The sequence below is a fragment of the Amblyraja radiata genome, chromosome 8 (genome assembly GCF_010909765.2).
Source record: "Amblyraja radiata isolate CabotCenter1 chromosome 8, sAmbRad1.1.pri, whole genome shotgun sequence".
Taxonomy (NCBI): domain Eukaryota; kingdom Metazoa; phylum Chordata; class Chondrichthyes; order Rajiformes; family Rajidae; genus Amblyraja; species Amblyraja radiata.
In genome coordinates this window covers 16823732-17085538 of record NC_045963.1, presented here as the reverse complement: position 1 = coordinate 17085538, position 261807 = coordinate 16823732, and the positions used below count along the sequence as shown (strand labels likewise).

The 261807-nt window shown below is 43.0% G+C and overlaps 1 protein-coding gene and 1 long non-coding RNA gene across 4 annotated transcripts; one reads left to right on the top strand and one right to left on the bottom strand.

Annotated features, from left to right (window-relative positions):
* Positions 1-65236: 65236 nt before the first annotated feature.
* On the bottom strand, positions 65237-221118 carry LOC116975903 (lutropin-choriogonadotropic hormone receptor-like). 3 transcript variants are annotated; one of them, XM_033025279.1, is made up of 10 exons: positions 220863-221118; positions 139083-139154; positions 112107-112181; positions 95019-95093; positions 79418-79489; positions 72032-72109; positions 68769-68837; positions 68572-68646; positions 67585-67779; positions 65237-66949 (listed from the first exon to the last, which is right to left on the bottom strand). In XM_033025279.1, the coding sequence occupies exons 1-10, from the start codon at positions 221051-221053 to the stop codon at positions 65644-65646; spliced, it is 2208 nt and encodes a 735-aa protein (XP_032881170.1). In that variant the 5' UTR covers positions 221054-221118; the 3' UTR covers positions 65237-65643. The 3 variants fall into 3 exon arrangements, with proteins under 3 accessions (XP_032881170.1, XP_032881171.1, XP_032881172.1); XM_033025280.1 differs by lacking the exon at positions 68769-68837; XM_033025281.1 differs by lacking the exon at positions 72032-72109.
* Positions 118061-140064, top strand: LOC116975904. Its single transcript, XR_004412808.1, has 3 exons — positions 118061-118093; positions 134071-134076; positions 139969-140064. It is a non-coding gene; the product is annotated as an uncharacterized LOC116975904 (long non-coding RNA).
* Positions 221119-261807: the final 40689 nt, after the last annotated feature.

The window sequence follows — 261807 nt, the reverse complement described above, 5'->3', positions numbered from 1 at the left end:
GAGCTACTACCGGAATCTCCTAGATCTCTGGCTATGCGGTAGAGTGTACTGGTGGTCATTTCTGTCCCCGGCTTCTTGTGCTTCTGCGCATTTGCGTCCTATCCAAGCTTTTTAAAATCAATTTATACCCAGTTTTGCGTCAAGGTTGATTCAGGAAACACAGAATTCTTTGATATGGTCACAGGGGTAAGACAAGGTTGACTTCTATCCTCCTTGCTGTTTATTGTCACGATCGACTATGTCATGCGGAAGACAATGAACACACCTGACTTTGGAATACTGTGGAGAACAGGAAGACACCTCACAGACGTAGATTTTGCCGATGACATTGCACCACTAGCAGAGTCAAGACACACCCTTCAAGAGATGACAACTGCTCTGGAGGAGATTGCATCAAAGGTTGAATTAAAGATCAGCTGCCAGAAGACTAAGGCCATGCAGACTGGAGACCAGCAGCCAAAAGACCAACTGATAATCAATGGGGAACCTGTGGAAAACGCCACAAGATTTACCTATCTTGACGACACCAACTCCCGAATTGGTAAAGCCGCATCATTCTTCAGACGAATGCAGCCAATATGGTCTAGTGGCGGGATATCCAAGTTGCTAAAAGTCACGCTCTTCCAGTCCGTAGTCCTCCCTACAGCCCTTTATGCCAGTGAGACATGGAAAATCACTGCGAAGATGAGAAATAAATTGGATCCATTCCAACAATGCTGCCTGACGAAGATCCTGAAGACTAACTACAAACGAGGAGATCTACCAGGAAACTGCAACAAAGCCTCTCAGCCAGGACATAGAGGTACGCAGGATGAAATTTGCAGGACGTACTCAGAACGTGCACCTAAGATAGCAATGACATGGCAACCTGACGGAAGAAGGAAAAGAGGCTGACCAAAACTCACATGGAGGCAAACTTTCCTGAAGGATTTTGAAGCCTGGGATGCAAGCCTTTCGAGGGTGGAAGATGTGGCACATGGCCGAACAGAGTGGCGAAAGCTTGCTGCCCAATGCACTCAACAGTGTGGGAGGAACTAAGTCTAAGTAAAGTAATTCACATATTGGGTCAACACTGGCTTCTGGGGAACCAACCCACTAGCCTCATTCCTCCTAGAAACATATGAACATAGAAAAATAGGTCCAGGAGTAGGCCATTCGACCTTTCAAGCCAGCACTGCCATTCAATATGATCATGGCTGATCATCTAAAATCAGTGCCCCGTTCCTACTTTTCCCCCATATTCCTTGATTCCTTTAGCCCTAAGAGCTAAATCTAACTCTCTCTTGAAAACATCCAGTGAATTGGCCTCCACTGTCTTCTGTGACAGAGAAGTCCACAGATTCACAACTCTTTGGGTGAAGAGGTTTTTCCTCATCTCAGTCCTAAATGGCCTACCACTTATTCTTAAACTGTGACCCCTGGTTCTGGACTACCCCAACATGAGGAACATTTTTCCTGCATGTAGCCTGACCAATCATTTAAGAATTTTATATGTTTCTATAAGATATCCTCTCATCCTTCTAAATTCCAGTGAATACAAGCCGATTCTTTCATCATATGTCTGTCCCGGCATCCCGAGAATTAACCTGGTGGCATCACAATTGGAGGTCATTGAAGGTCAAAATAACAATTGTTAATTGTGCATGTAATCAAATTTACAGTAAAAATAATGGATTGGGGACTGTCAAGGGAGAGCCTTTGCACAGAATAAGTGATATCCTCAGAGGATCTGCCTGATATGTTATTAGTACTGTGCAGGAAGGAACTGCAGATGCTGGTTTAAACCATTAAAGGGTTAACCAAAGCTGGTTTAAGTCTGAAGAAGGGTCTCAACCCGAAACGTCACCTATTCCTTTTCTCCAGAGATGCTGTCTGACCTGCTGAGTTACTCCAACTTTCTGTGTCTATCTTCTTGTTCATAGTACTATCAGCTGGGCACATAGTCATGGTCCAAAATCTTACCAGAACTATCCAGGCCAACACTGTACGTCTGAGAATTTTTACATGTTGGTGTATCGATCAGAAGGTCCAGAAAGAAAATGGCAATTGCCACGGTTGTCACAATAATTCCTAATTTTTTCCTTTACAATCATTTTTTTAATGACATTATATCACATAATGCAGATAAACAATGTATGCATCATAGAAATTCTAGACCTGTATCTGTTTCATGGCAGGGCAGTAGGATGAATTTTGGATTTGTCCCACAAAGATTATGCACAGTCCTGTTGGGCTAAATCACTTCATTCTGTGCCGGTCATCCCTATGAACGTCAGGTAGAAACTTAATATGCCTGGTTGAATGGATTATAGGAACATTTTGACATTGGAATACAGCATGTCAATACTTTGTTTCTGTCAATGTCATTGTCATTGTTTCCTACAGTATATGGACCAATAATGAAATTAACTGTTAATCACTTATTTGGAAAATCCAAATTGTCTGCTTCATTGTGAGGTTCACAAGGTTTCACAAACCCACATCATCCCAGTTTATACCAGTTGGTATAGCCGTCGTTTATCATTGCATTGTCAAGAAATGGGACCAGGCCATAAATGATTTATGGAAAATATAATTACCCATTTTTGTTCCAGAAAAGCAGGCTACCCTCCATAAATAATGTGCTAATTATAAACCAACAATAAACTCCACATTAGGATGATTAGTGTAATAGCCTATGATAAAGTTGATCTGACTTTTCAAACTTAAACATGCAGCTTTTTACACCAAGGCATTCATTTAAATTGTTACAGTCACACAGCACTGAGCAGAGAGTATACTTTTCTTCAATTTAGTGTTAATATGAACTTGATTATTGCATTAAATTCTATTAATAACAAATTATAATCCATAACACATTATAATTACATTTTCTCCTTGGAGACCAGCTGTACACTGCATATCCTTCTCCTAGAATCATATTTAACATTTCAAATTTATTCACATAACATCAGCAATAATAGGATATTAAAACACACCTGCTTCATGGTTTCCCCTCAATAGCACTTGGGAGCTCAGCAGGGAATTGTTTTCTCTTCTATCCGTCTTCCATATAATGCCAAACAAACCCCTTTACCTTTCGCTTATGAAATATGCACTTGCATCAACAATTACACGTGGGAAATTCATAACATCCAGTCTCTGGGCAAAATGCCAGTGGAATGCCACGTTGAAGGCTCTGGCTTATCTTAAAGTGCGTGACAAGAGAAATGATAAAAAACAATGTAATCCAGTGCCACTATAACCTTTCTGTGGACATCTTAATCAATCCATTTAACTTAATGCTGTTAATATTTATTGATACACTTGATTGAACTAGGATGTGGGATAATAACATAGCAATGCATTTTTAAATGAGTATGGAGCCTCTATCTTGCTACATCTTCAATGGATAGTTTTCTTTTTACCATCTGACCATTATGGGCTTATTTTGATGAATTAGGCAAAAGGTGGCCAACGTATTCTGAAGTTGCAACTTCATTTTAGCTCATATTTTACACTGGAAGATATTTTGGTAAATGGAATTGAACCCTGTGTTGGGAGGTGATGGCCTGGAAGATTGTTAATTGGTTGATTAACAATTAAATCTCACAAACACTCATTAAAGAACATGCGGACCATTTGGACGAATGATGCTTAATGTAACAAATCCTCCTAAATAACCAGCTAAATAGAAGTAAACAAGCCCTGGCTGAGGGTTTAAACCCAATTTAAAGCCATGTTCATTGTTCATTTGCGGATTAAGATTGGTGATTGGGATTAATTAATTGCACTGTGTTTGAATAGGACTTCTGAAGCACACTGAGAGACTTTCTGGAACAGTTTGACGGGACTTGCCTAACTCTTAGAGCAGCTGCAGCCTCGGGTGCTGTCTGTGTGGAGTTTGCACATGACAATACAATAGAACTTTATTTATCCTCGGAGGGAAATTCGTCTGCCAACAGTCATAAAACACAAAAAGGTACATGAAATATGAAATTAAAGTGACGAGTGGAAAGTCCAGGGTTGGGGATGTGCAAAGATTGGGGAGGGAAGGGGATGGGAGGGGATGGGAGGGGAGGGGAGTGGATGGGAGGGGATCCCACGACCCCACGACGGAAGGGGGAGGAGTTGTACAGTTTGATAGCCACAGGTAAAGAGAATCTCCAGTGGAGTTCTATGCTGCATCTTGGTGGGACCAGTCTGTTGCTGAAGGTACTCCTTGGGTTGACCAGTGAGTCATGGAGGAGGTGAGCTATATTGTCCACGATGCTCCGCAGTTTTAGGAGCATCCTCTCCTGCAAGAACACCTCAAATGAATCCAACTCCACTCCCAGAACGGAGGCAGCCTTGCAAATGAGTTTGTTGATTCTGTTGGCATCAATAGACAATAGACAATAGGTGCAGGAGTAGGTCACACGGCCCTCCGAGCCAGCACCCCATTCACTGTGATCATGGCTGATCATCCACAATCAGTACCCCGTTCCTGCCTTCTCCCCATATCCCTTGACTCCGCTATCTTTAAGAGCTCTATCTAACTCTCTCTTGTAAGCATCCAGAGAATTGTCCTCCAATGCCTTGCAAGGCGGAGAATTCCACAGATTCACAACTCTGGGTGAAAAAGTGTCTCCTCATCTCCGTTCTAAATGGCCTACCCCTTATTCTTAAACTGTGGCCCCTGGTTCTGGACTCCCCCAACATCGGGAACAGTTTTCATGCCTCCAGCGTGTCCAATCCCTTAATAATCTTATATGTTTCAATAAGATCCCCACTCATCCTTTTAAATTCCAGTGTGTACAAGCCCAGTCACTCCATTCTTTCAACATATAAGTGTCCCGCCATCCCGGGAATTAACCTGGTGAACCTACACTGCACTCCCTCAATAGCAAGAATGTCCTTCCTCAATTTTGAGTCCAAAAATGCACACAACACTCCAGGTGTGGTCTCACTATGGGCCCTGTACAACTGTAGAAGGACCTATTTGCCCCTATGCTCCACTCCTCTTGTTATGAAGGCAAACATGCCATTAGCTTTCTTCACAGCTGCTGTGCCTGCATGCTTACTTTCAGTGACAGATGAACAAGGACATCCAGATCACGTTTTATCCCCCTTTTCCTAACATGCCACGGCCACTGCTACCCCAGCACACAGTGTAGAAGATAGCACTGGCCACCACTGATTGATAGAACATCTGCAGCATCTTACTGCAAACATTGAAACATTATCCATGTAGCTATGTGGGTTTCCTTTGGGTGCTCCAATTTCCTCCCACATCTCAAAGATGTGTGTGTTTATTGGCCTCTGTGGAGGGAGTGCATGCGAAAGTGGATGTAAAAGTGGAATAGCGTAGAACTAGCACAAAAGGGTGATCGATAATCGGTATGGACTTGATGGACCAAAGGGCCACCAATGCAGGGAATGCCAACATTTAGTATTCACAAAGGGAGCACTTTTGGGGGAATTCAAGATACATGCAAGAAATGTGGGAGACCAAAAATCATCCATTCAGAATGAGGCACAAGCCACTGCTCACTTGATGAGAATGATCAAATGGTGAATTACTAGAAGTCTGTAAATCAAAACGTTAAAAAGCACATTTAGCTTTGCCTTGAATTCACTTCCCGATCAGCAACATTAAACATATTATGTTTTCATTGTTGAATATTTTATTTATCTACAATCCAGTTTCATTGAAGTCCATGTTATGGAATTTTGAAAGACTAAATTACACAGCCATTATTATCTAGCAGTTTCAATGCTTTTGACCGAGAATTAATTTGTAAGCAGTATTTAATGGAATTTGGTTAACAATTATAGTTTTGACCTTTTGGGCTTTGATGTTCCTTGTGCTAAATAGTGATTAGTACAATATTGCAATTCTTTAGAGATGGGTTCTCAACCTTAACCACCTTCCAGTTCTTCAGAAATGATGTCACCTCCATTATCAAATGAATATATATACTGTATATATATGAAGAATGGTCTCGACCCAAAACGTCACCCTTTCCTTCTATCCAGAGATGCTGTCTGTCCCGCTGAGTTACTCCAGCATGGTGGCACAACGGTAGAGTTGTTGCTTTACAGCGCCAGAGAACTGGGTTGGATCCTGACTGCGGGTGCTGTCCGTATGGAGTTTGTATGCGCTCCTCGTGACCTGCATTGGTTTTGTCCTGGAGCTTCAGTTTCATCCCACACTCCAACGGCATACAGATTTGTAGGTTAATTGGCTTGTTAAAATTGTTAATTGTTCCTAGTGTGTAGGACAGTGTCATTGTGCGAGGATCGCTGGTCGGCACAGACTTGGTGGGCCGAAGGGCCTGTTATACGCACTGTATCTCTAAACAACACTGCATTAATATATATGATTAATATATAACAATTCCACCAGGGGGCGCCGCACGATTGGCAGCCCCGCCAAAAGTTTGTCTGTTTCTTTGTCTTTTTTTGTTATTTTTAGTGCATTTAAAATTTTGTGAAAATGTTCTCTGGTTTGTTTTATGTGGGGGAAGGGGGGAGGGGGGAGGGGGGGAGGGGGGAGGGGGAAAACTTTTTTTTCAGTCTTGCTGGAGATGCGAATTGTTTTCCGGATCGCATCTCCGGTCGCTCTGCGGCCTAACATCGTGGAGCTGGGGGCCTCCTCGGATTGACTTTGAGCCCCACCGCGGGACGTGGACTTAGCATCGGAGCTGATCCCTTGCCTGGGATCGCTCCAACCGTGGCCTGTGGACTTCACCATCGATAGCTCGCTGTCTCGGGCGAGGCCAAGTCAGGAGTTCCAACGACACAGAGGTTCGACGCCCCGACCCGGGGTCCGATCGCCCGGCGCGGGGGAGCTGATGCGGGAGCTGATCGCCCCAACGCGGAGGGCCCAAACGTCGCCGGCTACTGGAGTCAAGATCGTCCCGTCAACAGAAAGCTCGAGGACCCCGACCGCGGGAGAACAATGAAGGGTTGAACTTTTTTTTTTGTCATCCATCACAGTGAGGAATGCGGAGGAGTCACTGTGGTGGATGTTTATGTTAAAATGTATTTTGTGTGTTCCGCTGCTTTTTGCTTGTATGACTGACTTGGCAAATGAAATTCCTCGCATGTTGCAAAACATACTTGGCTAATAAAGTATTATTGTATTGTATTGTATTGTATTGTATATATGTTTCTATAGATTTCGGCACTATTTTGAATTATTGTTATAACATTAAAAGCACATGCCAGCCAACAACAGGCCCTGTAAGAAGTCAGGTTTGCATCACGTAAATGCCAGGCAAAAAGCATCTCAAATGACAGCCAATGATGGCAAAATAATAGCACCCTGCTGACCTAGAGTTTTGGATAGAAAGCTTCAGCAATATCTGTGGTGTGAATTTCACCTTTCACAATTATAATTGGCTGTCATGCATCTATTTCTAAAGGTTTCCATCATCCAGTGACAGCAGAGACAGAGCAACACACATTTTTTAAGAAGTCTTTCAGAGAAGCCATGGTGAATAAAAAAACTGAGATTTTTTTTTATCATTTAACAAATATACTTTAAATAGGGAAAACAGATTAACATACACACATGATAATTGTGGAAGCTGAAATATCATAACTTTGAAAAAAAAAAACAAAGTGAAATGTTATTACTTCAAAAAGAATTGATTTTTAACTAATTTACTGTAGGAATGATAATTCCCACATGTAAAATTATTTTTTCAGGGAAAGAGATTTTAAGTGTTAAAAATAGCAGAGCACATTTAAAACTCAATGACATCTTGTGCAACATAGCATGCCAGGATTTCGTTAACAATGGGAATCATTTGTAACTACTCTTGTCAGTTCACAGATTTCTGTTCATCTTACTCTAATCTAGCACATTGCAAACAGGAAGCAGGGAATAGTTGTCAACAGCTTCCGATTTTTTTTTTTTCAATGCAAGATACATTTGAAGTTATTGCCATACATTCTCCATCGTAGTGGATAGCACTGTTTAAAACCTCGTTATAAATGTGGGGCTGTAAAATTACTTTAACCACCCTGAATGTGAGATGCATGACAAAGGAAGTCACTGTTCACACTTTGGAGTCACTTCCTACTATTTTTAATGAACCGATTACACCAACAATAAATATAGTTGCAAGAGCAGGCAGTTTTGAAGGGCAATGCAGAGACTGACCTGCAAAAGCTGCAGGCTCCACCAATGTAGCATCTATGAAGTTCACCAGGAATGTTATCAGATATCTACTTCCTGCTTGTAAAGACACAAATGCTGCAACCATTGAGAATCTTAATCACTGGTAGAAAAAATTAATCATTAGATCAGCGCCCGATGACAGCAAGTTCATTGCATTGGATCTTCTAGATGTGAGGCTTGCCTGTTGTCGAGTGCAGACAGTTCGGACATTTACAAACCTCCACACCACTCGGGCACGATGAAAAGATAAGACACATTAAAATATGTAATTTAAATATCCACATAAAAAAATAATTGATCAAAATAAATAAGCACATTTCTATCAAATTAAAGTAAATGCAAAGCCCAATTGGCTTTGGAGACACAAAGGACTGCAGATGCTGGAATCAGGAGCAAAAGCAAAACTGCTGGACAAACTCCACATGTCATGGAGCATCAGTGGAGGCAAAGAAATGGTCGATGTTTCTAATAGAAATCCTGTATCAGGACTAAGAGTGAGAGGGAAGATAGCCAATGCACAGAAGTGAGAGGGAGGGATAAGTCTAGGGCTGGTAGGTGATATGGCAGAACCAGATTGAACGTATGGGGTTGGGATTAATGGGCAAATGGAACCAGGTTGGTTGGGGGGTGGGGGGAGAGGGGGGAACAGCAAAGGTGAACCAAGGGAGAGGAAACTCAGCTGGATTGTTATGTGGGTAATGAACAGATGGAACCATGGGCAGATAGATGAGAAGGGTAACGTCAATGTTTTTTTGGGGGAGAGAGCTGTGAGGAATGGAAAAGGCGAGCCAAGGGAGAAAGAACATGGGTGGAGCAGTAGCAGTGGAAAAGGGCCATGGGGGATGTGGGTTATCTGAAACTGTTACATTCAATGTTCAGACAATTTGATTGTACATCTTGCCTCTCTAGATGCTGCTTGACCCTCTGAGTTATTCCACCAGGTTATTTTTTGCCTCCACCACTGTTTTCTGGCAGAACTTTCTTCCCATTGATTTCAAAAGTCTATTGTCGTTAAAGCATGCTCATCGGGTACAGGTTCAGAGGCAGTTTTCTCGGCTGAAGAGGCTAGACCTGAGGAAGCTTGTGATAGCAGCACAGCAGAGGTGCTCTTGGACCGACACTTAACTGCCATTAGTCTTACTGTCTTACTCTCTTACTGTCTCCGACAAACCTACCTGATCTCCCGGTTGCTGGACACTTTAACTCCCCTTCCCATTCCCACACTGACCTTTCTGTCCTGGGCCTCCTCCATTGTCAGAGTGAGTCCCAGCGCAAATTGGAGGAACAGCACCTCATATTGTGTTTGGGTAGCTTACACCCCAACGGTATGAACATTGACTTCTCTAACTTCAAGTAACCCTCGCTTTCCCTCTCTCTCCATCCCCCCCCTTCCCAGTTCTTCGACCAGTCTTACTGTCTCCGACTACATTTTATCTCTATTTGCTTTGTTATTACCTTCTCCCAGCTAACAATGATCTATTCTACATCTCCATTCCCTTTGCCCTGTTTTCATACCTTCTCACTTCCTTATCTATCTATCTCCCTCCCCGCTGACATCAGTCTGAAGAAGGGTCTCGACCCTAAATGTCACCCATTGCTTCTCTCCAATGATGCTGCCTGTCCCGCTGAGTTACTCCATCTTTTTGTGTCTATCTTTGGTTTAAACCAGCATCTGCAGTTCCTTCATACACTTAACTGTCACGAATGCTCAGCTCAGAAGAATTGAGATTCTAACACGTTCATCTTAACAAGATGATCTTGATTGCTCTTCACATCCTGTGGCAGAGGCCATAAAGAAGGACGGGAACTTCATGATCATGGGAAGATCACCATATCCAAGTCCCCCTAGAAAGTTGAGCATTATTCTGATTTATATCCACATATAATTTCCTGAGTTACTTGATGGTTCTGCAGTGATGAGGGGAGGATGGTGGGAATGATATGTGGTCAGGTGAGGAGGTGGTGCCAGGCAATATATTAAAGTTCAGTCGCAGGTTGGTGGTGAATTATTGGGCAAGGTTATGTCAGAGGGTGGGGTGGTGATGACTTTGAGAGATGGGTAAATCATTTAAAGTTGACTTATCTGAAGCAGCTGATGCACTGTGGAAGGCTTGCTTAAAAATGGAGCAGCTTCATGGGCTTCACATGCATGAGTCAGTGAAATCCCCTTCACTGAGGCCTGTGGCATACAATTGCACAAGTCTGGGCTGCTCCATACATTAGCCAAGTTTCATTTCAAGTCATACATTAGCCTGTCAGACCGACAGGACCAAAGAAAACTGCAGACCTTGAGGCACAGTCAGTACAAATGGTCATTTCCAAACAATTTTTCATTGAAATTGATCTTGTGGCACATAGAATTGTGACACTATATATCCAATTTTTGGGTATACGAACATAATACGTGGAGGAGCAGACTACTTGGTACTTCAAGCCTGGCCCACCGTTCACTGTGATTATGGCTGATTACCTCCAGGGCTCATCTCCTGTTTGCCAGTGTGACCATTTTATAAGATCAAAAAGCTAACTATGTAGCACCTTAGCAAATGCATAAAAATAAAATCCAAAACAATGCCCTGAATTGAACGTCATACATCCACTATGTTATTTCTCAGATTACCATTTTAAATGTATATGACATGATCTATAATTTCAGTTATTCCTAACTAATCTAGATCTTTCTTAATCTGCAACAATTTAATTCCAGAGGGCCTCAGGAAATGAAAGCCCTCATTTCTTGAGATAGCAAAACGTCCAAAATTCACTGGATTATCCCTATTTTTTATTTTAATCTTAATGATTCAATGATGTTCATGCGGATATTTGGACACCATTATTGGTGTTATTATATAGCCCCTTTTTAGCTTTGCTTTGTTTTGACGATATTTGCATTGCTTCACCAGCAATTGGTGATGTTAGATTTTGCATGTAGCATTTCACTAAAGCTGAAGAATTTGGCACCTCAGGCATTATAACTGAAAAGTTCATGTTAAAGGAGAAGAACTAGGCCATTCGGCCCATCAAGTCTACCCTGCCATTCAATCATGGCTGGTCTATCGTTTAAAATATTAAGAAATATATTTCCTAGAATTAAAACAATATTTGGGTATGCTTGAGGATCATTCCTTCCTCGTTTACATAATTCTACAACAATCACTTTTAATGTGCACACAGTTAATAAATGTTGCTCTCCATTTTTATCATTAACCTTGCAGCTGGTCTCTTTCAGTTCTGGCACTAGATTGTGTTATTATCAATTGTTTTTGTTATGGCTGACAAATATTAACTGGCATTTTATTTCCATTCTGGTATACGAGTTTATTATAATTATTATCTATGAAGTTATTAGTGTTTTACACATGAGTCTGATCTACTGTGTTATTAAAATGCTAAATGATTTCTCCCGCATGCAAAGACCAGCTTCTGCATCCCCCTCTCAACTACTCTGTTTTCAGAAATGTCACATAACTAGATAAAGTTTCCAATTATAACTGAAAGAACAATGTGTAATTCTTAGCTATATAGCAGGCTGTTTACCAGCACACTTCAAGAAATAGAGAACTCTGCAATTAAAGTATGTTTTCTGAATTCTAACATAGGTAGCAGCTTTATGATTAAGTACATTTTTGTTACAATATAAGGACAAACGGAAGGTGGACATTGGGCACAGTTCAAAAAAAAAAACTTCATGTGTAGATCTTATTTACATTGAATGGGTTAAAGCAGTCATCGGAAAGGCAGTTAGATTTGGGTAGCCAGTATATTTATTTTGGGTAGACACAAAAAGCTAGAGTAACTCAGTGGGACAGGCAGCATCTTTTGGGTTGAGACCCTTCTTCAGACTGATGTCAGGGGAGAAGGGTCTGAAGAAGGGTCTTGCACTGAAACGTCACCCATTCCTTCTCTCCGGAGATGCTGCCTGTCACGCTGAGTTACTCCAGCTTTTTGTGTCTATCTCCTGTTTAATCCAGCAACTGCAGTTTCTTCCTACATATTTATTTTGGGTAGCCAGTATATCTATTCTGCAAACATCATATGCCTCCTTGCACAGCAAATGCACTTCAGGAACATGATTAATATAAAATGTAATGGAAGGACGGTATAATCAGGTTTGAACTGTAATCGTTCCAAGCTCACAGTAATATCTCATGGGCAATAAAACCCATGCCTCTATGTTGCCTGATTTGTGGTCATTTCCTGGTAAATACTGTGACAGTTTTAGACTTGAGGTGGTCTTGTGGTGTCTCAACACTACAAATTGGAAACAAACCATGGCAGAAATGTTAATTAGGCAGATTGTGAATAAACTCTTAAGATTTGGGCTTGAAATTAACTTTTGACTGTCAACTGTTTTGATTTACCCAATAATTTTGACCTCACAGTTCAAGACAATTTAAATATTAATATTGCTCATGCTTTATAAAACATTGCTTTATATTACAACCTGTTAGAAATCTACCCAGTGGATTAATATTATCCATTCCTTCCTCATTCTATAATGCAGTTAGGGAAATACTAATAATTTGTCAATGGGAAGAAGGACATATGCCTGTTGTGTTAATAGCGTTGTGTTTCTATTACAAATTCATGTCAAAGGAGCAGAATAAGGCCATTCAGCCCATCGAGTCTGCTCTGACATTCATCACAGCTAATCTATTTTTCCCTCCCAACCCCATTCTATTGCCTTCTCCCCATACTTTCGGCACCCTTACTAATCAAGAATCTGTCAATCTCCACATTAAAAATATTAATGATTTGGCCTCCACAGTCGTCTGTGGCAATTAATTCCATAGATTTACCTCCCTGTGACTAAAGAATTTCCTCCTCATCTCCGTTCTAAAGGTATGTTCATTTATTCTGAGGCTATTCCGTCTGGTCCTAGACTCTCCCACTAGAGGAAACATCCTCTCCACATTCACTCTATCCAGGCCTTTCACTATTTGGTTAGCTTCAATGATGTCTCCCCTCATCCTGCTAAACTCCTGCGAATACAGGCCCAATGTCATCAAACGCTCATCATATGTTAACCCAATCATTCCTGGGGTCATTCTCGTAAACTTCCTCTGGACCCTCTCCAGACCCAGTACATCCTTCCTCAGATACGGCGCCCAAAATTGTTCACAATACTCCAAATGTGGTCTGACCAATGCCTTATAAAGCCTCGACATTACATCCCTGTTTTTATATTCTAGTCCTCTCAAAATAACTGCTGATGGTGCATTTGCCATTTGCTATTAAATCAACCTGATACTGGAAGAGGAAGAGGCCAAGTGAGCTTGGGTTCATGGAGTCTGCAGCAGTTCAGGAAGAAATGAAACAAATTTACCTGCATTCCTCTGATCTCTTACTCCCTAGGCAGATCTACAACATCTTTCTTTAACCTCAGCAATTTCAAATCTTGCCATTCTTCAATTCTCTTCCAGTTAGAGCAGGGCAAATTGCCACACTTCCTATGCTACAACTCACAACATCAGCATTCAGCAGAGAAGATCAGAAGGGTTGCTGTTTCCTCAATTTTCATCTGTATCTGCCATTAGACCCACGAGGGAGAATAACCTTTTTAGAAGCAGCAGGGATGTCAAGGCTTCCTTACTCACACGCTATCTTGATCTTCAATCATCGCTATGGTGGCGCAGCTGTAGTTGCTGCCTTACAGCGCTAGAGATCCTGCCTACTGGTGCTGTCTGTAAGGAATTTGTACGTTCTCCCTGTGACTGTGTGGGTTTTCCCCAAGTGCTCCAGCTTCCTCCCACACTGCAAAGACATGCAAGCTTGTAGGTTAATTGGATTTGCGCCAACTTATCCAATTTGGCTAACTGCAGTTCCTTCCTAAGCAAAAGTCGCGCACACGGGCAGCGGCAGAACTGCAGCGCCGCTGAAGGTAAGTTTTGCAACATACCTCGGTATAGCATAGTGTTAATGTGTGGGGATCGCTGGTCGGCGCGGACCTGGTTGGCCGAAAGGGCCTGTTTCCGCGCTGTATCTCCAAACTAAACTAAACTAACTAAAATGGAAACCCTCACAAACTGCATCGTTGGTCTTGGTTCTCTGTGTACCAGCATAGAAATTAGCATCTCCGAGCTAACCTGCACGTCAGTGGAGTCATCATGTGGCTACTTGCTAAGGAGGACCCAGTGGTAGGACCTGAACTAGAATTTCAGAGGAGAGAGTTAGGTGGAGATCATGGTCTTCGGCCATTAAACAAGGTTTAATGGCCGAGCCGCAATGGCAGAAGATGTTGGCATCTCCACTTGAAACCCGTACATTATATTGGAGAAGTTTGGAATCAACACTATTGGATATTTTTAGATGGCATTAATACTCTGTGGTTTCTGTTCAACTATGCATGCTACAAATGAAGCCATGCCACACGTTCCTATGAAAGCTGCCAAGGATGCTGATGTTGGAATATGCAGGCTGTGGACACTGTCACCTTCTCTGCCTTGACCAGATGACACAAAAGTGGATGGTATTGTAGATGGTGAAGATGGTTATCAAAATTTACAGCAGGCTCTTGATCAGCTGGGCAAGTGGATTGAGGAATGGCTAATGGAGTTTAATGCAGATAAGTGAGTGGTGCATTTTGGGAGGACACTGGGGATGACTTTCACTGTGCAGGATAGGGCACTGGGGTACTTACATAGGTCCCTGAAAGTGGTGTCACAGGTCGATAGGGTGGTGAAGAAGGCTCTTGGTACATTGACTATCATCAGTCAGGGTATTGAGTATAGAAGTTGGTACATTATATTACAGTTGTACATGATGTTGGTGAGGCCACAAATGAAGTATTGTGTTCTGTTTTAGTCCCACTGCTACAGGAAGGATGTTGTTAAACTGGATAGAGTACGGAGAAGATTTGCAAGGATTTTGCCAGGACTGAAGGCAAGCCTGTAGGGAGAGGGTGGGCAAGCTAGGACTTTATTCCTTGGAGTACATGTGGTTGAGAAATGATCTTATAGAGGTATGTAAATTCATGAGGGGAATAGACCGGGTGAATACACTGAGTCTTTTACCCAAGGGAGGGGAATCAAAAACAAAGGGATATATGTTTAAGATGAGCAGGTCAAGAAATAATACAAACCTCTGGGGCAACTCTTCCGCTCAGATACTGATGGAAATATTAAACAAATTGCCAGAGGTAGTAGTTGAGGCAGATACTAGGCATTCAAAGGACACTTGGACAGGTACATGGTGAGGAAATGTTTAGAAGAATATGGACCAAACATAAACCAACGGGAGTAGTTTGAATGGGACTATTAGTCAGCATGGACGAATGGGCTAAAAGGTTCTATGAACAGGCCGTGAGGCTAAATTACTTGAATGCCAGCTGAATTATGGATCTTTTATAGATGCACTTCGTTCTCACATGCTTTATTGCCCTTTAGCACTAATATGTCCTTCCATCTTTGAGAACAACAGCCTGTTCCTTTTTCAGTCAATTGGGTCAGATTATTCCAACTACTGCAAAAATGGGCTTCCCCACAATCTCGCAGCTAATGATTGCCAAATTGCAAAAACGTACCAATTTTAGTCTTTGTTCAATAGCTGCCGAAGAGTATCTTGAAAGAGAACCAGCGTGAGTGAAAGATTATTATTTGATATAAAGGATCCACATCTGAATTATAATTAGCATGTAAGTATTTGACTAAAGCAATTTTAAACCTTTCTAAAACTGCATGTGCCTGTGTTCCCATATGGACACATGTCAACATTGCAATGTAGGCAGCAACTTTGTGTCAAAAGGTCAAGCAGTGTTAAGTTATTGGATCAGTTCCCATCTTGAATTTGGCAACGTGCCTGTTCTCTTTGTTTGAATAACCATTTTGCTAAAAGAATGAATATCTGCCTCCAGGAGGGAAAGCTAAAGATCCTACATTCCATCTCTCTTCAGTGAGGGACAAGGTGTCCTCCCGGCAAGGAATTATTGATGTTTTTTTCCTAAATGGCTGTGGCAAAATTTCAGACTGAAACCCCATGCATATTCTCACATTTCAGACTATTACCCGTCTCATTCCCTCCATGAAAAGCTGGAGAAACTCAACGGGTGAGGCAGCATCTATGGAGCGAAGAAATAGGTGACCTTGCAGGTTGAGACCCTTCTTCAGACTGATGTCAGGGTGGGGCGGGAAAAAAAAAAGGAAGAGGCGGAGACAGTAGGATGTGAGAGAGTTGGGAAGGGGAGGGGAAGGAGGGAGAAAGCAAGGACTACCTTAAATTGGAGAAGTTAATGTTCATACCGCTGGTGTGTAAACTATCCAAGCGAAATATGAGGTGCTGTTCCTCCAATTTGCGGTGGGACTCACTCTGGCCATGGAGGAGGCCCAGGACAGAAAGGTCGTAATCGTAATGGGAGGGGGAGTTGAAGTGCTGAGCCACCGGGAGATCAGGTTGGTTATTGAGAACTGAGCGGAGGTGTTGGGCGAAGTGATCGCCAAGCCTGCGCTTGGTCTCACCGATGTAGAACATCTCCTATGCCCTGGTGTGGAACACCTCATCCTGCGAGCAGATGCAGCGTAGACAGAGGAATTGGGAGTAGGGGATAGAGTCCTTACAGGAAGCATGGTGGGAAGAAGTGTAGTCTAGATAGCCATGGGACTACAAACCCACTGACTCCCATGGTTATCTAGACTACACTTTTTCCCACCCTGCTTCCTGTAAGGACTCTATCCCCTACTCCCAATTCCTCTGTCTATGCTGCATCTGCACTCAAGATTAGGTGTTCACATCAGGGCATCGGAGATGTCCTAATTCTTTAGGGAACAGGGTTCCCCTCTTCTACTATAGATGAGGCTCTCACCAGGGTCACCTCCCGACATCAGTCTCAAGAAGGGTCTAGACCCGAAATGTCACCTATTCCTCTGCTCCATAGATGCTGCCTCACCCGCTGAGTTTCTCCAGCTTTTTTGTCTACCTCTGAATTAACATGATTTATTTCAGAAAACTGAAATTGCATTTGGGAATAAATGAGAGCTGATCTGGTTTCTCTGCAGTCAACCGAATATTTCCTTTTATGTTTCAATTTTCCAGCATGTTCATTTTTAGCTCACTTTCAATTAAAAGGGTTTGCATAAACAGTAATATAATAACTGAGCGATGATATGGTATATACTTCTTCCACGATATCTTAAACTTGGAAAATATTCTCAACACAATACAAGTCCAGCACTAATTTTGACGGAACCCAGAATCGCACCGATTATCTGTTTTTCCGGAACACCAGAGCTCACGGCCTCCGAGAGGCACCGGAACCGGCACTGGAACGGTCCGCCTAGATTACTGGGGGTCCGAAATAACGGCCCAGAAAGTCGGCCGCAGAAATTGGCTTTGGGCAAGGTTCTGCAGGGCTGGAGTACAAGAGCCCTGGCCACTGGGCAAATTCGATCCGCCTATCGAAAGCCCGGCCACGGAAGTCCCGATTATGTCAAGATCGGCCGCCTCACCCAGACGAGGCACTATTTTCCGGGGGGACTTCGGGAAGAGATTTCAAGTGTGTCCTCGGAATTTTGTCTGAATTAAATGAGGTGTCAGACCAGAAAATCGGCAGTGGACCTGTATTTATTACTTTTGAATTTGCACTATCAAAGAGGGTGTACTGTGCAATTAAACCCTCAAAACTATTTTTCTGATCCATAAATCTAATTTAATATATTGTTTGATGCTTCCATTACTAGCAGAGAATCCATAATCATGGTTCTTATTTGCCTTTTCAATCTATTGTATTATAATCTAATCAAAACATTACAAACAATTCAAACTAGATCTTGTTTTGGTAAAATAAAAGTGTGGAGTATAATCTATACAATATTACAAGAAAACTCTATCAATTATCTTTCTGGCACTGCTTCAATTCCCAGTAAGTCTACAATTATGTCCTGGGAAAACATCAGTTCATGAACCATGAACTTGTAAATGTTCATTGTATCAGAGAAGACAGTTCATGTTTTCATAGACTAACATTGTATTCCAGTGTACAAATGGTTATTGAATAACTTCACAAATTGCAGACTATTACTTTCATTTTAGTTCAATTTTGTTTTTGATCAATAAGTACTAGAAAAGATGAATGAACAGATAGTGAATAACATCATCATTCAAAGTCATTGTACAATAAATTGGAACATACGCTAGACGGGATAGATCTATAGATATAGTGCAAACTGCATGTGTTGAGGAAGACCATGGCAAATTTCATATTACTGCTAAATTTGTGCAGATATGGTTATGGCAAGATCATTCAACTGTTTACTAAGCATCAAACCGAAACCAAAGGAAGAAGGAAACAGAGTGGTTGGATTTTATGATGGTGCGTGGAATGGAATAGAGGAGGAAACATTATTGTGGGATTAAATGATGGACCAGATGTTTTGATAAATAATCACTGAATTGAAACATTAGCTCTGTTTCTTTCTTCTGAGTATTTCCAAAATATTTTCATTTTCCAGGATCTGCAGAACTGTACATTTTGCCAGAATGGATGATGCGATGGTCTGGAGTAGGTAGGATGATGCGTTGTGAAGGGAGAAAAAATTGCAACACTGGCCCTTCGGTTCCCAAGATTCATCATCTGCTATTAATGAATTAGAGCTAAATAGTCATATAACACCAAAATAGGTACTGTGGCACAACTAGTTTATGCTGAATAAGTGCCCACCTAAGCTAGCTCTATTTGCCCATGTTTAACCCATCTACATAGCTAAAAGTCTGATCTTGACCACTTCCTGTTGTTCTGTATATTGATTTTAGAAAAAACGCTGCCACTTACTGCTGTGAGTTTTGGCCATCTTACTCAGAGTCCCCCTCCGCTGCGCAGGACAAGGGGATTTTTCTCATCGATGAAAAATAAAAGAGTTATTAGTGTTTAAAAAATGTTGAGATTCTCTCTCCTGAAGGCCACTCCCCTTCCAGAGGGACTATAAAACCCGGAAGTGTTGAGTGCCTCAGTCAGTCTCTGCAAGATGGGGGGAGTGAGAGGGTCACGTCTCTCAGTCTGAGCTGTGAATAACACTGAACACATGTTTACTAAACTGTGAGTGGTTCTACTGACCTGCCAGTGCCCTTAATGTGGTTTGAAAATATAGTTTGGAAATGCTAAAGCTGTGCTGCTTTTGGTTTGGAAATGCTAAAGCTGTGTTGCCTTTGGTTTGGAAATGCTAAAGCTGTGTTGCTTAATTAAATTTGCCTTGCATAATTAAAGTTGCCTTGCCTGATTAAAGATGCCTTGCCTGATTAAAGATGCCTTGCCTGATTAAAGTTGCCTTGCCTAATTAAAGTTGCCTTGCCTTCTATATAATTAAAAGTCTAATCTTGACCACTTCCTGTTTGCACTTTATATTGATTTAAGAAAAAACGCTACAACGTACGGCTGTGAATTTTGGCCATCTTACTCAGAGTCCCCCTCCGCTCATCAGGTGCCGAGGACTTTTCCCATCGGTTAAAAATAAAAGAGTTATTAGTGTTTTAAAAATGTTGAGATTCTCTCTCGTGTCAATCATGCCATGAAGGCCATGCCCCTTCTGGTGGGAGGGGGGAGGGACTATAAAACCCAGAAGTGTGGGTGTGGCTCAGTCTCTGCAAGATGGAGGAGGGAGAGGTCATGACTCGTTGTCTTTAGTGGCCTTGCACCTTGCTTGAAATGGTATGAAAGTGCACTTGAATTTGGTGGCCTTGCACCCTGCTTGAAGTGGTAAGAAACTGCACTTGAATTTGGTGGCCTTGCACCCTGCTTGAAATGGAATTTCAAGGAATAGTCGTGAGTCAACTGCTAGCCCACCAGCCGTGAGTGAGTGAGCTGCCAGCTCAACAGGCTTGAGTGACGGAGCCGCCAGCCCAAGAATCCATTCGGCCCACAATGTCCATACTCGCCCTCTGGAAACCAGTCCCTTTAGCCCACAACACCCATACTCGCGTTCCCGAACGCCCCCCCCCCCCCCCCCCCGGTCACCAATATTGGAATTGGTGGTGAGGTGGAATATTGCATTGGGGGACCAGCCCTCCCGTGTGATGCTGGGACCCAATGGGTCCCACTTAATCTTGTATTCCTTTAAACCTTTCCTATCCATGTAACGGTCATTTTTGTACCTGCCTCAACCACATCATCTGGCAGCTCGTTCCATATACATACCATCTGTGTGTATAAGCTGAATCTAAGGTTCCTACTAAAACTTAATTATCGCCTTAACCTATGCTCTCTCGTTCTTAATTCTTCTATCCTGGAAAAAAAATTCTGTGCATTTACACTGTCGATTCCCCTTGTGATTTCATGCACCTCTGTAAGATTACTCCTCAGCTCCTGTGCTCCATGTACTAAAATCTAAGCATCCCAACTTCCACAATTAGTTAGTTGAACTGTATTGGACTAAACAACTAACATTATCTTTTCTCAAGCGGTTAACTCCAGATTAACATGGACCCGTGCATGTTAATCTAAGAGGAGCTGAGTGACAGATGTTACCCCATCTGTCTATTTGGTCTTTCAATGGAATCAGCATGGAGTCCAATCACAGAGTTTAGACATGTTGCGTTTACTTTTTAAATGACTGGGAAAACCACTTCTTCAATATTTGAATGGGAGGAAGATGATAAATTATTGTATTTATTGTTAACTCAATATTTTAATTTTTTTGGTATACGTATACACATAATGTTTAGTTATTTATTTACATTAATTGGAATAGTTATAAAAAATCTCCCAAAATTAGGGTTGAAGGCTGGTGGGTAGGGAGGAGTGGGGGTGAGCGGAGGTGTAGAACCATTGTATCTAGTCTACTGCAGCAGCCAATATGTGCAGGCAGACATGAGCTGCATGTGGTGAACCTGGGCAGCAGGCAAGAATCGGCCCATTACTGTGATTAATCAATAGCCCCTTTGCTGTTGTTGCAAGCAACTACCAAGATGGCAGATGGAAATTGAAAATATGTCCCTAAAATATCAATAAATCTTCTGAGTTACAATTTCTCAGGATTGTATATAGATTAAGATCTTTCCTCAAAGATGTTGTACTGCTATACAACAAATCATGTGGACTGTGCACTGTTGACTCAGCTCGTATAAAAATGGTAATGTTTACCAAGCAAATACATCTTCACTGGGCAGCACAAGCTTCAGTAGGACTAATGAGTTTGAGGCAAGTTTCTAATTCACAAAGGTGCATTGCCTGGAAATTCATCCCAGTCAGCAGCACTAAACTAGATGGCTGTGTCAATGCATTGAATGCCGTCTCATTCTAACGATGAACTTCTTGCCATTACTTTTAATGGATGCAGCGATCAGATATTGCAGGAAATCCAATGGCCGCTTGAATTAATACACATTCAAATTGAATGGATTAACTTAATGGTGAAATTGACACTCTACTTAGTCAATCACTGAGAACAGATGTGTATGTGATAGAGTGCATTTACTCCGTAATAGAACCAGGTAGACTATATGTACCTAATTCCAAATGATTCAGCACTTTTTTATGGGCAGAGCCATTATTTTTAAATTGGTAGAATGGGCTGGATTATGCTAACAGCTTGCTGGTGCTTCTGCAGCATGGAAGTATGGAATGCTCTGGAGTTAGATGACTGTGCATTTGACCTCCAACTATTGTGAACATTTCTGGGAGATATTGGCATACAAGAAATAGTTTGCATGGTTTTTGCATGAGACCCTGTGTTTCATGAATTTGAGTTATTTGAAGAAATAAACCAGAAGGTTGATGAAAGCAGGGTCATAGTCCATAGTTCAACATAAGATTCTGCATTGTAGGCTACTGTTAGACCACATGGGATACAGGGAGAGCTAGCAAACTGAATACAGAAATGTTTTAATAGTAGGAAGCAGAGGATATTGGTGGAAGATTGTTTTTCTGACTGGACGGCTGTGAATGATAGTGTGCTTGAGGGGTCAGTGTTGCTATTGATCATCTACATCAACAACTTGGATGAAAAAGTACAAGGTATGATAGTAAGTTGGCAGCTGACACTAAAATAAGTGGTATTGTAGACAGTGAAAATGGTTATCAAGAACTGTAGCAGGTTCTCGATCAGCTGGACAAGTGGACCAAGGAATGACAAATGGAGTTTAATTCAGATATGTGTGAAGTACTGCATTTAGGGAAGTCAAACCAGCGTAGGACTTTCACAAGGAATGGTAGGGCTGTTGGGGAGTGCTATAGTGCAGAGGGATCAAGGATTACAAGTAGATCACTAAAAGTGGAGTGCTATGTAGATAGAGGAATGAAAAAGGCTTTTGATACACTGGTCTTCATCAATCAGTATGGAGGCTGGGACATTGTGTTACAATTGTAGAAGACATTGGTGAGGCCACACGCAGTATTGTGTTGGGGCTCATGTTGTCGACCTCCCAGTGGTGAACCCTGTCAACTGACCTGAGTCAGGCGAACGACAACAAACAGAGATAGCAGCAGAGATAATGTAACCTCATTCACCGCAGCTTGCAGCCCCAAGCAAACTCGGTCGCCGCGGCCTGGCGCCAAAGTGGAGCATGCGCCCTTTTAAAGGCGGGCACCAACGGATGTCGAACCGGATGGCATCACCCTGCTGCAGCTGAATGTGGAAGGCCTAACTGGCTGCGGCACCTGGAGGTCGTTACATAACTTCTGCTGCCTCAAACGCAAGAAGAAGTCAAGTATTGTGTTCAGTTTTGCTCACCTGCTGAAAGATACGTCTGGAAGGAGTATGGAGAAGATATACAAGGTTGTTCCAGGACATGAAGGGATTGCGTCATAGGGAGGGCTGGGCAAGCTAGGACCTTTCCCTTGGAGGACAGGCATTGAGAGGTGATCTTATAAAAGGTGTATTAAATCATGATGAACATTCCACGGTGAATGCACATAGCCTTTTCCCCAGACATAGGTACAGTGAGCAGGGAAAGATTTAATATGAACTAGATCGTGCAGACCCGTTGGGTCTGTTCCAGCAACGCGCGGTTGCGAGGGGAGGGGGCGGCCTGAGGCGTCACACACACACTAACCACCCCTCACACACACACACACACTAACCACCCCCATTTATATTATATTAAGAAGGGGGGGAGGAGAGGGGTAGCGCCGCCCAGCAGCCGTCGGCCTCAGAGTGAGCCTCAGCTCCATGGCCTCGCATCCTCGGCGCTTCAGACCCCGAGTACGGGGAGGGAGGGGGGGAGGGTGGAGTGGGCGGGCGGGCGTGATGCCGAGTGAGCCTGCGGACCAGGCGTATGATGTGAAGACGCTGCATACGATGTTAAGACGCTGCATACGACGTCAAGATGCTGCATACAACGTCAAGATGCTGCGCACGCCCATCGAGACGCTGCGTACGCCCTCAATGTGCCTGCGGGCCGACAGGCCGTTGACGCGCGGGATTTTCAGACGGTGCAAGCGTGCGGGCCGCCGGCGACGATGGCGAAAAGCAACAGGGGAAGAGCCGATCTTTGGCTTCCGCCAGCGTGACAGATCCGGGCCGGGGGGGGGAGGGGGGGGGGTAGAGTGGAGGAGAGCCGGGCGGCAGCAGCGGGGCAGGTGAAGAGAAGGTGGCCAGCGTGAGGCGAAAAAATGAGTGAGTGGGGGTGGGGGGAGGAGAGGATGGGGGGGAAGGATTTTATTAAAAATGTGTACAGAAAAATGACTAAATTTAATGAGGAGTGGATGAGTGAAATCGCTGGCAAAGTGGTAAACATCCCGGTGTTTTTACAAGTATATAGATATACAGGGTAATCTTTTCACACAGAGGGTGGTGAGTATGCGGAATGAGCTGCCAGAGAAAGTGGTTAAGGCAGGTGCAATAAGAACATTTAAAAGATGTTTGGACAGGTACACGAATGGAAAAGGTTTTAAAGGGATATGGGCAACACACATGCAAATGAGACAAGTTGGCTTAAAGGACTTGGCTCCTTGCTCAATGACTCAATGACTCTATTACCTGGACCAGATACATGTTTTTCCTGACTCTAAGCTAACAACTTTCAATAAAAATGTCACCCGTTTGTTTTAGTTTTAAACTTTATTTAAACTGTTCATTTGTGTGTTGTTGAGTATGACTTCAAGTGATTTTCTTTGTCATTTTAAATTTAGTTTAATTTAGTTTAGAGATACAGCACAGAAACAGGCCCCTATGGATGACCCAGTCTCTGCTGACCAGCGATCCCTGCACACTAGCACTATCTTACACACTAGGGATGATAATTGCTCTTTTCTGAGCTTCCTCCCAGTCTAGTTTCAGTAAAAACACTGAATCAAGCACTTGAAATAACTAAATTTTATTTTACCAAAAGCGCGTCACAGATCACACACTGTACCTATCCCTACCGCGGGTTCGATCCCTGTGTCTATCTGTTCAAGCCCTCTAGGCCTGGCACAGACAGAGACACTCCAGAAGTTCTGCAGAAGAGTGACCTTGAGCCTCGTGATCACGGCCTTTTATGTACCCGTGAACCTGAGAGCCGAACCACACGGGGATGTCTTTCAATTACCCAATAACAGATATCGATTAACCCCGTACATAGATGTTTCCCTAACCCAATGATACAACAGCTCAATACATTGTATTTACAACGGACTTCAGGATGAGGTCAACTATTGAAACATTGACCCTGATTTACAGAGCTTTCAGACAAGGCTTAACACCCCATCCAACAAACATCCAGCAGAGTCAGATTCTGCAACATTATATACAAGCTATTTACAAAATGTATATCTAGTTTGCAACCACCCAATCCATTATATGCATTAGGTATCGGATTGACAAGGCTTGCGGGTTCCCTGCACTTTTGCATATGAATTGTATCTAAGTTCCAGACTTTTCTGGCACCTCTCGCAGCTTGTCCCAGGTCTGCAGAGAGCAATCCCAATTTGACCAAATCTCCCAGCAAGCCCTGAAACTTAACCCCATTTTGAAGTCCTGACTGGCCCAATTTAGCCAGGATTAACAGGGACAATTTATACATTTTCCCAAAACCATTAATCGACAACTGAAGAAGGGTTTCGGCCCGAAACGTTGCCTATTTCATTCGCTCCATAGATGCTGCTGCACCCGCTGAGTTTCTCCAGCATTTTTGTGTACCATCCGACAAACCTGTGTGCCTTTGGACTGTGGGAGGAAACTAGATCACCTGGGGAAAACCCATGCGGTCATGGAGAGAACATAAAACTCCTTAAAAGACAGCATCCATCATCAGGATCAAACCCGGGTCTCTGGCGCTCTAAGACAGCAACTCGAGAGCAACTCTGCAGCTGCGCCACCGTGCCGCCACGTCTTAATTTCCATTTAAAAAATCCAAGTAATATCCTTAAACTGTTTCTGGTGGAAAAAATAGAAAAGTCATTTGATAACATGATCTATTAGGAAGCCATCATAAACAGGGACCTCAGTTTGCACCCTGTGGGCAAGTTGGTGCTTACTACCTGCTGTATCCAGAGTAGCAAGGCTGACAGGCTATTGCAAGATAGTTTTGTTTATTGTCACATGTAATGAGGTATATTGAAAAGCCTTTTTGTTGCATGCTACCCAGTGAAAGAATTGGAAACGCATCTGTTTTTCAATCCCTTTCATTTCCACCTTCATCCAACCCTCTCAGGAGAGATAAAACACAAAGTTCTGGAAGTATTCAGCGGGTCAGGCAGCACCTGAGGGGGAATGAACAGGTGTTGTTTGAGTCTTCAGCATGAAGAAGGGTCGTGACCCAAAATGCCGCATGTTCATTCCTTCCACAGATACTGCCTGACCAACGGAGTTCCTCCAGCATCTAACTTACAGACATATCATAAAATCTGGAGTGGCATGGTGGCACAACGGTAGAGTTGCTGCCTTACACTGCTTACAGCGCCGGAGACCTGGGTTCGATCCTGACTACGGGTGCTGTCTGTACGGAGTTTTACGCTCTCCCCGTGACCATGTGAGTTTCCTCTGAGAGTTTCTTCCAAACTCCGAGAGTTTCCTCACACACTCCAAAGAAGTACAGGTTTGTAAGTTAATTGGCCTTGGTATAAATGTAAATTGTCCACAGTAGGTGTAGGATAGTGTCAATGTGTGGGGATCGCTGGCCAGTGCGGACTCGGTGAGTTGAACGCCTGTTTCCGCATTGTATCTCTATGTTAAAACTAAACTAAACTAAAAGGAAATAACTAAAAGTATAATAATTTTAGCAGTGCTTATAATGAAGAGGATAAAAATGCAAACGAGGAGATGATTAAAAAATATATATATTATTTTGCCAAAAAAGTGCTATTGCTTAATTGAGAATAGCAAGCAAGCTATTCCCTGATGTTTTTAACTCTTCATCTTGCTGCAAAGGGATAGTAGTGAAATTAAGATCTTCCACAATATACCTGAGGTCTGAGGAAGGGTCTCGACTTGAAATGTCACCCATTCCTTCTTTCCAGAGATACTGTCTGTCCCGCTGAATTACTCCAGCATTTTGTCTCTATCTTCGATTTAAACCAGCATCTGCAGTTCTTTCCTTCCACTATTTACCAACAGGAACACTGCTGTGTATCTTGTCCTTCTGAGGCTAATAATATCAAAATTTATTATGATAGCAATGATTCATAGATGCAGTGTGCGGTTTCTATGAATAGTATTTGTTTTGTATCTGCTGCTCCCAGTGGTGGCTCCTACACATTGTTTGACTAATATTAAACTTGTTCTCCTCAAAACAAAAATAGGTTTTATTTTCAAAAGCTTGTTTGATTGATATTGTGTTGCCTGCTGCATGGTGGATATTAGATTTTGTAATGTTTTGATGTTTGAAATTGAACTTCTGCTCGTCAATAAACAAGCAAACTTGCAACAACGACCAAACGAATAGAACTTTCTCGAAACGGCTAAGAGGAAAACTACTCTTATTACGATGACACTGTGGCCATTCCGTCATTTTAATTTTTGTTTCTTAAAATGTTCTGTCCAAATGGAAGTAATTTATAATAACACTTTCAACTAATCATAGCATCAATAATAACGGCTTCTGGGTTTGGTTAGTGCAGTTGGTTAGGAAGTTGAAGCAATCACTCGAGACATTATCTTGCCGTTATCATTTCACTGTGAGAGCTGATCCAAGATTGCATGAAGCTGTTTTGCCCTCAGAGCAACTGAATGAGAAATGTCTTTTGTATTTGAAGTGTCTCCCAGAATAAAACAACTCCACATCTAATCAATCTCTCCCAGTACAGTAATGCTTCCGCTACTTCAGTTTCATCTTGTTTCATGTCCCCCCTCAGTTCAGTGCTTCGACAAGTGACTCGCATGTTAGTCTTCTCAGTTTTAGCACTAGAAACAATGTGGTTTGACATTTTTCAGAGGTTTGTTTGTTTTTTTTAAATTCTCACCTTTGATCATAGGAAGAATTCTTTTTTATTCCCCAGCAAGACGGCTGTTATATTCAATTTCAGTCTCAGGTGGTTCTTCCTCCGTTGCAAGTAGAATTTTGCATCATGTACATTTGTTTTCTTAATTGACAGACACAGCAATAGCTTCTGAAATTTTCTGGGCTTTGTACAGTTATTGTCAAATTGAGCACTGATTATAAGTGTTATTATGACCCTGGTCCTAAGAAAGAGCACTTGCAACACCTAGTTGAAGTGTTAAAGAGTGCTCTCTTCTCCATAGGATGAGCTCAGCTCCAACAACACACAACTCTCAACAGCATCCAGAACAAAGCTGCCATCTTGATTAGTATGTCCAATATCCTCCACCACATGTACACCATGCTGTATCATGGTCTACAAAATGCAATATAATTTCATGCAATTGCTATGCTGAAACACATCCCAAATTTCCAATCTCAGCCATCGTGGATAGGCTTAATGAGAACATCATTATCTGCAGATTCTTCTTGAAGCTATCAATGTCCTTTACCATTGTTGGCACCAAGTCCTGGAAACCCTTACATATGCAATACCTTCATCAAATGGACAGTAGTAATTCAAGGTTCTGCTTAACTCTATCTTTTCCAGGGCATTTTGGAACAGCACCAACTCAAAAATGATTACATCATCAAAGAAATGGATGAAAGATGAAAATGAAATGTAATCATGATAGAATGCATGGTGGTTAGAAGAATAGAATGGTGCAATGTGAATGATACAGCTTTAAATAAACTGCAGGAATGGAGGAAATTCTGGGTGCACGTGCACACATCTTTGATGGCATCAGGACAAGCTGAGAAAGAAGTCAAAATGTCTAGGGGATCTTTGGATTTAATATTAGAAATGTAAAGCGATTGTGCTAAACGTTTATTCAATACAAGTTAGGGAAAAGTTGTAGAATTGTGATACATTTTGGGCACTCCACACTAGGGAGGAATGTTAAGCCCTGGAAAAGCTGCCAAAGAGGTTCACTAAACAGTATCAAAAGTAAAGGACCTCTGCTATGAGGAGAGAATGAAGCAGCTGGGTGGTTTTCCCTGCAGCAGAGAAAGTTATGGAGCATCCTAGTGAAGTTATTTGATTGAGTATACTCCAAAGGAAACTGTTTTAGGACAAGAGGTGGTGACTACAGGATGGAACTTTAAGAATTTGCACAGTAATGCAGCGGTGGAGTTGTCACCTTACAGCGTCAGAGACCAGGGTTCAATCCTGACTACGGGTGCTGTCTATATGGAGTTTGTATGTTCCCCCTATAACTGCGTGGGCTTTCTCTGGGTGCTCTGCATTCCTCCCACATTTCAAAGATGTGTGGGTTTATAGGTTAATTGACATGTAAATTATCCCTAGTATGTAGGGTGGAAGTAGTGTATTGGTGATTATCGGTCGATGCGGACTCGGTGGGCCAAAGGGCCTGTTTGCGAGCTGTATCTCTAAACTAAGCTAAGATCAGTAGAAGCAGAGGCAAGAAGCAGGGATGTGTTCATATGTTATTGTGCTCTTGAGTGTATTGGCTGGAAGGCTGATGGAAGTGGTTTCATTTAAAAAAACGTCGTAAGGGAATTGAATAAAGGATTGAGGAAAAACTACGGAAGCTTGTGGGGAAAAGTGAGAGTGTGGATCAAAATAAAGAGATTGGTGGAAAGGCCTCCTCTGGTGTTGTGTCATTCTATATTCTCATAAACATTGATTAAATAGAAACAATTAAATAATTGTTAGCCGGAACTCACTAACATATTACAGTACAGTTATGGATTCTACAGCATGACAAACTTTAAAATAATGTTACTTATGTTTATGTGCAATTTGAATGCCTGAAGGTTTTTGTATCTCCTTGACAGTCATGAACAAGGATGGATCTTCTGTTCCTTTGTCATTATTCTTTTTATAGTGCTCCTCTCAAGTTATTAATAATTCAGTGAAAAGTCATAAAGTTCACTTCTTGTGAATAACTTTTTTGGACCTTCAATTCTGCATTTTAGCTAAAACTGTGACAGCTTTGTTTGATATTTATAGTGTGATGCACAGTCAGCAGAACTAAATAATACAGCTGACTGCAATTTGTTCTGAACTCAGTGCCAATAGTGCTTTCCATATCCCCGAGCCTTAAGACTGTAATTATTAATATTACTGAGTGTAGATGGCATTGATCCTGTGTTAACAACAGAATGCGTTAGTAATTATTTATTACCTTACCCAGAGATGGATCTCATTACCAATGCAATTATTTGGTCCATCTAAAGTGCTGCTGCCCAAATTCTAACTTGCAGAAATTCATTTCAGCCATCACTTCCTGACCTAAATCAGCTCCAAGCCTCATTCTGCCACAGATTGAAAATTTGTAAGCTTTCAAAAATATCCACCTATAGCTATATTCTATCTTATCTTTGTAATTACTTCTGAGCTCTGGCTTCCTCTCATTCAAGGAATTATGATGCATCATTCCCTTTGTCGCTAGTTGTGGTTTCAGTTGCTAATATTTAAATTCTCCAACTCCCTCTATAATTTTCCTCATCTCTATATCTCTCTCCCCCTTCCAAGTTACTCCTTAAAATGTAAATCTTTGACAAGGCTTCATATCATGTATTCCTTATACCTCTTGTCCATTGAACATCAATGGTATCTTGCATTACATTTTGCTCTAAATAACTAATAACTATATCACTTGTTATTTTAATCTGGCTTTGATCTGGCTTACAAATTTTTTAGCACACCCGGGAGTGAAGACTACAAATCTGATTTTTGATAGAGATTGAGTTCAAAGTACTTTCCAGTAAGGTCCTACTTTTCAGCATATCTTAGTCTACGTTTATTTAAACTGAACAGTGCATGTGGACTGTGAGGAGAGCGGTCAGAGGATTCGGCAGGATATAAATCAGTTATACATAATTTGAGCAAGTGTGAAGTGTTGCGTTTTAGAATGTTCAATGTACAGGAAAAGTATACAGTTAATGGCAAAACCCTTAACAGCATTGATGCGCAGAGGAATCTTCGGCACCAAGTCCATAACCATAAAGTTGCAACAGAAGTAGACAGTGTGGTAAAAAAAATCAGTAAGAATTTTTGTTCCCAAGGTGCATTGTCAAACAATAGACAGCATAGCTTTAATGCTAGAGGTGTAAGGTGTAAAGGAGGTGAGCGGGGCAAGACTTTTACACAGAGGGTGGTGGGTGCTTGGAACACACAGCAGGGATGATGTTGGAAACATATACAATAGTGGTGTTTGAGATTTTTAGATAGGCATATGGATATGCCGGGAAAGGTGGCACATTGATTATGTGCAGGCAGAGGAGATTAGTGTAACTTGCCATCATGTTCGGCATAAACATTTTGGGCCTGTACCTGTGCTGTACTGTTCTATGGTCAAATGGATGTAAATATAGTTAGTGAAAGCAAGAACATTTGTTAAAATGTATGGGAATATCACATCAAACTATAATGAATAACCCAAACTCCGAGCTTAAATTTCACATCAAAACATTTATTTGTGGAGCAGTGACTTAATTTATGTTTTGCTCACTGCTCCATCGTACAATGTCTGGGCAAGTAGCTGTTAAGTGTTTGGACATCAAGTTGCGGGATTGCCACTCAATTAGCTAGCAACAAGTTTATGATAGACATAAAATGCTGGAGTAACTCAGCGGAACAGGCAGCATCTCTGGGATAGAAGGAATGGGTGACGTTTGAAGAAGACTCAAAACGTCACCCATTCTTTTCATCCAGAGATGCTGCCTGTCCCGCTGAGTTACCCCAGCATTTTGTGTCTCTCTTCAGTGTAAACCAGCCTCTGCAGTTTTTTCGGCCACAACAAGTTTATGATGATGGGTAGTGAAGACACCATCAGTTGAATGGGCCAAAGAATGTGCAATGATATTGAAAATAATACTAATAGGAAGTATAATGGCAGGATAGCTTGTATAGAAAATATAATGTAGGAACTTGGACACAATTCTAACCATATGCTCCTACAAAGTAGTTGTAATGAATATTTGTAAATATAGTATAAATAGTTCCTACCTGATGCTTGAAGTGCAAAATATATATCACTGATCAAACAAGGTGACATTGTTATAGATGTGGAGCCATATATTACCCTGTAATCAGATTGTGCTATTACAACATGAAAAGTTTGAAAAATCAAATCGCATTATACATATAGAGATAAGATCATAATAAACTAAAACTGGATACATGTAGCAAAATGGAATCTCATCAAGTTAAATAATGAAAATTTGATGCTGCACAAATATTGCAAGTTTAATTTATTATGAATACATTGAACTAACATTTGTGTTGTGTATTAAAATATTTACAATTTGTCAACAATATTATGTTTCTGTCATGAATTTTTACAGCACTCAAAGAAACATTTAGAAAAATGCCAGAGCCTCAAATTAAATTATGTTCTTAGAATATCAAGCCATCTGCAATGAATTAAATCAAACTGGGGAATATTGTAGCTGTCCTCGATATTAACTACATTTCTTACTTTATGTCATTACAAATTTTGAAGATCTATTTTTGGTTCCAAAATTAATTATGTAAATCAAGAACCAAGAACTGACCTCTGAGAAACTCAGCTTCCTGCCTGGTGTTTCAGTTTAGTTTATTGCCACGTGTACCGAGGTACAATGAAAAGCTTCTGTTGCATACTATCCAATCAGCAGAAAGACAATACATGATTACAAGTGACCCATTTACAGTGTATAGATACATGACAAGGGAATAACGTTTAGTTTTTTTTTGTCAACATTGTGTGGATTTTTACTTGGAACTGATGTACTTTGTCCCTTCCGACACGGCATGCTTGGCCAGTTCCCCGGGAAGCAGCAAGCGCACAGCGGTGTAAATCTCTCGGGAGCTGATGGTCGCCCGCTTGTTATAATGGGCCAGGCGGGAAGCCTAGCTCGCGATTCGCTCGAAAATATTGTTCACGAACGAGTTCATGATGCCCATGGCCTTGGAGGAGATGCCGGTGTCGGGGTGAACCTGCTTCATTACTTTGTAGATGTAGATGGCATAACTCTCCTTCCTCGACCTCCTGCGCTTCTTGTCCGCTTTACCTGCAGGTTTAGGCAAAGTTTCTTTGCGCCCTTCTTGGCTGCTGTTTTCGGCATCTCAGGCATTTCTTCGGTGGATTTCAAACACAGAAATCATAATGTTTAGTCGAGGTAAAGCCAGCAAAGTCCAGTCAAGGATTGTCCAAAGGTCACCAAAGAAGTAGATAGTAGTTCAGCATTGCTCTCTGGTTGAGGTAGGGTGATTCGGTTGGCTGATAACAGCTTGTTATCAATTTTAGACTGAATAGTATTTATATCTAGCTGGTACACACTCTGCAACCTTAATCTTGAATATGGATGTTCACTATTAAATAAGTGACTACTATTTCATTGAGAAATCCATCAAGTCTTTTAACATTAAACTAAGTTTTCAATTGTTTAAAAATTTTAAATGTTGAAATGCTTCCATTTACATCAAACTTAGGAGTTGCATGGTTATGCAATACTGACCTTAGGAAAAAAAAGTAACATGTTAAAAGTAAAATTGTCCATCTCTGAAGTTGGGAGTCAAATATAATTTACAGTTTTAAAGCGTGTGAACAAAAGGAAGAAGAACTGATTTGTGTCTGTTTATGTAACAGTATAATTTCCTTGAAGTAAATTTGAACAACTAACACTTTGTCATCATTACACATTCTTTTAAAATAACTTATGAGAGAAATTGAAAGCCAGTGTAAGCACCACGTCTGTGAGAAACCTGCATGAGATGAAAGTTGCTAGTTCTTGCTATTCTCGTCTCAAGGTCTAAATCAATATTGTTTCTTATTTCCATCTGCAGATTTCTGGGTTTTGGTTTTACAAGCACTTGATCTCATTCTCTTTGGAAGATTGTACAAGAATATATATTAACAGATAAGAAGAGTCTGATGTTGTGTATTAGACAATTGCTTAAAATAACATTTCTTTCCTTTGGAGTGTATTGCAGGGCTTGCAAGCCTAAATTGTCAAAACATTGAAAACTTGCTGAGTTTTGAATGTCTGAAGAAGGGTTTCGACCTGAAACATTGCCTATTTCCTTGACTCCACAGATGCTGCCTCACCCGCTGAGTTTCTCCAGCATTTTTGTCTACCTTTGATTTTCCAGCATCTGCAGTTCCTTCTTAAACATTTTCCCTGTGTCAGTTGTACACCTAATGACGTTGCAACCTACGTGGCACAAATTGCATCTTTTATTTGCAGCTTATGACCTTAAACTCTCAGTAAAGCTAGTACATTGTGCTACTTTACTACATTTGTGTCTATTTAAAGGAACATAAACACTCTGTTCATATCAGTAGACCTAAGCGGGCAGCTTCAGTAAACATTGCAGGCTGCTCAAACATCTTCCAAACTTCATAGCATAGCTAAAGTAATGGGAAGTGCTTTTTTCAACCTTTAGCTGTTAGATGCTCTCTCCTTGTTTGTCTCAACGTTGAAACTGTTCTCATGTTGAAAACGTGCATTGAAAATGTTCTCCTTTCATCCACTTATCATTATTTTAGTTTCTCTGGCTCTGCTGTATGGGTTTTGACTGACTTATTGCATCATTGCTTTTAGGACTTCTTCCTTTGTCCTTAGGTAGATGCAACATGCTGCATTAACTCAGCAGGACAGGCAGCATGTCTGGAGAGAAGAAATGGATGACGTTTCGGGTTGAGACGGGTCTCGACGTGAAACATCACCCATTCCTTCTCTCCAGAGATGTTGCCAGTCCCGTTGAGTTAATGCAGCATTTTGTATCAATCCTCGGTTTAAACCAGCATCTGCAATTCCTTCCAGGTCCTTCCAGGGAAAGCATTGATCTACTTGCACTATAGTTATTTACTGCGTGCATTTGATGCTTTCAATACAGTGTCTACAGTGCTTAATAGTTATCTCTGAATCAGCATCTACAATACAGGTTAGGTGATCATTATTACATTATTGTTTACAGGTCATTTCCACATGCATTTTGACTGTTGCGCTTCCTGTAAACTAACATCACATCTTTAAATGTTGTCAAGAAATTGACTAGAAAATTACAATCATAGAGCTAAGAGTGTTGATTGGAAAGTAAAGAAATTGTTGGTGATTCTTAACTATGATTGGATTGGGAAGAGGGAAACAGCTTGGAGTAGGCTTGCATCATCTTTATTAATATTGAAAATGCATGTCAGGAGAAAAAAGTTGTTACGAAATGTTCTTCACCCAAAAACATCAACCTGAACACTTTTATCAAATGCACTTCATCAAAACTTGGAAAGAGAGAAAACAAGTTCTAAGTGGCAGGGAGGATGGCTGAAATGACAATATGCAAAGGTACTGATCGGATAGGATCAATTGCTAGATTGATAAATTGTTGATAAGTCCATCAAATTGAGAGATTAACAAGGGTGTTGGAGAAAGAAAACAAAAAGGTGCATATACGAGTGTAGAAGATGCCCAGTAGATCAGGCGATGTTAAAGGATGGTGGTTTCCCCTCTGTTGGAATCGTTATAGTGATTTTCCAGTTTGCATCTGTTTCCTGCTCCTCTGATTTAAACCCCTCTCCTCTAAAGATAGAGTCCCCCTTTACCTCACCTTTCACCACAAGATCCTCTTGTTGGGAGTGAAAGATGAGGATCAGGAAAACTCTATGCTTATCTGGAAGTAGATGGGTTGAAAGCAGAGAGATGAGAAATCAGTAAGACCTCAAATCATCATTCACAATTTCCATCACCTTCCATGAGATTTTGGTAACAGACACATCTTAACTTCTCCTTCACCATTCTGAATTTGAACTTCTTTAGAACAGTGGAGGGCAAAGATTAATTGTCGAGTAACAGGAGGTTGGTGATGTACAAATGAAAGTATGGTTAACTGTTTATCCATAGATAAAGGCGAAGGGTCTCAACCCGAAACGCCACCCATTCCTTCTCTCCAGAGATGCTGCCTGTCCCACTGATTTACTCCAGCATTTTGTGTCTATCTTCGGTTTAAACCAGCATCTGCAGTTCCTTCCTGCACAAAATATATTTGCCTCATTGTTTCAGAATCATTATTTCTTACATTTCATATGACTATCTGAAATCTGTAAAGCTGTGTTGTGTCCTCCCTCTCATCTTGATTTTGTTCTCCTGTTGAGTCTATGTAAGATGGTCTCTGCCTTGTATTAATATTCTCTGCATGCTGTCTGGTTGCTCAGTGGTAGATTGCCTGTGTGGATATTTCATTCTCTGCAGCAGCTTACATTATTCTGCTGCTGCTGTGATGATTTCATTTTCCGTCTTGAGAATAGCATACCTTTTGTGTCTCCTTTGTTTGTGCAGCTTTCTGTTAAGCATTACATTTGTATTTATAGCTTGTCTTGAAAGGTTTTCTCTCCACTTTTACCTACGTTTCATCTTGGAATTTGAAAAGAAAAGAGTGATCTCGTGAGAATCCAAATTTGTTCCTAGTTCAGTATCAATTAGTTCAGCCTTTGCTGTGCATTCAGCTACCTTTCTTTTTTGCAAAGGTATTCTTTAAATTGATACCAGTTAAAGTGTTACTGATTTTAACTATTAGTACTGACACCCATCAAATGTGTAACTTTACATATTTGAATTTCCTAGATCCTCATCTTTTGGTTATATCAATATTATTTTTACTTAATGAATTCCAGCTAAAGTACAAACAAGTATCTTTGAACAGGGTTACTAACATGGAATCTTTGTTGAATTTTAATTTACATGTTCTTTTAATTTGAAAACCGCCTCTAAGTCAAGACCACTAAACATATCTCCAGACACATCCCATTTGAAGATAATAATGGCATAAATTCTGACATAGAAACATAGAAACATAAAAATTAGGTGCAGGAGTAGGCCATTCGGCCCTGGCTGATCATCCAACTCAGTATCCCGTACCTGCCTTCTCTCCATACCCTCTGATCCCCTTAGCCATAAGGGCCACATCTAACTCCCTCTTAAATATAGCCAATGAACTGGCCTCGACTACCCTCTGTGGCAGAGAGTTCTAGAGATTCACCACTCTCTGTGTGAAAAAAGTTTTTCTCATCTCGGTTTTAAAGGATTTCCCCCTTATCCTTAAGCTGTGACCCCTTGTCCTGGACTTCCCCAACATCGGGAGCAATCTTCCTGCATCTAGCCTGTCCAACCCCTTAAGAATTTTGTAAGTTTCTATAAGATCCCCTCTCAATCTCCTAAATTCTAGAGAGTATAAACCAAGTCTATCCAGTCTTTCTTCATAAGACAGTCCTGACATCCCAGGAATCAGTCTGGTGAACCTTCTCTGCACTCCCTCTATGGCAATAATGTCCTTCCTCAGATTTGGAGACCAAAACTGTATGCAATACTCCAGGTGTGGTCTCACCAAGACCCTGTACAACTGCAGTAGAACCTCCCTGCTCCTATACTCAAATCCTTTTGCTATGAAAGCTAACATACCATTCGCTTTCTTCACTGCCTGCTGCACCTGCATGCCCACTTTCAATGACTGGTGTACCATGACACCCAGGTCTCGCTGCATCTCCCCTTTTCCTAGTCGGCCACCATTTAGATAGCTAAACTAAACTAAACTAAACATGCAAGGAATTTTCCATTTCCATAGAGAAACACTGATATTTACAGGACAGAAGGGTACACATTATGCCCATGCCAACTAAAAATGGCTTGTGGGTTTATCCCACTTCCCATCCCTGATTGGTCCCTGATTCAATGGTTACTCATCCAGTAATTTTTAAATATTGTGAAGATTTCTTCTGCCTCCTCCACCTTTTCACAAGGTGTGCTCCAAATGTACACCATGGTGATTTCCCCCCCCTCACCTTCAATTCATCTACCAATTTAGTTTAAATCTACTGTATATCCCTGGTAATTATTTCCTCTTCTTTGGGAAATGGGTCCTTCTTGTTCACCTGCAGGCTAATAATAATTATATACTCTTTTGGTTAAATCTTCTCTAAGCCTCCTTTGTTCTAAACTCAGTCCAGATGTTCCTGCCTTCTCCAGCTGCTGGATGGACATACCTTTAGAAAGGAGATGAGGAGGAATTTCTTTAGTCAGTGGTATGCATTGCCACAGAGGTGTGTAAGCCTTAAGGGGCTGTCCCACTGCAGCGACCTAATCCGTGAGTTAAGAAGGGTGCCTTCGACCTTCAAGCTCCAGGCAACTCGCCTGGAAAGCCTCGAACTGGATTGACCATCCGCGTTGAGACTGCGAGCTGGATAGACTGACCGCACACACACACATACAAACACAACGCAAAGGTGGGGGCCAGGGAAAGCGGGGGAGCGCTGTCTGAAATTCACACCTGTGATGAAGAGGAAGATAACGGCTGCCACAGTGTACGGTAAGTCCTTTAGACAGCGCGGGGGGGGGGGGGGGGGGGGGGGGGGGAGAGAAGGGGAGAGAAGGGGAGAGAAAGGGGGAAGAAGTTTATTATACTTTTAAGAAGTATAATAAAGTTTAGCGGGCATTTTACCTACCGATCGGTTTTCCTTGGTCATGAAAACTCCAATGAGCCAATCAAAATACCCGGTCAGCGAAGGAGATTGCCTATGGCTGCCCTCGACTGCCTGTAACTAAATAGCGACCCCACTCCACTGCACTACGAGTCAAAAAGAACCATGCCAACCAAACTTTACTCATGGGAAATTCTTCAACATGCTGAAAAATTTCCGCGACCTATCTGAGTATTCACCCACGAGTATTCGGGAACTTCCCTTGAGCATGAAGGAGAGTTCCAGTGATCTCATAGGACCTCCTAGTACCACGTGTCGACCATGCTACGAGTTTGAGTCGAGGGCAAACTCTTCTAAACACGCAGATTAGGTCACCGCAGTGGGACAGCCCCTTAATTATTGTGCATTTTTAAAGCAGAGGTTGACAGATTCTTCATTTGTAAGAGTGTCAAAGGTTATGGGAAGAAGGCAGGAGAATGGGGTTGAGATGATAGATCAGCCTTGATTAAATGGCAAAGTAGACTCAATGGGCCGAATGACCTAATTCTGCTTTTATGACATAAACTCCTCGTCAATCTGCTCTCTGTCCTCTTTACTGCCATCACAGCTTTCCAGCAGTGTGGCATCCGTTACTGAACATAATTATTATTTTTAACCAGTTCTTGCAAGACCTTCCAGCTTTTGTGTCCATGCTTCAGCCAGTAAAGCCAAGTGTCCCTCCACACTTCTTAACCATCTCATGTAATTGTCCTTCTTCCTTCAGATATTTCAGACGTGCATTCCAAGATTCCTTTATCCTTCAATACTGTTGAGTATCCTATAATTTATTGTGTATTCCTCCATATTGTTTTCTCTGCTCAGGTGCAGAAGCTCATGTTTCTCTGGATTGTTTTCCATATGTCCACCTAACCAGTCCTTAGAATTTTCATCCACATGACCAATCTCACTGCCAGTTTTGGTATTAATGGCAAACTTTGTAGTTATGGTTTCCAGATACAAGTGATTATAGATTGGAGGTTACAGAAAAACATAATTAGGTAGACTTAATTATGTAACAAACGAGGTTACAAAATAAAATGATTATCCACAAATCTGACTTAGTTGACAGTTGACCCAAGTTTCTGTTGTAATGATGGGTGTACACTATTGCATAATCAATGAAGTTCCTGAAAATTGGGAGTCCTCACGACTGTATTCCATGTCTCTACTTTTAGGCTTAGTCTGCGGTTCCCTGTCACCACATTAGCACAATCCAAGTCCCTGTTTACTAGTTATAAGCCCACACTATTCTTTCCCCTACATCAGATTGACAATGACTCCTTCCTACGTCAAATGTTCAATTTTTTCATAGGAGCGGTGAGTCTGGGTGATCACTGGAATGACAAACTCTCTATCATGAAGAACTTCTCTCGTCATCTCTGAAGAAGTTCCCCTCCTCTGATGGGAGTTATCTGAGCCTCTCTCACTGCTCCCTCCCCCCACCCCCCCTCCCCTCCCATACCCCTACTGTGATTCCTACAGCTCTCCAGGCCTGCAACAATGTATAACCTGGACTCGCTACCACAGCCACAAAAGCAGTTCCCTCCCCTCCACTTACAGTCTGAAGAAGGGTACCGGCCCAAAACATCACCTATTCTTTTTCTTTAGAGATGCTGCCTGATCCGCTGAGTTACTCCAGCACTTTGTGTCAATCTTTAGTATATACCAGCATCTGCAATTCCTTATTGAATAACTCTTTTCATTGTCGACCTTCCATCCCCCACCCCCACCCTCTCAATCTTTGTACATCCCCAATCCTTTCCAATAGTCACTTTCATTTCATATTTCATGTATTTTGTGTTTTATGACTGTTGGCCGACCAATTTTCCTCCTGGGATAAATAAAGGTCCATTGTATCGCATCATATCGTACAGTATCGCATTGCATTGTATCGTATCGCATCGTACCGTATCGTATCGTATCATTGTCCCTGAAATGCTGGTCAGATGTCTGGTGTGAGAATGTATCTCCAGTTGTTTCCTCTGCTCTTCTGCTTCCTCTGAGGAAGCTGCCCGTGGGTGATTTTCTTTCATTGAAGGATAGCTATAATAACACACCAGTTAGCGCATGACCTCGGCAGATCAGTGTTTCTTTATTCATTCAAGGGATGGTGGTTTCACATGCTGAGCCAACATGTAACTGCCCACGAGGTGGTGGTGAGCTGCTCTCTTGATCTGCTGCTGTCCTTGAGGTGAAGGTATTCCCACCTTGGTGTGAGAAAGGGAGATGGAGGATTTTGACCCAGCAACAGTGAAGGAATGGTGGTAAATGTCCGAGTAATGATAATATGTGGCTTGCAGAGCAGGTTCCAGGTGGTGGTGTTCCCATGCTTGTCCTGCCCTTGCTGTTCTAGCTGGTAGAGGTTGTGGATATGGAAGGAGCTGTCTGAGGAGTCTCGGGCCGTTCCTGCTCTGTCTCCAGTAGATATGCTACTGTGTGTCAGTGTTGGTGTGAATGAATGGTTGTGGATGGAGTGTCCATCGAGTGGGCTGCTATTGCTGTATGTTAACGATCTTCTTAGTGTGTTTGAAGCTGCATTCATCCAGGCAAGTGGATGATTCGACTTTTGCAGATGGTGGACAGGCCTTGCACGGTTTTGAGTTAAGTCAGAGGATTCTTGGCCTCTGACCTGCTCTTGTAGCCACATTGAATAAACAGCTATTACCCTTCATGAATAAACAGCTATTACCCTTCAGTTTCTGGTCATTGGTATCCCCCAGGATCTTGATAGCAGGGAATTTAATTGATGGTGATGTTATTGCCTGTCGGAAGGGTATAGCTAGATTTTCAATGATATGTCAATATCTGGCACTTGTGTGGCGTGGATGTTATTTGTCAACTTTTCACCCAGGACTGGATATTGTCCAAGTCTTGCTGCATTTTGTTGTGGACTGTTTTGTTGTCCTGTTGGCAGGGAGTGTCCAAGACAATTCTGACCTGTGACATCCTATATGGATCACGACTATTGGTTGTGTACAGCAATGATCTGGCTGTGCATGTTAGTTTGTAGAAGATATGAAGATTGGTGGCGTGATTGGTAAAAGTGAAGACAATCTTCAAACACAACACAATAGATAGATAGATATAATATATTGCCACACAACCAGGGTCGGTGGAATTTGGGTTGTCAGCAGCAGTACAATAATAAAGAACACACAACCACAATAAAAATGTAACACAAACATCCACCACAGCATTCATCACTGTGGTGGAAGGCACAACATTTGGCCCGTCCTCCTCCATTTCCCCCCCGTGGACAGGACCAGAGTCCAGAGTCAGTCCAGGATCGGTTGTTCAGTTGGTAAAGTGGCCATAGAAATGAGAGTTCATCCTGAAAAATTAGGTCACTAATTTGAGGACGACTTATAAGCCTATGCACAATGAATGGCAGGGCCCTGGAAAGTAGCAAGGAACAAGGAGACTTGTCCATGTTCAAGGATCACTGAAGGCATGGTTATGATGCATCTACATAAAACCCCTTGCATCTAAAGCCCACGGTGTGCAAGTCTGTTTGCCACACCACAGGAAGGGTATGATTGCACACAGGAGTATCAAGAAGAGATAGATGCAAAAAGCTGGAGTAACACAGCAGGACAGGCAGCGTCTCTGGAGAGAAGGAATGGGTGAAGTTTAGGGTTGAAACCCTTCTTCAGACCCGGATGTCTCGACCCGAAACAACATCCATTCCTTCTCTCCAGCGGTGCTGCCTGTCCCGCTGAGTTACTCCAGCTTTTTGTGTCTATCTTCAGTTTAAACCAGCATCTGCAGTTCCTTCCCACACAGTATCAAGAGGATATTCACCAAGATGTTGCCTGATGTGGAGCATTTCAGCTATGAGGAGAGAAAGGATAGCCTGGATTTATTTTCCTTGGTGCAGAGAAGTCTGTACAAAATTGTAAGGGCTAGTAGGATAGCAATAGGATATGTAATCAGGAACATTTCTCCAGTGAAGATGAAGGGTGATAGTGACAAGTAATTCTATACAGTAAGTGTCCAGCCACTGTCTGAATGTTGCAGTCAGGCAGACCTGCATGTAAATTGCTTGCTATGAACATCTTCTTGCTGCAGGAGTACTTAGTATGTAACATTCAAGATGATTGTAGCTTTTAGAATTACAATTTGGGGAAACTGAATAGTGCACTGGGTTGGAACTAGCCTTTTGCTCTGGGATGGGTTTTTTAATAGAATGTGTCCCTTGGACATTTGTGTTAAAAGTCCAAAATGAAACGTTGGAACATGGCCGTACACTGTAAACTGCTCCTACTTTTTCAATAATTGGTTATGTCATTCAAAAAAGCCTGGAATATATTTGGCTTGGGAATTGGACAGAAATTCTTGAATGGGCTTTAAAGTGGAATCACATTGCTGTGGTGGAGAAACCTTCATTCTAAACCTCAAGTTAACTCCAAGGAAAAAAAAACTATATGGTCCTTCACATTTTACAAATGTAGTAATTTGTTGAAGTGAACAAATGTCGCATTTTTTGTGCACAGTAATCTCCCACACGGGCTGATGTGATAATGTGTTGTAATGTTGGTTCAGGGATAAATATTAGTCAGAACACAGGGATAGCTCTCGTGCTTTTCTTCAGACTAGTGCTCAGGGGAGCTCTTGATGCCATTTCTATATTCATGAAATAAAGCCTCTCATTTTTCAGTGGCAACATCCTCGCTCTGATGAACAAAATTGAATAAAATGCTTCACAACTGTTCCTTCCATTCCTATGAATAGGTTAGAAAAATATTGCGACAACTAACAATAAAATAGATCAAGTTGATACGATGATTTATTTACATAATTTAGAAAAACCTAAAGCATTCACTTTATTTTTAAGAATAGCTCGTATTGAATTGAGCAAATGTCCCAAGACATACACTAAAAGCTGGAGCAACTCAGCGGGTCAGACAACATCTCTGGAGAAAAGGAGGTAATGTTTTGGGTCAAGACCCTTCTTCAGACTGTCCCACCTAATTGCTAATTCCACATATTAATGACAGAATGGAAGTGTAGTTTGTACTTTTTACATCAAATTATTATTGCTATCCGGAGACTGTGTGATAATCCAACGTGCAAGTCATTTCATGCAAATTGACTTGTTCTGGAACTATAGTTATTGTACATTTAATACTATAATGTTAGATTTTTGTGAGTGGCTTTCTTTCTCGTAATAGGAGTGACAAAACTCTATCCTTTGCAGATCCACCAAAATAAATACTAGGAGAGGTAATTTACTCTGAACCTTTCAGGTTAGCAAAATTATAAATATGCTGAAACATTGGTTATGCTAAATATATTCTGGTTGAGGACATTAAATTGATTGTCAGGCAAAGTAAAGGAAAATCATGCAGGTGTGTTTTTTCCTGACTGGAGGCCAATGGTGTGCCATGGAGATCAGTGCCCTGCTCACTGTTGTTAGTTATCTACATTAACAAACTGTATAACTATATGGTTAACATTGTTAGTAAATTTATATATGACACAAAAGTTGGTGATATAGAGGGTAGTGCAGAAGGAAACAGATGCACAGAGTCTCTTGCCAAGAGTAGGGGTATCAAGGACATAGGTTCAAGGTGAAGGGGAAAAGATTTAATAGAAATCTGAGGAGTAACTTTTTCACACAAAAGGTGGTGGATGTGTGGAACAAGCTGCCAGAGGAGGTAGTTGAGGCTGGGGCTATCCCATTGTTTAAGAAACAGTTAGACAGGTGCATGGATAGGACAGGTTTGGAGGTATATGGACCAAGCGCAGGCAAGTGGGACTAGTGTAGCTGGGACATGTTGGCCTGTTTCCACACTATATCACTCTGTGACTCTATGATATCTAAGTTTACAACAGGATCTAGATCATTTAGGAAAGTGGGCCAAGGAATGACAAATTGAATTTAATTATGCCAAGTGTGAGATGTTGCACTTTGGTGTGTCAAATCAAGGTGGTGCTTACATATAAGGATATAAGTCCTGGGGAGTGTTGTAAAATGGTAAGATCTAGGAGAACATGTGCATGGTTCCCTGAAAGTGGCAATTCAGGTGCACAGTGTGGAGAAGAAGGTGTTTTGCATGATTGCATCATTTGGGAAGTGTATTGCGTACAAAAGCTGGGACATCGTGAAACAGCTGTACAAGTTGTTGGTGAGACCACATCCGGAGTACTTTGCCAATCTGATTGCAGAGCTAAAGGAAGTAGACCATTAAGTTTGAAAGAGTGCGGAAGAGATTCACAAGGATGTTACCCAGACTTGCGTGCTTTAGTTATAGGTAGAGGCTATAGAGGCTGGAGTTTTCTTTGTAGAGAAGGAGGCTGAAGGGTAGCCTTACTGAGATATATAAAATCACGAAGGACAGGGATAAAGTGAAGTCTCACATTCCCTACCCAGTGCTTATGGTGAGGAGGAGGGCTTTAAGATAGACCCCGGAAGCAGCCTTTGCTAGTAGTCCAGTAGTCGATATCTGGAATGGCCTGTCAGAGGAAGCTATAAAAAGGGATATATATGACATTTGGATAGGAAGCATTTAGAGGGGTACTGTATGTGACAAGGAAGGGACTGTTTCCATGATGTATGGCTCTCTCTCTTGTACAGACGTTTGATCTTATGGACACAAGAGACTGCAGATGCTGGAATCCAGAGTAACAAAGAATCTGCTCAAAGACTCAATCTGAAAATGGAAAGTGAATGTGAATGTTTCGGTTGTGAGATTGGAGAAGGGAGAAAACTTGTACATAGATGAGAGAGGGAGTGATGAGGCGAGAGGTGATTGGTGTGAAGCGTTTGGGGAGGGGGAGGGGTGGGAATGACAATTTGTAACAGAGGAAAAGAAAAAGAGGCAGGTGGGGCAAAGTTAGAGGAGGGGGTTCCCAATCGCATTAGGATAGCAATAATATAGGAGATATATTTTAGCATTATATTACAATGAGATGCATACAACAAATGTTTTCAATTGTGAATTTGCAGCAGAACAGCAGATGGACCTTCTTTTCAGCCATCACCTGAACAATGGTTCTTTAAGCCCCTGTCCCACTTAGGAAACCTGAACGGAAACCTTGGGTGGAGACTTTGCCCCCCACCCAAGGTTTCCATGCAGTTCCCGGAGGTTGCAGGTGGTTCCCGGAGGTTGCAGGTAGTGGAAGCAGGTAGGGAGACTGACAAAAACCTCCAGGAACCGCACAGAAACCTTGGGTGGGGCACAAAGTCTCCAGAGGTTTCAGTTCAGGTTTCCTAAGTGGGACAGGGGCATTACTATCACATGTACCTAGGTATAGTGAAATTCTTTTTTTATCAAGACAGTTCAGTAAAATTATTGGCAGACATACAATCCCAGGTAAAGTACAGAATGCATAGAAGCAGCCCACTGAGTCCATATGCAAGAGTCGCCAAGTCTTGGTGCCATTTTCAAAGTCCCAACTCCGATCCGGGTACACGAAGCTGAAGCTGATACCTACTCTTTATCTGGCTTGGCTGGCACCAAGTCACTGATCCCTACCATGGGGTCATTGAAACCCACAGCAAACCTTTTGATGGATACTTGCTGCAGCAGCTGACACATTGTGGATCGGCTAACCTTCCACCAGCAGTTGTTTTGTCCTGATAGTTAAGACATGAATCCTGTTCAATATACTAACTGTTCTGTAATATAGTTTGGACACTTTATGGAGTAGTACAGCACCAAAATAAATCCTTCTGCTAGACTTATTCAGGCTATCTAGGCTAATGTTATTTTCCTACATTTGGCCAATCTCTCTCTATCTCTCCTCCTTTCCTTTCCTATCCATGCACCTGTCCAAATGAATACTGCAATCACACCTATTCCTACCACCTCCTGTGGTCAGCTTGCCCATGTATCCACCAGCTTCTGTGTGTGAGAAACAAACCCCTTGGATCTCCTTTAAATATGTCCCCTCTCATTTCAAATCTATGCCTTCTAGGTTTAGTTCCCCTACCCTTAGGAAAAGGCTGTGCCTCCGTGACCCTGCATGAGTAGTTTGAGCAGGCATTGTGGTAAGGATGTATGCCAGAGCTTTCTGTGAGAAACTGGGAACCAATTTCTCACAATTGCTTCTGAACTGGCAGTGTAGTATTGGATAATCTGGGATTTATGAAAGAGACACTACGTGTTTATGTATATTGTGACTGATTAATTTATATAATTATGAAGAAATTACATAACAGAAGCAGGTTACTTGAGTTGGACCCAGCCCATCCGCATGGATACTCAGTGATGGAATTACCTCTGAAATTTGCAGTAATGCAGTTTGTAATGTTCATTTAATTCTTTAAAGTTGAATAAGGTTAAATAGTTTGTGTCTGATAGAATGTATCATCTTTATTCCCAAATTGCGATAACATTCTGGTAAGAGTTATCTGATCCTGAGGTTTTGTAATCTTTTCTTTGAAATTGTATTTGTCGTGAATTCTGAATAAGCATAAGGTGTACTCAAAGAAGTGGCTGATGCTGTGTTTGAGGAAGATTGTAGCACGATATGTCTGGAACATAACTGTTGTGGCAATCTTAAAGGACTGATTATCATGTTAAAAGTATATTCAGTTATTTTAAATTTGGGCTAAAAACCTCTGTAACACAATGAATTCTTCTGGGAAAATATTGTTTTGACACGAGAGACTGCAGATGCTAGAATCTTGAGCAAACATCAAGCTGCTGGAGGAACTCAATGGGTCTGACCTGCTGAGATCCTCCAGTAATTTATTTTTTGCTTTGGAAAAGATTGTGTTGCTGGTTAGTGTTTATGCTGGAGGCTACAAAGGGCGCATCGTAATAAGTTGAACACTAAAGCTAATGAGGTTGTTAATGTTAATGTTAATAATGTCACGGTCTCCTATGACATGATACGTTTACTCTTTTATTCTCAGTTAGTAGGTGGTTAATGAAGGCCACAATTATTCCCTGCTAGTTTGGTAAACAGTATAATTGGCCGAATATTCTTCATTGCATACTATGCACTCTGTTTAAAACTTATCACCCAGACCTTTTGAATGCATGTAATAATACTGTGAAATTTATCTGAAGCTCTGTCTAATGTTCATTGCAAGGACAGGTGGGCTGAGGTAGTGACGCATGGGGCTGGGGAGAGGGAAAATCTATCACAAATCATATGAAATCTATTTTTTGGCTTTAGGAAAAAAAGTTTTAAAAATGCATCACAGTGGCGAAGTGGTAGAGCTACTGCCTTACAGCGCCAGAGACCTGGGTTTGATCCTGACTATGGGTGCTTGTCTGTGCGGAGTTTGTACGTTCTCCCCGTGACCTGCGTGGGTTTTCTCAAAGATCTTTTGTGTCCTCTTACACTCTAAAGACGTACAGGCTTGTAGGTTTTATGGGCTTGGTATAAATGTAAAATTGTCCCTCGTGTGTATAGGATGGTGTTAATGTGCGGGGATTCCTGGTCTCAAAAGTAAACTAAACTAAACCTAAGGCCCAAGGAACCTCACACAGAGGTTTTCACCTATTTATAGTTGAGATTGCAAAAGATTTGATGCTGGTGTGGTCAGTGTGTCATGAGGTTGTGTTCCAGGAATTTTCAGAGATGTAATCAAGACAGGTTTAGTTTAGTTTAGTGTAGGGATACAGTGCGGAAACAGGCCCTTCGGCCCACCGGGTCCGTGCCGACCAGTGATCCCCGCACATTAACACTATCCTACACACACTAGGGACAATTTTTACATTTACCAAGCCAATTAACCTACAAACCTGTACGTCTTTGGAATGTGGGAGGAAACCAAAGATCTCAGAGACAACCCACGCAGGTCACGGGGAGAACGTACAAACTCCGTACAGACGGCACCCGTAGTCGGAATGGAACCCGAGTCTCCGGCGCTGCGTTCGCTGTAAGGCAGCAACTCTGCCGCTGCACCACCGTGACTGCCCAGGTTGTGGGAGAGCAGGTCAATTTTTGATTATGAGTTTCTGGGGTGGAATTCAGTTGTTTCAATCGGAGTGCAGTCAGGCAGGGATCTGGGAGTGATGAGTATGGAAGGATGAATCAGTCAATGGACATTAAGGATGGCGGTGGGAAAGTGTGCGACAAGCAAGGAGGGCACACCAGCAAGACAATGGACCCTTTTGACACTATTGCTATTGGACTAGGTAATGTTGGCCTTTAAATAGCATCAAACGAGGTCTCAACCTTCAAGTCAAGGCGTGTTTTGGTACGGGTGGACCCTGCATGGTACAGGGGCCATGATTCTACAAATACATTTTATGAAAGCATTGTCAAAATCTGTGTTGCACACTATTTAACATTTCTGCACCTGCCCACTGCACACATGCAGGACTGGCTGAGAAATTGAGGGGTGCAATAAGCACTCACAAAGGATAAAATCGAACAATTTGGTTTTAGATAAATGTATACATGCAGTACACAATGTTACACCTTAGAAGTATATTAGAGAATATTAGTTTGTTTTGCATCTTGTAGGGTCATTGATTGCATGAGATGTGTTCACGGTTTATGCAGTAATATTTTCCTCGGTTAGAAATGCCACAAAGTATAAGTTGTCTTGTCTAAAATAACACAGTGTGGCTGCTCCCAAGGGTCGTGCCACCTTAGTGTCGAACCCCTCGGCACAGGAGTGGTTCAGTCCGGAGGCGGCCCTTAGCCGGAGGCTTTAAAGGCTGGGGTTTGGGTGCCATCTTTCTCTCGTTTGGTCTTCCCTACAACCGGGAGGATCAGAATAAAAAGTGTCTCTCTCTAAACACGACTCCGTGCTTTATTCCAAGACACACGCTACATTGGTGACCCCGACGCTCCATTGGCGTCATGATGGAGAACAGAGAAAGCCCTACCTCCTCACAGGCCGGCCTGGCCCTGTCTCTGGACGCGGTCTCCGTTAAACTGCCCAAGTTCTGGACCACCCGGCCGCTCATCTGGTTCCAGCAGGCGGAGGCCCAGTTCAACCTGCGGGGCATCACGGTCGATGCCACCCGTTTCTACTACCTGGTGGGAGCCCTCGACCAATGCGGCTGAAGAGGTCACGGACTTCCTCGCAGACCCCCCGGACAATAATAAATACCTCGGCCTGAAAGAGCTCCTGCTCCAGATTTACGGACTGAGTAGGATGGAGCGGGCAGGTAGGCTCCTGCATATGGGGGGCCTGGGCGACCGGCGGCCATCTTCCCTCCTAAAGGAGATGGTGGCTCTACTAGACGGGCACACGCCGTGCCTGATGTTTGAGTATACCTACCTGCATCTTCTGCCGGCCTACATTCGTCTGCAGCTCACCGACGTCTCGTTTGCCGACCTTCGGGCCCTCGGGAGGCGCGCCGACGCCCTGTGGATGACGCGCCCTGATGACGTCAGCGCGCTGGGCGTCAGCAGAGACGGGGTCGTGCTGAGGTCGACGCGCCCTGATGACGTCAACGCGCTCGCCGTCAGCAGGTACGCCGATGATGTCACCCCAGCAGCTCCCGAATTCCCCCGGTGGGGCGGGGGAGATGTGGAAGGAGTGACAGCTCCAGCCCGACGGCCCGTACGATTGCCCCCAGCGGCAGTGAGGGGTACTGCACCTGCAGCCCAGCGCCAGCAAGCGGCAGGCACCACCAGCAGGAGCAGGCAAGCTCCAAGTGACTCCAACAGGAGACGTTGGTGCTACTACCATCAACGCTGGGGTGCTGCAGCACAACAATGCCGCCAGCCATGCACATTCCCGGGAAACGCCTGGGCCGGCTGCCAATAGTCCCCGCGGCGGCCGGCCAAATTCATCGCCTTTTTGCCTGGGATCGGCACTCCGGGACCCGCTTCCTCGTGGATACAGGAGCGGAGCTCAGCGTCCTGCCCCCTTCGCTGGCCGACATTCGTTCCGGTAAGCGGGGGCCCGTCCTCACCGCGACGAACGGCAGCCCCATCCGCACATATGGACTGCGGATGGTTCCCATCGTGCTCGGCTCCTGCCATTTCTCATGGAGCTTCACCATTGCCGACGTCTCCCAACCATTGCTCGGGGCCGATTTCCTCCGGGCGCATTCCCTCATGGTGGACGTCGGACGTCAGCGTTTGATCAACGCCACTACGATGGAGCCGATCACGTTGCGTGTGGATCAACCAGTGGGACGGCCACTGGCGTCCGTGGACTTCCGATTTGCACGTATCTTGGCTGCGTTCCCTGACATTCTCACTCCGCAGTTTCAATCAGCAACCCCCAGCCACGGAGTGTTGCATTATATCCCGACTACCGGCCCACCACTCCATGCACGAGCACGGCGACTGCCACCAGATAAACTGCGTCTGGCACGGCGGGAATTCCGCACGATGGAGGCCTTGGGGATCGTCCGCCCTTCAAGCAGCCCTTGGGCGTCCCCACTCCACATGGTCCCCAAGTCAAGCGGGGGCTGGCGACCATGTGGGGATTACCGACGGTTGAACGCGGCAACAACAGCGGATCGATACCCCGTACCCCACATCCAGGACTTCACGGCCCATTTGGCTGGGGCCACGATTTTTTCCAAAGTGGATTTGGTACGGGGTTATAATCAGATCCCAGTTCACCCGGATGACGTGCCGAAGATGGCGATCATCACGCCATTCGGGCTTTACGAGTTTACTCGGATGCCGTTCGGCCTCAAAAACGCAGCACAGGCCTTTCAGCGCCTCATGGACGGGGTTTGTCGCGGCCTCGATTTCGTGTTCGTGTACCTGGACGACATCCTGGTGGCCAGCCGCTCGCAACAGGAACACTGTACTCACCTTCGGCAGCTCTGTCAGCGGCTCAGCGAGCATGGTTTGGCCATCAACCTGGACAAGTGCCGTTTTGGGGTGAATGAAATTGACTTCCTCGGCCACCGCGTGACTGCGCAAGGCGCGGTTCCCCTGCCTGACAGGGTCGACGCCATCCGCCGGTTTCCCCGCCCACGCACGGTGCGTGGCCTGCAGGAATTTGTCGGCATGGTGGCGTTTTATCATCGTTTCGTGCCATCCGCGGCCCACATCATGCGGCCCCTGTATCAACTTCTGGCGGGTGGGCAGCACAAGAGCGTTGAGTGGACCCACGAGGCGGAGGCAGCTTTTGACGGCGCGAAGGAGGCCCTTGCTCGGGCCGTACTGCTGGTACACCCGCGGGGAGATGCCCTGACTGCTCTCACGGTGGACGCCTCGGAGTCGGCGGTTGGTGCTGTGCTGGAGCAGCTGACGGGCGGAGGTTGGCGGCCCCTGGCCTTCTTCAGTCGGCACCTCAACCGTGCGCAGACCAAGTACAGCGCGTTCGATCGTGAGCTCCTGGCTCTGTACCTGGCTGTGCGCCATTTTCGTTACTTCCAGGAGGGCCGCCCGTTCACCGCCTACACCGACCATAAGCCGCTCACTTTCGCCCTGCAGAAGGTTTCCGATCCCTGGTCCGCACGACAGCAGCGGCAATTGGCCTATATATCGGAGTACACGACATCTATCTGCTACATCAAGGGGAAACACAACCGGGTGGCCGACGCATTGTCCCGGCCCGCTATCAACGCCGTGTTCGAGGTGGCGCCCGGAATGGACTATTCTGCTCTGGCGGCGGCACAGCTCACGGACGATGAGGTGCCCGCCTACCGGACTGCCATCTCCGGCCTCCGCCTTGAGGATGTCCCTCTCGGTCCTGGGGGAGTGACAATCCTGTGCGATGTGTCGTCCGGTCAGCCGCGCCCCATCGTCCCTGCCACCTGGCGTCGGAGGGTGTTCGAGGTGATCCACGGACTGGCTCACCCATCAATCCGGGCGACAACGGCACTAGTGGCCGCTCGTTTCATGTGGCACGGTCTGCGCAAGCAGGTTGGCCATTGGGCTCGCACCTGCATTCTGTGCCAGACGGCAAAAATCCAGCGCCATGTCCGTGCGCCGCTCCAGGAGTTTGGTCTACCTCACCGGCGGTTCGACCATCTCCACATAGACATTGTAGGGCCTCTCCCGCCGTCCCGGGGCATCACCCACCTGCTTACAATGGTGGACCGCTTCACGCGGTGGCCGGAGGCCATTCCGTTGACCGATACTTCAACGGCTACGTGTGCTCGTGCGTTGTCCGCGCACTGGATTGCTCGCTTCGGGGTGCCGGCGCACATCTCCTCAGACCGGGGGCCACAGTTCACCTACGAGCTGTGGTCAGCCATGGCTCACTTGCTGGGGGTGCGGCTACACCACACCACGGCTTACCACCCGCAAGCTAACGGTCTGGTGGAGAGATTCCACCGGCAGCTGAAGGCAGCACTGAAGGCACGACTCTCCGGCCCGGACTGGATGGACGAGTTGCCGTGGGTCATGCTGGGCATCCGGACTGCTCCCAAAGAGGACTTGGGCTCATCATCGGCGGAGCTCGTTTACGGGTCGCCACTCACGGTGCCCGGGGAGTTCGTGCCGTCGGCGCCGGGGCAGCAGGGAACGCCCTCATCCACCCTACAGCGCCTTCGCGAGCAAGTTGGCAGGCTCGCACCCGTCCCGACGTCCCGCCATGGGACATTTCGCCCACACGTGCCATCAGCCCTCAGGGACTGCCCGTACGTCTTCCTGCGCCGTGATGCCCACCGGACTCCACTCCAGAGGCCGTACGAGGGTCCGTTCCGAGTGCTGGAACACGGGCAGTCGACTTTTGTCCTGGACATGGGGGGCCGGCCGGAGGCAGTGTCGATCGACCGGTTGAAGCCGGCACACCTGGACATTGACCAGCCGGTGCTGGTTGCCCAACCTCGGCCCCGAGGGCGCCCCCCTTCACGGCTCCCTCCGCCTGTCACTCCACCTGTCCTCCCGCCGGTCCCTCGTCCTGTCCCTCCACCTATGCCTCCGCAAGCCCCACGAGCGGCTACCTTCCGCACACGGGCCGGCCGGGTCGTTCGCCCGCCGGTGCGTTTCGTGCCTCTGGTTCTGGGGGGGGGTCCTGTGGCGGCTCCCAAGGGTCGTGCCACCTTAGTGTCGAACCCCTCGGCACAGGAGTGGTTCAGTCCGGAGGCGGCCCTTAGCCGGAGGCTTTAAAGGCTGGGGTTTGGGTGCCATCTTTCTCTCGTTTGGTCTTCCCTACAACCGGGAGGATCAGAATAAAAAGTGTCTCTCTCTAAACACGACTCCGTGCTTTATTCCAAGACACACGCTACAACAGCTACTTATACATGCTTTCTGTGTATTGAGAAAGCTGATACCACTTTGTGACAGTATTTATAATTTGACCATTGAAAAGATTCTTGCACTTCCATTTTCGTATACATACAAATGCCTGTGAATATTTTCACTCAGCACCAGATTTTTTATGTGTCGGTAGGAACTGTAGATGCTGGTTTAAAGCTGGAGTAACTGAACGGGTCAGACAGCATCTCTGGAGAAAAGGAATTGGTGACGTTTCGGAAGGAGGGTCTCGACCCAAATGTCACCTATTCCTTTTCTCTAGAGATGCTGTCTAACCCGCTGAGTACTCCAGCTTTTTGTGTCTACCAGATTTTTTATTATTTACACTTTCTGGAATTGTGATGGCCTCAATAAATCAATGTTGTGTTTGATTTGAGTGCATTTTTATTAACATATTAATGCATGTTTAACCTAAATTCTGATTTTCACCTTTGGCTATAAGAGTTATATCACTTTTGAAAATGAATACAAGCTTGTATGGTATTCCTCTGCCTACTGTTTTATTGGATATGTTAAGTCCACAAACACAACATTTCGGGATAAAGCCATTTGGGACTGAGCTGATGTGATATTACTTTACTCCGGTTGTTATGTTTTGTTAATCTCCTCTGTCTGGAATTGAAAATGTCCAGTTGTTGAGTACATTCAATGCCAAGTTTGTTATAGTTTTATTCTCTTTGGGGATTAGATGGGGAAATGGATGTATTGGATAGTCTGTTGTATTGAAAGGTGGTGCAGAAGTTGTATAAAACAGTCCCAAAACAATTTTTGAAATTACAGGTTCAACCTGCAAATTAACCTTGGAATCCCGCACCAGCACTCCCAAGTCAAAAGATAATAGATAATAGGTGCAGGAATAGGCCATTCGGCCCTTCGAGCCAGCACCGCCATTCAATGAGATCATGGCTGATCATCCACAATCAGTACCCCGTTCCTGCCTTCTCCCCATATCCCATGACTCCGCTATATTTAAGAGCCCTATCTAGCTCTCTCTTGAAAGTATCCAGAGAACCGGCCTCCACTGCCCTCTGAGGCAGAGAATTCCACAGACTCACAACTCTGTGTGAAAAAGTGTTTCCTCATCTCTGTTCTAAATGGCTTACCCCTTATTCCTAAACTGTAACCCCTGGATCTGGACTCTCCCAACATCTGGAACATGTTTCCTGCCTCTAGCGTGTCCAAACCCTTAATAAACTTATATGTTTCAATAAGATTCCCTCTCATCCTTCTAAATTCCAGAGTACACAAGCCCAGCCGCTCCATTCTCTCAGCATATGACAGTCCCTCCATCCCGGTAATTAGCCGTGAACCTACGCTGCACTCCCTCAATAGCAAGAATGTCTTTCCTCAAATTTGGAAACCAATACTGCACACAATAAGATAAGATAATCTTTATTGTCATTGTACAAGACAACGAAATTTTGTTGGAGCAGTCCTCCAGCTGCACAGGAATATAAGTATAAAAATACAATAAAAAAAAAAAGAACTATTAAAAAATTTAACTATAACCATAAACATACAGGAGTATTGGCGGGTGTGTGAGAGAGAGGGGGGGGATCAATGTGGGAGGGGGATAGAGTTCAGTAGTGTCACAGCTCTATGGTAGAAGCTGTTTTTCAGTCTTGTCGTGCGGGCGCTCAGTATCCTGTATCGTCTTCCTGAGGGCAGAAGGGTGAAGAGACAGTGTCCAGGGTGTGTGCTGCCTCTAAGGATGCCCTTGACCCTCCGGATGCAGCGGGTCCGGTAGATGTCCTCCAGACTGGGGAGCTGGGTGCCAGTGATCCTCTCAGCAGTCTTGATGACGCGTTGGAGAGCTTTCCTGTTCTCTGCGGTACAGCCAGAGTACCATACTGCGATGCAGTATGTAAGAACTGACTCAATGGCTGACCTGTAGAAGCTCACCAGCAGCTGTTGTGGGAGACGTGCCCTCTTCAAGCACCTCAGGAAGTGAAGCCTTTGAAGTCCTTTCTTGGCCGTCGCCGTGGTGTTGACGGTCCAGGTCAGGTCGTGGCTGATGTTGACCCCGAGGTACCTGATGTTCTGCACAGCCTCCACTGTCTCGCCGTTAATGGTGATGGGCTGATGGACGAAGGTCTTCGGTCTCCTCCTGAAGTCCAGGATCATCTCCTTTGTTTTTTTTGCGTTGAGGAAATACTCCAGGTGTTGTCTCACTAGGGCTCTGTACAACTGCAGAAGGAATCTCTTTGCTCCTATACTCACACCTCTTGTTATGCAAAGTCCCTTTGCACCTCCGATTTCTGAATCCTCTTCCTGTTTAGAGAATAGTCTGCACCTTCATTTCTACTACCAAAGTGCAGGATCGTACATTTTGCTACACTGCATTCCATCTGTCATTTCTTTGCCCACTCTTCCAACCTGTCCAAGTCCTTCTGCAGAGGTCCAGCTTCCTCTACACTGCCTGCCCCTCCACCTGTCTTTGTATCATCTGCAGACGGGCACAAAGCCATCAATTCCATCATCCAACTCATTAATATACAACATGAAAAGTAGCGGACCCAACACCGACCCCTGTGGAACACCACTAATTCCTGGCAGCCAACGGGAAAAGTCCCCTTTATTCCCACTCTTTGCCTTCTGCCATCCAGCCAATCTTCTCTCCATGCTAGTATCTTCCCGTTAATACCATGGGCCCTCATCTTGTTAGCAGCTTCATGTGTGGCACAATATCATAGGACCATTTGAAAATCTAAGTAAACAACATCCACGGGCTCATCGTTGCCTATCCTGCTTTTTACTTCCTCAAATAAATTTTTTTTTTTTTAAATATTTTATTTTATTAGAAGTAAGTACAGTCATATGGCACCAAAGTGCCTAATATATATTTTCATAATACATTTTATGTACAACTTCTTTTTTTTTTTTTGTTACATTGAAAAAAGATTAGAATAAGAAAAAGAAGTTAGATAGTAAAGGATAGAAAGACGTGAAATATATAGTGTGTGAAAAAAGAAAACGAGTAAATGAAGAAAGTTGAGAGAGAAAATAGAGAAAATAAAATAAAATAAAAAAGAAAAGGAGATCATTATTTATAATCTTGACCAACCCTCGTCCAGTCCTGAAACAGTTATTTTATACAATTGTGTTGCACCATATGATTCCAAAAAAAACGACGAATGGAGACCAACTCATTATGAATTGGTCTGATTTATCCATTAGGAGGAATCGCATTTCCTCAAGATGAGCGGTGTCCAACATACTTGCAATCCATATTTTAAGCGTTGGTATTGATGTACCCTTCCAAAATTCAAGTATTAATTTTTTTGCTATTATTAAACCATAGTTAAGGAATAGATTTTGAGATGTGTTCAATTTATTCCCATCTTCCATTACACCAAATATAATCGTTTCAGTATTAGGTTCCATTCTTGTCTTGAATAATTTTGTAAATATTTCAAAAATATCATTCCAAAATCTATAAAGTTTTATGCAGGAAACTAAGGAGTGTGTTATAGTTGCCTTTTGGGCTAGACATTTATCACAAGTGGCGGATATATTTGGATAAAATTTGTTCAATCTTGTTTTTGAATAATATAATCTATGTACAATTTTAAATTGAATTAGATTATGTCTTACATTAATTGAACATTTGTGAATATATATCAGGTATTTTTCCCATTTAACCTTCGTAATTTTTATCATTAGTTCCCGTTCCCACTCTTCTCTAAGTACCTCTGTCGATGGTAGGTCTATATTTAGAATACTATTATATAAATATGATATTAATTTTTGTGAGTCAGCTTCAATATTCATTGCTTCTTCCAATAAGTCAGGAGTTACTTTTTGATATCCTTGTATATATTTTTTCACGAAATCGCAAATCTGAAGATATTTAAAATATTGGTTGTTTTTCAATTTAAATTTTAATTGTAGTTGTTAGAATGATAGTAGGTTTCCCATTTCGTACATATCCCCGATCCTTCTAATTCCGAGACTTTCCCATTGGTTATATGTCTTATCAATAAGAGATGGTTTAAATAAAGGGTTATTCGCTATTGGCATTAACAGTGATAGATTTCTTAATTTTAAAGATAATTTTATTTGTTTCCAAATTCTTATTGTACCATATATAATTGGGTTCTTCTTATATATTGTGTTATTCAGTTTTTTTGGGGAGAAGAGGATCGTTCCTATATTACAAAGATGGCAATCCTCCTTCTCTAAAAGATCTCTCCTTCACAAAACCATGCTGACTTAGACCAATTTTATTAAGTGGTTCTAAGTACTTGGAAGCATCATCCTTTATAATGCTTTCGCAAAAACTTATCATCCACTGAAGTTAGGCTAACCAGCCAATTTCCCCTCTTTTGCTCTGCTCCCTTCTGGACCAGTCGAGTAATGGGCCTGTCCCACTTACACGACTTTTTCAATGACTGCCGGCACCCGTCATAGGCTGTTGCAGGTCTCCAAAAAAGTCGCGTAAGTGGGACAGGCCCATAACAGTTGCAATTCTCCAGTCCTCTGGGACTGCTCCTGACTCTAATGATACTTAAAAGATCACCACTAATGCCTCCATAATCTCTAAAGTCACCTCTTTCAGAACTCTGGGGTGCAGTCCATCCCATCCAGGTAACTTTTCCACCTTCAGACCTTTCAGCTTCCCAAGCACCTTCTTCTTAATAATAGCAACTTCATTAACCTCTGCCCCCAGACGCTCCTGAATTTCTGGCACGTTGCTGGTGCCTTCCGCTGCGAAGATTGACGCAAAAATAACATTTGACTTGTCCGCCTTTTCTTCATTCCCCATAACTACTTCCCCAGTGTCATTTTCCAGCCATTTTTTCAAAGACAGCTGATAAAAAGCAAATTAAAATTTGAAAATGAAAATCACTTTTGAGCCGCTGAAATGTCAGAGATTATGCTATTTTAGAATTTTGAAGATTTACTATTGGGATTGGAAAAACACCCCACAAAATTCTATGTGATAGAATTTTTCATAAAATATACTTTATATCCAAACACAGAAAATGGTGCTTCAGAGAAGTGTCATATAATGATCTGACACTGACATTAGAGAGCATTCAAGATATTTACATAAATGCTTATCAGCTTGCTTTTTAACTCTTGAACAATTTCTCACATTGGTTTCCAGTGTAATTGCTTTGAACAAGCTTTTATTTTATTCAACATGCTTTTACTGAATGATAGTTCAATGACAAGATAAAAGCAACAACACATCACCATGTTGCCAAATGTGATAGATGGGGAGTGAATAGTTAGAAAACACAAAATAATCGAAACAAAGGTGTTGTCACAAAGATTTTTACCAGTGAGGTCTTAACTGGCTGACAACACTAAATCCAGTATTGTTGATGCCAGGAAACTGAGACAGTTGGCAATCATTCACATTAACTTCCTTAGTCAGATGTATATTTTAAGACAGTTAAACTTCTACATTAAAAATCTTGTCCATGCAGGTAAGAAAAAAAATGACTTTGGGGAACAGTAGCACCTCTAAGCCGTGGTAACTGCATTCAAGGCATTCTGAAAAGTCATTCTTCATTATAAGATATTTTTAGGTCTGTTGCCAATTCATCAATTTGTACTTTAATACATTGTCTATCAGACCTTCATACTTATCAGGGCAATGTCGTGTGAAAATCAGTAGTCAATCAACCAGAATGCTACTGGGGGATTAGAAATCCCATTCATGAGAAAGAAAATAAAAATATGTTTGCTAATTATAATTGCTTGGGAATCTAGTGATATCAATTATTTTACCTAGCATGTATATTCAATATTGAAATTCTGATTTCAATTTTGACTTAATTCAATTAATGTCACCTCCTTCAGGTATTTGATATGATGAAAATTCTCAGGATAAACTTGCCCCAAAATGACATGGTTACCAGCACCATGAAACTAACATGGATATTTGTGTACAATCTTGACTTCACCCCTGTTTAGTGTAGCATAGCAAGGATTACACTTTTGATCCACTGAAAAAACCTGCTCATGTTCCCAGTATTTTCAAATGTGAACTTGTTTTCCCGTTATAAACATAAGGAGTATTCTTGAATAAAATGCAAGTAGACATATAGCAGACAGGCTCACCAGTCCAACTCCCTAATATCAGATTCTTCAAGATTAGCAAATTCTATCAGGTATTAGTTGAAAAGGGCTTGTACAGATTAATCAGGAAACTTTATATAAATAAGTTTTTAAAATAATAATGTTAGTTGTACCTTAACCATTTATTCGGCCCCAAGACTTGATTCCGACTAAAACATGTTATTGATGATGCATTTAATAGAAGAGAATAAATGACATTCTCTCTTGCAGAGCTTGTACTTACATAAAGTAAAGTTCTAAACATTATATTGAATTTCCTCAGTGTTGCATTCAACTAGTTTTATATTTATGTTGTCATCGTATCCACGTTTGATCACTTTGGGTTACTTAGTATTAAATGTCAGAAAGAAATCATAAGTGAATACATCTCAGGGTATACAATTCCTTTTGAAAGCGCAGTCCTGCTTTTGTAGCTTCAGTCTCCTGCTGGGAGAAGCCATTTAGTTTTACTGCAAAGTGTCTTGAATGGCAGCAGGATAAAGAGGTGGACAGCAAGTGTGACAACATCAGACCAGCTGCCAGAAATCTAACTTCCTCTTATTCACCTCAAGATCCATTGCTTCAGACTATGCTGTAAATTATTCTCGGATAACTGCCCCGGTGACACAAAACTAAATAAAACTAGGGAATTAAAAGGAGAGCAGTGAGTTTTTCAGTCGTCAAGTTCAGCAGAATGGTAACAGGACTCTGGGTAATCCACTTCACAGAGGTATTTACCCAGATGCATCGAGGCCCCTGAATAGTGATCATGGGTGGAAACCTATAGAACTAGCTAGTTTAGAAAACAGGGAACAACACGAAAGAGCTGGAGTAACCCAGCAGGCCAGGCAGCATCTCTGGAGAGAACATGGATAGGTGACGTTTCAAGTCGGGACTCTTCGTCAGATTTTCCCCTTGGTAGCTGCTGGGGTTGGAGTATGAAGGCAAGGGAGGAGGTATAGGGCCAGGTGTTACTTCTTCTGTGGTTGCAGGCAAAATAATCTGTGGATGGGGTAGCTTGGGTGGGAAAGGATATGTGAACCAAGGAGTTGCAGAAGGAGTAGTCTCTGCGGAAGGTGGACATGGATGTGGATTTCCCCTTGGTAACTGAGTTTGTTAACTGAGGATATTATACAATGAACTAATTTATACGGGTGAAAAGAATGGCATGAGGAATTTTTCATGTTTACTACCTGCAATGAAGCATGCATAAGTTTCAATTAATTATTATCTGGGTAAATTCCTTGTCTTTCTGGCTAATTCACTTTCAGAGCAGTATTATTAACATTTGATAAAGCCGAGTTCAAAATTGAGGACAGTAATATCAGTCATCCACAAGATTGAAAAAAAAGGCTAAGTAAATTAAGAGGCAGAAATAAATTGGTAGTATGAATGAGGTTTGTGGTTTGGACACCTTGAGAGGAAGAAAAAAAATAAGGGAATTAAAGAGATTTGAAATTCAAGGGAAACAAGAGTTAGAGTAACAGTAACAGGATTAAATGGCCCATAGTATGCAATATGACATCTAGTGATCCTTAGTGCTACCTTACAATAAGTAATAAATATTAAAAAGTAATAGAAGGTTAATCAGCCATGATCATATTGAATGGCGGTGCATACTCGAAGGGCCGAATGGTCTACTCCTGCACCTATTTTCTATGTTTCTATGTAATATTGTTGGAATGTATTAGTATTTAGCTGCCTCTCACCAAGCCTACGTGAAAAGCAATGGTGTTCAAATACAGAAACAAAGAACTGCAAATGTTGGTTAATACACAAAAGGACATTAACTGCTGGAATAACTCAACAGACAGGCAGCATCCCTGGAGAACATGGTCAAGAGACAATTCTGGTCGAGACCCTTCTTCAGACTGATTATAGTGGGGGGGAGGGGGGGGGGGGAAGAAAGCTGGACAAGGGGAGAGGCATTACAAAACATGGTAGGTAATAGGTCGACATAGGTGAGGGGGTAGGGGACATTTGATAGGCAGATAGTTGGATTAAAAGCCAGAGATAAGAAAAAAAGGGGCAGGGCAGGTGTGAAGAGTTGAAGATTGTAAAGTCAGAGGGAGGAAAGTGGTGGACAGGTGGAGGGGGAGTGGATTGGATGGGGGGGGGGGGGGGGGGGGGTGAGTGGAGGGGAGAAATTGGCGGGAGCCCAGATGGGCCACAAGGGTGGGGGGGGGGGGGGGGAGGGGGTTAGTGAGGGGTTACCTACCATTGGATAATTCAATGTTCATATTGTTGAGTTGTAAGCTATCCAAGCGGGATATGAGGTGCTGTATCTCAAATTTACAATGGCCTCACTCTGGCAATGAAGGAGGTCCAGGACAGGAATGTCAGTATGGGAATGGGCAGGGGAGTTAGAAGGGTTAGCAACCGGGAGATCCTGTATGCCTTGGTGGACCGAGCACGTGTTCAGCCAAACGGTTGCCGAGTCGATGCTTGGTCTCGACAATGTACAGGAGCCTACATCGGGAACACTGGGTGCAGTAGATGAATTTACAGAAGGTGTATGTGAACCTCTGTCTCACCTGGAAGGACTGCTGGGGTTGGTGTATGAAGGCAAGGGAGGAGGTATAGATGTTACTTCTTCTGTGGTTGCAGGTGAAATAATCTGTGGGTGGGGTAGCTTGGGTGGGAAAGGATATGTGAACCAAGGAGTTGCAGAGGGAGTAGTCTCTGCGGAAGGCGGACATGGATGGAGATGGGAAGATGTGATTATTGGTGGGTCACGTTGGAGGTGACGAAAATGTCAGAGGATGATGTGTTGGATACAGAGGCTGGTGGGGTGAAAGGTGAAGACCAGGGGAACTCTGTCCTTGTTCCGTCTGGGGGAAGGGGAGCAAGAGCAGAAGTATGGGACACAGAGGCTATGTGGGTGAGGGATCCATCTATGACAGAAAGGAGAAAGCACGTTTATTAAATGAAGTAGTCATCCCAGATGTCCTAAAACGGAAAGTCTAATCTTGGGAGCAGATGCGGTTGAAATGAAGGAATTGAGAGTAGGAAAAAGCTTATTTGCAAGAGGCAGGGTGGGAGGAAGCATAGTCCAAATAACTGTGGGAGTTGGTAGGTTTATAATAGACATCAGTTGATAGTCTGTCCGCTGTGATCGAGACAGCAAGATCAGGAAAGGTGAGTTTGATTGAAATAATGTTAATAATGTAATCGTGCATGACATAAGCAGCTGCAGCCAAACCAAGAACTTCCCCTAAACCACTGCAATCTTTTGTAAATCCCTATGCAAATACACTGACCAATCTGGCATGATATTCTACACCAACATTCTCAAAGACAATGTATCACCACAGGTATCCAAGGTGTTGATCAAATATTTCAATCAACAGGAATAAAATCTTGGACAATTAAAAAAAAATCCCAATCTATTCAACTGAGTATTTGCAAAATGTACATAAAGCAACTTTAATTCTATAATTACAATTTAAAAAATCTACAAACAATGTTTAATTTCTTCTCTATCTTATTCCTTTGTATTTCTGAATATTACATTGAGATTTCTGGAAACTAACTATCTCTCCCAAATTATTCATGATTGTAGTCTTGTTATCTTAAATTTATTAGATTGGAATCAAGAGCAAGTACCGAGAATAAAGTATCTAGAATAAAGGGAAGGTCATTTAAGAATGAGGTGAGAAAAATCTTTTTCACCCAGAGAGTTGTGAATTTATGGTATTCCCTGCCACAGATGGCAGCGGAGGCCAAATCACTGAATGGATTTAAGAGAGAGTTAGATAGAGCTCTAGGGGCTAGTGGAGTAGAGGGATATGGGGAGAAGGCAGGCACGGTTTATTGATAGGGGACGATCAGCCATGATCACAATGAATGGCGGTGCTGGCCTCCTGCACCTATTTTCTATGTTTGTACCCTTTCTGATTTGTCTTTCCCTCAACAGAAATCCTAAAGCAAAGGAAGGAAAGTTACAGAAATGAATTCTGAGGGATAGAATTTGCCTGTATTTGAAAAGGGAAGGTAGATAAAAGTGCTGGAGAAACTCAGCGGGTGCAGCAGCATCTATGGAGCGAAGGAAATAGACAACGTTTCCGGATGAAACTCCTCTTCAAAGGATTTGAAAAGGGAAGGTCTGATTAGGAATAATCAGTATGACTTTGTGCATGGGAAACCATCTCACAAATCTGAGTATTTTGAAGAGGTGGCCGAGAATTGAGGAGAGCAGAGTGGTGGAGGTAGTGCATGTGGACTTTAGTAAGGCTTTTGACAAGGTCTAACATGGTAAACTAACCTGGAAGGTTAGATCACATGAGATCCAGAGTGAGCTAACCAATTGGATACAATATTAGCTTGGTGAAAGGAGTCAGAGGGTGATAGTGGAAGGTTGTTGCTTAGATCGAGGCTTGTGACTGGTGGTGTGATGCAGGGATCGGTGTGGTCATCTGCATGAACAATTTGGATGACCATGTTAACACAGTGAATCATTTTGTGGGTGAAACCAAAACGGGGATTGCAGGTGAAAGTGATGAAGGCTGTCTAAGGCTACAACAGCATCTAGATGAACTGGGAAAGTGGACCAAGGATCAGCAGATGGATTTGAACTTGGACAAGTGCAAGGTGTCACATTTTGGCAAGTTAAACAAGGGCAGGACTTGCACAGTAAACAGCAGAACATTTTAACTCTGCTGGGCTTGAGTTAAAAGGAGAGATTTAACAGGCTAGGTATATTAATATAGGCAATTTTCTTTCTCTGGAACAGGTAATTGAAGGCTTACCTTACAGAGGTATATGAAATTAAGAGGGGCATAGATAAGGTGGATGATCACAGACCTCTTTCCCAGGGTAGGGAATTCTAAAACTAGGAGTACAGGTGCATGGTTCCTTGAAAGTAGAGTCGCAGGTAGATAAGGTGGTCAAAAAGGCTTTGGCACTTTGGCCTTCATCAGTCAGAGTGTTGAGTATAGAAGTTGGGAGGCCATGTTGCAGTTGTATAAGACATTGGTGAGACTGCATTTAGAATATTGTTTTCCGTTTTGGGCACCGTGTTATAGGAAAGGTAATGTCAAGCTTGAAAGGGTTCAGAAAAGATTTACGAGGTTGTTGCCAAGACTGGGTGTAAGCAATAGGGAGAGGTTGAGTAGGCTGGGTCTCTAATCCATGGAGCGCAGGAGGATGAGTGGTTATAGAGGTCTACAAAATCACGAGAGGAATAGATCAGGTGGATGCACAGAGTCTCTTGCCTAGAGTTGGGGAATTGAGGTCCAGAGGAAGCAGGGGAAAAGATTTAATAGGAATCTGAGGGGTAACCTTTACATACAAAGGGTGGTGGGTGTATGGAACAAGATGCCAGAGGAGGTAGTTGACGCTGGTACTTTGCCATCATTTAAGAGACAGTTAGACAGGAACATGAATAGGACAGGTTTGGAGGGATATGGACCAAGCGCAGGCAAGTGGGACTAGTGTAGTTGGGACATTGTTGGCCGGTGTGAGCAAGTTGGGCCAAAGGACCTGTTTCCACACTGTATCCCTCTATGACTCTATCACTCTAGACTCTACAGTTTGAAGGTAAGAGGGGGAAGATTTAAAAGGGACCTGAGGGGCAACTGTTTCTAGTAGAGGGTGGTGTGATGAGATGCCAGAGTGTGTTGTAGAGGTAGGTATTAATACAATGTTTAATAGACATTTGGATAGGCACAGAAATAAAATTGATTTAGAAGTTATGGAGCAAATGCAGACAAATGAGATGAGCTCAGATAAACGTCTTAGCCGGCATGGACAAGTTGGGCCGAAAGGCCTGTTTCTGTGCTGCATAGCTCTATGACTCTAAAATGTAACACCCTCAATCAATAACAATAGAACATTTGACTGACACTTATACTTACATAAAACACAACACTGATCAGGTAATTATCAATCAATGATTGGTAATGAACATTAAGTCTTCACTATTGAGTATGTTTTTTTAAGTGTTGCAATTGCAACAGATTTTCCTGATGTAAGAGTTAAACATTTAACCTCAGGAACAGATAAGACAGTTTTTGTTGAGCATTTTTTTTCCAAATACAACTGCAGTATAATATCACAAATTTACATTAAGACTATAAATAACAAGGAAACCTGGTAAAACCTTGAGCAAATTATATATTGAGAAAGTAGCTCAAGTGCATTTATGATATTAATAACCTGTTTGGACAAAAGAGTCTCTGAAGGTTATTCAAATCACATAGGAATATTTTAAAAAAATTGATAGCTTTCATTTACAGTAAATGATGCTCATCCCACATTGTACAACCACTGTCCATCCCTGTAACATTCACCACAATTTAGTGGTGAGAGCACAGTTGCAAAGACATATTAAAATGTTGTTACCCTAAGGCTTGGGTTCCTGGTGCGTCGGTATGGATAATAAATTCTGATATTTTATCAAGAAGGTACTGGAGATCATCCGGGGACTGGATTATTTGTGGGTTCACAACACAAATTCTCATCACACATCCCGTCAAATAATAATGTAGTTTTCCCCTAATTGTTTGATGGGACTCTCATGAACTGAGATTGAGCTTCTTGCAGCCGACGATGATTAGCTACCTGAAGCTCTGTGTAAGCCATCCCTTGACCAAACTGAGATGCTGTGGCCAGAGCACCATTTCTTACATTGGAATTATGAATGGATGATGTTGTTTCTGTTCTGTAAAGCTGAGCTTTCATTTCACAGCAGCCAAACCTGCTTAAAAGAATATAGAAATCTCGGCGAAATGTCTTTGTGAAAATGGCGTACAGGAAGGGATTGGCACAGGAATTGATTGGGTAAAACAGAACCAGGAGGATCTTGGAGTTGGACACTGTGATAAAAGGAACTTTCAGAGCTGCTGAAATGGCAAAGAAAGATATTGGTGACATGCAAATGAAATCTGTAAAGATTAGCACAGCCATACGTTTGGCGATTTTTGTATCGCTATTTGTAGAAATAAAGTTGGGGTTTCGAACAGTTAGGTAGATTTTAATGTAGCAGAAACAAATGAGTAGAAATGCAATAACATTTAATATCAAAATGAAAATGATGTAAGCTTGTGAGACTGGGGAGTTTATGTCCATAGGGAGGCAGATGCTCACCTTTCGATAATTACTGATCCCAATAAGAGGGAGCACTGCAACAGTGAATGAAAATATCCAACCCCCACTCATGATCACAATGGCATGCCTCAGACAAAGCTTTCTGTCCAACTGCATGGCATAAGTTATTGTGTGCCACCTCTCTAGGGTGATCGCAGTCAGTGTATACACTGAGAGCTCACTGGCAAAAATGGTGAAGAACCCAGCAGAGGCACAGCCCGCACCAGTCTGCCAGTCTATGGCATAGTTATAGTAGCGGCCTTTGGTTCGGATATCCACAGAAGCAATCAGCAACAAATAGAGACCCATACAAAAGTCAGAAAAGGCCAAGTTACACATTAGAAATCGCGGGACTGTAAGTTTATAGCGACTGGTTAATAAGACTATGAGAACAGCAATGTTCCCCACAATAGCGAGAATATTCATTAGCCAAATTATGACCCTTAGAATGTCTTTTCCCACAATGTCTTCACAGGGATTGAAGTCATCAGCTTTTGGATTACAGATCACATCCACATTTGTGCAGAAACCATAGTCAAAGGAAGGTTCATCGTCATTTAAGTCAAACCATGCCTCATTGTCAATGAAGGCATATTCTTGAGGAAATGTTGAGTTCATCTGCAAAGATCTTTTTGAAAGCAGCCGACTATTCTCAGATTCCTTTTGGGAGCTGATGTTGTTATAGAGCTTGTTACAAACTGCAGACCACTGTATTCTAGAGGAAAGAAACACAACCATTTGTATTATAATTCCAGTGAGCAAAGAGCAATTGAAAATCAGTGACTTTTAACATAAATAATAAGGATAATTTCAGTCAGAGTTTCGTGCATTTAGATTTTAGAGATACAGCATGGAAACAGGCTTGTCGGCCCTCCGAGTCCACACTGACCAGCATTCACCCCATACACTAACACTATCTTACACGCTAGGGACAATTTTTCAACTTACCCAAGCCATTTAACCTACAAACCTATATACCTTTGTAGTGTGGATGGAAACCAGAGCACCCGGAGAAAACCCATGTGGTGACAGGAAGAACGTACAAACTCTGTACAGGTGACACCCCTAGTCAGGATTGAACCCGGGTCTCTGGTGTTGTAGGGCAGTAGTGTGACTGCTGAATCACTGTGCTGCTTTGATTTTCACATTCTAAAATTTCTATGTGGCAAAAAACTTCTTCTGAACTATCTATTGTATTTATTGGTGTCTGTTTTTGGGGTCTTGGTTTGTCCTCCCACACAAATGAAATGATTTTATTTTGCATCCATTGTAGTGAACCTTCCCATTGTTTTTAAATTCTGCTCACGCTTCCATTAACTCTACAGGTGCAAAAGAATAAACAATACTCACTCATTTTTCTTCTTGGCATTTTCATTTTGAAATGCACAGCAGTGGCTTGGATATGTCATACTGGCCTCTCTTAGTTCGACAAAGTTGTCCAGAGATGGCAGCCTTTTTAAGTTGGCAGTGGACTGAGCTATGAGCTTCTTAACAAATTTCAAGCCATGAGTTGGAAGCACACTAATGCTGGTCCTGGAAATATCCCTGTTGAAATAGTAAGGGTGCTCCTTATTTGCATTAACCTGGATGTATATCATGCTGCTGATAACATAAGATATTGCCACTGTGAACCTAGCTTCCATAAAATGGCCATGCTGCGAGTCACAGTTTGGTCACGAATTTCAAAGATGCGACTGATGTCACGTATTAACTTTGCAAGGTAATCCCAAATTTTAGCAGCAGCCAAATGAACCCAACATAGAAAGTACCAATCACCTATGAAATAGTCTCAACTGTGGGAAAATAAATCAAATTAGCAATGGATCTGCAACCAGTAGGTGATGCCTTTACATGGCACTGGAGCAGCATTAACCAGCATCAAGTCAGCATTGCAGGCCAGTTGACATCATGTCTGCATACTTCTGGCAGCATGCATCCTTATTAAGTGGCACCCAGATAGTTTTTTCAGCTCATTCAGCCATTTTTGCAACCGTAAAACTAATAACTTGGTTAAATTTTGTGTCTTTACAATCAGGATCAAAACATCACACCATGCACTGATTCTGAGAACATTGAGAGGAATGGATCAATTCAAAATGAATGGAATTAAACATGGTAAGGAAAGTTATGGAAGAAAATTCTACCTTACGAAGGAGCATTCAGTAATGAAATTATTGCAAAATGTTTTTATGTTTCAATCACAATTAATCTAAAATCTACTTAAACATTCAATCAAAACTAATTATCAGATTAATTTCTCTGTTTGTACTTGTTGAGTGAAGCCACTTTTCTACCAATGTACAACTCCGATGTCTGTTACATTGACAATTCACTTACAGAACAGTGGGTCCTGTTGCTCCCACGAAGACATCATCATGTAAATTCTGCAGATTTTGATTACCTGCGAGATTGCTGGAAGAAAAAGAAAAAATCATTAATCCTTGAACACCCAGCACACAATAGGATGCACACATGTTGTATGCTTCTTCAATCGAGGGAATTCTGCAATAGATAATATCAAACTATCAACTTACAGCTGACCCAAATCTGTTCCATTAAATGCATGACCTTGTACTTCTGTGAGGTCATTATTAATCAACTTTCTGTGATTGAAAACAAAAAGGAAAATAGAATGAAAGATTTCTTGTTTGATTATCCCCACAGTCACATGCACAGATTAACATGGAATATATGATTTATTTTGTTTCTATAAAGTACAAATAAAGAAATAAAGAAATGATGTTTTATGGCAAGCATTATTTCTATTTGAATCATCCAAAATGAGCAATCCTTGCTTTCTGAAATAAGGTTCTGATGCATTATTTCATATACTGGACATGGTGATGGATTATGAGGATAAAAAGGGGAATCAATTATAAAGCAAAAGGTTTTAAATCTGAAATACACTCTTAAATTTTCCAAAATTGAATGATTGCTCATCAATCATGCTGCTCATTTGCTTTACAAAGAAGCCATCTAAACAAAAAATGCTAAGCTATTCCCCATTGTGCCCCAAGTCATATATTTTTTTTACATCTTCCGCAAAATGTAGACATTTTGCGTGTTTTTCTTGTTAAGTCGGGACAGTTTCAGTGCAGAGAGTGAGATAGAACCCCCTCTGACAATTCTCAGCAGCAACTTTGGATTATTTGGTGATCTAATACACATCACCAGCGGTCATGTAATTAATAGGGCAGATGAATCTCTCGTAAATCTGTAGTTGTCTATTTGAGATCCCAGAGGTTTAACCACAAGGTCTGATAAGGGAATACAGTCAGTACCTTTTTCCCCCCAAGGTGGAAATGCCAATGACTAGAGGGCATAGCTGCTGGAGGTGGTGGTGAAGGCAGATAAGATAGTGGCATTAAAGCAACGTTTAGATGGCCACATGGATGTTGAATTGAATTGAATCCTTTATTTGTCATTCAGACCTTTCGGTCTGAACGAAATGCTGTTGCCTGCAGCCATACATGTAATAATAACAAAACACAATAAATACAAATTAACATCCACCACAGTGAGTTCACCAAACACCTCCTCACTGTGATGGAGGCAAAAGTCTTAGAGTTACTGTCTCTTCCCTCCTCTTCTCCCTCTGCGCCGAGGCGATACCCCACCGGGCGATGGTAAGTCAGTCCCGCGGTTCAAGCTCCGCGGTCCGGGGGTGGTCGAAGCTGCCGCCCTCCAGTCCAGCGGACGCAGCTGTTGCAACGGGTGCTCCGGAAAACAGGCACCAGCCTGTGACCTGCGAGCTCCCGACATTGTCCTCCACTGGCCCGCGGCCGAGCCCCGGATCCAGGTCGCTGCCGCCAGAACGCCGCCTCAGCCGCCGGAGCACCGTCTCCGCCCCGCACCGGGCCGCCCACACGGCAACGTCTCAGCCCCGCACCGGGCTGCCCCCACGGGTGCACCTTCCAGCCGGGAGCCGGTGTAGGGAATGGAGGGATATTGGCCACGTTCAGGCAGATGAGATTAATTAGCTTGCAGCCATGTTTGGCTCAGACATTGACTGCTGAAGGGCCTGCTCTTATGTGATGCTTTTCTATGTCCTATGTTCTAATCTCATTGTAAAAATAGGAATGGTTTCATGAATGGGTTCAGTAACAAAAAACTCATGATGTTGTCCAAATGATAGGAGTTAAAAATGAAAAAAAAATGAGTATACCGGAAATCTGAAATATAAACAGAATATATTGGCTAGGTTCAGCAGGCCTTTCTGCACCTGAAAAGTGAAACAGAGTTATTTTTCAGATTGATGATTCTTTTAGCAGAGCTGAACAATGGTTTGGCATTTTCGGAAGGGAAGTGGCGTTGAATTCAGCAGCAGATGTTACCTGGAATGTTAACTCTGTTTCTCCATTCTCAGGTGCAGCTTGACATACTGAATTTTTTCCAGCATTAGCAGTTTTTATTTTATAATAATATTTAGTTTGGACATCATCCAACAATAGCAGCAGCAGCAGTACTATTAACACTGTGGAACATTGAAATATTGAGAATCTCCTTCTGATGTTCAAAAAGCTACCAGATGCTGTTTTATTTGTGGCGTTTTTATGTTGTTGTATTAGTGATTTTATTGTCAATTCCTTCTGCCAAGATGTTGGGCTACAGTGTTGCCTTTATCATTGTCACACAGAATAGAGACACCCCCACTGGGTACATCCGGCAGGGCCCTGTCTATGTTTTCTGCATGAGGCTAAGTCTGTAGATGACTTCAGTAAATCCTGGAAATTTCTGGGGGTTGATCTTTTATATGAGGCCGGATTTATGAAACTGAGCAACAGTTGTGTTAGGTGCAACTGATAAGTGATGCAATTCATTGAGGGAGTCTGTGCATGGTGACACTCCTGTCTCAAACCCAAATGTAAATTCCTCAGGAAAAAAAAAAAAACACAGTACTGCTTGCATATCCAGGTATGTAAGTATTTAAATGGGTCACAAATACATGCAATAAAATAAATTTGTCATATATGTGTTATAAGCACACCCGATAGATGCTGTCGGTAAAAATTCAGTGCATGTACAAAAACCTCTTGTGTCCCTTAGCATTTACTTCATCACTTACCAGCTGCACAGTAGTTGCTCATATATCACATCTTAATACAGTGCATGCATACACTTAGACAACACACAAGAACAAATTATACATAAATCATACAAGAAAGTGAAAAGAAAAAAGACTGAAATAACAAGACAATAGTGCACAGCACAAATACTGTAGAAAAGACCATGCTGATAAAAGGAAGACATGCATAATACATATTTCATTACTTCATACAGTATCTTAAAAAAGAGGCTATTGATTTGGAAATTCTGATAAAGAATCACATCTGTCTTTCTCTTACAAATGCTCATTCGCTTCACTTACATTTGTGACACTTTCTGAGCTAAGTTCAAATAGAAGTGACCTATCTTACTAGTAAATGTAAGGGGTGGGAGATTGCAACCTTCACGTGATCCACCCTGTTTTGACTAATGCAATCAACCCAACGTGCACAAACATATAGATGTAGTGTTTTTAATGCCCCTGTCTCACTTAGGAAACCTGAACGGAAACCTCTGGAGACTTTGCGCCCCACCCAAGGTTTCCGTGCGGTTCCCAGAGGTTGCAGGTGGTTGCCGGAGGTTGCAGGTAGTGGAAGCAGGTAGGGAGACTGACAAAAACCTCCGGGAACCACACGGAAACCTTGGGTGGGGTGCAAAGTCTCCAGAGGTTTCCGTTCAGGTTTCCTAAGTGGGACAGGGGCATTAGGCTGTGCACGCCATACTCTAGAAGAAAAAGAAGATGTATACTTACATATTTAATGTCCCACTGCTTAATCCTTGGAAAGCATTAGATGGAATGATGTGCATGTTTACATTATCTCGGAATTCACTGAAAGAAAGTATTTAAGTACATTTTTTTAGAATGAAAAATGTGTATTTATATAGTCCATTCACTGCCTCTAGTCATTCCAGTTGAGCAAATTTGGAAAGTGGTAAGCTAAATTGTGCATTTCCACACAAACAAAACCATGGTAATCTGCAATGATGATTCTGATTAAGGATACATATTTTCTGGAGAATAGACAATCCTCTACTCATTTTAAAAATAATGTTATGAGAGATTTTTTTTAACATTCACCTGGGAGATTCAAATAGGGTTTGAGTTTGTTAACGGTTCCAACAGTGTTCTATCCCCCTCAACTGGAATGCCAACCTTATTTTTTGTTGTGCTCAAATATCTGAATGGATCTTGAATCAAAATATTCTGGGTCAATGATAAGCACATTGCCAGTTAAGCCCCTTTCTATCCAGATGTAGAAAATACATTTTGATTTGTAGGAAGGAACTGCAGATGCTGGTTTAAACCAAAGATAGACACAAAATGTTGGAGTAACTCAGAAGGCATTATCTCTGGAGAGACGGAATGGGTGACATTTTGGATCGAGATCCTTCTTCAGGCTGATGTCAGGGGAGAGGGAGATAGACAAGGAAGTGAAAGGTGTGAAACGGGACAAAGGGAATTGAGATCAAGGAAAATGTAGAATAGATAATTGTTAGCTGGGAGAAGGTAACAACAAAGCAAACAAAGATAAAATGTAGTCGGAGACAGTAAGACTGGTCAGAGAACTGGAAAGGGAGAAAGAGAGAGAGAGAGAGAGAAGGAAAGCAAGGGCTACTTGAAGTAAGAGAATTCAATGTTCATACCACTGGGGTGCAAGGTGCCCAAGTGAAATATGAGGTGCTGTTCCTCCAATTTGTGCTGGACCTCACTCTGATAATGGAGGAGGCCCAGGACAGAAAGGTCAATGTGGGAATGGGAGAGGTTAAATTGTTTCATTTTAAATTGGTGCAATGCATGTCTCCATTATAATTAGGCCTCCCATTTTATCTCTTCATGGATAATTGATTAATGAGCAATTCGACCAAACTAAAAGCTTATGTAATTTTAGTTAATACATCATTTCTTCACAACATCACAGTTGTCTCCCAAGTTTTTACACTAATGCTTGATCCATACTCTTGAACATAAACACATTACTCTATGCATGTTAATCAAATGAAATGACATCATTTTTAAGAGGTCTACTTTCGCAAACACATACCTCATATGTTACATGGGGAGCTAAGTGCGAAAACCTGTTACTTTTTGAATAAGCAAAAAGCAGACGTTGCCATCGGCAAAGCACAATAAAAGCAAAAGTGTATGAAATAGTCAACATTGAGAGAAGACAAATTAACCCTCGGTAATCATTCCTTTAATGGTGGGATCAAATCATGGACCAAATACTTGGAAAGAATGGAACACTTTTCATTGCAAATAACATTTCAGAAAGAATAAAATCCTCATTGATAGGTCCTAAAATATATATGTTGGTGAAAACCTTGATGGCCTCTATTCAACCATGAAAGAGGACCTTGTAAAGTTTGTTAGAGTCAGTAACAACATCAATGACCCAGCCTAAGTTCGATAAAGAAAGGGAACAGGTTTCACAGCAGTAATAGCATCCAGGTGAAACAATTGCAGCCTTTGCCACAGATTTGAAAGGTGCTGAGGAATGCTTTAAGTGTGGCATAAGATATTTTGAGATTGCATAGGTTGGTGAATCCAAGAATTGTGTAAAAACAATTAATTTTAAACAGCCATTTGATATTGCCCATGCAATTGAGACAGCAGTCAAGCATGCACAGGATTTGCAACATTACCCAGCCAGGGCTTTGAGTGTTAACAAGCTGGGTGCAGCTCCATTGCATCTTCTCTGCAGTGTAACAACAAGCTGAAGGGAAGATGTTCTGGTTGTACTAATACACAGCATCAGCCTAATAACTGGTGAGATGATGATGACTTTACTGTCATTGTGGTATCACGGATACCTGCCAACAATGTACTTGAAGACAAAGGCAGACCATGAATAAAGTGAAGAAACTGATGACAAATAATAAGGTTTGTTCATGCTAAGTCCGTTTTAACTACTGGCATTGGAGGATAGTGAGTGTTACTGGAAATTGGCATTGATGCTGGAGTATCAGAGGTTGCATGAACAATAATTTTAAGTAATATTGGCCTGATGATAAAGTGAAGCTGGAGAAGTCTTTTTTTTTCATTCTATTCAAACTTGGAAAGCAGAAAAGGTGATAGCCATATGTCAATTTTGAGTGAGAAATCATAGGAAGGTTGCAAAGCTTCTTCTTCACACTGTTCCCGGGCATCAATCCAATTTGATAGTGTAGGAAGGAACTTCACATGCTGGTTTACACCGAAGATAGGCACAAAAAATAGGAGTAACTCAGCAGGTCAGGCAGCATCTCTGAAGTTTGACCCAAAACGTCACCTATTCCTTTTCTCCAGAGATGCTGCTTGAACCGCTGAGTTACGACAACTTCTTGTATCTATCCTCAATCTAATTTGGCACGTAATTTGGGAAGGTATATTGGGAAGAGAACGAGGACAAGAAAGAAGAGTATGCATTAACATAAGTACTTCTAGCTAGTTTGTGATGAACCAAGGAGCATTCAATGTGAGAAAGACAACACTCAATTGAAGCAGGATACTGTGTCCTGGTTCTTCAAAGAAAGATCTGTACGCTACAACATGTTTGAACATCTCTGAAAGAGATGAAGAACGTATTGGAGCCAAGTACCAACTAAGTTGTCTAATTTGTTACCACCAATAATTTCCATGGTGAAGATGTTAGGATCTGTGAAGGTAATGTTAATGAACAGCAAAGAAGCAACGGAAGATGGACTCCGATGATTTAATGGCACAACCAGGAGGAGGATAGGTCATCACAACCCTTGGCATACATCATGTCCCCCATCAGATCCAGTTAAACAGGTCTCAAAGAAGTACTCAATGATACATGTTTACCTAGTACTGATGATTTGGGATAAAATTTTCCATGGGTCGCCATGTGTGCATAGGCTACCTAGATGATATCTTGGTGATTAGAAAGACTAAGTAGCAACACAAAAAGAATCTTTGAAGATTCTGAAAAGCACAAAAGGGCAAACATTTCTTTGCATCCTCAACATTAGTATATAGGATATTTGAGGGACATGAATGGGCATCCTTTAAAAGGGAAGGTTAAAGCAATATAGACACAAGGAACTGCAGATACTGGAATGTTGCATAGAACACAATGTGCTGGAGTAACTCAATGATCAGGCAATGTCTCTGGAGGACACGGATAGGCAACTTTTTGGGTTGGGACCCTTCTTCTGACTGATTCTTTGAACTGTGTTTGGTCCCACCCGTTGTTTCCTCTCTTTTTCTTTTTCCACTCACCTCTCTTTACTGACCCCAGTACACAACCAATCTCCCACAACCTCATCCCCTTTTCCTTCATGTCCCATTCCACCTATATCCCTTCCTCAGCCTACATTTTCACTTCTCTCACCTCTTCTCTCCTCACCAACACCCTTTTGTCTCCTTTTTGCCTCATTTAGCCCAAATTGATCATCCTTTTGTAACCCAATTGGCTTCTTTATATCTCTAGTCTTTGTCCACTCTAATCTTTCTGTATCCACCTATCACTCGCCAGGCTTTGTTACCACCTCTTTTCCAGCTTTCTCTCTCCCACTGCAATCAGTCTGAAGAAAGGTCCTTAATGAAATGTCGCCTTTCCATGACCTCTGGATGCTGCCTGTCCCGCTGAGTTACTCCAGCACTTTGTGTTCCTGGTTAAAACAATATTGAATGAATTTAATACAACCAAACAACAACGTTGAAGAGTTTCTTTGGACATGTTAAATACCGTGGATAGTTCCTGCGATCTTTAAGCATTACAATAGAATGTCTTCACTAATTGCTGAATCACGGGTAAAATGACTGGAATTGGACAGTAAAAGCAGAAGTTGGGTTCTCAGAGGTGAAGCCTTTGCTGCAGAATGACCAGCTTCATGTTGAAGGTGATACAGCAATGCCTTGAGTGCTGCCTTGTGACACACCGTCATTTATGGCTTTGTTTTTAGAGATACAGCGAGGGAACAGGCCCTTCGGCCCACCGGATCAGCGCTGACCAGCCATCCCCACATATTAACACTATCCTACACACAACACACTAAGAACAATTTTTGCATTTATCAAGCCAATTAACCTACATACCTGTACGTCTTTGGAGTGTAGGAGGAAACCGAAGATCTCGGAGAAAACCCACGGGGAGAACGTACAAACTCCATACAGACAGCACCCGTAGTCGGGATTGAAACCGGGTCTCCGGCGCTGCAAGCACTGTAAGGCAGCAACTCTACTGCTGCACCACCGTGTATGGTGTTGGTATTCTTTTGTCACAATGCAAGGGGCATGGAATTGTCTGACCCATTGATTTTGTATCAATGTCCGCTTCCAAGGCAAAGCAACACTACATACAACTAAGCAAAAAAAAAATGCATAACTATTGTCTTGGAGATAAGTTTCCACTTAGTGATAATTTACAATCTTAACAGACTCCAAGTCTCATCAGACCTTTTTTGATTAATCCACCTTATATGCCTGAGTAATATAAGCGAGTTCGGTATTCCGACTGCGCATGCCCAGGTCAAAGGTCACTATGCATAACATTGCTGGGAAGCAGTGAAGTCGTGAACCTTCATTTCCAGCTTTGATTCTTCTAGGGAAGAAAATACTGCTTTCAAACTATGAAATAGTTGTATTTATTGTTCCTTTGTTAAAAGCTAAGATTATTTTGTTGTTTTTATTGCTTTCTGCTTCGGTGAGTGAGTGAGATTGTGCTCGTCCGTGGTCGGTGTCGGGTCCGGGCTCAAGGCTCTATAGATGCTGGTGAGGCCGCATTTGGAGTATTGTGAGCAATTTAGAGGCACATATCTGAGGAAGGATGATGTGCTGGTCCAGAGGTGGTCCAGAGGTGGTTTACGATCCTAGGAATGGGTGGAGTTAACATATGATGAGCGTTTGACAGCAATGGGTCTCTACCTGCTGTAGTTTAGAAGGATGAGGGGTCTCTTCATTGAAACTTACCGAATAATTAAAGGCCTGGATAGATTGGATGTGAAAAAGATGTTTCCACTGGTGGGAGCATCTCGGACTAGACAAGACATGAGACAAGACAAGAGACATATATTGTCACATGCACCAATTGGTACAGTGAAATTTGTGGTCACCATAGAGCTATACGAATAAAATAAAGAACACAGAACACGACAGTCTTTAACACAAACATCCCCACACAGCGGAATCAAAGTTTCCCACTGTGAGGGAAGGCACCAAAGTTCAGCCATCCACCTCTGTTGTTCACCCGTGGTTGGGGCCTCCCGAGCCCTCCGCTGTCGCCACTACGGACGGCCCGATGCTCAGGCCCTCTCGCCGGGATGATGGAACTCCGACGTCGGAATGGGAGAACATTCTCAGCGGCTTGGACCTCCGAATCGACCACTTCCTACTGGAGACTGTGGTCCCGAAGCCCACAGGCCGAGCTGAGCGGAGATTCACGTTGGCGGCCCTCGGCAAAAGGTCCCAGGACTCCGCGATGTTGGTCAGCGCCGCCCGCAGCTGGGAGCTCCGCAAACCACAGCTCCCCGATGTTGGAGCAACAGGCCCAACACTCCGGAGCTTCAAATGGTGATCCCAGGTAAAGCATCGCCCGCTCTGTGATGTTTCCCCCTTACACTACCCCCCTCCCCCACATAGAAATACTAAACAAATCCTCCAAAACATACTTTTAAACAAACTAAAAATTAAAAAAAGATAGAAAAACATACAGACTGTAGGCAGAGGCTACCATCATGCGGCGCCCCTAGTGGAATAGCGGACTGGAGGTAATAGCCTCAGAATTAAAGGACATTCCTTTAGGAAGGAGATGAGGAGGAATTTCTTTAGTCAGAGGGTGATGAATCTGTGAAATTCATTGCCATAGGAGGCTGTGGAGTCCGTCAGTGATACTTTGAATGCAGAGATAGATCGATTCTTGATTAGTACAAGTGTCTGGGCTTATGGGGAAAACGCAAGAGAATGGGGTTGAGAGGGAAAGATAGATCAGCCTTGATTGAATGGAGGAGTAGACTTGATGGGCTGAATGGCCTAATTCTGCTCCTATCACTTATGAACTTTTGACTGTGAGATAAAGATGGGCAGCAGAATTAAATGTGGGTGAATTTTAAAAATCATTTGCAACCTGCAATGTCGATTTATATTCAGGTAGACAAGCATTCCATTTGCAAAGATTATGTTATTTTCCTGTAATTGTCTTTGGCGTTGGATGTGTATCTATCTTACCACATGGATAGGTTTGTAAATTACATATTAAAATATGAGAGCAAATAAAATTGAAATATTTCAAAGAAAGGAAATGATATAGGACTTTGGGTGAGACCACACCTGGAGTCCTGTGTGCATGTCTGGTCTCCTTAGCTAAAGGATACACCACAGTATGCCCACTGCAATTTAGAAAAATGAAAAGTAATTTCATTGAAACATGCAATATTTTGATAGGTAATGACAGAATAGATATTGGATTTGACTTCAAATAGACACAGATTTTGGTTTCCTCAGACTGGGGAATCTCATCAAAGGTAGGTTGACAGCTATTGAGCACACAATAACGCAGAGATGTTTTTTAATTAGAGCGTTATAAATCTATGGAATGCACTGGCCAAGGGGGATTGTGGACGCTCAGATAATGAATGGAGTCGAGATTGATATGGATAGATTCCTCAAACACAAGGAGATCAGATGAGTTTGGGATCGGGTAGGAATGAGGACAAGGTAAAGGATCAACCATAATCCTCCTGTTTGTTTTTAACATTTTCAGATTCTTGAAATCTATTGTGTGTGTTAAGAGCAATTACTAAGTCTGAGTTGTGTTCCAAATATTTAGTATCTTATTTTAACAAATGATTAACTATTCACCTGGTTATTTACTGTGACTCTAAATGTAATTACAGATTAAATTCAAGGTTGCCTTCATCAGGATTACTGCCTCAGCTAAAACAATGACTTTGTCAGTTCATTGGCAGAGAATCACATTGAAATTCATTTACAAAGAATATTTCTCGAAACAGTTTCCAAAAAGGTAGAGAACCAGTCTGTAATCCATGTCTATAAAGCTGAGAATTACGGTTCATGATTAATAGTTAAACAATCAATATTAACACAAGATAGAAAACATTGGAAACTAAAGTTAATTGAAAGGTCTCTAATTGAATATTGTTTCCAGAACAAACAGACCAAAATTAACGAACTTACAGAAGTATAAAATCTTCAGAATGTATGTTTGTGATATCAGGGAAGTACCCAATGCCAGTGTTTGTAATAGTCCTGTGAAAATAAAGGAACATATAAGAAACATGGTAGATAAACATGCGTCACAAATTGCAACCAGCAGATTTCATTGCTTCCAAAATGTTTTATCCAAATTTTGGACATCAACTATGTAAACGGTTTCCAGGAAAATGTGACTAATTGGCATGCAAAACCATTCAGTTGTCTTTGAATCCATTGGATTACAGCATGTTCTTAATGCTGTATCTAATTTATCTGTCAACTTAGATTCATAGTCATGGAAACAGGCCTTTTGGCCCAACTTCCCCAAATCGGCCAACATGTCCCAGCTATACAAGTCCCACCTGCCCGCCTTTGGTCCATATCCTTCCAAACCTGTCCTATCCATGTACCTATCTAATTGCTTCTTAAATGTTGGGATAGTCCCAGCCTCAACTACCTCCTCTGGTAGCTTGTTCCATACACCCGCCACCCTTTGTGTGAAAAAGTTATCCCTCACATTCCTATTAAATCTTTTCCCCTTCTTTTCACCTTAAACCTATGTCCTCTGGTCTTCGATTCACCTACTCTTGGCAAGAGACTCTGTGCATCTACCTGATCTATTCCTCTCATGATCTTATATACCTGAATAAGATCCCCTCATCCTTCTGCGCTCCAAGCAATAGAGTCCTAGCCTACTCAACCCCTGCCTATAGATCAGACCCTCTAGTCCTGGCAACATCCTAGTAAATCTTCTCTGTACCCTTTCCAGCTTGACAACATTAAGCCCAGAACTGAATACAATACTCTAAATGTGGCCTCACCAATATCTTACACAACTGCAACATGACCTCCCAACTTCTATACTCGATACTCTGGCCAATGTGCCAAAAGCCTTTTTGACCAGCCGATCTACCTTCGACTCCACCTTCAGGGAGCTATGCACCTGCACTCCTAGATCCCTCTGCTCTACAACACTACCCAGAGCCCTACCATTCACTATGTAGGTCCTGCCCATGATAGACTTCCCAAAATGCAATACCTCACATTTTTCTGCATTAAATTCCATCAACCATTCCTCAGCCCACTTGGCCAATTGATCCAGATCCTGCTACAATGTTTCACAACCATCTTCACTATCTGATATATGATCAGCCATGATCATATTGAATGGCAGTGCAGGCTCGAAGGGCCGAATGGCCTACTCCTGCACCTATTTTCTATGTTTCTATGTTTCTATCTGCAAAACCACCCACTTTTGTATAATCTGCAAATTTGCTAATCCTGCCGTGTGTGTTCTCATCCAAATCATTGATATAGATGACAAACAGTAAACGGGCTCAGTACCGATCCCTGAGGCACACCACTAGTCACAAGCCTCCAATCCGAGAAGCAACCATCCACCATACCCTCTGCTTCCTTCCATTAAGCCAATTTTCTATCCATTCAGCTATCTCTCCCAGGATCCCATGCGATCTAACCTCCCAGAGCAGCCTACCATGAGGAAACTTGTCGAATGCTTTACTGAAGTCCATATATGCAACATCTACAGCTCTGCCCTCATCAACCTTTTTGGACGTGTCTTCAAAAAACTCAATCAGATTTATGAGGCACGACCTCCCACATACAAACCCATGCTGACTATCCCTAATCAGCCCTTGTCTGTCGAAATGCCTGTAGATCCTATCCCTCAGAATACCCTCAAGTAACTTTCCAACTACAGAGTTCCCAGCATTTTCCTTGCAGCCCTTCTTGAATGAAGCCACACTCCAGTATTCCTGTATTTAAAGACGACTCGTAGATTTCAACCAGGGCTTCCGCAATTTCCTCTCTGTTTTCCCGCAATGTCCTTGGATGCACAGTATATCATCAGGCCCTGGAGATTTGTCTACCTTCATTCACGATAGTACCTTCAGCACCTCTTCGACCGTAACACTGACTGCTCTCAAGACACTTCCATTGACTGCCCCAAGTTCCTCTGTCCTCCTATCTTTCTCCTTGATAAATACAGAGGAGAAATACTAATTGAGGACCTTGCCCATCTCCTGTTGCTCCACACAGAGTTGACCGCTTTGATTCCTGAGTTCCTGAACCTTTTCCACTATAGACTTTTAAAGGCATGATTGTGGTTGTTTACTGTTAATAATCAGAAAAATTACGGGAAAATAGATCAGCCATGATCGAATGGTGAAGTAGATTTGATGTGCCGAATGGCCTAATTCTGTTGCTATGACTTATGCTCTTAAATCTTTTAGGCTTTTCTTTAACAGAGTTTATTTGAGGATATATGTGAAAGATTTGCAGCAACCAAAGGAGAACCTCGTACAGTCCTTGAAACATCTACTAGGGGACATGTGTGGAAAACGATCCAGATATATCCTACTTCATTGCTCATTTGAAATCAAACCACCAAATTGTTATTCCTGTATCAACAAACACCCACTGCTTGATTAAAAATTCTCTAACTTAAACTATATCATCAATCAATTCATAAGGCATCGCTGCACAATGTATCTGATCAATTCACTGTATGACAAAGTCTTCATTATTTATGTGTACGAAGGAACTGCAGATGCTGGTTTACACTGTAGACACAATATGCTGGAGTAACACAGCGGGATTTCTGGAGAAAAGGAATGGGTGTGGATTCTAGTGAAGACCCTTCTTCAGACTGAAGGTCAGGGAGTCTAACAATGATTTATTCTACAATTTCCTTGGACTTTGTCCCTTTTGATGTCTAATTTTCACACCTGACCCTTCTATATCTCTTTGCCCCCTCTCCCCCGACTCTCAGTCTGATGTCTGTGTTTATCTTCATTATTTATTGCAGGAAAAACAGAGACTAGGTTTTGTAAGCACCATAGTTTATTCCACATCAAAGAACGATTCCAAGTTTATTATGGATGACCAGACTACCATCCAGCATGTAAAAAATCCATGGCCTGCAAGAACCCCATGGGCCTCCATTCTATCAAAGTGCAGGTGATGAATGATCAGCCAGCAGGATCACGCTGAAGCAATAGCTCCTATGCACTTGCTTTAACATGTGCATTGCGAGGAGATGGGAACCAGGAGATGAGCAAGATGTCCCTCTGTGGCTTTAACAATGACAAACTTCAACTGGTCCAGAAACCTGATAATCACTTTCAGCATACATTCCAATAATGTTATAATTGGGAATTATGCAGGCATCATGGCACAGTGGTTTACTCTTTCTTAATCAATCCTTGTAATCACAGAACCAAAAGTAGATCCAACGCATTTGTGGGATTAGTGTGAAGAACCACAATTCAATCATCTTGCACCACATGATGAGTCTGCAACACGCATCTCACTTACTTCAGCTTCTGGAGTTGTTGAACCCCATTTCAGCCACTCCCAGAATTTTTATCCCCCCTCCCAGAAATTCCCAATAAATTCCAGTCCCCAGACTTGCCAGTTTCGGCAGGACACCTAAGTTAATTGCACTGCTGGGCAAAAGCAATGAACTGCTGTGCACCTAGGGATGTAATTACCAAGATACAGCACTCCACAAATATTATGGAATGGTAGACACAAAATGCTGGAGGAAATGAGCAGTTCAGACAGCATCTCTGTAGAAAAAGAATAGGTGACATTTTGGGTCAAGACCCTTCTTCAGACTCCTTCAGATGGTCTCTTTTGAAAATGTACAAATAATGTTTATTTACCCCCACCCCGCCTATTGTACTGCACATATGCCTACAGACTTTGTCAAGCTGCCTCTATTAACAAAAGTTCAATTTAGCTGAATCACTAGGAATATGACATTAGAATTAGTATTTGAATTTGAATGAATGAATGAATGAATGAATGAATGAATGAATGAATGAATGAATGAATGAATGAATAAATGAATGAATGAATGAATGAATAAATGAATGAATGAATGAATGAATGAATGAATGAATGAATGATTATACTTTATTACTTTGATACATTTCTGATGATGGCCAATGCCTTCAATAAGCAGGAGAAACAGGCACCGGGGTTGAGCTCCAACAAGTTTTCCAGCTTCTCCTCCCTACGATCAATCTGAAAAAGTGTCTCGACCCGAAACATCAACGACCCATGTTCTCCAGTTGTTGTCTGACCTGCTGTTTCTCCAGCACTTTGTGACCTTTTTTCTTTGCAAAACTAGGTAGAAACTAATTGTGCTTAGCACTTAAGCAATTAGGACAAAAAAATTTTTTTTGTTCTTGCTGATTATCTTGCTGATAAAAATGCATAGCATAATATTCTCCCAACAAATCTATCAAGCTGATTAGTAACTATAATGTTTTTAGTGGCAGATGGTGACTAATTCGCATTAACATGTAAATTTTATGGGTAACAACTGGAATAATAAAATGTAAATGTAGTGTACAACTTAATCAACTGAATCTATTAAGAGGCCATTGAAGAAAAATATAATCTGAATAGCTCAGACTAATTGTTATAATATGTTTTGGATTATACCTGGTAATTACTGCAATAAAATTGTAATTAATATATTCATCCATCTAATATCAAATATATAAATGCAATTTTTAGAAACCTATTTATCACCTCTGGATCTTCAAAGATATGTTATGTTTCAAAGGTTAGTACTGATTAATTAACATATTTATACACCAACTTGATTTATTTTCCCTGCAGATCTGCTGAGATTCATGAAATGCCATGTTTAGACAGTTCAATAAAGCTCATTTTAATTTATTGTTCATTTAATCCTTTAAAATGTAAACTCTACTATTTTTAAACAATCTCTTTTTATTTTCTAATGGCAAAAACACTTTTGGATCACAGAATAACAAGTAATAACCAAACATTGTCTCTGTTTTTTATGTTTTTTTAAATGTCTTTATGTGGGGGAAGCGGGCACGGTAAGGGGGATACCGTCCTTCGGTCGCTTCCTGGAGAGGACGCGACTATTATTCGAGTCGCGTCCTCACCCCCCCAGCGGCCTACCTACTGGATTGGCGCGGCCTTTCCTGCCGGGATCGACCAGAGCTCCAGCAGCGGCGGGACAGCGCTGTAACATCGCGGGGCTGGCGATGCCTTACCGGGGATCGCCGTCTGGAGCCCGGAGTGCTGGACCTGCTGCACCGACATCATGGAGCTGCGGTTTGCGGGCTCCCAACGCGGGCGGCGCTGATCAACAACGCGGGGTCCTGCGACTCTGCCCGGCTCGGCCTGTGGACTCGGGAGCTGCGGACTCCGGCTGCGGGAGGCGGCTGATCAGGAGGTCCGGGCCGCTGAGGAGGAGGATGTTCACCATCGGGGATCGGCGTCGGCGTTCCACCAGCCCGGCGTGAGGGCCTGAACATCGGGCCGCCCGGTGCGGCGACTGCGGGTGCTCGGAAGGCCCAGACCACGGATGAACATCTGGGAAGATCGGAGGGGAGGCTGGCTGGATTATGGTGCCTTCCTCACCTTGGTGCCACTGTGTTATTTTGTGTCGTGGACTTTCTGTGTTTGTGCTTTTCTTTTTTTAATTCAATTTTATTTTTAATATGTTTTATTATTTATTATTTATTTATTTTTATGATACTGCCTGTAAGGAAAATTCATTTTGTTGTCTCTAATTGAGACAATGACAATACATTTGAATACAATACAATACAATACATTCTGCCTAATCGTGTTCCGCCATTTTGCCAATTTCACTTGAGAATGGAGTGGGTCTATGTAGAATGCCCCTTCAGAAAAACTCTCATTGCCTGCTAAAAATTAGAATTGAAAGGTATGAAAGGATTAACACAGGCTTCTGATTTTATACCATTACCACTGTAATATTCAGGGTGTTGGCACCAATGAGGGGACGGTTAGACACTAGGCTTGTGAAAGACTGGAACTTTCAGTAGATTTGAGCTTGTATTAATATGTAGGGGGGCAGGAAGTGGGATGCACTGAATTGTAGACGTACCTCCCCTCCCTGCATTTTTATAAATAGTATTTCAAATTTTTGTTTTTAAATAATTTACCTACAAGATGGCAGTTTATCTTGGTTATAAAGAGGCATTGGGTAAATAACATTTAAAAATAATTATAGAATATACGGACAGATGAGAAATGAGTGAAGATGGCTTATTGAATAACACCTGAAGACAAAATCACCCAAAAGCATTTGCACAAGATAACATTGCTCAATACATTGCTCATTAACTTGTTCCACAGTTACGGAACAATTCATGGCACATCCTGATTCAAGCATATTAATAGATGCTCCTACATCAACCTTTGTTGGGACAATTCCCTTCTCTGTCCTGGAGGACCACACGTTGAACTGCCTTAATGCTTAGGCAATAGATGGGGAAGAATTTGCTAAGCATGTCCAGAAAGGTTTTCTGAAGCAATATGTAGATGGCCCAACATTCAAACTCCTTTTAGGAAATAAAGTTGGACAAATGTATCAGTGGGAGAGCATTTTGACATGAGTGACTCTATTTCCTTCAAGATGCTCATGGAAAAAGACAGGATTGATCCTCAAATTCATGTCCTAAGTTGGGGGAAGGCTAATTTTGATGGCATCAGGCAGGAACTCTCAAAGATTGAGTGTGAGTTGTTGTTTTCAGGTAAAGAAATATGTGGCAATTTGGAGGCTTTCAAAAATTAGATAGGAAGTGATCAGCTCTAAAGTACATTGGATAGACTGAAGGGCAAAGCCAGAGAGATTAGGGAACCTTGCTTGACGAGGGCTATTGAGGTTCTAGTCAAGAAAAAGAGTCAGGTAAAGGCAGCTGGGATCAAGTGAGTCCCTTGAGTACACAAGAAATAAAAATAAGAGGGCAAAATTGGGCCATGAGGTATCACTGGCATCTCAGATAAAGGCAAATCCGAAAACATCTATGAATCTTCATAGCTCTTGACGAGTATATTAACAATAAAATGGTAGGTAGCGAGAGAGAGTAGGTTGCTTTAGAATCAGTGTGATAATCTATGTATGGAGCCACAGGAAATGGGTGGGGTCTTAAATTAACACTTTATACCTGTATTTACAGTGGAGAAGAACTTGGGTACTAGTGAGTTCATGGGAGGGAACAGTGATATGCTGGAGTATATCAACATTACCAAGGAGGAAGTGTTGGAGGTTCTGAAACATAGAATAGTGAAAAGAGTGGATGTGGAGAGGATGTTTCCACTAGTGGGAAAGTCTAGGACTAGAGGTCACAGCTTCAGAATTAAAGGACGTTCTTTTAGGAAGGAGATGAGGAGGAATTTCTTTAGTCAGAGGGTGGTGAATCTGTGGAATTCATTGCCACAGAAGGCTGTGCAGGCAAAGTCAGTGGATATATTTATGGCATAGATAGATTCTTTATTAGACTCTTGGGGAGAAGGCAAGAGAATGGGGTTAGGAGAGAGAGATAGATCATCCATGATTGAATGGCGGAGTAAACTTGATGGGCCGAATGGCCTTATTCTGTTCCGATCTCTGATGATCTTATTATATTATGATAGGAATCCCCAATGGGCTTATCACGTCTTTTAACAAATATAGGAAGCCAGAGGAGAATTGTTCTGTAAGTTAATAAGGACCCAAATGACATGTGTTACAAGGAAATTATGGATGCCAAGATAGGAGAAGGTTAAAGCATCATATGGAGCCTGAGTGGATTAACTTCAGAATAGCACAGGTGCCAACCTTCTTTGACTAGTGATTCCTGTTGGGAAAGGTTGATGGGGGTTGAGCGATATTGTGAGAGGAAGAGTTATCTTATAGTGCTCAGCTACGGCAAAGATACTCACTGAATGGAGAGTAATAGCTGTGAGAGATCTTGCTAAATATTAAGTTATTGTTAGGCTTACTTAGATGTTTTGTTTTTATTAAGGTTATCAATGGAAACAATTTTTTTAAAGTGAAGATAGACACAAAAAGCTGGAGTCACTCAGCGGGTCAGACAGCATCTCTGGAGGAAAGGAATAACTGATGTTTCGGGTCCAGATCCTTCTTCAGACTTTTCTGATTTCTTCAAGAATTATTGCGTTAATTTTTTTTTTACAGTTTTCGAAACATTTCAAATGTTTCTTAATCTCAAGTACATTCAGTAGTGTTGAAACTCCTTAACATGTCTAACAGGGTGTTTAGTGGTGTCTTAGCGGGTTGCCAACACTTTTCGCAGCTATTTGATCTGATCTGTCTACACAGAAATTACATCACTTTGGGCTCTCCTACCACACACAATTTCATCACTGAGGTTTAGATCGCACTTACAAATAAGCTGACACTGGTGACCTGCAAACTGATTGTGGGCAACGTGGCAGTGATGGCAGGTTCTGGCCTGATATCTCTGTTGCTCAAAAACATTTAGAAACTATAAATTATTATTGCACCAATTTTTAAATGAGCAGTTAGGAAAATCCCAACAAAATGAACAGTAGGTTTATGACCTGCTATTTCCAGCCTAGGATACTTTATTACAGTTTAGACAGCTGACCAAGCTAACATATGTAGTTTAGTTGGCTGTCCAACATTTTCTTGGACAAGGAGCTTGTTCTTGACCCGATTGCCTGCATTCTCCCCATATGATGTTGCTGAAGGGACAACATAATTACGTTCAAACTTTCATTGGTGCATGGCTGTGAAAAAGGACTGCTTAAACTCTGAACCGATATATAATGGAATCACTAACAATGATTGTTCTTTGCATCGTGCGAAAGTGATAATTCTTCAGCGTATTCAGGAATTTTGAAATTTACATTTGAAAATTTGAGACATTCAAACCTTCTTGTGGATTACACGCAAAGCCATACAACACCAAGAAAAATAAAATATTCATTCAATGGCTGCTATTTGAGTCTTGAAATTTAGGATTTGAGTTACAAATTAAAAAAATACTTCGGCCCACAATGTCTGTCCTGAACATGATGACAAGAATAAAACCTATCTGGCCTGTACATAATCTACATCCTCCATTCACTACAACTCCCAAAAGGCTCTGAAATGTCACTATTGTATCTCCCTCCACCACCACTCCTGGCAGAAATTTCCAGACACTCAACACCCTCTGTGTAAAAAAAAAATGTGCCCCACACATCACCTTTAAACTTTGCTTCTCACACTTTAAAGCTATACCCCCTTGTATTTGATATTTTTATCTTGGGGAAAATGGCTCTGACTATTTATCTAAACCTCAGTGATGAAATTTACCCTGTCTATGGTTATCATCATTTTCTGTCAGGTGTCCAACAAGCTTCAGTGTTCCAGAGAAAACTATTCAAGTCTGTCCTACCTCTCTCTGCAGCTAAATACCACCTAAACTAGGCATCATTCTGGTAAACATCTTCTGCCCCCTTTCTAGAGACTCTACATCCTTTCTGTATTGGGGCAACACGAGCTGCCTGCAATACTCCAAATGCTGCTCAGCTAAAGTCCTTTAAAGTTGCATCATGAACATTCTTGTCAAAATGTTTTGATAATATATGAATGTTAACATATTATTGTCAAAAATCAAACAGAACAGTGTTTTTATTAGAAAATGAACATAAGCAAAAACTGAAGTGAAGATTAAATGTATTCAAGAAGAAGGCCTTTGCAATTTTGCTTCTTTTCCCCAAATCCAAATGGATGTGTTCATTTAAAAATCAGCAAACTCACCACAAACTGTGCAGAATCAGCTTACTCCATTATTTTGCTGCTTCTGTATTTTAACTCAATGTTTTAAAATGTACTTAATTGTCAATTAATACTGACATGATCATCACTTAAAAAGCAGCAAACCTGAATGGCCTACTCCTGCACCTTTTCTCTATGTTTCTGTGCTAACTCCATGGAAGGCAGATGTGCCTGACTGTGCTTTGTTTGGCCACAGGGCTGGTTCAGAAAAATGTCTTCCCATTATGGGCTGAATCGTAGCTTTGTCCTCCCCCACATGATCCCCAAAGCTGCACTAACATTTGGTGGGACTATTTGAATAGCCTGAACTGCCCTGACAAGAGGAGTGGTCCCCGAGCAGTAACTAGATATCTTGCTGCCGATATAAAAGCCTTACCCTGGACTATGTTAGGACCTTCTGGCAGCTATTTTCAAATGCCTCTAATAATCAGATAAATTCAAAAGCAGTTGAAATTGTAGATTGGTTATTGCATGTGAACCAATCAGTGTAATGTACCACCACTAACTCCACCTTAATGTACACTTTATATTAAACACTCACGTCCCATATTATGTAGTTACACCAGTGGTAGAGATGCACTAACAACGTATTGTACTGTACCATTATGACTGATGATCAAAGCTGACTTTGAACACCAGACTGTGTCTGTACAGTTGTTTACAGAAATCAATTGAATTAATTATAAAAATAAAAGCGACAACATTTTTATTTGTGTCATATAATTGATGTATAGTAAAAAATGAAATTTTAGAAATATTAAAATATTGAAAGATTTTTTTTTAAATCGGAATTTCACAGATTTTTTTTCATCCAGATAAATGGCCTAATTCATGTGAATACCCCCCTCCCCCCCCCCCAAGGTTGACATTGTGCCACAAGGTCAAATATGAAGTGGGTCTGACCAATGGGTCTGACCAATCTGACCTCCATCGGTTTCTGCAGTTCTATACAAACATACATAGGCACAGAGAAACGCTACACAGGCTGTTCTCTTTGATCCACTATCAATAGGCAAGTACATTTCTCCCCAGTGTCATGTAAAACTATATCAATGTTTCTTTTGGACAGCAATGTATAAATTGCCATCTTTAAGCTCAGGCTAATTGTTCTTAGACAATTCCTTCATTTCAACAAGATCACAAAGGTAATTGCTGAACTTATTTTGCAGATCTTTTCCTTTGGAAAGCAGAGGGAAGTAAAGCTAGGAAGTTTGTGAATGTCTCAAAAGTGTACATCAGTAGCACTGATCAAGGACAGGTGGAATGTGCTGTCTGAAATGTGCTTCCTAAAGTGTGAAGAGAAGTGTGATAGTCACAGGAAATGTATGCTTCTTGTTAGCTTTTAATATAATGTATGTACTTGGGATCAATATTAACTCCATCTGGGATGATGTCGGGGTAGTTAAACCTTTTAGAAACCATAGCCATCTGTTGCCATGTTTACAGTAGCGGTACCACAGAGGGTGAACAGTTTGTCTTGAGGAGGTAGGACTCTACTTTAACAAACTACAACCAGCTTCCCACTGTGAATGAGTTCTTGATTTAAAAAGAACTGCTTGCATGCAAGTTTTCCAATTCTTACAAAATGCAACAGTGAAGTGGAAGTGGCTGATGTTGGTTCTAGAAGATGAAGGTATATGAAAGTTTTAGAAATGCAGTTGAGAAACAGGAAGAGTGTGGCTTTCTTGGCTCATTGATGATTGGCAAACACTCAGTCTGAAGAAGGGTTTCGGCCCGAAACGTTGCCTATCTCCTTCGCTATATAGATGCTGCTGCACCCGCTGAGTTTCTCCAGCATTTTTGTATACCTTCGATTTTCCAGCATCTGCAGTTCCTTCTTGTATACCTAACCTTTCCTTACTTGGTTAATGTGGCCTAGACGTGGTTATTCAGCTTAATGGGCCCATAATGGATCCAAGCAAAGCAACCTTCTGTGGAATTCTCTGCCTCAGAGGGCGGTGGAGGCCGGTTCGCTGGATAATTTCAAGAGAGAGCTAGATAGGGCTCTTAAAGATAGAGGGGATATGGGGAGAAGGCAGGAATTCAAGTGCTCATCTAGTTACTTCATAGGTTGATAAATTATAGGAGCAGAATTAGTCCATTCAGTCCATCAAGTCTACTCTGCCATTCAATCATGGCTGATCTATCTTTCCCTCTCAACCCCATTGTCCTGCCTTCTCCCCATAACCCCTTATACCCGTACTAATCAAGAATCAATCAATGTCCACCTTAAAAATATCCACTGACGGCCTCCATAGCCATCTGTGGCAATGAATTCCACAGATTTACCACCCTCTGATTAAATACATTTCTCCTCATCTCATTTGTAAAGGTACGTCCTTTTATTCTGAGGATAAGGCCGCTGGTCATAGACTCTCCCACTAATGGATACATCTTCTCCACATCCACTCCATCCAGGCCTTTCACTATTTGGTAAGTTTCAATGAAGTCTTCCCCTCATCCTTCTAAACTCCAGTGAGTACAGACCCAGTGCTGTCAAATGCTCATCATATGTTAACCCAATCATCCCTGGGATCATACTCATGAACCTCCGCTGGACCCTCTCTAATGCCTGCACATTCTTCCTCTGATCTGGGGCACTAAACTGCTCACAATATTCCAAACGTGATCTGACCAGTGCCTTATAAAGCCTCAGTATTACCTCACTGTTTTTATACTCAGGTCCTCTCGAAATAAATGCTTGCACTTCTTAAATATTGTTGGAGCCTGTTCCTCCTCCACCCACCTGGGCAGTATATACCAGATTCCTAGCATCATCTGGGTGAAAAGCATTCCTCTACATATCCTCCCCACACCTTTTACTCCTGACCATAAACCTATGCTCTTTAGATTTAGACTCTTCAGCCACAAAACAAATGTTCTATCATCAGCCCAATCTTGGTCCCCATAATTCTATACAACTTCATTCGGTCCCCACTCTGCCTCCTCCACTCCCAGGCTAAACAAACTCAGGCTCTCCACTTCCTACCATAATTGATAAAATCAATATCAGGCCTCACATTCTTCCTGTGGTCATAGAATCGTAGAGTTTAATAGCAAGGAAACAGGCCCTTTCGTCCATGATGATTAAGATTCTCCTTCTGAACTATTCATATTTGCCTGTGTATGGCCCATGTCCCTCTAAACCTTTCGTATACATGACCACTCAAAATATCCTTTAAATATTGTCAAGCCAGGGCAGTACATGCCTCAACTACTTCCTCTGCCAGTTTGTTCCATATACCCGTTACCCTCCAGGTGAATAATTTGCCCCTCAGGTTCTTATTAATTCTTTTCACTCTCACCTTAAACCTGTGCCTTCTGTATCTTGCTTTCTCTATCTTGGGTATAAGACTCAGCGCATTCACACTTTCAATTCTCCATATCATTTTGTACACTTCTTTACGATCACCCCACACTCTCCTGCTCTCTAAGGAATAAAGTGTAGCCTTCCCAACCTCTCCCTAGAGCTCAGGCTCTCAAGTCCTGGTAATACCCTTGTAAATCCTTGCGTTGATTTTCACTCAATTTGTACATGTGACAATATAAAGGCCTTTGAAACCTTTGAAACTCTTTCCAACTTAAGGCCATCTTTTCTGTAGCAGGGTAACCAAAACTGAACACAATGCTCCAAGTACGGTGCCATCAATTACTTGTAACATTATTCCAATGTCTGTATTCAATTCCCTGACTGATGAAGGACAAGTGCTAAAAGCCTTCTTCACTTCTCTATCTAACTGCGATGTCACTTTTAGAGAACAATGTCCTTGTACTCCGCAATTCCCCCAGCTCTACAAAACTCTCCAGGATCCTATTGTTCACTTTGGAGGTCCTGCCCTGGTTTGGACTTCCACACCTCGCCCACTCCATGTGCTATTCCTTGCCCCATTTCTCAAGATCCCTCTGTAATTCTTGATAACCATCTTCATTATTTATAAGTTGTTTAAGAAGGAACTGCAGATGCTGGAAAATCGAAGGTAGACAAAAATGCTGGAGAAACTCAGCCTGTGCAGCAGCATCTATGGAGCGAAGGAAATAGGCGACGTTTCGGACCGACTGATGTGACGGGGGGCGGGAAGAAGAAAGGAAGAGGAGGAGCCAGAGGGCTGAGGGAGAGCTGAGAAGGGGAGACAGTGAGGTCTATCTGAAATTAGAGAAGTCAATGTTCATACCACTGGGGTATAAACTGCCCTAGCAAAATGTGAGGTGCTGCTCCTCCAATTTCCAGTCATGGCCACTATGGCCATGAACACTATGGCCATGAAGGAGGCCCAGGACAGAAAGGTCGGATTCGGAATGGGAGGGGCTGAGCCACTGGGAGATCAGGGTTGTGGATCCTTCCGCTGCCGGACATGGGGGGCACGGTATGGTGGTAACGCCCCTTAAAATAAGGGATGGTATCCCACGCCAGGGGGCCACATGAGTGGCACGGGTGGGGGACAGATTTGTGAAATTTGAAAAATGTATAGACTGTATTGAACAATTTGTATAGCCTCCGAAAATGTCGGATGAATTTTTCACATGGCTCACGTATTGTATATATTTATTACTTGAATAACGTCTATTTTGAAATCTTAAAAAAAGTTATTGCAAACCGAATGGAGGTGTTGGGCGAAGCGATCACCAAGCCTACGCTTGGTCCCACCGATGTAGATCAGCTGACATCTAGAGCAGCTAATGCAATAGATGAGGTTGGAGGAGGTGCAGGTGAACCTCTGTCGCACCTGGAACGATTGCTTGGGTCCTTGAATGGAGTCGAGGGGGGAGGTAAAGCGACAAGTGTAGCGGTTGCAAGGTAAAGTGCCCGGGGAGGAAATGGTGCGGGAGGGAAGGGAAGAATTGACCAGGGAGTTACGGAGGGAGTGGTCTTTGCGGAAAGCGGACATGGGGGGAGATGGGAAGATGTGGTGAGTGGTGGGGGTCACGTTGGAAGTGGCGAAAAATGACGGAGGACTATTTGTTGTATGTGACAGCTAGTAGGGTGAAAGGACTAGGGGGACTCTGCCCTTGTTACGAGTGAGGGATGGGGAGAGAGAGCAGTGTTACGGGGTATGGAAGAGACCCTGGTGAGAGCCTCATCTATAGTATGGGAGGGGAACCCCCGTTCCATGAAGAATGAGGACATTTCCGATGCCCTGGTGTGAAACACCTTATCCTGGGAGCAGATGCGGCGTAAACGGAGAAATTGGGAGTAGAGGATGGAGTCCTTACAGGAAGCAGGGTGGGAGGAAGAGTAGTCTAGATAGCCGTGAGAGTCAGTGGGTTTATAGTGGATGTCGGTCAGAAGTCTATCACCTGCGATGGAGATAGTGAGGTCAAGAAATGGTAGGGAAGTGTCAGAAATGGTCCAGGTGTATTTGAGTGCCGGATGGAAGTTAGTGGTGAAGCGGATGAATTCAGTCAGTTGTGTGTGGGTGCAGGAGGTGGCACTCGTCGATGTAGAGGTCGGGGATGAGGCCCTGGTACGCCTCGACAAGGATTGTTCGACGTACCCGACAAAGAGGCAGGCATAGCTGGGGCCCATGCACGTGCCCCTAGCTATGCCTTGTATTTGGAGGAAATGGGAGGAATCAAACGAGAAGTTATTGATGGTAAGGACCAACTCTGCTATGCAGAGGAGAGTATCAGTGGTGGAACATGATATCAGTTACATCTACTGACTACTGGTTGGTTACAGAAAGAAAACTGCAAGGGATGTGTGCTGATAACTTTGGCACGACCCTTGCATCTACAGTCCCTTGTCCTATTTTCAGCCTTACATACATTCTCCCTGCCCCCCATTCATGTCAGGTCCATTACGTTTTGTTCACTACCTGATGTGGATATCTGCTTTATTTTCTTTCAATGTATAAATTTGAACCACAAGCTTTAGATACTGCTTTAGACATTTTATTATGACTACAGTGCCGATTTATCATACTGACATTAATATACATACTGTGCAGGTGTCAAAAATTATAAAAAATCTCTTACATGTATCTTAACTGTGGAAGATTTCTAAATGCTCCTTGATCAATATGCACAAGCAGTTTGGCTTTATCAATTATTCTGTAAAACAACAACAAGACTGAAAGATTAATTGTTAATCTATCTAATCACAGCAGACAATAATTACTAACATTGTATAAATTAAAACTAATATGTCCTAAATCCCGATGAAAACATTTTAATTGTTATAATATTATTTAAATATATTTAGAGGCTCCATAATTAACAAACCAATCTAAACAGCAGAGAATGGAAGACATTTATGGAGTCTATTATTTGGCTTCTTTTTACACTCTATAACACTGATGAATTTTTATCAATATACTGTAACAGCAGAGAAAAAATGTATTTTCAGTTATTAGATGTAAATATCCTTCATTAAAGGAAGAAGCACCAATTCACCTGTTCAATATTTGGCAGCAATTAATGTACACATTCATTTCTAATTGTGTAAAACAAATGTTGGACATGATTAAATACAGCTGTAGCTTTTGCTGAAATTGAATGTGCAAGCGTTAATGCATTTATTTTTCCTTAAATGGATAATGACTAAGTAGCTCTGCTGGGCTGCCAACAAATTAACATGGAGTACAAGTTATGATCCACTATAACATTCTAACATATAACCAGTATAGATATGATGTCAAATAATTCAACACAGGAATTAATATTGTGCAAAACAATATTTTGTTTTAATAATGTGCATTTCAATATTTATTTGATGGTAAATTGCTGACCTGATCCCCCAGATCTACAGCACAGTTATTGGTTACAGACAAAGTTATCAAGGATGCAATTACTTTAAAGCAGTCGGAAACACAAAGGAAAAAATAAATCCTCTGCCATTCAACAAATTAAAACATGCTTATTTTCTCTCTTTTCCAGTATTTTAACTTAAAACAATGACTTTGTTTCAGTCCTCAGCTGACCTGTCTGCAACTTGCAGCAATGTCAAGGGCCTGTCCCACTTTCGTGACTTTTCAGCAAACTGTCTGCGACCTTCACGATCGGGGGCACTCGCCTGAAAAACCGCGAGCTGGATCGACCGTCAGCGCTGAACACACACACACACATACAAACATATCGCAAATGTGGGGGCCAGGGAAAGCTGGGGAGCGCTGTCTGAAATTCACACGGTGCAAAGCCAAGGTGATACCCACGATGAACAGGAAGATTAAAGACGGCTGGCACAGTGTACGGTGAGTCCTTTAAAAGAGCGGGGGGGGGGGGGGAGAGGGGTGAGAAGGGGTGAGAAGGGGAGAGGAGGGGGGGGGGAGAAGGGGAGAGGAGGGGGGGAGAAGAGGGGAGAAGGGGGGAGGTGGAGAGAAGAGGTGGGAGGGGGGGAGAAGGAGTGGAGACTCTTTTAAGAAGCCAGACAACTTTGAATAAGCCAGAGATACACGGCTGTGAAGTTTAGCGGGCATTTAACATTACCGGTCGGTTTTCCTTGGTTCTGAAAACTCGTGCTTACGCTTTTTCCCCCCCAATGAGCCAATTAAAATTCCCAGTCAGCAAAGGAGATTACCCACGGCTACCTCGACTACCAACAACGACATGGCGACCCCACTACCACTGCACTACGAGTTAAAAACTATCGATTTTCTCCATGCCGACCAATGTTTGCTCGCAGAAAACCAAACTGAGGCTGCGAGTAGTAACCACTGTGCGGGAGCTCACCTTGACCATGAAGGAGACTTACCAGAGTCTACCTACGACCATGTGTCGACCATGCTGTGAGCTTGTAGCGAGTGCAGACTCTCCTAAACCCACCAATAAGGTCGCCATAGTGAGACAGACCCTTCAGTTTCATTGTTTGGAATTCCTTCATCTGTAGCATTTTGCTCCATCATAACGAGAGAGTTGGCATAGAAATCACAGAACATGGTTGCAAGTGGCAGACCGTTTTAATATTATTTACAATGTAATGGTGCCTCAATGACATCATTTCATGGCCAAAGTGCACAAAGCTGAAAAAAACGTCAAGCAGCTTATGAAAAAAATAAACTCTGCTGTTCATGCCATTATAACATAAACATAAGCACAGCAGCTAGTAACTAGTAACGATCAGAGTGAAATAGAGCCACCAGTCTCACCATTTTGTTCTGCCTCTGACACCACTGGCCAGTGATCTATTGACAGATGTCTTGATAATAATGTTTTTAATTGTCGGATTGGGAATATGAAATAGCTGCCCAATTCTAAACTTTCTACATTCTAATAGTAACAAAGTTTGTAAAGCTCTCAGAATGATTTGAGTCCATGATCAATTCTTTCCTCTGAGGCAATTTCCACCCTTTCTGGAAATTCCTGGCCAATGCTCAGAGTATGAGACACCAACCCAGTGACGTCATGTACAGAATCTGCTTTGATTTAAAAAATGTGCTTCCAATGATCAAGGCTTGACAGAGCGACACAGTGGCGCAGCAGTAGAGTTGCTGCCTCACAGTATCAGAGGCCCAGGTTCAATCCTGACTACAGGTCTTATCTGTACGAAGTTGGTATGTTCTCCCTGTGACCATGTGGGTTTTCTCCAGGTGCTCCGGTTTCCTCCCAAATTTTAAAGACGTGCAGGATTGTAGGATTTGCCTGTAAATTGTCCCTAGTGCGTAGGATAGAACTAGTGTATGGATGATTGTTGGTCATCACGGACTTGGTGGGCCACAGGGCCTGTTTCCATACTTTATCTCTACAAACTAAAAACAAATTAAAAAACGGAGCGAATATTGGAAAACTATCTCAGGAATTTTTAGATGGCATGGTGTGCTCAAGAGACCAATGCTGTGTGAAATTTAGATAAATCTTGTGGTCATTTTGCATCACAATGATCTTGTAATGAAGTTCCTTGAAGTGTAGTGGTGTATTCTTTCAATTCAATGCTGCAATTCGAGAGCGTGCCCTGCCGGATTACAGATTTGCATGGTGAAGCATGAAAGATGTAAGGTTTTATTGAGGCTTTGAATCCCTCCTTAGTAAATGGGATTGTTACTTAGTTGCCTTTCTTAATGACTTTCATTTTCTTCCATACATGTTATCAAGTCTTGTCCACACTGTGCCCAACATTGACCCAGGCCACCACCCCCCCGCCAAACATACTGCTCCAATGGCCTGTGCACTAGTGTAACGCATAGAAATAACCTTTTAAAGGCAATACTATTCTGGAATGACTTCTGCACCTGCATTAATGGGTGCCCAGTATTCTTATAGTCCATTATGTTTTTAATTTCCTGCTTATGGATTGCTCTCAATTTATTTTTGCTAATGACAACTTCTTCCACATTGGGGCAGTAATTAGTGTTGCTGGCTGTCTTACCGTTCCAGCGACGTGGGCTTGATCATGACTCCAGATGCTGGCTGTCTGGTAGGTCATTTGGTTACTGTCAATTGTCCCATGTGTGAATGATGGCAAAAAGAACCAGGGGTGTTCATGGGCATGTGTGAGGGAGAATAAGTTACAGCAGTAGAGGGTAATAGGGTGAGGAGAAATGAGATGTATGGGATTGCTCCTCAGGGATCCAGTATGAACACTGTGAGCAGAATGGCTCCTGTGTCATTATAGGTCACGGAGTCATAGAATCATACAACGTGGAAACGGTCCTTTCAGCCTAACTTGCCCACGCCAACCAACATGCCACATCTACCCTAGTCTCACCAGCCTGCATTTGGCCTATATCCCTCCAAACCTATCCTATCCATCTATCTGTCTAAATATTTCTTAATATTGGATAAGATCTTACTATTGAGAAGATATGGACCCTTATAAAATGATGGCATGCAAACCACTGTAAATACAAAGTTATTGACCAAAACTGCTCACTTAGCTTTGATGCTTTTATTTGCTTGTTTTTTTTACCTCTGACTTGTCACAACTGATGTTTCTATATGCCTTTCTACATAACAGAAATTCCCAGGAGCAGCAGGAGTTTAGTGGACCAATTTGTCTCCTGCAACCATGGACTCAATGAGGAGATATTAAATAAATAAGAGGAAAAAAATAACATAGTACAGGATCTTCCATTTACACATTCCTGAAAAATGAAAATATTGCTCTAAATTGCTCTCACATTTCAAGCCAGTTAGAATAAAAACTTGATAAAAGTCAAATATCCATTTCCTTGCAGCCTGGAGCTCACATTCTTATCTCCCAATCCTTAAATCAAGATTAATTGATAATTAGTAAGTTGTCAAAGGTTACGCGGAGAAGGCAGGAGAATTGGGTTGCGAGGGAAAATTAGATCAGCAATGATCAATGGGCTGAATGGTTGAATTCTGTTCCATGCCCTACGGTAAGAACCTGGTCACATTTATTCCCTGTTCAACCTCAAAAAAGAACCATATCCTTCATGGAGTTGGATAAAACTAAAATTGAGGAGGAAGGATAGGGCAAGGGGAAGGGACAGTGATTCAAAGTATCCCACAGTACACTGGACTGTCCCAACTCTTTAAAAGGCATCTTTGAAATTGCAATTAAAAGTAGTGAGAGACCCACCCAGGCACAGCTTGGATCCTGGTGTCCAGCATTCAGTACACTCTGGCTTGTCACATTGTGGAAGGGATCTGATACTGGAATGGCCTTGAAGTTGGAGCCTGGAGACTGGGCAAGTAGTTCAAACCTAGCTAGAATCTTCATCCACAACCTTCATAATGTTGGCCCATCATTGTATATTGAAGATATCACTAGTTGCTCTGATCAAGAATCCACACCTGTCCTGGAATTCCAGCCCCTGGCCCTCTGTTGGGTTTTTGGGAAAACTGACAACCCAATATCAATGTGATATGCAACGGCAACTATAGTCTCAGATGAAAAAGTCCCGTACAGTGTAAGGTTGTTTGTAATCCCAGCTGCTGATATGGCTGATTTCCCCCACACTCGCCCTTCAGCAAGTTTTTTAAAAGCACAGCCAATGCAGAGGCCAGTGAGCCTTGAATAAACAAACCAGCCCTGCCAAGATTCAAAAATAGACTTGCTTAAGTGAGTAAAATATATGTAAACAATTTGGAATGCAATGTTTCAGATATCAATGTATACTGGTTATGTCACTATACAATGTCACTGGTTCCAGCACCAACATTGTTTCATGTTATTTGCAACTTAAGTGATATTTCAAGATCATTTGCAAAATATAGGAGATTCAAAACAATTAGCTGGCAATTGATTTGGTGATAAATTAACCTGCATAAATAAACTAACCTGCATAAATAAATGTTTTCAACAATATAAAGACAAATGATGCACCTTTTACACATTTAATTCAACCTTTATAAATAATATCTATACATTCCAATGCATTGAGATCTATGATGGCTGGTCCCTGTGTGCCATGTTCTTACACTTGGACAAGTCATGTATTGTGTCCTTGTTCAGTATCAGCAAACGGACAGGAGATTTCTGGTTGGATTACATGCAGTGACAGTGGAAGGAAAGGTAAAGGAGCCCATAAAGGTACTCAGAATATGACATAAAGGAACAGCTTCAGGCACTAGTTAGTGCAAAGGCTGACAATTTAATGAAAGTATAGTTGGAAAAGCAGAGAAGCAAGTTTGTAAAATGAAGCTGCCTGAGAGCGACATAAAGGGCGCAGTGTCAGAAAGCTTCAAAGAACTGCTGATAGGGACAGGTAGTAATCCAATGGCAGTACTCCACCTCGAAGCAGACTGTATTTTGGGAAATAATAATGTGTAATTTAGAAAAAGAGCAGAAAAGTGCGATTCAGGAAGCTACGCTAAAAATAACCCAAGTATGATAGCATTTTTGAAGCTTCAAAAAGAAAATCTGTGGCTATACCTTCATGACTCTAAAAGTAAACGCAGCAATGTAACAGTCATCTATGCAGTTTGTTAATTAATGTTGACTATTGTTTTTGGTTACGTGTGAGTAATGCTATTGTATGCAGTGTTAAAGTTGGTAAAGAAATGAACTATTTAACTAGATTGCAATCATCATCTGTTCCCACTGGTATTAAGGGATTAATTTTTAGTTATGGAGAAATCAAGTTATTATTAAAGTTCACTCCAGCTGAGCTCTGCATTACATTTAAAAAGGATGAGTTTAGAAGGATGAGGGGAGCTCATTGAAACTTACTGAACAGTGAAAGGCCTGGATAATGGATGTGGAGAGGATTTTCCATTAGTAGGAGAATCTAGGACCAAGGCCATAGAATAAGAATAAAAGGACGTACCTTTAGAAATGAGAGGACAAATTTATTTTGTCAGATGTGGTGAATCTGTGGAAGTTATTGCCACAGAAAGCTGTGGAGGCCAAGTCATTAGGTATTTATTAAGATGGAGATTGATAGATTCTTGATTAGTATGGGTGTCAGGGTTTATAGGGAGAAGGCAGGAGAATAGAGTTGAAAGGGAAAGATAGATCAGCCATGATCGAACGGTGGAGTCGACGATGGGCCGAATGGCCTAATTCTGATCCTATTCATTATGAATTCATGATCAATCATGAAACCAGAAAGGAGTAAGGTGGGGTGAGTTTTGTGAAGGGCAGAGGAGCAGTGCAGGCTTGGACATTGAGGAGCTGGCAGTGAGTTGCTTTCTTGAATTGCTCCAGTCATTCTGTGCCTTCGATTCCCATCTCGATTACCATCAAAGCTAAAATATCTTCAAATGTGCAACTATCATTCAGGCTGACCCATCACTTTCACAGGGCAAGATGAGAGGGGAAATAAATGGGGAACTGGAAATAAAAAAAAACCTAATATCACCCAGTGGCACTAAAGCTTACATTGAACAGCAATTCCATATTACTCAATCATCACAAGGGTACATTTAGAATGTGCATCAAGCTGCCACTGTGACATATGTTGCTCATCTCTCCCTTTCATTGTCTCTCATAAGGAACAATCATGTCCCAGGGTCATAGGGGACCCTTTATTTCATCATGCAATATCTCTCACTTGGGCTCAACTGGGATAACATGGGGGCAAGGGAGATTGTGCAGCATCACAGATTAAATGCATAAACCATAGGAGAACAGGAAAAGGTGAAGGAGGCAGAAAATGTCTTCTATCCACACAGCGAGTTTATCCCTTCTGTCAGCTAAAAAAACAAGCAAGTACATGTGCTTAAAAAGGCAAAAAGATACTCTATGAAATACATGCAGTTTATCTTCACATGCTGAAAAGGCCACTGCCCTATTCTGCGTAATGTTCTAAAATGCTACAAACACTCTATGTGTGAATGTAAGACACTGTTACAAAATTAATGCTAGAGTTCAGACTGTTCTATGGATTTATATCTTAACTGCATTACGAAATACAGCATAAACGTCGTGTTACTTTTAGTCCATTTTCCTACCCTATAATTATGATTAAATTTAAAAAAGAAACATTATACAATGTTTTTAAAACCATGAGAACAAAAATAAAGCCGACATGCAAAATAATTGCAAAGAAAAGAAAAGTTATTTTCCCTGGAGACTCAAGTGATTGCAGACACGAGAAGCTTCAGCAAAAAGCAGACTGTTGGAGACACTCACATGGGTCAGGGAGCATCTGTGGCGGAAAATGAACAGATAACGTTTATGGGGCTTTTTCACGGGGCGACTTGACGCAAGAGTTAACCAGAGTTTAACATCGTGGGAACATCGTGCGATAACAGTACGGCATTCGTGGACCACTGTGGACCACCGTGGCGCTAACGGCAGGTAATCGTGTAACTTGGTGACTCGGGAGAAAATTCAAGCAAGCTTGAATTTCTCCAAGAGTGACTTGTACACTTGTGGTTGAGCATTGCAACTTTATATGAACGTAGTGGCCAGTGCGATATCCGTGCGATATCCGTAATAACTCTTGCGGTTACCGTGGGAACTCCTGCGAACGGTAAACCCGGAAGCTGGACAGAGGGGACAGAAGGTGAGTAAAAAAGGTGTTCTCAATATCCTTTATAAATGTCTGTATGTTAATATGTGTGTCTTTTCCTCTTGGGCATTACTTTGTTTCTGTTGGTGGCTCCACATTTTATGATAGCCAGAAGTGTGATAAAGCTTTTACCTCAGCAGTTTGATTGTCAGTGCTTGTTTACCTCATTGTTAAATAAATATATTTTTTACTATCAGCTTGATGTCTGCAATTCTTCATTAACACATCACTACAAGATGAATGTCTCTAATGTTATAATCCCTCTCATGCTGAAACACAAAATAGTTGAAGGGAGGTGATATAATCACATTTTCATTAAGTTTCATTTTTGAGTGTTCAGGTCCATCAATTGTTGAGCTATTTAAACGTTTGAAAGTTTCACCTCTCGGTAGAAAATAAAATAAGCCAATCAGCACGGTAAATGTGAGACAAAGTCTTTATTCCTATTTGACAATATAAAAAGACGACTTCTTGCACATATTGAGAGAAGGTGCATCACACCAAACATTAGTCTATAAAAGGGCCTCGCAAACACGAAAATCAACAAATGAGGCACGCTAGATTATTTTAAACACATTATATTCATTAACCTCCGCAACAAGCCTAAACTCAGGCATTAAAAGGGACAATGCAATGTGCTTGATGGCAGGTTTTGCGGACGAACATCTTATAGGAAGCACTTTTCAGAGGACAACACTAGAAAGTCAGCTTATTTGCTATGCATTTCTGCTAACATGCAGTAGTGTTCCTGTGGTCAGCTACCCATCAATATAGCTGTCCTGCCACGGCACACTCCCCAATTGTGAATTGTAGTAAGCGCAGAGATGGCCTCTTTGCTCTTTCACACCCAGTGAGACTTCCTCTTAACTCTCTTTTTAATTAATCTCTCCCTTCTGCCTTCACGCAAGCGTCCTCGATGCACATAGTGGGCTGCTGCATACAGCGCGTCAATGAAAAAACCCACCATCCTGTACTCGAAACTACTTAGTATAGGCATGTCTCCAAATGAGCCAATTCAACCAAGGGAGGATATTTATAATGTGCGAAAAAAAAGTGACATCATTTGTGCCACGTGTAGTTCACAATGTTCATTCAAGATTTAACGGGTAAGCTCGGGAGACGGACAAGTCACTCGCACAAATAACGGAAATGCCGAGTACCGTGGGAACTCTTCATCTACACCCCGTTATATCGTGTGATATCGTGCTAGACCACGACCACTTCACTCTGGTTACATCTTGCGTCAAGTCGCCCCGTGAAAAAGCCCCATAATAATGTAAAAGGGATATATATTAGCTTTAAGGAGTTAGAAATACCATACACCGTGTACATAAAAAATAAATGCACACAATATCTTTGTAAATAAGTATATTTCCTTGCCTAGGATCAGAACCATATGTAAAACCATGGTTCCATATCGACAACAATGAAAATAACTATCTACAATTCATCAGGTGTCCTTGAATGAGAGAAGCAACAATATAGACTCCTTGGCCTGTGTTTGTTTCATTGTGCTGCTTTTCTCAGCATAACTCAGTCAACATTTTCTAACTGGCAAAAATGTGGAAATGTTTACAGATTTTTTAAGCAGAAATTACATTTATCACGCCTTGAGTGTCTGTGACCATTTGCACTATAAAATAATAATCACACAACAAGCAAGTCCTGGGAGGAAATAACCTGCAAGAATGACAATAACTTGATTTAATGCAGCACCTGTAATATATCAAAACATCCCAAGGCTTTTCATAGCAGCATAATCAAACAGATCTTCACAGTGAGCCATGCATGGAGATAATACAGAAGGAGATAAACACTTGTTCAAAGAAGGATTCCAAGGATTACCTCAAAGAAATAGAAAAAAATACTCAAGGTACAGAGAAGATTATGGAGGGAATTTGATGTTTATTAAACATACAGTTAAAAGTACACCCATCACTAGTGGAGCAATTACAATCAGAAAGGGACAAGTACTCATTAATAAAAATAGAATACTCTGGAAATACTTAGCAGATCAGGCTGAACGTGTGGGATGGGAGTCAGAATTATCGTTTCAGGTTGAAGGCACCTCATCTGGGAAGATGAGGAAAGAAGCTGCAGTGGGGGAGGAGGATGACCATGAGGATGACCTGTAAATAAGATAATGTGGTCGATGGGAGAATGGGAACAGAGTAAGTACATGGACAAAAGAATGGAAAAGCTGTGAAACACAGAGCAGGAGGATATGACCAGCAGGTCAGACAGGGCATGTCGTCTACTTCCAGAAAAAAAAGATAAAAGGAAAGCAAAAAGAAACAAGCTGAGCCAATATTCCAGATGGATGACAGCTCCAGACTGAGAAATCAAGTTAACTGAAGTTGTAGAATTCAATAATAAATATTGCAGGCTGCATCATATCCAGATAGAAGCTAAGGTGCTCTTCCTCAAACTTGCATTGGGTTTCATTGTCACAGTGCGGAGACCAGAGATTGGTAGGTCATATTCCATCTACCATCACTCCGCCCAACTTTTTGGTTGATCTAGGTCTACTTGTAGATAGACATAAAATGCTGAACTCAGCGGAACGGGCAGCATCTCTGGAGAAAAGGAATAGGTGATGTTTCAGGATGTGACCCTCTTCAGACTGAGAGTCAGGGAAGAGGTCTGCTTATATCCTTTCACATCTTCTTCGCTGTCTACGACTTCATTTTACTACTCAACCACTACTTACAATTTTCTGCAAGATTATTAAGCAGTTTATTTTATGGTGAGAGGAGAAAGATTTAGTCAGGATCAGAGGGGCAACATGTTCCGTCAAACAGTGGTGAGTGTATGGAACAAGCTGCCTGAGGAGGTAGTTAAGGCAGGTACAATAACAACATTTACAAGCCACTTGGACAGGTACATGGATAGAAAAGGTTTAGAAATGGGCCAAATGTTGGCAAATAGACTACATTAGATGAGGCATCTTGGTCGGCCTGGACGAGTTCATGAGTTTCCGTTGCTCTATGGTTCTATGACAAAGCCAACAACATTCTAACTCAGGTCATTTATAAATATATGACTAGCAACAGTGGTCCAACTAACAATCCTAATACACTTCCTATCGGCAAAATACCCCTCAATAGTCACCTGATGCTGCATCCCATGTACCTTCTGGACGAGCCTACCATGTGAGTCTTCATCAAAAGTCTAACACAAACTCAATGTGAAGCATTTCTACTGCAAATTATTCTGCAAATTGGCAGCAGAAGTAATAAAATTGTTCAGTTCTGTATGTGTACAGGAAACGGTGCTAATGCGGTCATCAATGTAGCCGGGAAAGAGTTTAGGCAGTCGGTCGAAACAAAACCAGTTTCACATATGCTTCAAAAGACAGGCATAGATATCTAGGGCCACTGTAAGTGGCCACAGCTACTCCTTTCGCCTGGAGGAAGTGAGGAGTTGATGGAGAGGTGGTTAAATGTTAAAACAAATCCAACCAGGCTATTGAGTGTGGACTTAAAATGGTCGGGCCTCTACTCAAGGAAGAAGTGGATGGCCCTGAACTCAGAAATGGAGGATTGTAGAGCTGTAGGACAAATATAATGCACAGGAGCGACAGGTGAACATGACTTGGTACAGGTTAGCAGACAGGCAGCCATGTTTTGCTGCTTCCATTATTGTTTTGGGATTCTCCTTAATCCTGCTTGCATTCATTCGATTAACGGAATTGGGAGATTGCATTTGGGGATACATGCTTTAAAGCTTTTGTATCTTCTGCCCATTAGGAGATGGGAGAAGAGAGAATGACTGGGCTGTGAGTGGTCCTTGATTGTGTTGCCTGTTTTCTTGAAGCAGCATGAGTTGGAGCTGGAGTCGGGGTGGGGTAGGTTTTAGCGATGCACTTGTCTATGTCCACAACTTTCTGCAATTTCTTGCAGTATTAGGCAGAGCTATTGCCAAACCAAGCAATCCCGATATGATGCTTTCTGTAGTGTATCTGTAGAAGTTGGTAAGGACTGTTGGAAGCACACTAACATTTCTAGGTCTTCTGAGGAAGTTGAGGCGTTGATGTGGTTTCTTGGCGATAGCTTCAATGTTGGTCCCGGCCAGATTGTTGGTGGTAGCTCATGACTATGTCCATTACAGTATCATTGATGCTGATTGGGACATGGACTCCACTTCACTTTCTGAAGTCAATAACTAGCTCTTCATTGCCTACATTGAGGGAGAGGTTGTTGTCTTAAAACCATGTTGCTAAGCTCTCTACCTCCTTCCTGTATTCTGTCTTGTCATAGTTCGTGATCCAGAATTTGGCTGCAAAGTCAAGAGTGTATAGGGAGTGTAGCAAGTGACACATCCTTGTGGAGCACTGATGTTGAGAATTATCGTGGAGGATGTCACCTATCCTCACTGATTGTGGTCTGTGGGTCAGGAAGCTGAGGATTCTGTTGCAGAGAGGGGTGCTGACTCCATGGTCCAGGAGTTTGGAGAGGAGTTTGGTTGCGGTCATGGTGTTGAACGCAGAGCTATTGTCAACAAATAAGAGTCTGGTGGAGGTGTCCTGGCTATCTAGATGTTCCAGCTATGAATGCGGAGCCAGGGAGATAGGTGTAAAGCCAGCCCTCGAGCTGTTGCAATGGTAATCAACCTGCAGTGGGTCAAGGCTCTCTGTGAACTTAGGGTCAATGTGTGTCATGACCAGCCTATTGAAGCAGTTCATAATAGTTTAATATTTCAATAGTTACTTTATTGTTACATGTACCTTGATACAGTGAAATGCTTTGTTTAGCACACAATCCAGTAAAATGATATTATGTATGAGCACAATCAGACAAAAGTTAAAGAGTGCAATGATTATAGTCTAAAATTAGTACAGCAGTACACAAAGACTCACCACATTTCAGGCGCCATCTTATAGTTTTCGAGTAATAAGTTCTTGAAAATATTGATTATTATTCGTGAAATCTATCAATAACCTTCGTGAAAGTCATTGATAGATTTCTTGTATTTGCTCGGAATTATAAAGGTTCAAAGCTTCAAAGGTGCTTTTATGGTCATGTGTGCAAACGCGCAGTGAAATTATTTTCTTACATAGAGTTCAGTAAAGTGTAGCCAAACCAAAGAACATTCCTGGTTAGCAAAGTGTACAGAAATAGTCTACTGAGTTCGCATGCAAGAGGCGCCAGGTAAAAGCATTTTATCGTTCCATACAGCTCCATCCAAGACAGTAAGAAATTACAGAGAGTTGTGGGCATAGCCCACACCATCATGCCAACTGGCCTCCCTTCCATTTACTTCATCTGCACTTCACACTGCTCGGCAAGGTCACCAGCATCAGCAAAAACCAGTTTCAAACCATTCACTCCCTCTTTTCCCCTCTTCCATCGGGCATGAGGTACAGACATTTGAAAACACATACCTCCAGATTCAGGGACAATTTTTTCCCAGCTGTTATTGAACAGTCCTCTCACTAGATAGAGTGTGGTGCTGACCTCTCATGTAGCTCATTGGACACCTTTGAACTGTCTTTAAGCCTATCTTTGAACTACCTTCAGATTTTATCTTGCACTAAATGTTATAACTTTTAATCCTGTATCTGTACACTATGGGCAGCTGGATTGTAATCATGTATGGTTTTTCGCTGACTGGATCATAGCACACACCAAAAAGGTTTTCACTGCACCTTGACTGATACATGACATAGAAACATAGAAAATAGGTGCAGGAGGAGGCCATTCGTCCCTTCGAGCCAGCACCGCCATTCATTGTGATCATGGCTGATCGTCCCCAATCAATAACCCGTGCCTGCCTTCTCCCCATATCCCTTGACTCCACTAGCCCCTAGATCTCTATCTAACTCTCTCTTAAATCCATCCAGTGACTTGGCCTCCACTGCCCTCTGTGTCAGGGAATTCCATAAATTCACAACTCTCTGGGTGAAAAAGTTTTTTTCTCACCTCAGTCTTAAATTACCTCCCCTTTATTCTAAGACTGTGGCCCCTGGTTCTGGACTCGTCCAACATTGGGAACATTTTTCCTGCATCAAGCTTGTCCAGTCGTTTTATAATTTTATATGTTTTATATGACAATAATAAGTTAAACTAAAGTAAACTAAATTGTACTCTCTGGACTTTAGAAGGATGAGGGGAATCTCATTGAAACCCACCGGATAATGAAAGACCTAGAGTGGACATGGAAAGGATGTTTCCAGTAATGAGAGAGTCAAGAACAAGGGACCAAGACCACAGATTAAAAGGATGAAACTAGAATGGAGGTGAGAAGGAATTTCTTTAGTGGTGAATCTGTGAAATTCATGACCACATTCAGCTGTGGAGACCAAGCCATTGGATATTTTTACGGCAGAGATTGATAGGTTCTTGATTAGGAAGTGCATAAAAGGTTACAAGGCAGGAGAATGGGGTTGAAGGAAAAATGGATTAGCCGTGATTAAATGGAGGATAAGACTCAATGGGCTGAATGGCCCAATTCTTCTCCTGTGTCTTATGGTCCTATCGGAACAGAGCCCAGGGCAAGGGCATCATCTGGAGGCTTGTCTGCCACTTGAAGACATGATCTTCAGAACTGAACGTCCAAGGTCATTGGCAGTGGTCACAAAGTGTAAGTGGACCATGTAGCAAGCATGAAGGTCAGGACTCTACCTTTACCGGCAGCAATAATGTCCAGCATTACTTCAGCTACCACCTAGGTGAGTGACAAAATACTTAGAGAATCCAAAGCATGATCGCCCTGGATGTATGCAATGTGAAATAAAAGCTTCACTTGGTCATGTACAATTTCTTTACTCATGAGCGAACCAGGTAGTTGAGACACTATCATGTCTGTCCAAATATTAATTAGTTCCAGATTACATTTGATATCGTGTTTGATTTTTCTGCACAGTCTCACGGAGTCTATCTTTGAAATTCTCTGCCCCCGTGAGATATGGAGGCTAGATCATTAGAAGTATAAAGTGGAGGGTGATATATTTTTGAAAGATTGGGAGAATGAGGATGATGGGATTCTGACACAAAGGAGTCGAGGCCTCTGGTAGATTAGCCATGATCATATTGCATTGAGGAGCAGGCTTGAGGCGCTGACTGACCTACTATTACCGCTATTTTCTTCTGATCTCCTGCTCTTGTGAATCTCACTAGGGAAGAAGAGGTGTTGCACATGTCATTCAATTCTATGGGATTTCTCCTTAGACTGCAGGAACTTGTAACCTCTAGTACCAATTTTTTAACGGTTTGAAAGTTAATGGTTTTAATAGTTTAATGTTACCATGAGAATGATAGGGGGAAGTTGCAACACATTTTTTTTTTTTTTTTTTTTGAATCCTTTATTTGTCATTCAGACCTTTCGGTCTGAACGAAATGTTGTTGCCTGCAGCCATACATGTAATAATAACAACACACAATAAACACAAATTAACAGCCACCACAGTGAGTTCACCAAGCACCTCCTCACTGTGATGGAGGCAAAAGTCTTAGAGTTACTGTCTCTTCCCTCCTCTTCTCCCTCTGCGCTGAGGCGATACCCCACCGGGCGATGGTAAGTCAGTCCCGCGGTTCAAGCTCCGCGGCCCGGGGGTGGTCGAAGCTGCCGCCCTCCAGTCCAGCGGACGCAGCTGTTGCCACGGGAGCTCCGGAAAACAGGCACCAGCCTGTGACCTGCGAGCTCCCGACGATGTCGTCCACTGGCCCGAGGCCAAGCCCCGGATTCAGGTCGCTGCCGCCAGAACGCTGCCTCAGCCACCGGAGCACCGTCTCCGCCCCGCACCGGGCCGCCCACACGGCAGCGTCTCAGCCCCGCACCGGGCTGCCCCCACGAGAGCACCTTCCAGCCGGGAGCCAGTCCGCCCACACGGGAGCACCTTCCAGCTGGGAGCCGGTCCGCCCTCACCGGAGCACCTTCCAGCCGGGACCCAGGCCGCCCTCACGGGAGCGCCTTCCAGGCGGTAGCCGCGCCACCCGCACGGGAGTGTCTCAGCCCCGCGCCGTCCGCCCTCGCCGGAGCGCCGAGTCGTGCCGCTGCCCGAACGTCGCTGCAGCTCGAAGACGGCCAGCCTCGCTGGCTCTACCTCCGGATCCTCGAGGTTGGTCGCAGGTTGGAGGCCGCCAGCTCCGCCATTAGGCCTCAGCTCAGGCGGAGGAATAGAAGGGGGATACGACAAAAAAGTCGCATTCCCCCGAAGGGAGAGACAGAAAGCCCTGTTTCAGCCCCCCCCCCCCACACACATAACACCACCTAATAACCAAAAATTTAACTGAACTAGACAAAAAAAACAACACAAAAAAGTAAAAACAGACAGACTGCAGGCGAGCTGCAGCCGTTTCACAGCGCCGCCACTTCGGGAGAAAACGATGGACAGTGGCACAATAAGTCAAATGTTGTGCTGCAGATAACTTCTGCTCATTGAAAATTACATAGATAAAAGATAGGTTAAAAGACACAAAAGGACAAAGTAAATATTTATAGGCAATAAGAACATTTTGAGATACGATTTGTATATTAACAAGAAGCATTTTTTAAATTGCACTGAGGGATGAAATATAGAAAGATATTTTTAAAACTTAACTAATTATAACTGAAGTTGTCACAGTGGAGACTTAATCTTTGAGAATTTTGTAATGTCTTTATATATCCATGCTGTTGCCAAGCACTCTGTTCACAGCTGAATCAGTCACTTTATGCTTATAGCTGCTGATCTGACATCAAAACAGCTTCAACACTGTAGCTAATTGCTTGTAATGGGCGTTCTTTGCAAAGCAGAAAAGAACTTGGTTACAAAAAGCAAGACATTATTAACGAATTAGGTAAGAAATAAAAACAGCAGCATCTCCAACATGGTCCAGGTCCAGAACTACTGCTACTTCTGGTTTTATGATCTAAAGCTACAGAGAAATTAAATTAAATTTAACTTTGGAAATTTCCCAATGTATTTCTCAATGACTGCTTAGATAAATGCACTGCCTATGGATACTTAGCTATGGATAATGAAACATCAGGATCAGTGTCCAGTCCTTACTGAACAAAATAAATTCTGTCCAATGTTCATATAAGTACCACATGAGGCACCAAGCAAAATAATTTCTAGCCCACATTGTTCTCACTGTAAACTCACTGCAAATAAACAGTAATGTAAACAAAGCTTAATACTTGGTAACTAACAAAAAAGGTTATTGCCACACAAATACAACACATTTTTAAATCTCAACCAAAAGCTACCTTTTCATTTACTTACATTTCATTAAGTTTTGGTAGATTGGCAAAAGTGTTTTCTTCAATATTCTCCAAAGCATCATTCTGTAACACCCAGCTGTTATTGCAAGAATATGAGATGATTTAAAAATTATAATATATCAAATTGAACAACTTATATTTCCATAGATGTCAATATTTAATTACTTTCCAAAATGTCAGATATTCTAAATATTTATTAAAATGTATTAAGAATACAGGATGTCCCTCCACTGATATTTTTCTGCTAAGTTGATCATGCAGACAGTGAGTTAGGAGATGTTTCTTGAAGAAAACTAATTCAACAGGTTAATTTTATAAAATAGGAATAGGAAATATATTCTGCCATCCACTGAAACTTCCAGATAAAACCATTTTGCTCCTCTACAAAATAATCTCAAACAATGATAAGATAGAGAACAGGAACAAGGGGACGGCCACGGTGGCTCAGCGGTAGAGTTGCTGCCTTACACCACTTGCAGCGCCGGAGACCCATGTTCGCTGTCTGTACGGAGTTTGTACGATCTCCCTGTGACCACCTCAGTTTTCTCCGAGATCTTCGGTTTCCTCTCACACTCCAAAGACATACAGGTATGTAGGCTAATTGGCTTGGTGTGTGTGTAAATGTTCCCTAGTGTGTGTAGGATAGTGTTAATGTGTGGGGATCGCTGGTCGGTGCGGACTCGATGGGCCGAAGGGCCTGTTTCCGCACTGTATCTCTAAACTTCACCTTTTTTTAAATTTTAAGTCCTGTCCAAAATGTTAGTGGAGGTCTTTTATGTGGGGGTGGGGAAGGGGGAAACTTTAATTCTTAGTCCCCTACCTGGTCGGAGAGGCAGCATTCCTCCGAGCTGCTTCTTCGCCCCGTCCTCGCGGCCTACCATCGAGAATGGAGCGGCGTTTCCTGTCGGGGGCGGCCGGGACTACAGCTTCGGCGGCGGCACAGCGCAAGGACACCATCACGGAGCGGAGTCACGGAGCGGGCGATGCCTTGCCGGGTCGCCGTGCGGTAAGCTCCGGTGCGCTGTGGCCGCCGACTCCCAACATCGCGGAGCTGTGGCTACGGGCGTCCGGCCGCGGGAGGCGCTGGATTTGGAGCGCCGCGGAGCCTGGGATCGAGTTCGCCGGGGTCGGAGCTCCAACCGGCGCGGCCTGAGGGCTACGAGTGCCTCGGTCTCCGGTCTCCGGGGAGGAGGCAGCCGCTCCAGACTTTCCCAGCCGCTTGAGGAATTGTTTCACCCGACGCTGGAGTTCCATCTTCACGGCAAGAGGGCCCTGAAAATCATCGGACTGGCTGCAAGGCCACAAATGGGCCCCAACCTCGGGTGTTTCAGAGGAAGAGGACTTAACTTTCTGGTGCCTTTCCCCACAGTGGAAATGTTTGATTCTGCTGTGGGGGGACGTTTGTGTTGAACTCTATAATGTGTTGTGTCCATTTTCTTTATTTTTTTAACCTTTTTCTATGGTTTGTATGGAAACTTATTATTTAATTTATGTAAAGCACTTTGGTGTCATAGAAACATAGAAACATAGAAATTAGGTGCAGGAGTAGGCCATTCGGCCCTTCGAGCCTGCACCGCCATTCAATATGATCATGGCTGATCATCCAACTCAGTATCCCATACCTGCCTTCTCTCCATACCCTCTGATCCCTTTAGCCACAAGGGCCACATCTAACTCCCTTTTAAATATAGCCAATGAACTGGCCTCAACTACCCGCTGTGGCAGAGAGTTCCAGAGATTCACCACTCTCTGTGTGAAAAAAGCTTTTCTCATCTCGGTTTTAAAGGATTTCCCCCTTATCCTTAAGCTGTGACCCCTTGTCCTGGACCTCCCCAACATTGGGAACAATCTTCCTGCATCTAGCCTGTCCAATCCCTTAAGAATTTTGTAAGTTTCTATAAGATCCCCTCTCAATCTCCTAAATTCTAGAGAGTACAAACCAAGTCTATCCAGTCTTTCTTCATAAGACAGTCCTGACATCCCAGGAATCAGTCTGGTGAACCTTCTCTGCACTCCCTCTATGGCAATAATGTCCTTCCTCAGATTTGGAGACCAAAACTGTACGCAATACTCCAGGTGTGGTCTCACCAAGACCCTGTACAACTGCAGTAGAACCTCCCTGCTCCTATACTCAATACCTTTTGCTATGAAAGCTAACATACCATTCGCTTTCTTCACTGCCTGCTGCACCTGCATGCCTACTTTCAATGACTGGTGTACCATGACACCCAGGTCTCGCTGCATCTCCCCTTTTCCTAATCGGCCACCATTTAGATAAAAGTCTGCTTTCCTGTTTTTGCCACCAAAATGGATAACCTCACACTTATCCACATTATACTGCATCTGCCAAACATTTGCCCACTCACCCAGCCTATCCAAGTCACCTTGCAGTCACCTAGCATCCTCCTCACAGCTAACACTGCTCCCCAGCTTAGTGTCATCCGCAAACTTGGAGATATTGCCTTCAATTCCCTCATCCAGATCATTAATATATATTGTAAATAGCTGGGCTCCCAGCACTGAGCCTTGCGGTACCCCACTAGTCACTGCCCGCCATTGTGAAAAGGACCCGTTTACTCCTACTCTTTGCTTCCTGTTTGCCAACCAGTTCTCTATCCACATCAATACTGAACCCCCAATGCCATGTGCTTTAAGTTTGTATACTAATCTATGTGGGACCTTGTCGAAAGCCTTCTGGAAGTCCAGATACACCACATCCATTGGTTCTCCCCTATCCACGCTACTAGTTACATCCTCGAAAAATTCTATAAGATTCGTCAGACATGATTTACCTTTCGTAAATCCATGCTGACCTTGTCCAATGATTTCACCACTTTCCAAATGTGCTGCTGTCCCATCTTTAATAACTGACTCTAGCAGTCTCCCCACTACCGATGTTAGACTAACTGGTCTGTAATTCCCCGTTTTCTCTCTCCCTCCCTTCTTAAAAAGTGGGGTTACGTTTGCGAGTTGACTTAAAACGTGCTATATAAATAAAACTTACTTGCTTACTTACTTACTAAAAATAAATAAATAAAGGAAGGAGATAGAGGATTTAGTAACATGGTATCAAGACAACAATGTTTTCCTCAACGTCAGCAAGGTGAAGGAGCTAGTAATTGACTTCAGGAAATGAGGTGGTATGCACATCCCAGTCAGCATCGATGGAGCCAAATGGAGATGGTTGAGAGATTCTACGTGTAAATATCACCAACAATCTGTCCTGGATTAACTACATTGAGGCTACGGCTAAAAAGCACAGCAATGCCTCTACTTCCTTAGAAGAATAAGGACGTTTGGTATGTTTCCAACGATTCTTACCAGCCTCCCTTATTGTCCCTTAGAAAACATCCTAGTGAGATGCATCACAGCTAGGTTTGGGAACAGCTCAGCCCAAGCCCTTAAGAAATTGCAGAGTTGTGGATGTAGCCCAGTTCATCACACAAACCAGCCTTCCTCACATCAAAGCCATCTACTCTTCAAGCTGCCACTGGAAAGCAGTCAACAAAATCTAGTACCATTTACACCTCAGCCATTACTCTTCTCCCCTCTCCTGTCGGGCAGAAGATATAAAAACTAGAAAGCTCTTACCAGGCACTTTCTGTGTACCTGTAAAGGGCCTGTCCCACTTGGCTGTCATTTGTGCGTCAAGCAGATGGCGTGCAAAGATTTTGTACATCACAAAATCCTGCGACGCCGCGCGCAGCCGTGCGTCACTGCCTATGTCATCGCGCACCATGCACGCATCACGTGCGGGTCACAATGCGCGCATCGTGCATCGTGACGCGTAAATGATGTCGTGTAAATTACGCGCAAATGACGGCCAAGTGGGACAGGCCCTTAACATTATAATGCTGTAGCACTATATTATGCACTCTGGTACTTTTCGCTTAGCACTGCTTTTTATACTTATGTATGGCTTGATTGTACTCATGTATCAATGATGTTTAACTGGACAGAACACAAAGACAATGCTTCAGTGTATCATTGTACCCATGACAGAAATATTCCAATATCAATACCCAATAATGTCTATCAATCTCTTTTGATTTTATCATCCTACCAGATAACCTTTCAGTGGGGGTGTTACCCTTAGTCATTAGGTATTATTTAAGACAGAGGTTGATAGACTCTTGATTAGTATGGGTGTCAGGGGTTATGGAGAGAAGGCAGGAGAATGGGGTTGCGAGGGAAAGATAGATCAGCCAAGATTGAATTGAATGGCACAAATCCCATGAACACCGTGTGAAGTGCGGGTCTAAAATTGCACTAAAATTGCGCAGTAAATCATTGAACCAGATCGGATACCTACCATGCAAGACATGATGTGTGCAGTTTTCTGCTTATTCCTTTGTGTCAAATGTCGAAACATTTCAGTGATATTTACCAGTATCAATTATATGTTTGGATGCAACTAGCACATGTTTTGTTGCTGTAGCTCGCATCTTCACTCATGTAGAAATACTTCATTTTGCTTGGGATGCCTATTGGTCCTGTCCAAATATCTAAAAACCTATGCAGACCAATGCTATGAACCGACGTTTGTTAGGTGTTAGGCATGAAAAGGGCATTTCCCTTTGACGTGATCAATAATAACCCTTCCAATCATAACCCACTCCTCCACCTCATAGTTGACCCTGACAGCAGGCTTCAGTTATGGTAATCCAAGCCACGTCCACCCACCAATTACAAAACTAACAAAGTAAAAGTAATTGGAACTTCATCCCAATGTCAAATAGTGCTTCTTCCTATACTTTATGTCCTTGTTGAGGCCAAGGAAAGAGCGTTCATGTCGCGGCCCTGCTTTCACCAATCTTTCCACCACCACACGTGAGAATCACAAGGAGCGCAAGACAATCACCATTGTGTGCAGATGCCGAGAAGTGCGTTCAGCTCTGGCTGAACAACTTCTAATCTTCTGTCTGGACTCGACAAGAAGAAGAAGTCCTTGTTTCTCCCTTATTAAATCCATCTTTCTCCCAGTCATAATTGAAGCTCCAATCCTTACTCCATCTCAGGTCAACCTCCATCTTCTTCTGCTTGCTTGTGTTGGAGTAAATACCGTGATGATCGTTGTACATGTTAACATTGTCTGTAACTCATTTTCATTGAGCCCACAGCTAACAATGTCCTGTTTCATTCATTGTTCCATATCTCTCTACATCACCGTCTATACCTCCCGCTTCCCTTTCCCAAGGGGACTCTTAGTCTGAAGAAGGGTCTCGGCCCGAAACGCCACCTATTCCTTTTCTCCAGGGATGTTGTCTGACCCACTGAATTACTCCAGCATTTGTGTCTATTTTCCTTAACATTTCAAGTGCTAGTTTCTGCACAATGCCAAGGTCAGCAGAATGTTATTGCTCACTCCCACTGATCCACTGCATCCTGCATGTCTCGCACACCTTTTCTGGTGCCGCAGAATTATTTGGTCAACATTATTTAGTTAAACAATTAGTCAACAGGGAATTGCAGTGAACTGTATGTTTTGGTAATGGCTCGGCCATCAGAAACTGGCAACATGACTTGATCTGATGAAGTGTATTAAAATAATAGAATGAGTGATTGAAGGAATGATTATAAGCCAATAATCTGATTAAAAGTATAGCTGACATTATAACCTGCCTGTGAAGTGCAAGTTTTGTAAAGCGCTCTGCAAATCACTTACCAGAAAATGATGATCGAAGCTTTACTTTTCACATAGTCATAGAGTGATACAGTGTGGAAACAATGCCCTTTCGGCCCAACATGCCCACACCGGCCAACATGTCCCAGCTATATTAGTCCCACCTGCCTGCGCTTGGTCCATATCCCTCCAAACCTGTCCTATCCATGTACCCGTCTAACTGTTTCTTAAATGTTGGGATAGTCCCAGTCTCAACTACCTCACCTGGCAGCTTGTTCCATACACCCACCACGTTTTGTGTGAAAATGTTACCCCTCAGATTCCTATTAAATCGTTTCCCCTTCACATTGAACCTATGTCCTCTGGTCCTAGATTTGCCTACTCTGGGCAAGAGACTGTGTGCATCAACCCGATCTATTCCTCTCATGATTTTATACACCTCTATAAGATCACCACTCATCCTCCTGCACTCCAAAGAATAGAGACCCAGCCTACTCAACCTCTCCCTGTAGCTCAGACCCTCTAGTCCTGGCAACATCCTCGTAAATCTTTTCTGAACCCTTTCAAGCTTGACAATATCTTTCTTATAACATGGTGCCCAGAGTTGTGTGCCTTGGTGTGCCATTAGTGCCCTGCTCTTCTCAACCTCCAGAAAAGAACTGAGGTGCCTTTCTCGCAGAGCCAAGATTGTGTGCAGCATTTGTAGCATATTATCGCCATTATTTAAAAATCATTTCTATGTGTTCATTAGATGGAAAATGGAAAGAATTTGGCTCTGCAGGTGGGTTTTGAACTAACAGGGGAAATGGGCATTTAAATCATGAAAGAGTTTGGTTGTGTCAATCTCAAAAGATTTTTCCAATTACTGCAGAAACCTAAAACTAGACATTATTAATATAAGATGATAGTTTCTAACACATTAACTGTCATTTTAGCAGAATCTCCGATACCTAGAAAGAGGGTAGATTGTAGAATTTGCTATCTCAACGTCTAATTGATATGAAACAAATGAATATATTAAGGTGAGGCTGCATAAACAAATGAATGTTTTTTCTTGGATGGAACTTCCAGGTGGTATTGTTACCTTGTACCTGCATGTCTTGTTCTTCTTGACAATGCTGCTTATTTGACAGGAGATGCTGTTCAAAAGAGTGCAGGTGAGAATGTTTTGTCTATTTTGTGGACTTTGCACATAGCTGCGAATATACTCCATGGTGGAGGGTGGACATGTTTGGAATAGTAAGCGGTTCAATATTTTGATGTAGCATTGAGAAAGTGAGAACTATACCTCCAGGTGTGTCTGCAACAGAGCCATGCTTTGACGAGAATGTTAGTGATCCATAAAACTGGGGAGGATTCTAAATAGTTGGGGAAAAGAATTAAAGTTGTAAAGATGCGATGAGTAGAAGCAAGGCTAGAGAGAAAGGTATTAACATAGAAATGTAGAAAATAGGTGTAGGAGTAGGCCATTCGGCCCTTAAAGCAAGCACCGCCATTCAATTTGATCATGGCTGATCATCCAAAATCAGTACCCCGTTCCTGCTTTTTCCCCATATCCCTTGATTCCATTAGCCCTAAGAGCTAAATCTAACTTTCTCTTGAAAACTTGGAAGTGGTAGACTGTGACTTGAAGGGATAGAGGGTACAAAGTCTTTAACACAAAAAAGAGAGACAATTTACTGAAGTAGGGAAGCACCAGAGGTGAGAAAAGACCAGGGAAATCTGGCTGCCAACAAATTACCTAGTTGCAAGCTACCCAAGCAAAGATATGAGGTGTTCAAAAGGGAACTGCAGATGCTGGAATATCGAAGGTACACAAAATTGCTGGAGGAACTCAGCGGGTGCAGCAGCATCTATGGAGCGAAGGAAATAGGCGACGTTTCGGGCCGAAACCCTTCTTCAGACTGATGGGGGGTGGGGAAAGAAAGAAGGAAAAAGGGAGGAGGAGGAGCCCGAGGGCGGGCGGATGGGAGGGTGGGAGGAGACAGCTAGAGGGTGAAGGAAGGGGAGGGGACAGCACAGGCTAGCCAAATTGGGGGAATTCAATGTTGATGCCATAAGGGCGCAAGGACCCCAGACGGAACATGAGGTGCTGTTCCTCCAATTTCCGCTGTTGCTCACTCTGGCAATGGAGGAGACCCAGGACAGAGAGGTCGGATTGGGAATGGGAGGGGGAGTTGAAGTGCTGAGCCACCGGGAGGTCATGTAGGTTAAGGCGGACTGAGCGGAGGTGTTCGGCGAAACGGTCTCCCAACCTACGCTTGGTCTCACCGATGTAAATTAGCTGACATCTAGAGCAGCGGATGCAGTAGATGAGGTTGGAGGAGATACAGGTGAACCTTTGTCGCACCTGGAACGACTGCTTGGGACCTTGAATGGAGTCGAGGGGGGAGGTGAAGGGACAGGTGTTGCATTTCTTGCGGTTGCAACGGAAAGTGCCCGGGGAGGGGGTGGTGCGGGAGGGAAGGGAAGAATTGACGAGGGAGTTGCGGAGGGAGCGGTCTTTGCGGAAGGCAGACATGGGGGGAGATGGGAAGATGTGGCGAGTGGTGGGGTCACGTTGGAGGTGGCGGAAATGGCGGAGGATTATGTGTTGTATTTGCCGGCTGGTGGGGTGAAAGGTGAGGACCAGAGGGACTCTGCCCTTGTTGCGTGTGCGGGGATGGGGAGAGAGAGCAGTGTTGCGGGGTATGGATGAGACCCTGGTGTGAGCCTCATCTATGGTGGCGGAGGGGAATCCCCGTTCCCTGAAGAACGAGGACATTTCCGATGCCCTGGTATGAAATGTCTCATCCTGGGAACAGATGCGGCGTAGGCGGAGGAATTGGGAGTAAGGGATGGAGTCTTTACAGGGGGCAGGGTGGGAAGACGTGTAGTCCAGATAGCCATGTGAGTCAGTGGGTTTATAATGTATGTCGGTCAGGAGTCTGTCCCCTGCGATGGAGATGGTGAGGTCAAGGAATGGTAGGGAAGTGTCGGAAATCGTCCAGGTGTATTGGAGTGCCGGATGGAAGTTGGTGGTGAAGTGGATGAAGTCAGTCAGTTATGTGTGGGTGCAGGAGGTGGCACCAAAGCAGTCGTCAATGTAGCGGAGGTAGAGGTCGGGGATGGGGCCCTGGTACGCATTGAACAAGGATTGTTCAACGTACCCGACAAAGAGGCAGGCGTAGCTGGGGCCCATGCGTGTGCCCATAGCTACGCCTTGTGTTTGGAGGAAATGGGAGGAGTCAAATGTAAAGTTATTGAGGGTGAGGACCAACTCCGCTAAGCGGAGGAGAGTGTCAGTGGCTGGGTAAAGGTTGCTCCTCTGGTCGAGGAAGAACCGGAGGGCTTTGAGGCCATCCTGGTGGGGGATGGAGGTGTAGAGTGATATTCCGTCTGGGGTCCTTGCGCCCTTATGGCATCAACATTGAATTCCCCCAATTTGGCTAGCCTGTGCTGTCCCCTCCCCTTCCTTCACCCTCTAGCTGTCTCCTCCCACCCTCCCATCCGCCCGCCCTCGGGCTCCTCCTCCTCCCTTTTTCCTTCTTTCTTTCCCCACCCCCCATCAGTCTGAAGAAGGGTTTCGGCCCGAAACGTCGCCTATTTCCTTCGCTCCATAGATGCTGCTGCACCCGCTGAGTTCCTCCAGCAATTTTGTGTACCTAAAGATATGAGGTGCTGTTCCTCCAATTTGCATGTGGCCTCACTCTGGCAATGGAGGAGGCACAGGGCAGAAAGGTCAGTATGAGAATGGGAAGGGGAGTTGAAATGGTTAGCAACCAGGAGATCCTCTCAGCCTTGGCAGACCAAGAACCTTTTAACACATCTTTGGGAACAAACCAAAAAATGTGGTGGATTCCTGTGTTTCTTCGGGAGGACGTGCAAACATACCATTAACAATACCCAAGGTTAAGATCAAACAAGTTGCAAGACACAAGTATGCCTTCCTCCAAGAGTAAATGAATAAATAATGGTAGTGATTTCAAAATAATGAATGGACAAAACTGAAATCACTATCTATATGCATGTAGCGTTCAAAACAAAACAGATGAACTGCAAATGCAAATAGAAATGTATAAATATAATCTGGTGTAATTATGGAGTTATGACTACAGATGAATATATTGGTACTTTAATATTGAAGTGTACATGACTATAAATGAGCTTATAAAGTGAGGAAGAAAGGGCAGATGAGTGTCTGTTAATTAACCTTTATTTTGCGTATTAGAGAATGATAACCAGAAAAAAACAGGATATGCAAGTTGTTCATGTGAAGGTGAGAAATAATAAAGGCAAAACATCAGTTATGGGAGAGGTGTAAAGACTCCTTCATAGTAACAAATCGTAGTACAGACCAGAGTATAAAGGGGAAAAAAAGTCATCAGTAATGGCCAAGATAGTCTGGCTGAGTTCTCATCAGTCTTCTTTATGGAAGATACAAGTAACATTCCCGAAATAGCTGTAAATCATAAATTGGAATATAGAGAAGAACCTGGGAAAATATTATTCACCAGGATAGTCATATAACCATATAACAATTACAGCACGGAAACAGGCCATCTCGGCCCTACAAGTCCGTGCCGAACAATTATTTTCCCCTAGTCCCACACTACCTACCACACATTCAGTCATACTGAACAAATTGTTGAAACTGTGGGCTGGCATGTCTCTGGGTCCTGGCAGTTTTCATTCTAGGATCTTAAAAGTAATGTCTGGTGAGATCTGTAGGTACATTGGGTTAATTATTGCAGTAGATTGGAAAATAGTAAAAATGTCCTTCTTTTTCAAAAATGGATGGAGGCAGAAAGTAGGAAACTACAGGCCAGTTATCTTAACATATGACGAAGGGAAAATAAGACCACATAAAATGGAGCATGAATAAGTGATTCGAAGTTTAGTTTGATGAATGGTATCATTCATATCTGCTGATCATTAACATCATGACTGGTCCTATATTTATCAAGACCACTTTCCAGCCCTCCCCCATAACCCTTGATTTTACTTCGGAGTCACGTGAGTGACTACGTGAAGAAGGGCCGTCCGTCTGCGTGCGCGTCATTACGTCTGAACGCAACGCGCATGACGGACTGGAGAGGCACTGTGTCCTCCCAGCCATCAGGATCGGCAGGTAAGGAAAGTTGAACTACTTACCTGCGTTCTCTCGGACTTGAAGCTTTTTGTAGTTTCAGAGCCCAGATGTCGAGGAGACGGTCCGCGGGGAAGTCGGCTGCCGAAGACCGCAGCATTCCCAGTAGCGGGCGACGGTCCTGTTCCCGACATTACCGCCGGCAGAACCGGCAGGAAAGACTTGGTGCAGGAGGAGGAGCTCCGTGGTGGTCCTGCGGGACGTAAAAAACACCCGCAAGTCTGACACCCGTTGACTCAGATGAGTCCGGGGAAGAGGGATACCCTCCCTCAATGGAGAGCGTCTGAGGACGACTCTCCCACATGGAGCAACATCTGGAGAAGTTGCTCCAACAATGATCTGCTCCGAAGGAGGGAGCAGTTTCAGCACGGGCCTCTACAGCAGGCCGTGCCAGCAGCCTCACACATGGGGAAAACAAAACAGGCCAGGAGTACCTAGGCAAACCCAATTGGAGGGTAGGCCAGGAGGATCCCGGATGGAGAGGATAACCTCCTTCATGGGTAACGTGTTTAAACGTTCAAAACCTACATGGAGCACCTGATGGAGAGGTGCTCCACAATGATATACTCCAAAGGAGGGAGTTATCAGCGAGTGTAATTGGAAAATAGTACCTGCATTTCCAGCAGTACGTCACGGGCCTTTGCATTACCAGAATTTACAGCGAGCAAAGGAACGAACACTCAGATTACATGCAGGCCAAATTGGCAAAACTATGGATTACCAGCAGAGGCCATTGTTGATAAACTATGGTGGATAACGAACGAGAGACAGCTCAAGGGAAATTTTGCTCGAAAGCCATCGGTGGTTCAGACCAATGCTAGCGGCTAAGGATGGGGAGCCACAAACACAGTCTAGAGCTGTGGGGGCAGATGGAATGAGCAGGAGTCTGTAATTCCCCAACACAGGGAATCAATTACCCAGAATTGTTGGGGGCACAATATGGACTCAAGGTTTTCTGTAGCGATATGCAACCTGTGCTTGTTCAAATTCAGATTGATAACACCACTGCGGTGGCATATATCAATCACAAGGGTGGTGTAAAATCTGTATCTTGCGACAGATTGTCGAACCTCATTTGGCACTGGTGTATCGAGAGGAATATTTGGGTTACAGCGGTCTATCTACGAGGTAGATATAACACGGTGACAGATGCTGGATCACGAATGTTTAATAACAACACAGAATGGATGTTGAATCGGGCAGTATTTAACGAAATAACTACACGATTTGGCATACCAGATATTGATCTGTTTGCATCTAGACCAAACCATCAGTTACCCAGATATGTGTCATGCGAGCTGGATCCAGGAGCTAAGGCAGTGGATGCTTTCTCCCTCAATTGGGGAGGAATGTTTATGTATGCTTTCCGCCAATTTGTCTCACAAACCGATGCTTGACCAAAATCAAGCAAGACTAAGCCACAGGCATATTGGTAGTGCCAGATTGGCCTACTCAAGTACTAACACCACTATCTGAGAGTTACGGAGAACCTCAGAGGCTCAGAACAATCGGTCCTCATCAGCCATAAAAAACCACACCAGAAGGTATCAACTCAAATCATCTCCAGATGGTCAAAGGAGGTAATGGCGGTAGCAGGAGTGAACATTTATATCGTTAAAAATCTCACTCCACCAGGGCTGCATCTACGTCGGCAGCAAGAGCTATGGACGTGCCCCTTAACGACATCCTAGTGGCTGCAGGATGGACGAATGAAATAACGGTCCACCGGTATTTATAACAAACCCATAACCGGACTGGAGGTGTTTGCACGTACCATTTTAAGTACTGTCCCTTAGTTTCCCCCCAAGGTTGGGAGGGGTAACTTTAAAAAAAACTTTTCTTTCATTTAAAGCATCAGTTTCTTTACTTAACTACGTAATGTCTGAATGCTTTAATGCTTACACGCATCCATGGTCAATCCATTCAGTGTGTGATGTTTGGATTCGTAACCGGCGTAAAATCACAGAGCTTTGAAATCTTCACGTAGTCACTCACGTGACTCCGAAGTAAAATAGTAAGATTAAACAAGAACTTACCAGTTTGAAGTTTGATCTTGATTTTATGAGGAGTTACGATGAGCGATTACGTGCCCACCGCTCCCACCCTCATATTATCAAGGTCATATGGAAGTTCAAGTTTTTCACAATCTTACTATTCTCAGGTCTTCTTTTTTATCTGTGATTTAACACGCTGCTTTGAAGATTGACACGCACGCAGACGGACGGCCCTTCTTCACGTAATCGCTCATCGTAACTCCTCATAAAATCAAGATCAAACTTCAAACTGGTAAGTTCTCGTTTAATCTTACTATTCTTCTTTAAATCTATTAATTGCTATCTTAATGAAACACAAGGAATCCTGTGGCAAGCAGTTTCAAAGTACATTCCTCTGAAAGATTAAATTCTTCTTCCGTAAGAGCCATCTCTTAAACATTTTGAAGATATTATTAAAGGCATTGTAATAAAGGAACAATTAAAGTCAATGTGGTTTTGTGAAAATGGAAATTATGTTTGATTAACTTATTGGAGTTCTTTGGAGATGACGTGCTGTGGATAACAGGGGGTCAGTAGATGTACAATATTAAGATTTCCAGAAAGCATTCGATGTTCCCACATCAAAGATCATTGCGGATAATAAAAGCTAATGATGTAGGAGCTAAGGAAAGGTGTGGTAGAAAGAATAGGTGGTTAAAAGAAAGCAAACAGAAAGTAAAATGGTCAACAAGGAATGAGCCGTGTGGCAAATTGCTGAGGCATCAACCTTTTACAATTTGTGTCAATGACTTGGGATGAAGGCGCTTATTTTACGAGGGGCGGCTGGAAAGGCTAGAATTGTATCTGCTGGATGAAAATCAAAATTAGTGCAGACACTAGAAATCTAAATTGAAAATACTGGAAACACTCAGCAGGTTAGGCAGCATCTGCGGAGAGAGAAACATTTCAGATTGAACACCCTTTGTCTGACCTTACAGTGAGGAACTGATAAAGATCTTCATCCTGAACCATTGAGTCTATTTCTCTTTCCACTGCCGGCTGAGCATATAATGCATCTTCTGTTTCTTGTTCACATATGAGATTGATTGAAACATTTAAGATCCTGAGATGTCTTGATGGAATGGAAAAGGAGTGGATGTTTGCTCTGGTACTTGAACTAGGAGACAGGGGTCACTGTTTAAAAATAAAGGGTCAACCATTTAAGGTGGAGATGAGATGAATCTTTTTTGCTCACAGATGGTCATAGGTCTTTGGAACCCTCTTCCTTGGAAAAATTTTGAATAGTCTTAAGGCAAAGGCACATGGACGTTTGATAATGAAGTGGAAGAATGGTTACCATGGGAAGATGCAGAGTTAAGGTTACAATCATATCAGTCATGATAGTGGAGCATGCCTGTGGGGATGATTAGATTATCACTCCAAATATGAATGATAGTAAAATGGTGGACACAAAATGCTGGAGTAACTTGGCGGGACAGGCAGTATCTCTGGAGAGAAGGTATGGGTGATGTTTCGGGTCAAGACCCATGCCTTCTCTCCAGAGATGCTGCCTGTCCCACTGAGTTGCTCCAGCATTTTGTGTCTACCGTCGATTTAAACTAGCATCTGCACTTCTTTCCTACACAGAGTAAAATGGTGATCAGGTCTTGGGGCCAAGAGGTTGTGGGAAATCCCAAATCACTCCCTTTAAGCAGCTTTAGACTTTAAAGATACAGCATGGAAACAAGCCCTTCGGCCCACTGAGTCTGCGCCGACCATCGATCACCCCGTGCGCTAATATTGTCTTACAATTTTACCAAAGTCAATTAACCTACAAACCTGTGCGTCTTTGGAATGTAGGAGGAAACCGGAGCGCCCCGGAGAAAACCCACATGGTCACAGGGAGAATGTACAAACTCCGTACAGACAGCACCTGTAGTCAGGATTAAACCCGGATCTCTGGTACTGTAAAGCACCAACTCTACTGCTGCGCCACCCTGCCACCAGCTTATTGGAGGTTCTGTATTTTCTAGCATTGGTGATGATACCGTCTGTTGCTTGGCTTAATGATTGAATGCATTTCGTTGTCTCTGTACTGTACACTGACAATGACAATTAAAATTGAATCTGAATCTGAAAGTAAACTAATTTGCCAATAAGCAATCAAATTATGTTTCTTTTCCTCTTGTTTATTTCTTTATTTTCTGGTGACATGGCATTCCTGGGCAATTTCCCCCATTGTCATATGGATGCCAATGTTCTAACTTTACTGAACAACTTGGCTGGATTCACAGCTTGTTCTGGAGTGTCGGTCTTCAATACTGCATTCTGGATATTGTCTACAGTCTTTACTGTATCTGGTGTTCTCAACTATGTCCTAGCACCATGTTAGGCGGGCCATATTGGTTTCTAAGATGAGTGCACCTCTTGAGAGAACCAGGCAGGATCATCTATTCAACATTTCAGGATGAATTTGGCTGGAAATTCTTCCGTGTTCTTCTGGCAATTATTGCTGGATCTGTGGCAATGCTGAGGATGCTCATACAGCCTCCTGCCCTGCATATTATCCACCATATACTGACAACGAAATGTGTAAGCACTGCGGACCTTCAACCTGATTTGATGGTTCTGGGATATGTCAGAAAGCCTGGTTCATACCATTTTTAGTTATCTAGCATGCATGACGTCTCGGTACTGTAACCCCTTCAATTCTGCTAGCAAAGGAAATTCATAAAACATGTTTTGACTACAAATACTTGCTGAACAATTGCTTCTGAAAAATTTGTATTAGCTGTACTAAACTCAAAGATGCCTGCAGCCCCTATCAGGATATGGCTTCTATCAATGCACTGCCAGATGGAAATTGCTTTCCTGTGACTTGTTTCTTTGTACATTTTTTTTGGGATCAAAATGTACTTTTCCAAGGCATCTCACTGTGATTTGTGCCAAGAGATAACTTGATTACATCATCTTTTGATATCTGAATGGATAAATTATGTTCAGAAAAGTGAATGGTATTTCTGAACAACACTGCATTGTGCTAATAATCTGTTAACAAAAGGAGAACAAAACCTTTACTTTTTAAATTTATATTTGACCTCGACTGAATCCTGGGAACACCAGGTGTTCTATCTTTGGAGGCCATTGTATCTCCTTGATGAAAGAGAAACTTCTTTCTACTATTTCTGCTGACAGCAGCCTTAAAACTTGACTGTAGCAGTTTCTAAAGTGTGGTGCAGTAAACTAAACTGTTTGATCAGTCCCTCTGTGAAAGTCTGCACCAGAGGATTAAGATTATTGAACTTTTACTTTATAAATATGCATGATCGCAACACAAAAAATAAATTAGAAGAACAAATTCAGAACAGACATGGATATTGTAGGGAAAACTTTGTACTGAAAGGACCAAATTATTTCCCTTGTACCGTAGATAATTGTACTAAAAAGTTTTACTGTTCGAAAATTCCAAGTTTGTTTATAGAGAACCTTCCATTGGAAAATGAAATTAATGGAATAGAATCCACGATAATGTTGGTTGTAAATCTTGGTGTTGTTTATGGGGTAAATGGCCATTTCTCATTTCATTCCTCCTTTACCTGCATGTATTACTACAATACAAAGCCTTCAGGAATCAATACCAGGAAGTTATTTTCTCTGCCCATTCAATGAAAGTAGGGTGTACATTGTAACTCTCGCCTGGATTTTATCCGTGCTTTAAATATTTACCTCCAACTCCACCTGGCTCCTTCTGTAGACCATTCCCTCCCTCCGTTATCTGATTCCACCTATCACCCTGTCGCAAACCCTCCCATTCACTTCTATATACTGCCTATCTTTCCCTTACACTCTCAATCCTGGTGCAGGATCTGGGCCCAAAACATTGTCAAGCACTTTGCCTCCACAGATGCTGCCTGATCCACTGAGTGCTTTGAGCAGTTTATTTTTTTTGGTTATGTTCCAGCATCTGCAGCCTCTGTTGTCTCCTTTTATGTTTTACCTTTTGGATTTGGTTTCTGAGAAGTGGGAGATACAGTAAAGTTCTCAGACATCAGAGGTGGGTATTCTCCATGAATTGTTGCAACCAGTGCTCCCACGTGACGAACAGACAGGGAATTCCAGAATAGTGGCTTACCTTCCCATATCGGAACGGTGAGTGACTTCAAAAGATAATTGGAATTAATAATGCTCCTGGTTGTTTCCTTCTTGGTTTCATTCACCTTTTAGCTTAGCATGTAGCAGCAATAGAAGACACTTTTAGGGTGGGTTAAGGTATTGTTTTGTGTACTATGTAAGAAATTGAATAATGCCTCTCTTCGGAGGCATTTGTGAAAATTTGGCTACATAGTGAATCATAGTTATAGTGGAGATTCCCCAGCAACCATTAATGTATGTCCATGGGCAGTAGGTGAAAAGGTTTGGTAAAATTAGTTGTTGGACCCAAGCACTAAAGGGTCCAGTTGTATTGGCTGTGCTTCTGTTTTCTTGTACACGCTTAATTTCATTGTGGTAAATGGAATTATATTTGGAGGAAAGGACACAAATTGCTGGAGTAGCTCAGTGGGATAGGCAGCATCTCGGGAGAACAGAGATAGATGACGTATCGGGTTGGAACTCTTCAGACTGGAGCGGTCTGAAGAATGGTCTACTGAAGAAGACCTACTCCAAAACCTTTGTGTCCTTTTGTGTATTAACAAGCATCTGCAGTTCCTAGTTTCTGAATTTGGAGTTGTTGTGTATTTCCCTCTAAAAATATTTTGCACACACTTAGCAGCGATTCCATTCCTCAATGCTAACTTATTTATGGGTTTGCTACTTCAGGTGACTTCAAAATATGCTAGGCACTGATTTTAAATAAAAATGTTAAGGCATAAAGGACTTTTGTGACATGAAAATGACTTCAAGTGTTTTTTCATATACTGTTTTGGAAGGGTTGTTGAGTGTCACATTGACACACAGCCAGAGATTTTGGAAGATAGAGTACATACACTATATTTTCTTTACAGTAAAAATTGGAATTCCATCATTTTGAGATAAAAACATCTAGTTTCCTCCTACCAAAAACAAAATGCATCTTTCTGTAACAATATTTGGAAATTTGTGTTTATATTATGATTTGAAGATAAGGGTTTTTAACAGTTAGTTATTTAAAATATTAAACTTGAAATTTATCAAGCAATTTTTAATGGGGACCACTGTATATAACAATTATATCGAAAATAACAACTTAGCGTGAAGCTACTTTGCAATAAAATGTGAAAAATAATTATATTCATATGAGAAATCATGAACACAGCTAAGCCACTTTATTTTCATTTTCTGCAACTACATTTGGGGAAAAAAAGTACTGGAGAAAATACTTGTCTCACAGTATCTGAACAAAGATTTGTAAACATCTTTCCACTTCTTTCAACAGATAGTTACATTTCTCTGCATTGATTGCTACTCGGGTTTTATCTTTTCTGGGTCATACAATCCTAACACAATGGGCTGCCTCAAAGTGAAGGAAAAATGACTGTGATTATTCACTTGAAATGAAATGAAAGCCACAGTGCAAAGTGAAGTCTGAAAAAGTAGAATCCTTTCCAGCTGATGTATGTAACGGCATGATGAAGTGAATATATAGATACTATCTGCCACCAGATCTCTCTGCATCTGCCTTGCTAGCAGCAATTACTGTCCAATGTCACCAATCATTCATATTATACAGAACGCCAATCTCACTTGCCCTCACCATTATCAAGCTGGGGTAATATAGTTTGGTTTAGAGACACAGACCCTTTGGCCCACCGAGTCCACGCCGACCAGCGGTCCCCGCATTGTAACACGATCCTACACACAATTATAACAAGCCAATTCACCAACAAACCTGTACGTCTTGGAGGAAACCGAAGATCTCGGAGTAAACCCATGCAGGTCACGGGGAGAACATACAAACTCCGTACAGGTAAGCACCCATCATCAGGATTGAACCCTGGTCTCTGGCGCTATAACGTAGCAACTCTACCACTGTGCCACAGTGCCGCACACAAGTAGGTGGGTGAAAAAGTGGAATGGAACCACCATGGGATCCAGTGATAGGAGGCAAAGGTGGGATAGAGCTTTGTCTCCAGTTAAAGCAGTCTGATATTCAGTGTAAATTTGGAACATATTAAAATTATCTAAATGACAGAAATATTAGTTTAAAGTATTTCAAAAATAAAAATAAAATACATTAAAAATACTTTGTAATAATCAGAATAAATAAATTGTTAAAACATGAGTTACCTTCCCCTGTGCATCCTAACCTGCAGATTAAGATCCCAATGAAAGCAGTGAGGCTTCTGGTCCTACACCCAGGGTGATGGTGCAGTGGATATGTGTAGCAATTGCCTTGTGTGAGCTGAGGAATCCCTGCAAGTCTGAGCTCCACAACCTGACTCCATGTGGAGTTTACTACGGAGCACAGTGACTGACGCAGTCCATCAGTCACTTAGTGGGCCTCGGGCATTCACGGTTGGTAGGTAGTGCATTTGCAGATAGCAAAACCTACTGAACTGCCAAGGACAGAAAAACAGCAATTCTGATCAGAATTGCCAACTCCTGATAACAGGATTCATTCCTATGTGTGCTTAGCCACTTGAGAAAATTACACTGATCTCCTCTGCTTCAACTGGTTGTGCAAGGTGTATAAGTTGACATTGCTTTCACTGTAAATCTGTACGGAGACTGGTGGGGGCATGGATCTCATTGCCAGGGATGGTGGTGGAGGCGGATATGATTGATAGTGGCGTTCAGGGAGCTTTTAGATAGGCACATGGAAATGAAAGGAATAGAGGAATATGGATCATGTACAGGCGGGTGAGACCTCTTTAATTTGGCATTGTGTTTGACACAAACATTGTTCCTGTGCTGTACTATTCAATGTTCTATTTCTATGTTCTATATATATAACTCCCATAGATTATGTGTGCTTGTTTCAATGGTAGCTGATGCACACAGCTGATTTAAATGAAAGCCTTTTTGAAATCTTGTAGAAAAGATTAATGGAGAGCAATGTACATTGATAAGAAATTATCAACAGAAAAAATACACCTTTTGAAATACCAAGGTTTCACAAGACAGTATTCCAGTTTATTATGTTGGATTATAAATTGGATGTAAAAAAAGAGGTTGCGATTCAGTACAAACAGATTCCTGCTTTGTACCTGTTAAAAGAGTTGCAGTATTAGTAGGAACCTCTGCCTTCTAATTCATTCCAATAAATCTGTGTGAGTTCCTGCTTTCAGTGAAGGATTTTTGTTTTTAGCAGCGGGTAATAGTCAGTTCACATACTGTATGTTCCACTATTTCTTTTGGATGTGCATAATCTTTAAGCGTCACAATTTCCAAGAAATGGGAGTCAGTGTTGGACAAGATTTCAAATTTAGAAATGCTTTTACATAAACAGTCATTCACTTGTTGAAATGTAGGAGGACATAAATATTTTAGTCAAGGTCGGTGCATGATCTCAGAACACTCGTGTTTCTAATAATACTGACAGCTGCGTGATTCCATCCATAATATTTGATGCAAAGACTATCCCCATTCCTCTTCACTTCTCATATCTACAAATCAGCCAGGCTTGTCCCAGAGGAAGCCTGTAATTGATTCCAGAAACCTGAAAACCTATCCCAATTCCTGTTAATTCATTCTGTTGCTTCTGTTGTCTGTTGATCAGGACTTGTTTCTAAGCTCCAAGATGTTGTTCACCAATAAGAATACACTGCAATTGCCTCAAAATCTGATTGCATAGAGCCACCTTTTAAAGGACAGATGTCAACAGTAAGTTCATTAGTGATAGGAGCAGAATTAGACCATCCGGCCCATCGAGTCTACTCTGCCATTAAATCATGGCCCATCTATCTTTCCCTCTTATCCCCATTCCCCTGCATTCTCCCCATAAACGTTGACACCCTTAATAATCAAGAATTTGTCAACCTCCGCCTTAAAAGTACCAAATGCCTTGGCTTCCATAGAGTTCTGTGACAATGAACCACAGATTCACCACCCCATGACTAAAGAAATTCTTCCTCGTCTCCTTTCTAAAGATACATTCTTTTATTCTGAGCCCCTGCCATCTGATCCTTGACTCCCCCATTACTAGAAACATCTTTTCCACATCCACTCTATCTAGGCCTTTCACTATTCGGTAAGTTTCAATCAGGTCCCCCCCTCATCCCTCTAAACTCCAGCGAGTACTGGCCCACTGTCACCCAACACTCTTCATACATTAACCTAATCCCCGGGGTCATTCTCGTAAACCTCCACTGGACTCTCCAAAGTAATGTCAGACCACTAGAACAAAAATGATAAGGGGTATTTAAGCAGATAGCAGCCTTTCGAACATTTCTGGGTCTGGTTTGTGTCACTTAAAAGGTTTGCACGTGAGTTTGTTCCAACCTGTGTGTCAATCATGGTAAACCACAATTAAAAGGTTTCATGATAATTAATATAAATTCTCAATGCCCCTCCCATGAACTCTAATCATAAACCCCACCTCAGTCAGTTCAACATTTTTATCAATTGTTCCATCTTTTAACTTAGCCCATCTAATTACACATTGGCCCTGCCCAATACCTCCCAACAATCCATCTACCAAACCTCCACCTTAACCCATTTCCTTCTTGGCACTGACCCTGGGATATTGATGGTGAAAGACTTGACGGTTGTCATGGTAATGAATGTCAATGGTGGGTGGTGAATGCCTGGCAGTTTTGTGGCATGCATTTTATTTGCTGCTTATTTATGGGCCTGTCGCACTTACACAACTTTTACGGCGACTGTTGGCACCCATCATAGGTCGTTGCCGGCCACCAAAAATTTTCAATATGTTGAAAGTCCAGCGGCGACCAGAAAGACGCAACGACTCTTCAGGCGACTGAGGAGACTACTCACGACCATACAGACGACTCCCCGGCAACATGTCGTGGGATGAAGCCTATATGGTCATGAGTAGTCGCCTAAAGAGTCGTACCTGGATTTTCAACATGTTTAAATTTTTCGGCGACCTGTAATGACCTATGACGGGAGCCGGCAGTCGCCGAAAAAGTCGCGTAAGTGGGACAGGCCCATTAGCAATGACTGAATATTGTCTTGGACTTACTCATACAAGCTTTGCGTGCTTCACTTGCGAATAAATATGAATTGAATTTAACACCGTGCATCACCAGTAACGCAGCCACTTCTGACTTCATGATGGAAGAGAGGTCGCTGATGAAAAAAGCTGAAGGTAATTTGTCCTGGTACACAACCAAGAGAAACATTTGAAAAGATATTCTGAGGCTCAAATTAATAACTTTCACCACTTAAAAGATCTTCCATTGTATAACATATGGTGCCAGGCTCTGCAGTGTCTTCCTCTCCGGTGTATATTAACCAGTTTTACCCAAGTTATTTGATGCCACATAGCCCGATACCACCTTGATGTCACAGCCAGTCACTCCCACCTCACCTCTGGAGCTCATCTCCTCAGTCCATGTTTGTGAACCCAGGCTGGGCTGAGGTCTGAACGTCTGTAGATTCATAAGATGCTGATGAGGTCTTGAATCCAAGTGGTCCTGGCAAAATCCAAATTGGACACCAGTGAGCATCTTTTTAGAGATTATGCTGTGCTTGATAGCATTGTTGTTGATACTTTCCATCTCTTTGCTGAGCACTGAGAGTAGACAAATTAGTCAGACAGGATTTGCCCAGCTCTTGACCAATTTTCCCAGTTGAGTCCAACCGCACCCATCCCCCTCCCCCCCCCACTACTGATCTATCCCAAATGCTATCCCCAATGCCCTTCACTCTTGTACCTTGGTCAGTGGTTATCCTGTAATTTGGCATGCAAAAGAAAGGCATATCTCTGAAATATGACATGTTCTGGAGAATTCGATGCTTTGATCGATTTTGCAACAAGCCCATAAATGAAATAATTGTGTCTCATTACACATTACCTTCGATCGTCTCACAAGGTGTCTCGGCCAGTTCCTTCGAACAGGGAAATATCATCATAGGTTTTGCAGGATCATTATCAAATAGAGTTTAATACCTTATCAATTAAGAGGACATTAATTAGGTATGTTGCAAAGCCTACCTGAAGCGTCGTTGAAAATCTGTCGCTGCGGGTGTGCGGGATTTTGGCGCCGTTTAGAGGGGGCGGGTTTAAAACGCGATTTTCTCTAGGCTGTTCAAATCGAAGATGTTCAGTCTAGTTAATTATTAACGGAAAATCGCTGGAAGACCCCGTCGCAAAAGCTATTATTAGTTTTAAAGGCCTCGTATAATAGTTATAGTAGTTTAAAAATCAATCTCTAAATCCGCGACCAACGGCAACCGCAGGATCTCATAAAGCAAATAACTGAAGGTAGGTTGTATATTTTTACATTAAAAAGGGCTTCTAAAGATCCCTTTATACAAAGTTTAATATTGCGAGTAGCTCATTTTGGGCCCATTATATCCCGCAGTATTTTTCTCGGCATTTGGGGGCACAAATCTAGCGCAATGTGAACGTTCTAAACCAGCGCGTTCCACAGGATCCCACTGGAAAGCTGATTTAAATGGGCATTTATTTACAGCAATTGAACACTGAATTCCTTCCATTTGGTCTATAAATTAATGTAAATGAGATTTAAAAATCATGTTTTATTGTGAATTATTTGTGAATATTATTTGGACATTTAGGCTATTTAAAAATGTTAATCATTTATTAAGAAATGGATAGATGTTTAGATCTAGTAATTGAAGTCTGAAATTAGCTACAATTAGGTAACTAACTAATTATATGCTTTAATTTCAGGTCATCCAAGTAAGATTATTTTATATTTGTTTCAGAATGCTTCAATCTATGATAACTGAAAATTTCATTCAGTTCTCTTAATTTTTAAGAAAGTTATGGGCTTTTGACTGTTCACGATCACAGCTTTTTTGTTATGTCCATAGAAAATCAATAGGGAACAAGATGCTCATTTCCGAGTATGAAAATGGCCATAACTTTTTAAATACTTGAGATATGAAAGTGAATTAGGTGTCAAATTAAACTTATTTTTATGCTTTATCTGATGGGATAAATTACAGACTTGATTTTTAAAATCTCAAAATGTTGTAACATTGCTACATTAATACACATGTCCAGATGGTTTAAAGGAGAATCTTTTTTTAAAGTATATTTCTGTATTGAGATTTGGTGAGGTCATTCCAAACCCTTAGGTTGTGGCATCTGACAGTTTTGCCACCAAAGGTCAACTGGTTAAAATTGAATGTGCAATGCGGCTCAGATATTATGAAGGGGACACAGGGAGAGTAGGAACCAGAGAGAGACCTGAAAACAGGGAAAATAATTTTAAGATTTAAGAAGGAACTGCAGATGCTGGAAAATCAAAGGTAGACAAAAGTGCTGGAGAAACTCAGCGGGTGCAGCAGCTTATATGGAGCGAAGGAAATAGGCAGCGTTTTGGGCCGAAACCCTTCTTCAGACTCACTTAAGATTTATGTGTTCTGTAGCATGGAGACTAAGCATAGCAGCAAACTCTGAAGAAGGGTCTCGACCCAAAATGCCACCCATTCCTTCCACCCAGAGATGCTGCCTGTCCCGCTGAGTTACTCCAGCATTCTGTGTCTATCTTCGGATCAAGCTCAGACTGATAGGCGTATCAAACATTAGTAACTCAAGTTGAAGGTGTGAGTGAAAATGATGTGAGGGAAGTCGGGGTAGTGTGAAGTATGAATTGGATAATCGGGTCTATAATCAACAATGGCATGGATCACTAAGGGAAACTGCTCTAGTCTTATCATGCCTCTACAATAAAATTGTTTCAGAGTTACAAACTAGATTTCACCCTCATCTTGCAGAAACAAAGTACTGCAGATGCTGGTTAAAAGGACATAAAAGGACATAAAGTGCTGGAGCAACTCAGCATCTCTGGAGAACTTGGATTGTCTGAAGTCTGAACAAGGGTGTCGAACTGAAACATCACCTACCCAAGTTCTCCAATGATGCCGTCTGACCTGCTGTTATTCCAGCACTTTGTGTCCTTCACTCTCATCTTGTATGTTCTAGCCTAAAATACAATGTGAGGCCAATTTCCAGATTCCATTATAAAAACTGGAAAATGGAATATAGGCCATCCTTCAGAACTTGACTTTCAAAGCTGAAATATTCAGGTTTAATGATCCATGGAAATATATCCTCGATTCTCCTGAAAGCTCGTTTCAGGAGGACCTAGGATACCTAGAAAGAAAACTGTGCTTCCAGGGCCAACCTTAGATGAAATAACTTGTTTGAGTAGTTTTTAAGCCTTCCAAAAGGCCTTGGTTTTTACCTAGGCCAAAATAATCAGCTTCATGAAACAATAAAAGCCTTTAGATACATTTTCTTGTTCCCTGCCTGGGCGAATATCTGGTAGAGCTGTTCACATGCTCTTTACAGATTTGAGCTGCTTTTCATTCTATTCCATTGCTGTCCCATTAGCTCCTCAAAGGTCAATATCCAGAGCCGAGGGAAGGAACAAAGGACCCGGCGTGGGGGGTACCCGACCTGACGAGGGGGAAGAACAATGGACAATGGAGGACCCAGTGCGGGGGGACTGTCGTGAGGAGGGGGAGGGAGGAGAACAAAAGGGGACCTGGCACGGGGGTATTTTGTAACTTTTTAAGCACCCTTTATGGGTGACTATTTGCACACCTTGGGTGTGCAAGCAGAGACTTGTCACATGTGACAATAAAGTCAATTCAATACCATTTTAATCCTGGTTATAATGGAATCAAAATCTGATGTGTAGATTAAAGAGAAGTGTGGCTTCTGGCCTTCAGAATGCAGCATGCCCCCGTTATGTCATTCAGCACCTAAAGCCTCCAGCTGGTAGTGTCACCCACAGCAACACAGGTCAACAGGCATTACCGAAGATGAACATTTATAATATGGATTCCCAGAAATTGGAGATCACTTCTTTTGGCGCACTTTACAAATGCTGATTACAGTGCTGGTGCCATATCAGAGAAATGCATGGAAGTGGGCAACATTGCATAAAATGTCTCATGCAGATCCCAGTGGGAGCTACTGTGAGAAGCTCACAGCTGCTGAATGATTTTTGTGCTGATCACTGGTAAGAGCATGAGGCATTCAAAGAGCTTTCCCCATGGCAACCATAGAACAGCTGCAAAACAAGGTTGCCATGGAAGTGAGAGAGAGAGATGGGGGGGGGGAGGGGGAGAGGAGAGAGAGAGCGAGAGAGAGGGAGAGAGGGAGAGAGGGAGAAAGAGAGAGAGAGAGAGAGAGTGTGGAGGTGGAGGAGGAGGAAGGGGAGTGGGAGGAGGGAGAAGGAGAGGGGGAGCATCCAGCATCTTCCGTGGTCCCCATGACACTACAAGGTTAGGGATGACAAGAGACTGGGATGTGATGTGCTTTACATACAGAGGCTGTAAGCAGTGATTGGAGAGCAGTTTCTATCATTCTGACCATGGAAAAATCCGAGACTGACAGAGACTACATGCAAGTCATTTGTTTCATGGTGCCAACCCTGTAAATCCTTTTTCACTGCTGAACCCAGTGCTACAGTATGCGCTGTTGGTTTTTCCACAAGTGACGAGCAAAGGCCATAGATCACATGCAAAAATGCTAATTGATGAAAGCAAGGGAATAAATGTTTAGTGAAAGAATTGCAATGTCATAATGCTGATGCCAGGAAAGGCCAGTGTACCACCTTAAATAGTTTGGCTAATTTCCCATGCGCATGGTTTGAGCCAGAAATGATCATGAGCGCAATTTAATGTGCATAGTACAACCTTTATACATGATCTGCACATTCATAATGATGATAATTGATTCAGATTATAGGCTAGAATATATTTTTAATGTCCGTTCTGTAAAAATTCTGTTAAATAACAATTCATAGTCCTAAGGTGATTTAATTTTTACATTGTCATGTCAGCTCTTTGCCTTTAATCTCTTTTCCTTGCCATCATCCTGCATTCTTTTGAATTGCTCTAATTCAGATATTCAACGAGTCCTGTTAATAACACCTATGGGCTCTGATTTTCCATACTATGTAGCAAACCATGTCCTATTGACTTCTGTATATAAATATACAATATTCCTTTTGGTTTCTTTGACAGTCTTAAATGCAGTAAAATCACACTGAGGAATGAAGGAGAAAGTATGATATACTGTTGCTGTGCATTACAATTGTCTATAAACAGTCAAGCAAAGCCATAATTGGATTTTCAACACATTGTGCACATTAATCTAATACATACATGCTTGTTAGGTTGTTGAGTCCAAAGAACGCTCCACTTGGAATGATGTGCAGACTGGTGTATTTAAATATCCTGAATATGGAAGAAAAAAATGAGACATCATTATCACAATATAAAGATTTGAAACCTTGTTTGGAGACACAAGAAACTGCATATGTGCTGGAACCTTGAGCAAAACACAACGTGATGGAGGAAATCAGCGAGTCAGGCAGTATCCACGGAGGGAATGGACAGGCAACATTTCGGATCAGGACTCTTCTTCAGACTGATTTACATTGTTTATTTGGCATCCACTGTTTATTAAAAATCCACAGATTGTTCCCACCCATCAATATGTAATGTGCAATATGCAATTGCAAATTTGCCAATGTCTTGATCACTGGGATTATGGGGTGTATTTAGTTTAACACAGTCCAGACCAATGTAAGTGTGTGTAATTAAGTTGAATAGAGTTTTGGAACCTGTCCTAAGTTTCTTGGGACAGTCCATAGCAAACATGTCAATGTACATACCATGCATGACCAACAGTGTTCAACATCACTTCAGCCAAAGGAGATTAACTTGACAATAAAATTCAGGCACCACTGCAATAGTGCACACAGCTGTAGTGCAAAACTTTAAAATAGATGTAAAGGCTATATAGAGGGAGCAGAGGAAATTCCAGGATGGGTGATTTTAGTTGCCTGAAAGATTTAAAGCCGAATTGTTTTGCTTGGAACAAACGAGATTGTGAGGGTATTTGATAAAACTATATCAAATCATGATAGACACAAAATGCTGGAGTAACTCATCGGGGCTGGCAGCGTCTCTTGAGAGAAGGAATGGGTGACGTTTCGGGTCGAGACCCTTCTTCATCCTGAAGAAAGGTCTTGACTCGGAAGATCAGTCTGACGATGGGTCATGACCCCGAAATGTCACCCATTCCTTCTCTCCAGAGATGCTGCCTGTCCCGCTGAGTTACTCCAGCATTTTGTGTCTATCTTCAGTTTAAACCAGCATCTGCAGTTCCTTCCTACTTATAAAATGAAGAAGTGTATCAACAGAATAGATGGAAATTATTTGTCTATTCTAGGTGGAAGAATCAAGGACCATTGAATGAAAGAGATTGGCAAAGAAGCTGAAAGTGATACGGGTAAAAGCTGTTTTTTCACTGCGGGTGGTCTGGATCTGTCATGCACTGTCAGGGACAACACTTTCCATGGCAGTCAAGAGGGAGCTAGATACAGATCAGAAAGGAAAGGATTTGTCGGGCTGAGTGGGACTAGTTTCTCTGGATTCACTGGGGCAAATGCCATAACCATTCAATTATTCTGTGAATTCATAAATGCAAATGCGTAAGATGCAGTGTACTTTCATGATATTTTCTCAGCTACAATTTAGAATATAACACTCCTATGTGAGTTAGAATTGGTAGGTTTATCCCAGTATAAAACAGTCAGATGTACAATCTTTTACTTCGATGATTCACAGGTCACAACAAGAACTGAAATGAGAAACATGCATCATTAAAAGGTGGTCTACTCTTTGTATTTTTTCTGCCAATTACTTCAGTGATCATCTGTGTGCCACAGAGGATTTCTGGTATGCAAAATACCAGAATGATCCTTCCTCTTTCAATGTCTTTGTAACACAAGTCTCTGTCTGCATCACAAACACAGCCATAACAGGAAATTATGTGTTACAGAGGTGAGGGCAGAGATCTGATAGTCCTGACTTAACAAGACGCTCATGCCTTCTTACTCTGTATTAAGAAGAAAACCCATACTGATGTTTAGTAGCATGGAAATAAGAGGGTGGGGCTTGAGGATTAAAGTAAGATGTCACAAGGTCAAAAGAACCAAACAAAGCTCTTCGCAAGACAAAAGTTCAGAGCAGTATTGACCAGACTGCAGTTTATTTTACATTTCCCTGGTGTTAAGAAGGATTGGCTGTTCTGACAAACTATTTCATGCTGCACTGAGCATTGATAAACCCATTGAATTCAGAATCCAATATCCTTGTATGCACAGACTTTAGATATTATGTGTTCCCTTATTAAGACTCGCACTAACACATTTCATACACATACTTCGGACATTGCAAATAAATTTACAGCTAATTATGTAGTTCCTTGCACAGAAACTGAATTTAGACTGAAGAAGAGTCCTGACCTGAATTCTCATCAATGCATGTCTTCTGGAGCTGTTTCCGTACCTGCTGAGTTACTCTAGCACTTGGTGTTTTACTCAAGATTTCAGCATTTTCATCTCATTGTGTTTCTCAGGAAGTCACAGGTCAGAAATAGACCTTTCGGCCCAACCTACGCATGCCGACCAAGGTGCCCATCTACACTAGTCCCACCTTCCCCCATTCGGCTCATATCTCTCTAAACCTTTCTGTGTAACTGGCCAAATACCTTTTAGATGTTGTTACAGTACCTACCTCAACTACCTCCTGTGGCAACTTGTTCCATATACCCACCATCCTCTGTGTGAAAAAGTTGGCCCTCAGATTCCTATTAAATAATCCCCCCACCTCATCTTAAACCTATGTCCTTTGGTTCCTGATTCCCCTATGCTGGGTAAAAGACTCTGTACATCCACCCTATCTATTCCCCTCATCATCTTATAGACCTTGACTATAAGAGCACTTTTCATCCTCCTACACTCCAAGCAATACAGTCCTAGCCTGCCCAGTTTAGCACTGACCCTCAAGTCCTGGCAATATCCTCGTAAATCTTTACTGCACTCTTTCCAGCTTAACAACATCTTTCCTATTCAAGGTGACCAAAGCTGAACACAATACTCCAACTGTGGCCTCACCAGCACGTTATTCAGCTGTTACATAACATCCCAACTTCTATACTGCAAAAACCCTGGCTGTTAAAGGCTAATGTGCCAAAACTGAAAGCCTTCTTGGCCACCTTATCTACCAACAAATATGTCTAAATAGTTCTAAATAATTTCTCTCCAAATAGTTTCTCAGTCAGCAGCATGTGAAGGAATTCAAATTTCACAATGTAATAACAACAATTTTTGTTAGTTTTAGGTTTTCTAGTAAGACATGTTCTGAGATACAATGAAAAGCTTTGTTTTGCATGCTTTCCAAACAGATCCGATTTACCATACATATATACAATCGTCGAACGTAAGCCCAATAGATACTTGAAATACAACAGAGTCACTCCATCTTTGTTCTGTGAAATTAAAGAATGATTCCATATAAAAGCCTTGCAAAATTTTGCTGTTCCATAAATATTTTGTTTGTGGCTGATACAGGATAAAACTTTTGTTAGACAAAATAAATGAACTAGTTTGCATATCCATCACATGGCCAAATTTGGAATGTCAGATCATAAGGCATGTCCAATTTAATTGCATCGGTGTCACCACAAATGTGCTGCCAAGCTACTGTAGCGTGACAGCTCACATTTCATTTATGGTCATCACAGTGTGATGTTGGGATATGCGGCTTCAGACAAGATGATATAAATTGGAATTTGTATGTCTGGCTGGGTATCATTGCCTTACAGTCATTACGTGCTGATGACTGTGGTTCATTTACTGAAGCCTTTATTGCATATAAATCGAAAATAGCTACAGCCATCACATCCCTTTATGTACTTGGTATCCCGGGGCCTACATTACAATGGGAGCCTTTAGACCTACTGAGGAAAGATATATTGAGGTAAATTATACTTTTGCTCAACCTGGTACAGCGCAAATGGGTTGGTTGGTGTAATTGCAAGTGTAAAAAGCCCAATCTCTTTCACCTCCATTAATTTTAATATTTGGGTAATCAAACAGCCTCAATTATGAACATGATCATTCTCATCCAATGTTTCTTTGCTTTGCACCTGGATAACATCATAATCTGAAGCATAAGAAAGGTGAAAAAAGTACCCTGCTATGATCATTTGAATCTGTCAAAATACAACTGTAATAGCACAACCCTTGGAAAAGATGTTTGTAGCTGGTTGCAAAGGTGACTAGTGTCTTCCAAATGGTGATGCTCTGTTCTACATTTGTAAATCTGGTAAAATAATGAGCTGGATCTTTCAAGCATCAAACAAGATGTTTCCCTCAGCCAACATTGCATTTTGACCAAAGAACCAAAGAAGTAGAATTCTGGCAGATCTGTTGCTAGTCTGGTGGCATTAACAAGGGAGACCGGGCGTGGTGGTGGGGGGGGGGGGGGGGGGGACTGTGTGGATCAGTTTCATCCTGTCTAGCCAACCCTCAATGAGCAACCATACATGTAGAACTGAATATGTAGAAAGGATTAACAAACGCATCAGGAACGCTGGCTCCGTCCTGGGGGCGGAGTTGGATTCATGGGAGTTGATCTTGAAGGGGAGGATGCTCCTCAAACTGCAGAGCATCTTGGACAATAGAGCTCACTCCCTCCATGACACACTGGTCAAACTGAGGTACTCCCACCCCCCCCCCCCTCCCCACCCCACCCCACCCCCCCCAATCTTTGCACACCCCCAATCCTTTCCATTCATCACTTTAATTTCATGTTTCACTTCTCATCTATTTTATGACTGTTGGCAGATCAATATCCCTCCTGGGACAAATAAAGTTATCTCGTATCGTATCGTGTCATGTCGTGATTGAATCTCAATTGCTATTCATTTAATGAACACTATATATTCTTTGAGAAAATGTTTTTTTCATTGTGCAGATAAATATTATCATTCTAAAGCTTTCTTAGTTCTAAGCACCAGGACAGCATTTTAATTGTGCACAATTTAAAATCCCCTGTCTAGTTTAAGGAGCATCGTGACTGCACATTAACTCATCGTATTCTTTAATTGCACTTTGCAAATGACTCCTGTTTTGTTCTCTTAAAGGGTCACTCTGCAGTTTACAGCAGTTATCTCACTTATCGGTTTTCTTCTAACAGTTGCATTTGCCATTGTGCAAGCTTTTATCACACTCAAAGTTTAACAGCTATTGATATAACACCAAACAATGAAATAAAATATAACCTTAATTTATTTATAATTATTCTTCGCAATACCCTGCAAAACATTCCTGGAAAGTAAAGCGATTTAAAATTAGAGGCAATTAAATAGATAGGATCTAACAAAGCCAAGAGGTAATTGAGTGCAACGAGGCACATCCACACAGTACCTTGGACACAGAACTGCACAGCAGAGAAAGAGGACAAAGCATGCCTTTTGGCCAGCAAGTCTGTGCCAAGAGATGCCAATCTATACAAATCCCATCACATGCACAAGGCCCACATCCCTCGATTCAGTGCCTGTCCATGTATCTGTCTAAATACCTCTTAAATATTGCTCTACATTTGCTTCTACTGCTTCCCCAGGTGGCAAGTTCCAGGAAAAATGACTCTGGGTACCCTATCATAATGTTATGTACTTCAATTAAGTTGCTCCCCAGCTTCTAATGCCCCAGTCCAAGTTAGTTCAACATCTCCTTATCGCTAATACATGCCAGCCCAGGCAACTGCTGGATTGGATGAGGTACTGTGAGTGAGTGTGTGTAGCTCAGAGGTAATGTACGAGTAAAGCGATGGCGTGTGTGAAGTATAGGTTTTGCTTGAGTTTGTTTTTATGGAGAGTAGATGTCCAGCATTACAATAGCTCGATGTAAAGCTAACAAAGTGATTGGTGAGGTATTCAATGGGTGTTTTCAAGGGAGAGTTAGATTTAGCTCTTAAGACTAACAGAATCAAGGGATATGGGAAAAGCAGGAATGGGGTACTGATTATGGATGATCAGCCATGATCATATTGAATGGCGGTGATGGCTCGAAGGGCAGAATGGCCTACACCTGCACCTATTTTCTATGTTTCTATTTTCTATGTTTCATCAGTATAGCCGTGCAGTAAGTTGAGTGGTAGCTTCTGATATTATAACTTTTGTAGCAAAGACATTATCAGTAAACTATCTTTACTTTTGGATATTTTGGGATTTTATTGACTGATGATCCATGGGTAACAATCTTAGAGAGATATACTAGGTCATTAATGAAAGATCAGCTAGTGCCACACTGGATAGCAACAAGGTGACACAGCACCATTGAGAAATATCTACTCTGATAGATATCCATTGTTTTTTGATTAATAGCACAAGGCAGTAGCCAGTGATTAGTTGTCAAGAGTAAACCACAATAAAGTGAAGTGCAAAGTACTTTGTTCTCTTCTCATCCTAATTCTTACTGATGACATTCACAGTGATATTAATCATTTTATAAATGCCAATACTGTGTTAGGTAGTATAACTTTTCTGGACTCTGTCTCTCTCTTCATGTAGTAACATATTGCTCAGATGAAGATCTATGACTGCATCACATTGGAAAACCACCGCTCAATGGAGAATTGTAACTACTTATCGATTGGCTCTGTGACTTGCCTACTTTATCTGTTGGACAGCATCTTCAAACATTCTCCCAAAATCAAATTATAACTCATTGTTGTCCACAGAAAGTTGCCTTGAAATTAATAAATTAAAACAGTACATAAGCAAACTTGTCAGATGCTTAGATTACTTTGGAGAGATAGACTACCAGAACACAGAGACAAAATAAAAAACGTAGATTTTTTAATGACTTCCTGACAATGATCTAGATAGCAAATAACAATGGAATTGCTTAACATAAGAATATTAATAGATAAATTACAAATATAAAGACTAAATGCCAGGGACGACTTGTATACACAAGTTCTACTTTGAGATACACATTTTAACATGAAATTGCATTCACTTTTTTTGCTTGAGTGTAACTTTACAATCAGCACTTTTTCTCCCAATACACTTGTGATAGATTATGGATGTATTTGACAAACGTCACACCAAGGTTTACTTTCAGAACACATTTGGCAATTAAAGGCTTGGGGCAATTAATCCGAAGGCACTCTATTTTACTTTAAAACTGATTGCAAGAGTTACGCCTTATCTATTGCATCATATTATGACTGTAAATAACCGTTGTCCAAATGTTGCAACAATGCTGATGTTAGCAGCATCCAGAACAACAGCAAGCTCGCAGTTCAAGTGATGACATGGGGGGGGGGGGGGGGGGTTTCTGTGAATACAATGTACAGTAACTTCAGAAGCCGTCTTTAATTATAAAACCCTTTTTGGGTTTTTGAGACGTTTACCAATTTCCATGCCAATTTTGAATCACTGAACAGATGTCAGTCCATGTTGATATATCAAAACTATTAACAAACTTGGAATAAAACTATTATTGACTATTATTCTCAAGGATTGCAGAGCCGAAATGTGATATCAAGAGTTTTAACCGATGAAACATTTTGATTTGAATGCTTTCCTGAAGTCCTCAGCAATAATCTCATCAATTATCTTTGTTACCTTTTCACACAACTCAATCAAGTTTGTGTTCCATGACCTTCACCTCATCAAGCCATGCTGACTCTCCCTAATAAGTCGATGTTTTTCCAAATGCAAGGAAATCCTATCCAGAAGAATGTTATCAATAATTTCCCTACCTGTAAGGATCACCTGCTTATCATTTTCTGGATTATCCCAATTGCTTTTCATAAACAAAAAAATAATGTTTGCCCTTCTCCAGCCTTCTGGGACCTCGCCTATGGTGCAATAAGAAACAAAGATTTTTGTCAAGGCCCCATTAATCCCGTCCTTTGCTTTGTTCAATAACTTGGGATAGATCCCAGCAAGCCCAGGAAATTATCCTTAATGTTCTTCAGGAGAACCAACGCTGCCTCCTTCTTAATATCAACATGCACCAAAATGTCAAATAAACCCTCCCTGATCTCCACATCCAGCGTGTCTGTTTTTGTTTTTTATTGTTGCTCTAGTTTGCATTTGTCATCACCTTTGCAGCAGAGGAGGCCAAGGACAGATACACTTGTGTGGGAATAGGGAGGTGGATTGAAGTGGCTACCCAGAAGTGTTGAGTGCCTCAGTCAGTCTCTGCAGGATGGGGGAGCGAGAGGATCACGTCTCTCAGTCTGAGCTGTGAATAACACTGAACACATGTTAACTAAACTGTGAGTGGTCTTACTGAACTGTCAGTGCCCTTAATGTGGTTAGAAAATATAGTTTGGAAATGCTAAAGCTATGTTGCCTTTGGTTTGGAAATGCTAAAGCTGTGTTGCCTTTGGTTTGGAAATGCTAAAGCTGTGTTGCCTTTGGTTTGGCAATGCTAAAGCTGTGTTGCCTTTGGTTTGGAAATGCTAAAGCTGTGTTGACTTTGGTTTGGAAATGCTAAAGCTGTGTTGCCTTTGGTTTGTAAATGCTAAAGCTGTGCCTTTGGTTTGTAAATGCTAAAGCTGTGTTGCCTTTGATTTGGAAATGCTGTGTTGCCTAATTAATGTTGCCTCGCCTAATTAAAGTTGCCTTGCCTAATTAAAGTTGCCTTGCCTAATTAAAGTTGCCTTGCCTTCTATATAATTAAAAGTCTAATTTTGACCACTTCCTATTTGCGCTTTATATTGATTTTAGAAAAAAAAACACGATACCACGTACGGCTGTGATTTTGGAAGTGGTAAGAAACCGCACTTGAATTTGGTGGCCTGCTTGAAATGGAATTTCAAGGAATAGCCGTGAGTCAACTGCCAGCCCACCAGCCGTGAGTGAGTGAGCTGCCAGCACAACAGGCTTGAGTGACTGAGCTGCCAGCCCAAGATTCCATTTGGCCCACAATGTCCATACTAACCCTCTGGAAACCAGTCCCTTCAGCCCACAACACCCATACTACCAAACCCCCCCCCCCCCAGGTAATCTAGGTAATTTGATCAGCAAGTTTGCAAGCGACACAACAATTAATGGAGTTGTGGATCAGGAGGAAGGTTGTTAAATGATATAGCCAAATATAGATCAGTTGAAAATCTGGATGGAGAAATGGCAGATGGAGTTTTATCTGGGCAAATGTGAGGTTTTGCATTTTGAGAGGTGAAATACATGAGGTTAAATGACTGGAACAGTAAATTTACAGACATTTGGAGCATTTTAGTACAGATGCACCCTAGGATGCAAGTCCATGGCTTCCTGATGGGGTGGATGGGGTGGTAAGGAAGGCATGCAATATGCTTGCCTTCATCAGTTGGGCTGTTCAGAATAAAAGTTGGCAAGTCATGTTGCAGTTGTATGGAACTTCAGTTGGAGTTTGGAGAAGTGTGCGCAGTTCTGATCGTCACATTATTGGAAGGACGCACAGCTTTGGAGAGGGTGTAAGAGAGGTTCACCAGGTTGTTGCCTGGATTGGATATAAGAAGTTGGACAAACTTGGATAGTTTTTGCTAGAGCATCGAGCAGAGAAGCAATTTGATAATAACATTATGAGAGCCAGAGATAGGGTCGATGATCAGAGTCTATTTTCCCAGGATGGAAATGTTAAATACCCGAGGACATAGCCTAAAGTGAGGGGGGTGGGGGGGGGGGGGGGAGTTTAAAAGTGATTTATGAGGCAAATCTTTTATGCAGAGGTTTTGGTGCCTGAAGTATACTACTATGGATAGATAGCGAAGGTGGATAGATAACGAAGTTCAAGAAGCACTTAGACAACTACAGGAACAGGCTGACTATAGAGGGATGTGGACTGTGCGTATACAGATGTGATTATTTTACACTGGCATTGTGGTTGGTAAAGACTTGGTGGGTCGAAGAGCCTATTGCTATGCTGTACTGTTCTACTTTCTGTCCGATGAAACATATAACGTTCTGTGCAGCCCAGACAGAGTAAATATGAGGGTGGTATTTCCTCCCGGGACAAGGCTGGTCACGGTGGTGCAGCAGTAGAGTTGAAGATTTATAGCGAATGCAGCGCCGGGGGCACGAGTTTGATCCCGGCTACGGGTGCTGTCTGTACGGAGTTTGTACGTTCTCCACCGTGACCTGCGTGGGTTTTCTCCAAGATCTTTGGTTTCCTCCCACACTCCAAAGACGTACAGGTTTGTAGGTTAATTGGCTTGGTGAATGTAAAAATTGTTTCTAGTAGGTGTAGGATAGTGTTAATGTGCGGGGATCGCTGGTTGGCCAGACCCAAGTCAAGTCAAGTCAAGTCAAGTATATTCATCACATACACATACGAGATGTGCAGTGAAATGAAAAGTGGCAATGCCCGCGGACTTTGTGCAAAAAGACAAACAAACAAACAACCAAACAAACTACATACAGAATGGAACAGAATCACATATTCTTTTACATATTAAATATTGTGGGCGGAAGGAAAAATGGAAAAATAACCCAGCAATTAAAAAAAAACAAAACAGTAAGTAAAGTTAATCCCTAGTGAGATAGGAGTTTACAATCCTAATGGTCTCTGGGAAGAAACTCCTTCTCAACCTCTCCGTTCTCATAACATGGCAATGGAGCTGTTTGCCTGACCGTAGCAGCTGGAACAGTCCGTTGCAGGGGTGGAAGGGGTCTCCCATGATCTTATTGGCTCTGGAGTTGCACCTCCTGATGTGTAGTTCCTGCAGAGGGGTGAGTGAAGTTCCCATAGTGCATTCAGCCAAACGCACTACTCTCTGCAGAGCCTTCTTGTCCTGGGCAGAGCAATTCCCAAACCAGATTGTAATATTTCCGGACAAGATGCTTTCCACAGCCGCTGAGTAGAAGCACTGGAGGATCCTCGGAGACACTCTGAATTTCCTCAATTGCCTGAGGTGGTAAAGGCGCTGCGGCGTGTGATGTCCATGTCATATCCTCAGAGATGTGGACTCCCAGATATTTAAAGCAGCTCACCCTATCCACAGTATCCCCATTTATCCTCAATGGTGTGTACGTCCTCGGATGTTGTGCCCTCCTAAAGTCCACGATCAGCTCCTTGGTTTTTTTGATGTTCAAGAGGAGGCTGTTGTCCTGACACCAGAGTGCCAGACCGGCCACCTCCTCATCGCCTTCTCATCGTTGTCTGAGATCAGGCCCACCACCACAGTGTCATCAGCAAACTTGATTATTGAGTTGGCCGAAGGGCCTGTTTCCACGCTGTATCTCTAAACTAAACCAAAAACCAAACTAAAACTATGAGGAAGGGTTATGACCTGAAACGTTACCCATCCTTGTCTCTCCAGAGATGCCGCCTGACACACTGAGTTACTCCAGCACTTTGTGTCTATCTTTGGTATAAACCAGCATCTGCAGATCCTTCCTACACAAACTAAAAGTAGGGTTCACTATTCACAAACAAGAAATTGCTGATTTAAGGTGTGCCCATAATGGGCAGTGATAACGTGAATTATTCCTCTCCTCTCTGTGGGTCATGAGTCTTTGGAATTCTCTTTTTAATACACAGTGGAAGCAAAGTCTTTGAATATTTTAAGACAATGCCAGATCAGCCATGGTATTGTTAAGTGGCAGAGCAGGCTTGAGAGGCCGTAGCCTTTATTTACTCCTAATCTTTGACTGAATAGATTAGAAACATTCATTGACCTGAAATGTTAACCTTGTTTCTTCCTCTACAGATGATGTCTGATCTACTGAGTATTTCCAAAACTTTCTGTTCTTATGTTAGATTTCCAGCAGTGTGGTTTTTCATTTCCCGATGCTTGAAGAACTGTGGGCCATGTAAAAGGATGGCGTGCAGGTGGTAAGTGTGTGAGAGTGAATTGAACATGATGTCCATCAGGTCATAAAGTCATAACTGATAGGAATAGAATTAGGCCATTCAGCCCATCAAGTCTACTCCACCATTCAATCAGGGCTGATCTATCTCTCCCTCCTAACCACATTCTCCTGCCTTCTCCCCATAACCCCTAACACCTGTACTAATCAAGATTGTGAACCTGTACTGATCAACCATGCTCTGATTGATAAGCATTGGTGATAAGGCTATAAAACGGCATGGTGTGTGTGGCACTAATTAAACAGTTGCTGCAAGATCTCATTCATTAGCTGATCTGGATCAGGAGTAAGATTAGACACTTTTTTCCTTCACTGCCTGCACACCTTTGGGGCATGATCCCAGTTTGCCGTTTCCTCACTTTATTACATGCCTGGAAAACTGCCTGGCTCACTACAGATAGATGACCAACATCCCTCATCTATCAAGTTCTTGTGTTCTACATGTGAGTGTGCAGTTTCACTGTTCTCCGCCATGCCTTCAACTATGCACCAATGACCGGTGAAATTATTTCCACCACAACATCAACTGCACCCTCCCTTTGAGGGATGCACAGGCTGCCTTTAATAGGTTGGCCACAGTGGAGCAGCAGTAGAGTTGCTGCCTTACAGCGCTTGCAGTGCCAGACACCCGGGTGCTTTCTGTACAGAGTTTATATGTTCTCTCCGTGATCGCGTGGGTTTTCTCCAAGATCTTCGGTTTCCTCCCACACTCCAAAGACGTACAGGTATATTTTAATGAGCTTGGTGTATGTGTAAATTGTGTGTAGGATAGTGTTAATGTGCAGGGATCGCTGGTCGACGCGGACTCGGTGGGCCGAAGGGCCTGTTTCCGCGCTATATCTCTAAACTAAACTAAACAGTGCCAGCAAGCCACTCAGGAAATTCAGTCCTCTGGTGATAAGTCAACAAAACATTATTGTAAGCTTGAGTTGTTCACTGAAATCTTGGCAATGGGATAGCATGCGATTGAGGCTGACTGTGCATTGAGAATCCCAAGGCCTGGTTTCCAGTGATTCTCCATAGAGAGCACCACTCTTCATTGGGTGGCGCCACCATAGTGGCTGCCTCGCCAGCAGCTCGTCAGTCCTTTTACCTTTTTTGTTATTTTTAGTGCGTCTAAATGTATGTTTTAATGTTTCTCAGTATGCCTGGTGGAGGGGGTAGGACACCTTTATCAGTCACTTACCTGGATGGAGATGCATCTCTACTCCATGTCGCATGTTCGCCCCCCACCCCCCCACCAACTGGATAGGTGCGGCCTTTCCGACCGGAGACCGACCCATAGCTTCAGCAGCAGGCACAGCGCAGCGCTGAATTACCATCGCGGAGCCTGGGATCCTGTCGAGGATCGCCAGTGTTGGAGCTCCGTCCAATGGGGCCTGCTGACTTTAACATCGTGGAGCTGGGCTCTGCGGAGCTTCGAGCCGCAGGCGTGGCACTAACTTTAACATCGCTGAGGCCTGGGATCTTTTACTGAGGATCGCCAGTGTTGGAGCTCCACCCAGCTCAGCCTGTGGATTTCAGAAGCCGTGGTCTCCGGTGAGAAGCGGCCGATTCGGAAACTCCAAGCCGCAGAGTGTGTTCCGATCCGTTCCGACGCCGGAGTTTCGATCATCCCGGCGAGAGGGCCTGTACATTGGGCCGTCCGTAGCGGCGACTGCGGAGGGTTATAGGCCCCGACCACGGGTGAACAAAGAGGAAGATGACTGAAATTTATTGCCTTCCATCACAGTGCGAAACGTTGATTCTGCTGTGCTGGATGTTTATGTTCAATTGTGTATCGTGTTTTTATTCATATGGCTGTATGGTAACTCAAATTTCACTGTACCTATTGGTGTATGTGACAATAAATGTGAACGAACTTGAACAGTCTGAGGTTATCAATAATTATTGACCATTTGCCTAGCAAGAACATCAGGGATGCATACTGCTGTTGATTGCACTGCGAAATGATCATTTATTGCTTGGTATAATTTTAATATACTAATATACTAATATACCAGAAAGTAGGATTTTTTGTGTCTAAAACTTTTCTTGCAGTAGTCAGCCAACAAATGAGGTAAATGTTGAAAGTCATAGCATGTCGCTCTCTAATAATAACTTGGTCCATTAATAATGTATATTCTGCCCATTAAGCAGTGAAATGTGCAACATTGTTAAGGAACAGGACTGTTTGGTGATATTGTACTTTCCAGGTTAGATGTCAGCATCAGCATAAACATTACACCAAAATAACTTCTGCAATTCATCTTGACTATAGTGCCAGAAAACCAATGAAAATATTCCACACTTTATGCCCATTAATTTTATTTTTAACCAAAATATCCACAGAAAATAAGAAACCACTGATTTGGTACAATTTGAAACATAGCAAGAATGTTGGATTGTTAGTGCACAGTTTTTGAGTAATGGGTGTATCTATACATTTGAGATCAGGGAACACATGGGTGAAGGTCAAATCATATTTGGTATCCATTAATGTTAGCAGATATGGAGCACATGTCCACTTGAAGATCATGACAATAATCAAGATTGATTGAATACCAGAATTGCTACTTTCCAATGCCTTCCATTTACCCCTCCTGCACTCTGTGTCTATTTTCAATATATACTAGCATCTGCAGTTCCTTTCGACACATGTATTCTAATGTTGCTGTTTTAATTTCTGAAGAAACCTATTACAATTTCCCAATTATCCCAGGGATGATTGGGTGAACGTATGAGGAGCATTTGATAGGTCTGGGACCATACTCACTGGAGTATAGAAGCATGAGGGATCTTATTGAAATCTATTGAATAATCAAAGGCCCAGATGGCATGGACATAGAAAATATGTTTCTAGTAATGCGATAGACTGGCACCAGAGGGTACAGCCTCCGAATACAAGGGTTACTTTTAGAATTTAGATGAGGAGGAATTTCTTTAGCCAGAGTGTGTTATTCATTGTCACAGATTGCTGTGGAGGCCAAGATATTGGGTATTTTTAAAGCGGAGATTGATAGGTTTTTAATTAGTTAGATTAGATTAGATAAGATTCAACTTTATTGTCATTGCACAAATATGAGTACAGGTACAACGAAATGCAGTTTAGCATCTAATCAGAGGTCATCAAAGGTTAGGGGGAGAATGGGGTTGAGAGGGTAAAATTGGTCAGCCATAATCAAATGGTGGAATAGACTTGATGGACCGAATGGCCTAATTCTGCTCCTATGTCTTATGGTCATGTAATTTTCCATGTCACCACCGTATTATTAGCAGCAGTCCTTACACTTTTTTTTCAGATCTATATGTTACTTAGATTTCCACATTGAATATATAGTGGATTCACCCTTCTGATGGACCTTTTGCCATGTTCTCCCACTCTAGACACTGTTGCCTATTCAGTCACTGCCTAAACACTGCATTAGATCTTTTATAGTCAGAACAAACAGGAACAATGCTTTGGTGTCAACTTGCCATTACTCTTGATGAAGATGCATTCTCAGGAATTGCAGGTTTCTCAGCAACACGTTGTTTGGAAATTACTCGGATGAAAGACTTCTTGCAATTTTATTCTGACTAATGGAGAATCAAATCTAAGTGAGATGACATTACAGTTTGAGATCCCAGACATTGCACCTTGCATAACGTTGGTATCAACTCCTCAAATCATCGCTGCAGGTTGCAATACAAACCAAAAAACAATGGATTGTGGTTGAGGCATCGACAACATTTCCTACTTGAAATGGATTTAAATGAACTGTAGCTTATTGCTTTTAGCTTGCAAGGAAAATGACAGTCAATGACTCCAGAGTGAAGACATAATTTAATTAGGAAAAAATGATAAAAAGTTGGCAATATTTATCAAAAGACAATCTAAATAATAGAACTCCAAGGAATCAATACCTTCATTTAGTTATTGATTTCAATGTGTTTATAAGGTCTCAAGAAATAGATGGAAGTGCAATAGATTTCAGTTTACCTTTAACTTTGCAGAGGTACATTGTAAAGAAGATCAACAGTTATGGGATTTCTGTAGAAAGACTCAATGATTTTTAAGTAAAGGACCAAAAGTGTTAACTGTAAATAAAAGTAAATCCTTCTCCTTTTCTTGAAATGATAATTAGAGCAACTCTCACATTTTAAATTTAGCAGATTTATTTGGGTTTTGAGCTGCAAAATAAATCAGAAGGTTTCCTGAATAAAAACCAAAGTGCAGCCTTCTGCTGCAGATGACTGCTGTCCCTGGGATACCTGTGCTTGGTTAATCATGGAATCCAATGGGGCAGCACAGACCTCCTCAGAATCCCCAGCTCTCAGGCTGATTGGTAAATTGTCCTCCTTATACTTTATAATTCAGATTAAAGCAATACGAGAGATAAATCTACTTGAGATGGTCCTCAACAATCTACCATCTGCAGAAGTTTCAGGCCACGACAGCATTGGTTTGAGTGAACACTGCACCAAAACCCCTCTTGATGGTTAAATGGGATAGATTTAGAACAGATCACAAAATTGGCATCAGTGAGGTACATTGAACCAACAGCAGGTGAAATATTAATTACTATCAGCTACAATCACAGGTTAGGGAGTGCTGTATATCTTGCACTGTGATTTGGCTGTAACCTTTGGTGCAGCATAGACAAGACAAGACAAGGAATGAATCCTGCTTTAATGAGAACTGTAGAAAGGCTTTTCAGGCGCATCATTGCATGTACCAAAACGTGTGGTGGCAACATGATAAAGCCACAAGACATGACAACATACAGCAAAAAACAAACCACTGAATGAATTCAGCAGATGCGACAGCCCATGTGGGAGTAAATGAACAGACAACCTTCTGCGTCAGTACCTTTCTTCATACTAATGGAGTAGAGGGGAGATAGGCAAAATGAGGCAAGGGACAGGAGTGAGGAAAGAGCTAGATGAGGAAAGTTATAGATGGATCCAGATAAGAAGGGGTGATTTGCAGTTGTCAGGTGGGGAAAGAGAAGGATGTGTCTAAAGCTGGAGGTGATAAGGTTAGAAGACAAAAGGGTGCTAATGGTGTAGTCTTATGATAAAGGATGGGGGGGGGGGGGGGGGAGTTGAACCAGCGGGTGGTACCGTCTACATATATTCCGGATCAAATTATAGCATTCCATGAACAGAGCAAATTAATCCCAAACAAGTGTTAATATCAAAAAATGACATAATTCTTTAATGGGATAATGAGACTCCAAGAACACCCCCATGTGAATCGATGCACTAGAGTCAAGGCTGAACCTATACGGTAGATACAACATAGGCTACAGACCAGATATGTTGGCTGCTCTGCTAAAAAGTTGCACTTAAGAATTAACTGAGCCAGTAATCACACTGTTCCTCTACAGTTACAAATTTGGCACCTTATCAATAACAGTTTCTCCACTTATGTCAGGTTCAGTCAAAAATCCTGGCTAATTACCCACAATCAGTTGTTCAAAAGGGAACTGCAGATGCTGGAATATCGAAGGTACACAAACTTGCTGGGGAAACTCAGCGGGTGCAGCAGCATCTATGGAGCGAAGGAAATAGGCGACGTTTCGGGCCGAAACCCTTCTTCAGACTGATGGGGGGTGGGGAAAGAAAGAAGGAAAAGGGGAGGAGGAGGAGGAGGAGCCCGAGGGCGGGCGGATGGGAGGGTGGGAGGAGACAGCTAGAGGGTTAAGGAAGGGGAGGAGACAGCACGGGCTAGCCAAATTGGGAGAATTCAATGTTAATGCCATAAGGACGCAAGGTCCCCAGACGGAATATGAGGTGCTGTTCCTCCAATTTCCGCTGTTGCTCACTCTGGCAATGGAGGAGACCCAGGACAGAGAGGTCGGATTGGGAATGGGAGGGGGAGTTGAAGTGCTGAGCCACCGGGAGGTCAGGTAGGTTATTGCGGACTGAGCGGAGGTGTTCGGCGAAACGATCGCCCAACCTACGCTTGGTCTCACCGATGTAAATCAAATTGTGGGCATAAGGACGCAAGGTCCCCAGACGGAATATGAGGTGCTGTTCCTCCAATTTACGCTGTTGCTCACTCTGGCAATGGAGGAGACCCAGGACAGAGAGGTCGGATTGGGAATGGGAGGGGGAGTTGAAGTGCTGAGCCACCGGGAGGTCAGGTAGGTTATTGCGGACTGAGCGGAGGTGTTCGGCGAAACGATCGCCCAACCTACGCTTGGTCTCACCGATGTAAATCCGATGTAAATACCAAGCGTAGGTTGGGCGATCGTTTCGCCGAACACCTCCGCTCAGTCCGCAATAACCTACCTGACCTCCCGGTGGCTCAGCACTTCAACTCCCCCTCCCATTCCCAATCCGACCTCTCTGTCCTGGGTCTCCTCCATTGCCAGAGTGAGCAACAGCGGAAATTGGAGGAACAGCACCTCATATTCCGTCTGGGGACCTTGCGTCCTTATGGCATTAACATTGAATTCTCCCAATTTGGCTAGCCCGTGCTGTCTCCTCCCCTTCCTTAACCCTCTAGCTGTCTCCTCCCACCCTCCCATCCGCCCGCCCTCGGGCTCCTCCTCCTCCTCCTCCCCTTTTCCTTCTTTCTTTCCCCACCCCCCCATCAGTCTGAAGAAGGGTTTCGGCCCGAAACGTCGCCTATTTCCTTCGCTCCATAGATGCTGCTGCATGAGTTTCCCCAGCAATTTTGTGTACCTACCCACAATCAGTTTATAGGTCTTACAGCCTGGAAACAAGCCCTTTGGCCCAACTTGCCCACACTGGCCAACATGTCCCATCTGCACTAGTCCCACCTACCTGCATTTGCTCCAGATCCCGCTAAACCTATCCTACCTATGTAACTGTCTTAAAAAAAAATGTTTCTTAAAAGTCGTGATACTCCCTGCCTCCTCTGGCAGATAATTCCATATACCTACCACCCTTTGCATGAAAGGTAAGGTACCCCTTACCTCGCAGATTCCTATTAAATCTTTCCCTCCTCACCTTAAAGTTTAGTGTCACCTCACAGCTTACTGTGAATCATTAACAAAGAGAGAGCAGAGAACATTGACAGGTGCTACAGGCAGCACTTGGTTGTTGATAACGTGCCCAATGTAGCCCAGTTAGGATTTTGCCAGAAATGCTTGGCTCCAGACCCCATCATAGTCTTGGTCTAAAGAGGGACCAAACAGCTGAGTTCAGAAGTGAAATGAGAGTGAATGTCCTTGACATTAAGACAGCTTTTTACCAAGTGGAGCATTGATTTAAAACTGTCGAGATTAAAGATACCGGAATCCGTAGAAATCTATAAACAATCTTCTAGGGGAACTCAGCAGGCCAGGCAGCATCTGTGGAACAAAATGGCCAGTCGACGAATTGGATCCAGATGAATGTTTCTTCATCTGGACAAGATTAAGACATATTAATGAACGTGAAAAGGGAAGCATTAATTGCTGGAGCCACACCTTTCATGAAGCAAATACTTACTATCATTGTGTCAGTCACTGTGCATTATTCTGGGCTTTGAGCCTCTTGGCATTTTGAATCGATCTTAAGTGCATTCAAACAGGGCAACTTCATTTTCTGAGGTACCACAATTGGAATTGAATGATTAAAGGAATGGGAGGCAATAATGAGGCATTTACAGATGTGTGGGCCTAGTGCACTGCCCCGACGCATAACTTGCCAAGCGATAACCAGAAGGACCTGTTACAAGTTTAACAAATGTATCTGAGACTTGAGTGAAGGTGCAATTAAAAGGAAACTCCCTCTGTCAAAGTGATTCAAGAATTGAGGTAAACAATGGAAAGAGTGAGGAAAGTGAATGAAAGGGAGTGAATGCATCATAAAATCATAACAAAAAAAAATTGGAAAATGAATGGATTGAGAGAGCAGAAACAAAAAGATAAAGTAACAAAACTGACATTTCTCAGTTCTCCCAAAATAATGCACCTCCCAAAATAATTCACAATCTGACATAATAACACTCATAACCTTTAATAGTTACATTTTGAGGCCAGAGAAGTAAATTGGCAGTCATTAATCCTTCTCATATTGTTACTAACATATTTTGGTTTAGTTTATTATGTCAAGTGTAGATGAGGTAAAGTGAAAAGCTTTTGTTTGCCTGCTATACAGTCGAACAAAAGAGTACTTGTAATTTCTGTTGATGTATCTCTGAGGCTTATGTAATTTGTGTTCTAAAAATACTGCCAAGTTTATAGCCTTCAGTGTCTGTCATTGGTGAGGCAGATAGCAAAATGTTGTTCATGTGTAACTAATTGGACAGCAACATTTGGATATTCATATTTAATTGTGCATCTGGTTCTCCCACAGTGGAGCAAAGTAACAGTGTCAGGGTTAGCTTTACAATAACATCTTCCCAAAGTATTGTTGTGTTTACAGACCTGTCAGAATTGCAAACTTGGAAAAGGATTTTTCTTGCACCATGTAGAAAACAGATTTATTATGATTTGGCTATATTAAATTACAACAATTGAACAACAGAGAGAGAGAGAGAGATCGTTCAACCCAACTGGTCTATTGCTATTCATGCTTTACACAAATAACTTAACATCACCACACATTCTCTATTGCTTTCTCATTTAAATCCAGATTCCCTTGAAATGTATCTTCACTACCTGCTCTACGTTTGACAAGATATTCCACATTTTTTTATCAAAGAGCTTCTGAATTCTCTTTTAGTGATTATTTTATTCTTAACATTTTTAGTTTTACATTTCTTCTGGAAATTAATTTTATTTCTTTTCGACTTGCCCATCAATTTCCTTATCTTCATCTCGATTAGATCATTCTATTACCATTTAAACAAGCCCAATCTGTGGACTTTCCTGAAATGTATGTCTTTTTATTGAATAAATCAGATTGCGAAACCCAGAGTCCACATATGTCTTGCTAAACAAGAAAACCTAGAAGCTGCTGTCCAATTAGCTCTGCCTCTTAGCAAATTTTGACACACTGGTACCTTGCCAAGAAACTCAGCATCTTTAGTCAGAGGGTGGTGAATCTGTGTAATTCATTCATTGCCACAGAAGGTCCAGTTGATGGATATGTTTATGGCAGAGATTGGAAAATGGAGTTGAGAGGGAAAGATAGATCAGCCATGATTGAATGGCAGAGCAGACCTTATGGGGTGAATGGCCTAATACTGCTCCTATCACGTATGAACTTACGAACATGAAAACACAAAGAAAGGTTAACCTACGAGTTAACCACTAAAAATGATAAAAATGTTAGGGTCAATACATGCAGGTGTGTACAAAGTTTTAATAGTCTGTTTAATTATAATTAGAGCCAACAAGCTCGTGCTTGATAAAAAATATTTTTTAAGTGCAGCCTTTCATTGCGTCTGTATTCAATTAACATAGTGGATTTTAAAATGTACTTTTCCTATCCCTTTTAGTCCTCTCTTCCTTTCCCTATCTTTATTTATCTGTCTATAAATTTCAGCAATTATGTTTTTCTTTCCCGAGTAAATGTCTAAATCCATGCAAGTGATGGTTGATAAAGGATTTTTGCACTCGATCTACTCATAAATTATTTAACACAAATGTGCATTAGAAGTTACATGCCTGTTAATTATCATGAAACTCTTTCCAGTTCATGAAAGGGAATTCAATCTGAAGTATTATTCAAGCTAGGTGCAATTTGTATCTGCAAGGATTTGAAGAACAACGATGACAACATAATAAAAATCTGTTCTCTCTTCCTCACTGCTGTTGACAAAATAGATAACCTGAATTATCACTATAAGCAAAGAAGCTGTCAATGGCATGTAAAATTAAATGCAGTGTTCAGACTCATTTTAGTAATAACACCTACAGTGCCTGAAAGATGTCAGAAACCTGGCAGCTGAAAGTGGATGCTGGCTGACATCTTCACTGTCTCCTTGCAGGAACAGAACAGCCTCCTGACTGTGTTATTAAATCAATTTCCAGTTTCACACAGAGAATCACCCTCTTGCTTTTCACTAATAGATTTCCTGAGAATGTTTTTTGTCATCCATCAAAATAACAGCAATCTGCATCCCAAATTGTACACACACACAGCAATAAAAAGTTTCTCGTCCTGTCACCCTTAATTCTCTTTCTCTTTGTTTCATTCCTGGCCCACTTCTCAACCCTGAGCTCGAGCTGCTCAACTCAGTCTGTACTCTTAGCAAATCATGACCAATCCCATGAGATTATGGATCCACAGATAATATCGAATTGGTGTACTAAGGGTGAGCCACTGAGCTGAACCATTGCCCCATCTATTAGATTTCCTTTTCAACGAAACTCAAGCTTACATTATCTCAGGCTTCGAAATTCACATCGATAGATCCTGTGCTTTGATTTTGGATTTTCGTGCTATGCATTGAATTTGTCAATGATCTTATCAGGATTTTTTTTACCTTACTATTCATTTACTAGACATCTACAGAAAAGTTATAATTCTTTCTCTCTTATTCACACAATAATATAGATAACCTTCTCTGAGTCATCAATACCTTTCTTAAAAATATTGAATGCCAGTTTGTACATGACTATAGCATCATTGGCTTCCCAGTTCACCATAAGATGAAACGTATGTAGAGATACTACAGCTAATATCCACACAAACATCGACAAAAGAAACGCAAGCTGGTATTGACCGTTTTGGTAGTTGCGTAACAAAAACTTTCCAAAACTTCTGCTTCCACTGCTCCTTTTTTTTGCAATCCATTATAACTTTGCTAGGCTCATAGTTCTGGTCACCACAATACAAAGCGAATCTGGAGGCTGTGGAATAAGTGCAGAGGTGGTTTACCGGAATGATGCCTGGATGAGAAGGTATTAGGTGCAGGGAGAGGTTGGACTGACTACAATTATTTTCTAGAGTCATAGAGTTATACAGCATGGAAACAGGCCCTTCGGCCCAACTTGCCCATGCTGACAAACATGCACCACCTACACTAGTCTCACCTGCCTGCATTTGGCACGTATCCTTCTTGATCAATCCTATCCAAGTAACTGATTTTAATTGTGATGGTACCTGCATCAACTACCTATTATTTATGTCATAAGTGATAGGAGCAGAATTAGGCCATTTGTCCCATCAAGCTTACTCCGCCATTGAATCATGGCTGATCTATCTCTCCCTCCCAACCCCATTCTCCTGCCTTCTCCCCATAACCCTTGATACCCGTACTAATCACGAATCTATCTATCTCTGCCTAAACAATATCTATTGACTGCGTGCAGAGCCTTCTGTGGCAAAGAATTGCACAGATTCACCACCCTCTGACTAAAGAAATTCCTCCTCGTCTTCCGAAAGGAATGTCATGTAATTCTGAGGCTATGTTCTCTGATCCTGGACTCTCCCACTAGTGGAAACAACCTCTCCACATCCACTCTATCCAAGCCATTCACTATTCATTAAGTTTCAATGAGGAAGTTTCTCTCTGGCAGCTTGTTCCATACACCTATCACAAATTGTGTAAAAAAAGTTGCCCATCTGATTCTTATTAATCTATTCCCCCTCACCTAAATCTATATAGTCTGGATCTTGACTCTGTGGATTTACTCTTTATATTCCTCTCATGATATTATACGATGATGATATGATCACCCCTCATCCTCACGCACACCAAGGAATAAAGTCCCAGCATGCTCAACTTCTCCCTACAGCTCAGGCCCTCGAGTCCTGGCAATGGTTGTATACAACTGTAACATAACCTCCCAAACTCTATCCTATACTCAATACTCTGATTAATGAAGCCCAATGTACCAAAAACCTTCTTGATCATCCTTTCTACCTGTGACGTCACTTTCAAGGAACTATGTACCTGAAGAGTGTAAGTTTCCAAAACTTCCCAAAATTCAACACCTCCCAGTTATCTGTATTAAACTCCACCTGCCCAACCAATTACGAACCTGCCCGGATATGGATTATGTGCAAGCAGATATGAGTTGGTTTTGGATGCCACAGACATTGTGGACCGAAGGGCCTATTCCTGTGTTCTATTTTTCTACTTTCTTTTAGGGCAACTTTATTAACATGTTTCATTCTTGATTGCCTGTAGAAACTCTTTCTATTATTCTGTTTTTACATATCTGAATTTTCAATCTTTCAGTAAAATGGGCCTGTTCCACTTAGACGATTTTTCAGCGGACTGACAGTCTGACAGTCTGGCAACTTGACAGCCGCCAGAACTGGGAAAACCGGGAACTGGAACGGCGACTGTCAGAGTGGAAGACAGACACACACAAACACATCGCAAAGGCGAGGGCCAGGGCAAGCGGGCAGAGCGCTGTCTGAAATTCACACGGTGTAAAGCCAAGGTGATACAGACACACACCGCGATGAACAGGAAGGTTGGCGTTGCAATTAAGATGGCTAGCACAGTGTACGGTAAGTCCTTTAAAAGAGGGGGGGATGAGGGGAGGAGAGAAGGGGGTGGGAGAAGGGGAGAGAAGGAGTGGTGACACTTTTAAGAAGCCAGACAACTTTTAATAAGCCAGAGATACATAGCTGTGAAGTTCGGCGGAAATTTAACATTACCGGTCGGTTATCCTGCTTGCGGTTTTTTCCCCAATGAGCCAATGAAAATGACCAGTCAGCAAAGGAGATTAACTAAAACTACCTACGACTACCTCGACTCCCCATAACTACATGGCGACCCCATTACAACTGCACCCACGACCACAGGATTATCGGTTATCTCCATGGCGACCAATTTTCAACATGTTAAAAACTTTGCGGTGACCATACTGAGACCGCTACTATCCCCTACTATTGATTTGACAGCTGGATAACCACGCATTCAGCCGACTATCAAAGAGATTTAATACATTGCATGGTTTTGATTTTGTCTTATATTTGCAAACATTTAAAGTGATTAAAAAGCTATTAAATATATACATGGTATTAATTAAAGTAGAAAATTATAAACATTTTGAAATAAAATTAAAATACTATCACAAAGAAATCATTAGAGAGCTGTCAAAGTAATTACAATGTTTAAGAAAGAACTGCAGATGCTGGAAAAATCGAAGGTAGACAAAAAATACTGGATAAACTCAGCGTGTGAGGCAGCATCAATGGAGCGAAGGAATTGGCGACGTTTTGCCACGACCTGAAACATCGCCAATTCCTTCTCTCCATAGATGCTGCCTTACCCGTTGAGTTTCTCCAGCATTTTTTTTGTCTAAAGTAATTAATTAAGTTCCTTCTCTCCTACAGAGCCATTCTTCTCCATTGAAATGAATGGGGCTGTGGCACCTACACCTGTTCTAACTTGACTCTTGGTCAGCAAACAGAGTTCCCAGCATAATTGCTGGGAAATTGATGCTCCCCTGTTGGATCTTGTGAACATCAGAATACTTGTGGAATAAGAAGGATATTTAACTGTGACAATGTACAGGCTGTCATGCTTCTATGTTTACTTACGAGTTTCATGCTTTTTGGTGGATACATGAGGAAAATTGCAACTATTGGTATTTCTCTGGAAAACTGAAGGCAGTATCTGTATCCCTTGTATCTCACGTCTGGCAGTTACGTCTGCAATTGGAGTACACATTGGGATACATCCTCTGGAATGAGCATGGAATAGCTATGGGCCAAATGCAGGAAAGTGGGACTAGCTTAGATAGGCATCATAGGCATGGTCTGAAGAAAGGTTTCGACCCAAAACGTTGCCTATTTCCTTCGCTCCATAGATGCTGCCTCACCCGCTGAGTTTCTACAGCATTTTTGTTTACCTTCGATTTTCCAGCATCTGCAGTTCCTTCTTAAACATTAAGGCATGGACAAGTTGGGCCAAAAGAACTGTCTCCACACTGTATGACTCCGACCTTTCCCAGCTCTGCTTTGAAAACTAAATCCACCTGTCCTCACAAACTCCAAGGAAGGGTTACCAATACAAAACATTGGCTGGTTTGCCTTTCCACAGATGTTGCTTGACTGGCTGAGTTCTTCCATGATTTCTGCTTTTGTTCCTATCTTCCTTTCCCTTCTATCATACATTTCATTTTTTAATTCTTTTTACTCAGTTGAAATACTCATTACTTTAAGATTCATTCTGGTGAACTTTGGTGCATAGAGGGGTGGCACAGTAGTGCAGTGATTGCTGTCCATATGAAGTTTGCACGTTTTCCCTGTGATTTCGTGGGGTTTTTCCGGGTGCTCCGGATTCCTCTCACATTCCAAAGATGCGCAGGATCTGTAAATTTAAATGAGATGGCTTCTGTAAATTGTCCCTGGCATGTAGGATCACACTAGCATAGGAGTGATCGTTGGTTGAGGCAAGCTCATTGGGCCGCAGGGACCTGTTTCCATGCTGTATCTCTAAACTAAATTAAAAGTGTGGGCAGAATCAATGGTTGACCAATCTATTCTTTTTGGAATTTTTGCCCACCACCTCTGCATTCTGCAACTTCACAGGCACACTGATCACAATTTTCCATGAGTTAACAGATAGATTATCACGGGCAGGGTACCGACAGTTTCCCATTTTGTGCACAAAACCACATTGTTTGCATGCTCCATCCTGAAACATTTCCTCCTGAATCTTTTTTTATCGATGGCTTCTTTAGTTTAGTTTTTAATTTAGAGATACAGGCCCTTCAGCCCACCGGGTCTGTGCCGACCAGCGATCCCCGCATATTAACACTATCCTACACCCACTAGGGACAATCTTTACTATTAACCAATTAAGCCAATTAACTAACAAACCTGTACGTCTTTGGAGTGTGGGAGGAAACCGAAGATCTCGGAGAAAACCCATGCAGGTCATGGGGAGAACGTACAAACTCCATACAAACAGCACCCGTAGTTGGCATCGAACCCGGCTGTCCGGCGCTGCATTCGCTGTAAGGCAGCAACTCTACTGCTGCGCCACCGTGCCGCCCAGCAACACACAACTTCCAAAACATTAACCGTTTTCCTGTGTGCCTCCCATGCTCAACAAGGTGTGCTTCAGCTTTTTTATTTTTGCTCTCGCTAGTCTCCACTAGCTTTGAATGTACATTCCCCAAAGTATGAACTACAAAATCTTCATTTTCAGTTTGATATCCGTCATGCTTTTATCTCATAAATCTTCACGCTGCCCGCCATCTCACACCCATTCCATACTGGTCACGAGAATCTCCCACTACTACCAGGTCTTCATTCCCACCCAAATCTTCCATCATTCCATCATGTACCTGCAGTTTGAAAACATTCTTTGCAACCTTTCTTCCTGATCATTTTGCAAATGTCCTGCCTGATTGAAGGCACCATGCGTGTTTTCCTCCTTCCAACTCCTGGTAAATCTCTGTGGTAAAAAGGGTTGGGACGGTTTATTCTAGTGACCTCCAATTTCTGACCATTGTGATGTTTTCGCACCATCGAGAGCGAGGAAGGCCGCCACAAATGGGGAGGGACCAGAGCCGTCGAGAGGGAGGAAGGACCCGAGATCACAGGGAGGCTGCCGAGTGAGTAGGGGGCAGAGCGTAAAACTGAGAAGGGCCGTCGAGAGAAACTTGGTAGGAGGCTGCAGAGAACGAAGGGGGACCTAGTGGGAGGCTTTTAAAAAAAAAAATCAAAAATAGATTTATTTACAATACTATTTAAAATACCAAATAATTAAAAACAAAACCCACCACCACAATACAACCAAAACAAATATTCCTTCGGCAACTATTTCCCCATCCTTATTAAGGATGCATTCCACCCCCACAGTGCCCAGCGGTCCCGGAAATCCCCCACGGTGGCCTAGGACAACGCGTAGTGTAACCCCGGAAAAGGGGCAGGCAGCCGGCTCGGGCACAACTTGGCCAGGCCTAGGTGCAACACAACCAGGACATCTTCAGCCGTACCCTCTCCCATGCACACAGGGTGTCCAGGATAAGGATGGTGGGTGTGAAGCACAGCCAGAAGGCAAGGAGCAGTCCCTTAAGGTATTGGATCAGGAGTTGCATCCTCACCCACTCCATGTACATGTGGAACATCGACTATTCAAGTGGCAGGCGGCTATGAACCAGGAGAGAAACAGGGTGCACGGGACCCCTCGGCGCAGTAGCCTTCACCCCAGGTCCCCGATGTAGAGGGGGAGAAACCCTGCATAGAGAGATCCCCACTGGTGGGCCCTCTCGCAGCCAAAAGGCAACACCGACCACCACTTTGTGTCTGGACGGTGGGCCCAGGGTGAGGAAGTGCAGGGTGTGGAGGAGGGGCCCATACAGCCCATACAATGTTACAAAATTTTGAGATTTAAAAAATCAAGTCCCATCAGATAAAACATAAAAAGAAGTTTAATTTGACACCTAATTCACTTTCATATCTTCAGTATTAAAAAAGTTACGGCCATTTTCATACTCGGAAATTAGCATCTTGTTCCCTATTGCTTTTCCATTGACTTAACACAATAGTTGTGATCAAGGACAATCAAATGGCCATAACTTTATTAAAAATTAAGAGAACTGAAAGGAATTTTCAGTTATTATAGATTGAAGCATTCTGAAACAAATATTAAACAATCTTACTTGGATTACCTGAAATTAAAGCATATAATTAGTTAGTTACCCAATTGTAGCTAATTCCAAAATTCAATTACTAGATCTAAACATCTATCCATTTCTTAAGGAAAGATTTACATTTTTAAATAGCCTAATTGTCCAAAGAACATTCACACAAGAATTCACAATAAAACATGATTTTAAAATCTCATTAACATTACTTTATATGCCAAATGCAAGAATTTAGTGTTCAATTGCTGTAAATTAATGGCCATTTAAATCAGCTTGCGAGTGGGTTTTTCTGCAACCCAATGGTTTGGAACGTTGCCATTGCAGTGGATTTGAAGCACATGTCGGCATGAAAGATACTGCGGGTTTGAATGGGCCCCCAAGTCAGCTACTCGCAACATCAAATTTTGTATAAAGGGATCTTAAGAAGCACTTTTTAATGGAAAAATAAACCACCTACATTGCCTTGTCCCCTACATAAAATCCGTCCCGTTGTCGGGGTTCGCGGCTCTAGAGGGTGATTTTTAAACTACTATAACAATTAAATAACCCGATTTAGTTTAAAAATAGCTGCAGCGAACGAACGTTTCAATACCCTAGAGAAAATCGTGTTTTAAACCCGCCCCCCCCTCAAAGGCGCCAAAGTCGTGCACACGGGCAGCGACCAAACTGCAGCGCCACTAAATGTAAGTTTTGCAACATACCTAGATGAAGGGAGTCGAGGAAAGGCAGCTCAGGTTGTGTGGTATACCGTCTCCCAAGAAGGATTCTGGGGCCTGGGTCCTTCGAGAAATTTCGGCTGAGCAGGGTTTTGCTCAGCCAGAAGTACTCCACGCATTTGAGCCTCCCCGACACCCGGTGGGGCGGGACAAGGGCTGGCCGCCCTCATGACTGTGTCATCGCGCTCTGCAGGCGGGGGGGGGGGGAGCCCTGGTCGACGGCAACCAAGTTCCAGAGTCTCAACAGGTCCCGGTAGAAGCCAGGCATCCTCTGCAAGACGGCACGGCTGACACCCACCACTGGTATCCGCGTACATCCTTGAAGGCAGTGGCCCCGTTGGAAAATGTGCGTTGTCAGCATGTGCCACATGGGAGGACACCCAGAGTATAGGTATCTCTGCAGGGTCCTGAGGTGGAGAGCCACCTGAGTGCGAATGCCCACCAGTGACTGACCGCCCTTCTCGATCGGGAGACTCAGGACGGCTGCAGAGACCCAGTGCTTTCCGTTGCTCCAGAAGAAGTCCACCAACATCCTCTGGATGATCCCAGCAAAGATAGCCGGAGGGACCAAAGTGGTCATCCAGTACCAGAGCATGGAGGCCATCAGCTGGTTAATGACCGACACCCTGCCCTGGTAGGAAAGCACCCTTAGTAAACCTGGCAAGTGCCTCAGCCGGGCAATGACTATCGTCTCTAGCTAGTTGGCCGGCCCCGGCGGCGGGCTGCCGAGAATGAAGTCAAACCTGGCAGGGGGCCACCAAGATTGAAGGGGGACCTGATGTGGGGGGGGGTATCTGTGGCCACATGTGGTGGCAGGCCTTGTCTGCTGCTGCACAAAGAAGATAAGACTGTTCAATTAACTTTTTGTAACTTGTGGCGACTCTGTGTACTGCCTAGGTGCGGTCTGCTATATGATTTAACCGGATTACATATTTACAAAACAAAGCATTTCACGGTACCAAGGTACATGTGACATTAAAGTACCATTGAATCTTTGAATTGAATCATTGTATATATATTTTTTACTGTATTTAGAGTAAACATGATCTTCCATTTTTTTTTCATAATTGCAGATTTTTATCCATGTGCCAACTGCATGATAATTATTTTCACTGTCTCAGTGGAGCGATCTAAGTAATATTACTTTTGTGGTACATGTCATCTTCTGTGCCTTAGCCTTTAATTGCTTTCTTCTGATTCATGGCAATACTTGAGAGATAAAACTAAGAAAGACACTTAAGTAGGTCATGTTGTACTGGGTCATGTCCATTTTCATGAATGCCATTGAACTAAAAATAGAACATTATATTTTGTTGTATAATTCAATAAAGTAAATGTACTGTAAATGTTCAAGTACTTAAATGTTCATGGTTTCTGAGCCTAAAGCTTCACATATTTCAGTTGTAACATATTATAAATGTTTTTTTGATCATGCTTCTTTGTTCGATGCCTTTAGGAGCTAAGAGACTAGAGTAGGAGTTTATAACTGTGTCATTAATCTGAATTTGTCAGACCATTTCATTGACTAATGCTATTCGTAAAATACTCCTATTTTGCATAATAAAGTCGTAGAAGCTGAATTCAATATGCATTTTTATCTTGATTCAAATATGAAGATAATAGGGACTAATTATGAACATTTGCGTGTGACATTTTAAAATTAAATCAACTATACTTTCCTGTTTTCTCTGTAGTTTTCGCTGTTTTTAACTGCCTAACCACCATACTGCACACAACAGGAGAAAGGCCCAGGTTTCTCATTTTCAAGCTCTGCTGTAATTATGTTTGCTTTCCTTCTGCACTTGCCGGCTGCAAATTGTGTAGCTGGCGTACTAATCACAGACATAAACACACAATAAAACTGATTATAAAGTTCTACTGGATACACAAGCGGTTTTCTTGGCAGTCCTCCCACTGCTACATTAGCTATTGAATTGCGTCCTGACTTGGTAAATGGAGCAAAATGTGTGATCGCATGATAGCATTGAGAGACTCAGTCTTATATCATTGGGTGGCAGTGGATGTGTTGTAAGTGGGCAAAACCAGTCAGCTAAACAGTAATGAGTGGCTGTATAATTCTGTAGTCAGCTGGGTTGGCTATCAATCTGATCAATCTTTTCACAAATCCAGCTGAGATCAACTTTCAATGTGGTTTGCTACATGCAGCACAGTAGTGCCAATGCTCTTCACGCTGATTTCTGACAAAAACATCTTCCTAAATGCGTCTGCAAATTGAGGAAGCCTTTTCATGCAATGTCTCCCTCCCAAAGCTGCATTGGTTCAGGAAGTTAGCACTGCTGTTTGGAATCTGATATGCACTTTGTTGAACTCCAGCCTTTCCTCACCCTCCCACTGAAGCAACAAACATAAAGAGCAAAGGTACACAAAAATGCTGGAGAAACTCAGCGGGTGCAGCAGCATCTATGGAGCGAAGGAAACAGGTGACGTTTTGGGCCGAAACCCTTCTTCAGACTGATGCAGCAGCATCAGTCTGAAGATAAAGAGCAGTTATAACTAGATAAAGAGCAGTTTTATACTAATTACATTGCCTTGTAATTCTACTGAGGACAGAACAAGAGATGTTCGGAAAGTCAGTGACAACACCTCGCAGTAGGGGTGAGAGTGCTCGGGGATGGAGAGTGTGTTGGTGATTGAGAGGCTGAGTTTCAGTTGACCAGTAATGAGTAAAGCGTCTAACGCTCGAGGTTCAACACTTGAACCCTGAAATTCAACCCCTTCAATGTCACTGCAGCAGATCTAACCTTTGCAAAATCAAAGACCCTGGGTTTAAGGTAATTGGCTCATGCAAGACAGTTTACCCTCCACCAGCACAGGTGCTCCATGGTGATTGCTGCCAATCCAAGCTTTTCCAACTCTCTGAGCATGAAGGGAGTTCTCCCAAGACCTTGACAGCAGAAATGTTCTTTTAAATCACCAGATGAAATAGGAGTTCTCCAACCACACTCTCATTTCACTCCTGCCATCGGGAAGAAGGTACAGGAGCCTGAAAACAGTAATGTCCAGGTTCAGGAGCAGCTTCTTCCCTTAACCACCAGGCTATTAAACACCACAACCTCCAAATAAACTTTGAACTACTTTGCATTATTTTAGTTTTATTTGTTACATTCAGAAACACACACACACATATACATAAAATGTGTGCATGTGTGTCTGTGAGTGTGTGTGCATTGCTTATTATGGTGTTTACTATGTTTACATATCTGTTGTGATGCTGCAATAAGAATATTATTATAAGAAAACTAAAAGAACATAATTATGATCTATTCTACATTTTCCTTGATCTCAATCCCATTTGTCTAGTTTTCACACCATACACTTCCTTATCTCTGTATCTCCCTCTACCATGACAGTCTGAAGAAGGGTCTCGACCCGAAAGGTCACCCATTCCTTCTCTCCAGAGATGCTGCCTGCCCCGCTGAGTTACTCCAGCATTTTGTGTCTATCTTCATTCTAAACCAGCATCTGCAGTTCCTTCCTATAACATAAGAATATTATTGTTCCATTTTGGGGTCATATGATACTAAAACACTCTTGACTATTGACTCTTGATTGAATGATTACTGTAGACTCCTATGAACTGTGGGTGGTCACAAGGCAACATATGGCCTCCTTTGCCATGGAATCCACAGAAGTCTTTCTTGAGTATTGAAAGAAGGGATCTCTTTTATAGTAAGATTGTTATGCAATGTCAGGGGGGTTGGTGCCACGAGGAAAGGCATTGTGAGGTCAGCAGCTGGGCAACCTTAATATTTAAAAAAATATTTCAGTTTGGTAATAAATATTAGTACATATCTCGGGAAATAATGGACCAAATTTATAGAGGATTGGATTTTTGAAATCATAAGGAAACTTTCTACCAGAAGATGTACAAATGTCACTGTTATTGTTACGTCAGCAGCTGGGCAACGGTCAGGTTTAATAAAAAGGTCACATTGGTCAACAATTTTAATTAAAAAGTTGGGAAAATAATGTACCGAATGTACAGAGGAGTGGATTACTAAAATCACAAGGATAATCTCTACTGAAAAATGTAAAATTTTTCCCGTTTTGGCATCTGGTTTTCGAGGAGATACGTTTCACAGGCAAAATGACACACACACACACACACACACACACACACCCACACATGCACACACACACACACACACACACACACACACACACACACACACACACACACACACACACACACACACACACACACACACACACACACACACACACTTTTAAAAGTATATAGACATGATATTGTTTTATTACAAGTAATTAAGTTGCTTAACATTTGCTTCACAGAAGAAAAACAGTTTATTGCAAATTCCTGCTTTGCAGAGTGAGTTAAAGAATGAACGTAGCAAAGAGCACTTCACATGCTACTTCTAAGTTATAAATGACAGAAATGCACTCTAGTAATAATGCCCAATATGTAGGAAAATAGTTACTAATTTCCACAGTATTGGTGATAGAGTGTGCTGCAAAACTGGTATTTTGTTAATTTTTTCATCTTTCTGTGTCTTGGTTTTAGAGGGCTGTTAAATACAATTGTGAAGTATTTAGCTTCCTTTCACTCTTCAATTGCTTCATTTTTCCTCTATGCTCAAAATGTACCTGCGATTATTGAAACGGCTACTAGATTGTTTTGTTCCTTCTGCTGGTAAGGGTCCTAGGTTAAATCACAGGTCTCCCACAAGGAGCAGGGAATGAACAGATAGTCCTATGGCGACTGTAAATTGGGTTCCAGCATCCATTCAAGTGAATGCAGACACCTGCTGAGAATCCCCAGATAACTAGCTGATGTAAGGAATACAAATTCCAGCTACTGTACAACCAGTACTTGGCTCCAGGTGAGTTGTTACAGGGAAGGTTTTGAAGAGGACGGCAGCAACTAAGAAATACTGAGAAAAGGAAGGCAATTAGTCATTGAAAGACAATGGAGAGGCATGTTAATTAAGTTGTACATCTGAAAACTTAACCTTAATTTTTTTGGAGAGTCGATGCAATTGTCTAAGGCAGGTTGATATAAATGTGTGTCCATTCACAATTTAACTAATATACTGTAGTTAATACACTCGGTTTTTACCCAATGGACACATCGCAGGAGCAGTTGCATTCAGGAAATCCTGATCTAGCAAATGAATCCCCTAAACAACTTCCCACTCTTTGAATTAAATGTTCAGCTGCTCACTGCTTCTTCCTTTGAAAGACCAAGGCATCGCAAAGGGGAAAATCTTAAAATCTTGTAGACATTTGTTTTGGAAAGAATGCCTTCATACTTTAACTACTGATGATGCATCCAAGCCACATTTCCCCCAAGATTGATAATATGAAGAAAATACTATGAAAACCCACATGATTTTGAGAAATGATCATGGAACATTCATAGTTTAGAAAATAGTCAACACCTTTCATCTGAAATCATGCCAGTATAGCCATTCCCTGCTGCATGCTGAAAAATAATCCAAATGTCAAAGCTGCTAGTTTGTCATAACTGGTTTATTAAAACATTTATTCTTTTGTTAAATCTAACCTATATGTGACTTTACTTCCACGAATAAAGTGATGAGCTCTAAACTGTCTTTTTAAGAATGGTTGCCAACTCTAGTTAAGCCTTTCATTCACACAATCTCTAGCTGGTCAAATATTTGTACCTCCTCTTCTCATAAGTATAAAGTGAAACAAAATCTTGCCCTTGGTTCAAATGCCACTGCTCTCTTTCTCCTGAGCTGCTTGCAGTGATATCAACATGATTGACCATTAATTCCTTCCATCCTCAAGACAATCCTTGTTGACTGCTAGCTTTAAAGGGCTTTCTCACTGTGCGACCTGAAGCAAGACTTAACAAGATTTAACATCGTGGGAACCTTCTGCGATAGCAGTACGGCATTCGTGGACCACCGAGGACCTCCGTGGCGCTAACGGCAGGTAGTCGTGTGACTTGGTAAAGTCGGGAGAAAATTCAAACATTTTTGAATTTCTCCAAGAGTGCCTTGAGCACTTTTTGGTGAGCGTTGCAACATTGTATGAACGCAGTGGCCCGTGCGATATCCGTAATGACACTTGCGGGTACCGTGGGAACTCCTGCGAACTGTGAGTAACTGAGCAGTTTGATTGTCAGTGCTTGTTTTACCTCATTGTTAAATAAATATATTTCTTACTATCAGATTGATGTCTGCAATTCTTCATTAACACATCACTACAAGATGAATGTCTCTAATGTTATAATCCCTCTCATGCTGAAACAAAATAGTTGAAGGGAGGTGAAATAATCACATTTTCATTCTTTTTCATTTTTGAGTGTTCAGGTACCTCACTTGCTGAGCTATTTTACTCCAGCAGTTTGTGTCTCTTTTTGTCTAAAGCAGTTTCTAAGACTGGAGGAACTCCGCGGGCCAGGCAGCAACTACGGAGGGAAATGGACAGGCGACCCTTTCTTCAGGCTGCCTTATCTCTCCCCCCCCCCCCCCCCCTCCCCCCAACTCCCACCCCCACACACAAATGCTGGAGAAACTCAGCGGGTGCAGCAGCATCTATGGAACGAAAGAAATAGGCAACGTTTCGGCCCGAAAAGTTCCCTATTTCTTGTGCATGAGTCGGAAGGAACAGCAGATGCCGGTTTAAAGAGAATGCTGGAGTAACTCGACGGCAGGCAGCATCTCTGGGGAGAAGGAATTGGTGACATTTCGGGTCGAGACCCTTCTGATATGCTGCTTGTCCCGCTGAGTTTCTCCAGCATTATTGTGTACCTTCGATTTTCCAGCATCTGCAGTTCCTTCTTAAACACAAATGCACCGAGTTCCTCCAGAACTTCGTGTTATGCTCAGTATTCCAGCATCCGCTGTCTCCCGCGTCTCCAATAAAACAAAACTACTGTCAAAAGGGTGAAGAATAGGGGCAGAGATAGATACATTCCTGATTAGTGCGGCTGTCAGGAGATTATGGGGAGAAGGCAAGAGAATGTGGTTGAGAGGGAGTGCCCATCTGTTACTATTAATTGGACAGTTCGGTCTGTGAAACGCAACACGCCAGCCCCGACATCCAGCCCGGTGGTCAGTCCTTTGAAGATAGACACCAGTTGCTTGGAGCAACTCAGCGGGACAGGCAGCATCTCTGGAGAGAAGGAACGGGTGGCGTTTCGGGTCGAGAGCCTTCTTCAGACTGAAAGTTTCACCTCTCAGTAGATAATAAAATAAGACAATCATCACGGTCAATGTGAGACACAGTGTTTATTCCTATTTGACAAAATAAAAAGACGACTTCTTGCACATATTGAGAGAAGGTGCATCAAGTTCAAGTTCAAGTGAGTTTATTGTCATGTGTCCCTGTATAGGACAATGAAATTCTTACTTTGCTTAAGCACACAGAAAATAGTAGGCATTTACTACAAAACAGATAAATGTGTCCATATACCATGATATAAATATATACACACATGAATAAATAAACTGGTAGTGCAAATAACAGAAAGTGGTTGCTAATAATCAGAGTTTTGTCCGAGCCAGGTTTAATAACCTGATGGCTGAGGGGAAGTAGCTATTCCTGAACCTGGTTGTTGCAGTCTTCAGGCTCCTGTACCTTCTACCTGAAGGTAGCAGGGAGATCAGTGTGTGGCCAGGATGGTGTGGGTCTTTGATGATACTGCCAGCCTTTTTGAGGCAGCGACTGCGATAAATCCCCTCGATGGAAGGAAGGTCAGAGCCGATGATGGACTGGGCAGTGTTTACTACTTTTTGTAATCTTTTCCTCTCCAGGGCGCTCAAATTTCCGAACCAAGCCACGATGCAACCGGTCAGTATGCTCTCGACTGTGCACCTGTAGAAGTTAGAGAGAGTCTTCCTTGACAATCCGACTCTCCGTAATCTTCTCAGGAAGTAGAGGCGCTGATGAGCTTTTTTGATAATTGCGTTCGTGTTCTCGGACCAGGAAAGATCTTCAGAGATGTGCACCCCCAGGAATTTGAAGTTCTTGACCCTTTCAACCATCGACCCGTTGATATAAATGGGGCTGTGGGTCCCCCTCCTACTCCTTCCAAAGTCCACAATCAGTTCCTTGGTTTTGCTGGTGTTCAGGGCCAGGTTATTGCGCTGGCACCATATGGACAGTTGCTCGATCTCTCTTCTGTACTCTGACTCATCCCCATCAGTGATACGCCCCACAATAGTGGTGTCATCAGCGAACTTGATGATGGAGTTCGCACTGTGGTTCGCTACGCAGTCATGGGTATAGAGTGAGTACAGCAGGGGGCTGAGCACACAGCCTTGAGGTGCTCCCGTGCTGATTGTTATTGAGGCCGACACATTTCCACCAATACGAACAGACTGTGGTCTGTGGACGAGGAAGTCGAGGATCCAGTTGCAGAGGGATGCGCAGAGACCCAGTTCTGCGAGTTTGGTAACCAGTTTGGAGGGGATGATTGTGTTAAATGCTGAGCTGTAATCAATGAATAACAGCCTGACATATGAGTTTTTGTTGTCCAAGTGGTCCAGTGCGGAGTGGAGGGCCAGCGAGATCGCATCCACCGTTGATCTGTTGTGGCGGTATGCGAACTGCAGTGGGTCCAGGTTTTTGTCGATGTAGGAGTTGATTTGCTCCATGATCAACCTCTCAAAGCACTTCATCACCACCGGCGTTAGTGCCACTGGTCGATAGTCATTGAGGCACGTCACCTTACTCTTCTTGGGCACCGGTATAATTGATGCCCTTTTAAAGCAGGTGGGGACCTCAGACCTCAGAAGTGAGAGGTTGAAAATGTCCGTAAAAACTCCCACCAGTTGGTCCGCACAGGTTTTTAGAACACGGCCGGGTATACCATCAGGTCCAGGTGCTTTTCGGGGGTTCACCCCTCTGAAGGATTTCCTGACATCGGCCTCTGTGACTGAGACTGAAATGCCATCACAGCGAATGGGGGATCGGGAAGGCACATCAGTATTCTCCCTGTCAAAGCGTGCGTAAAACGCATTGAGCTCGTCAGGGAGTGATGTTACACCGGCATTCGAGCTGCCTCCTGGTTTTGCCTTGTAGGAGGTGATTGCATTCAGACCCTGCCACAGCTGCCGAACATCACACCAAACAACATTTGTCTAAAAAAAAACAGATTATTCTTCAGCTCATTAAAGAGCTCGGGTGAAAAAAACCAATATAGTGTGTGAAAAAAAGTAACATCATTTGTGCCACGTGATTAACAACACTACAGTCCACGATGTTCATTCAAGATTAACGGGAAAGATCGGGAGACGGACAAGTCACTCGCACAAATAACAGAAATGCCGAGTACCGTGGGAACTCTTTATCGTGAGAACTCTTTATCGTGCGGAACTCGTGCTGGACCACGACCACTTCACTCGGGTGACATCTTGCTTCAGGTCGCACCGTGAGAACTGGCCATTATTCTGTAGTGGCTGAGTAAAGCACTCAGTTTTATCACAGTGCTTCTATCAGTTTAAGAAGGAGTCCCCATGCTCAGAGCACAATGAAGAATAGCCAATAAATGCCAGTTTTGCCAACATAATGCAACATCCTGACAAGTGATATAGAAACAAATTGAAAAAGGATGCAGTGACATTTGTTACTGGGGGAGAAAAGTTCACTGAAATTGATTTATAGAGTTTTGCCAAACCCATTAAAGTTCACACATCCTTAATGATGTGGTCTGGATTATTATGCTCCTGATTAGCACACCCTCCTAACACATTAACCTACTTATGCATACTTAAATATTATTATTTTGAGGCCATAAAATAAATTGTATTCACACTGCTAGTTAGTAATGATATGCAGCATCTCATTATTCGATTTCATCATAAAGTATTCTTGAATACCGTTAACCTCTTGGGCATTTAAAAAAATTTTACAATGCTACATGACAAATGCTACACAAATGTATAATTTCTCGTTCCCGAGTTAACAAAAATGGATTTGAACACTTTAACCTCAACTTTCTTGTAGAGTTGCTGCAATTCAGAAATGATAGTTGATACAAATATGTTTCCTTTCTCAATTTAAATAATATACGGTAATGACTGTGAAATCTATATAATTAAAAGTCTAAACTTGACCACTTCTCTTTGCACTGTATATTGATTTTAGAAAAAACGCGACCACTTACGGCTGTGATTTTTGGCCACCTTACTCAGAGTCCCCCTCCAGCTGTCAGGGCCAGAGGATTTTTCCCAATGCTGAAAACTAAAAGACTTATTAATGTTTAAAAAATGTTGAGATTCTCACTCCTGTCAATCACACCATGAAGGCCACGCCCCTTCCTGTGGGAGGGGGAGGAGTGGTAAAACCCGGCAGTGTGGGCGTGGCTGAGTCTCTGCAAGATGGGGGAGGGAGAGAGTCACAACTCAGTCTGAGCTGGAAATCTACAGAACACTGAGAATACTGTCCTGTGAGTTACCTTTATGTGTTTTTAAACTGTGCTTTTTGTAACTGTGTGCCTTTTGCAACTGTAAAAAAAGATGACAATTGATTTTCCTCCCACTCCCCTTTATCTCTCACAGTCTCTCACCTGTTTTCAGCAGAATTTCTGGCAGTTTCTGAGCTGCCAGCCTGCCAACCCAAGAATCCATTCGGCCCACAATGTCCATACTAGCCCTCATAAACAGTCCCTTTGGTCCACAACACCCATGCTAGTGCTTCAGAACCCGGAAGTGTGGACATTGCTCAGTCTCTGCAAGATGAGGGAGGGGGACATCACGATTCTCCGTCTCAGCTGTGAATCAACTGAACACACTGAATGTCTACTGAACTGTGAGTGTGGATTTTATGTGGTTTTTATGGTGGTTTTTATGATGGTTTTATGTTGGTTTTACCCTGCTTCGAATGGTATGAAACAGCATTTGAATTTGGTGGCCTTGCACCCTACTTGAAGTGGTATGAAACTGCATTTGAATTTGATGGCCTTGCACCCTGCTTGAAACGGCATGAAACTGCATTTGAATTTGGTGGCCTTGCACACTGCTTGAAATGGTATGAAACTGCACTTGAATTTGGTGGCCTTGCACCCTGCTTGAAACGGTATGAATATGCACTTGAATTTGGCGCCCTTGCACCCTGCTTGAAATGGTATGAAACTGCACTTGAATTTGGTGGCCTTGCACCCTGCTTGAAATGGTATGAAACTGCACTTAAATTTGGTGGCCTTGCACCCTGCTTGAAATGGTATGAAACTTCATTTGAATTTGGTGGCCTTACGCCCTGCTTGAAATGGTATGAAACTGCACTTGAATTTGGTGGCCTTGCACCCTGCTTGAAATGGTATGAAACTTCATTTGAATTTGGTGGCCTTACGCCCTGCTTGAAATGGAATTTCAAGGAATAGCCAGCTCACCAGCGTGAGTGAGTGAGCTGCCAGCACACCAGGGTTGAGTGGGTGAGCTGCCAGGACAAGAATCCATTCGCCCCACAATGTCCATACTAGCCCTCTGGAAACTAGTCCCTTCTGCCCACAACACCCATACTAGCGCTCCAGAAAGCCCCCCCCCCCCCCTACCCCCCACTGGCCACCAATATTGGAATTGGTGGAGAGGTGGAATATTGCATTGGGGGACCAGCCCTCTCGTGTGAACATGGGACGCAACGGGTCCCACTTAGTCTAATATATCCTAACTAGTTGCTTTGTGGCCTGCTAAGGTAATTCCTACACATAGGAAGGCTACAGAGAGTGGTGGACTTAGCCCGATCCATCAGGAGCACAGGACACAGCACGCCCCTCTGTCAAAAATATCTACATGGTGTGTAATCTCAAGATGGCAGCCTCTATCATCAAGGATCCTCACTATCTGAATAATGTCGTTTTCCCGCTACTACCATCGGACAGGGGGCAAAGAAGCTCAAGTCCCACAGAATCTGGTTCAGGGACAACTAGTTTCCAACAATTATCAGGTTCTTGATCCAATGTGCACAACATTAATCACACCATGGACAACCTTTTGAAGTACCATGGACCTGTTCATTAATTGTGAATTTTCGCACTAATGTGCTTTATTTTACACTCTTTCTTTTCACTGTATTGTAGGATGCATGTGTAAATTATACTTTAAAAGAAAGACAACATCTGCCTGCTTTGACTTAGAAAACTTCAACAGCAAATTAAGATGAGGGAGATAGGCCACATGGGCAACTATTGGTAATTCCGAAAATAGACACAAAATGCTGGAGCAGCTCAGCGGGACAGGCAGCATCTCTGGAGAGAAGGAAGGGTTGAGACCCTTCTTGCGAAAGGTGATTGGTAATGCCTACTAGTAACGTTAGTGGCTTACTTGTATCCTTCTGAATTATTGCCTTTCCTGCACTTTCATTGTAAAAAATAATCTTAACGTAATGAACATTTTTTAAATGAAGATTACCTAGATCTTCAATCCTGATCAGTAGTGTGGAATACATTATATAGTTGTGGGAGTAACATACAGATAACTTTCAGAATTCATTTCCGTAGAAGGCAATGGAATTGAATACCAGAGGAAGATTAAATATTGGTACATAATGACTTTAGTACTATTGACTGGGGCTGAATTTATAAACAATGAAATAGGTACAACTGATGTGTTTGAAATCTTCCTACAATATGCTTTGCAAAAATATGTAAGATTTGCAATACAAATTATTGACAGAGTAATTTTGTCACGAGGTATACATTCTCTGTAACAAATTGCATTTATTCTTAAAGTGTTTGATATGATGTTAACTGTAGGATGGACATTACAGTTGATAACGCCAAGATACTAACACTTATTCTTACAAAATTCTTCATTTAAATTTTAGCTCTACTGTTGCAAAATTTGGTTGAGGGGAGAGAGTTATTATAGGGCATTAGGACGTATATATTTTTTTAATTTTCCTGTCCAGATAACAGGGATGTGAACTGTGAGGGGGAGAGCTGCCTGATGCAGGGAAAGGTGGCCAACTGGTAGGGGGGCATAAAAGGTGGTGGGACAAGGACTGGGATGAAAATTCTGGTTAATTTATTGTAATTTGCGCCAGGGTGCAATGAAATTCCTTGTTACCATCAAGCTCACAGAATGAACGGTATTCAATTCAATTCAACTTTATTGTCATTGCACAAATACAAGTATAGGTACAACGAAATGCAGTTTAGCGTCTGGTCATAGTCATAGTGCAAGATAGTAGAAGTAAAAATAAAAATACAAAGTTGGCATACAATAAAAGTTAAAAAAAGATACTGGTTAACAATGTGTGGATTGTGGATGAATTAAAACTGATACATAGGCAGATGACTGTATACAAGTGGGAGAGTCTAAAGATGGCTAGCGTCGGGACTCCGAGTTCAGCAGTGTAATGGTGTTGTTGAAAAAGCTATTCCTCAGCCTGCTTGTGCGAGACCTGAGGCTCCTGTACCGCCTCCCTGATGGGAGGAGGGCAAACAGTCCATGGTTAGGGTGAGAGGGGTCCTTGATGATTTTCCCGGCCCGTCTCAGACACCGTTTTCGGTGGAGGGCATCCATGGCAGGGAGCGGGGCACTGATGATGTGCTGAGCGGTTTTCACCACCCGTTGCAGTGCCTTCCTGTCAGCTGTGGTGCAGCTGCTGTACCATACCGTGATGCAGGTGGTCAGGATGCTTTCGATGGTACAGCGGTAAAAGTTGGACAGGATCTGGGGGGACAGGTGGGCTTTCTTGAGCCTCCTCAGAAAGTAAAGGCGCTACTGCCTTCAATAATGACTAAAAAGCAATGAATAAATATAACAATGTATTGTATTGTTACAATAAATGCACCAAGACTGTTGTGCATTTGGTCTCACTAAAAAAAAAGTGCAATAATGGAAAAACCGAATGCAGTAGCGTTAAGAGTTAAGGGCCTGTCCCACAAGCATGCGATTGCATGCGGCAAGCGCGACCTAACGTGGTCGCATGAGCCGTACGGCCTCGCGGGGCCGGTCCCACCTCGATCGCCGGAGCCGTATGAAGTTGTGCGGAGCTGGTCCCGGCATCGCTGGGCTCTGAAAAACTGACACTGTTCAAAAATTCCGCGCAGCAACGGCCTGCCGGCCTGCAGCCGCATTGAGGCCGTACGCACCCCCTCGACGGGCGTATGCACCATCTCGACGCCGTACTTCACGAACTTCACGTCATCTCGTACGGGACCACTTGACCTCCGCGCAGTCCCCGCTTCCGGTTTGGTCGCGCTCGCCACATGCAGTCGCACGCTGGTGGGACAGGCCCTGTACGGGGATCACTCGACCTCCGCGCGGCCCCCACTTCTGGTTTGGTCGCTCTTGCTGCATGCTGTCGCATGCTCGTGGGACAGGCCCTTAAGAATCTGAGGCAACCCCCTGGGGAATGGGGTGGGAAAAACATAATTCTGTCAAGCATTTATTAGCAGAAGGGAAGAAACTTTCTTATGTCTGGATGTCCAGGCTTTGAATCTCCTGTATCTTCACCCAAAGAAGATAATAAAGATAATGACTACGTGGCAGGCATCCTTAATGATATTTCCAGCCTTCCTAATGCAAAGCACCGTGTAAATGGACTGGATGGAATTATATTGATGAGCCGGTGATGGACTGGGCTGCGTTCACCATTCTCTGGAGTTTCAGGCAGTCAAGACCAGAGCAGTTCCTAGACCAGGCTGAGATGCATCCCATGAGAATACTTTCCAAAGACCAAATGTAGAAATTCGAGAGAATCCTTGTGGGCATGCCGAATCATCTCGGACACCGAAAAAAGTAAATACGTTAATGCACTTTCCTGATGACTGCATCAATGTTAAGGGAGCAGGCTAGGTATTAGTGACATGTGTAGGGGTTTTGTTTTTCCCTTTACTCCACAAAAGGATTCCCCTAGGTTCTAGACCTCGGAATTATGGTGGGATATGATAAAAGGTTGAATTGACCAGAGTGTGCCGATGAGAGAAAACAGAAACCAAGATGGACTCAAAGCAAGTCTAAAATTTACAGGCTTTATTAAACAATGAGAAATCGAATCTCACCAACACTACACAATGCGTGGCTAAACTTATGCTTTAAACTAAAACTATGGACGAAAACTATCGGGCACGTCGTAAAACTTACTTTAACACAAGTTACTTGCAAGCATACTCCCCCTTGACCTTTCTCCCCTCAACCTCCTATTTCGGGAAATTCACCAGGTCACCAGGATACTCACAGCGAAGTCGATGCAGGCCCACGAGCTGTCCAGCAGAGCAGGAAGAGCAGGAAGAGAGAGAGAGTTCTGGCTTGACTTCGGCTTTTATACCTGAGCTTCCTTTGAAACCCCCAGGTGGTCCTCTGGATAGAAGGGGTTCTTTTGATGTTTCCCAGTTTCGATCTGGCATGAACAATAGGCTTCCGATGATAAGGGGTTTGCTGATGTCATGATCCCTCAGCCTGATCGTTATCATCCCCGATGGTGATTGTGCTTGTGCTGGCCTGTTTACCACCGTCTGCTGAAGCTTGGTTCCTCCCTTTGTGTATCCAAGAGAATCTCGTTATCTCCGTCTCAGCCTTCCCTGTTCACACCGTTGTGTGATGTCCAAGTCCACAGGCCAGACGGGTTTGATTCTTGATGTGTATTGGAGGGGGTTTTTTTCCGTTGCAGCCAGCAAATTTGTCTTTTAAGATATCCATGTGCTTATTCAATTTCTTCCATAATTTTGGAGGATTTGCCCAAATAACTTACATGCCCCTACGACACGTCCAGGCTCGCACGGACCGTGTCGATTGACAAAGTTAGTGGGCAATCCTCCAGCCTCAAGAGCTGTAAACACTCCTGGTGAGAAGGTGAAATTATGTACCCCGAAAGCCCCCTTAATCGCTAAACTAGGCCCTCGAAGCACATTAACTTACACTATACACATTTTACTTTACATCAATCCCACAAACCATACAGTACCCTCACGACCATTCCCTGAAAATGCAGGGATTACAACTTATGTACAAAAACTATTGCACTAGAGTACAGACATTTTACAGTGATGGGGTGTCGTTATGGTGATGTCGGGCGGCTCGATTTACCAGCCGTTGTAATTTGGCCATCCTCCTCCGCCTTTTAAATTTGCAATTAATGCATAGCAAATACACCACAATTATCATCTGGCAGATGATCAGAACATGGGACACGATGCGGACCCATGCTGGTACAATGATCCAGGACTCCAGGTCCCACCAACTTGGAGACTTGATCTCTTCGATCTCCCTGGCGATATCCAGAGTCTTTTGTTCCAGGGAGAAGAAGTGTTTGTGCGACAACTCGACCGCCACCAGCAACTCTTTTAATTTTTCATTCACTGGGGGAATATCATACCCAAAATGGGCAACATAGTCAAATAAGTCAGTTACATTTTCTCGTACCGAGAGGTGAACCGAAGAAGGTTCCGGGATGGGTAATATTCGCTGCTGTGCCACATGGACTTCTGCCCTGGGTTTAAAGCAGAAGCTGCTGTGCGGTATCGGGCACCACAGCTGTGATCCGTGCTGATACCGCTGGGCACTTGTGGTGACACAGTACGTCCCACTGCCTATATACGCCACCTGTGGAGGGACATGGTCTGCCGCCATCGCCTCCATGGTGCAGTTTATAGGCTGTGCCCCAACAGTCCTGAACCCACACTGAGGCCTAGCCTCAGCGCCCATGTGCTGGGGACACAGGATTACCTGTGCTCCCCGGCTCCGACAACCCAAAAGGTCAATGCCTGTCACAGCTTGCTCCCTCACTATGACATAGGGCGGGACCTTCCCGTAGCGAATATGCACCCCCCCACGAACAACTCCCACGTTCTCCACTCGGTACAGAGGAGCTGGTCGTGCCGAGGTTCCCATTACCGGGATTCGTACGACCACTCCCATTATGGTGTGATTGGATTTTCCGCAATCCACCGGTACCGGGTAGGCCTCGGAGGCCACACGAAGCTGACAAGGACTCAAAGTGCTGTTATAAGGGTGTAGCGCTGCTAGGTGCTGGTTGCTTATCCAGGAGGGGACCCGACCTTGCCTCAGGTCTTCCAGGTTGCTCCTCCCCTCCCCCAACAACCACGCACCATACAGCCCACACACCTCATTCTGTGCAGCCTGATCGGACGCATTCCGGTCCTCTTTAATCAAAGCGTTTATCGTTTTTGCATGTGTCTCCAATTGTGCTATGATTTCTTTTAGATGTAGAGTCATTGCCACCTCTTCGTGCAGTCCCGATCCTACCACCGCATTTTCCTCCCCCAGAACCTTTCTTAACTGGCCCTTCAACTGATTGATCTGCAAGGCCAGTTCTACGTTGTCCATGCTATTAATAATAGATGTCCCCGTGTTAAATGCTGTAAACCCGTCATTAACCACCCCTCGTCTTTGCCTACCGGACCCCAAAGTGAAATCCCCTCCCCTGCGGTACATCTCTTCTATGTCTATGTCCCCAAAATCCAGGTTGTGGAATTTCTGGAACATGTCTTTTAATAATTCCGTCTCGCGGGGGCACCATGCGGGTACTCCTCTGTGTCCCCGTGACGCGCCACGCACATCCGGAGGCACATCGTTGCCATCATCCATACGGCGGGGCTACTTATCTGGAAAACAAAGCAAAACACCTCCTTGCCTCCACAGAGCTATCCGCCTAAAATGGCATTTGGGGTTTTGATATTGTCTGTTGTGGTCTACCTTTCCACAGCACATCCCTTCGATCCCGTACTGTCTGTCCCTGTACTCCCCTGTAGCTATACAAAACCTTATATCTAATTACCAAACACAACAACTACTTACACACAAACCAATGCTATATACAACGCCACCCGTCTCCGGGTGGCCAACTCATAACTGGTCCCCGTCACGCTGGGGCCACCCCTCTGGTGGGCCCTCCCGTGCAGGCCAGAACTCCTCCTGTCGAGGGGCCTGACTGCCCCTCACCTCCCTTTGCACTACGGGGTTTTGAGTTACCCCTACGTTCCCTGTGGAGACTGGGCTCCCTCCAGCCGCACTCCGTAGTGCCCTGTTTCGGCCACTCTCCTTCCCGGCCCTCCTGTGGCCGGCCCTAGCCCTAGGTTTAATTAGGGATGGGGACCACCTTACTGGAGGTTTAGGGACCCTGTCACTCCTACGTCTGACCGGGGGTTCCCACACCAGAGGTGATACCTCCATCTCCTCTGCTTCTGCTAGTTCTGCCTCTCTTAGGCAGTCTACGGTACCTGCCTGCGGAGGGCTGGAGTCAGCCTCCTTCTCCGCTGCTTCCAGTCCTCGCCCTGGAACACAGCCGGCTACTTCAGGCTGACTACCTGTGGACTCACCTGGCTCCCCTACGGTTTCCACATCAACCCGGGTCTGTTCCTGATCCTGTTCTCTGACATGTACCCCTTTCTTACTTTTCCCTGCCCTTGTGGGGTCAAACAATTTACACTGGTTGATGTGGAACCATTTGACTCTACGGGGAAGCTGAATGGCATACACCATGGGACTGGCTTTGTCCACTATGTTGTATGGGCCCGCATACAAGGGTTCAAACACCCCTACCCTAGCATATCTCCTGACCATTACCTGGTCTCCCACTGCCCACTCGCAATGCCTGCGAGGCTCCAGCAGTAGCTTGTTTCTTTGGTGCTGGGCCCCCATGTTTCTGGCTGCCTGCCAGTGAACCTGTCTAAGTTGTTCAAATAGCCTCTTGGCAAACTTGTCCCGGTTCACTTCCCTGAGCTGTCCCTCTGTTAGGGCTGGGACCATAATGTGCATTGGCGTTCTCATGACCCGACCCGTCATAAGCTCATGGGGAGAGTACCCCGTACTCCTGGACTGGCTGGCCCGAATCCCCATAAGGACCAGGGGTAAAACCTCCACCCACCGGTTGGGTGAGTCCCCTGTTTCCTTCCTTATCCTTTCCTTTATTGTCCGGTTCAACCGCTCTACCGGACCTGAGGACTGGGGGTGGTAGGCCACATGCCACTTGGCCTTGATGCCCAGTATTCTAAGGGTGGACTGCATGACCTGTCCCGTGAAATGGCTCCCCTGATCTGACTCCACGAACTGTGGGAGTCCCCACCTGGTGAACACCTCCCTAACCAGGATTTTTGCCGTACCCATAGCGGTGGCTGCTCTGCAAGGGAAGGCCTCTACCCATTTTGAGAACACATCCACAAGGACTAAGCAGTACTTGTAACCCCCTTGAGCGGTTGGAAGGGGTCCGATGTAGTCGATTTGAATCGACTGCCATGGCCCCTCCACCCTCCCGATGTGTCCCATGGAAACCTTCCTTTTCTGGGGGTCTGGGTTGTTTGCTGCGCAAACCAGACAGCTTGCACAAAAGTCGCGAACATCTTCCCTGAGCCCTGGCCACCATCCTGCCATCTCTACTCGCTGCCATGTGGTCTCTGGCCCAGGGTGACCTGCCCCTGGACCCTCATGGGCTAGTTTTAAAAATTCCCTTCTGTACAGGGAAGGCACTACCCACTTATCTCCCTTGAATAACATGCCTTCCTTCACTGACATGTCTTTACCCCCATACGGTCCCTCTGTTTTCTCCTGCCTGCAAATGGCTGCTGAGGCAGCCTTTAAAATAGGGTCTTGTGCCTGGACCGTGGTCAGGTCCGGAGCCAAAACCACTCCCGCACTCTCCTTTTCACGAGGCTGCTCCCTGGCTGCAGCTACCTGTCCTTCCTGATAGGGGTCCCATGCTTTCCCACTCCTGGCTCCTTCCCTGGCCAAGCCATCCGCCCTCTGATTTCCCTTTCCCCGTGGCTCCGTTTTGGAATGGGCCTTCACCTTATGGATATATCTATCCCCGCCCTTCCCTACGGCTGCTACAATCCTCTCTAATAGTGGTTTAGTGGTCAGGGGCTTCCCGTCTGATGAGGTGTACCCTCGGCGGGACCAGATGGCCAAATATTCCGTGCAGGAATTGCATGTGAACATGCTGTCTGAACATATGGTGTATGGAGTGGGGAAACGCTTGGGATGGGTCACCACGTACATTACCGCCGCCAGCTCTGCCTGCTGGGCGCTTAACGTATGTGGGAGTTTAAGAGCTAGGGCTATCTCTGCCTCGGGGTCCCAGATCCCACAGCCCGTGAGCCGTATGCCCTCGGACACGAAACTGGACCCGTCCACGTATATTTCCCTACCCGTGGGATGTAACCCTGCTCTAAGCCCAAGTCCACCTCCCATACCCCTTCCACCGAGCAATGGTGTGGCTCCCCTGGGTACACCAAATTGGCTGCGAGCTTGGGCTCACATAGCCTCTCAACCCGTAAGGCCATTTGGGAAAGGAGAAGGGTCCAGCGAGTGATCCTCGCACTGCTAACGGTCCCATCCTTAATCCGACCGTCCAGCAGCATCTGGGTTGGGGTATGGTGGGTCAGGAGGGTTATGGGGGACATTCTTATGAAGACCTGTACCTTCTTCACTGCCCAGTATGTGGCTAGCAGGTGCCGCTCACAGTTTGAATAGGACCTTTCTACCTCTGTGAGGACTCTGGAGGAATACACCACTGGCCTTAACTTGCCGTGCCGTTCCTGGAGGAGCACTGCGCTCAGGCCATCGCTGCTTGCGGCTACCTCCAGGAAAAATTCCTCCCTGTAGTCAATGGCTCCCAGAGCTGGGGCCTTTTGCAGGTCCCGCTTCAAATGGACGAATGCCGACTCGCACTGCTCATCCCACTCCCACTCTACCCCTTTGCGTAGCAGCCGGTGCAGAGGTGTTGCGGTCGCGGCATAGTCCTCTATAAAGTCTCGGCAGTAGCCCGTGACTCCCAGAAATGATCTTACCCCCCCCACGTCCATTGGGACTGGGAGTTCCTGCACTGCCTGCCTTCTTGCTGTATCGATACCCCTTTCTCCGGCCCTAAGGGTCAGTCCCAAGAACTTTACCTCTTGTAACCCTATCTGTGCCTTCTTGGGGTTTATTTTTAAACCGCTCTTACAGAGCAGCTTCAGCAGTTCATTTACTAGGGGCCCATGTTCCTCACTGGTGTCTGTGAATAGCAAAATATCGTCCACATACTGGACGATCTTGTGGGGCTCACTAAATTCCTTTAAACATTCCGCCATACATTGGTGAAAAATGCTGGGGCTATTGTGGAACCCTTGGGGAAGACAGTTCCACGTGTACTGCTGCCCCTTGAATGTAAAAGCAAATTTGTACTGGTCTTCCTTCCTGACTGGGATAGACCAGAAACCGTTCGAGATGTCTAGCACCGTAAATACAGATGCAGACGCTGGAATTTCTGCTAATAGGTCTGCTACAGCTGCCACAGTTGGTGCGCAAGCCGGAATATTCTTATTCAGGACCCTATAATCTACCGTGGCCCTCCAGGAATTGTCTGGCTTCCGTACAGGCCAGAGCGGTGAGTTCACGTGGGTGGCTATGGGCCTCAAAACGCTTTGCTTAACCAGTGAACTCAAGGCGACTTCTAAGTCAGCCTCCGCTTCTCGGGGAAAACTATACTGTTTCTGCGGTCGGGACATGGGATCCCCGTCTATCCTGACCTCTGTTCCTGTGACCCTTCCACAGTCGTGCTTGTGAGTAGCGAATGCGGCCAAATTTCGCTTAACATGGCCTCGATACTCTGTCGGGGTCTGCCTCACTAGGACCTCTAGATCGTACCCCTCTCTGGGCTTCACGACACACAGAGCCCCTCTCTCTGATGCCCTCTCGATGACCATTAACTCCTTCTCTCTCTCAGCCCCTTCTCCTGCTATGCCCCACAAACAGTGGTTCCTCAGGTCCACCAGGACCTGGTGGGCCACTATAAAGTCGGCGCCTAGTATCCCCTTTCCCTCCTGCTCCCAACTCATCAGGACGCATTTCCACTGCGCCTGGAGTGCTCCTAATTGAATGGACAAGGGAACAGAGAAAAACCCCGTCTTCTCATTTCCCGTAAAACCGACAAGACTATAGGGTACCCCACTAGATAGAGGGGATGTACGGGGATTGTCCATGTGGACAATAGTACTGGAAGCACCTGTGTCCAGCAGGTAACTCCCGACCACATCCTGGACCTCCATCTTGACCCAGGGTCTCCCACATGGGCCATACTCTAATGGGCATAGGAATGTGGGCTGTTTCGCTGGAAGTCATAAAGGTGCCGGGGGTGCGGATATGGGCGTGCCCTGGCCTGTTGCCATGGCTACCTGTCCGGATCCTCCCGCCTTTGACTGCAAATAGGTAATTAGATCTCTTACATCTATTGTTACCTCCGGGGCTGGGTTGGCCGTTACCGGGGTCCTATCCCCCACTGCTCTACTTGGGTTTCTGCACTCCCTCTTGTAATGCCCGGGCTTCCCACACCCATAGCACACCAGCCTCATCTCGGAAGAGGTCTGGCTGCCTTCCTGTTTCCACTGCCTCCTTTTGGGGGGTGCCGGTACTATTTCGTGCACCTTGCCCTTGAAGGGCTTCTCCTCACTTCTCTCTCCATTGCGGTACGCAAGGGTGAGCTTCCTGATCACCTCCGCCTCGTTAAGGTTTGGGTCAGCTGGGTCGAACCAGTGCTCGGCCCTTGCCCTAACTCGCGGGAGGCAATTCGCCACCAGAGTCTTCAGCCAGTGAGCTGTTCTCCCATCTAAATTCTGCCTATCTAAAGGCATCCCACACGCTCCCTCATACACTGCCCACAGCCTGTCTGCGAACATGTCCGGGGACTCAGCTACCTGCTGCTCCGTCTCCCCCACCCTGGTGAAAGGACTACCCTGATTCAACCCCATGGCCTCCAGAACCGCTGTCTGTGCCGCTACCCATGTTTCAGGTTTTCCCCCTTCCCTGGAGGTCACCGCCTTGCATAGGTATGAATCTAGGGTCATCAGTAGCAGCTTTACCCGTTCTTCCTCATCGCAATCGTTTATGTCGGCTGCCTGCTGCACCTCCATAAAATGCAATGACGGGTCTCCTGCCCTGGTTAACTTGGGAACCTGAGCCACCATCCCCCTCAGCACATGTGCCCCATGGGGAATGATGATATCACTCTCTATGGGCCCCCTATCTGCCTGCCCTACCGGGGGACCATATTTCCTTTGCCGTGCCGGGCACATCTGCCCTACTCTGGGCTGTTGCCCCTTTACCCCCAGCTCTCCCACCATGATCGGTAACCCCACCACCTCGTGGTGTGCTACACATGGCGCGGAAGCCGCTAACTGAGGGTGCTCTCCCGCCCCTCCTTGGGCCTGTCCCTCCCCGGACAACCCGAACCCCACCTGCCGACCCGGACCTATCCCCGGCGCCTCAGGAGGCGGTCTATTCCCCTTTGCCACTGGGGAATCATCTGCTGAGGGAAGCCCTCTGCCCCCGGGGGACCCCCCTGGTCCTACCAGGTGAACCCGTCCCCTAGTCTTGGACAGAGTCTCCTCCAGCTGCGCTATCCTCGCCTGGCAAGGCCCGTGATCACTATTGCCTAGCTCGCTACGGGCCACCCTGTATGCTGCTTGTATATCCTGGAACTTTCCCTCCAGCTCCCTGCACTTCTGTGTACTCTGAGCCAGGAGTTCCTGGGCGTTCCTTTCCCTCTCCTTTGCCTCTACCACCTGGCATTGGAGGAATTCCTGGGCATTTCTGTGGGACTCCCTCGCCTGCAAGATACACTGCCTGGCTTTACTGCATTCCTCAGATAGCCCTTCCCCTTCTCTAGCGCTTTCTTCAGCGCTGGCCCTAGCTTCTCTCTGTTGCTCTTCCAGTCTATCTATCTGTCTCTGCATATTGGCTACCTGCTGTGATAGGCACGCTAGCCAAACTGCCTTTTCCTGCCCTTTATTATACAGTTTGCTTTCCGTCCATTGAGCTGCAGCTTCTGCGGGCTGCTCAGCTCTCAACAGTGCTATCACCCATTGTTTGGTGAGATTGATCTTTTTAAACAGATAAGAGGAGATTCTCTCCTCCATCTTGCTACGTTCTCTCACCCCCTCTGACAAATCACATATCCCAAACCACCGAGGTCCTGCCATGGTCGCCATTCTGTAGGGGTTTTGTTTTTCCCTTTACTCCACAAAAGGATTCCCCTAGGTTCTAGACCTCGGAATTATGGTGGGATATGATAAAAGGTTGAATTGACCAGAGTGTGCCGATGAGAGAAAACAGAAACCAAGATGGACTCAAAGCAAGTCTAAAATTTACAGGCTTTATTAAACAATGAGAAATCGAATCTCACCAACACTACACAATGCGTGGCTAAACTTATGCTTTAAACTAAAACTATGGACGAAAACTATCGGGCACGTCGTAAAACTTACTTTAACACAAGTTACTTGCAAGCATACTCCCCCTTGACCTTTCTCCCCTCAACCTCCTATTTCGGGAAATTCACCAGGTCACCAGGATACTCACAGCGAAGTCGATGCAGGCCCACGAGCTGTCCAGCAGAGCAGGAAGAGCAGGAAGAGAGAGAGAGTTCTGGCTTGACTTCGGCTTTTATACCTGAGCTTCCTTTGAAACCCCCAGGTGGTCCTCTGGATAGAAGGGGTTCTTTTGATGTTTCCCAGTTTCGATCTGGCATGAACAATAGGCTTCCGATGATAAGGGGTTTGCTGATGTCATGATCCCTCAGCCTGATCGTTATCATCCCCGATGGTGATTGTGCTTGTGCTGGCCTGTTTACCACCGTCTGCTGAAGCTTGGTTCCTCCCTTTGTGTATCCAAGAGAATCTCGTTATCTCCGTCTCAGCCTTCCCTGTTCACACCGTTGTGTGATGTCCAAGTCCACAGGCCAGACGGGTTTGATTCTTGATGTGTATTGGAGGGGGTTTTTTTCCGTTGCAGCCAGCAAATTTGTCTTTTAAGATATCCATGTGCTTATTCAATTTCTTCCATAATTTTGGAGGATTTGCCCAAATAACTTACACATGGATGCTGAACATCACCACAGTAGCTCCATGGCTGAGGACAGGGTTCTCTTCATACTCCTGCTTCAACCAACTCTTTCATCTTACTGATGCTAAGGGCTAGATTGTTGTTCTAACACCATGAATAGGTTCTGGATCACTTTCCTGTACATCGTTTCATCATTATTGTTGATCTGTGGCAATAATGGTGGTATTATCAGTGAACTTGAAGATAGAGGTGGTGTTGTACATGGCCACACAATCATGGGTGTGTACAGGGAATAGAGCACATCACCCTAATCCTCACCAATGGTGCTCTTCAGGATTCAGAATATTATCTAATCCTAACATAAGCATTTTAGTTGTCCAAAGCTGGAAGTTGTGCAAGAGAGATGATTATCCACTGAAGACCTGTGTTTCCTGGATGCAAGTTGCAAGGGGTCTAGATTGTCCGGCAAACTGCGCTGTTGTGGAGCCATTTGCACATCTTGCTGTCAGAGGAGTGAGCTGCTGGAAGCCCTACAGAGGCCGGGGATCACGTGACTTGGGCGCCGCTGGAGGCCGCACAGAGGTCAGATGAGCAGGCAGATTGGAAGTGTCCTGCAGCAACATGGAGAGACAGTGGAGGTCAGTGACACCATCATCAAGCCGTGCCAATCCCTATGCATCACCGATATTTTTAAGAACTTGATACTTGATAGGTACAAGATGATGCTGGAACATGGTGCTCCTTTATAAAAATTCCCGCTGCTGTTGCTCCACCTCCAAGCTTGAGCTTTATCAACTTCACTCTCTCTTAAAAAATAATTAAGGAAAATATCTAATCATGTGGTATTTCAAGCATTCAGCATAATTGCACTTACAAAGCACTTGGAAGAAATAGAAACATTTTCTCCCTAAATCAATGACTAATACATAATCATTCCCAGAGCACAACAACAAAAGATGGTTATAAAAAAAATAAGTAACATTTCCATAAATCAATAATACACATTCTTAATATTCCAGATGTTTACTGAACATCGATTTCACAAAATTTCACCTGCTGTTCTTATGCTGTGCTAAAGAACTTGGGGATCTCTTGGTTGATTGTAACAAAACATTACTAAAGTGCTCGTTAATTGTAACTGTACACTTGACAATAAAACTAAACTGTAATTGTAACTTTATTTTTCCGGAGATCAACCAGAAAGTTGTTTAATGCTTCAATAGCTTGTCTCCTTCTGAGATCCTGCATCAGTACTTTGATGTCAGTCTGTACAGGCTGACAATCTGATCCATTTAGCCTCATTCATGAAGCAGCTGATTTGTTTCCATGCTAAACTAGATCTTCTGCTGGACACTGAACCACTTGAGCTCATTAATCACTTATCTTCAAAGCATCTTTTTACCTCAAACAAACTGTCTGGCATAAAGGTTGCCAATTCAGAACTGGGTGGCACATTGGCGCAGCGTTAGAGTTGCCGCCTCACAGCGCCAGAGACCTGGGTCCGATCCTGACTATGGGTGCTGTCTGCGCGGAGTCTGTATGTTCTCCCTGTGACTACGTGAGTTTCCTCCGGGTGTTCCGATTTATTCCCACATTCCAAAGAGGTGCAACTTTGTAGCTGTGGGTTCTGTAAATTGCCCCTAGTGTGTGGGATGCGAAACTGGGATAACATAGAAATGTGGACGGTGGGCCGAAGGGCCTGTTTCCATGCTGTATCCTAAACTGAACCTAACTGAAACTGCTTGGTAAGACTCAGCGCAACAACTGGTCTCTCTCAGCATAACCTTTCGACCATGTCCTTGATTTGTCTTGAGAACTGGTAAAACTTTGCATGGATGCTTACTGACTGATAAAGCCTTCTTAGATTGAACAATTGTAAGTATCTTTACATGTACAAATTATATAATTGACATGTTAAAAAATGACTGTGAACATTTAAAAATATTTCAAGAAATAAAATATTTTTTAAAATGTTGCTTGGTAACACATACGAATGCTGATCCCAAGGGGAACATAATCAGAAGAACTGTTCCTTAATGGATATGGAGTGTGAATTGTTGGCCCAAGTTACAGTGCTTCAGAACATTCAGATCCCTTGGGCCTCCACATTGCCACAAAACCTTCACCTTGTTACAGCAAACCTTGAGAATTTTCATTCCAAATAAACACACAATACAGATTGTGAAAGTCAAAGGCTTATTTCCTCACATATAACATACAAGAGATAACTGCCCTTTTTGCTAAAATTCAGACTAACATTGACATTTACACCCGGGTATTATGAAATTCCTTGAAACGCACAGAGTGAACAGCGTCCATACGATAATGATAAATGCAACAAAAATGCGACTATAAATACAACGTGGGGTGTAAAGCAGCAAAATGCTATAAAATTGATGTGCAATCTGAAGCACAACAGAAAAACCAAATGAGGCAAAGTTCTGAGTAAGGTACATGGCAGCAGACCAGGGAAGGGACTGTGAAAGGTGAATGGTTCAAGAGTCCGATAACAATGGGAAAGAAACTGTTCGTAAGACTGGACATCTGAGCTTTCAATCTTGTGTATCTGCTCCCAAAAAGTAGAAGAAAGAAAAGGGGAATGGCTGAGGTGGCAGGCATCCTGGACACAACACATCCCTGGTAGACAACATCAAGGAGCCTTTGATGTACTGGGCTGTGTTCATTACTTCTTGCGGGTTCAGACAGTCAAGACCAGAGCTGAGATCTAACCCATCAGAATACACTCTTTTGAAGATCAAACGAGAGATTCTTCATGGACCCTCCACATCTTCTCAGACACGCTGAAAGTAAATATACTGATGAGCTTTCGTGGTCACCACTTCGGTGTGAAGGATGCAGGTTAGGTTGCTGGTGATATGGATGCCAAGTAACTTGAAGCTGTTGGCAATCTCTACAACAGCTCCATTGATGTGGACAGTTATGTTCAACCCCCGCTTCCTTAGGTCAACAAACATCTCTTTCAAAAAAAGACACAAAGTGCTGGAGTAACTCAGTGGGTTAGGCAGCAACTCTGGAGAACATGAATTTATGACTTTGCGGGTGGAGTCCCTACTTCAGACAGACATGTATTTCATCCTACTGATCTTGAGGGCTCGTTTTTGTTCTGACACCATGACACAAGTTTCTCAATCTCTTTCCTGTACTTCGCCTCATATTTATTATTGATCCTGCTGAGCTTAAAGAGTGAATTGGCCACATGGTCATGGATGTACAGGGAGTAGTACTAGGAACTGAGCACACAACCTTGAGGAGCACCAGTGCTGAGGATCAGGGTGGAGGGAATATTATGAGCAGTTCTATCCAACTGAGATCGGGCGGTTATGGGCCTATCCCATTTAGGCAACTTTATAGGCGCCTGCAGGCGCCACATGTTCGCCGGGGAGTTGCCTTCATGGCCGTGAGGTGTTCCCGCATTCTGGGAACTATTCGCGGCCTCATTATGGTCGGCACAAATTTTTCAACATGTTGAAAAATTAGAGTCGACCAGAATTAAGCTGCCATGGAGAGTAGCGAGAATTCTCATGCCGTAAGTGGGTCGCCAGGAAGTCCAAGTGAGTTGCCAGGAGGCCGAAGGTTCTCGTAAGTTGTAGCCGGCGCTGACCAGTGAATTTCATTGGCTCATTGGGAAAAAAAACGTAACCAGTAGTTTTCAGAACCAAGGATACCCGACCGGTAATGTTAATGTCCGCCGAGCTTCACAGCCATATCTCTGGCTTCTTAAACGTTGTCTCCACTCCTTCTTCCTGCTTCTCCCCCCCCCTCCCACCTCTTTTAAATGACTTGCCGTACACTGTGCTTTAGCCGTCTTAATTACAGCGCCAACCTTCCTGTTCATCGCGGTGTGTGTCTGTATCACATTGGCTTTGCACCGTGTGAATTTCACTCAGACAGCGCTCCCTCCGCTTGCCCTGTACCCTGCTTGCATAACAGGCTGGTGAAGAAAGGTAGGTAGGTGTGTGTGTGTGTGTGTGTGTGTGTGTGTGTGTGTGTGTGTGTGTGTGTGTGTGTGTGCGTGTGTGCGTGTGTGCGTGTGTGCGTGTGTGCGTGTGTGCGTGTGTGCGTGTGTGCGTGTGTGCGTGTGTGCGCGTGCCCGTGTTCTCTCCACTCAGACAGTCGCAGTTCCAGTTGCCGGTTTTTCAGTCGCTGGCAGTCGTCTGAAAAGTCACCTAATTGGGACAGGCCCATTAGGATGTCCAGAAACTAGTTGTAGATGGAGGCCCAGGGCCTAGGTTCAGAAGTTTAAGGATGAGCTTATTCGGTTTAATGATGTTGAAGGCTGAGCTATAGTCAACAAATAGGCATAGTTGTTTTCAGTGTGAAGGTGATTTAGAGCAAAATGTTGTGAATTTCAACAACGTGCAGGCTTGTGGGTTATCTGGCTCTGTAAATTGTCCCTGGTGTGTAGGATGGAATTAGTGTACGGGTGATCATGGTCGGTAGGTACTCGGTGGGCCGAATGGTTTGTTTCCACATTTTATCTCTAAAAGAAGATGGCATCCTTCATAGACCTAGTATTCAGGTACAATTTGCTATGACCTCTAAATTGTCTGGATGACTAGTGTAAATATGGGCCATTACCAACATTGTAAGCATTTTAATATTGTCAATGTTAGAGATTTTGGGCAGAAGTCATTGAGGCAGGTCACTTTTTTTTGTGGACTGGACTATTAGAAATTTGGGGAATCTCCAAGAGATCCAAGGAATCTATTAACAGCTTCTTCTAAATCCTTGAAGTAATTCAAAGGATGAATTTTGCTTTGGACACCTGCTTTATTTCCTAATACATTATCACAACAATATTATAAACCGATCATGCTCCTGGGGTTCGGGGGGGGGGGGGGGGGGGGGGGGGGGGGGGGTGGGGGGGGGGGGATTTATGTTAGCAATGTATGTAGTTTCATCACTTTCTTATTGATTAACACATATTCTTATGCCAACAAATGTCAAAGGTTGGGGAAATAATTTTTTTGTAATTTTATAATTTATCAGAAAACCTTATGGCTAAAGTCAAGGGAGTTGCCTTGAAGATACAACAAAACGTTCAGTCATGCACTGTTGTATACATCTAGACCAACATCACATAAATATTTTCAGTGGCCTGCAAAATATGACATTTGAATTTTTACCTCAGTGTATTTGGATGTCTTTAACTTCACATCATTGAAGTTGTCGACTTTAGATAACCTATTGTACATTATACATGCTAATTGTACGTGTATTGCTTGAGCAGATTTGGTTGTGGTGGTCTAATTTCTGATTAATGATTTCCTTCAATTGTAGATTGCTTTTGAATTGACGCATGTACATAATTGTAGGCTAGACAGTCTCTTCTTGTAAAAATCAAGCATAAACGTTAAAGACTAGCTTGACAGTGAAACCCATAGCTCCTATATAAATCAAAGTGAAAAACCAAAATATCTTTCTAATAGCACTTAAGCCAAAAAAAAACTGATCATAAAAGTTGCTCATTCTTTTCTTATGGGCTATTGCACTCAAATGGGCAATATAGGAATGAGAGTCAACATCCAATTAATATGGCAAAACCTGATGATGCTTATCTTATTCCGCTTGCTTTCATTACTTATGTAAACTGCTCTATTGAGGCTGCTGTGCAGCTAACTATTCTTTTTGGCTGGCTAATTAAGCATCACCAAAGAATGTGAAAGGTGCTGCCCATATCTACTCATTGTCTGCATGGCAAATCTTCTCAAACACAGACTATGCTGTCTTCGGACATAGGAACATAGAAACATAGAAATTAGGTGCAGGAGTAGGCCATTCGGCCCTTCGAGCCTGCATCCATTCAATATGATCATGGCTGATCATCCAACTCAGTATCCCGTACCTGCCTTCTCACCATACCCTCTGATCCCCTTAGCCACAAGGGCCACATCTAACTCCCTCTTAAATATAGCCAATGAACTGGCCTCGACTACCCTCTGTGGCAGGGAGTTCCAGAGATTCACCACTCTCTGTGTGAAAAAAGTTCTTCTCATCTCGGTTTTAAAGGATTTCCCCCTTATCCTTAAGCTGTGACCCCTTGTCCTGGACTTCCCCAACATCGGGAGCAATCTTCCTGCATCTAGCCTGTCCAACCCCTTAAGAATTTTGTAAGTTTCTATAAGATCCCCTCTCAATCTCCTAAATTCTAGAGAGTATAAACCAAGTCTATCCAGTCTTTCTTCATAAGACAGTCCTGACATCCCAGGAATCAGTCTGGTGAACCTTCTCTGCACTCCCTCTATGGCAATAATGTCCTTCCTCAGATTTGGAGACCAAAACTGTACGCAATACTCCAGGTGTGGTCTCACCAAGACCCTGTACAACTGCAGTAGAACCTCCCTGCTCCTGTACTCAAATCCTTTTGCTATGAAAGCTAACATACCATTCGCTTTCTTCACTGCCTGCTGCACCTGCATGCCCACCTTCAAAGACTGGTGTACCATGACACCCAGGTCTCGCTGCATCTCCCCTTTTCCTAGTCGGCCACCATTTAGATAATAGTCTGCTTTCCTGTTTTTGCCACCAAAATGGATAACCTCACATTTATCCACATTATACTGCATCTGCCAAACATTTGCCCACTCACCCAGCCTATCCAAGTCACCTTGCAGTCTCCTAGCATCCTCCTCACAGCTAACACTGCCCCCCAGCTTAGTGTCATCCGCAAACTTGGAGATATTGCCTTCAATTCCCTCATCCAGATCATTAATATATATTGTAAATAGCTGGGGTCCCAGCACTGAGCTGGGACAGAGACAAAGACTAAGATTAATATTAATGGCATTGTAAAATTATTTTCCATCCTAAATTATTGGCAATCACTGACCATTGAGCTCACATGACAGCAGATGAACATCTCGTTTTAAGAAAGTACCATTCGTCATAATTTCACCAAGACTATATTCCAACCCTAAATATGTGCTTTGCAAAATGAGAGCAATATCCCGTGCTTTTCCCATGCTTTATATCTCCATAGCTGCCCTGTTCCATTTCCTGGAATTCCTCGAGTTAACAACCCAACTCATAGCCATCTGTTGGGCACATGTCGAAAGTCAACTGTTCATCAGCATCTTTATTGATGTGCATAGTCTGAGCAATTGTCTTGCACTGATGCTGTGAACATTTGTTCTTCATTTAATTTCACAAATAGTGCCAAATAGTGCAACGAAAAAAGGAAAGCAGGCCAGCAGTTAAAATCCTTGAAATATTGAAATGCCAGCCATTTGGCTGCCCAGTCTGTTTTACTTGGCTAGACATCGCGATTTGCAGCCAGCATCAAGGTCACTGATTCTCTGTTCCCATGAAGGTTAATATAATGTCAGGGTCTTCACTTTTCTCTTTAGCGCTGGGAACTGTGAGCTCCATGTTCCATCTGTGGAAGTTTGGCACCCATCGTGCAAAAGTTGCTGTTGGACAATCACTGCCTATACAGTATCAGCATACCTTCTTAAAGAAAGCACTTTTCAAGAGACATTGAAAGATTTGTAAAACACACATGAAACATCGTAAATAAACAAGAGACCTCTTATAATTGTGTCTTATCAGCCAGTGTCCTTCTCTGTGAAAATGCAGTAATGAGCGGTCTGCAGCTCATGAAAGCAATGGCATATTGACATCCCATGTATTGTCTAGAAAGTTGTCCAATGCATCTTGAATTTCAGTAGCAGAAATATTATTTATGAAGCAGTGTTGCTGCAACATACTCTGCAACCAAACTCTCTATATGTGTACTCTTAGAATTTCTTCTCACTTTGCTGCAACACCGAACATTACAAAACCAAATGTTTTTTTGTTGAGGTAGGTAATATCGCAACGTTAAATAGACATTTAGACAGGTACATGGATAGGATAGGTTTAGAGGTATAAGGCCCAAATGCAGGCTGGTGGGACTAGTGTAGATGGTACATGATGATCGTTGTGGCAAGTTGGGCTGAAGGGCATGTGTCCACGCTGTAGAACTCTATGACTCCACACTGCCATTCCAACACCTCACACCTCCCATTTTGCACTCAATCAACCAATTGGGGGAATCAGTAGCAGAAGCAGCGAGCATTGCCCTTCCCTAGCTGCTCTGGACAGAGTGGTGCTGGGCAGCCGTCTTGGGCCGCTACACTCCATGTGATGAGGAAGGTCCCACTGGGCTCTCAGTGACAGGGCTCCAGGATTCTGACCCAGCGCCTGGGCAGTGATGTCAATAGGGGACAAATCTGTACTCGGTTATTGTGGACAATTGACAATAACGGACACCATCCCCCCCCCCCCCCCCCATGGCCAGTTTAGCGAGGATTTACTGCAATCAGTGAGCCGTAGAAGGTTTAAGGTGAAGGGGAAAAGATTTAACAGGAATCTGAGAGGTAACAAAGGGTGGTGGGTGGGTGGAGCAAGCTGCCAGAGGAGGCAGTTGAGGCAAGGGCTATCCCAACTTTTAAGAAGCAGTTAGACAGGTACATAGATATGACAGGTTTGGAAGGATATGGACCAAATGCAGGCAGGTGGGACTAGTGTGGCTGGGACATGTTGGTCAGTGTGGATAAGTTGGGCCGAAGGGCCTGTGTCCACACTGTATCACTCTACTATGACTCAGTAACTCTATGACTCTTTCCACAAGGGATCTAGAATGTATGTGTATTTTTACACAATTGGATTTAACTGTCCTTACGGAATTACACAGAACCTGAAGGAAGTGGAAGGATAAAATTTAATTCAATCTAAAATCATGAAGCAAAAGATAAAAAGGAAACAGAATACTCTGAAGCAAGAAGTAGAATATTCAATGTATAATCAAGTATAAGATTCCAAAATGTAAAGGAAAAGAAGGATGAAAAAGTAATAAAAATACACTACCTTATTAATTTTATAAATGTTCCTGTGAATGAATGAGACTCCACACACACTTGCAAGTATTAATTTTCAATGCATTGAGGTTAGCAACATTTTCTACACGTGCACTATTAAACAGTCATTTATACTTGAATGGATTAGCACTAACTAGCCGTGGGATGATCAGTCGGTATATAATGGGTAAATCTCACACTTCCATGAAGTTGTCTGCTAGTGAGTTAGCAAGATAATAGCATAACACAATTTCTGTGGAGCAGAGTAAATCAAACTTCCTAATTTCCACTTTTAGCTGTACATTGGCTATCTTCAAAATTGCACCCAGATTATTCCTCAGTGATTGCTGATAGACAAAAATGCTGGAGAAACTCAGCGGGTGAGGCAGCATCTCTGGAGCGAAGGAATAGGTGATGTTTTGAGGCGAGACCCTTCTTCAGATTGAGTTTCTCCCGCACTCACCCGCTGAGTTTCTCCAGCATTTTTGTCTACCTTTGATTATTCCAGCATCTGCAGTTCTTTTTTAAACACCTCAGTCATTGCTGATGGCCTCTCATTTAAAGCGACTGCAAAATCTGGATCAATTATTTAGATGCTTTCAGTTAGCGATGTTCATATGAGTATATCACCCTATACTATAATGTTAATTGCATTGGAGAAGGTATACGTCTGCATTTGAATATTAGCATTAATTTTTTTGGAATATACAAAATTAGCATTTACTGAAAATATTTTTCTATTTTTTGTGATGTTTGCTTGCCTCTCAAAGCAGTTATTGCTCAAGTTGTCAATGAAGCATCTTGTGATATACTAGGCTGAGAAAGCCTCACCCTATAACCTAATAATTTCCTAATAACTATTGTGAAGTGTGTAGCACTGGCCATCTAAATCTGCCCCCACCTACTTTAGACGAGATGTCCTCTTGAGTCAAGAAGCTTCTGAGTAGTGTATCCAAGAGCAGGTATAAGGTGCACAGTGGTGCAGTGGTAGAGTTGCTGCCTAGTGCCCCTGTCCCACTTAGGAAACCTGAACGGAAACCTCTGGAGACTTTGGGCCCCACCGAAGGTTTCCGTGCGGTTCCCGGAGGTTTTTGTCAGCCTCCCTACCTGCTTCCACTACCTGCAACCTCCGGGAACCGCACGGAAACCTTGGGTGGAGCGCAAAGTCTCCAGAGGTTTCCATTCAGGTTTCCTAAGTGGGACAGGGGCATTACAGTGCCCGGGACCCGGGTTTCTTCCTGACCGTGGGTGCTTTTAGTTTGTTTAGTTTAGTTTAGTTTAGAGATACAGCACGGAAACGGGCACTTTGGCCCACCGAGTCCACGCTGACCAGCGATCCCTGCACATTACCAATATCCTACATACACTAAGGACAATTACACATAAACTAAGCCAATTAGCCTACATACCTATATGTCATTGGAGTGTGGGAGGAAACCGAATATCTCGGAGAAAACCTATGCAGTCACGGAGAGAACATACAATGTTCGTGCAGACAGCACTCATAGTCGGGATCGAACCTGGGTCTCTGGCACTGCAAGCACTGTAAGGCAGCAACTCTACTGCTGCGTCACCTTGCCACCCTGGCACTGTTTCTATGGAGTTTGTACATTCTCCCTCTGACGGTGTGGATTTTCTCCGGGTGCTCTGGTTTTCTGCCACACCCCAAAGATGTACAGGTTTGTAGGTTAATTGCCTTCGGTAAAATAGTAAAAATTGTCCCTAGTGTGTAGGACTGTGCAAGTGTACGGGGTGATTGCTAGTCGGCGCGGACTCAATGTACCGAAGGGTCAGTTTCCGCACTGTATCACTAAAATCTAAAGCTTCACATGGTTGGAACTGGATAAAGTGAAAGGGAGGTTGCCAGGGAAACCTACAGCTTCAGGCCTTGTTTTCAGACTTTTGTACAAGTATTAAGGACAGATTATTCCAGTGAACCCAGGTCAATTGCAGAGTTATTCCACCTCCAGCCTGGACACTTGGTGCCATCTTGCATAGAGTCATAGAATGGAATAGTGTGGAAAGAGGCCCATTGGCCCAACTTGCCTACACCGGCCAACATGTCCTATTTACACTAGTCTTAGGGAGTGCACTACCAATTGAAGGCAGCTGTGGCTTGCCTTTTGACTCAGTCCCTGTTAGTATCACATGATCTGTTAAGGTTATACCCTCCGCATGGGACAAGCTCATTTGCCCCACGTGGTCCGAGTTGTTTAATCCATGCTTTCCTTTTGTTCTTCTCTCCTCTTGTGAGTGCCGTCTTCCATTTTTCTCTCCTCTTGCGAGAACAAGCGCACAAAATTCAAAAATGTAGCGTAGGAACTCTCTGCCAGTCATTGCTTCTGATGGAAAACAAGTGAGCCAAAGGGCTTAACATCAAGATCATGTTCATATATTTGGCGTTGTTATAAGTGTTTGTTCTGCTGATAAGAAACTCCACAGGACAATCTGCATGGAGTTAATTGGGGCCTGCACATATGCCAAACATTGACAGCAGCTGAGAGGCATCCTGAAGTGAATTAAAAATATGAAAAGATTTGCCAATTAAATAAGTTGTTTTGAGGAATATCACACTTGGAAACTTAATTATATCTTTCCTACTTTGTGATATTTAACTTTGTGACTCAACACCCGACTGTGTGGAGAAACATGGAACTGCAGATGCTGGTTTGCCACAAAAAGACGCAAAGTAACTCAGCAGGTCAGGCAGCATTTCTGGAGAACATGGATAGGACCCTTTTGTATACGTAATGTAGGTGGAGGAGAAAGGTGGAAGAGAGAAGGGGCAAGAGAAAGCCTGGCGAGTGAAAGGTAGACAAAGGTGTGAGAGGACGGAAATAAAAACACGAGAGGTATGAGAAAGGATACAAGTCCAATTGTGAAGCCAGAGGAAGAAATATAGTTGGCGGGAAGGGGAGCGGAAAGTGGGTATGCAATCAAATGGGGCACAGGGAAGTGAGGGAAAGGGGAAGTTAGAATTTGTAGGTTAGTTACCTAATATTGGAAAATTCAATATTCATACCATTAGGTTGTAAAGTACGCAAGCAGAATATGTGGTGCTGTTCCTCTTTTGCAATGATCACCAATGACGAAAATGTCATTATAGGAATGGGAAGGGGCCTTAAAATGGCTAACAACCAAGAAACCCAGAGGGCCTTGAACAAGCCTAAGCGTTTGGCAAAAACATTAGCTGAGTCTATGCTTAGTCTTATCGATGTAAAGGAAGCCACATCACAAACATTGGATGCAGTAGATAAGGTTAGAGGGGGTGTACATAAACATCTGTCTCACCTGGAAGGACTGCTGGGGTCCCTGGATGGATGTGATGGAGGAGGTGAAGGGACAGGTGTTGCATCTTCTGCGGTTGCAGGGGAAAGTACCTGGGGAAGGGATGGTTTGTGTGGGAAGGGAAGAGTGATCCAAAGAGTTGTGGAAGCAGTAGTTTCTGAGGAAGGTGGAAAGGGGTGGAGATGGGAAGATGTGACTGGTGGTGGGATCATGCTGAGGGCGGCAGAAATGTCAGAGAAGGATATGTTGGTGCCGAGGCTGTTGAGGTGCAAGTTGACTCTATCCTTGTTCCCTCTAGGGGGATGGGGAGTGAGACCAGAACTACAGGACACAGAGGAGATGCAGATGAGGGATCCATGTATTACACCAGGGGAAAAACACATTAACTGAAGAAAGAGAACATCTCGGATGTCCTAGAATGGGAAGCCTTGTCTTGGAAATAGGTGCGGCAGAGATAGAGAAATTAAGAGTAGGGGATAGTATCTTTGCAAGAGGCAGGGTGGGAGAAGTAGTTCAGAATGTGTTAAAGAAAACTTTAAAACGCAACACAAAGATTGGGTAAGACAATCAAAACTTTATTTAAGAGCGCCAAACACTGGGGGCAATCTAGGAGATTGCTCAATGAACAAACATTCATCTACTTATTTAAACAGAATTTTCCTTTAATGTTTAGTTTATTGCAGGTCACTTTAGAACTTTTCCTTCTTCCAAATGGTCTTATAACAAATATACATCATGCACCTCCGAAAGACACAGCAGAATAAACACAGCCCAATTCCACCCCATTTCAGATAAGCAAATGTCCTGTTATTCTTTCGACCTTATTTTATTGTTTTACGATTGCCATTTGTCCTTTGACCACAGTGAACAGAATCTGACTAAAGTAGACAGCATGAGTGCCATTTACACATGCTCGGTTTCAGCCTACTTTAAAGCACAGAATTATTATAACACATGAAGAGGATTTGAAATATTTTTAAGCACTCTACCTGTCCCCATCCCTTGCTGTCTTCTTGAAGCTTTGCAATTTGTCTTTGATAAATGTTGTGGGAGTTAGTGTGTTTATAATCAACGTCAGTCGATAGTCTGTCCCTTTGGTGGAAACAAAGATCAGGAAAAGGGAGAGATAGTCCAAGTGAATTTGAGGGCAGGATGGAAATTAGTGGTACAGTTAATGAAATCGATGAGTTCTGCACAGGTGCAGGAGGCAGCCTACTATGTGGGATTGGTACATATGAAGACCAAAAGTCATGAGTATCTGGCTGTATGCTATAGTTTTCTTCTGACACCTTTCTGTGTCATACATCTCTCTACTTTCTTGACACCCTTTCATTTATTTATTTTTCTTTACTCTCACATTGAATTTGTGCTGATAAATGTTAAAACATGAACTTTGCAGCACTGAAACAAATATCTTATTACGTATCTACACCCTACAGCAATTTAATGTCTAATACCTGGTGATTATGCTTGCTACCCTATCTCACTTGTGGCAAACAAAGTTTATTTCAGACAAAGGCTAAAATCGTGCCATCAATTCTTCTGCATAATTACTTTCAGGGCAAATGATGTTTCAATACAGCACAATGCTAGATACCTATTTACAATCTGTGCAGCGGTTGTTGAAAGAGCCATTTTGTTCTTCCTGTGAAGTCAGGTTGTCTTTTCTTGAGTCACAATTTGCCAGAATGACAAACTTTTAAATGGTAAGACAACATGCTGCTCAGTTGTTAAAAACTCAAAAAATGCACACCAGGAAACAGATACAGGTGATGCATTCATTCTGTGCCTGAGATCATTGGAGAAAATTACAATCTTTACCACAGTGTTTACTGGTGTGACTTTCAGTGATAACTGCATTCTAACAGCTGATGTTCTATTCAAAATGAGCCACTACAACATTTTACAGCAGGCGGTTTCAAGAGCATCACTAGTGTGACATACAAATGAGTGGCAACACTTTAGGAGCATCTGCTGTTAGAGAGTGCACCTTTAAAAGTGTCAATTTAGCACTGAATCAGAATGTCTACTCCCGGGTTAAAGCATTCAGCCTTTCACCTTCGAAGCTATCCTGAGGATCATTCACCTTCAAATATAGTTGGAAATAATGCAAAACTAGAAACTGTTGCTATTTCTCTCCGGTGTCTATGGACTTACTGTTGAAGGAGATGGCCAAAAATGCTCGAGCAGGTCCAGCATCCATTGTACTGAGATCGCCAGTTCAGACACATGCACTATTCGTTAGATGATCCTTGAGTAATGAAAGTTAAAGCACAGTAAAGACAGTACTGTGGAAGAAGAGCTTATCATGTAAGGCCTTGTCATGTATCTTCACCTACCATGAGGACGGTATCTCAATCTCGATCAAAGGAATAAATGTGAACATGATAATGAACGAATGTGTAAGATGAAAATGGATTATGATAGGACTTTTCCACTCCAGGGCATCGGAAATGTCCTTGTTCTTCAGGGAACGGGGATTCCCCTCCGCCACCATAGATGAGGCTCACACCAGGGTCTCATCCATACCCCGCAACACTGCTCTCTCTCCCCATCCCCGCTCTCGCAACAAGGGCAGAGTCCCCCTAGTCCTCACCTTTCACCCCACCAGCCGGCAAATACAACACATAATCCTCCGCCATTTCCGCCACCTCCAACGTGTCCCCACCACTCGCCACATCTTCCCATCTCCCCCTATGTCTGCCTTCCGCAAAGACCGCTCCCTCCGCAACTCCCTTGTCAATTCTTCCCTTCCCTCCTGTACCACCCCCTCCCCGGGCACTTTCCGTTGCAACCGCAAGAAATGCAACACCTGTCCCTTCACCTCCCGCCTCGACTCCATTCAAGGACCCAAGCAGTCGTTCCAGGTGCGACAAAGGTTCACCTGTATCTCCTCCAACCTCATCTACTGCATCCGCTGCTCTAGATGTCAGCTGATTTACATCGGAGAGACCAAGCGGAGGTTGGGCGATCGTTTCGCCCAACACCTCTGCTCAGTCCGCAATAACCTACCTGAACTCCCGGTGGCTCAGCACTTCAACTCCCCCTCCCATTCCCAATCCGACCTCTCTGTCCTGGGTCTCCTCCATTGCCAGAGTGAACAACACCGGAAATTGGAGGAACAGCACCTCATATTCCGCCTGGGTTGCTTGCGTCCGGTTGGCATGAACGTTGAATTCTCCCAATTTTGCTAGCCCTTGCTGTCTCCTCCCCTTCCTTAACCCTCAAGCTGTCTCCTCCCATCCCCCCGCCCTCGGGCTCCTCCTCCTCCCTTTTTCCTTCCTTCTCCCCCCCCCACCCCCCATCAGTCTGAAGAAGGGTTTCGGCCCGAAACGTCGCCTATTTCCTTCGCTCCATAGATGCTGCTGCACCCGCTGAGTTTCTCCAGCATTTTTGTGTACCTTATAATAGGACTTGTTGCTCCTGGAAAATAATTTAAACCAGGAAAATGGATCCACAGATACAACGTGAGAATTACTTGAAATTATGGCTTTCATTATCATATTAAACTTATACATCAGCGTTAAAGAAGTTGATGTGAAAAGATAGATTTGAACATGAAAGCTATTCTAGCCTCTCTGTGTTATGTTCAGATCTTTGGTGTATTTTTTCTATTGCTTGTGTAAAGTGCAATTTTTGGGTTGATGGTTAAAGATGTTCTACCCCCCCCCCCCCCCCCCCTCTACGTTATGTCTAAAGAAAGGTACCCACCCGAAACATCACCTATTCTTTTTCTCCAGAGATGCTGCCTGATCCACTGAGTTCAGCATTTTTGTGTCCACCTTCAGTTGAAGATGCATGTTTGTTTAGCTAAAAAATAATGGATATCTTGCAGACTGTACTGTGTGTGGGATGATCAAATATTTGGTTATTATCACAGCCAGATAGTTATAAGCCCATGAAATCATTATACAAATGGGCTTTGAACATCGTAGGCAGGAAATCGCTTATCTGTTAAGGTCATGCCTGTGACAATGACCATTCCAGTTGGATATCCTTTGAAGCTGGATCTAAAATACTATTTTTCTTCTCAGATAACAGAAGGCCTTGATATTCCAGGTGCAACTAACAGAGGCACTGCAACATGTATAATTCCAACAACCTCAATATAAAACTGAGTATGTTGCTCTCTTCTCCAACATTGTGACAACCGACACACACAAAGGCATGGAACAGCCAGCTCTACATGGATCTCGACAAATGAGATGTAATAATGTGGCAACAAAGCAGAGCACATCTGACACAACTTTCATAAAGCAACAACATAATTAATGCAATGTCAAAGCTCTTCTGAATATTGAATGGTTCATTACAATTTAACCATCTAGCATGTTTGATATAGCTGTGATGTTGTATGCATCATAATTCATATGCTTTAGTTTTTTCTTAGAATTGTACTCTCCAGAGAGAAGGAAGGAAAAAAATAGATGCAAATATGAGGACCAATTAAAAGGGAAATGTTCTGGATAATTCCTCCTTCATCCCTGTAGGCAATCTAAATTACCTCAGGAATCCCATTCTGCATTTATTACATTAATTCACTCCAACCTCTTGTACAGCCTGATTTCAGCCTCAACTAGAAATCGATCCAGCTCTCTTTATGGGGATAAAGCAAATCAGCATTCACTACACATGGGAACAACTTGCTTTTCTTGAAAAGAACTACCTTACATGTAACCTTGTTCTCACCATGTGTAACACAATGTCAATCTCTAGTTCTCTCTAACTTTTATAAATTAGATTAATAACAATCCCTTTATTAATCTTAACTCAAACAAGGAAGACACACCTTTTTTGGGCATTTCTGGGTTATTAAAGTGCTTTAAACTGGGAAACAATCTTGCGGCTAATTTCTAAACCTACTTCAAAGCTTATGTTTTTGCAGCATACAAGAGAGATAAAATTGGACATATTATTACAAAGTAGACCTCACCAAGGTATTCTGCATTACAAATAATATGTATGTTTTGGATAGGGTAGCCTATTAATAGTCATAGAGTCATTGAGTGATACAGTGTGGAAACAGGCCCTTCAGCCCAACTTGCCCACACTGGTTCCACCTGCCTGCGTTTGGTCCATATCCTTCCAAACCTGCCCTATCCATGTACCTGTCTAACTGTTTCTTAAACGTTGGGATAGTCCCAGACTCAACTACCTCCTCTGGCAGCTTGTTCCATACACCCGCCACACTATGTGTGAAAAAGGTACCCCTCAGATTCCTATGAAATATTTTCCCCTTCACCTTGAATCTATGTCCCCTGGTCCTTGATTCCCCTACTCACCTAAAGAATATATCAAGGATTAAAGGACTTTTGTTTCAGCAGGATTTGGAAAAACTTGTCCATGCATTTATCTTCAGCAGGCTCGACTACTGTAACAGTGTCTTTACAGGTCTCCCTAAAATGTCGATCAGACAGCTGCAGTTAATTCAGAACGCTGCTGCTCGAGTCCTCACTAAGACCAAAAAAGTAGATCACATTACTCCAGTTCTGAGGTCTTTACACTGGCTTCCTGTCTGTCAAAGAATTGATTTCAAAATACTACTGTTGGTTTACAAAGCACAGAATGGTTTAGGGCCAAAATACATTTCTGATCTTCTGCTTAGCTACGAACCACCCAGACCTCTCAGATCGTCTGGGACAGGTCTGCTCTGTGTCGCCAGAGTCAGAACTAAACATGGAGAGGCAGCATTTAGTTTTTATGCACCACATATCTGGAACAAACTCCCAGAAAACTGCAGGTCTGCTGCAACTCTCAGCTCTTTTAAATCTAGACTGAAGACTTTTCTGTTTGCCGCTGCCTTTCAGTAAACAATACAATTTATTAATTACCTATACTGCACTGTAACTTCTATTCCTGGTTTTATTCTATTTGAAATATTTTATTTGATTGCTTTTAATTTTGTAATTATTTTATCTGAATAATCTAATAATCGTTTTACATCTAAATGTCATTTTATATGTGTTTCTTTCCAATGCTTTTAATGTTTTATGTAAAGCACTTTGAATTACCTTGTTGTTGAAAGGTGCTATACAAATAAACTTGCCTTGCCTTGCCTTACTCTGGGCAAGAGATTATGTGCATCTACCCAATTTATTCCTCATGATTTTATACACCTCTATAAGATCACCCCTCATCCACCTGCACTCCAAGGAATAGAGACCTAGTCTACTCAACCTCTCCCTGTAGCTCAGACCCTCTAATCCTGGCAACATCCTCGTAAATCTCCTCTGAACCCTTTCATGCTTGACAATATTTTTCCTATAACATGGGGTTGAACACAAATGTGGTCTCACCAACGTCTTATACAACTGCAAAATGACCTCCCAACTTCTATACTCAATACTCTAACTGATGAAGGCCAATGTGCCAAAATCCTTTTTGACCACATTATCAATGATCGGTGTTGGTGATCAATCTATTAAACTGAGGAAACCAGTTATTTCATATTTCTTGAATCACTGCTTGCAACGAGGAAGAAATTAGAAAGGGATGTCATGGAAGGAGGGCAGGTGATTGCTATGGAGAAGGGATGAGATTACATAGTTGTGGAGGATTGGAGGTGCAATAGTGGGTAGAGGGTGGGGTGATTTGGTGCTTCATTTGGTATGATTGGCTGGCAGGAGCTGGGGAGGATTATAGTGGGGATCCAATGGCAGTGAGTGAGTCAGAATTGTGAAATGGAAGATTCATAGTCATTTTATTGATAGTAGAAACAAAGAACTCCAGATATTGGTCAATACGCAAAATGACGCAAGTGCTGGAGGAACTCAACAGTTCAAGCAGCATCTCTGGAGATATTTTGGGTTAAGACCCTTCTTCAGACTTCAGGCTTCTTCAGACTGAAGAAGGGCCATGACCCGAAACACGACCTATCCATGTTCTCCGGAGATGTTGCCCGACCTGCTGAGTCACTCCAGCACTCTATGGCCATTTGCCATTATATTGATGATAAGCTGCCAGACTGAAATCTGTGATGGGGGTTAAATAAATAACTTGCACAGTGGCACAGCGGTAGAGTTGCTGCCTTACAGCACCAGAGACCCGGGTTCGATTCTGACTATGCGTGCTCTCTGTACGGAGTTTGTGCGTTCTCCCCGTGACCTGCGTGGGTTTTCTCCGAGATCTTCAGTTTCCTCCCATACTCCAAAGACGTACAGGTTTGTAGTTTAATTGGCTTGGTATATTTGTAAATTGTCCCTAGTGGGTGTAGGATAGTGTAAGTGTGCGGGGATCACTGGTCGGTGCGGACTCGGTGGGCCGAATGGCCTTTTTCCACACTATATCACTAAACTAAGCGAAACTAAACTTAAATATGATCTATGTGTAGGTTCCTCCAAGCGCTGCACTCCCACATAGAAAATTGGTGCAGGAGTAGGCCATTCGGCCCTTCGGCCCTTCGAGCCTGCACCGCCATTGAATATGATCATGGCTGATCATCCAACACAGTATCCTGTACCTGCCTTCTCTCCATACCCCCTGATCCCTTTAGCCACAAGGGCCACATCTAACTCCCTCTTAAATATAGCCAATGAACTGGCCTCACCTACCTTCTGTGGCAGAGAATTCACATCGTATAGCTACTCGGACAGGCCCCACTTATGTCATAAAATGAACTTCACATTCATTGTGAAGACCTATTCATGCAGAAGTGTCCTGTGTCATTCAGTAGCCATGCATGTATAAAGGAATTCAGCAGCGTTTGTGCCAGAGCAGGTGCAGGAGTTTGTTTGACACAACCGTGTTTGTAGGAGCACTCTCCATGCATTTCATACACAGTGATGACTCAAGAGCAACTTGGGAACGTACATGAAAGATGCAGCAAGTATAAACGCGATTTTCTGATTAAATTCAATCACAAAGCACAAGTAAACAATGTAATTGAATTTCTCGTTCAACCTTCTTGTGCAGAAGCTGCATGGAAGAGACTATACGACTCCATCGCTATCTGCATGATCATAAAGTGTGCCTAAGATCCCGTTGAAACCATATCTAACTGCAGCCAGATAGATATGGTTTTCTGCTCCTTCCTTTCTAAAAAATTGAACTACATGACTGATCAGTCAGAGAGATTAGTTCTGACTCCAGCATGTAACAACAGATAAGTAGCTCCCAAAGTATATGTACACATCTCTAAGGACTCACAAACAAAACAAATAATCTTGTCCATCTTTTGGGATATGTATTGCATGATGCCTCCATTCACACTGGGTAAGAATACTGAAAGTATTGGCTGTCAAATATTCTTATGATAATTACCATGACTCCCTAAACTTAATACTTCAGAGATCATCAGGGATGAAGTTTTTTTTGAGCCAGGAATTAGTATCCAAGTCACGGGCTTACACAACTACATTATTGATTTCAAACAACCTATATCGACATAATTTTCTGAAAATGAACATCATGCATTTACCATAAGGGTGTTGGACTTTTTTTTACATTGCACACGAATTGAAAACAAACTGAACAAATCCATTATGGTTGAATAAGAGTCATTTTTAGCTTTGTCAACAGCGGTGAGGCAAACAATGATTGGCATTCTTTATGCACAAATTAAATACTGACTTTCGTTTAATGCACACAATTACAATTTCAGAAGCCATTAATAGATATACTGGCACCCCACTAGCTCCGTGAAAACAATATTTCACCAAACGATTTCCTTATTCAGATCTATTAACCAGCAATACGTTTCTATATTGATACCACACGCATGGATTGAACTCACCATAAAATATTCAAAATATGTTTCAATTTAAACTATCAATTTAATGACTGCAAAACAACCTCTCTGGTGCTGAAAATCAACTTTTAGAAGTTTGAAGTCTCGTTATTTCAGATCCCTATGACTGCTTTCTTCAGTTTTTATGTATTTTCTATCTCTCCCCTCGTTCACTAATTCCCCCCCTCGTTATTTCCATTGTTTTTATTCTATTTGATATTAAATTAATTAATTGTTCAAATTAAAATTCCTTATTCTGATTGTGCAGTTTATTCATGATTATTTTACTTCATTAGTTAAGATGCGACGTATGATTAGAAATTGGTTGGAACTTGTAAAGGTTTGTTAGTCGGTAGTTAGCATACACCAGACCTCTTGTTTGCAGGTCTATCAGAAGAGCGTACAGTGGTGCGAGCTGTCAATTCATGCATCAACTGAGCACAATAAAAGTATTTTCTTTGCACACCTCATTTTTGTAAAGATGCATAGTTAAATCTGTGTCTGGGGATGAAGGGATATGCAGGGTGGTTAGGGATCATGGGGGAGTGAGACACTGGCTGTGTTATAGAACTGGAAGGATAGAAGTTGGCCCTGAATGATAAGTAAAAAGTATGGACTATGTTGACAGTGGAGAAGCATTAAGAGCCAGCAGCCAGGGACATGTGGGTGCGTGTGGTCTGAATGGTGGTGCAATCAATGGTCAAGCTGGTTCGAATAGATCAATGGGTGGGGAGATTCGGGAGAATGGTGTCAACCCTGAGGGAATTGAGACTCGGGGAATACTTTGTAACTTTGTAAGCACCCTTTATGTGGCGACTTTTTGCATACCTTGTGTATGCAAACAAGGAATTTCACTGTGACTGGTCACATGTGCCAACATTAATTCATTCAAGTTTACAGCAGTTGGCTGGTAAATGCACAGACTGGGACAGTTTAAGTACCAATGAAACTGACCTCACAGTCGTTGTGAAGGCTGCTTCTGCATAATTGGGGTCTCAGAATAAGGGTCTCACATGCTTTAATGAATATAATGCTGACGCAGTGCCGGACCTATTTGATAATACCAAGTAACTCGGCTTGTGTCAAATTATAGTCTCCTTCTTTTATTCACTTTCTGATAAGCTATTACAAGGAAACAGGAAGTCTTAACGTGGCTGAATGTATCTTAATGTATCTGCCAGGAGAAGTTAAACCCATTCGGTAATTATGGCTCTCAACACACATTGAATACATTTGGGGCATAACTAGTTTGTATCAGTTAGTCAGGCCCATCTCCAACTGCTGATCCAATTAATGTGTTATCCCTCCTTCTGTCATTTATTGCATAATGTGGCAAATGGCTGCTAAGAGTTAGATTTTTACTGCAGTGACCTGATCATTGGAAAATTACCACTGAAAATATTATTCTGCCCATTTACCATCCAATATAAGCAAGTCTGAATAGCTCTTTTGTTCAAAGGAAATTACAGTGATGATTTATAATAATCATTTTTATTCTAACATGAGGACTATTGTTCAGGTAACTGGTGACAATAATCATTGCAAACACCTGGTAATAAAGGGAAATGTTATTACATCTGCTCTTCAACGATTTGGGTAGGGCTGCTCTGACTGGGGGAGATAAGTATAAAAGGGCTCTAGATGACCTTTTACTCTCTAAAATTAATTAAGTGAATTGTTCAAGAGTAAAAAATAGAATAGAGATTGGTATAATTTTAATTGATATTGGTAATCGAAATGACTCCTTCGGAATAGTTCAGTTTCACGAAGAAAACAATATCAGATACCTCAGTTATCCGATCATCTGAGAAAATAAAAAGAGCAGCATTTTCAGTCCAAGAAAACATTTGATATCCAACAAAATAATATTTATCACAGATAAAAGGATTGATGATGCACAAGCAGTGGGTTTGAACAGGCTGGATGTGTATCGTAATTACATTGAAGTAAATAGAATATCCAAAAACAACCGCTCGTATGGTAAGACATATTCATTCCTTTCCATCAAGGGAAAGAATATGTTATATGGTTTACAAATCAAAGACAAAAGCTGTTTTAGGTTGTATTTTAAACTGAATGCTTTAGACCACTGAAATGAGAGGGAGATTGATATCATAATTGTAAACTAAACCAGAATTATACTTGAAGCACGAATATGTTGAATAAGTTACGTTTGCCAAATATATCTGAATTCCAAGTATTAAAAAGAATAATGAATCATTTAAACAAAACAGTCTTAATGAAAAACATGTGGACAAAAAACTGCACACCATGTTATATTTTCTTAAGTTCAATTTTCATAGTATCAGGGATACTTATTCAGTCAGGCAGTTTAATACAACTTGCTATAAGAATTCATTCTTATTTTTTATTTCCTACCAAATTTCACCTTAACTTGGGGATCAATAACCAAAGGACATAGATTTAAGGTGAATGGGGAAAAATGTTATAGGAACATGCGAGACAACTTTTTCACTCGGAGGATGATGCGTATGTGAAATGAGCTGCCAGAGGAGGTAGTCGAGGCCGGTTTAATAACATTTAAAAGACACTTGGACAGGTACATGGATAGGAAAGGTTTAAAGGGATATGGGCCAAATACAGGCAAATAGTGCTTGCTTAGATGGGGCATCTTGTTCAGCATGGACGAGTTGGGATGAAGGGCCTGTTTCCCTTCGGCATGACTCAATGAATCTAGGACTCTACAACTGCTAGAACTCTTCCATTCTGATTATCATGATTTTCATGGTTTTGGTCTTTCAAATATTTGTATCCAATCCCAATAACATGCTGAAATGGCACACCATTTAATTCTTCCCAGTCAAACACAAAAACCCATCATTTGCACTGAGAAATAATAAAAGGATTATTGGAATTTAGTTATTGTTTTGTGTGCTATTTCACCACATACCATACATGAATACAACAAAAGAGAAAAGAGTGCAGAATTTGTGTTATAGCTCCAGAGGAAGTGCAGAAAATGTTAAAAAAAAGCACAAGGTCCACAAAAGGCAGATTGTAGATTGGAGAGTTGTGAATGCATTGCGACCCGTTCAAGAGCTTGATAAAGAGGATAAAGCTGTACTTGTACTTGTACTTGAAAAGTGCTTTCAAGCTATTTTAACTACGCTACTCCAGCCTTTTGCATTATTTCAGTGAAAATTGTGTGCAAGTTTTATAGCATTCAGGAACACTATTGTATGCTTCTCCTAGTCCTATCATATTTTTGTCAAAACCTCACCAAGAATGTACAGTAATGCTTCAATTATATATAGGTTTTTTTCACCAAAGGAATTGTTGTTTAAGGGTGGGTGGTCTATTACTTCCTTTGGGAGGGATGGAAGACGTATTTGGTTTATTGTTTTAAAGGTGATAGAAGGGAGAGTTTTAGTTTGCACATGATACTACAGTTATTCTTATTTTATATGATACTACATAGAAGGCTGCGGAGACAAAGTCAGTGGATATATTTAAGGCAGAGATAGATAGATTCCTGATTAGTACGGATGTCAGAGGTTATGGGGAGAAGGCAGGAGAATGGGGATAGGAGGGGGAGGTAGATCAGCCATGATTGAATGGAGTAGATGATGGGCTGAATGGCCTAATTCTACTCCTATCACTTATGATCCCATTCTGTGGACCTCTGGCTTTTCTTTTCAGAGTTGAACAACGTGATGTCTTTTTTCAAAATAATTTGCTTAACTTCCAAATGGAAATTTACAACAATTTTAATGCATTTCAATTTCTTACTTTTTCAGACACTTGGTTTTAATGCCTTTAGTTAATTTAACACTATTTTCATTTAATGAGACTTACATTTCTAGAAAAAGAGCTTGCATTTGAAATGCCATGTATCTGATGCCAATTGCCCTATTATGCTTCCAATTTGGTCTTCCTCTGTATTTTTTTTATGATTTTCATTTTAATTGATATATTCGTTACTTTAGGCAGTTGTTCTGAAATATCCTTTGCCGCACAGTTATTCTTCCTTCTTATCTTGGTCTGCTTACTGTTTTTTCCTCGATGACACAGTTCAAAAATAGTCTTCTTCTTGGTGTGCGCAACACTTGGGAAACCTCCAAATTTTGGGAGCCAGCAAGTTTCTGCACACTTTCATGACTGAGTGGCTTAATATGTGCTGGAAGCTGCAGTCTTCTTGAGAGCCAGGAATTACTGCGTGTTCTCTTATTTTCAGGAATCACTTAGCTGCTTAGTAAATAAATCAGAGATATTGGAAGAGGTTCCAATACACTGGGGGTAAAAGTGGTGGTGGAGATGTGGCTCGTTTGTGCAAGAAATATGGGTGCAAAATCAAGCAAACCAATGCAACATCCAGGTAGATTTAAAGAGAAATCGCACACAGACGCAGATTTATTCCATTGAACCTCTGGTTATGGGTGCATTAGTATATTTAGATGAGGAGATTTGGTGCATCGATAAATACTCTCTTGAACTTCTTAGGTATAACTAGTAGAGAACATATTGACTGGTTGCATCACGGCCTGGTTCGATAACTCAAATGCGCAGGAATGAAGGAGATTACAAAAAATGGTGGACACTGCCCAGTCTATCGTGGGTACTGACCTCCCCGCCGTTGAAGGGATCTACAGGAGCTGCTGCCTCAGAAAGGCACCCAGCATCATTAAGGACCCACATCACCCTGGTAACATTCTCATTTCACTTCTACCATCGGGAAGAAGGTATTGGAGTCTGAAAACCGTGACCACTTGGTTCAAGAACAGCTTCTTCTCAATAACTATCAGGCTCTTGAAATAAAAAAAAACACTAGCTAAACTATGAACTGTCTTGGGTGCACGAAGGACTTTGAGTTTTTGGCACTAATATGGGAGTTTTTAATTTATTGATTATTTTTTGTTTATTATGTTCTCTATGAATGCAGAGTTTACAGGCTTGATGCTGCTGTAAGTAAAAATCCAATTGTTCCGTAGTCAGTACATATGGCATACTCTCTTGACAAGGCAAATGCAGAAATGTTTTAAAGGCTTTCTCACATCAAAAATACAATTAATTTTTGAAGAATCTGGCTGGTGTGCAACACTCATGATGATAAATGGTTCAGATTCTAGACATTTTCAGAAGTTTTAAATCAGGCTGCTAACAAAAATCTGAATATTCATTAAACATTTTTCATTTCAGAAATAGTTTCAGCTTTATTGATAAAGCCTCACCAGGTTATCACTTTTAATTAAATTGATGATAATTTATAAAAAATTAAGATCTAAAGCAACCCTATTATATAAATTCCTGACAGACTTTTTAAATTGTAATTCTTCAAATTAAATGGAATTAAATAGCCATATTTTAAAATCGGTTTGTATTTTATTTACATCTGATTTTGATTATTTACATCTGAGTGAAACTTCATGAAGAGTAATATTTTCATAAAATGCAAGCAAAGATCTTTGAATATTCAGGGAAAACAAGAGCATTCCTTGGAGTTTTCTTGCCACACCAAACAAAATTGTGTCAGCAGTAACATTGGTGAACTTCCTTGGCTAGGATGACACAAAGAGGCAAATGCAGTAACAATTGGTCTAAAAAAAATTGAAAGACTTACGATGTCTTGAACTTTTTCTTAGTATTTATAAGTTAATACATTTTTAATTTTGACCTACTTATACCAGTATATATGTTCTGTGATGTTCCTGAAGTTTTACTGATTCAGAAATGTCACTTTTTCAATGAAATGTCTGATCTCCCAGATTAATCCACCTCTACAATAAAACATTCCCACAATAGCATGTGTCTCCAGGAAGACCTTTGCAATGTACCTAATCAAAAACACATGTTAAGCATATGTAGTTATTCAACACCGTGAAATAGAATAATACGTACACCAGCATGTTTGCTATAAAATAAAGATCTTGCATTAAGAAAAAATGGTGGTTATTTAATTTTAATATGCATTTTTTATGAAATCCAGTGTACTTTTAGTCTACTCTTGTCTAAATGGAAAGTTGCTTGTGCAGTGATCATTTTCAATTTTTTCAGCCCTCTCCAATTTATTATTTCTTTATTTTCACCATCGCCCACATTTTAACTCTATTTCCTTGCTGTATTCTTTCTCCTGATCAAATCATATTCCCACAATAAACACTCACTTCAATACTGAATTCTGGAGAAGGGTCTCGACACGAAACGTCACCAATTTCTTCTCTCCAGAGATGCTGCCTGTCCCACTGAGTTACTCCAGCATTTTGTGTCTACTCTCACTTCAATACTCTACAGAGAGTGGCACTGCCGCCGTCTTGTATGAGGCATTGCAAATAATTCAGCCTTGGTCCTGATATAGTGCTAAGGCATTCACATTTCATGCTTCTGGGTTTGACGACATGAGGCTAATATCCCATCTGACCTCTAAGTGCTGTACTTCAAGTGGTGTGGGCTCAATGATGTCAAATTCTTCATTACATCTTAGTTGCACATGCAAGAATGCATGGTGTCACAAGAGAAAATCCTCCCACTGTGGTGCCTTTAACACACACTGATCTTGACAACCAACATAATTAATACAGTAGAAACAAGGAACTGCAGATGCTAGTTTACAGGGATAGCACAAAGTGCTTGAATTGCTAAGCGGGTCAGGCAGCACCTCAGCAGACCATTGTCTGCCCTTTTAACACAAGGGTTCTGACCTCTCAGTGCTGGGCTTCAAGTTCTGTGGACTCGATGATGCCAAATCTTCATTGCACTCCAGCACTTTGTGTCCTTTTCATTAAAACAGTTGATCTGGTAGTGACCTTTGTGCAGTTACTGTCAACCCTTGCTAAGTGTGTGCAAATGTGTTGCCTCCTGGGCTTAAATTACCACACCGACTACAATGCAAAAGAGTGTAGGAAAGAACTGCAGATGCTGGTTTCCACCAAAGATAGACACACAATACTAGAGTAACTCAGCGGGTCAGGCAGCATCTCCGGAGAAAAGAAATATGTGACATTTAGTGTCCAGACCCTTCTTCAGTCTGCCTGCCTTTACCCGCTGAGTTACAGTATTGTGTGTCTATCTACAATACAAAGGAACCTAGTTGGCTGTCAAGTTGTGAAAGGCGCGAAATGATTTTTGTTTTCTCTTTTCAGACAGAACACGACTGAAACCTGGTAAAGCGATTCAAGCTAGAACGTCCTGAGCTGCAATGTTGATGGTTTGACCATTGTAAAACAATTGATCTTATAGTCAGTGAAAAAAATTCCCGGGTAATTACAAATAATAAACTGCAAAAAGTTCGTAGCAAGAGTACTTCTCTGAATAAACCCCACAAGAAACGACTTCGCGATTTCCCCCCCTTCCTCTTTCACATGTCAGGATCGGATTTAGAGAGTCAGAGTGTAGGGGCCAATGACTCCGAAGTTCAATTTCAGTGACTCTGAAGTTCAATTTTAGTGCAGTTTCTTGGAATCCCACAAAAGTTGCCGCTTCAGTGTAAAAATGAAAGTGAGGAGTTTTGTACTCACAGCTTGCTGAAGCCTCTGGGAAAGTCATTTGGAACATGATCGACTTTGCCGTCCTGGCAAATGATCTGATTATCCGTTCCGCAGCTGCAGAGCTTGGGGCAGTCAGCACAGAAAACGGGACCTCTGAGCACCCAGAGCAGCAGCAACACAAGGCGAGCCATCGCGTTTGATTTCACATACTTTTGTTGCATGGGGATGCAAGAAATGTATGTCTCTTTAAAATAAAGTTAATTGCAGCACCTCTCAAGTGGTCGATTCCCCCCCCCCCCCTATCAAGTATCAGGCGAATCAATTGTCACTGGTAGCCCGGAGGCGGAGCTGGTCGCTTGGGACAACAGCAACGGGGAACGGTACGTTTCATTCGCAATAATCGCATTGTGGGGTATTACCATGGGACGTCTAACTCCTCGCTATTTACTTCAAAACCCCCGGCACAATTTGTCAGTCGCTGGTTTTACACACTTCCAAAAAAACCCCACAAAGAGTATTTTCAAGAATATTGCTGATTCTTCATCAATATAGCAAAATCCACTGAAGAACTTGCTGTTGATGAAACTCAAACCTGTAACTAATCTAAACCAAAATAGCAAATCTGTGAAGTTTGATGCAGGACTTCGTCATACGTTTTTATAATGTAAATGGTTGCATTTTATACATCGTTTCAAATGCCGTTCACCTACATATACCGTGCAACTTTTAAAGTTATTGGTACTTGTCCAAGTCGACTGGATGCGATATTTTTAGCGTCTGCTTCAAAAAAATCAGTTCACCAGGATCAACAAAGAAAAATGTCGAAGAGGGTCAAAGAGCTATCTCCTGAGAAACATCACAGTAGATTTGTGTAATCTTTCTTGCCGCACTACACCAGTTAAAGGACATTGAGAAGGGGCGGGGGAAACATAAAAACATATTTTAAAAAAGGAGCCCCCAGATAGGGAGAGCCACATTAGGAGCTGCTTAATGTTCACAGTGTACTTTATTTACCTCGATGCCTTTAGCAAGAGATAATGAAGCGTGATCAATTATAGACGATAGATAATAGACAATAGGTGCAGGAGTAGGCCATTTGGCCCTTCGAGCCAGCACCGCCATTCAATGTGATCATGGCTGATCATCCCCAATCAGTACCCCGTTCCTGCCTTCTCCCCATATCCCCTGACTCAGCTATCATTAAGAGCCCTATCTAACTCTCTCTTGAAAGTATCCAGAGAACTGGCCTCCACCGCCCTCCGAGGCAAGGAATTCCACAGACTCACAACTCTCTGTGTGAAAAAGTGTTTCCTCATCTCCGTTCTAAATGGCTTGCCCTTTAAGGGCCTGTCCCACTGTACGAGGTAATTCAAGAATTCTCCCGAGTTTTCCCCCGATTTGAAATTGGAGAATGTCCGTAGCGGGTCCATAGGAGTTCGTCGATGTCTCGTAGCGGCTCGTATGAGTAACGGTAGGTACTCGGCAAATCCGGTAAACTCATGACGTTTTTTCAACACTGGAAAAATGTCCATGAGTAAAGAAATACTCGTAATGAAAAATATTGTTACATTTTACTCGTACGAGCCGCTACGAGACATCCACAAACTCCTACGGACCTGCTATGGACATTCTCTGAGTTTGAATCAGGGGAAAACTCAGGATAACTCATGAATTACCTCATACAGTGGGACAGGCCCTTTATTCTTAAACTGTGGCCCCTGGTCTGGACTCCCTCAACATCGGGAATTATATTATAATAAATGAGACAAAAACTCTAAAAAAAAAAAATTAGAACCTTGGAATAGGTGGCATTTACCCTGGAATATTACTGGAAAGCCACAAGAGAAGGACTAATAATAATTTTCAGGGACTAATTTACACCCAGGACATGGGTCAGGATTAATATATTACATAGAAACATACAAAATAGGTGCAGGAAGAGGCCATTTGGCCCTTCGAGCCAGCACCGCCATTCATTGTGATCATGGCTGATCATCCACAATCAGTACCCCGTGCCTGCCTTCTTCCCATATCCCTTGATTCCACTAGCCCCTAGAGTGTCTAACTCTCTTTTAAATTAATCCAGTGAAGTGGCCTCCACTGCCTTCTGTGGCAGAGAATTCCACACATTCACAACGCTCTGGGTGAAAAAGTTATTTCTCATCTCAGTTTTAAATGCCGCCCCCCCCCCCCCTTTATTCTTAGACTGTGGCCCCTGGTTCTGGACTTCCCCAACATTGAGAACATTTTTCCTGCATCTAGCATATTGGTTGCAGCTGGTCCCATTTCAGAAGTGCCAAGAGAACAGACATGTGCAATGAAAAACATGAGTTTTATTTGAAAACAATTAAAAAGTAAGGAATCAGGTATCAGGAATAAGCTTTAAAAATATCTGCACTATGATGTTATAGGGGAATCTGCATTGCATCGATCAGGAGGGAAACCTAATGGATCAGGAGAGCAATGGGGGGACCCAGCGGAGGGCCGCTGAGAACAAAGGGGGATCCGGCATAGGGGAGCAGCCGAGAACCAAAAGGGAACTGGCGGGAGGAGGGTAGGGGGGCCCGCTGCCACGAGTGGCGGGAGGCAGTAGATAGCATTGTTCGGTACTTTTGTAACTTTGTCAGCGCCAATGTCTCTATTATAATCATGTATTGTCTGTCCGTATCTGGTTAACACGCAATAAAAGCTTTTCACTGTACCTCGGTACACATGACAATAAACTAAACTGAGTGTGTTGACACTTTTATACTGCCTAAGTTGTATGCAAAACAAAGCTTTCACCTGGGAGCATGTGACAATAAAGTATCATTCATTCAAGACATATTTAGTAATATTCATACGTTCAAGAGCTGCAAGACATGCATAACTTTATGAAAATAAAACTAAATGTTTTAGATGTTGGAAATCTGTTGCAAACATTGAAAATGCCTGAGAAGCAGCATCTGTTGAAAGAGAAGCATTTAAGTTTCAGGTGGCATTTCCTTCATCTGCTGCTACCTGATCTAGTGAACTTTTCCAGAAATGTCTACTATTGTTTCATATAAACATTACCTGTGCTCTGTCATGGTTAATTACTGCAAAAGTCACAGGCTTGGGAATTTCCATCCTGCTTGCTCCGGGTATTGATTTAAACTGAGTAATTGCTTTAATCTTTCACAACTATTTTCAGCCAGATCCAAATAAATAATCCATCTCAGTTTCTTTCTGGCATCCCCACCCTCATGGAGGCCAGTCTCCAGCCAGTTGGATTTAGAGCAGTCACGGTGGCACAGCAGTAGAGTTGCTGCCTTACAGCGAATGCAGCGGTGGAGTTCCGGGTTCGATCCCGACTACGGGTGCTGTCTGTACAGAGTTTGTACGTTTTCCCCGTGACCTGCGTGGGTTTTCTCCGAGATCTTCGGTTTCCTCCCACACTCCAAAGATGTACATGTTTGTAGGTTAATTGGCTTAGTAAATGTAGAAATTGTCCCTAGTGGGTGTAGGATCGTGTTAATGTGCGAGGATAGCAGGTCGGCGTGGACCGAAGGGCCTGTTTCCACACTGTATCTCTAAACTAAACTAAACTAAATTCAGTGTGTGTGATGTCAAGAAATAGCTAAGAGTAACGGTTACAACAAAGGTTGTAAAGACATGTAAACATGCAACTTCAGTGCTGAGGATCTATGCACATGAACTACTTGTATTTCTAGTCTAGCTGTGCCTTTAATACTTACATCACTGGCAACTACTCTTCAAAGTGGAAAATTGGTTCAACAATCTTCTATCAATCAACAGCACAGTGATGGAGAGTGACATTGAATGTCTTATCAAGCACCAAAAACCCACTCACCTCTGTCCATTTTGGGTATTGCTCAGACTACTAGGTTACAGACCTCATTGTGGCCTTGTACCAAATATGGGCCAGAGAGCCTGAAGTTGAAAGTCAAAAGTGATTATTTGTGAAATGCCCCAGATATGAATAAAAACAATGAGGATCTTACTTGCTGCAGCTTTACAGGGACATTAGATGCAGCAGCAACAACAACAATAATTATACCATAAATCATCAGTTATTCTATGTAAAATAGGCTAAGTAGAAAAAATAGGTAATTGTTAGGATTGTGCAGGCTGGTTCAAGAACCTGGCAGTTGAAGGGGAAGGCTATTCTTGAATCTGAAGATAATGGTTCTCAGGCTCCGTACCTTCTTCCTGATGAGAAGAGAATGTGGCCAGTGTGGTCTGGGTCTTTGATGATATTAGCTGCCTTCTTGCAGCAGTGCTTCATGTAGATGGTAGGAAGGTCAGTCCCTACGGTGGAGCTCCCAGTTTCTGCAGCCTCCTTCATTTTGTGGGGATTCAAATTTCCTAACCAAGTCTTGATGCAGGTGCAGCTCTCTACTATATACATGCAGAAGTTTAATAGAGTATTCAGCAACATGCAACTGAGAGGGAGGAGGATTGGTGAGGTTTCTTTGTGATTGCATCATTGTGCTGGGCTCAGCACAGATCATGAGAGATGTATAGACCAAGGAAGTTGCAGCTGTTAACTCTCTTCTCCAATGCCCTGCCGATGAAAACAGGTGCATAGTCCCTTGGGTCTCCCTTCCTAAAGTGATAAGTGGCTGCTACATGGCACTTATCTGCAGCAAGTGTCTAATCTCATCCGCAACATGAATCATCATACAAACCAACCACCATCCATATTCAATTGACGAAATTCAACTGGATCTGCAAGATAAAAGCCATGGTTATAGAACCATTTAAATGACTAGATATCTTGTGAGAAATGACTCGCCTATTGATATTGTAAAGTCTTTCCAGCATCTTCAAGCCACAAGTCAGAAACATTGATGGAACACTCTCCACTTACACTGAAGTATGCAACACTTAGAAGTCTCAAGAACCTTGACACCATTCAGGAAATGCAGTCTGATTAATTCACATTCATCAACTGCCTCAAAAATTAATTGCTCCCCACTGCCAGTGCCCACAGTGTGTACCATCCACAACATGCTCAGCATTTACTCATCTTAGCTGCCAGCTGTCTCCCCCCTCTCTCTGTCTCTGCACTCTCTGTCTCTGTCTCTGCCTCTCCCTCTCCGGAGACTGCCGCCGCGGGCTAAGCCCGGTTCGACGACCGCCCGCCCCCTCGCTCGGCATTCTCAGGTCTATCCCCGCCCATGGCCCCCCTCCAGTCCATGCCTGGTGGTAGGGCGATTATGGGGTAAGAGGAGCTAATTAATAATATTAATATATTAACAAGGGGGGTAGTTACCGTGTGTGTGGGGGGGGGGTGGGTTAGTGAGTGTGTGTGTGGGGGTCGTTAATGTGTGTGACGCCCAATGCCCCCCCCCACCCCCTCAACTGCACGTTGGGGGAACAGACCCAATGGGTCTGCACTTGGTCTAGTGACTAATAAAACACACTTACCTGTAACTCTTGACATAGGCACTTCTCATCTGCTAACAGAAGTTAAACTACAAGTACTAGTTCGGAAACGGCTATTTATTATACTGTGTGTTTGTCCAGAGTTCCGTAGAGACACTGACCTTATTGTGTCTTTTGAAATATCAGAACCAATGTCAAGCAGGCAGTTTCCACTGAAAAAAAAATTGTGATGAAAATCATTTTGAAATTAAGCTATCTTTCATTCAGTGGCATTTTCACATGGTGTGCCTTTGACACCATTCTTATTATTACGGAGGCATAGACATAACTCCAAAAATCTGAGCACAATATCTAGACTTGGATTCCAGGGAATACAATAGCATTACATATCACATTTTTTGTTTGCCCATTAATTCTCTAAGAGGAGCACAAATGATCCAACGGCATTGCTGTGAGAAAGCACATTGAGGAGCGCTTCCAAAACAACTCTGACCCCAGGCGCATGTGGCAAGGAATCAAATCCCTTGCCGATTACCAGAAAGTTAACACCCCTCCCCCAGACAACGCCACCCTTCCTGACGAGCGAAACCATTTCTATGCTCGCTTTGACCGGGACAACAAAACCCCAGCCATCAAAGTTGCTCCACCCCCGAATGAACAACCCCTCAGTCTCTCCACCTCTGCTGTACAAGATGCACTGAGAAAGGTGAATGAGCACAAAGCTGCCGGACCCGATGGCATCCCGGGCCGGGTGCTTAGGGCATGTGCTGGACAACTATCCCCAGTCTTCACCGACATTTTCAATCTCAGGGCCCAGGGTGTTGTCCCCACTTGCCTGAAGACATCAACCATCGTGCCAGTGCCCAAACAGTCAGCCACAGGGAGTCTCAACGATTTCCGCCCAGTGGCACTCACCCCTGTCATTGCTAAGTGCTTTGAGCGGCTGATCTTGGCTCACCTCAAAGCCAGCCTCCCCCCCACACTGGACCCCCATCAGTTTGCCTACCGGGCCAACAGGTCTACAGAGGACGCCATATCAGCGGCTCTACACTCTGCCCTGACCCACCTGGACAACAACAACTCCTACATCAGGTTGCTGTTCAATGATTTCAGCTCTGCCTTTAACACTGTCATCCCCGCCAGCTTGATCACCAAACTCAGCAGACTTGGCATCTCCACCTCCCTCTGCAACTGGACACTGGATTTCCTCACCAACAGACCACAGTCTGTTAGGGTCAACAACCTCACCTCCTCCACTATAACACTGAACACCGGCGTGCCACAGGGCTGTGTGCTCAGCCCTCTCCTCTACTCCCTCTTCACCCACGACTGCATCCCTAAGTACGGATCCAACGCCATCATTAAGTTTGCTGACGACACCACGGTGGTAGGACTGATCAGTGACAACGATGAGTCAGCCTACAGAGAGGAGGTCCAGCACCTGACAACCTGGTGTGCCAACAATAACCTCGTCCTCAACTCCAAGAAGACGAAGGAAATTATTGTCGACTTCAGGAAGGTCAGAGGAGGCAGTCATACCCCCATCCATATAAACGGGACTGAGGTGGAGCGCGTCTCCAGCTACAAATTCCTCGGGGTACATATCTCGGAGGATTTGTCCTGGTCCCTCAACACCTCCAAGCTGATCAAAAAGGCACAGCAGCGCCTTTACTTCCTGAGGAGGCTCAAGAAAGCCCACCTGTCCCCCCCAGATACTGACCAACATCTACCGCTGTACCATCGAGAGCATCCTGACCACCTGCTTCACGGTATGGTACAGCAGCTGCACTGTTGCGGACAGGAAGGCACTACAACGGGTGGTGAAAACCGCGCAGCACATCATCGGTGCCCCGCTCCCTGCCATGGATGCCCTCCACCGAAAACGGTGTCTGAGACGGGCTGGGAAGATCATTAAAGACCCCTCCCACCCCAACCATGGACTGTTTGCCCTCCTCCCATCAGGGAGACGGTACAGGAGCCACAGGTCTCGTACCAGCAGGATGAGGAACAGCTTCTACAATTATACCATCACATTGCTGAACTCGGAGTCCTGCCGATAGATTCCTCCGGTCCCTCCGTCCCCATTGTTTAATTATTCTGTATTTTTGATTATTCTGTATCTTCTTTTTTTTAAATTTCTATATGCACTACTACTACGGACTGACGCAAAACTGCATTTCGTTGTACCCATACTTAGTATTTGTGCAATGACATTAAAGTTGAATTGAATTGAATTGAATTGAAAAAAGAAAACCTTCCCTAATGCTGGCTTTATTTGACTTGCAACAAACAACACTAATATAGATTATCTGACCAATCTTTGAAAATTGCTTGTAAAATCTAGCTCTATAGTTGATTTATTTCCTACTTAAAAAAATAACATTTGCCACAGATGGCAAGATCAGTTTTTAACATTTATCCTTAACTGTTTTTGAACAGATTGGCTTATTTGGGTTAAGAGTCTGAACTAATAGCTAAGAGTCAACCAAAGTTGTTTAGGCAAGGCCAGATATCATTCCTGAAGGATATTGATGAACTCATTGTGATAGTATTCAGCTGTTTAATAGTCGCCATTACTGATAGTCACTTTTTTAATTTAAGTATTTATTCAATGAATTGATTTTAAACAGCTCACCAATTTCTTCTGGGATTTGAACTGATGTTTTTTTGGTTATCATTACAGAATCAGGAGTAATTTAACCATTATTCCATTGTGACAGTGATAATGGCTGGACAGTAAAATGTTTCAGGAAGCCTTGAGATGATAAAACAAACATTAGTTCTTTCTACCCTATCAAATGTGATTGATAATGTTACAGAGGCAGTAAAACATGTCACCTTGTCACATCTAAACTGGCGGATAATGTAGAAAGCCAACAGATGTTTTATACAGAAGAGGGATTTTCTCTAGGTGAATTGTCAAGACATTGTACATGTTCAATTGCTAATTTTATTGATGACAATTTTTGTAATAGTACTTCCTGATTTATAAACACTTCAGAAAACAGAAGCACAACATATATTTATAAATGTATTTAAAACATTAAATTGACTCAAAGATGATTAATTTATAACCAGATAAATTATATTTCTTTAAATTATATTTTGAGCAGGTCAGCATATTGAAAGCAAATTCTGCAGATTTTTTTTGTGGTTATGAGAACGCTACCGACTCAAAAATAAGTAGCTTTAAGGAGACTTTTAAGTTTTAAATATAAAACTTACCTCAATGGAGAGCCTTCAGTTGCCTCAAAACATTTCTATTGTAAACAACAATGAAGGGCGGCACGGTGGCGCAGCGGTAGAGTTGCTGCCTTACAGCACTTGCAGCACCGGAGACTCAGGTTCGATACCGACTATGGGTGCTGTATGTATGAAGTTTGTACGTTCTCCCCGTGACCATGGGTTTTCTCCGAGATCTTCAGTTTCTCCCACACTCCAAAGATGTACAAGTATGTAGGTAAATTGGCTTGGTGTATGTGTAAATTGTGCCTAGTGTGTGTAGGATAGTGTTAATGTGCGGGGATCGCCGGTCAGCGCGGACCTCGTGGGCCATAGGGCTGGTTTCCGCACTGTATTTCAAAACTAAACTAAACTAAACAAGGCCACAGCTGAATTGAATGCCTGAAATATGTTTTGAATTAGATTTGAGGAAACTCACACGGGTGTAATATATATCTTGTGCTGTCAGGAAAGTTCTGGACACTTTCTTTGCTCTGGACAAGCCAACGTGTGACAAGTGTCATCATCAATATTTTCTGTGCCACCCCAATATTTTCTGAATATGAAATTCTTGCCTCTGACTGTTCTTTGGGAAGGGATATCAAGAAAGTCATGTACTTGTGACACAATTCATGCGCTCAGCTCACCCTAAAGCATTTCTTGCAGCCCATGACATGCTTTAAAAACATAGTATCCCCGTTGCTATGTGAAAAATGCAGCAGGAGTGGTCAGGATTACCTTTAACAATCTTCTGTAAACAACAGTATAATAATGACTAGGTAATCTGTTTGGAGTGGTGTTGATTAAGAAATATATTTCTTATTATCAGTGACAAATCCCTGCTTTTCTTTAGAATCGTGCCCTTCGGCTTCTTGAGCTGCTGCATTTTGTCTGGTTAAAAGACTCCCGGCATATGGTTGAAAAGGTGCAGCAGGATTTAGATCAGTGACAATGAAGGACTGGCAGTGAATTTTCAGATCAGGATGAAGTGTGACGTTATCCTAAGGGTGGTGGTACCAGCTGCCCTTGTCCATTGTGGTGGTGGAGGCTTGTTGTTAGGAGGTGCTGCTAGTAGCCCAGGCAAGTAAGTGCAGGGCATTTTGTAGATGGTATAATCACTGCCCCCACTGGTGGTGGGAGAGCGAATAGAGAGAAATCATGTCTGGGGTGATTTATGGTGCAGCAAACAAGAGCACTGCTTTTCCCTTGGTGTATTGAGCTTCTTAAGAGTTGCTGGTACTGCACCTATCCACATAACTAGAAAATGTTCCATCACACCACTGTTGGTAGCCCATCAACTTTCCACTCTGAAGAGGATGGAAACATTATGGGCTGCCAGAGAGAGTGAGCTGCGGTAAGATACCCAGCCTGTGACCAGCTCTTTTAACCATTGTAATTATGTGGCTGAGTTCAACTGAGTTCTGATCAATAGTGACCCTTGGGATGTTGTTGGTTGAGGACCAACAGAGAAGGTACGACCAAGGGTAGGCAGTTAGACACCTCCTTGTCATCGCACTCCCCCACTACTCAGCGCTGGACACTAGCTGTGGAACAAGCTGAGGTCAGGAGCAAACCACTCTACCTACCTGGTTCACTCTCCCATACATCGATAACTCATTCCTTCTCTATCAACAATTTTTTAAGTTGTGAGGTGGTCACTTCTCAAAATGGATATCCACGTGGCTCTCAGCTTCACGGATGAACAGCAATGAGTGCGTCATCACTTCCACATGGTAACTCAGCACACAAGCTGCTCCTGTCACCTGCCACACATCTGCTTGTGCAGACCACAGAAAGCGTCAAATACTTTCCTGATAACACAAGATATATATTGCAATGGTGTGAGTTGCGTTCCATGTGTCTTGCATGAACACACAGAGTGTTTTGCCCAGAGTAAGGGAATCAAGAACCAGAGGACATAGGTTTAAGGTGAGAGGGGACAGATTTAATAGTAGTCTGTGGAGGAACCTTTCCATACAGAGAATGGGGGGATTTGGAATGAGCTGCCAAGAGAAGGTAGTTCAGGAAGAAACTAAAACAACATTTAAAAGACATTTGGACAGGTACATGGATAGGAAAGATTTAGAGGGATATGGAGCAAATGCGAGCAGGTGGGACTAGTGTTGATGGGGCACTTTGGTCAGCATGGACAAGCTGGGCCGAAGGGCCTGTGTCTGTGCTATATGATTATGACTCCATGACAGATTATTTCTTAATTTATCCGAGTATAAATATTGTAATTGGATGCATTTTGCTGTTGCATGCCACAGATAGGTTGGAAAATTGTTAATCATATTGGTTCACTCGCTATCTACTGCATTTGTGGCAGCTATTTCCTTCAAGGACCTAGCAGCTCTGTCAATGGTATTGCCAATTGATTATTGATGATGGTTTTGAAGTCCCCCCCACCTAGAGTACATTCTGTGCACTTGCTAGGTGGAGTGTAGTAGTTAGTAAACCTTGTCCAAGGTTGTCCTGTTGCAATGAGATATTCTAGGATCTGGTGTCAATGTTGGGAACTATGTATCACAGTGCCATCATTCCTGGTGAGGCTGTCCTGTTGATGGAATTAAATGTACCCAAGGATGGTGATAGAGGACGTATCCCATGATCTGTGAGCATGACTATGTTAGGCTGTTGTTTGAGACAGCTCTTCCAGTCCCCAGATGTTTGTGTTAGAACCTTGCAAAGGCAATAGGTTGGAGCAACTTTTCTGTGACTGAATTTGGAGCCCTGGGTCAACGCCAGATGATCTGTAGGTTGCTAGATTATTTAACCACATGAGATAAGTCTGGAGTCACATAGAATCCTTTTTTTTGATTGATTGAATTGATTGAAAGAGACAGCATAGAAACAGGCCCATCGGCGCACTGAATCCATACTGACACTCGATCACCCATTCATACTAGTTCTATGCTATCACACTTTCTCATCCACTTCCTACACACAAGGTGAAATTTACAGAAGCCAATTAGCCTACAAACCCACACATCTTTGGTATGTGGGAGGAAACCGGAGCACCTGGAGGAACCTCATGCAGTCACTGAGAGAATATGCAAACTCCACAGACAACACCCAAGGACTGGATCAAACCCAGATCTCTGGCACTGTGAGGCAGCAACTCTACCAGTTGCACCACTGTGTTGCAGGTAAGAAAAGAAGATCTCCTTTATTAGTGAACCAAATGGATTGTTACAACAATCTGATTGTTTAAGTGATCATCATTACCAATGACTAGTTTATGTTTTTCTCTGATCCAGATTATTAACAAATTTATATTCCACATGTGATTTGGTGGAATTTGAAATCAACTTTATAGATTGTTAGTGCAGCAATGTAACCACTGCACCATCATCATTTGTATACATGAAAGAGCAGAAGGGGCCTCTGTTCAACATCCAATGTTTTACAGTGAAGCACTCCGTCAGTACTACCCTGCTTTGTCCAGCCAATATTGGTTTACTTAATCCTCAGGAGTGTGATTTGAATACACAATCTAGTAAATCAGAAGAAAGAGTGCTACTGAAAGACACTTTGTAATTATTTATGAGAAAGACCTGACTGATGACGAAAGAAAATCCATCAGTCTTTTATTTTGAAGTCAATAGAATGTTATCTGCAAAGGATTAGGGCTGTTACTGCAGACTCATACTTCAGTCAAGCAATGACACTAGTCTCACAGGAGCAGCATTTCTGCTGAGCATATTAGTACGACAACTCAGTTGCAGAAGGAGGTAATATTTAGCCAATGCAAGGAGGAAAACAATCTATTTGGGATGGAAGATGGATACAAAATGCTGGAGTAACTCTGCGGGCCAGGCAGCATTTCTGGATAGAAGGAATGGGTGACGTTTTGGGTTGAGACCCTTCTTCAGACTTTCTGTCCTGGGCCTCCTCCATTGTCGGAGTGAGGCCCCAGTGGTATGAAGACTATTCAGTAAAGGCCGAGTAGCTAAACAGCTCTAATGTATGTATTTCATTCAGTACAAAGTTTAAGGAATTAGCCATCAGCCCAAGAGACCAAGGTGGGATGATGGGAGAAGTGCATTGAAACATTTCAATTTTTAAGACAAAACATCTTTATTATTGCAGCTGGATTTTTTTAAGTAGGCTTCTCTTGGTGTTACTCACACCGTTCCTTAATATATATATCTCACGTGCTTTTTTTTGCACCCAGTTTTGTATTTTGTGCAGGACACTACACCTGCAGCAGAGGTTTTCTTTCAGAAAAAAATGGCAGAATATATGGTGTTGGAAAATATTCTAATTTAATAAACATGATTTTGAAAAATACCCATTTTCTAGTTCTCAACTACTGTAGTGAAACACATAGAATTACATAGAAGCAACAATTTGGAAATTCATTTGGACTGTTCCAAATGAATTCCTTCTCATCCTTTTTTTGTCTAACCAATTTTCCTAACATCTTTGCTGAATCTTCAAGTAAATACAGCTTTATTATTGCTCATACACTTTTTTAGTTGAAAAGGTTCCTCCTGAAATTCCCCTATTGGATTCAGGATCATATGTTACATATAAAACCTCCGGTTTTAGATGCTCCACAAGTTTACCTTTTTGTATTAAACCCTATAATAATTCCAAACCTATCAGCCTGCAACCTCCACTTTCTTTTCAAAAGAAAAAAGCCCAGCCACATCTATTTTAATGATTAATCTGAATTCCTGCTTGTGGAGGTTAATCTTCCATGTCAATCACAATATCGAAGCAGCTGGGCTAAATAAGCAAGACCATTTGAACATTTATTTTGTATTGAGTAGATACTGTATAAAATCATAGCAATCGAACCTTTACGGTCAACAGTAAAATAATTGATGCAGCTGTACAAGTCATTGGTGAGACCACACAAATTAATGTGTGCAGTTCTGGACACCCAGCAGTAGGAAGGATGACATTAAGTTGGAAAGGAATCAAAAGAGATTTACCAGCAGGTTATGTGGGCTTGTAGGCTTGAGTTACAGGCAGAGGTTGGATGGGTTGAGATGTTTTTCTTTGGAGCGTAGGAGGCTCAGGGGTGAACTAATTGATTTGTACAAGATAACGAGGGGCCTGAGTGAATGCTCATAGTCTTTTTCCCCATTTTGGCCATTCTAAATAACATTGGCTTAAAATAAGAGTGAAGACATTAATGAGGGAGTTCACTGGCAACTTTTTCACTCAGAGGGTAGTCTGAATCTGGATTGAGCTGCCAGAGGAAGGGGTTGAAGGGATACAATACTACTTTTGCAAGACAGATGTGTGTATTGGAAAGGTTTTGAGGGCGATGGGCCAACTGCATGAAAATGGAACATTCAGTTGGTCAACTTGGTAGGTATGGATAAGATGGGCCATACGGTATATTTCTATGCTGTACAGCTCTATGAGTCGATGAACAGCAACAAACATCTACTGTATATAAGCAGTCTTAATTTAATTTCAGTTTTAGAGATACTGTACGGAAATAGGCCCTTCGGCCCATCGAGTCTGAGCCGACCACTGATCACTCATTTTCTATGTTATCCCACTTTCTCATCGACTCCCTGCACACTTAGGTTAATTAACCTAAAACCCAGAATGTGGGAGGAAACCAGAACACCCAGAAGAAACCCACGCGGTCACAGGGAGAACGTGCAAACTCCACTCAGACAGCATCCAAGGTCAGGATTCAAGCCAGATCTCCAGCATTGTGAGGAAGCAGCTCCACCAGCTTCACCATGCATCGCCCAATGGGGAAAATTAGTTTCTACTCAGGCTTCATTCAGCATTGCTTAGGTGCCTCAAGTTTGCATTTATGTATTAAATTACTGATTTTATTTGTGTTTTTCCCTAGAGGAATACATATTCCATAAACATCTCACCAATAGAACACAAAATGAAAACAAATGGATGTTCAACTGGACCCCAGTATATATCTGCAGCCTGATATTTTTTTACAGCCCAACAGAATATTATCTGCATATATTAGCAGTTATCAAGGTTCCAGATGGAGCCTTATGGGAGTTTACATTTTAACACACTTGGATTGGAACATTAGCCTTGAATAAAACAGTTGAAAATCTTCCAGAAATAATGTACTCAAACTGTAGTGAAGTGTGAATATTTAACCTTATGTCGATATTCTTCTCACTGGACGTTCTTATTGATTACACTGAACTGGTTTTAAGCAAATATATACCATTCTGTGAAATGAAGATTATTCACATGTATAAAGTGGATATATTTATTTATGAACTTAGATAGCACAGGAATGCAAGTTCATTGGAAAGCCCAGAGACAGTTGTGGGGTAGTAGGAGAGGGATCTTGTGCCTTTTACTCTGGCCTCACATTCAAGTATTTACAAATGTCTGCATTTTTCATTCAAGTGCCACATGAGAATTATCCCCTTTTGCTTAGCTGAAGTTCACAGAAAATAATTGACCAAAGTCTCTCCTAACCTATTATCTGCCTCCATTGCAAGAAATTCACTTTGAATTGTCCATGGTTGTCTTCCATACTTCACTAGGTAATTCTCAAGAGTAAAGTACCACCACTTCCTCATTGTTTTGCTGACCTTCACCCAGGGCTAAAATTCTGCAGCCACTCACGTGCGAATTATATTCAAAGGTATGGTTTTAATTTTTGCATTTATCCATTATTATTTTCAATTTCAACTGCTTTTGCTGTGTCTACTACAGAAGACAATCTTTCAACTGTGGCACACTCACTGACTGAATCTGAATTGCAAAGCATTTACACTTATTTGCCACCATGCAGCTATCGATCCCTTAAAAAATAATTCCTTATTTTATTAATTTCAGGGAATATAACAATAGCCTATGCAGAATTCCCCTATAATTTAACCCTATCAAACCACATGTTTGATGTATGTTCACCTTCCCTGTAGAAAGCTAACATTTGATTTGATGTTTGATGCCTAAAACAAAATGCAATGCTTTAGATTCCTATAGACTACCGATCCCTTTGCATTCCTATCCCAAAGAGGTGCAGCCCATCAGCCTTTATGGTGATATTTCTTATCTGTACACCTGATTTATTTATTTTCTTTATTGTGCCCCTATACTCCCTCTACTTGCCCACATTGCCTTACTTCTTACTATTTGAACTGATATTTTGAACCATCTTTCTCCAAGGAGAGATGATGGTGTTTCTAGAAAGATATATAGGACTCCTGAAACTTCCCTGCATTCTACTTCATCTGTTATGGCTTTGTTCAATACATTTTCTAATGCCCTTTTCCATATTCTGCTCTCATCTGCTCAATCTATTGTGTCATTCAATGTACTTTCATCAAATAAATAGATACCATTCCATTTCTTCTTTCAGAAAACTGAAGCTAATCCAAATGGTAATTGGGCAACTACTGTATGTAGTAAGTACACAATTTCCTAACTCCTGGTGCTAATATGTTATGACCCTGCCATAAAGTACCCCATCAACCACTCCCCACCCTCTTTATCTTACTGCCTGGATTTTGCAGGAAACAATTGGCATTCATGAACTGCAACTTCATGGTTTGTAAAACTGCTAACCCTTAATTGCAATGCTTTATATACATTAATGCCACCGTTTAGCCCCCTCCCACATTACCCAAACAATCGACAGACCTGTACACAATGGTCATGATAACAGGCACGTACACAATGGGAGATGTTAATTAGTGGAACAATACTAGAGCTAAGACAGGGACATTTCTCAGACATTCGGGAGCCAGCGGTTTGCATATTCTTCAGCCTTCTGAAACTCAGCCACCTCAATCAGACGAGTGCGGGGAATATCAAAGTTGCGAATATGCAGCATCAGCAGGATAATGTGTATTTCTCAGGATCACAACTTCCTGAGGCCTGCAGCCACATAGTCAGCAACTTTGGTGAGCAGACATTTTAAGTTTCAACCCAGTTCACCTGACCTCCATTTTCCCTTCACATAACCATTTTACAGTGCTGATTCAAGATTTACATTCACATTCCCCCCTTTTGCCATTTTTATGGCAACACTCACATTCCATTTAAAAGTCCCATTCGCCGAATCTCGTAACCTTCTAGTTCCCTGGCCAAGGCTTCTTGGACCGTCCGACCCTTGTCCCCCAATTCTCCTTCCTCACTCACTTCATCGTTGTCGCTGTCGTTGGGGAATGGTAACAGTTTCTCCTGCTCCCGCTGTAAGATCATTATTCGTACAAAATTTTTAGTTTCCTCGGGGGTGGTCCCCAAGCCCAATAAGGCCACCATTAATCGGGCTATGATACATTTCACAATGGCAATCCCCACAAATAAGCAAGTAACTACTATAGCAGCATAGATGGCCATGCTGATGATCCAGTTGTATAATCCCCCAAATTCCCAATTCCCCCATCCCTGGTTTTTATTTATTCCATCCAAAAAGGTGGTAATCTCTTTCTGGTGATGTGTGATGTTGCTAGTCCTGTCTTGAACCCCCATCATACATTTCCCTTTTATGACGGTACAGGTCCCCCCTTCTCTAGCCAATAAGTAATCGAGCGCATATCTATTTTGTAGGGAAAATATCCTCATTTCGGCCATCTGGGTTTTTACTGCCTCCAAGGCTCCAGTTGTTGCATTGCCCAGAATTGTCAGGCCGCAAACAAGGTAATTTCGGTTCTTGGCTGCTTCACCTCCACCCACTCCTCCCATGGTTAGCATGCTTAATAATCCCCATCCGATGGCATGTCCGTGGGTAGCTCCCCTGACTCCTGGATTTCTCCATTGCGCGCAAAACTCGGCTGACACTGTCCTTCGATGAACCCGAGCCATGGGTCTAGTCCATTGCTCGGGACAAGGTACCGTGGTTGGCACCAATGCTCCAACTGCCACATTCTTGGGGAAAGGGGGTTTTAGGACATTGGTTCCTTTCCCATTAAAGAAAAAGTAATATCCTTCCTCCGTATATAATGATCCATTACAGCCCCTTCGGGTATTAATGACTTCTCCCCCTCCAGACCAGTCCCTCCACGCTTCACTGATCCCATTGCTATAACTGGGGATTGGCAGGTGATGGGATCCTACTGTCAGATGGGTCCCGTTAGCCCATCCACACAACAACTGAAATCCAGCATTTACAGGGATACAGTCCTTAGACACCTTACATTGAACTCCATTATAGGTAAGGTTACACGTGGAGCCGTGAACGGACCCTTGCAGAGCGCAAGTGAGGCTATTTTTAATATATATGACTATACACCCGTGTCCTTGGTTACTAAAACAATTTTCATATTGCCTGTTGTCATTATTGGTGGTGAAGTTACATGGCCTAGCTGGTGCTCTTGACGCCATCCTAGATCCATTATAGCAATTGTCGTAGGAGTGATTATTGTTCTTAGGTAGCGGTAAGCAGTTGGCCGGTGGAGCAAGAAGCATATCATAGTCGATGCTGACGGGCTTGACAGGGACCATTTCTTTTCCCTGGCACTTCACCAATCGTTCGGTTCTGCCCCATGCAGGGGATGGGGTAAACAGGGAGGTAACTGATGTCATTTGTGGATAACAAACCACCTGCCCCTTCCCGAATAGCTCGTTGTGTGCCTGGATGAATAAATTGGAGTCTTCTCGTTCCCCTCTCTTTCCTCGTTCGTTCCGTCCATGTTCAGGCTTTGTCCATTTCCAGCCAAAACCGATTAACCCTGCAGTGGTCACCACACATATTAATGCCACAAAGACCCTCATCTCAGCGATTTATTTCGTATCTGTGAAGACAAGGGAGGGAAAAAGAAAAGAACGTGCAATTTCATGGCAAAATTAATTCGTGCCCTGCTTCCCGTGGACTGGATCCCCCTCCCTGACCTTGACCTCCCCCCTTTGCTTGGTGTCACCAACCACTTTGCAATGGTGCAAATGCACCCATGCCGATCGTCCTTCTACCTTTACTGCGGTGGGGGTGGTGAGGAGAACCTGGAAGGGGCCCAACCATCGAGGAGAAAGGGTGTCTTTACGAACCCAATTCTTAATCAACACATAAGAGCCCGGGGTGATCCGTCCATTAACGGGAAAATCTATGTCGCCCACATAAGCGGCCTTGACCTCCCCATGAATCTCACGCAGGGCCCTTGTAAGGGCAAGGACGTAAGAGACCATCTCCTCCGTCATGTGATGCAATGTCATTGTGGCCGGGATAATGTCTGTCCAGGGGGTGCGCAGAGGTCGGCCATAGATGATCTCTGCAGGAGACAACCTTGTCTTCCCTGCTGGAAGGACTCTGATCTGGAACAAAGCAACAGGCAACATTTTAACCCATGTGGAGCCTGATTGGTCCACCAGTTTGGCAAGCTTGGTCTTCAGGGTCTGGTTCAAGCGTTCCACCATTCCTGCAGCCTGTGGGCGATAAGCACAATGCAGCCGCTGAGTTACTCCCAGCTGTCGGCACAATTCTTTATTGATAGCGGCAATAAAGTGAGGGCCGTTATCTGAACTGATGGTATTTGGAACCCCAAATCGAGGAACAAACTGCCGTAATAAAATAGACACCACCGTAGAAGCAGTACAATCAGTGGTGGGAAAGGCTTCAATCCACCTAGAAAACACATCAACAATAACAAGTACATGTTTATAAAACTGACACTTAGGCAAATCAATAAAATCCATCTGTAAGGTTTCAAACGGAGCAGTAGGTAATGGAGTACGACCTGTCTGGCAGACAACTCCTTTACCTGGGTTGTGTGTCGCACAGGTGAGGCACCGTGCGCTAGTTTGTGCTGCCAAAACCTTAAGTCGAGGATGCCACCATGCCTGTAAGAGAGCGTCTACTAGCAGGGTGGCCCCACAGTGAGTGGCTAGATGTAGGCAATCAATGACCCAGGTCGCTAACTGGTCTGTCATACAGGTCTGTCCGGCCGGCGTGAGCCACAGTCCAGAGTCAGCCTTCCGACAGCCCAGCTGCTCCCATTCCATTATAACATTAGCAGAGGCGTCCCCCTGTAAGAACAATACATCATTTATGGTTGGCATAGGTTTCTCAGATTCAGACGAGCCCATATAAAGGCTTTTCACCTGCCTCATCATACTACCCACCACTTTAAATCTATCGCGTGAAGCACACTTAGCCGCTTCATCAGCCAACCTGTTACCGATTTGGACCAGGGAATCTCCTGTCGTGTGAGCCGCACATTTAATTACGGCTATCGCAGAGGGCAGGAGGATAGCATTCAACAGGTCAGAGACCAGGATCTGATTGGCAATCTTATGGCCCGTTGAGGTAAGGAATCCCCTGTTTTTCCATAACTGTCCGAAATCGTGAACGACTCCAAATGCGTATCGGGAGTCGGTGTAAATATTGACGGAATGCCCCTCTGCAAGGACACAGGCTCGGGTGAGGGCAAACAACTCGGCCTGCTGAGCTGAAAACGGTGGGTCAAAACTGCCACAATCCAGCAAGGTTCCATCTTGCTTAACTACCGCAAAGCCTGACAGACGGCGTCCCTGCTCGTTGATGGACGAACTTCCATCGGTATAAAGGATCAAATCTGGAGAGGCTAGAGGTTGATCGCTAAGGTCAGGGCGCGGACTGGTATCTGTGAGAATAGCCTCCAAGCAGTTATGGTCGCATGGAGCGAGGGGGTCAGGAGGAGAACAGAGAAACGCAGCGGGGATGATAGTAGTGCAGTGCCGGAACTGTAGCTTGGGATTGTTCAACAGGTAGATCTCATATTTATTTTGTCTGGCTGAGGTCAAATGCTGGGTCTGGAGTTGTCCCAGCAGGGCGGTCACAGAGTGGGAGGAATATACGGTAATGTCCTGCTGGAGAGTGAGGTTGGCGGCCGACTGAAGACTATTGTACACTGCTGTCAGAATCTGTGTACAATGGGGATACCCCAGTGCCACAGGGTCTAACTTGGATGAATAATACGCCACTGGTCGGTGCTTATCCCCATGCCGCTGGGTCAAAACCGCAGTGGCACATTCGCCCAGGACGGTACAATAGAGCTGAAAAGGTCTATCATACAGGGGTCGCCCCAGCGCAGGAGCCTTCTGCAGGGCCTCTTGTAGATTATTGAACGCTGTCAAGGCTTTACCTGACAACACAAAGGTACTTTCCTCGCTGGTGTAAGGGGTCAGGTACTTTATGTCCAGGGCCACATTCGGAATCCACTGACGGCAGTAGTTGATCATTCCCAGCCACTGTCGCATTCCCCTGGCTGACGTGGGAGGTGCTGTTCTATAAATAGGGTCTATGCAGCTCTCGTCCAACCGACGGCCATCTGCAGAGATTATGACTCCGAGGAATTTCACCTCCTTTTGACCGACATTTACTTTGGAGGGGGACACAACGTACCCCAATGTCTTTACAAAGTTTAACAACAAAATTATAGCTTCCCTATTCTGCTCCTCCGTTTCACTGGCCACTAAAAGGTCATCGACATACTGGATCAATGCAGACCCCTCAGGTAACTGCAGGTTTTGTAATTGCTGTTGCAGACAACGAGAAAATAGGGTCGGTGAGTTTACAAAGCCCTGTGGCAATCTGGTCCATGTATACTGTTGTCCATTATAGGTGAATGCGAACAGGTACTGACAGTCTGGATGTAAAGGAATCGAGAAAAAGGCATGTTGGAGATCCACCGATCCAAAGACGGTTGCTTTAGCCGGGATGGTAGCAAGAATATGTGCTGGGTTAGGAACAAGAGCATGTAATGGTTGTACTATGGCATTAATGGCCCGCAGGTCCTGGACTAGACGATACTGATTCGGCTTTCCTGGTTTTGGGACTGCGAGAATCGGTGTGTTGCAGCAGGACTGGCATGTGATCAAAATACCCTGCTCCAATAGTCCTTTGAGTAACCTGTCGATATAGGGTACGGCCTGGACTTTCAAGGGATATTGTCGTATAGATGGCATGGCTGCACCAGGCTTGACCTGCACCAGGACTGGCTCAACATTTGTAAGTCCTACTTGAGTCTGATCATTCGCCCATACTTCCGGATCAGTAAATTCCACAATATCTCGGCCCTTATGGTGTCTCAAGGTACCCTCCTGAGTAGGTCGGGTGGGTGAATAGGTAATGGACAGATCGGAGGTAACTTGCTGGGGGCCTTGGATATTTTCATCTGATCCCTTCAAGGCCTGAAAAACCATTGGTCCGAGATCTTTGGCGGTATATGGAAGGTATACTTTTAGCGTAAGATGAGGTGCGATGCCAGGACTTTGCCTCCAGTTGGACATAGATATTGACACAGCCAACGCTTCTCCTTCCCGACCGGTTACGGTAGCCAACTCGGTGATGGTCCACTGACTGCCCTCATGGGGCCCAAAGAATTGCTCCAGTTCCGAGTTGGATCCACTCGCATCATAGGCAAGTGTGACATGGTGTTCTTGGTCCTCCAAGTCCAGGCTCCACCACTGGGGGGTTCGATGCTGATAGCACTGTCGATGTTGAGCGTGTTCAATCTCTATGGAATGCGGCTGACATACAAGCAGAAGCTGTAGTCGACAAAGTAGGTCTCGTCCCAAAACATTAATGTCCAAATTGTTAGTCACCACGAATTGGTGCATAATGCGGATTCCTTCATACTGGACAGACACTGGTACAGTTAGGCGATAAGGGTGGGGGATTCCATCAAAGCCTTGTAACATTTCATGCTGTCCAGTAGTCTGGAGGGCTAAGGAACATTGCACTGATGAAACAGTTGCTCCGGTATCAACAAGGAAGGAGTGTGATTCATTATTAACTATCATCTTCAGGTGTGGCTCCGGGATACTGTCATTCCTCCTTGTTGGGGATATCGACAGCATCTTTGGTGGTCAATTTTCAAAGAGGTTTTGGTGTATTCCTTGGAAGGAGGGAGTTGGACCTGGGTCCCCTCCTCGGGGTCCTTGTTGACCTTGCTGTCCAGGTTGTCCGTATTGTCCCTGGCCACTTCCTCGTCTTCCTCCTTGCTGGTTATCACTTGGACATTGTCGGCGCATGTGACCGGTGCCTCCACATTCATAACAAATCAAGGGTTTTCTTGGTCCCCATCCTATTCCTCCATATGGCCGCTGGTTGTTACCTCCACGGGGTGCATATGGTGGCCTGTACGGGGAGGCATTAGGTCCGTTCGGATGTCCCCAAGGGAAAGGGTACGTGTTGTGCTGGCTATCCATCCATACCGGAAAGCAGGGCTGGTGCTCCTTCTGGTATCCTCGAGTCTCTGCGTGCGGAGGTCCCTTGTGTTCTGGCGGCTGCTCTCGGGTGATAACATATTCCGTCTTTACCTTTGCTGGTGGATCCCTAGCTTCTCCTCTCTTCCATAATGCACATACGGCGCGGCACATATCAGGGGTGGTTATGCCGGTCCAATTTAAATTATTTGTCTTAACGCTGGTACCGACATCATCGGGCAAGCAGAGCATTAGTGTAGGACAGAACTGGGGAGATTGCTGACCGGTGTTAAAGTTCTGGTCCCCAGCATGCGAGCCATACACATCCTTAAATCTTTCCAAAAAGTCCTCGGGGTCCTCATTTCGCTTGGGTTTCTGATCCAGTACCTTGGGCAAGTCAATAGGTTTTCTCAGGGTCGCTTCGAGAGCCGCCAGGAGTAGGGTCTTCCGCTGGTCATCTCCGGCAACTCCCGGGTGCATGGCTTCCATAGCAGCGTGGTCATTGTGCCTCAGCTGGGTGAGGAACTTGCCCCACTGCGTTCGATTCAGGGATTGTCTGACCAGACTCCAGGCATCTAAAGAGACGGCTTGGTAGGCGTCCAGCATGTTGCCGATGAACTCCACAAATCGTCCTGGGCACTTGACTTTATCTGGTGCCCCATTCAGGATTATCAACATATCGTTTGGTTTCCACGGAGCATACACCTGGATGGTCGCAGGGGGCCCTCCTGCTACAACGGCCACCCTGGCGGCTGCAGGATTCGGGACTGTTCTCATTGGCAGTTGTCTTGCGCGTGGGGAGTGCTTCTTCTTCCTAGCCCTTCTAGCCTCTTCCTCCCTTCTCTCGTCTCTGTCTTCAGATGCCGTGTCCCCTTCACTCTCCCATTCGTTATTATCGTCGGAGGTCGAAAAGGTGGAGCTGGAGGGGGATTGTGTTCGCCGCTGTGCCATATTCTTTTTGGGTTTGTTCCGGGGGTTCAGTTTAGTTCTGCCTCCCACGGAGTCAGTGGATTGTGGGGCACCAGGTGCGTACGGCGGGGGTCGGCCTGCGGGGGGGGCACTGGGGGCAACTGTCTTCCCGGTGGTCTCCCCTGAATGGGACCGTCTTCTGGGGTTCGGCGAGGGTACGGGAGATTTGGAAACTGGTATCTGTGAAGGGTGAGTTTTAATCTTGGATCGGGTAGCGGGATTTGGAGGAGCGGACACAGGACTGGCAACGGGGGCAGGCTGGTTCAACGGGAGTGCTCCACGGACTCCCCAAGGATAATCCTCTACCTCCTCCTCGTCGTCACCTCCCAAATCTATGCCAGCCACCGACTTACGTAAGTCTTTATCTACCTTGGCCTTATTTTGTCTCTCTCTCTGCTGACGATCCTTACTTTCCTTTGCATGCCTGCATTCTTGTTTTAGTACTGTCGCTGACTTCTCCTGACCCCCCTCGGTCAGGGGTATTCCTAGTTTCAAGGCATTACTCTGCCAACTGGCCGTTAAAGACCGTGCCTTTTCTCTGTTACAATGATCGATCCACAACTGAATGGCCTTTTTATATATATTTTTTCTATCCGTTTTCCATATTGCACTTTGAGCCCTTGACAACACACCCATATCATTGGAACCCCCTTCAGGCCATTCATCCTTCCCCAGTTTATGAATGAGTCCTCCCGACATACGCCTAAAGGTCTCCTCCATTTCTGGATGCAAGAAACATAGCTGATGTAATGGCCGGTCTGGGTGACCACTGGTGTCCATACCATTACCCATTTTTAAACTTATACTATCACACACAATATTTCAGGGTTAACCGCGAGTCCTTGGTTCCGCCGTATCTCACTCGGTCACTTCAATTCCTGACCTTCGCGTGGAGGATTTCCTCTCTTAACAACCAGTCTAAGGCGGACTTTCTGTGAGATACGGAGGTACCTTGGTCTCGGTTAACACTCAATACTTTTTAATCCGACGATTCAATATACACTTATGCTATTACACACCAATAGTTCAGGGTTAACCGTGAGTCCTTGGTTCCGCCGTATCTCACTCGGCCACTTTAAAGCGGACTTTCTGTGAGGTACGGGGTACCTTGGTCTCGGTTAACACTCAATACTTGTTAACTCTTTCAGGGTTAACCGCGAGTCCTTGGTTCCGCCGTATCTCACTTGGTCACTTCAATTCCTGACCTTCGCGTGGAGGATTTCCTCTCTTAACAACCAGTCTAAGGCGGACTTTCTGTGAGATACGGAGGTACCTTGGTCTCGGTTAACGTCTCAATACCAGTTAACTTCCTATACACAGTGCACTCCTCTTATATACCGTCTACGGTCCCCCTCTACGGGGTGTTTTATCCGCTCGATCAGACTAGGATAATCCTCGAGACGGTTACACAAATATCACAACAAAATTTCAGGGTTAACCGTGAGTCCTTGGTTCCACCGTATCTCACTCGGCCACTTTAAAGCGGACTTTCTGTGAGGTACGGGGTACCTTGGTCTCGGTTAACACTCAATACTTGTTAACTCTTTCAGGGTTAACCTAGAGTCCTTGGTTCCACCGTATCTCACTCAGTCACTTTGAAGTGGACTTTCTGTGAGATATGGGGGTACCTTGGTCTCAGTTAACGTCTCAATACTAGTTAACTTCCTATACCCAGTGCACTCCTCTTATATACCGTCTACGGTCCCCCTCTACGGGGTGTTTTATCCGCTCGATCAGACTAGGATAATCCTCGAGACGGCCCTATCCCAGTGCCCACAACCGGAACGTTCGGATGTCGTCCCACCAACTGACGCAAGTCAGCGAATTACCCTGCTACGCCGGGATACGAGGAAGGACCAAGAGGAGATTTAACTAAATCTACTCACTTGGCGGTACCTCCTTCACATCGATCCCGTCGCCCAGTGGATTCACTCGCCGGCTCGATCAGTCGCTGGTTGACATCCCACTTCTGACACCAAAATGTTGATTCATGTTTTTCTCTCACATCGGTTGTTTCGACAATAATCGACCAGGCACCAGGGTTGCTTTAAACGTACGTTTATTGAGCTTGGTAGTCTCCACACAGGTTTGACAACCTAGCAAAGAGTCCAGCTGACTGCCCTTAATTGCAATGCTTTATATACATTAATGCCACCGTTTAGCCCCCTCCCACATTACCCAAACAATCGACAGACCTGTACACAATGGTCATGATAACAGGCACGTACACAATGGGAGATGTTAATTAGTGGAACAATACTAGAGCTAAGACAGGGACATTTCTCAGACATTCGGGAGCCAGCGGTTTGCATATTCTTCAGCCTTCTGAAACTCAGCCACCTCAATCAGACGAGTGCGGGGAATATCAAAGTTGCGAATATGCAGCATCAGCAGGATAATGTGTATTTCTCAGGATCACAACTTCCTGAGGCCTGCAGCCACATAGTCAGCAACTTTGGTGAGCAGACATTTTAAGTTTCAACCCAGTTCACCTGACCTCCATTTTCCCTTCACATAACCATTTTACAGTGCTGATTCAAGATTTACATTCACACTAATATGTTATGACCCTGCCATAAAGTACCCCATCAACCACTCCCCACCCTCTTTATCTTACTGCCTGGATTTTGCAGGAAACAATTGGCATTCATGAACTGCAACTTCATGGTTTGTGAAAACTGCAAAATTCATGCAAAATCAAAGTGAATTTATGCCATTTATGATTTAGTCCTGCAATAAATATATTAATGCTAAACCATAATTACTATTCAACAATCCCCCAGCTTTCAACTGATTACTTTATGTATGTAATTGTATATTTTACATTTTGATAGATTTTAAAATAAAATAATATTTCTAGTCAAGTATTTTTATGACATTTAAACTCCTGCCTTTTACGATGTGTTCAAATATTTATTTAGTGTTTCTGTAAAATATTTAAAATGTTAATTATATACTGTACTTCTTTCCTTTTGGCCTGCTAGAATTATTTGAACTAAATGGTTAGGTCCAAAATATCTCTTGAACTGCAGTGTGACTTGGCAAAGGATATGTTTATACCACATACTGTATGTCAATAGATCTCCGATAGGCAGCTTTCCATAAAGGCAGCAGTGAATGAAATTGATTTGCCACTGACTGAAAATCCAGTCCAAGATAGTATAAAAACTTTGTGCTATCCTTGATTTACCTCACAACCTTTTTCTATTTTGTTTTGCAACTCTGAGCACTTCCATTTCACTCCTATCCTACTTTTATGATTATCATGGTCTATGCAATCTCTCCTGGTTTTAATTTTATTAAATGGTCTTTTTTTTAGTTTCATGCTATCTCTCTTAATATCCAAAAGTGTTTATTAATACAAATGGAACCCTGTACATTTAGTCATATGGAGACATCTGCTCAGTTTATTGTATACAGTTTCTACTTTATCCTCCAAAGTTAGTCTCAAACAAATGAGACAACCATTGACTGATGTGTGGACGTGCCGTGCATAGAAATATTTTCTATGACTCACGTCCCTTTCTTTAACGAATGAGATTCCCAGAATTTCATCCTGAGTTCCCCTCAAATTATTTTTGTGGTTTTGTCTTGCCTGGCCACATCATTTTTCATCAAGCCAAGCATCATCATGGTTTCTTTTAAGTTTTTAAACACTTTTTCACTTGTTGGACAAAGCAGCATTTATCTTCACACTTTAATAATATGATTCTTATGTTCTATTTATCGTGCCAAAATTGACATACACATTTTTATGCTCTATTTGGTAAATCTTTGCCCTCTCACTTAACCTATCCATATCTTTATGAAGCTTTTTATGTTCTTATCACTAATTATTTTTATACCTTGTTGTCAATCAATGTTCCGTAATCTTACCAGCCTTACCCTTGACTTTAACAAAAACATGCTGGTCCTGAACTCTCCCTATCTCACTTTTAAAAGCCTATTACTTTGTTTCTTCCATTCACTTTCTTGCCATTAAGGCAGGGGCCCCATCTGTTAACTGTTGGATTAGTACAATGATCACAATCAATTGTTGGCAATGTAAAGTCAACCATTGTGAGTCCCGCTTTCTTCCTATTGGATGTTCCTCAAGGTCTAGTACATCCTGAACTCATAAATAGATTTTAAGCCCATGTTTCAAAGAACATTTTTATCATAAGAATAGAATTAAAGTACATCTGAGCATTCTTCAATAATCTTGTGATTTTTGACCATAAAGAAGACTCAACAATAAATTAAAATGTACATTGGTATTCACTTGTAATGTGAAAGGTTCCAGTTTAAAGTGGCCAGGAAAGCCCCTGTCATTATTTTTATAGGGTGGGCTCTGGCAAATATGGAGTTGGTGTATAGGAAGAGCTATCATAAGTACAATTGGTTTTATTATCTGGGCTTTTAATAATCCAGTAGTGTTGGTTTCAGCCTGATTCCATATCAATGTTTAAATCCATATTATCCTTAATTTGCTATTCTCATTTATTTGTGTCTGCATTTCTACATCAAGAAAGAAAATCCGAGTCTCAACATCAAGTGCATAAATGTTCAAGAATATCTTTGGCTTTAGACACAGCAATCCTAGCCATATTCCAAAGAAAGATTTCAAAACATTTACAAAATGTAAACAGAGTTGATCACCATGCAATCATGTTATGGCAGAACAGTAACAAAAGTCTATATGAAGTTAACTGACTTTATAATGGCCAGCACAGAAAATAATCAGAAAAATGCATTGTATTTATTATGAGGTGGTTTTGTTTTCAACTTGTGGCAAATCATCATGTCAGATCAGTGTAATTCAACCTGACACATTGAGGTTTACCAACTGGATTGTTCGCCCCCCTGGTATTAAAGGCAATCGACGTGTAATTTTTCTCTAATAGATTTAATCAGAGTTTTGAGAGGCTTAAAGGTTCTGTCACAACATCGCCCACACCTCATTCATCATGACACAATTTTTGTGCCAATATATTATATAATTAACTTGTCTGCTAATCAGTCACAAAATTACTTACCAATTTATGCTTCAACAACAATTTGTATTGTGCCCATAGCTTTTCCCACTCTTCAATAGTGACTGCACTTCACATGCACATCAAGTGCAAAATATGTTTGGATATTCTAAAAGATGTTACATAAATTCATGTTTTATACTTTAATTTTGGTACTTCAATAATTTTAAATTCAGTATAGCTGTTCAGATTTTGTAGATGAACATTGAGCCAGTAGATCCCAATGAACTAGTGGGAATCCCACTGAAGCAGGTTAATGTCTTTCAGGCTTGCTGGGCCTTCAGAGGAACCTGATTGTGCGTACACATGTTATATACAGTTGGGAACTTTGTTGCTTGGGACATCAGGATTGCAACCCCAGATTGGTCCCCATCTCCTTCCTCCTACCTCATCATTCTGCTTCAACATTGAGACTTTAGATCCCAAGTCTTGAAGGACCAAGGGAGTCATAATGGCAGTTTGCCATTTCCCATTTTGGGTTTTGTTACTTCCATATTAGATGAAAGCTTGGGCAACGTTTTGGGTCTCTTTCTTTTGGCCACCTTTTAGTAGTAGGCCAATAGAGACCGAGCAGAAGAGAACCTAATGAGGAGCATGGTTCTTGGGAGTCCACATGCAGCGGCCAATCTATTGGAACTTATTCCTCAAGAGAAGAGCTTCATTGTGAACGGGTGCAGCATCATGGATGACACTTGTATTGATCCAGTCGTCCTCATATTTGACTCTCTGGAATTGAGGCATGCATCAACAGTAGAAACTCTCTAAGTTCAGTAGATTTGTCAATGGACCATCCAGGTCTCATCACAGTACAGGCAGATAGTAGGTAGTGTAGGACAGTCCCATAAATGGTCCTTCATTGACAAATGAAAATCTGTTTTCAAATACACATCTTCACAGCTTTGAGAAAGTGGCATCTGCCCAGTTGATCTGATGGTGTACTTCTTTACTGAAGCAGTCCACTGGGAGGGTTGAGAGATATGGAAAGTGCTTCACATATTCCAGAGCCACACAACATAGATGGCATGAGGGATACTCAAATGGTCAATGGAAAGTTAAAGAAGATGTTTTGTCTCAGCAATGTGCAAGAAATGCTTGGCTCATGAATAACCATACAATAAATGATCAATTAATTTAAAAAAATACATTTAATAACATGGTTATAAACTCACAACTCAATCCTAAGCAGTTGAATTTATTAAATGGTTATACGATGGTGGAAGAAACTCTGTTGCCTTGAAATTTGATTGCTTGGCCTTATTCATTTTAATTATTTTCTTGGTGCAAAATGATTTTCCATGATGTAAATTGTGTTTGAAACCATTTCCTGATCTAACTGCACCGTTCATGAAATGTGGCCAGATACTGCCCCCTGTAAAGACTCCATCCCCTACTCCCAATTCCTCCGCCTACGCCGCATCTGTTCCCAGGATGAGACATTCCATACCAGGGCATCGGAAATGTCCTCGTTCTTCAGGGAACGGGGATTCCCCTCCGCCACCATAGATGAAGCTCACACCAGGGTCTCATCCATACCCCGTAACACTGCTCTCTCTCCCCATCCCCGCACTCGCAACAAGGGCAGAGTCCCTCTGGTCCTCACCTTTCACCCCACCAGCCGGCAAATACAACACATAATCCACCGCCATTTCCGCCACCTCCAACGTGACCCCACCACTCGCCACATCTTCCCATCTCCCCCCATGTCTGCCTTCCGCAAAGACCGCTCCCTCCGCAACTCCCTCGTCAATTCTTCCCTTCCCTCCCGCACCACCCCCTCCCAGGGCACTTTCCGTTGCAACCGCAAGAAATGCAACACCTGTCCCTTCACCTCCCTCCTCGACTCCATTCAAGGAGCCAAGCAGTCGTTCCAGGTGCGACAAAGGTTCACCTGTATCTCCTCCAACCTCATCTACTGCATCCGCTGCTCTAGATGTCAGCTGATTTACATCGGGGAGTCTAAGCAGAGGTTGGGCGATCGTTTCGCCGAACACCTCCGCTCAGTCCGCAATAACCAACCTGACCTCCCGGTGGTTCAGCACTTCAATTCCCCCTCCCATTCCCAATCCGACCTCTCTGTCCTGGGTCTCCTCCATTGCCAGAGTGCGCAACAGCGGAAATTGGAGGAACAGCACCTCATATTCCGTCTGGGGACCTTGCGTCCGGATGGCATTAACATTGAATTCTCCCAATTTTGCTAGTCCTTGCTGTCTCCTCCCCTTCCTCAACCCTCTAGCTGTCTCCTCCCCCCCTCCCATCCGCCCGCCCTCGGGCTCCTCCTCCTCCCCTTTTCCTTCCTTCTCCCCCCCCCACCCCCCATCAGTCTGAAGAAGGGTTTCGGCCCGAAACGTCGCCTATTTCCTTCGCTCCATAGATGCTGCTGCACCCGCTGAGTTTCTCCAGCAATTTTGTGTACCCCAGATACTGTATTTCTGGTTGTGAATCATCTTAGTTGCCCTGACTTAATTTAGTATCAGGCACAAATATAATTATGTACATTCTTTCAAAACAATATACATTCCTCGAGGCACGTGGCCCACATTGACCTCTCATGATGTTCCACATAGCAACTCTGAAATTCATGGTATAATCCCACATTTGGACCTTAGACACCCTTAGGTAAGTGGCATATTTAAATGCATAAACTCTCAATCCCACAATAAATTGTCAGCCCTATTTCTCATCTGCCTCCTCAAACACGCAACCTCCAACCTTCATCTCTCCAATGGCACTCCCTCAATGAGTAACTACTTCTAAAAACCAGCTCATCCCATGCCCAACAACATAACAATGTCCCTGAGCTAACTTCAGGACCACTGATATCTCTGGCCCCTTTACTGTGGCTTGCAAAAGTTTTCATACCCCTTGAACTTTTCCACATTTTGTCACGTTACAACCACAAACGTAAATGTATTTTATTGGGATTTTATGTGATAGACCAACACAAAGTGGTGCATAATTGTGAAGTGGAAGGAAAATGATGCATGGTTTTCAAATTTTTTTACAAATAAAAAACTGAAAAGTGCGGCGTGCAAAAGTATTCAGCCCCCCCTGAGTCAATACTTTGTAGAACCACCTCTTGCTGCAATTACAGCTGCAAGTCTTTTGGGGTATGTCTCTACCAGCTTTGCACATCTAGAGACTGACATTTTTGCCCATTCTTCTTTGCAAAATATCTCAAACTCAGTCAGATTGGATGGAGAGCGTCTGTGAACAGCAATTTTCAAGTCTTGCCAGAGATTCTCAATTGGATTTAGGTCTGGACTTTGACTGGGCCATTCTAACACATGAATATGCTTTGATCTAAACCATTCCATTATAGCTCTGGCTGTATGTTTAGGGTCGTTGTCCTGCTGGAAGGTGAACCTCTGCCCCAGTCTCAAGTCTTTTGCAGACTCTAACAGGTTTTCTTCCAAGATTGCCCTGTATTTGGCTCCATCCATCTTTCCATCAACTCTGACCAGCTTCCCTGTCCCTGCTGAAGAAAAGCATCCCCACAGCATGATGCTGCCACCACCATATTTCACAGTGGGGATGGTGTGTTCAGGGTGATGTGCAGTGTTAGTTTTCTGCCACACATAGCGTTTCGCATTTAGGGCAAAAACTTCAATTTTGGTCTCATTTGACCAGAGCACCTTCCTCCACATGTTTGCTGTGTCCCTGAGGATTGGAGGGTAGCTAACGTAACCCCACTTTTTAAGAAGGGAGGGAGAGAGAAAACGGGGAATTACAGACCAGTTAGTCTAACATCGGTAGTGGGGAAACTGCTAGAGTTAGTTATTAAAGATGGGATGGCAGCACATTTGGAGAGTGGTGAAATCATTGGACAAAGTCAGCATGGATTTACGAAAGGTAAATCATGTCTGACGAATCTTATAGAATTTTTCGAGGATGTAACTAGTAGAGTGGATAGGGGAGAACCAGTGGATGCGTTGTATCTGGACTTTCAGAAGGCTTTCGACAAGGTCCCACATAAGAGATTAGTATACAAACTTAAAGCACACGGTATTGGGGGTTCAGTATTAATGTGGATAGAGAACTGGCTGGCAAACAGGAAGCAAAAAGTAGGGGTAAACGGGTCCTTTTCACAATGGCAGGCAGTGACTAGTGGGGTACCGCAAGGCTCAGTGCTGGGGCCCCAGCTATTTACAATATATATTAATGATCTGGATGAGGGAATTGAAGGCAACATCTCCAAGTTTGCGGATGACACTAAGCTGGGGGGCAGTGTTAGCTGTGAGGAGGATGCTAGGAGGCTGCAAGGTGACTTGGATAGGCTGGGTTAGTGGGCAAATGTTTGGCAGATGCAGTATAATGTGGATAAATGTGAGGTTATCCACTTTGGTGGCAAAAACAGGAAAGCAGACTATTATCTAAATGGTGACCGATTAGGAAAAGGGGAGATGCAACGACACCTGGGTGTCATGGTACACCAGTCATTGAAAGTAGGCATGCAGGTGCAGCAGGCAGTGAAGAAAGCGAATGGTATGTTAGCTTTCATAGCAAAAGGATTTGAGTATAGGAGCAGGGAGGTTCTACTGCAGTTGTACAGGGTCTTGGTGAGACCACACCTGGAGTATTGCGTACAGTTTTGGTCTCCAAATCTGAGGAATGACATTATTGCCATAGAGGGAGTGCAGAGAAGGTTCACCAGACTGATTCCTGGGATGTCAGGACTTTCATATGAAGAAAGACTGGATAGACTCAGCTTATACTCGCTAGAATTTAGGAGATTGAGGGGGGATCTTATAGAAACGTACAAAATTCTTAAGAGGTTGGACAGGCTAGATGCAGGAAGATTGTTCCCGATGTTGGGGAAGTCCAGGACAAGGGGTCACAGCTTAAGGATAAGGGGGAAATCCTTTAAGACCGAGATGAGAAAAACATTTTTCACACAGAGAGTGGTGAATCTCTGGAACTCTTTGCCACAGAGGGTAGTTGAGGCCAGTTCATTGGCTATATTTAAGAGGGAGTTAGATGTGGCCCTTGTGCCTAAAGGGATCAGGGGGTATGGAGAGAAGGCAGGTACGGGATACTGAGTTGGATGATCAGCCATGATCATATTGAATGGCGGTGCAGGCTCGAAGGGCCGAATGGCCTACTCCTGCACCTATTTTCTATGTATCTATGTATCTATGTCCCCCACATGGCTTGTGGCAAACTGCAAACGGGACTTCTTATGGCTTTTTTTCAACAATGGCTTTCTTCTTGCCACTCTTCCATAAAGGCCCGATTTGTGGAGTGCACGACTAATAGTTGTCCTGTGGACAGATGCTCCCACCTGAGCTGTGGATCTCTGCAGCTCCTCCAGAGTTACCATGGGCCTCTTGGCTGCTTCTCTGATCAATGCTCTCCTTGCCCAGCCTGTCAGTTTAGGTGGACGGCCATGTCTTGGTAGGTTTGTAGTTGTGCCATACTCTTTCCATTTTCGGATGATGGATTGAACAGGGTTCCGTGAGATGTTCAAAGCTTGGGATATTTTTTTATAACCTAACCCTGCTTTAAACTTCTCCACAACTTTATCCCTGGCCTGTCTGGTGTGTTCCTTGGGCTTCATGATGCTGTTTGTTCACTAATGTTCTCTAACAAACCTCTGAGGCCTTCACAGAACAGCTGTATTCATACTGAGATTAGATTACACACAGATGGACTCAATTTACTAATTAGGTGACTTCTGAAGGCAATTGGTTGCACTGGATTTTATTTAGGGGTATCAGAGTAAAGGGGGCTGAATACTTTTGCACGCCACACTTTTCAGTTTTTTATTAGTAAAAAAATTTGAAAACCATGTATCATTTTCCTTCCACTTCACAATTATGCACCACTTTGTGTTGGTCTATCACATAAAATCCCAATAAAATACATTTACGTTTGTGGTTGTAACATGACAAAATGTGGACAAGTTCAAGGGGTATGAATACTTTTGCAAGCCGCTGTACATAGCCGGTGATATTCGCTGACCCACATCCCCTACCTTTGATATTCCCTGTCCAATCTATGATAGTTCAATATTCCTGATCTACCTTCCCAATCACTGAAATCCATAACAAACTCCCTGAAACCAGATATCAGCTCATCTAATGCCTTGACCTCTGACATTCCTGGGCCAACTCACCTAATCACCAATTGTTTCGACCAAAGTCCATGAAACCATTTATCTCTTGCAGTTACTTGTTCTCCTGATAATGGTGGTGAATTCAGTAAGAAAACTAAAGGATATTCCATTTTGCTTAGAAAATATCTCTCAAAGTGATTAGAGGAGCAAAATAATCTGCGACAAATGATTTGCAAAGTCTGTGCAGCCCATTGAGGACATAAAGAAATAAAAGAAATACATAGTTTCATTTGGAGTCATAAAGTCACAGAGCCATACAGCACATAAACAGGCCCTTTGGCCTCATTCATCAATGACAACCACGATGTCCCATCTAAAGCATATGATCTTTGATCTAAAGTAGTCCCATTTTCCTGTGTTTAACCCAATAACCCTGTAACCTTTCCTATCCATGTATTTATTTAAATGACTTTTCAATATTGTTGTTATACCTGCCACAACAACTTCTTCAGGCAGCACGTTCCATTTATCCAGCACACACTGTGTGAAAAGTTGCCCCTGAAATGTCCATAGAATCTCCTCTAACCGTAAACCTTTGCCCTCTAGCTCTTGATTTCCCCTACCCTGGGAAAAAGAGCCTATGCATTTACCCTATCTATTCCTCTAATGATTTTAAACTTTAATGAGATCACCCCTCAGCCTCCTGGGCTCCAAGGTAAAAATTCCCAGCCTGCCCAATCTCTCCCTATAGCTCAGGTTCTCGAGTCCTGGCAACATCCTTGTGAATCTTCTCTGAACTCTTTCCAGCTTAAAGGCATCTTTCCCGTAGCAGGGCAACCAAAACTGAACACAATGTTCCAGGTGTAGCCTAACCAACATCTTGTACAGCTGTAACACAACATCCTAAAGCCCCTGTCCCGCGATGCGAGTTCACCCAAGAGCTCTCCCGAGTTTAAAAAAAATCAAACTCGTGGTAAGTACATAGAATGTACGTAGCGGGTATGTGGGACCTCGTGGATGTCCCTAGCGGCTCATAATGCGAACGGCAGGTACTCGGGAAACGCGGTAACTCGTGAAGTTTTTTCAACACTGTGAAGAATGTCCAAGAGTTTCCCGAGTACCTGCCGTTAGTTACCGCGTTTCCCGAGCACCTGCTGTTAGTTACCGCGTTTCCCGAGCACCTGCTGTTCACATTACGAGCTGCTACAGGACATCCACGAGGTCCTACGTACCCGCTACGTACATTCTATGTACTTACCACGAGTTGATTTTTTTTTTTAACTCGGGAGAGCTCTTGGGTGAACTCACATCGTGGGACAGGGGCTTTACTTCTATACTCAGCTCACTGCAGAAAGCCTGCATGCCAAAAACCTTCTTCACCATCCTATCAATCTGTGACACCACTTTCAGGGAACTATGTAATTGTATTCCTTGATTACTTGGGGAATGGATGTGAAAAGTGAAGAATTGATACCATTCTTGCATTGGAATTAAATGTATTGAAGCACATTGGATCATGCCATCTACTGTGTCGAGTTCATGCTGCTAAATTATTAAAATAATATGAAAATAAAGTTGTAATACAAAACCACCAAAAATGAAACTAGAATTATGAACTTATACCCATCAGGGAAGAAGGAACAATTACAATAATTACATTACCATTTATTGTCATTTGTGCCTCAGTGAGGCTCAAACGAAATTCCGCTTCCACAGCCATACAAACAAAGACAATTTCCTACAGTCATACACACAATTTAATTCACACAAACATCCATCACAGTGAACCCACTGTGATGGAAGGCAAAGTCTTTTCTCTCCCCTGTTCTCCATTTCTCTCCCGATGTCCAAGCCCCAGGCGGGCGATACTAAGTCCCACGGCCATTTTAGGCCGTGCCGGGCGATTTACGGCCCCGCTCCCGGTCTAAAAGTCACAATGTTGGAGCCCCCGGCTGCGCTGGAATGTCCTACGGCCATGAAGCCGTGCCGGGTGATGTACGTCCCCGCTCCGGGTCGTTCCAACCCCGCGACGCGGGCTGGAGAAGTCGCGTTGCGGGAGCTCCGGGAAGCGGTCTCTCCACCCGGACCCGCGAGCTCCCGATGTCCCAGTCCACCGGACCTGCGGCTGCATTGCTGGAGCATCCGAGCCCCAGGAGTCGAGTCGCAGCAGCGAGTCACCACCACTCCCCACGCTCCGAGGCCGGCCAGCCCCACGATGGTGAGTCCGCAGCTCCACAGTCTCCCGAGCCCCCGGGTTGTTCAGGTTGGAGGCCGCTCCACGGTGCTAGGCCCCAATGACAACGGAGACCCGACAGGGAAAAGGTCGGGTCTCCCGGACAGGGAAGAGATTTTAAACAGTTCCCCCCCCCCCCGCCCCCCACATATACACATTTAAAACCGGTATTAAAAAAACACCAACACTACATTTAACTAGACAAAAAATAAAAAAAAGACAGACAGGCTGTAGGGGCCGCTGCAACGGGTGAGTCGCGCCGCCTCTAAACTGGGTCATTCATTCCTGAAAAAATAGAGGTTATTAAAATTATGAATTCGGATAGAGCAGATTCTTTCAAGCTGTGTTGAAGAGCAAAAGTAAAGACTAATAATTAAAAATATTCACCAGTAGAAATCAAATGGGGATTTCAGTAGCAATTTCCTTACCAAAATAGCCCTGAGAATGTAGAATTATTATCTCAGGGATTTGTTGATATGTTCAAGAGGACAGTAAATAAGCACGTGAGAGAGAAAGGAAAGGTGGGATCCAGTTTGCTGAAAGAGGTAAATTGAAAACTTGAATTACCTGCAATTGTGATTGAATGGAGAACGGACCAACCAACTGTAGCAGTGCTGTCTGTTCGATTAATGGTGGTATAGCAACTTTCTATCTACTGTGAACCTAACACATGGGAGCACTGAAAAAATTGCTGACAGGCTGAAAACTGAAATGCAAACAGTGAAAAGCTGGATGGCTAAATATAGGATACACTAATTCATAAAACATTACAAATTGTATTCAGCAACTATCCACAATCCACATTTTTACCTTAAATCCTTTTGTAGAATTTCTCCTTTTCCAGATGGGTACAGTTCGGTATGGCAAGTGGAACAAAGTTTGAATTGAATTTCCTCCCCCCTGTTTCTTTGAATAAACACACACCTCCATATACCGCAGTGATCCTGACAGATCTAAGAAATATTTACATGACAACACAATATCTGTAGTGAAGTGACAACTAAATAATCTAACTTATTTTTAATGGGGAATATAACCATCAGTTTTTTGTTATTTTGAGCACTTGTGACACCACCATTAATCGAACAGACAGCACTGCTACAGTCGGTTGGCCCGTTCTCCATTCCATCATAATTATAGGTGATTCAAGTTTTTCAATTTACCTCTTCCAGCAAACTGCATCCCACTTTTCTCTTCTATCTCACATGCTTATTTACTGTCCTCTTGAACATAAAGTTCAAATTTCTTATCCCGCTGTTCTTTGAATAAGTACTCTTCGGCCCACAGTATCTGCGCTGAACATGCTGTTAAGTAAACTGATCTCCTTTGTCTGCAGGTGATCCCTGTCTTAATATCCTTAAAATTCCAAAATAGCAGCATGAAGACTTGGGCTATAAAAGCCAGATATTCTGGAAAGGGTGAAGGGCAAATAGGTTATTGAAGTGTTGATCAGAATAAAAGGAAGCATATGCCAGGCACCGGCAAATACAATTAAGCAGAGGGTGCAGGAATAAAGGGAAAAAAGAGACCTTGAAATATCCTTTCTTTTTCATTCTTCTTTATATATAACTTTATATATAATTTCTTTATAAAAAACTTTCTTCTTCCCACCCCCCCCCCCCCCCCCACCCTACATCAGTCTGAAGAAGGGTTTTGGCCCGAAACGTTACCTATTTCCTTCGCTCCATAGACGCTGCCGCACCCATTGAGTTTCTCCAGCACTTTTGTCTACCTTTGATTTTCCAGCATCTGCAGTTCCTTCTTAAACCTTGAAATATCCTTGTCAGGTAAGATGCAGGTGAATCCTAAATCATTCTATAAGTACATTAGGAGCAAGAGGGTATCTCGGGAAAGAGTGGGAATCCTTAGACACCATAGAGGTAATCTATGTGTGGAGCCAAGGCATGTGAGTGAGGTCCCCAATGAATACTTTTCATCTGTATTCACCATAGAGTCAGAGATATGCTGATAGTTTAGAGCATGTCAGTATTAAGAAAGTGGAAATGTCGATGTATCCGAATCCCTAAGGGTAGATAAATCCCGGAGGCTTGAAGAGATTTATCCCCAGAAGAAATGGATAACAATTGAAGAGATTGCTGGGTCCTGATGGAGATTTTTGCATCTTTGTTGGTCACAGATGGGATATCAGAAGACGGGAGTTAGCCAATTTTGTTCCTTTATTTAAGAAGGGATAAACTAAATAACTACAGATTAATGAGCCCGACATCAGTAATGGCAGTAATGGCAGTAATAGGGAAATTATTGGAGAAGACCAGTTAGCCTGACTTCGGTAGTGGAAAGATGCTGGAATCAATTATTAAAGAGGTAATAATGGGGCATTTGGAAATCAGTAAAATATTAGTCCAAGTCTTGAACAAAGGATTGGACAAAGGGAAATCATGCTTGACTAATCTTCTGGAATTTTTTGAAGATGTTTCAAGTGAAATGGATGAAGGGGAGCCAGTGGATGTAGTGTATCTAGACTTTCAGAAGCCTTTGATAAGGTCCCGCACGGGAGACTGGTGACTAAAATTAGAGCACATGGTATTTATGGTAGGGTGTTGACATGGATAGAAAATTGGTTGGCAGACAGGAAGCAAAGAATAGGAGTGAACGGGTCCTTTTCAGAATGGCAGGCAGTGGCGAGTGGAGTGCCGCAAGGCTCGGTGTTGGGGCCGCAACTGTTTACCATATGTATTAATGATTTGGAAGTGGAAATTAGGAGCAACACTAGCAAGTTTGCGGATGGCACAAAGCTAGGTGGCAGTGTGAACTGTGAAGAGGATGTTAGGAGGTTGCAGGGTGACCTGGACAGGTTGAGTGAGTGGGCAGACGCGTCGCAGATGCAGTATAATCGAGATAAATGTGAGGTTATCCACTTTGGCGGCAAAAACAAGGTGGAAGATTATTATCTCAATGGGGTTAGGTTAGGTAAGGGGGAGGTGCAGCGAGACCTGGGTGTCCTTGTATATCAGTCACTGAAAGTTGGCGTGCAGGTACAACAGGCAGTGAAGAAAGCTAATGGAATGTTGGCCTTCATAACAAGAGGATTTCAGTATAGGAATAGAGAGGTTCTTCTGCAGTTGTATAGGGCTTTGGTAAGACCACATCTGGAGTATTTTGTACAGTTTTGGTCTAATTTGAAGAAGGACATCTTTGTGATCGAGGCAGTGCAGCGTAGGTTCACGAGATTGATCGTGGGATGGCGGGACTGTCATATGAGGAAAAATTGAAAAGACTAGGCTTGTATTCACTGGAGTTTAGAAGGATGAGGGGGATCTTATAGAAACATATAAAATTATAAAAGGACTGGACAAGCTAGATACAGGAAAAATGTTCCCAATGTTGGGCGAGTCCAGAACCAGGGACCACAGTCTTAGAATAAAGGGGAGGTCATTTAAGACTGAGGTGAGAAAAAACTTTTTCACCCAGAGAGTTGTGAGTTTGTGGAATTCCCTGCCACAGAGGGCAGTGGAGGCCAAATCACTGGATTGATTTAAGAGTTAGATAGAGCTCTAGGGGCTTGTGGAATCAAGGGATATGGGGAGAAGGCATGCGCGGGTTATTGATTTAGGACGATCTGCCATGATCACAATGAATGGCGGTGCTGGCTCGAAGGGCAGAATGCCTTCCTCCTGCACCTATTTTCTATGTTTCTATGTTTCTAAGATTCTACAGGACAGAATCTATGTACATTTGTAAAGGCAGGGCCTGATTAGGGATAGTCAGCATGGTTTTGTGGGGGGAATACTGTCTCACTAATTTGATTATGTTTTTTGAGGAGATAACAAAGGAGATTGAATACAGGGTTGTAGATGTTGTCTAGATGGTCGACATTTACTAAAAGGCATTTGAAAAGGTTCTGCATGGTAGGCTGATCTAGAAAGTTAAGGCAAATGGGATCCACGGTGACCTAACCATTTCAGTAGAAAATTGGCTTGGTGATAAGAGGCAGAGGGTAATGGTGGAGGAATGTTTTCCAGATTTGATTTCTGTGATTGGTCATGTACCACAGGGATCATTGCTGGGACT

Bases quoted from the DNA above. Each gene is read 5' to 3' on its own strand.
- LOC116975903 (XM_033025279.1), bottom strand. From the start codon at position 221,053: ATGCAACAAAAGTATGTGAAATCAAACGCGATGGCTCGCCTTGTGTTG. The intron at 67,780-68,571 runs GTAAGTGAATTG...CTATTTCAACAG, and splicing joins GCAACAGGACCCACTGTTCT to GGATATTTCCAGGACCAGCA. The intron at 66,950-67,584 runs GTGAGTATTGTT...TCTTTCCTCTAG, and splicing joins AATGCCAAGAAGAAAAATGA to AATACAGTGGTCTGCAGTTT.